The 279,626-nt window shown below is 44.6% G+C and overlaps 2 protein-coding genes and 1 long non-coding RNA gene across 3 annotated transcripts in view; 1 reads left to right on the forward strand and 2 right to left on the reverse strand.

Annotated features, from left to right (window-relative positions):
• Window positions 1-107,182: 107,182 nt before the first annotated feature.
• Window positions 107,183-232,489, forward strand: FKBP9 (FKBP prolyl isomerase 9). The gene is made up of 10 exons (XM_030204458.1): window positions 107,183-107,579; window positions 142,010-142,155; window positions 153,168-153,357; window positions 159,192-159,337; window positions 164,036-164,225; window positions 165,812-165,957; window positions 171,001-171,187; window positions 201,291-201,436; window positions 210,171-210,334; window positions 230,255-232,489. Exons 1-10 carry the CDS (start codon window positions 107,353-107,355, stop codon window positions 230,435-230,437), a joined length of 1,725 nt encoding a protein of 574 aa, XP_030060318.1. The 5' UTR covers window positions 107,183-107,352; the 3' UTR covers window positions 230,438-232,489.
• Window positions 158,360-189,739, reverse strand: LOC115470871. Its single transcript, XR_003942249.1, has 4 exons — window positions 189,466-189,739; window positions 167,726-167,957; window positions 165,843-165,937; window positions 158,360-158,493 (listed from the first exon to the last, which is right to left on the reverse strand). It is a non-coding gene; the product is annotated as an uncharacterized LOC115470871 (long non-coding RNA).
• A 10,160-nt stretch (window positions 232,490-242,649) lies between the features above and the next one.
• LOC115473352 (cytosolic 5'-nucleotidase 3A-like) overlaps window positions 242,650-279,626 on the reverse strand; it is a 39,970-nt gene continuing 2,993 nt past the window's right edge. The window contains exons 4-7 of the mRNA XM_030208280.1: window positions 277,017-277,106; window positions 260,869-261,031; window positions 257,960-258,160; window positions 242,650-243,063 (exon numbers count right to left, since the gene is read on the reverse strand). Of these exons, the coding sequence (XP_030064140.1) occupies window positions 242,962-243,063; window positions 257,960-258,160; window positions 260,869-261,031; window positions 277,017-277,106 (556 nt within the window). The 3' untranslated portion in view covers window positions 242,650-242,961. The remainder of the gene's footprint in view (window positions 243,064-257,959; window positions 258,161-260,868; window positions 261,032-277,016; window positions 277,107-279,626) is intronic.

A 279,626-nucleotide genomic window follows, 5' to 3' on the forward strand; every position in this document is an offset into this window, starting at 1 on the left:
CGTCTCCCACCCACCAGCCCCGCCTCCCACCACCGGCTCTGCCACCCAATCTCAGCTAAGCTTCTGAGGATCCATTCCCTCAGAACAGGATTCCTTTATGTTTATCCCATGCATGTTTGAATTCCGTTACCGTTTTCCTCTCCACCACCTCCCATGGGAGAGCATTCCAAGCATCCACCACTCTCTCCGTGAAAAAATATTTCCTGACATTTTTCTTGAGTCTGCCCCTCTTCAATCTCATATCATGCCCTCTAGTTCTACCGCCTTCCCATCTCCGGAAACGGTTTGTTTGCGGATTAATACCTTTCAGATATTTGAACGTCTGTATCATATCACCTGTTTCTCCTTTCCTCCAGGGTATAAATGTTCAGGTCAGCAAGTCTCTTCTCATACGTCTTGTAACGCAAATCCCATACCATTCTCATAAGTTTGCACCCCCCCCCCCCCAATCCTGCTTCATTGAAGAACAAATTAAGTAAGACATGCCCTATCCTACCAGCTGAGATAGTGTGAAGGTTAGAGCTGGACTCATGTTGGAAGGGTTGTAAGTTCATGTCCCACAATGAGTACCCTGTACTGATGTTCTACACAGTGCTTTTATTTTATTAGGCACAGATATCTGCATGGTGACTGCTATTGCGGGATCCATCTAGTGATGTGTAATGGGATCCATGTGATTTTAATTACTGCGCTGTTTCTCGCAGGTGCTATAATTAGTGCTGTCACACACCATTTTGTCCTTAGGACTCCAGAGAGGGTGTTTGCTCCTCTGTGATTTGGTGCTATATCTGGTGATTTGGCTGTGTGCCCTGACCCTACCCTGTACTCATATCACCTCTCTCTTCCCAGTAGCTGCCTTCCCTACCCTTGACATTGGCCTGAGGCTCTGTTGCTCAAGGTCAGAAGTGGCAGAGTGGTTAAAATGCTTGCCTTGCCCTTCTGGGGTAGCTAGTTCACATCCCATCAGTGGAGTTTGTGTTTTGCTCTATTCTCTCCCCCCCCCAACCCTGGGCTACTCTTGACATTGATCCGAGGCTCTGTTGTTCAAAGAAGGAAGTGGCAGAGTGTTTAGAACACTTCCTTGCCCTTCTGGATTAGCTGGTTCAAATCCCATTATTAGAGAATGTGTTTTGCTCAATTCCACCCCACCCCCACCCATGGTCTCCCCCAACATTGGCTTAGGGTCTGTTCAAGGAAAGAAGTGGAAGAATGGTTAGAGCACTGGAAAACAGTGTTACTGTTATAGTACAATACTGCACAAGGATGATTAAGTTCTGTTGACAAAGTTTGTAATGAAATGTTCTCTCCAAATATCCAGATGAATGATGGGTGGGTTACTAATGTACTGAATTGAGAACTTTAACTATGCCATAGGTTTTGTGGAGTTTTGTAAAGAATAATGTGAATATGAGTCATTTCTAAGTACATCTTAGTTGGTTTTCCACACTATAGTCTGCTGGTACTTATGCATAATTTTTATTAGGAGAGGAAGTGAACTACTAAAACTAAAAATATTACTTGAGGACACTACTTGGTATACTCACAGCCATGCAGACCAGGGCCTCAGCATTATAAGCCATTGTCAGCCTCTCCCAGGATTTTTTAAAGCACAGGTAGGACCTCCTGCACCCTAGCACCACAAAATACTGTTCCTCCTTGCAGAGGAACAGCCTGGCCAACGGGGTGGAGTCCCACATGCCAAAATTTGGCATCCTTCTTTTCCTGTGAGCCATCTTTGAAGATGTCCCCTTGGATATGATGTTGTGACATCCCGATGTCGATGCGTGTTGACATCATGTGTCAGTTTTAGGCATATTCTGTATACTGTACCTTTAACCACGCGTATACTTGTGGCATAGGAGTATTCTATATACTGTGCCTTGCGCTTATAGAATACGTGTAGGCAAATTACTATAGCGCATGGTATTTTTAGGCACCATATATAGAATTAGACAACAGATTCCAAATTTAATCCGAGTTTCCACTGGCAGCCAATGCAAATCCCAAAACAATGGGGGGTCACATGAGGAAACCTGGATTTTTGATAAATAAATGTTGCTGCTGTATTCTGGATTAAACATAACTTTTTCATAAGCTTCGGTGACAACACAGTATAAGGTTGGGAGGCAGGGATAGTGCTGGGCAGACTTATACGGTCTGTGCCCTGATGAGGACAGGTACAAATAAAAGTAGCACATATGAATTTATCTTGTTGGGCAGACTGGTAGGACCGTGCAGGTCTTTTTCTGCCGTCATCTACTATGTTACAGTAATCCAACACTGACAGAAAAACCGATTGAACCAACACTTCTCAGCAGTGACCCCTTTCATATTTGTCAGTCAAGCAGACAAGATTCCACTAGTTGTTATAGACAACTAGTAAAAGAGGCCCGTTTCCAACAGAAAGGAAACAGGCGCTAGCAAAGTTCCAGGGCCCCCTCCCTCTCTCCCTCCGTCATCAGAGCTCCAGGCGCCCCTCCTCCGTCCTTCCCCTCACCCCCTTTCCCTCTCCCTTACCCCCCATCCCCCCTTCCTCTCCTCTCCCCCACCCCTCCCCCAGTCCGAGTTCCAGGACCCCCCGATCCCCCCTGAACCCCTCTCCCCCGCTCTTCGAGTTCCAGGACCCCCCTCCCACCCCTCCTATTCGAGTTCCAGGACCCCTCTCCCCTTCCAGTTCTAGGTCTGGCCATCTCCTTCCAGTGGAGTTCCAGGACCCCCCTCCCCCCTCTGTCATTTCAGAACCCGAACCCCCCTCTCTGCTCCTCCCCTTCGTAAGAGCCGGCTGTTTAAATGTTTTTACCTCCTGCACACACTGACAGCCTTTGCTTTCACTTCTGGTTCAGCTGTTCCTGTGGTCCCGCCCTCATTTCCTGTTTGCAGAAGGGCGTGATCACAGGAACAGCTGAAACAGAAGCGAAAGCAAAGGCAGTGTGAAGCGGCGTCCGTGAGTGCAGGGCTTCACTGTGGCCTGCGGAGCAGGAGGTAAAACGTTTTTGGGCGGAGGAGCAGGGGGGCGTTGAACTCGGATGGGAGTGGGGCCGTCGGACTGGAGCTTCCAGTGGCTGCTGCTGGGTTCTCTTCCCTCTCACTTCCCATTGGTCCATCCTGTGATGTCATCCCCAGGGCGGACCAATGGGAACTGTGTTACGAACCCAGGTGTTACGAACCCAGGCATCCAGACAGATGTGCAGAGCTGCAAATTATTATATAGGATTTGAGAAATATTTTTCTAATTTGTAAGGACAATTTTGATTAAAGTGGCAATCAATATGTCTAATAGGTGTGAATTATATTTAGAAATGGATTGAGATATCACCAAAGATCTCCATATAGTAATACTATATGAACATGGTTCATCAATATGAATTAGATGCTTTATAGTATTCCAAACCTTATTCCAGTAGTTACTTAGGGCTCCTTTTACTAAGCTGCAGTAAATACTAGTGTATGCTTACCGAAGCTTAAAAGGACTTACCGCAGAACACGCTGAGATGTCGTGCAGTAATTTTGCAATGTGCACGCACATGCGCTAAAAAACATTTTTTTTATTTTTCTGCAGAGGTGGCCTGTTTGGGGAGGAAAGTGAGCATTTCTGCGCTAATCAGCACAACTACATTGCCGCACACCCTTACCGCCTACAAAATAGATGTTGGTAAGTGCACATATGCTAATTTTTGTTATTGGCCACACGCTAATGGCAACATTAGCACATGGCCATTAATTCAGAAAATGGAAAATTGGCCATTTTCCGGCTGTGGCAAAAATGCCCTTAACACATGGGAAAGACCCGTGTGGGGGTGTGCGAAGGCCACTTTCCCCCACAGCTTAGTAAAAGGAGCCATTAGTGTTGTGCAGTAATAGAGCAGGTGTCAGCAATAATGATTTCTAGTACTATCCATTTTAGCCATCTTAACAGATTGTTTATGTACCACAAAGTACAAAGTTTGTGTTAGAGAAGTTAAATTAGTAACATGGATTATTTTTTTGCTCCAGTATTGTGACCATTCTTTACATTCCAATTGTTTATCAAGATCTTTCTCACAAACTTTAACAATTCCTTTGCTTCATGGATATTTAGCATAATGAATATGTTTATACCAGAGTGAAGCAACACCTTTGCTTGCTAGTATGATTTTACATGTGTTAAGAATATCTGGTTCAGTTTTTAAGGTATCTAGGCATATGAGAAGAGTCTTGAACACGTCTATATGTACCCTAGAGGGATATGGGGATTATGATACAGACTTATACATTCTTAAAAGATATTAATATTCATACTAATCTTTTTCAGACACAGGAAAGCAGTATAACTAGAGATAATGAGGTTGCAGGGTGGGAGACTTACGAGCAATGTCAGGAAATACTTTTTCACAGAAAGGGTGGTGGATGCCTGGACTGCCCTCCAGCGGGAGGTTGTGAAGACAAAAATGGTGGCAGAATTCACGAATGCATGGGATAAACACAGAGGAGCACATTATATAAAAAGGATAGAATCCAATCAGAGCAAATCTTAAATGACCTCATTACTGGAGTGAGTTTTGACAGCAATTTAGAGGTTGGGAAGTAAGACTAATGCTGGGCGGAATTCTACAGACTGGGTCCCGTAAATGGCAAAAAACAGATCAGGATAAAGGCTGGAATGGGCTTCAATGGCAGCTCCATTATTTGGGAAGCAGGACAGGTGTTGGGCAGGCTTCTATGGTCTGTGCCCCAAATTTGGAAGGAAGAGTCAGAAATTAAGTATGCCAGTGTTTAATCATGAAGATGTGAAACCTTTGCAAACTGCCAGGTTCAACTCTGGCTACTTTGTTGTGCAGACTGGACGTACTGTTCAGGTCTTTATCTGCCAGCATTTACTACATTACTATAGAGAGTTAAGAATTACTAATGCAATGATTTAGTTGTAACCAACTGTAATATTGATTACTTGGTAATCCATATTTCAGATGTAAAGTTTCAAACAATAAGAATTAATTTTTATCAAGCAACTGTGATGCAAGCCCCTAGGCAGCTGCCTGTACTGTGAATTCTGTGTGCAACTAATAACACTCAGAGAGTTAATAGGGAAAGGGAAATGGGACTTGATATACCACCTTTCTGAGGTTTTTGCAACTACATTCAAAGTGGTTTACACATATTCAGGTACTTACTTTGTACCAGGGGCAATGGAAGGTTAAGTGACTTGCCCAGAGTCACAAGGAGCTGCAGTGGGAATCAAACTCAGTTCCCCAGGATCAAAGTCCACTGCACTAACCACTAGGCTTCTCCTGGAGAATACTGGAGAATCTGGCATACAGATGTGGTGTAAACTCAGCTGCCAGGAGCCAAGGATTATGTAAAAACAGCAAATCCAACAATCCTTTCTGTCCATTTTCAGAGCTCTGCCTAGCTGCATAAGAAAAGGTCAGTAGTCCCAACAAAGAGACAGTTAGTGCAATAATTGAGAAGGCTGAGAGTGGGGGGGGGGGGGGGGGGGGGGGAGGTAAGGAGTGCCAAAAAATACCAAGGAACTGAGGATATACCTCAACTCTGACCATTCTAGGCTGGCTATCAGCCAATAGGGATATCTCTGACCATGTAGGGAAAACTGCTTTCAAGCTAGGGCCTCTCTCCTTATCAGATGGGAAGGAATGTGAGGAATCTGGCTTTTACTCTGATTTAGCTCAGAATGCAATTCAGGTTTTAACAGAAGTATGCAGTTTACTATTATACTAATGTTAGCTTAAATAATATAATACACAGGAATACAATGCTGTGCCTAGTCATCAGCCTGGGCACCAGCTAAATTTGGTTACTGCACAAATAACATGGTACTCAAACCAGGGTACGTACGTACGTACGTACGTACGTACGTACGCACACACACACACACACACACACACACAAATTTTGTCTGATTCCATTTGACATCCATACATTTCTTCAGTTGCTGGAATATTGTTATTGATCCATTCAATATTGAATTATTATTATTAAAAAGAGAAGGTAACAGCGTTGCTGGTAGCCGTTTTAGTGGAACAGGATCCACTAATTCTTGTTCCAGTTGCATCCATAGAGGGGCAATTTGTGTTGCATCCATGGTTAACCAATAGCTACGTTGTCTTAAAATATAAGCTATATAGTAATCCAAGAAACTAGGGAAACCCCTATGATTTAAAAAAAACCTCTACTTCATATTGACACAATTACACAATTAGTTGCTGGAAGTGTGGAGCAAGTTACTAAACCACTGTTTGACACTTTTTAGACCACAAAGGGGCTGCATTATGGCTTCAAAAATTCAACATTAAGCCAAGGACCAGCAACATACCACCAATCCCAAGATGGTAGATCACCACACTTCTTTGAGTCCACAAGTTAGCTCGGGATGGACCTCAGAAATCTTCTCAAAAATGTTGGCGGTGGTAGAAGCTGGCCTCTACAAGAAGCTGCAGTTGATCTTTGATAAAATTGAAACGAGCAGTCCATAAAGATTGGATAGCTTGGGCCTTAGAGGATAAAGTACAGAACCTGGATCAACCTGCTGAGGTGGATGCTGAAGGCGCCCGGTGGGAGAGCTTGTCGAGAGCGGTTTCCCGCTGATGCAGTTGGTCCACCAGCTGCTCGACCTTCTCGCCAAAAATATTATCCCCCCAGCAAGGGACGTCGGCTAGTCTCTGCTGGGTGCGGTTGTCCAGGTCAGAGGCACGCAGCCATGAGAGCCTGCGCATCACTATACCTTGGGCCGCAGCACGAGATGCCACGTCACAGGTGTCATATATACCCCTGTACAGGAATTTTCTGCACGCCTTCAGCTGCCTGACCACCTCCTGAAAAGGCCTGGACTGCTCCGGTGGGAGCTTGTTGACCAGGTCCGCCAGTTGCTTCACATTATTCCGCATGTGGATGCTCGTGTAGAGCTGGTAAGACTGGATGCGGGTCACGAGCATGGAAGATTGGTAGGCCTTCCTCCCAAACGAGTCCAGAGTGCGAGACTCCCGCCCTGGGAGTGCCGAGGCGGTATCCCTCGAACTCCGTGCCCTCTTGAGAGCAGAGTCCACGACCGCCGAGTCATGAGGCAATTGGGGCCGCATTAACTCTGGGTCCGAGTGGATTCTGTATTGGGACTCTGCTTTCTTGGGGATGGTGGGATTAGATAGTGGTCTCAACCAGTTCTGAAGCAGTGTCTCTTTGAGGACATTGTGCAACGGTACCGTGGAGGACTCTCTAGGTGGTGATGGATAGTCGAGGACCTCAAGCATCTCAGCCCTCGGCTCATCCACAGAGACCACGGGAAAGGGAATGCAAATAGACATATCCCACTGAATATTCCCGATTAGCGCTTTGCGGATAGGCGGTTATAAAGTGCGATTTAACCGGCTATCCGCCGATTTTCAGCATATCGTCAGCTAAATCTGGCCGCATCAATAGCAGGTCTGTCTATGGCCACTATGAACTCAGCCGGCCACTGCTGAATATCGACTTGGTTGGCTATGTTCTTAGTAGCCAAAAATAAACTGGATATTAAATGCCGATCACCGGAAACAGTCCGACATTGAATATCCAGCATCACTGCCAACTGCAGGAGTCAGTTGGGCTAACTCCCACAATCTGAATATCAGCCCCTAGGATATTTAGAGGCCAAGTTGTAGAATAGTACCTAAGCACACTTACATGCATAACTGCAAATTAGCTTTACACAATACTCTTTCTTAATCAAGACTATTAGTACTTCAAACAGATCAAATCAAATTTGAAGAGCTCTGGAGAACACTTTCTGCAGGAGGAAAAAGCCTTAGAACCCCTCCCATTCACACATTTAAATTTTTCAAACTGGTGAGAAGTTCACGTCATTAGCACAAAAAAACTCCTTACTGCAGTGTGTCAAAGACTCCGGAGTTCTTTAATCATGTAGATACCCAAAAACAGTGTGACAAACCAAATTAGAGAGGCATCTTTCAATCACGTGGACGGGCATTTTCGATGTCTAAGTCCAAATTTGGACATTTTGCTAAAAACATCCAAAAATTCAAGTGGGGAATATAGCCATTTTCAAAACAGAAAAACGTCTTTCTTTTGAAAATTGCTATTTGCTAGATGTTTTTCTGCTTTGTGTGTTTATCTTTTTGGTCCATTATCGGAAAAAAAAAAGTCCACGTGAAAAACGCACAAAATCAAGCCATTGGGATGTAGGAGGAGTCAGCATTCTTAGTAGACTGGCCACACAGACATCCCAGGAGAGCAATGGTGCACCCTAGGGGGCACTGAAGTGGACTTCAAATACATGCTGAAAGGTACACATCTCACTGCTGCTTCCTTATCTTATCTGTTGAACCCCCTCAAAACACACTACCCCCAACTGTCACCACTACAATAGCCCTTATGGGTAAAGGGGGCACCTATATGTGGGTACAGTGGGTTTCTGGTGTGTTTTGGAGGGCTCACAGTTTCCACCACAAGTGTAACAGATACGGGGAGGTATGGGCCTGGGTCCACCTGTCTGCAGTGCACCCATCACTACAGGGACCTGCATGCTGCTCTAATGGACTTGAGTATTACATCTGAGGCTGACATAGAGGCTGGTAAATAATGTTTTTAATCACATTTTTTAGAGGGGTGGATGGGGGTTAGTGGCCACTGGGGGAGTAAGGTGAGGTCATCCCTAGTTCCCTCCAGTGGTCATCTGGTCATTTAGGGCACATTTTTGTGCCCTATTCATTATAAAAGCAGGTCTAGCTCAAAACATCTTAGTTTTAGTCCTGGACGGTTTTGTTTTGTTCCATTATTGCTGAGAAATGTCCAAGTGTTAGGAACGCCCAGGTCCCACCCTTAACATGCCCCCTTGTGATTTGAACATGCTTCAGACAGACTTCATAGAAAAACATATATAAATTAGTTTTGAAAATACCAAATATCGATGTTTTTGTGAGAAAAACGTTCAAATGCAGGTTTATATAACTTTTTGGATGTTTTTCTTTTTTGAAAATAAGCCCCATAGGGCACTTCAAAAACATAAAGCTGCCACCTCCACCAACTATGGCCAGAGTTTCGTATTGTGCTGTTTCAAGGTGTAACGGCATGTCAGTCTTTCTCGTGTTTCTAATTTAATGTTCTCATCACTGGGTCACACTGTTTTGGGTATCCACATGATGAACTCCGGAGCTTTTGACATACTGCAAGAAGGAGGTTTTTTTTAATGCCAGTGACGTGAACTTCACTCCAAGAATTCTCACCACTTTGAAAAATTGAAATGTGTAGAGTATTGTGTAGAAGATACCCTGCCTCTTTCATCCTCTATATTTTTGGAGTATTATTAACTGCAAATTAATGCCAATTAATGCTTTTTAAAGCTAATTATTGCTTCTTGTCACTAATTAATTTATGTGCGTAAGTTGCAATATAGTATAACTAGGTGTACAATTGTGTATGCAACTGTATACAGTTGGTATTTACTGAATTAGAGGATAAATGCACCTTGTGATCTTTATCTACTGTCATTTTCTCTGTTTCTATGTGGCAGTTACCTTAAATGTGACTGAAGTTGGACGCTATGAACTTGAGATCTACCAAAGCAACACTAGAGGCAGTAGGAATTTTGGTAGAAGTGAGACAATAGCAGCCTGCTCTAGACAGATGCCATGCCATCTTCCAAACTCAATTTATTTTTAGGATCAGGCTCTTCATTTCCTGTTTAACTTAAAAAAAAAAGACATCACATTTAACTTAACAAGCCACGATTTAAATTCATATGCACATTTAAAAAAATGGAGGCCGCCTGCAAAAGAAAGAGGCTCTGGACGAACTGAGGTGTTTCATGGCCCCACATGATGCTTCCTCAGTCGTGCAGTGGTAGGAACCAGGAAAAGGACTGACTCTTCTTCCTTGCCAGCAGCAGAATGGTCAGAATCCAAATACAAATTCCAAGCTGAAAGGCTATCAACCCCAGCACTGCACAATCCACTCTGATCGCCAGGCCATACTTTTCACCCTGCAATAAACACAGAATAGAAAACAATGTTAAATATCAGGGGAAAAGAACTAAACAAAACCAGGAATGCCGTTAAAGATTAGGCCCATTTTGCATACTATAATAAGGATAATGGGGTTGACTTGGGGGATATTTGACTGTGAGCCAAGAAGGTTTTTCTCCTGGGCATGCTGTTTTGGGAGCCTTCCCCCCCCCCCCCCCCCCCCCCAGGATTTCATATAGTTAGGTTAGTAGAGGCAATTCTATGTAGCTGCCTCCATTTAGGGGCCCTGATGCCACATAGTGAAAGCCTATTTTACAATGGATCTGGGTACCCAGTTTCCATTAGGAAAAGCTAGCATAACCCGGTACTGGTGCACTTAACACTTACATGCCCACTGTTACACCAGCTATCGACCTAATGTAATTACAGTCATATAAGTGCGGCAGGGATATCCAGTGGCGGCCCTACCATTAGGCCACCTGAGGCTGGGGGCCTCAGGCGGCACTCCTCAGGGAACGCCATCTCCTCCCTTCCTTCCTTCAATCCTCTTCCCTGAGCCTACCTTTGTTTATTAAAAGGTGGCAGCGATACCCATTGGTTGCCCTGCCACCGGCACTAGCCTGTCTCTACTGCAGCCTGCGTCTGACATAACTTCCTGTTTCCTCAGAGGTGGGCCGCAGTAGAGAGATGAGGCCGTTGCCAGCGACATGGCAGCCCATGAGAATCGCTGCCACCGTCATCTTTTGGAAAGAAAAGGTAGACTTAGGGAAGGGGGTTGAAGAAGGAAGGAGAGAGATGCCAGACCATGGCTGGTGGGGGGGGGGGGGGGGGGGCACCATCTCAGCCCTTGCCTCAGGCAGCAGATTACCTTGAGCCGCTCCTGGGGACGTGCATAACTTACGATGTTCTGCGAGTTACATGTGTAAGTGGGAGACACGCCCATGTCCCACCCATGCTCATGTGTAAGCCCCTCTTCCATTTGGTATGCCACTTGCTCACACTGATACAGAATACTGCTTAGGTGACCTGCTGGCACATTCGCAGGTAAGGGTGCACCCTAATTCAGTATTTCCCCAGTTCGTCCTGGAGTACCCCTTGCCAGTCAGGTTTTCAGGATATCCACAATGAATATGCATGAACTTGATTTGCAAACTGCCTCCATTATATGCAAATCTCTTTCATGCATATTTATTGTGGATATCCTGAATACCTGACTGGAAAGGGAAACTCCAGGACCTGACTTGGGAAACACTGCCTAATTTAAGATGCACCAGGGGCATGCAAATGTGGGCACCTAGTTACAGAGTTGCCCTTATTGCCCCGGATTCTATATAGGTCATCAAAAGTTGCACGCCCAAATTGGGGCATGCAGGGCATATGTGTGCACAAAGTAGTTAGCTAACAATACTAATTGGAGTTAATTGGCAACAATTTGCATTTGCACACATCTGATCCAGTTGCTATTCTATAACATCGGCACCTACATTTTCTAATGTGCAACTCAAAAGGGGCATGGCCAGAGGAGAAGTATGGGTGGATCAGGGAGCGTTCCTAGAAATTAGGAGCAATGTTACAGAATACAATAATTTGCATTCCCAGATTTCAGCAGGCATAAAAGCTGGCGCCTAAAGTGAGGTGTGAAATCCACACTAAGCTGGTATTCTGTAACAGAGTAGACTGCCCTTTATAGAATACTAGTTTAGAGCAGATCTTTCCAGCACTTAACTTTCAGCGCCATTTACTGAATCTGGCTCTATGTGTGCAGCCTACTCCAGCGGTACCCAACATCAGTTCAAGTTCATGCAGTATCTCCTTCCCACCTGCATATACAACAGGTAGCTAAATTTAGTGTTTTCTTCTTATGGTTTGGGCACAATGTTTTCCTCATGCTTTTCAGAGCTTCTAGCTCATTAGGAACCAAGGCTGGGATCCTGCTGCCACTAACATTCATTCATAACTCCCTCAGGGCTTATTCCCTATTTTCTCCCAGCTCACTTAGCCCAGTCATGGTAGCAAGTCCTTGGTCGGGGGGGGGGGGGGGGGGGGGGGGGGGGGGGGGGAATGCATCAGGGCTCCATCCAGAACCCTGCAATCTTAGTCCCAAATGCAGACACTAGGTTACTGTTGTGTGATTACTAGCGTGCCCTCCCCAGTAAGGCAGGCCTTGGGTGCCCCTTTTTTGGCACATAATTCCCCTTCTTCTTAAGAAACAAAACCCAGATTTATTGAAATGCTGGCAAAAAAAAAAGCTTTCTGAATTAAACTTACAGTGCTGGTGTGAGGGAAGGGGTTGCTGGGTAGGCCAAACAATGCAAACTCCACAGAGTACAAAATGATTCCAACTGCAGCTGCAATGATGCTGATTATCACACTGAGAAAGGCATACATTTCCTGCCACAAGGAGAGAAACAAGGTGTCACACTGACGGTCAAAGGTCCCAAACAAGGCTACACCTAGGATGTGTCATATTGTGTTGTGTTTATCATGCTACACTTCAGAATAATTATGTTAACTGCAGCCAGGACTGTACCAAGCTATAGTTGCAGCCTGTGTGACTGGCCCACTGGTGCCCACCATTCTGCCTGCTTTGCCACTGCCAATGAGAGGAAACAGTGAGTCTGAAGCAATTCTTGCAATATTCTGGGCAGCCGCACCACTAGCCCAGCCCTCGGTACAGTGCTAGCTACAGCTCATGGCAAAGTGGGTGTATCTCTGAACCATGTTCCAGGTGTAATAAAGGGCTTTTTCTATTTTGTATCTCTGTTTATGTTTATTAAAACCTTGATCGTATTCGGGATTTGCGCGCACAACTTAATTAGCTGACAAGCAATTTACATTGGCACCTCCGGGGGGTCTGCGCCTAAATTCTACACACAAATTCAAAAAGGGGGAGCGGAAATGGGAGGGTCATGTGTGGAAAGGGGGCAATCCTAACATTTACACGTGCTGTTAAACGCGTATACCCCCTCATTCTTTAATGTAGGCCGCGTACATTTGCACTATGTTTCAGTTGGTGCAAATGGCCAAACCAAAAGTTGGGCATGATTCCCGGGTGTAAGCGCTATTCTATAAACTACGCCTAACTTTAAGTGTGGCTTATAGAATAGCATATTTCGATGCTGATTTTTTTGGCACCATATGTAGAATTTACCCCTTAACGCATTAATAATGTGATAAACTCATTAAATGTTTATATGCGTTAACATTTTAACGCACATTAACTACAGGTCTCTCTCCCTCACACACAATGATCCAGCATTACTCCATTTCCTGGGCTCACCTAGGCTGCAGAGACTGACTGCTGGGTCCCAGGTTGGCCCTGCTGCTGTGGGAAGAGGCAGCTGCAGTTAGAAGAGCTCCCAAGGCTGCCAAATGGTGTGAGGAAAGCGGAGCTGTGTACACGCAACCCAGAAGTAACTGCAGAGGTAGAAGTCTGCAGCCCTTCAGGTTTAGAGCAAGGCAGGAGAGGTTTCTAGGCCGCAATGGGGCCCAGAAGAGGTAGCCCATTGGAGTGGAAAGCTGGACCATGTTTTCTCTCTTTCCTTCTACCTGCCTCTCTTGGCCTTCCACCTTTCCTTTAGCGCTGCAGCGCATAAGGCGTGTTCCTTCTTTCAACCTACCCGAAGTCTCTCTTTATTGCATCCTGCCTCCTCTGTCAGAACTTCCTGCTTTTGGGCAAAATGTTGCAGAGAGCCGGGGGGCAGGTGAAAGAAGCAGCATGCCTTCAGCGCTAAAGGCAAGGTCTGAGAGCTGAGAGGGGCAGGTAGAAAGAGCCTGAGACAGTGAAAGAATGCGGACTGTGAGGAGCAGGGTGGGGGGTCTTCAGGAGTGCAGGAAGATTTGCCAGGAGAAAGGGGGGGGAGGAGAGAGAATGGCGACTGCAGCAGGGGGAGGGGGTGTTTCAGGAGCACAGGAAGATTTAGAGAGAGAGAGAGAGAGAGAGATGTGGGGGGGGGGGGGTGCATGTTTGAGAGGGGATATAGGGGATGGAAGAAAACAAAACAAGACAGGTGCTAACCGTGGAGGGGAGAAATGATGATTCTATTCTATTCTACTGTATTTCTAGTATTTCTAAGCCCACTAATTTCCCTTAGGAATCATAGCAGGTAACAAAAGAGTATCAATTACAGAAGGTAAAATTATGTATCATACCTGATAATTTTCTTTCCATTAATCATAGCTGATCAATCCATAGACTGGTGGGTTGTGTCCATCTACCAGCAGGTGGAGATAGAGAGCAATCCTTTTGCCTCCCTATATGTGGTCATGTGCTGCCGGAAACTCCTCAGTATGTCGATATCCAAGCTCCATCCGCAGGACTCAGCACTTAGAGAATTACACCCACAAAGGGACACTCTGCCCAGCTCACCACCGCCGAAATGGGGGAGGGGAATTAACCCAGCTCATCCCCACACAAGTGGGGGAGGGGAATCCGTCCAGCTCATCCCCGCGGAGCGGGGGAGGGACACCACCCCGCCGATGCGTGGGGATCTGGCTTATCCTGCAACCGCAACCGCTGGAGGAGCTGACTGACCCTAACACCGCCGAAGCGGGAGGGAGCGCCGGCAGAATTTATGTCTCAATCCAGCCCCGTAAAACGGAGGGGAGAGGAATGCAGCAGCTCACTGTAACACAAACTCGTCTCAACTCTTGAAGAATCCAATTGAAAAAACTTGAACACGAAGTCCTCCTGAACAGGAACTGAAGACTAAACTTGAACCTGAAATGCAACCAGAATATAAACAGTACAGATATCTGGGAGGGGCTATGGATTGATCAGCTATGATTAATGGAAAGAAAATTATCAGGTATGATACATAATTTTACCTTCCATATCATCATGCTGATCAATCCATAGACTGGTGGGATGTACCGAAGCAGTACTCACCCAGGGCAGGACATTGAAATCCCTGACCGCAACACTGAAGCTCCAAACCGGGCCTCCGCCCGAGCAGCCACAGTCAAACGGTAATGCCTGGAGAAGGTATGGGCCGATGTCCAAGTTGCCACCTTGCAAATCTCTTCCAAGGAGACGGACCCGGCCTCTGCCATCGAGGCCGCCTGAGCTCTAGTGGAGTGAGCCTTCAGCTGGATAGGCGGCACCTTCCCCGCGGCCACATAAGCCGCTGCAATGGCTTCCTTGACCCATCTTGCCACTGTAGGCTTAGCAGCCTGCAGACCCTTACGAGGACCTGCAAACAGAACAAACACATGATCCGACTTCCGGAAATCATTGGTCACTTCCAAGTATCTGATGATGACTCGTCTCACATCCAGATATTTGAGAGCAGAGTATTCCTCTGGGTAGTCCTCCCTACGAAAGGAAGGGAGACAGAGCTGCTGATTCACATGGAAGCGAGAAACAATCTTGGGCAGGAAGGAAGGCACTGTGCGAATAGTCACTCCTGCCTCAGTGAACTGCAGAAAAGGCTCTCGACATGAGAGTGCCTGGAGCTCGGAAACTCTTCTGGCTGAAGTGATAGCCACCAAAAAGACTGCTTTCAACGTCAGGTCTTTTAGAGATGCCCTCGACAAGGGTTCAAAAGGCGGCTTCTGCAAGGCTCTTAGCACCAGGTTGAGATTCCACGCAGGCACCACTGAGTGCAGAGGAGGGCGCAGGTGATTAACTCCCTTGAGAAAACGCACCACATCTGGCTGCGAAGCCAGGGAAGCACCCTTCAGGCGGCCCCTGAAGCAAGCCAGAGCCGCTACCTGGACTTTAAGGGAACTGAGCGACAGGCCTTTCTCCAGACCTTCTTGCAGGAACGCCAACACTGGAGCAGTGAAGGGAGAAAGTGAGCCTGCTTCACACCACGCTGCAAAGGTACGCCAAACCCTGGCGTAAGCAGTAGAAGTAGAGCGCTTCCTCGCTCTCAGCATAGTGGCGATGACCTTGTCTGAGAAGCCTTTCTTCCTCAGACGCTGCCGCTCAATAGCCAGGCCGTAAGACCAAAGGGGGAGGGATCCTCCATCACCACGGGACCCTGATGCAACAGGCCCTGCTCCACTGGCAGTCGCAGAGGGTCGTCCACTGAGAGCCTGATCAAGTCCGCATACCAGGGACGTCTGGGCCAGTCTGGACCCACCAGGATTATCCGGCCCGGATGCTTTGCCACCCGGTCTAGCACCCTGCCCAACATGGGCCAGGGCGGGAACACATAGAGAAGCTCCTGTGTCGGCCACTGTTGGAGAAGAGCATCTACTCCCAGGGATCGAGGGTCCCATCCTCTGCTGAAAAAGAGCGGCACTTGGCAATTGGCCGATGACGCCATCAGATCTAGGCTCGGCTGGCCCCAGCGCTTCATGATGTCCAAGAACACCTGAGCCGATAACTGCCACTCTCCGGGATCCAAGGTATGGCGACTGAGAAAGTCCGCCTTGACATTCATGACTCCGGCAATGTGGGCCGCTGACAGCTGCTCCAGGCTCGCTTCCGCCCACTGGCATAGATTCATGGCCTCCTTGGCTAGAGGGGCGCTCTTGGTACCTCCCTGGCGGTTGACATAGGCCACAGCCGTGGCATTGTCCGACAGGACCCGTACTGGCTTCAACGCCAGTATCGGGAGGAACTGCAATAGCGCCAACCGAATGGCTCTGAGTTCCAGGAGGTTGATAGACCACTTTGCCTCTGCAGGAGACCAGAGCCCCTGCGCTGTCCTTCCCAAACAGTGGGCTCCCCAGCCCGTCAAAGAGGCGTCCGTCGTGACGACAATCCACTCCGGGGTCACAAGAGGCATCCCTGCCGACAACTTGTCTGTCTTCAGCCACCAGCTCAGCGCCTTGCGCACTGCTCGGTCCAAGGGAAGGCGCACAGCATAATCCTCCGACACCGGAGTCCAGCGCTGCAGCAGAGAGTGTTGTAGTGGTCTCATATGAGCCCTGGCTCAGGGCACTACTTCCATCGTGGCCGTCATAGAGCCCAACAGCTGCACATAGTCCCAAGCCCGAAGCGGAGAGGCTACTAGGAACTGGTCCACTTGAGCCTGAAGTTTGACAATCCGATTGTCCGGCAGGAACACTCTACCCATTTGGGTGTCAAATCGAACTCCCAGATACTCCAGGGACTGAATCAGGCGCAGCTGGCTTTTCTCCCAGTTGATGATCCACCCCAGGGAGCTCAAAAGAGCAACCACCCGGTCCACAGCTTTGCCACACTCTGCATAAGAGGGGGCTCGGATCAACCAGTCGTCCAGATAAGGATGGACTTGTACTCCTTCCTTTCGCAGGAAGGCCGCGATGACCACCATTACTTTGGAGAAGGTCCGCGGAGCAGTAGCCAACCCGAACGGGAGGGCTCTGAATTGTAAGTGTCGGCCCAGGACTGCAAAACGCAGAAAGCGTTGATGAGGAGGCCAGATGGGAATATGCAAGTACGCTTCCTTGATGTCCAAGGATGCCAGGAACTCCCCTGCCTTCACTGCCGCTATAACAGAGCGGAGAGTCTCCATGCGAAAGTGCCGAACTTTCAAGGCCCGATTGACCCCTTTGAGGTCGAGGATAGGCCGTACAGAACCCCCTTTCTTTGGTACCACAAAGTAAATGGAGTAACGTCCCTTGCCAAGCTGATTTTCTGGCACCGGAACGACCGCACCCAGGCGGATCAGATTGTCCAAGGTCTGCTGCACTGCCACAGCTTTGACCGGAGACTTGCAGGGAGAGAGTACAAACCCGTCTCTCAAGGGTCGGCAGAACTCTAGCTTGTAGCCGTCTCTGATGACTTCCAGCACCCAAGCGTCTGAAGTTACCCTGGTCCACTCGCCCAGAAAAGAGGACAGGCGTCCTCCAATCTGCACTGGGCCATGGACCAGGACCCCGTCATTGGGTACGAGACCCTGGGGGAGGACCGGAGGGCGCACCTCCGAGACGGCGGTCTCTGCGAAAGGAATGCTGCTTGGGGGAGAAGTTCCTCTTGAAGGAGGAGGGGGCAGAGGAGCCCGACTTGCCCGGGTGGTACCGACGGGCTTCCTGAAACTGTCCTCTGGAGTTACCGGGGCGAGCACTGGCCCGAGCCCTGACCTCTGGTAATTTCTTGCCCTTAGACGTGCCGAGATCGGTCACAATTTTGTCCAGCTTGACCCCAAAGAGCAGCTTGCCTTTAAAAGGCAACTTAGCCAGGCGGGACTTAGAGGCGTGGTCAGCAGACCAATGCTTCAGCCAAAGCCACCGCCGCACAGAGACTGTCTGAGCCATACCTTTAGCTGAGGCTCTCAAGACATCATACAGTAAGTCTGCCAAATAAGCCAAGCCCGATTCCAGGGCCGGCCAATCAGCCCTCAAGGAAGGATCCGAGGGGGAAGCCCGCTGCACAATCGTCAGGCACGCCCTGGCCACATAGGAGCCGCAAACTGAGGCCTGCAAACTTAAGGCAGCCGCCTCGAAGGACGACCTTAAGGCCGCCTCCAATCTTCTGTCTTGGGCGTCCTTTAGGGCCGTGCCACCTTCCACTGGCAACGCCGTTTTCTTAGTCACCGCAGTGATTAAAGAATCCACGGTAGGCCAAAGAAAGGCCTCCCGTTCACTTTCAGGCAAAGGATAGAGGCGGGACATAGCCCTAGCCACTTTGAGGCTCGCTTCCGGGACATCCCATTGAGCCAAAATTAAGGTGCGCATGGCATCATGCACGTGGAAGGTTCTAGGCGGGCGCTTCGTCCCCAGCATAATGGCGGAGCCAACAGGGGCTGAGGGAGAGACGTCCTCTGGAGAGGAAATCTTCAAAATGCTCATGGCCTGCACTAACAGGTTGGGCAAATCCTCTGAGCGAAAGATCCGAGGGGTCATCCGCTCCATCCGAGAGGGAATCCGTCTCCTCCAAGGAATCCCCAAAGGACCGTTGGGAGAACTCAGATACGCTGCCCTCATCTACATCAGAGGAAACAGAGTCCTCTAAGGCCTGGGAATCCACCCGAGGGCGTTTACTTCCGGGGGCCTCAACCCCTTTATCGGCCAAGGGAGCAGCGCCAGCGTTTTGCATAAGGAAGGCCTGATGCAGCAGCAAAATAAACTCGGGGGAGAAACCCCCCAGACTGTGCACTTCAGCAGCCTGGGCCACAGCCCTAGACGCACCCTCAACCGGCGCTCGCAAGAGCCGGGGAGAAACATGCTGCGCATCCAAGATGGCGTCCGGCACGACACTCCGCGAAGGAGCTGCACGGGAAGAACGGCGCTTAACTTTAGCCGCTTTTTTGCCGTCGCCCAAATAAAGGGCGGCTATGGCATTAACGTCTCCCAGCTCAAGGGCGGCCCAAGAAGAAGCCGTCCGAGCAGAGTGGCCGGCCAAGATGGCGGAGGCGAGCAGCGGAGGATGGGCGTTTATGGCGGGAAAAACCGCCACACCGGAGGAAGAACCGGGACACTGACCGGCCTCCAAACTGACACCCAACAAGGGCGAATCAGACTTTAAGACCCCCGCATTCCCGCTAGAAGCGCACACGCGGTCCGGGGAGCGATTCTTCGCGTCCTCGCCCTCCGACGCCATAGGCCACGTGGAGAACGATCGAGGAACCCCCTGCCCGCTATAAAAAGGTAAAAATTACCTGCTTCTCGCTCTGAGCTGTAACGAACTGGTGTCCCAGTGAGTAGCTGCAATAAATGTTTAAATAAACGTTGAAATAAACGCCCTTAAGGACGTCCAAAATTTTTTTTTTTTTTTAACGGAGCCAGCGGGAGGGGGGAGAAAAGGAGGGACCTGGCGCCACTAGGTTTGCACTTGCTCAAGAAGAGCCCTCAACCTCAGGTACTCAACAAAACCTAAAAATTAGGCTTGGAGACCTAGCCAGAGCTGCTGCTGTGTGTGACCACCACCTGCTGAGATAGAGAACATACTGAGGCGTTTCCGGCAGCACATGACCACATATAGGGAGGCAAAAGGATTGCTCTCTATCTCCACCTGCTGGTAGATGGACACAACCCACCAGTCTATGGATTGATCAGCATGATGATATGGAATCCAATATCACCCATTAAGATACTTCTAAAAAAACAAAGTTTTTAAAGCCCTCCTAAATGATGTATAATCTTTGATTTCATGAAGTAATAAAGGTGTAAATTTCCATAATTTGACAGCTAGATAACTAAATGAACTATCGAAAAAGCTCTTATATTGTATCTTACGAACTACAGGAAAAGCTAACGTTCACGTATAGAGATTGAATTGAGGTTTGATAAGAAATCAAGGAAATATGGTCAACGGGACAGCAACCATAAAAAAATTTTATGAACCGAACAGGCCAACTTGAAATTAATCCTAAAATTAACTGGCAACCAATGAAGCTCCCTAAGCAATTGTGTCATGTGGTCATATTTTTTTCTTACTAAAAATCAACTTTGCAGCACAGTTTCTGCAACAATTGAAGCCTCTTTAAATACATCTAATTGATCCTTGCATACAAAGAATTTCAGTAATCTAATTGCGGCAGGATGATCATGGAGTGGAGTGGTGGGGAGAGGGAGGGGAGGGAAGAAAGAAGGGAAGAGATGGTGCTCATGGAGGGGAAGGAAAGGGCAGAGGCGAGAAGAGAGAAGGGAGAAGATGGGAAAAAGAGAGGGTGCCCACAAATGGAAGGAAAGGGAGATGATGGTGCCCATGAATGAAGGGGAAGAGATGGAAATTAGACAGATTTGAAAAGGAGGAAGAAAAAATGGAAGAAAGTTGAATATGAAAGATATAGGGCAGGAAGTGAAGGAGGAGAAAAACGAAATAATGAATAGACAGGAGGCCTGGAAACAGAGTTCAGAGCACAGGGAAGCAGAACCAGAGACAGGGAACGAAATGATTAGAAAGATAAAAACACCAGACATCAAAGTTAAGATAAATGATTTTATTTTTAGTTTAGTAATTGAAATATGTCAGTTTTAAAAATTTATATCTGCTATCCATATATTGCACTGTACAGGAGGAAATGTGAGGGGGCACTTTATATGATTAATCATGTGATTAAAATTTTTAAATTGATGTACAGCCCTAATATAGCTAGATATATACAGGGATGTAGTTATCAACATGGGCTACCATTCAGATAGTATTTTACCACTAACGTGCTATTTTAGCACAGGTCCCGTTTTATGCAAACTTAATTACTAATAATTTGGGATAAAAAGAAAATAGTACTTCTTAAGGGCGGCCCATGTTGATAACTCCCCCCCCCCCCCCCCCCATATTGATATACTGTAGATATAGGCCTGGTATTACAGTAATTTGCAGGAAGTCATTCGTACCATATAATAATGTTTCTTCTGAATCCAACTATACCACTTCCTAGCTGCAATATTTCTCAAGTTAATAATGCAGTTCTCACTGCCAATGTTTCCTGGGTCTCTCTCCTTTATTCATGTGCTCAAGTACCGGGATCTTTAGCTAGTGAATAACATTTACTCACCACAAGCTGTAACTGCCTAAACAGCAGCATACACAAGGATATTCCAGATAGGATAAACTATAAAATAATAGAGAATAATGATATCAATATGTTATTTTAATTACTACAATGTATCTCACATTTAGATCTACAGGGATCAATGTTCCAAAGCTTTACCCAGCTAAAATTGGGTGTTACCCAGGTAAATCTACCTGTTCAAAAATCTGATCCCCTTTAACAGAATATCTTTGTGTTGTTAAACAATCATGCATCACGGTAAGAAGCTGATTTACTAAGCCATGGTAAAATTCACCAATTAAGAGATGCTAACGGGCCAGTATTAATACAGCTTTCATTAATCTCAGTGGTGCTTAATTATTGTTAATTTGTTCGTGAGCCTTTGTGCCGAGGCTTCAGAAAGATCTTGGCCAAGGCCTAGGGCAGACCAAACAGGCGCTACGCAATACCACAGCCACAAAGCCCCACACACTCAGGACACTCAACTAGCACCAGCAGAAAAGGGAGATACACCACTCAGACGGGCCTCACGGTCGAACGAGAACCCACTCGTACAGAGTCCAAGTGTACGGGCCTCACGGATGAACAGGAACCGAGTCATACACTAGGGAAGGGAAAAGAACAATGAGGGTCCCAAAAGGGACTGGAGCTCATGCAACGCACACAGCACTAACTAGTGACACAAGGGAAGCTGGCAGGTACAGACTACGACCAGACAGAATGTACACAAAGGCTACACAGAAACACAGGTAGAAGAGGCAATGCCCACAGGGCAAAAGGGAAAGCCGAGGACAGAGACTCTACAGAGGAAGCTCCACAAGAACACTCTAGGCTGTACCATACAGCACTCAAGGGTAAAGGGAAGCCACCTATAGGAATACACAAGGACGTGCCACAGAGTCAAATGACACAAGAGACAAAGGGAAAAGCAAGAAACAGGAAAAGTGCCTTTACATATACCAAATAGATAAGGGCAATGCTCACAAGAATCAGGAGACAAAACACAGCAGACTGTTAAAGCAGGCTAAAGGGAAGGGCTGCATTTAACACAAGTCAGGAAGAAGCAGGGCTTACACTGCAGTCAAAGGAAAAAGCTAACAAAGGGGGAAAAACAATGTTCTTACCAGAACTCAGTCAGCACACAGAGACAGAGCAAACAGAGCACCCACAGGTGCATGGGAGCAAGGTAATCAAGGGAAGCAGCTAAGCTAGTGAAACAAACAAGCATACGCTGGGAACAACCAGCACACAGAGAAGCTACGAGCAATGAGAGGAGTAAGCAAACTCCACAAAAGCACGGTGTGCTACTAGCAAGACAGAGAGAGAGGGAAACAAGCTTCAGCTGACAGGAATCAACGTTAAAGCATAAGCTGTAGGGAGAGGTAGGTTTAAATAGATCTGCCTCAGACGTCTGCTCAATCCTTAACAGGCCAATCAGTAGCGAGTCCCAGTCATTCCCCTGCCTGTCTAGCAGAATCAAAACAATTATTAACAACACACATTAATGCCTTTTAGTAATAGGTCCCTTCAGTGGGTGCTCTGATCTCCTCCCATGGTTTTCAGTATTGCCATTATTCTGATGACTCCAACATCTACTTCTCCAAGATCTACCTCTCCACAGCAGAAATTTCAGCATGAATCCAGGTCCAAGTCTCAGCCTGCCTGTTTGACATTGCTGCCTGGATGTCTCACCATCATCTGAAACTAAACATAGCCAAAACTGAGCTTCTTATCTTTCCCCCATTCTCTGTCTCTGTGGATAACACTCTCATCCTCCCTGTCTCATCAGCTCGTTAATGTTGGGGTCATCTTTGACTCCTCTCTCTCTTTCTCTGCATATATCCAACAGACTGCTAAAACCTGTTGTTTCTTTCTCTATAACATCACCAAAATCCATCCCTTCCTTTCTGAGCACACTATCAAAACCCTTATTCACACTCTTATCACCTCTCGCTTAAGCTACTGCAACATGTTTCTCACAGGTCTCCCACTAAGTCATCTCTCTCCCCTTCAATCTGTTCAAAATTCTGCTGCACGACTTATATTCCACCAGTGACGCTTTTTTCATATTAGCCCTCTCCTCAAGTCACTTCATTGGCTCCTTATCTATTTCCACATACAATTTGAACGCCTCTTATTGACTTACAAGTGCATTCACTCTGCAGCTCCTCAGTACCTATCCACTCTTACCTCTCCCTACACTCCTCCCCAGGAACTCTGTTCATCAGGTAAATCTGTTTTATCTGTACCCTTCTCCTCCACTGCCAACTCCAGATTCCGTTCCTTTTATCTTGCTGCACCATTCGCCTGGAATAGTCTTCCTCAGTCAGTACATCACGCTCCAGCAGAGCACTGTTCTATAAACAGTGCTCTGAGTTGTGCACTGTTTATAGAACAGCACTTAGCACCAGAATTTGTGTCCAACTTTGGGCGTGAGGATTTACACCAACTGAAACCTGGCACGTAAGTTAGGCAGGGATCCCCTGAATTCTATAATTCTGTGTGCATCTTTAGTGAATGCCCCTGACCCGCCCATGCCTCTTCCATGGCCACACCCCCGTTTAGCTGCGCACTAAAAGATTTGTGTGTGGATCTTTATAGAATAGCTCTTAGCAAGATGTGTGCAAATCTTAATTGGAGCCAATTAACTGCAATGATTGGTTGCTAGCGCCCAATTATTGCTACTTAATGGCTCGTTACTCAAGAAGCACACAAACTTGGGCACATAATTTTGGGCACCATGTATAGAATCCGGGGGTAAGAGGTTAATTTTATAACAGAGCATCTAGACTGCCAAGGCACTTAGGCATCAATGTTGCTTCTATTTTGTACAGGTAACACATAAGCCTGTGAGCCTTTACAAAATTACTCGACAGAAAGCAGATGCACACATTCACACCTGCTCTGAGGCAGATATAATTGGCATCTGTATGTACTAGCAAGACTCAAGAGGAGATTCATGAAAGAGCGCCAAAAATTAGGTGTGAAAAATATAGGTGCTAACCCCCGGATTCTTATATCAAGCCTAGTGTTCTGCGCTGAAATCCATGCATATTCTATAACAACAACATGTGTAACTTAATTGGCTTAACAAGCTAATCAGCGTTGATAACAGCACCTAACAAGCAACAATGAGCACTAATTAGCAATAATTAGAATTTACACACACAACTAAGCGTATTCTGTAACGCAGTACGCCAAACTTCTAACACGCACAGGCAAAAAGGGGCATGATTATAGGCAGGGAAATGGGCATGTTGTGCACATTCTAAAATTTACACACATAATTATAGAATATGGCCCTCTGCGCCTAAATCTACTCACCAGGATTTTCACTGGTGTAAATGGAGGCGCACAGTCTTAGGCACTGGAATATCTTATTTATTTATTTGTTACATTTGTACCCCACATTTCCCACGTATTTGCAGGCTCAATGTGGCTTACATAGTACTGTAATGGCGTTCGGTTGGTAACAAATACAAGTTTATATTGTGGTCTAACTAAGCATCTTCTATATACCGCACCTAAATCTAGGCATGGCTTATAGAATATGCTTAGACGGAACTGTTTTCCACGTGGATTTTTTTAGGTGCCTTATATAGAATCTCCCCCTAAGTGCCAATTCTATAACTGCAATTGCATGCAAAATTGCTGTTATAGAATAGAACATACAGTGGTGGAAATAAGTATTTGATCCCTTGCTGATTTTGTAAGTTTGCCCACTGACAAAGACATGAGCAGCCCATAATTGAAGGGTAGGTTATTGGTAACAGTGAGAGATAGCACATCACAAATTAAATCCGGAAAATCACATTGTGGAAAGTATATGAATTTATTTGCATTCTGCAGAGGGAAATAAGTATTTGATCCCCCACCAACCAGTAAGAGATCTGGCCCCTACAGACCAGGTAGATGCTCCAAATCAACTCGTTACCTGCATGACAGACAGCTGTCGGCAATGGTCACCTGTATGAAAGACACCTGTCCACAGACTCAGTGAATCAGTCAGACTCTAACCTCTACAAAATGGCCAAGAGCAAGGAGCTGTCTAAGGATGTCAGGGACAAGATCATACACCTGCACAAGGCTGGAATGGGCTACAAAACCATCAGTAAGACGCTGGGCGAGAAGGAGACAACTGTTGGTGCCATAGTAAGAAAATGGAAGAAGTACAAAATGACTGTCAATCGACAAAGATCTGGGGCTCCACGCAAAATCTCACCTCGTGGGGTATCCTTGATCATGAGGAAGGTTAGAAATCAGCCTACAACTACAAGGGGGGAACTTGTCAATGATCTCAAGGCAGCTGGGACCACTGTCACCACCGTAAACCATTGGTAACACATTACGACATAACGGATTGCAATCCTGCAGTGCCCGCAAGGTCCCCCTGCTCCGGAAGGCACATGTGACGGCCCGTCTGAAGTTTGCCAGTGAACACCTGGATGATGCCGAGAGTGATTGGGAGAAGGTGCTGTGGTCAGATGAGACAAAAATTGAGCTCTTTGGCATGAACTCAACTCGCCATGTTTGGAGGAAGAGAAATGCTGCCTATGACCCAAAGAACACCGTCCCCACTGTCAAGCATGGAGGTGGAAATGTTATGTTTTGGGGGTGTTTCTCTGCTAAGGGCACAGGACTACTTCACCGCATCAATGGGAGAATGGATGGGGCCATGTACCGTACAATTTCGAGTGACAACCTCCTTCCCTCCGCCAGGGCCTTAAAAATGGGTCGTGGCTGGGTCTTCCAGCACGACAATGACCCAAAACATACAGCCAAGGCAACAAAGGAGTGGCTCAGGAAGAAGCACATTAGGGTCATGGAGTGGCCTAGCCAGTCACCAGACCTTAATCCCATTGAAAACTTATGGAGGGAGCTGAAGCTGCGAGTTGCCAAGCGACAGCCCAGAACTCTTAATGATTTAGAGATGATCTGCAAAGAGGAGTGGACCAAAATTCCTCCTGACATGTGTGCAAACCTCATCATCAACTACAGAAGACGTCTGACCGCTGTGCTTGCCAACAAGGGTTTTGCCACCAAGTATTAGGTCTTGTTTGCCAGAGGGATTAAATACTTATTTCCCTCTGCAGAATGCAAATAAATTCATATACTTTCCACAATGTGATTTTCCGGATTTAATTTGTGATGTGCTATCTCTCACTGTTACCATAACCTACCCTTCATTATGGGCTGCTCATGTCTTTGTCAGTGGGCAAACTTACAAAATCAGCAAGGGATCAAATACTTATTTCCACCACTGTAAGTCGGCATGCGCATGCCTAACTTTAGGCTTGACAAGAAGTAAGGTTTTCCAACGAGGTAAACACACGTCACAAGAAAAAAATTCTCAAAATGTGGTTTTATTGGAGAACAAAGAACCCGATACAGGATGTGTTTCGGCGTCACTACACCTGCATCAGGGATCTAATTAAAAAAACGTGTAAAAACATAAGCACAATAAATACAATAGCTCATAAACAATAGGTAAATAATCATCAGCACCAAAATTGAAGTAAGTAAATAAAAAAGTTTCTTTAAAATAAAAATACATAACACAAAATACAATAAAATGAAATGCTAAATAATAATTAAAGGATAAAGAAATGATGCATGCATTATGTAGAACATGTAAAATGAGTACATTCATAATGCGTAAAAGGAACACATACTAAACACTACAATTAAAAGAGTAAACCACCCAAATTTAAACAAAGTGTTTACAGTGCAGAATATTTTGGACCAGATTCTACATAAGATGCCTAAAAAATCTGTGCAGAAAACATTTCCACCTAAGCGTATTCTATAAGCAGTGCCTAGATTTAGGCATGGTATATAGAATACGCTTAGATGAATATCCCAGCGCTTAAAACAATGTGCCTCCATTTACACCAATGAAAATGTGGCGTAAATTATTGTGAGTAGATTTGCGCACACTGGACCATATTCTGTAACTACACATGTAAATTTTGGAACATCCAGAAAGCACCCATTTCCCCGCCCATAGCCACCCCTTCTGAACTGCGCGCATTAAAATTTAGGCGAGCTTCATTACAGAATACGCTTAGCGAGTTGTGAGCTTAAATTCTAATTATTGCCAATTAGTGCTTACTATTGCTTGTTAAGCTGTTATCAACACTGATTAGCTTGTTAAGCCAATTAAGCTACGCACGCTGTTATAGAATACGCCTGGAGTTTGGCACAGATCTCTAGGCCCACTATATAGAATCCGGGGGTTAATGTATACAAATACCAAAATAAGGGCCCCTTTTACCACAGGTTTGGTGCGCGTCGAGGCCCCTTTTTACCACAGTGGGTAAAAGGCGTGTTCTCCTTTAAAAAAAGGAAATGGTTGTGCGGTAAGTGAAACACTTGCTGCAAGGCCAGGAATGGTCTATAATCAATTTCCTGGTTCAGGCCTTCAGAGCTAACCGTGCCTAGCTGAAAAAGCTGTCTCTACTCCACTCGGTAACAAAAGACTATCAATGTCACCTCCTCTTTTGCTAATTGTCAACACCCTAAATCATCTACCGAGTGATTTAGTTCATTCCAGTGGGTGAGAAGGGGGGCAGATTCAATATTCCTATTAATGCAGCTACAGTGTTCTATTATGCATGTTTTTATCATGCGTTTGGTCTTTCCCACGTAGAGGAGGGGGAAGGGGCACTGGATAATATAGACAACACCACTCGTACTACAGTTGGAGGTATGATGTAAATCAAATGATTGATGTGCACGCCGGTGTATAAATTGATTTCCTATGCATGTCTGCAGACGAAGCAGGATGTATTTCCTATGTCCTAGAAAAGGCTGTGTTGGTGTATCAGAGACTGCTGGTAAAGTGGAAGGAACCATCTTTTCCTTCAAATTACGCTTTCTGGAGTAAGCCACAATAAGTTTTTTTATCCTTGAAGCAGTCCTGTCTTTCCAAAATGTACCAATGGAGATGGATCACACATTGAATACTGTTTGCTAGATAGGAGAACTTGAGAGTATACACGATATCTGGTGCAGGTCTGTTGCGGTGTTGTGCTGTCAATAGATCTTCCCCATCATGGTGAAGTGCATGATTGCAGCCTTCTTAAATGTGTACATCTGGATAACCTCTGTTCTGGAACCAAGGAGCCATCGTCTTAGATTGTTGGTGAAAATCATCAAAGTCTGAACAAATTCTTCTGTCATGGCCCCACTGTGCCCTGCTTCTCTGCGGCTCACCTGGGGTTCTTGCTAGGTACAGACTTCGGGTGCTGCGGCATTCCCCAGTGCTTCCTCCTGCTTCTGCTGTCTGTAGACCTGCTTGTGTGGGTGTTCCTGGGCATATGAGGACCTCCGCGGGTCTTGTGGGTCCTCAAGAGCGCCCGTACCGGACAATACTGATGCCTTCCATGGGTAGGACTCCAGGGGGGCATTCCAGATGATGTCTGATGCTGGATTTCCTTTTTGGGATGCTTGCCTATCTGCCTTTTTGCCTTGCTACAGGTCCTCCAGCCTTCAGCCCCTGCGTCTGTATCTGGCTTCCAGCTTTCAGCTCCAGTGTCCAGCCTCCAGCTTCAGTGCCTGGCTTTCAGCTTCCTGCTCCAGTGTCTAGCCTCCAGCTTCAGTGCCTGGCTTTCAGCTTCCTGCTCCAGTGTCCAGCCTCCAGCTTCAGTGCCTGGCTTTCAGCTTCCTGCTCCAGCATCTGGTTTCCAGCTTCCGGCATCAGTGCCCAGCTTCCAGCCACCGTGTCTGGCCTCCAGCTTCCAGCTCCAGTGGCTAGCTTCCAGCTTCCTGCTCCAGCTTCTGGTTTCCAACTTCCAGCTCCAACACCTGGCTTCCAGCTCCAGGGCACATCTTGTGCTCCAGCCCCTGTTTCCAGTACTTCCTTCCACCGCTTGCACCTTGGTGGCTCTCCTACTGTCAGTTCAGACCTACCTGACCTCCGGGTTCAGTTGGGCAGTGCCAATTCAACTACAGTCCAAGGGGCTCACCAACCTTGAGTCCATGACAGCTAACATAAGAACATAAAAATAGCCATACTGAGTCAGACCAATAGTCTCATCTAGCCCCAGTATCATGCTTCCAACAGTGGCCAATCCAAGTCACAAGTATCTGCAGAAACCAATTTGTAGCAACATTCCATACTACCAATCTTAGGCCAAGTGGTGGTTTTCCCCATGTCCATCTCAATAACAGACTATGGACTTTTCCTCCAGGAACTTGTCCAAACCTTTTGTAAACCCAGATACACTAACCACTGTTACCACATCCTCTGGCAGTGAGTTCCAGAGCTTAACTATTCTTTGAATGAAAAAATGTTTCCTCCTACTTCTTTTAAAAGTATTTCCATGTAATTTCATTGAGTGTCTCCTAGTCCTTGTACTTTTCGAACAAATGAAAAATTGATTCACTTCTAACCATTCTACATCATTCAGGAGTTTATAGACCTCAATCATATACACCCTCAGCCATCTCTTTTCCAAGCTGAAGAGCCATAACCTCTTTAGCCTTTCCTCATATGGAGGACTCCATCCCTTTATAATTTTGGTCGCTTTGCCTTGCTACAGGTCCTCCAGCTTTCAGCCCCTGGATTTGCTTCTGTCTTTACAGAAGAAGATGTAAGAGATCTGCCTGTACCAAAATTAGGGTAATGATGCAGAGGAACTGACTGAAATCTCGGTGAACCTGGAAGATGTACTTTGCCAAATTGACAAATTAAAGAGTAGTAAATCACCTGGGTCTGATGGCATACATCCAAGGGTACTCAAAGAACTCAAGCATGAAATTGCTGATCTGCTGTTAGTAATATGTAACCTGTCGTTAAAATCGTCTATAGTACCTGAAGATTGGAGGGGGACCAATGTGACGCCGATTTTTAAAAAGGGTTCTAGGGCTCATCCAGGAAATTATAGACTGGTAAGCCTGACGTCGGTGCCGGGCAAAATAGTGGAAACTATTATAAAGAATAAAATTATGGAACAAATAGACAAACATGGTTTAATGGGACAGAGCCAGCATGGGTTCAGCCAAGGGAAGTCTTGCCTCACCAATTTGCTTCATTTCTTTGAAGGCATGAATAAACATGTTGATAAAGGTGAGCCAGTTGATGTAGTGTATCTATATTTTCAGAAAGCTTTTGATAAAGTTCCCCATGAGAGGCTCCTAAGAAAATTAAAGAGTCATGGGATAGGAGGCAAGGTTCTGGTGTGGATTAGGAATTGGTTATGGGACACAAAACAGAGGGTAGGGTTAAATGGTCATCTCTCTCAATGGAGGAGGGTGAACAGTGGACTGCCACAGAGAATAGTGTTAAATGTTCATTTCGCTCAATGGAGGAGGGTGAACAGTGGAGTGCTGCAGGGATCTGTACTGAGACTGGTACTATTTAACATATTTATAAATGATATAAAAATAGGAACGGCGAGTGAGGTGATCAAATTTGCAGATGATACAATACTATTCAAGATTGTTAAAACACGTGCGGACTGTGAAATATTGCAGGAAGACCTTAGGAAATTGGACGACTGGGCATCCAAATGGCAGATGAAATTTAATATGGACAATTGGAAGACTGGGCATCCAAATGGCAGATGAAATTTAATATGGACAAGTGGAAGGTGATGGACATTGAAAAGAATAATCCGAATCATAGTTACCTGAACCTAGGGTCCACCTTGGGGGTCAGCACTCACGAAAAAGATTTGGGTGGCACTGTAGATAATACGCTGAAATCTTCTGCTCAGTGTGCGGTGGTGGCCAAAAAAGCAAATAGAATGCTAAGAATTATTATTATTTTAATATAGGTTCACATGTCTGATCTGCTTGTTTATCATTATTAACTCTGCTACTGTTGGACGCATCATCACCTAAGGAGTCACTAGATGACATTTTAAAATTTATCCATCTAGAGTTGCCTCCCTTTCTTAAATTTTCGCTGCTTGTCCATCCAAGCATAAACATAGCCTTTTGTGTAATCATACTCATCTCTTTGAAATTTAGTTATTTTAAGAGCTTTTTGTTCAATTCTATATTTTTCAATTAATTGATTATGATCCTGTAAATGCTTCTCCTATTCCTCATTATTCTGCACTCGCTTCATTATATCCTGTTTAGTTTTCAATTCCATGCGTAGTACTTGAATTTCATCGTGAGGAGCATCAATTGTTAATAACATTAAATCCAAGGAGCAGTGCGCAATAACAGTATTCCATTGTGTAACATGTATATATTTATTTGTTACATTTGTATCCCACATTTTCCCACCTATTTGCAGGCTCAATGTGGCTTACATAGTACCGTAAAGGCATTCGCCAAGACTGGTAGGGGACAAGTACAAAAGATGTTATGGTGGAATAGGGAAGATAAGATAATTGTCATTCCCTAAAAACCTGGGTTCCTTATTAATTCTTAATCCCAGTGGGACCCGCTGAGCATGACAATATTCTGTAAGAGCAGCTGAATGTAACTCCACCCTAATTAATGACTTATGCACCCTATGCACTTCATTCCAATCACGTTCACCTTGCTGTTGAGAATCAGAACACAAACGATCACCTGCCATTAGTTCACTAATACGAGCTGTAGATTGAAGACACTGTGAACTGAAGAAATTGTAAAATTCCCATGTATGAGTTATTGCATATAAGTAATCATAGTCCTATGGGGAGCAAGGTGTGATCCGACAGTGAATTGAATGGAGAATGTGGTGTATGTTGTTGTGAGTAGTGTGAGCAATGATGTTTGAATGATTTTAAGGCACATACTGTATTTACATTGTTGGTTAATAAAGTTAAATTATTGATTAAAAATACAGTTTTCTGGAGAAATATTATTATTAGTTGCATTTGTATCCCACATTTTCCCACCTATTTGCAGGCTCAATGTGGCTTACATAATTTTGTTAATACATTGTCATTCCAGGCTATCTGATACAGTTATTAGTAAGGTGTAGAGATTTAGTAATAGAAGAAAGAAGGAAGTAATTAGGGGATAAGTATAGAAGGTGAACTTTCAAACTGAGTGGTTTGGTGAAGTGGATTAGTGAGGTTATAGGCTTTCTTTGTAGGCTTTGTTGAAGAAATATGTCTTCAGAGATTTGTGAAAGTTAGTTATTTCGTCGATTGTTTTCAGGTCTGTAGTTAATGCATTCCATAACTGTGTGCTCAAGTAAGAGAAGGTAGTGGCATGATAACAATTATATAAGAGAATCTCCGGAGTTGGCAACAGTGTGCCCTAATTTAGGAATTACAATTATAGTATCCCAAGTGAATACAATGTTCCTTAATGTAGCAGTTATCTGATCCTTATCTGGAAAACAAATGGCAGTGATCTAGATGTTCGACACTCTACACCAGTGCTGGCTATTGTAGGGACCAGTGGTGACCCCCATCAACTCTACGTGTGACCTCTGCCTCTTCTCCCCTCTCCATTGTCTTGTTACTGGTACCACATCCACTTCGGTTTATTTCTACCTGCACCATTCAGCTCTCTATAAGCATAACACAAAATAGTTTTACATTTTCTGTTCATATCAACTGTCAATATATCCCTATCAGTTAAAAGAGTAGTGGTGGGGAGAAGAGGTGGGAGATAGAGATGTTTTATGGTCAAAAAAGTCAATCATCAATTTTTTTGTTAATATTAAAAAATACATATATATCTTCTTAACTTACCAAAGATCCTGCCCACCAAGGTGTCCCAGCATGTATTTCACCAAAGCATCCCACTATAATTATCACCAGTGCACCCACAAGATGGAGGACCTGCAGAAGAGACACCAAATCAGCTTCAGTTATTAGCCAAGGTAATGCAGTGGGAAGCGAGAAACAGATCAAGCAATAACTTCCATTTACTTATTTATTTGTTGCATTTGTATCCCACATTTTCCCACCTCTTTGCAGGCTCAATGTGGCTTACAATATTTGTATTTCATACCTTTGCAGTTGGGGAAGTGCAAATCAAGGAATGTACGGGATGATCTTTTGGCATTCCTAGGTGGTAGGTCTATCAGGTCTGACATGTAAGCTGGTGTGTCACCATGGATAATTTTGTGAACTAGTGAGCATATTTTGAACGTGATGCGTTCCTTAAGTGGGAGCCAGTGTAATTTATGGAAACATATACCACATTCTTCCAGCATATCTCCACCAGGAAAGCGTATTTTCTACTGCTTCATTGCATTGCATTAGATTTCCACCTCCCAAGGAGGCTTCTGTGCTAAGAATCTACTAAGAAATGTACAGTACAAAATAATGCAAATTTCTTAAGCGTATGCATGAAAAAACAACTTTACTAGCAATGTAGCAATGACATGTGTCATCAGCATATGCTCTGAAAAGTGCTCTAAACTATGCATAACCCCATAATTCTATAAAAGCCGCCAAAAATTGCACACACACCCACTTTGTGCATGCAATTAAATTAAATGAGCTAATTGGTGCCAATAATTAGCTTTTTAACAAGCAATTATTGGCACTAATTAGATTTAATTGGAATTTACTTATGTACATTTTGGCACGGGATATGCATGTAAATTTTGCACACAAATAAAAAAAAGGGGGCAGAGAAATGGGAGGGTCATGGGTGGAATGGGGGTGTTCCTAGCATTTGCGCTCATTGTTAAAGAATAAGGGGGGAAACGCACCCAATTTAGGCATGTACATTTGCATCACATTTCAGTTGGTGCAAATGGCCACACCTAAAGTTAGGCGCAATTCCCGGGCATAAGTTCTATTCTATAAACTGCACCTAACTTTAATGGCAGCTCATAGAATATTGCTTTTTTTGGCACCATATATAGAATTCACCCCAGTGCACAGTTAGGAGTAGATTCTACAAAGGGCATCAAAACTATGGGTGCTAAGCGCCAATTTTGTAATGGCAATTGCGTGCAAAATTACTGTTACAGAAAAGGGCATAAGTTGGCATGCATGCACCTAACTTTAGGTGCAAGCACTTATGCCATGTCAAAGGCTGGTGTAAAGTTTGCAACTGTGCGTGTAAGTGATACTATTCTGTAACTTATGTACACAATGGCAAAACACACCCCTGACCTCCCCATAGACACGCCTCCTTCATAGTTGTGCACTACAGCATTTAGGCGCTATGCCTCGGATTCTATATATCACGCATTAATTTCTGTGTGGAAATCAAAGCACATTCTGTAGCAATGTGTGTAACTCAATTGGTTAACTAGCTAATCAGTGCTGTTAACTGGTTAAAAACCCACCTTTTTGAGGCTACTTTTAACAACTAACCCCTATTCACTTGTTCAGTACCTGTGTATGTTTTATCATTCCCACCTTAGTTAATTCCTTTATCTCATGAAATTGCTTCTTCCCTCACTTCACCTCTCTCCTGTTTTCTGTGGAGCTCTCCTTTTCCAGCACAACTTAAAAAGAAAAAAAGGAGGCGGAGGAAAGAGGTTTGTGGAGAGTGTGGGACTATCAGTCCTGAGCCTCTCTCATCTGTGGTGAATACTTGTGGAGACTGTGAGCTTGGAGGGAGCAGCCACCAACGGTAAGTAGTATAACTAAAGTTTGACTCAGAACCGCTTGGAGGTCTGCAAGTTCTACTTGGTGCAGGGGTGGGATCTTGACTCATCACTTGGGAGTCCGTTATGCTGTGCTTGTGACAATTGCAGTGAATGGCAACTCCCGTGGAGGCAGTTAAGCAGTATTCGTGCTGTGAGACTTGCCGACCGTCATAGGGGCGTTGCAGTGCATGGAAGCCAGGAATCCCGTGAAACACAGAGGAAATGGTCAGCATCTGAATATGCCAAGGACTTTGGACTCTCTGGCAGGGCAGGTGTGCAGTTCGATGCAGGAGAGCACGGGAATGAGCGCCATTTTGTACTTTTTGGGGATTTTGCCAGGTGCTTGAGACCTGGATTGGCCACTGTTGGAAACACGATGCTGGACCTTTGGTCTATCCCACTATGGCAATACTTATGTACTTGTCCTGTTTGTCTGTCTTGATTTTATCGTATGCTCTGTGGAGCAGGGACTGTCTCTTACGTGTTCAGTGTACAGCTCTGCGTATGTCTAGTAGTGCTACAGAAATGATAAGTAGTAGTAGTAGTAGTCTTTGGGATTCTGGAATCCTGCTACTCTTTGGGATTCTGCACAGAATCTTGCTACTCTTTCTCCTATCCCTTATTTATCCTGTTTGTCTGTCCTGATTAGATTGTAAGCTCTGTCGAGAAGGGACTGTCTGTTCATGTTCAAGTGTACAACACTACATATGTCTAGTAGCACTATAGAAATGATAAATATTAGTAGTAGTATTAATTACAATTTAAACGCACAACTCGCTAAGCATATTCTGTAACGAGGTGCACGTAAATTCCAAGTCACACAGTTGAAAAGGGTGTATGGTTATGGGCGTGGAGTGGGCATTTCTGAAATCTATGTGCATTATTATAGAATATACCCACTCTGGGGGAGATTCTATATATGGCGCCTAAAAAAACTGGTGCATAAATCAGTGCTGACTATGCATATTCTATAAACGGTGCCTAGATTTAGGCGCAGTATATGGAATACACTTAGCTGGTATCTCAGCACCTAAAACTATATGCCTCCATTTACACCAACAAAAGCATGGCGTAAATCCCAGCACATAGATTTAGGTGCACTGGGCCATATTCTATAACTATGCGCATAAATTTCAGAACACTCATTTCCCTGCTTATAACCACACCCCTTTTTGCCTGCGCACATTAGAGGTTAGGTACACTGTGTTACAGAATGCGCTTTGCGAGTTGTGCACGTAATTTCTAATTATTGCCAATTAGTGCTCATTATTGCTTAAGGGCTATTATCAACACTGATTAGCTTGTTAAGCCAATGTTATAGAATATGCTTGGATTTCGGCACGGATCTCTAGGCACGCTATATAGAAACTGGGGGTCTGAGCCTAATTTAGGCATTGGGATTTATGCTAAGTAAAATATGTCCTAAATGGATGTCACCAAATTTGGAGAGGCACTCAGCGTATTCCATATATTGCATGGAAATTTAAACTTATTCTATAAAATGTAGGCATATTTACCATGTGGATTTTTCAGGTGCCATATATAGAATCTAGCCCCATATTTATAGGATATCACCTAAGTGCAGTTACTGCCAATTAATGAAACTTAAGGGCTATTATCGGTACTTAATGCCAATTGGTCCCTAATTTAACAATTATGTTAGGCGCACTACTGGCTCTATTTTATAACCTAAGCGCTCAAATTTGCACACTAGCTGGAAATTTGGGCACCTAACTTTATAGAATCTGGAGGCTAGTACACAAATTATAGAGTGTTATCAATTAGACTAGAGACCAGAGGGATGCAATGTCCATGTGTACCACATCAAATTCAGCAACTTCATTACAAGTGTAGAATAATCATCTATCTCCAGGTCAAGAGAGATAAATTGGACCAGTCCACAATTCTGAAAACTACACCTATAGGGGTAAAATGTATAAATCGTGTCTAAAAAATCAGCACAGAAAAAACCAGCTTAAGTGCTATTCTATAAGCCGCACCTAAAGTTAGGAGTGGTTTATAGAATAGCACTTAGTAGCAGGGTTCGCATGTAAATTTAAGTGTGTCCATTTGCACCAACAAAAACATTGTGCAAATGCCCCACCTAAATTTATGTGCGGAACCCTCATATTCTATAACTGCGCACGTAACTGAGAACTATGCCCATGATCCACCCCGAACTGCCCATGACCCTCTCATTTCCATATCCCCTTTTCCGGGATGCATGTAAAATTTAGGGGCAGATCACATACCTGTATTTACATGTGTACATATTAATTGATTTCAATTACCACCAATAATTGTTAGTTAAAAATCCAATTATTTGCACTAATTGGTTCGCTATTCAATTAAATTGCCTGCGCAAATTGGGCATGTGCCCAAATTTGTATGCGCAATTTGTGGTGACTTTTTTTTAGAATTAGAGGGGATAATGTTCCCCCCAAAATGTATTATTAATAAAATGGAAATAAAAAGCCTCAGAGAAATGTTAATACAGCATAAAATGGTTAACCTTTCTCAGTCATTGGCAAAAAAACCTTCCTTAATATCTGTCTTCACCAATCTTGGTATACTTGCAGTCAAAAAAGTACATGAATTCAATTAAAATAAAAACCTCATCCTATACTTCATACTCAGTCCAAATCTGTTCATATCCAAAATCCTAATTCTCTAAATCAGTCCAAGTCTGATGATGGCCAATGTTTCAACAATCTGCTTCAGAGAACATTACACTTCCTGTATAGTTTCCTTATACCATATGTGCCTTCATGACCCCTTCACTCAGCACATTAGCACTTAGGGCTGGATTCAGTAAATTGTGCCCAAATTTAGGTGCCAGAAAACAATCAGTGCTAAGTATTATTCAAACAGTTATCCTAAAGATTAGAAATGTTTTTGTAAGAATAATGGGGCAAATGTTATGATATACTGTATTTGATGATTTTATTTATGTTTTGATGTAACCCACTTTGGTTTAAAGCAGGATATAAATATGAAAATAAATAAAAATAACAAAATAAAAGGATGCACGCCCTTTACGCCTGAACTCTTTATAGCGTGCCTTTAGTTACGTGTGATTCTGCACGTAAATCTAGGCGTATTCTATAACTACGCATGTAGATTGTTTTAACAAGCTATTAAGCGTTAACAGCTCTTAACAAGCAATAATGAGCACTAATTGGCAAAAATTAGAATTTACGCATGCACATTGCTAACAGTATTCTGTAAGGTACTGTGCCTAAATTCTAACGCGAACAGGCAAAAGGGGCGTGGCTAGGGAGTATGGAAATGGACATTTTGTGGGTGTTCCAAAATCTACATGCGTTGTTATAAAATATGGGCCAGTGTGCGTAAATCTACATGCAGGGATTTACACCAGCTTTTCATTGGTATAAATGGACACGCGCAGATTCAGTCACATTAACTACACCTATGCGTATTCTAAATACCAACCGTAAATCTACATGCAGGGATTTAGAATACGCTCATGTGTAGTTGGCTAGCACATGTTAATTTTAGGTGTCATATATAGCACCGTGCCCTTAATAAACAGCACTTAGCACCGATTCCCACACTTAAATTTGGGTGCCCGACTTACCAGCTGAAACCTGGTGTAACTCTGGTGTCCAACTTAGGTATGGAAATGACAATATTCTGTAACAGTGCGCCCAATTGTTGGGAACGCCCCTGGCCTGCGCATGCCCCTCCCATGGCCATCCCCTTTTATGCTGCATGCAAGAAAATGCAGGCAGGGTTCTTTAAAGAATCATGGATAGACAGTTGCGTGCACAACTACTAAAGATGCTTTTTAGTATAATCAGAAGACCTACATATTTTTCTTCTTCAAACTCTGATAATGTTAATTCTTTTCCTTCAACCAACACTCTAGCTCTCTATTTTGCTGACAAAATAAATCAAATTAGGTCTTCTATAATTGCTATAGTAACTGTTTTATCTATTAAGGATTTCCATACAATAGCTATTCCTGCAGATAGAATTTGGAAATCTTTCTCTTTGATTGTCTCCTAGGATTGCCTCTTTATTAAGCAAACTATTGGTTTCCTTTTGTTTACTCAATGACTGCCCTTCTTATTTAAAGTCTAAACCTACAGAATTAATATTAAACTGTCTTTTACAATGTTTCAAAACAAACCATTGGAAATGGGTCATTTTCCAAAAAATTTAGGCGATATTATTTTACACCCATCCTGAAGAAAGCTAACCTTGATTCTAGCCAATCATCAAATTTCCAGCTGCTAGTCAGTATTCCTATACTGGCAAAAATGACGGAATGTATTGTTGCAGAAATGCTCTCTACTTTTCAGAATAATTATAATTGTCTGAATCTTTTACAATTTGGTTTTAGACCATGTCATATTACCAAAAGTACCCTTTTTGCTATAGTACCTGATACTAAAAGTGATTTAATCTAGGAGGAAAGGCAAAGAATCTTCTGCAACTTGATTTAACAGAAGCATTTGAAACTGTGGATCACAATATTTTACTGTTTAAATTAAGTGCTCTTGGTATCTCTGGTTCCGTTACGTCTGTGCTCACCTCGCCCTCTGGTGGCCAGAACCGGTGGCTACTGTGGACAGTCACCCTTTCCAGATTTCAGCCCAGTCCGGTCCGGATCTTCCGGGCTGCCAGACTTGCTTGCTTGGATTGAACCTACACAGTACCCGTAGTTTCCTGGTGATTGTTGCAGCTGAGCTCCAGGTGCTGCTGGGCTTATTAGTCATTCTGAAACCTTGCTGCTTTGCCTTTGCATCGCGTCTAAGGCCCTGGTATGTTGGTGCTTGCTGCACTTCTGCCCAGTCCAGTTTATAGTTTGTATTCTTGCCTGATTCTAGCTTAGTCTTTGTGTAGCTTTGTGTCCTGTTCTGCTTGTTTTCTATATTGCTTGTTTCCCAGTCTTACTCTTGTTTGTATGTCTTTGTCTAGTGCTAGGTTGTCTGTGTTTTTCCCCTGTTTCAGTGGCTGCTTGCAGCTTTCAGTTCTGTCTCTTGTCTACCAGTGTTTGTTCCCTGTTTCAGTGGCTGCTTGCAGCTTTCAGATCTGTCCCTTGTCTGTCTGAGAGTCCTAGTCTAGTTTCTGCCTAGCCTCCCTGTGTGCCCTGCTGTCCCTGTATGTTCTTTTCCCCTCTGACCCTCAGTCCCTGTGCTGCCTAGCTGACATCCAGTCCCGGCCCTGTCCAGTAAGTCCTGCCGGCCACCTGAAGCCAGAAGCTCAACTTCTGGTGAAAAGCGGCCAGGTGCAGGTGAAGCCTAACTGTTTGGCAGAGATCTGCCCCGTCTCTAGTGTGGGGTGGTTTTGCCTGCCACTGCCGCTCCTCAGCAGTGGCCCAAGGGCTCACAAACCCAGTTCCAGCTTTGAAAACGTGACAGTGGTTTAGTGAATTCCTATTTATTTATTTATAGCATTTGTATCCCACATTTTCCCACCAATTTGCAGGCTCAATGTGGCTTACATTTGCCGTAATGGCGGTTGCCATTTCTGGGTAACAGAGTTACAATTGGTCATGCGTTAAGGTGCATACATACATGGTAACAAACATGGAACATAACATAAATGGAACATATCATATTTAACAGGCACTATAAGGTTAAAATGAGGAATAAGTTATTGGAGAGCTGGGTCCCCCCCCCCCCCCATGTGGGGTTCTTCAGGGGTCACCGCTCTCTCCAATCCTGTTCAATGTCTATATGAGTTCCTTTGGCTTTCTTTTCTCTACACCTCATATAGCATTCTATTCATATGCAGACAATATGTTCCTCTTGGTGTGGATGATAACCCTACGGTTACACTGTCCAGAGTACCTGATAGCATCTGGAAGATTGAGACACACAATAAGAATTATGAATGTAAACTCAACAGGGAGAAGACAAAATTACAATGGTTACGTCATTCTGCAAGACATGCTCCTGACAGATTAACTTTGCTGGATGGCTTTTCTTTCCAGTGGAGTGGATCTCCAAAGTTTTGGACTTTTTGTTGGATGCAACATTCTCTCTTGAGCCACAGGTCAATAACATCATCAGAACTGTCTTTTTAAAACTCTGTCTACTTCGTAGAAATTAATCTTCATTTACAGAGGAGCATGTTTCTTTGCTAGTTCAGGCGCTTATTTTATCTCATTTAGGGGCCCTTTTACTAAGCAGTGGTAAGCCCACCACGGGCTTACCGTGTGCCAATCCGGAACTACTGCAGGAGCCCGGCAGTAGTTCCCACCTAGCACACGCCATTTCAAGCACTACAATAATATGTCCTATTTTTGTTGCACCGGAACTTAACCAGCAGTAACCGGGCAGCACCGCGTGCTGCATGGTTACCGCCAGGTTAGCGCAGAAGCCCTTACCGCCATCTCAATGCATGGCAATAAGCGCTCCCCACCGAAATGGCCATGCGGACATTTCTTTTTCCCAAAAATAAACAGCCTTTTACCCGCTGCGGTAAAAGGGAGCCTCAGCACACGTCAAAAACACACACTGACGCTAGCGCAGGTCCCTTTTTACCACAGCTTAGTAAAAGCACCCCTTAGATTAACAGTTTATATTCAGTTATAACAGTTATTCATTCCAAGCTTCAGAATGTTGCTGCTAAACTCATTTTCCATCTGAAGAAATATGACAGAGCTGCCCCAGCATTAATTCAATTACATTGCTTGACAATACAGACCAGGATTAAGTTTAAATTGGCCTTTCTGCTATATAAAGTTTTTGATGGTACAAGCCCAGAATATCTAGTTAACTTGTTTTCTTTCCCTGGTAATTATAGATCATCTAGAGCAGGAGAATGTCGACTTATTTATTTTCCTTCAGTGTCTGGGGTTCACTATAAAAAAACATTAGAGAACTCAGTCTGGTGCTCACTATCCCATGAGCTGTGAACCATGCCTTCTTATTATTCCTTCTGGAAATTTTTGAAGACTTACTTATTTTGTCAATATCTTGTCTAGCCATAATTATTTTATATTCTCCATTATATTGCTATTTGGTTTAAATTGTGATTCGCTTTGAAGCTTTGTTGGGAGTTAGCAGAATACAAAATGATATATTACATTACATTACAAATTAGTATCAATTAGTGGCAATAATTGTTAGAACTCAATTATTAATTTGCTAATAGCTCGTTACCTAATTTAGTTGCGCACACAACTCCTGAATGTACACAAATTTGGGTGCCCAAGCACAGGCACCCTTTATAGAATCTGGGGGTTACTGCAGGTTCACTCTTACTCTGCTAGATCTTCTTGTTTCAGTACTGTCATCCTCATGTTATAGAACTCACTACCTTTGGATCTTTGTGTGGAACTTCCATTCAAGAAATGTAAAACATTGCTTGAAACCTATTACTTCACTCAAGCTTTTCCCTTCTGTCGGGCGGAGGAGTTAATATCTAAAAGACTGTACCCATGGCTACCCCGGTATGGAATTCTCACATTTGTCTTTGTCTTTCTAAGCACTTCTAATCTTCCTTGTGTATCTTAGAATTAATGTATTCCCTCCATTTCCCACATATTCCCTTATAAATTTAGCTGTAACCTAGGCCTCCTACTGTATAACCTTCTCTACCTGAATTTATGAATTTCATTTGTAAACTGCTTAGATATTTTTATTATTTGTGGTATAAAGATGAAATGTGAAATGACTTCTCAATTTTATGCAAATGTTATTCTCACTACCCTAATGGAACAGTCACAGGGGTGGAAGGAAATGAAGCATCAAGATGATACTGTCTTTTAAAACAAGTTTATTCTGCATTTAGTGTAAACGTCCCAGGCATGTGAACTCAACACAGGCTGTGTTTCGGCTCAACACCCTTAATCAGGAGTAAATGCGGCCAACGTCTGGTGAAACATTATAAAAACAAAAATACCATTTCAGAACCGCCAGCTTTCCCGCCAACATGGCCTGTGTTGAGTTCTCGTGGCTGGGACTTGTTTACACTGGATGCAGAATAAACTTTTTTTAAAAGACAGTATCATCTTGATGCTTCATTTCCTTCCACCCCTGTGACTGTTCCATTTGGATTATTTTGTGGAAGTTTTTGGTTTTCTCATTCTTTGGATTCCCACTACTCTATACATCACCGTCAGCCCAGATGAAGGTCCCTGCTCGAGTAAGAAGTATGTATGTACTACAGAGAAGGGAAAAAGATATTCTGTTGTTTCAGGCAAATGGGATTATGGAGATATACTCACAGCAGGTATAAGAGGAAAATTTTTAAAAAATTCTTTCTTCCAGTCTTCTGACAGTGGGCTTCTTCCGTGGACTACTTCCATCCTTCTGTGGAGACAGGTTCAGTTATTGTGAGGAAATATAAAACAATTCAAACTAGAATGAACCAAATTCAGGTCTACACCACTGGTACTCAATCCAGTCCTCGGGCCACAGCAGCTAGATGGGTTTTCAGGATATCCACAATTAAAATACTCGACAGAGATTTGCATACAATGAAGGTAGTGCATGTAAATTTCTCTCATGCACAATTCTTTCTGGTTATTCTGAAAACCTCAAACCAAACTAGGGGAAGTAATGATAATAAACTATACCTCACTAATGTGTGTCATATATTTAGGTATACTAAACAAACATCAACACATATAAACTGAAATAAGCAAAAAAAAAATTTTGAAAATGTATAAATTGTTTAAATTTTTAGGAAGTGCTTCGTTCACACATCAGCCATATAGTAAGTGACTGGCTGAGTAGAGAACCATCATCACACCACTTTTGTTCTCATAAGTACAGATCTTATAAAATAAGCTGCACTATATAATGATGTCAATCGTTCTACCAGCGGCGTAATATAACCTTCATAAGAATAAGCATAAAGAAGCACAGGAAACGTTGGCATGCACACAAATAGAGCAACTAATATAATCAAAAAAATCAGAAATAAATGTCAAAAAGATAAATTTCAATCAGCACACTAACAAAAACAAAACTAAACAAGTCACTGTGCTGCACTTATCTGAAAAGGTAACAGACAACTCCAGGATGCTAGAAGAATATATATCGTGCACCAAACACAGAAGAAAACAAACCTTCGCACTGGTAAAACCAAAGAACAAAGTCACAGCAAAGGAGACAAAATGGATGATGTCAAGAAACTTCTACTGGACTCGAAAAAGTTCACAGCAAAAGTTTATTAATAAAACCTGGACTCGACACGTTCGTGTTTTGGCCACTCTGGCCTGCCTTAGGATTCCCTGTATATTATTGCTATAATGATTCCTGGAAGAAGAAACGATCGTCAAAAAGTGTGCAGCTACATAAAGCTGTGAATAAGCAATCTCCTTGTCTTGAGGGTGCGTCGTCACAACAGGACGAGCATCATCACAAAGCTGCACACCAAAAAAAAATGAGCGCCGAGCATTATTCTATAAATAGCACTCCGAGCTGGGCGCTGTTTACAGAATAACGTGTAGTGCCAGGATCCGCAACCAACTTTGGGTGCGAGGATTTACACCAACTGAAACCTGGAATAAATCCTTGTGCGTAAATTAGGCACAAATCCCAAATTCTATAATAGTGCACTCATCATTAGTAAACGCCCAAATTTACGTGCACAATTTTGAGTGCTATATATAGAATCTGGGGGAGTAAGTGTGGCACATGCAGTGTGTCAAATTACTTTGCAAGTGAAAGGGAAAGGGAATGGGACTTGATATACTGCCCTTTCTACGTTTTTTTGCAACTACATTCAAAGCAGCTTACATATTATAAACAGGTACTTATTTTGTACCTGGGGCAATGAAGGGTTAAGAGGTCCTTTTACTAAGGCGCGTAAGCACCTACACGTGTACAACCAGCATCAAATTAGAACTACCGCCAGCTACCGCGTGCCCCGGGCGGTAATTCTAATTCTGACACGCATCCAAATTGTGCGGCAGAAAATAATTTCTATTTTCTACCGTGTGGTGCTAACCGGGCAGTAACTGCCAGCGTATGCACGCTGACGATTACCACCAGGTTAATGTGCGAGACCTTACCGCTAAGTCAATGGGTGGTGGTAAGGTCTCAGGCCAAAAATGGACATGCGCTGATTTTTATTTTGATGCATGTCCATTTTCGGCCAAAAAAAAAGGCTTTTGCAGTCGCCCTGAAAAATGGACCTATGGACGTCCAATACATGAGCCTACATCAGCACAGGCCATTTTCAGCACACCTTAGTAAAAGGGCCCCTACGTGACTTGCCCAGAGTCACAAGGAGCTGCAGTGGAAATCAAACCCAGTTCCCCTGGATCAAAGTCTGCTGCACTAACCAGTATTCTACTCCTCCACTTCGTATGGTGGGAAAAAATATTTTTTGAAGACATTTTCAAATGGCAAACCTTATTATGTGGTTTATGCAGTTTATGCATTAAGTTATATATCAGCATGACATTGAAAATGTTCAAAATTAAAATGTTAGAATATAGGTCTAATTTGAAGAGAAAGATTATGCAAGAACCTTTAGTTTTTCATTGTGATGAATTTGGTCACAAAAAGTGTACAGCGCTGCGTACGTCTATAGAAATGATAAGTAGTAGTAGTAGACATTTGGGGACCTGTTTATTAAGCTGTGCTAAGGGTGTGTTAGCGTTTTTAGCATGCGCTAATGATTATCACATGCTAAACTCTAAGTCACCCATAGGAACATATGGGTAACCCCAGTATTTAGCGTGTGCTAAAAGCGCAAACACACCTTAGTAACAGGGCCCTTGATGACTTAAAATGTTTTGTCATTGATAGGGAAGTAGCCCACAAGTGGGAAAGAGATCGTTTGAAAAAACAGCAGCATGAAGTCAACCGGATTTTTAAATTACACACCATGGAACCTGATGGTTTCAATTTGATGGATTATTGGAATATATTTTTGTGAAATATTAGATTTGCTATAACCTATCTTTAAATGCATGGCTCTGACAGAATATGACATCAGCAGAAAATGTTTCATCAACAGCTCAGGGCATCTGACGTGTGCAGCCCCATTTTTTAAAATTGGGGCAGATGGAGTAAAGCTGTAAGTGTTCTGTGTTGAAAAGATGTTGGATGGTGATTTTTAAAAATTTGCATTTCTACTAACTCATTTTCTTCGTGTTCAGCAAAGCAATGAATGCATGATCAGCAGCACGAATTGAATAAACCCCTGAGGAAGCCAGTTTGTTGAGTGAAATGGTGGCCCGTCGGATTTAAAGATAAGTGCTCTTTCTGATTGATGACATAAGGTATTAAGAAATTGAGTTAGTTCTGGAAATTTATTTAAGAAAAAATTGAGACAAGATGGCGGTGTGATCCAGGCGGTGTGTGAAACACTGTGCTCATGTTAGATGCTTTTCTGCTAAAATTTTTCTTCAAAGATGCCCCACACAAAGAGGAAAGGGACTGTGAGGTTTGTTCCCCTGCCTACCTCAACTTCGTCCCCAATCCAGCAGAGATTAGATCGTTTCCTCGCCAGAGCCTCCCCAAGCGAAGTGAAGTGGCGACTCCCCCTACGGAGGAAATCAGAGGAGCGGAACCTCTGCTGGGACAAGAAACATCTTTATCTCCCCCCTCAGCTTCCAACATTCCCTCGTGTCCGGCGTTAGCTGCTTCGCTGGGAAACAGCCTACACGTTTCTGGAAGTGTAGCGTGTGAGCTCTCTGGCGAGGGTCCCGTGTCGCAGCAAAGGAGCCTGGAAAGTGAGGCCCGAGGGTTAACCGGAGACTCAGATACATCAACGGAGGTAAATCTTGGAAAGATTTGGTTAAGGCTCAACAAGATGGACTCTACACTCTTCAGAAATCCTCAGGTGAGGTATCTGCTTTGCATCTTAAATTTGAGGATTTGGTTAAAACAGTTGAATCAGTGAAGGAAGGAAGATCTTTCCACCCAGGTTAAACAAATTCAAAATGAAGTGAAACAGCTTCAAGACTTTAATTTTACCACGGTTAAAGATAAATTGGCTCTCCATAAAAAAATCGAGCAGCTAGAGAATTTTAACAGGTGTTTGAATCTCCGCCTCTTGAACTTCCCTAAAGTTCCTGGGACTTTGCCTATGAATTTATTTAGAAGATATTTGTTTGAAAATTCCACAGGACGCTATTCCTCCTATCAACAAGATCTTTTATCTGCCTAAGAGTCCAGGGAAGAATGAAGGAGAAACTAGAGGTGGGGAAGATATAAATATTGATGTGAATAATATATCTGCCATTTTGGAGCAATCGATAGAACATGCCACGGAGAGAGCCACGCTTTTAGTGTCTTTTGTGTTTGAACAAGATCTCAATGCCATCTTAAGACTTTACTTTAAACATTCAAAATAACTTTTTGGAGGAGGAAAAATTTGGGTTTACCCAGATGTTACTAAATTGACTCAAGAACGGAGAAAAATTTTCTTGGCAACGAAACAAGAAATATTGAAACTTGGGGGAACCTTTATCCTTGCTTACCCATGTAAATGTTTGATTCGATTTGGAGAGAGGAAGTATATATTCTATGCACCTGAGTTTTTGCATCATTATTACAAGCACAAAAATTAATAAGAACTTTTTGAGATGACTGATGAATGAGAATGGATGGAATTGTGAATAGAAAGACAAATTTTCTTTTTCCCACAATCACTGAGGTCTATTTTTCTGTCTTAAAATCAGAGTGTGCTTTTAGCCAGTCTAACATACTAGCAGCACAGTGCACTGTTGGGTTGTGTATATTAGCATAGGTGTTCACTGCAGTAAGAGTTTAGTACAGCGTACTGGTTTTACAAGGCTGGTCCTACATATGAAGGGAGCCCAGCCAATTTCCTGCCCTTCATATTATCAATAGTCTCCTGCTGATGATCTTGAACCCTGATTGGTCCACTAAAATGCCATTGTTCTGAGTGGTTCCTGTAGAATGCATCTCTTCTGATTGCCTCCTGTGTCAATATAACCCTGGAACTGCCTACTCCCTGTGTCTTCAGATAGGTCTTCTTTGAGTCCCTGAGTACCTTGTTTGCTGCGTCTTGTGTTTGACCACTGTCAGTCTCCTAGTAATGAATCTAATCTGCCTGCCCTAACTCGTACATGATCCTGGACTTTGCTTCTGCCTAATGATTCAGGCTTGGTTCCACATCTGGCATGTCTTCTGCTTTACCCTTCTACCAGATGTCCAGAATGCTGGGAGCACCTTGGGCCTGTGCCTGAAGTCCTGGCAGCTTCTGAGTGTCAGCGGGCTCAACCCGAAGGGGAAAGGGGTAGTCATAGGTGAAGAGTGGAACTAGCCATGACAGCAGGAAGGATGTAGCCCTCACTCTGGGCCACCAGGGATTGGTGCTAAAGAGGGGAGAAGGTCAGGTTATTTATTTCAGAATACAGGCACCTTTACAACACAGCAGGTCAAGCTAGGTTCAGCTATTGCATGTTGCAAAACAGGAATGTGCTAAGTTCCTGGCCACAAGTTAGTGAATTCTGCTTTAATATCTCTCTAATAAAATAACATCCAAATGAACAACTTTACCACAGCTTAGTAACTAGGTCTCCTTCTTTTGCATTATGGATGCTATAATAAAGATACGTACACCTCATGGAATTATTCATGTTGCAGTATTTATTTCAGTAAAGATTTTATGTTGGAACATCACCCTAGAGTACCGACTGTTTACTGACACACAGATGGGTTTTATTTTTTATATATAAGCATTTCGTTTACAAAGTTTCAGTTACAGGAAGTGAAATCCCACATTGAGTCATACTATGTGGAAATATGTATTATTAAGTTATATGCTAGCAATTATTTTGTTATCAGGGACTTTCTTTTCACAAAATGTTTTAACAGTGGACTTCTGTGAACCCAGAAAACCCTCTTCAGCATATCACCAGTCTCAATCATTATTTAACATAAGAAAATAAAAGGAAGGTGGGGGTAAAAGAAAAACTCGATATGGAGTGCATTTCAACCATAAACCGGTTATTGAATGTTATGTTAAACTACGTATTAACACTTGTTAGCTGAGCGTGTTGTTGTAATATTTCCTTTTTGTGAATGCATTGTGTATTGAGAATATAAAAAATAAAATTAAAAAAACATAAGAAAATAAAAGGCCCCTTCACCCGTCCGCCATGCAATATTTTACCTCCAATCTGGTGGCTCTGGTCTTTAAAATGTCCACCTCAACCCCTAGAAGTGGTGTTACAGTAATACTACTAGTAAGTCAAGCTGGCAAATAAGGATGCACTCCCTTATTTGGCAGCTTGATGCCCTACCAGTAGTACCATGAGACTATCACGAGGGGACTGAGGTGGCCATTTTGAAAATGGAAACTGCAGGGGCAGAAGCATTCATGAATCACTCCTGCTCACACACTAGCCACCAGGGAGACATGGGAGGTGCAGGAGCACTTTTGTAAAGGTCCAGCTCTTTAAAACACAGCAGGTACAAGTTGGGGCCTGCTTCTTTGCATTAGCGCAGCCAGGAAAACACAATAGGGGGAATTCTATAAACGGTGCTTAAAAATGGGCACCAGAAAAATTTGGTGCTACGCGCTATTCTATAAAGGGCACACACCTTTTATAGAATAGCTCTTACAGTAGCACCAGGTTCTGCCACCAATGCTAGGTGCCAGACTTATGCCTGCTGAAACCTGATGTAAATCCTGGCACCCAAGTTGGGTGCAGAGATTCATCATTCTATAACACTGCATGCAACTTTTTGGAACACCCATGACCTGCCCATGCCCCTCCCCTGACCACACCCTCTTTTGGGTTCTGTGCCATGGAACTTAGGCACCTAGCGTTATAGAATAGTGCGTAGCCAGATGAATATGCAAATCCTATTTGGTGCCAAATATCAATAATTGGTTGTTAGCATCCAATTATTGATGGTTAAGAGCTTGTTAGCCAATTAACTTGCGCGTGTATCTCGGCAATGCCTCCAAATTTGGCAACCCAAACCTGGGCACCATATATAGAACCCAGGGGTATGTTCCCAACCTCAGCAACATAAAATTCATTTTACTGCACAACTCATTTCTGAAGTAACATAGTAGATGACGGCAGAAAAAGACCTGCACGGTCCATCCAGTCTGCCCAACAAGATAAACTCATATGTGCTACTTTTTATACCTGTCCTCTTCAGGGCACAGACCGTATAAGTCTGCCCAGCACTATCCCTGCCTCCCAACCACCAGCCCCGCCTCCCACCACCGGTTTTGGCACAGACTGTATAAGTCTGCCCAGCACTATCCCCGCCTCCCACAGGATACTGATCTGCATGGTAAATACTGCACTTTACCATGAACCAATAACTACCTACTGCACCTGAATGTAAGTTGCCTTGAGCTACCAATGAAAACGTGTTAGCTAAATCCAAAAATTCAAATGAAATGAGCTAAATATTTATTTACTCCTGCTTGATATACCGAAAGTTGTAACAAAATATGCACCAAAGCTTTTTATAACATGTAAAAAAAAATAGAAGAAAAAATGCATAAAGGGGAGAAAAAGATAGATAGATAGATAGATACCAGTGGCATACCTAGCTTGTTTCCCACCCAGGACGGGTCACCGCTGCGCCCCCCCCCCCCCACCCCTGAAGCACATCATCCCCCCCACTGAAGCACATAACCCCACTACCCCTCCTAGGACTTTGGATGCAGAGCCTGTATCATTTTAGTAGTGTTTCTGTACACTGCCTTAGCTGTATCTAAATCTAGGGTACCTCATCTCCCAGGATTCCACGGTCTTGAAAATGGTCACAAAATCAACCCTATGCTGTAGAATTCCCCAGACTCTGTGGAGGCGTAGTCTTGTGGGTTGATCCTGCCGACACGGGTTTGATTCCCACTGCAGCTCCTTGTGACCTTGGGCAAGTCACTTAACCCGCCATTGCCCCAGGTACAACAAACTTAGATTGCGAGCCCTCTAGGGACAGAGAAAGTAGATGCATATAACATGTACAGTGCTGAATATGTCTAGTAGCACTATAGAAATGATTAGTAGTAGAACTGCTTGAAACCAAGCTGACAGGATATGGAGATGCACCCTTTTTCTTATCCCCTTTCCCTGTTCTCCTTACAGCAATCCAGCAGCAAAACAAAACTGCCACAAGAGGCGCTAGACAAACATCGTTTTACAGGATTATTAGACTAAATACAAAATATTCAAAAAGTTTTAAGAGTGATGATAATTAATGCTCTAGAATTAAAATTTTCAGCTACAAAAGTCTTATAAAAATAAGCAACTACTACACTTTGTTTAGCAACAATATAACTGAAAAAACATTTTCCTCATTTCAGTCGTATAAAACTGGTAGATAAGCTCTTTCATGTACAGTCATGCAGATTCTTCCTGTTGTTATGTTTGTGGTTAGTGCTTAATGTTTTAAGGGTGGTGGACTCTGGTCCTGGGGAACTGAGGAACTGAGTTCGATTCCCACTTCAGGCACAGGCAGCTCCTTGTGACTCTGGGTAAGTCACTTAACCCTCCATTGCCCCATGTAAGCCGCATTGAGCCTGCCAAGAGTGGAAAAGCGCAGGGTACAAATGTAACAAAAATAAAATAAAAATTTTATGCAAGGGAAGATACATCAGTAGCGTCAAGTGCCAAATATGAAACTTATAGAACAAGAGTTTGCATTGGCAAGGAGACTCAGCATATTTCAGTGTCAATATCTTCCAAGACTCAGTCGTCCATAAACCTCAGCTTTTGATGCTATTATAGGGACATCATAGGGGGTCAAGGAGGTGCATCTTACACTCCACACCAGTGGTTCAAGAACCTGCCCTGGGGGAGCACCGACCGGTCCAAAATAGTGGCAATTCTGTAAATTGGGGCCCCAACAAAGTGCAGTTTTCACCAATTTTACAATGACATCTGGGCACCTCGATTCCATTATAAAATGCTAGTGCACATCAGCATTGGCGTGTCAAAATGTATATAGGCTCACTTATGACAGGTCAATGGTTAGTGTACATGAGTGTGCGGTTATGGTTATCTTTGTTTGATATACCACTACTCACACAATATAGCATAGTGGTTTACAATGAACAAAAAAAAATATTTGAAATATTTGGAGAAATTGACAGATCGTCGGAGTGGAAGATACAAACCAGACGCAACAGAGTGGACGCATTTAGAACGTGTATGGAGCATTGCTACTGATACACAGGGGGGACAGCTTTGAAAGGGAAAGGGGGGGGGGAAGGGGAATGGGAGGGGGGAGGCTGGGTGGAGGGTGAAAACACATATTTCTGTACATACGTTGAGGCTTGGTCTGATGTGGAAAAGTGAGTTGTCTAGCCTAGAGGCTACTTTTATGTGCACTGTACTGTTTTTGAAGTGTTGAATAAAAAACTTTTAAAATTAAAAAAACATATATATTTGAAACAGAAAGGAACTACAATTATAAATAGGAAAGGGAGGGAGGGAAGACCAGTCACGCAAAGAGCAGAAATATCTATGACTCGTTCAAACAGTACAGACAAGGTCACTAATGCCAGCACTCGCAAGTTCAACAGGTGTCTCCAAAGGCAGCCTTAAACAAACAGGTTTTAAGGGCCACCTTGAATATTGGGAAAGAAATCTCAAGGCACAGTGAAGACAGTAAAGAATAGAATGCTGTCAGTGGGAGTCACACCCATGTCCCACCCAAGCTTCACCCTCATGTATGCACCCTTCACATATATGCACAAAGCCACTTACACATGCCCTTACAGCAGAGGCATAGCCTTATGTGGGCCCAGGGGAGCACAGGCCCACTCACTTTGGGCTCAGGCCCATCTAGCAGCAGCACAGCTGTGATGTGGCTGATGAATATCCCTCAGCCCCACCAGATGAAGCCTCCCAGCCTCTCTCCCTCACTCATAGCTGCTGCTTGCACCAATCCCGGGCCTTCTCTCTGATGCAACTTCCTGTTTGCAGGACCAGAGAGAAGGCTCGGGGCCAGCATAAGTCACTGCTCACGAACAAGTAAAGGATACAAAAGGTACCGGGGGGGGGGGGGGGGTTGGGGAAATGGAGGTAAGAGATCCCCGATCATCTGGAAAGGGAGGGGAGGGATTGATGCCAGATGAGGAGCAGGGTTCTTGTGTCCAGCCACTTATAGATTACAGTTTAGGTCAAGATTGCATAGAAGTGGCAGTTAAGGCACCATTCACGTTTGCATGTGGCTCCTAACCACTGAAGCAGTTACAGAGTTGCCCTTTTGGCACCTAACATTAGGCGCCATCCTTCATGAATATGCATTCACATATAGCTCATACATATTCATTGTGAATATCCTGAAAACCTAACTGGCTAGTGCTTCCCCAGGACAGGTTTGAAAACCTTGTTCCACACAGCAGCAATTCAGGGTAGACATCTTTGCTTTCTGGACCAAGACAAGAATGGTGATAGACAGTCAACAATATTTCTCTCGGTGGAATAGTGCAAAAACCTTTGGAAATAGAACATCAGATTCATAACCAGTCTAGTTTTCTCTTGTGTTCCTTCTTAATTCAGTCTTTGTCTGTATCTCCATAAGGACTGAACTTGTACTTTTGAGTTGTCCTTTTCAGCCATTTTGTCAGGGCTCAGAAGTGCTAGTTTTTTTTATCTTTTTAGTCCAGAAGAAACTTAATAGCGCTGATCAGATTTAGAATTGTTGAACTCAGCCACGGTAGAAAAGAAGGGATATTATTTGTAGGTAAGTTTGGTGAAAAAATCCAGCAATTTTCAAGCAAAATAGTCTCTGTTCAGGGGAGTTCTCACACCATGCTTCTGTCCAGGTCCAGGTCAAGCTCCCTGGTTCCTCTCCTCTGCTTTCTATGTATGAAGTGCAGTGTTAACAAGTGACAATAAACATTACTATAAACTGGTCAGGTCTTCAGGATGGCCGGAAGGAATATTTGTGGTCTCCAATATATGCAAATCTATCTCATGCATATTCATTGTAGCTGTCCTAAAAACCAGACCAATAAGTTGTTGGTCCAGGAGAGGGTTGAGAAACACTGACATACATTTTGTAAGTGGGACACATGCTTTAGTGGGGAATAAATGAAACAGCTTCGTTACAAATATATAGCACTGAACCAGGGGCAGAGGCAGAAAACCTTGCATTAGAGCAGAGCTTCTCAACCCAATTGGAGGAGTAGCCTAATGGTTAGGGCAGCTGGCTTTGATCCTGGCAACCTGAGTTCTTTTCCCACTGCAGCTCCTTCTGACCTTGGGCAAGTCACTTAACCCTCCATTGCCCCAGGTAGAAAAACGTAGATTGTCAGGCCCCTAGGGACAGAGAAAGTACCTACATATAATGTGTACAGCGCTGCATACGTCTAGTAGCGCTATAGAAATAATTAGTAGTAGTAGCAGTCCTCGGGATAAACCCAGTCAGGTTTTCAGGATACCCATAATGAATATGCACGAAGGCAGTGAAAGTTCAGATGTGTGCCAGCACTTTCATTTTCTTTAGACATGCGTACAGTACTAGCTGCCCTAAGTGCAGAACCATATGCACACACCTGATTAGCGCACAAATTCTGCATACTTTAGATCTGCATATAATCAGCTTACTGCATTGGCAAGCAATATTTTGGCATTATGCTTGTGTTTATTTATTAGGATTTATTTACCGCCATTTTGAAGGAATTCACTCAAGGTGGTACTGGAAGCCTCAAAGGGGAAGATTCTATATATGGCACCAGGAAAATCTGTGTGGAAATCATTTTCACCTAAGTGTATTCTATAAGATTTAGGCACGTTATATAGAATATGCTTAGTTGATATTCTAGCGTCTAAAGTTATGCTTATCCATTTACACCAATGAAAATGTGGCATAAATCCCTGTGCGTAGATTTACGTGGACTGGGCCATATTCTATAACAGTGTGTGCAAATTTGGGAATGCCCACTTCCCCGCCCGTAGCCATGCCCCTTTTGAACTGTGCACTTTAGAATTTAGGTGCAGTTCATTAATCCGGGGGTCAGTGCATGGCTCTAATGCAGGGGTTCTCATAATTGTTTTTATAGTTTTATTCATTTGAGCACATAATGTAGTTCTCTTATGAAACATCATTTTGTATACATGTTTTTGTTACTTAAAAAAAAATTACTAAAAAAAAGATTTGAACTCTGAAAATTATCCCATGGAAAGTATACATATAAATACATTTACACCTACTCTTTGGCAAGCACAAATTTCCCAGTTTATTTTATCTGCATTACTTGTATTTTATACCTTTATGTGCATAAGCTCAAACCCGTTTCTGCTCTAGGAACCCTCCTACTCAGGTCAGATGAACTAATGTGCATACAAGTTATATATGCATAAATTTAAACCAAGGGTTCTCAACCCAGTCCCCGGGACATACCAAGCCAGTCAGGTTTTCAAGACACCCACAATGAATATGCAAGAATATAAAAGAAAAAAATTGCATTCACTATCTCCACTCTATGCAAATGTATCTCATGCATAGTTACTGTGGGCATCCTGAAAACCCCGCTGAGTGGGTCCCGAGGCCAAGGATGAGAATCTATGGTTTTAGACATGTACTCTGGGCAAGGTTATTATAATTAACATTGTAACTGCTTGCCTTTCAGAACTGTTTATACCAGTGATTCCCAAACCTGGTCCTGGAGGCACCCCAGCCAGTCAGGTTTTCAGGATATCCACAATGAATATTCATGAGAGAGATTTGCATGCACTACCTCCACTACATGCAAATCTCTCATGAATATTCATTGTGGATATCCTGAAAACCTGACTGCCTGGGGGTGCCTCCAGGTCCAGGACCAGGTTTGGGAATCACTGGTTTATACACTTTCATTAAAGTCACTGCTGATGTGGTTCCATAAATACTTGCACAGCAGGGCTACCACTTTTCCCGGGTTAACCCACTTGTTACAGTCCTGGTTCTTGCAAAGGTCCGGGTAAAACACAGATCCTACGGTCCACGGGATCCAAGTTTTACCCGAACCCCGAACATAACGAAACCTCATTATTAATTTCCCCCCCCCCCCCCCCTAGAAGTGGAAAACATACCCCATCTTACTTGGTCAGCCGTGCTACTCTTGAGACATTAGAACGAAAGCAAAAGACTGTAACTTACTGCTCTCTTGCTTTTCGCTCGCTTCTCTCCTTGCTGTTTTCTGTCCCAGTAATGGAATGTTAACCCCCTTCCTCAGGCTGCAGCGACTCTTAACTAAAAGTCTGTTTACCGAGCAGGAAGATGGACCTTGAGCAAGGATCGCTGAGATCAGAGTCTTGTGAAACTCCTTTGGTGAGCAGAACGTGCAAAACCCAAAAAGGCTCAGGGCTTCTCGGTCTAAAAAAAGAATGCTAAATGCACGCCGAGTCAGCTCTGGTCCCTGGTTTTTATTTTTATTATTTTAAATACTCTTAGTCTCCCTAGAATTTGAAGATTACAAGTCTGAGCAAGGCCTCATAATTTATTTTATATTGTTGGCAATAAGTCAGCAAAGAATGATGGTGCAACATGAAATACTTGAGATGAACTAATTATTGTCCCTTTCCCCTCCCCAACTTCCTAATCATTTTTACTACTCGCCACTTACGCCATTTGTGTGTAACAGTCAGGTCAGTACAGTTTCATCCTAAATTCACAGTTTCAAACTTCGGTCATAGGAAGTTGTCATCGCTCCAGCGTCCCACACTCCCCTCAAAAGTTTAAATTTAGTTGCGGCACCAAATAGCTTTCAAGATCAGTTTGAGAGCAAGTACGAGACAGAGCTGAGGCCTCAAGACAACAAACAGTCCCGCCTTCAAGCTAGCTAGAAATTACAATCTCATCAGAGAATGATCCAGAACCAGAAAAGTGTAATCGATGTGCCTTATCTTCCATCTAGTTTTATCTGTTTAGCAGTCCTGGCTAGATCACCTGTCATCAGGGCTTAATTTCTAAGGAAACGGCCTGAATGCAGATTCGCCACTTGTTCTCAGCCTCCACAGTCCCCAGACCGGCAGGGGTGCTCTGCTCCACCCCTCTCTTTCTGGCAGTCTACTGGAAACAGGGGGGGGGGAGAGGGGGCACTGGAGCAGAACACTCAAACCAGCCCCTTCTCTCCTGCTCCTCTTATTCCTGATTAACCGCCCCCTATGCTACTTGTCTGCAAATTAAGCCCCACTGTCATGCCCCAAAGGAAGGGAAAAACTTCTGGGTTTCTGACTACATGGTTAAATTGTTGCTTCTCTGGTGGTAGATTTCCAAACGACGCCTATTCCGAAGAATCCAAATGGAAATTTGTTACTACCCTGCAATTATTATTGTCCGGTATTGTCCATTCCGTTATTCACAAAAATCATGGAGGACTTTGTTTCTAAACAGCTGGATAATTATCACCCGCCCCCCCCCCCCCCCCCCAAAAAAAAAAAAAAAAAAAAAATCTTGCATTCGGGTTTTGGAGGAATCATCATAGTACAGAGGCTGTGGTAACCTCCTTTATCACTCATGGTAAAGATTTACTAAGGCAAGGATATAGAGCATTAGTGATTCAATTTGTCATGTACTTTTGACCTGGTTGATCACAGTACTTCGTGATATAGGAATATGTGATAGGGTGTTGGATTGGTTTAGGGGTTTCTGTCTACTCTTATTTATAAAGTTCAGAAAGTTGGAACTTTTTCCAGTAGCTGGAGTCCTGGTTGTGGGGTCTGGCAGGGTTCGCCCTTGTTTCCATCTTTGTTCAATGTTTTACTCCAGCCTGTAGGGGTGATTTTGGAAAAATTAAAAGTTCCATGCTATATATACTGTGGATAATATAACTGTGTTGTTCCCATTCTTATAGGTTCGTTGACTACATTACATAACATCACTTCTTGCGTACAAACAATTGAAAATTGGATTGTGTTGATTGAAATTGAACCTCGAGAAAACTAAATTTTTATGGCTGGGCCCATTTATCCAAATTTTTCCATTGGTTCCAATACCTTTACATAGTAACATTGTAAATGACGGAAGATAAGACCTGCACGGTCCATCCAGTCTGCTGAGGTGGAAGGAGGTGTTTCAGAGAGCTCTGCAGACTTCCAGTGGGAGGAGAGTGAGGCCTAACTCCCTCCCCAAGGATGTGGAGGGCCTCTGGGGAGCGTTCCCCAGGACAGGCCCAGGCCATGGGGCCTCTTGGGCTCAGGGACCAGAGGGTCAGGAAAAGCGGTCTCCTCCCTTGCAGTGCCGCAGGGAGGAGGGAAAGGAGCCCTGTGGATAGAAGAGGGCCAGACTCCAAGGGAGGAAGCCGGACTGGTACCCCCCTCACGGCCGCACGACGTCCAGCAGGTGAGGGGGGGAGAGAGCTGGCGGAGACCCTAGAGAAGAGCTGGTCTGAGAAGGAAAGAGTGGTAATGGAGATCTGTCAAGAGGCCCTGCCGGAGGTGGAGGAGGAAGGCAGTGAGGATAGTGACGATCTAGAGGAGGAAGAGCTTGTGGACTACTGCCAGGATCCAGAGGACCCGGCCAGTGGCATAATTAAAATGGTGAAGAGAATTAAAAGTACGGAGAAGGAGGTGGTGGACCTGGGGAAGCGAGTCAAAATGGCAAAAGCCCTGAGCAGGCTGGCCCCAGCAGAGCATCGCAAGACCTATATGAAAGAGGAAACCAGGCTGCTTAGGCTTCTCCAGAGAAAAGAACAGCTGCTGAGGGCCCTGAGGAAAGGCCCTGGAAATCCTCTGAGAGAACTCTATATCAACAGAGACAGGATGGCCTCGGGGGGACAGGCCCCGTCAGCCTCGGTACAGTGGAAGCAACAAACAGAGCAGGAAGGAATCAGCCCAGTCTTTGGACCCCAGAACATTGAAGCATCAGGGGAGCTGCCAGGAACTAGCACCCAAAATACATTGAAATTCATGCAATGCCTTGCTAGTCAGTCTGGGCCAATGCAGGCAGCTTCTGGAGTAAGCAGGACTGAAGGTGGGGCTGTGGAAGCCTCATTGAGAGCACCTGAGTGTGGGAGAACAGAACAGGAAAAAAACTTTAACACTAAGACTTTTCACATTGTTGAAACTGAGGCTGCAATTTCAGGAGAGAGACCTTTTTCCACAGAAGTGGTGGTGGAAGTTGAAACAGAGAACTTACCTGGAGAAGAGGAGGTTGTCCTGTTCCCATTGCCTGTAGTAGGAGCAGACGGCAAGGAAAAAATGCCTGGGAGGCCTCACCCACAAAGCTCTGAGGAGCAGGATGTTCCAGCCAATCAGCCTGCAGCAGGGCTAAGGACTGAAAGTGGAGATGTTCCAGCAGGGAGCTGCCTCTTAAAGGAGAATGCAGGAAGAAAGGCAGGTGAAGACAAGGAGTGGTTTTCCATAGAGAAAGCACAGGAGGCCACACAGTGTTCCCCACATAAAGGTTCAGAATGGCAAGGAACTGCACTGCCGGGTGGCGGGATGCCATGCCCGCCCAGCACATTGGAGCAGGAGGCGCCAGCCAATCGGGCTGGAGGAGCAGGGATGGCCGCAGAGGAGAATGCTACAGCGCAGGAGGATTCCCCATGTTTGGGAGAGCGAGTGGTGCTGGAGTGCGGGAAGCCACTCTTACTTTGCAAAACGGCAGAGCAGGAAGTCCCAACGAAGCAGGACGCCAGAGGGGAGACCAGTTCCCAGGAAAACAGCGGGCCCGCACAGGGAAAGCTGGAGCAGCACGTTGCAAGGAGGGACCCAGCACAGAGAGCAGGTTCCGGGGGGGAAGGAGGGGGGGAGGAGCGGGAGGTGTTTGCCTTGCAGAGTGCGCCAGAAGGAAACTTGACTGGTACCTTTGACTTTGCAGTTGGCCAGGCTGCAGGGGTGCGAGCCAGGGGGGAGTGTTCGGGCCGGGAGGGGAGGGTTGGCTCGGTGGGCGGGGGAGGGGGTCAGGGGCATTGGGAGGGGAACAAGTATTTAGGGGAACCTGCTCTCACTGTCTCTAGCGAACGTGTTGAAGGGGACAATGGCAGGTTTTTTGCTGCAGGGGAAATGGTACAGAAGGACACTGTGAAGGCAGGGGATGTGCAAAGTCTGCTGATAGAAGGGAGAGAAGGGAGGGAGGCTGAGAGGGGAGGCAAGAGAGAGAGGGGGGGTACGGCGCAGCAGGAGCAGGGGGGTCTCAGTGCAGGAGATGGAGGAGGGGGACGGTGGGGGGGTGCTCCATCCTTTGCGGCGGTAGTAGGTGGGAGGGGCGGGCGCAGGGGGAATGGGGGGGCAGGAAGCATTGGGGAAGGATGGGGGGGAGGGTGGGGGGGCCAGGTTCCCAAAAGGAGGAATGTGATTCAGTTAAGGTGGGTGGGGGAGGGGGGGATGCCAAGTAGGGATGAGGCCCTGAAGTTGGTCCTGGGTTTAGGATTTCTCCCAGAGGACCTCTATGCCTGTATCCACCCGGTGAATATCCCAGAGTATGATGTTAGTTTTCTGACCCAGCGAGGCATGGAGGTCTTCTGGGAGAAATACGAGGGGGTAAGGGGGAAAGGGGATTGGAGAAACTTTAGGGCCGTACCGATCAGCAGACCTGACCTGGTGCAGGTAACCCTGCTGGTCCGAAATGAATCCATTTCAGGGGCGGACCTGGCCTTCTGGCTACAGCGGTACGCAGAATTGCGTACCCCCTTGTCCAAACTCCCTGACCCCAGTAGGGTGTGGGCGGGAGGATGGTGTGCGCAGGTTAGGCTGAAGCAGGCAGGACACGTGACCCAGCACATTCCCTCCGCGGCGTTCATTGGCAGGGATCGGATCCTCTGCTTTTACAAGGGGCAGCCGCGGCAATGTCACAAGTGCGGGTCATTCAGACATTTTAGTATGTCGTGCCCAGTACGGCAGTGTGGGAAGTGCGGGTCTAAGGAGCATCCTACGGAGTCTTGTGCATCTATCCGGTGTAATTTGTGTGGGGGTCTGGGGCATGCATTCAGAGCTTGCCCTTGGGCCTCCCATAACGGGGGAGAGGAGGACATGGGAGGGGGCGGTCCAGTTCAGAGGGAGAGGGGGGGAGTGAATGTAGGGCGAGATCAGGTTCCCGGGGTGGGGGGGAAAGGAGCTGCGGAGGGACAGGGAGTGGGAGGTGGGGAAGGGTTGGGGGAAGGGCGGAAGCGGCAGGACGGGGCAGATGAGGGTTGGACGCGGGTGTCAAAAAAACAACGGAAGGTGACGGGGGTACGGGAGGAAGGGGGAGGGGAGGCAGGAATGGGGATAGAAGTAGAGAACAGATTTAGGGGATTGGAAGATGAGGGAGGGGGTGACGAACTGGCAGGAGAGGAAGGAGAGGATGGGATGAGCCGGCAGGATGGGTTGGACAGCATGGCAGACGTTGGAAAGGGAACAGCGGGTAAAAGGAAGAAGAAGAAGAGGGAGAAGGTTTTGAGGGACGAAGAGGAGGAAATGGTAGTGGAGGAGGTCGGGGAGGTGGGGGGCAGATTGGGGGGGGCTGAAGGGAGGGTGGGGGAGAAAAGGAGGGTAGGACAGGAGGCAGGGATGAAGGCAAGAGAGGAGAGGGAGGATGGGCTGGAGGCAGGATTGATGGAGGGGGTCGAAAAAGGGGCAGAAGGGGCGGGAGAGGAGGCAGGGGGGGGAGAGTCAGTGGACGACTCCCAAGGAGGGAGGGAGGTGGGCGAAGAAAAGAGGAAGAAGGGGAGGAAGAAAGTAAGGAATGGGGGGGGGCTTTTTGAGCTAGGGGTCCGGGACTGGGCGGACGAGGAAGGGGAGGGTGAAGGGGAAGGGATCCCTGGAGGTAGTATGGAGCAGAGGGAAGGTAGCCAGGAGGGCGGGGGGTATGGAACGGCACAATGATGGCTGGACTGCTGTTAACATTCGCCACACTTAATGTGGCTAGTGTCGCCTCCCAGAGGGCGAGATGCTTGGCGTTCGATGGCCTCTCTGCCGTGGCGGCGGACTGTTTTCTTCTGCAGGAGACCAGGCTGCGAACGCTGGAGGAGGTTCGGCGGGCAAAGCAGGCCTGGAGATGGGGGCCCTCTATTTGGGGTCTGGCAGGGGAACGGTATGGGGGGATAGGCATCCTCTTCAAAACATTTAAAGTAGAGATCCAGAGGGTTGTGGAGCTGGGAATTGGGAGGTGTCTGGTGTTAGATATGAGATTGCGGGGGGTGGCTTTGCGGGTGATTAACATCTACGGGCCGCAAAGCAAACGGGGAAGGGCAGCACTGTTTGGGAAAATTCGGCCGTACCTTTACACCTCACGGCAGCTAGTTTGGGGGGGGGATTTTAACACAGTCCTGAGGAAGGAGGATAGGGGGGGGAGGGCGGCGCAAGTAGGTTACGATGGGGTACGGCTAGCAGGGATCATGAAGGGAGCGGGATTGGTGGACGCGCACATAGAGTTTGGTGGTGGGACGCAGGGTTTCACTTTTGCCCGGGGCACTTGTAGAAGTAGAATCGACCGGTTTTTAGTTCGGGGAGGGGCGTGTGGGAAGGCACCAAGGGTGGTAGAGGTTGATTTCTCAGACCACAAGATGGTGCTGGTCGAGCTGGGGGGAGGGGGGATTCACGGATTGGGGAAAGGATTGTGGCGTTTAAATCAGAAATGGTTGAGGGAGGGGGTGTTGTACCAGGAGTATCTGGAGTTTCTGGCAGACCAGGTATCCATTCAGGGTGTCTTCCCTTCCCTAGGAGACTGGTGGGAAGTTTTGAAACACCGCACCAGGGGGTTCTTTCTCCGTCAGGCGAGGAGGCAGGGGAGGGAGGTCACCCGGCTAGGAACTGCTCTGAGGAAACGAAGGGACAATTTGATTTCCAGGGGAGGGAAGAGGGAGGACATTGAGGCCTTGCAGCAGGAGGTGGAACGGGTACAATACAATCGGTACTCTTCCCTCGTCTATGAGCGGGACTTCGGGAAGCTGCTCAGCCCGAACCCTTATGACTGCTGTAAGGAAAGAAGGGAGAGGAGGGTGGTAGAGGGGTTAAGGGATGAGGGGGGGACGCTCCAGCAGTCTAGGGAAGGTATCTTGCAGGTGGTGGGGACCCACTTTGGGCGGGTCTTTTTCGACCAACAGTTGGGGGAGGAGGCCATGGCGAGGTACATTGAGGAAACCCCAGGGGTGGGTAAGGGGGGGCCTCATCTTCGGGCCTTGCTGCGGCCGTGGACGCTGCGGGAGGTACAGGAGGCCATTGGGGCCTTGCGGCGCAGGACGGCGCCGGGGCCAGACGGACTCCCGGCAGAGTTCTACCAGCGGTTTAGGGATCAGTTGGCGCCAGTCTTGTTGGCAATCTGGGAGGCGGCACGAACAGGGGGATCCTTGCCTGAGTCGATGGGGGCATCAGCTTTGGTCCTCCTTAGCAAAGGCAAGGACCCCCAGGATGTGGCAAATTGGCGGCCGATTGCACTTCTGAACACCGACCGGAAGATCTTCGCTCACATGCTCCTTGCCCGCATGAGGAAGATCTCCGGGGAAGTGCTGGCAGCCCCGCAGGGGTGTGGGGTCCCGGGAAGGGGGGTGCTAGAGGCAGTGGCCTGGGTGAGGGAGGGTCTGGAACGTAGTCGGGTGGGAGAGGGCAGGCTGGTCGTGGCCTTGGACCAGGACAAGGCTTTCGACCGAGTGCAGTGGGGTTTTTTATGGAAGGTCCTAGACCACTATGGATTCCCGGGGGAATGGATCGCGCAACTTCAGTTATTGTATGCGGGGGCGCGATTCTTTCCCCTGGTGAATGGATGGAGGGGGGTGGAGGTGGGGATCTCGGCGGGGGTGCGGCAGGGGTGCCCGTTGAGCCCCCTGCTGTACGCTTTCGCCATTGATCCCCTGGTGAGGAGGCTGGAAGGGGGGGGGGGAGGACGGGCTCAGAGGAGTGGAGGTAGGCAAAGGGAATGTGTTGCGAGTCATCGCCTATGCGGACGATATCACCGTCTGGGTGGCGGATCGCAGGGAGGGGAGGAGGCTGCAGGAGATCCTTGCAGCATACTCCCAGGCTTCGGGGTCTCGGGTAAACCTGGGCAAGAGCACCAGCTTGTGGGTGGGGGCCAGAGGGACGGCGGTTTAATTTAGGTGGAGGGTTCCCGGATGGGATAGAGAAAATGAGGGTTTTGGGAGTGTATTTTGGGGGAGGGGATTACGGGCGGGAAAATTGGGAACAAAGGATAGCGGAGGCGAGGGAGAAGGTGGACCGCTGGAAGGGGTGGCGGATGCCCATGGAGGACCGGGTCCGGTTGCTGAAGAGCCAGGTGGTCCCCATGTTCCTGTTCCTGAGCTACATCTGTCTCCTGCCGGAACGCTGTTTCACGGCAATTTACAGCGTGTTCTTTCAACTCCTGTGGGGGAACAGGATGAACCCAGTTCGACGTAATTTCACTTACCGGTCACGGGAGGAAGGGGGGGTGGGAATGGTAAACCCAGTCTTGCTATTCTCCTCCCTCTTCATCCAGTTTAACCTGGGGCGGGCGGGGGGTCTGAATGCCCCAGGATGGGTACACAGTGTTGTCCAGTGGTGGGAGGGATTCTGGGGTCCTTGGTTGGGGGGAGGTAGGGTGGGACGGTTGCGGAAAGGGTTCCCGGAGGGGGTAGGCTACTATAAATCTTTGGTAAAGCTGGTTCGGCTGTGGGACATTACATGGGAGGAAGTTAGGGCAGGGCAGAGGGAGATCTGGGTGGAGCGGGTTCGCTCCCAACGCTTCTCCTCTCCCCTGGCTCTTAGGGATGCTCCAGAGCCCGTGCTGAGGCAGGGCCTGCGTTTTATTTCATCCAAACGCATCCCACACAAGTACAGGGACATTGCTTGGCTGTCCCTACATGGCAGGTTGTATGTTAGGGCAAACCTTCGGTGTAGGAACCAGCAGGACCGAGACTGCCCGAGGGGGGAGTGTGCTGGCCGGCTGGAGACCATGGACCACTTCCTGAAGGAGTGTCCATTCTCCGTAGCGGTTTGCCGGAGAGTGGCTGCCTTGCTGGCCATCCCCAGCTTCACGTCCTACACCTATGCGGACTGGGTGTATGGGAGGCAGGGGGAGACGGGGCGGCTAGAGCCAGGTACCGCCTTTCTAATCTCAGTTATCATCAGATACTGCCTATGGATGGCTCGCTGCGGGGTGTCCCTGGGCCAGGAGTGCAGGTCTGCTGAGCAGGTCTCCTGGGACGTTGTCCGAGCTGTCCAGGAAGTGGCCCGATGGGAACGGGTGGAGGTGGGGATAAAGACCTTTGGGGTTTGGTGGAAGCATGTACGCTTGAAGTTGAGTTGAAGGTTTGGGGGGGGGTTGGGGGGGGACGGTTTTTTGTGTAAAATTTGCATTTTTGTATAAAAGTATAGAGGGGCTGGCTTTATAACTGCACAGTGTAATGTATTGAAATTTGATTTTCCGCTTTCATTTAATAAAGGAATTCTCCAGTCGGGCCAACAAAATAAACTCATTTTACATGGTATGCAATTTTTTTATATGTATACCAGAGTTTGATTTGTCCTTGCCATCACTGTTTTTGTACTAAAAGCTCTGAAGCTAACGTCGAAGCCCCTTAAAATTTACACTCTAGCCCATTCCTGTCTATTCAGTCATGATCAGGGCATAGACCGTAGAAGTCTTCTCAGTCTGCCCAGCACTGGTTTTGCTTCCCAATTACCGGTGTTGCCACCCAATCTCTGCTAAGATTCAGTGGATCCATAACTTCTAAACAGGATTCCTTTGTGTTTATCCCACGCATGTTTGAATTCCATTACCATTTTCATCTCCACCACCTCCCGCGGGAGGGCATTCCATGTATCCACCACCCTTTCCATGAAAAAAATACTTCCTGACGGTACTCCTGAGTCTGCCCCCCTTCAACCTCAATTCATGTCCTCTAGTTCTATCACCTTCCCGTCTCCGGAAAAGGTTTGTTTGCGGATTAATACCTTTCAAATATTTGACCATGTGTATCTTGTCACCCCATGTTTATCTTTTCCTCCAAGGTATACATGTTCAGGTCGGCAAGTCTCTCCTCATACAGTTTGCAATGCAAATCCCATACTGTTTTTGTAGCTTTTCTTTGCACCGCTTCCAGTCTTTTTACATCTTTAGCAAGATACGGCCTCCAAAATTGAACACAATAAGCCAAGTGGGGCCTCACCAACGACTTGTAGAGGGGCATCAACACCTCCTTTCTTCTGCTGGTCATACCCCTCTCTATGCAGCCTAGCATTCTTCTGGCCACAGCTGTCACCTTATCACATTGTTTCTTCACTTTCAGATCCTCGCACACCAGCACCCCAAGGTCTCTCTCCTGAGACGAGCTTACTAATCTTACCCCTATTATTCGGTATCTCTCTTTTGGTTTTCTCCACCCCAAGTACATCAATCTGCATTTCTTGGCAATAAATTTTAACTTCTCTAATTAAAAGAAACCTACTTTATCAATAGCAATTATACTAAAAAATATCAAAGAAATATATAGTATAATAATTTGTGAATTGTGCTCAGTGCTCGGTGCATTACATGTGACCAAGGCCACTCTGTAAGTAATACCACCTTCCAACCATTGTGGGTTAACTAAATGTACAAGAATGTCATCTGCAAAGGCCGCCACTTTAAACTGTTGTGAATCTATACAAAACCCTTCTATTTCTGGACACGAATGGATCTCCTTTATCATAGGATCCAATGTTAAAATTTAACAGCAACAGCAAAAGTGGACAACCCTGCCATGTCCCCTTATCCACTGAAATGTTATGTGGCCTGAGGCAAAGGATAGTGTTTTAATCATAGAAACAAATCAGCCAGTTATACCATGAGTTTAAGGTGGCATACGTGGAGGGGCATTTTCGAATGGGGCCGGCAATCTGTAAGAGCACCCATCTCCGAGGACGGCGCCACAAAGGGGTGGGGCCAACCATATTTTTAAACAAGATGGCCGGCCATCTTTCATTTTGATAATACAGTTGGGGCCAGCCAAATGTCAGAGATGGCCGGGTTTGAGATGGCCGGCCTCGGTTTTTGTCAATAATGGAAACCGAGGCCATCCATCTCAAACCCGGCCAAATTCAAGGCATTTGGTCGTGGGAGGAGCCAGCATTTGTAGTGCACTGGTCCCCCTGACATGCCAGGACACCAACCGGGCACCCTAGGGGGCACGTCTAAAAAAAAAAAATAAATAAAAACATTCAAATAGCTCCCAGGTGCATAGCTCCCTTACCTTGGGTGCTGAGCCCCCCAAATCCCCCCAAACCCCTCTCCCCACAACTCTACACCATTACCATAGCCCTTATGGGTGAAGGGGGGCACCTACATGTGGGTACAGTGGGTTTGGGGGGGGTTTGGAGGGCTCCCATTTACCACCACAAGTGTAACGGGGGGGGGGGGGGATGGGCCTGGGTCCACCTGCCTGAAGTGCACTGCACCCACTAAAAACTGCTCCAGGGACCTGCATACTGCTGTCAGGGAGCTGGGTATGACATTTGAGGCTGGCATAGAGGCTGGCAAAAAAAAGTTTTTAAAGTTGTTTTTTTGAGGGTGGGAGGGGGTTAGTGACCACTGGGGGAGTCAGGGGAGGTCATCCCCGATTCCCTCCAGTGGTCATCTGGTCAGTTCGGGCACTCTTTTGGGACTTGGACCTGAAAATAAAGGGACCAAGTAAAGTCGGCCAAATGCTCGTCAGGGCCGGCTTTCTTTTTTCCATTATCGAGCAGCCAGACATCTCATACCACACCCCGTCCCGCCTTCTGTACCCTGCCGACACACCCCCTTGAAGTTTGTCCAGCTCCACGACGGACTGCAGTTGAGGCCGGCCAAAATCAGCTTTCGATTATGCCGATTTTGCCGGCCTTGAGAGATGGCCGGCCATCTCCCGATTTGTGTCGGAAGATGGCCGGCCTTCTCTTTCGAAAATAAGCTGGATAAAATCCCAATGTAGTCTATCAAACGCTTTTTCCACATCAAAGCTAATTAATGATGTGCTTTCTATATGTATTCCAATGAGATTAATATTCTCCTCAAGTTTTTAGAGGTCATTCTATTTTTGACAAAGCTTTCTTGGGATTCATGAATCACTGAGGACAAAACTTTCACCAGTCGATTAGCCAAAACCTCTACTTCAGAAATTCCACTGGCTTCCCACTGAACAATGCATTATTTTTAAGCTACTAACTCTCACTTTCAAAGCATACTAATCCAGCAACCTGACTATTTGGCTTCTCTCACTATTCCCTACTCACCTCCTGCTAGATTGCTCCATTTCATAAACGATCACTGTTTGGTTCTTCCCAATCCAAAGGCTGCCCAGCTCAAATTTACCCGACAACATGTCGAACTCTCTCCCTCTCCCTGTGCTGTCTGAACTATCCTTTAAATGCTTATCTAAAAAGCGTTAAAGTCCTGGCTGTTTAGATAAGCATTCCACCTGCACAGCCAAGAGGGTTAAGGACTGCATCAATTTTCACCATTCTTTCTCTTTTTCTTACCGTTTTCCCCCTCCCCTCTTTCCTCCTTTGTTTCTTTTAAATATATATTTATATTTAGTTCTGTGTTTGTTGTTAATTTGAATGACTTGCGTGTGTACTATCCCTTTCCTATCAAATTATTGTAGTTCCTTTCTAGCTTTAATATATTTGTGTTTTTTATTTATTTGAAAGGTTCCCATATTTATATCTACATATAACGGGCTAGATAGCTTCGTACCATGTCCTGTTCTCAATCTAACCTCCTTGGTTGCATCCAACCCTCAGGTTTCCAACTAATAGAAGCCATGACCTGCAGATCAGCTTACCCATTCTGAAAAAATATATTTTTTTTTTCTTTACAACCAAAATGCTAAGTACTAGGGAGAGATTTAAAAAACTTCCTTCATCTTAACTGTTGTTGCAATCTGCCTTGGGAAGCCTGGTGTTATAAAGATTGGAAGTAAAGTTAAACTGTCCTTTCATTGGGGCATATGGAATCACATCTTCACCTCATCTGCAAAAGTCATCAATTTGCATGTCCCGCCCCTGTAGTTCTCTCTAGTTTAGGTACAACTGTACGCATGGATCCTGCTCTCCTGTGCTGAATGTTTATTCCAGCTTTGAATAACAGCCCTTTCTTCCATCTCCCCGAAACCCCGGGGGGGGGGGGGGGGGGTCAAAAGGATAGCAAATGGTGTTTTAATGTTCAATTAAGATTGTGAGCCCACTAGAGACAGAGAAAGACCCTGCATATAACCAGGGGTGTGCTGGTAAATTTTTAACAACAGGCTCTTTCTCCGGACGTAGCCAGCTCTGCAGTTGGAAGGGCCAGGGTTGGCCGGGGGGGGGGGGGGGGGGGGGGGGGAGGGGAGCAACACTTGCCTCTCTCTCCTCCCTCCCTTCGTGCGGGCACGCTAGGCAAACCTCTGGCAGCCACCACTCCCAACGTCTTGCTCTGAGCAGCATGCTGGAACTTCTCTCACATGCTCAAGAAGTCCCAGCCTGCTGCCCAGAACTGGAAACAAGGAGCGGGGAGCAGCAGTAGTCTATTTACTTGGCTGGCAGGCCTCAGCATCCCCACCAGCAAAGTAAAAGAGAATTCAGCAGGGGGCCCAAGCCCACATTTTGGGAGCCAGTTGTTAAAGTAGCCATGGAGGGCCTTACTTTAACAACTGGTTCCCAAAATTCTTAAAAACTTAACAACCGGCTCTTGCGAGCCTGTGAGAGCCTGCTCCAGCACACCACTGCATATAACTAATGTAAACCACTTTGGTTGTACCACAGAAAGGTGGTAAAGTGTAAACAGGTGACATATCAAATCCATGATCCCTTTTATATATGTTTTAGGAGTCATTGTTACTTCCAGGGGCGTAGCTACAGGTGGGCCTGGGTGGGCCCAGGCCCACCCAATTTCAGCTCTGGCCCGCCCACCCACTTTTCCTCAAGGCCTGCGCCAGCCCCAGCTCCCATTGCCAGCCACCGCTGCTTTTCCTGATGAGCAGCAGGGCTGGCGCTACAAAAAGAAGAAGCGCTCAGCTGACTGAGCTGAGCGCCAACGCTAACGACGAGAAAAAATGTTTAAAAAAAAAAGCGGCACCGCAGGCAGCCTCGAAGCATTGGTTGCTGGCTCTACAGGCTCCTCCCGTCTCTTACGTCACTGCCCCTGCTTCGCTCCAGGGGCAGTGACGTAAGAGACGGGAGGAGCCTGCAGAGCCAGCAGCCAATGCTTCGAGGCTGCCTGTGGTGCCGTGTTTTTTAAAAACATTTTTTCTCGTCGTTAGCGTTGGCGCTCAGCTCAGTCAGCTGAGTGCTTCTTCTTTTTGTAGCGCCGGCCCTGCTGCTCATCAGGAAAAGCAGCAGTGGCCGGCAATGGGAGCTGGGGCTGGTGGGTCTGAATCGGGAGAGGGAAAACGGATGGCAGGATGGAGAGAAAGAGGGAAAACAGATGGGAGGATGGCAGAGAAAGAGGGAAAACGGAAGGATGGCAGAGAAAGAGGGAAAACGGAAGGATGGGGAGAGAAAGAGGGGAAAACGGAAGGATGGGGAGAGAAAGAGGGAAAACAGATGGGAGGATGGCAGAGAAAGAGGGAAAACGGAAAGGATGGGGAGAGAAAGAGGGAAAACAGATGGGAGGATGGCAGAGAAAGAGGGAAAACGGAAGGATGGGGAGAGAAAGAGGGGAAAACAGACGGGAGGATGGCAGAGAAAGAGGGAAAACAGAAGGATGGGGAGAGAAAGAGGGAAAACAGACGGGAGGATGGCAGAGAAAGAGGGAAACAGACGGAAGGATGGGGAGAGAAAGAGGGAAAACAGATGGAAGGATGGCAGAGAAAGAGGGAAAACAGAAGGATGGGGAGAGAAAGAGGGAAACGGAAGGATGGGGAGAGAAAGAGGGAAGACGCTGGATGGAAGGGTAGGGAGAAAGAGGTGACACGATGGAAGGATGCAGAAAGAAAGAGGGGAGACTATTGGAAGGATGGGGAGAGAAAGAGGAGAGCTGCTGCATGGAAAGGGGGAGTAGTGAAAGATTGGAGAATAAGAGGAAGGGGCATGGGGAGAACAAGGGTGAGAAAAAGATGAAAAGCCATAAGTAGATGAAGGAAATTAAAGAATGGATAGTAAGAATGAATTAAATCTGGACACAGAGAGAGGCAGAAAAATATTGAAGAAAGCAAAGAAAAAGGAGAGAAAAATGACAAATGGCCAGGAAACCCTGGCAGAAGAGTTAAGCGAAAACGAAGAAAAGCAGAATCTAGAGACTGGGAGCAACACAATGAGAAAAAGTAAATGGCCATACAAGAAAGGTAAAGAAAATAATTTTATTTTTAATTTAGGATAAAGTAATATGGTGTTAATAAAGTTTCAGAGACCAATACTTCCTTCCTTAGGTCAGGAGAGGATACCGTAACAGCATTATACTGACCTGAGGCAGGAGGTTTTGGCCTCTGAAAGCTCACTGAAAAGGATGTTAGGCTATTAAATAAATTGTCTGAAATCTGATACACTGAAAAGCAGCACTTTACCCTGTGTGACAAATGCATCTGAGTGTGACTAAATTTTGCTGGGGGGGGGGGGGGGGGGGGTAGAGAGAAAATTTTGTGCCCACCCACTTTGGGTTCAGGCCCACCCAAAATTGGCAGTCTGGCTACGCCACTGGTTACTTCTATCCCGTTCAGGAGAATCAAATCATTATGACATCAGTGCTGAGGTCGTCTCTTAGGCACTAGGAAAAGAGGCATTGTGATATCACATCAGCCTTGGTTACCAGAGATCAGAACTCTTCCAGCAAAGTGGGCAACAAGGTAGCCCCTGCTCCTAGATCAGACTTTATTTCAGAGGTTGAGAAGAGGCAGAAAAGTAGCATCCTTGGAAGAAAAGGCTAGGTAAGTAAGAAAAGCTTGATTTTAAAAGTTCAAGAGGAGATGGTAAGTGTTGCGTTGCTGCTGAAAGTCAGGTAATACATGCTAAGGCTAAGCCTCCCCAACCTGAACCGTGACCTTCCCTGCCTGCCGGACCCACTGTCTCTCTCCTCCCATCCACCCCTATTCTGCAGCAAGGTTTGGCCCCCTCCCGTTGCACTGCTGCTACTGGACCTGCGCTCATAAACAATGAGAGAAGAGCGCAGGACCCAGCTCTGTGCAGCGCCGCTAGCGCTTCTTGTGCCGGTCCTGGAAGTTTACATCGGAAGAGGCAGAACCGTCACAGGAAGCACTAGTGCTACCGGTGCTGTAGAGAGTCTGGTCCCGCGCTTTTCTATCATTGCTTTTTAGTGCGAGACTGGTGGCAGAGGTACAACAAGAAGGAAGAATGAAACTGTGGTGCAGGGTTGCAGTGAATAGGTGGGGAGGGAAAAAGAAAAGCATGACTGGATGGGCGGGGGTGGGGCAGTGGCGTACCAAGGGGGGGGGGCGGTCCGCCCCGGATACACGCTGCTGGGGGGGGGTGCCGCGCGCTTGTTGGCTCTGAGTCCGCTCGTTCCCTCCCTGCTGCTCCCTCTGCGCGGAACAGGTTACTTCCTGTTCCGGGCAGAGGGAGCAGCAGCCAGGGAACGAGCGGACTTGGAGCCAACAGGCGCGCGGCACCCCCCCAGTAGGTAAAAATGCACCCAGGGGGTGTAATTTCGCCGGGCAGGGGTCACGCTGCACACGGGGGGGGGGGGGGTGTAATTTCGCCAGGGGGTCGTGCTGCACCCGGGGGGGGGGTGCATCGGCGATCCGCCCCGGGTGTCAGCCAGCCTAGGAACACCACTGGGGTGGGGGAGAGAGAGAAAGTGATGATGCAATACTGGATAAAAGTGGGGGGGGGGGGGGAGACAGAGGCTATGGGCTTGGAGAGTATCAGAGACCGTGGATAGAGGAAATTCTGCGTAGGAGGGGGGAGTGATATGGAGATAGGGGCAATGCTGGATGATGGGAAGAGAGATAGGCAGGGACAATGATGAATAGTGTGGGGAGTAGTGGAGAGAGAGAGAGAATGAGCATTGCTGCATGCTGGGGGAGAGAGACAGGCACTGCTGGATGACAGGGGTATGGGGTATGTGGAGAAACATAGAGGAGATGCTGGCTGCAGGGAGAGACAGAGAGGAGGTGAGTGAGGCAAAAATAATACTGCATGGGGGGAGAGAAGGGACAATGCTGGATGGTGGGGGTAAGGGAAAGAGACAGAGATATACTTTATAGTGGTAGGGACAGAGAGACAAGAAGGGATGTTAGCTGGTGGAGGGGGTGAGAAAGAGAGAGACAAGAGAGAGGATGCAGGATGGCAGTTGGGAGAGAAAGATGAGAGGTAATACTGGATGATTGTGGGAGAGTGACTGTGAAGATACTGGATTGCAGGTGATAGAAACAGAAAGGGAGGAGATGCTGGATTTGCAGTGGGAGAGAGGAAAAAAAACTAGTGAAAGACTGGGGAATAAGAGAAAGGAGAATGGGAGGGCCAGAGTGAGAAAAAGAGATGAAAAGCTTAGGTCGATGCAATAAAAAGAGGGAGATGGAAGACTGGATAATATGAATGAAATCTGAATGGCTAGGTAACAAAAAATGGAAGAAAGCTGAAAGGAACAGATTAGTGTTGATGTTAGTTTTTATGGACGAGGTGAAGAAGACAGAAGAAGAGAGAAAAATGACACATGGACAGGAGACCCATGGAAAGAGAGAAAAGAAAACAGGGAAGCAGTAACCAGAGACCAGGACCAACACAATTAGAAAAATTAAATGGGCAGAGAGCAAAGGTAGAAAAAAGAATTTTATTTTTAATTTAGGATGAAGTAACATGGCAGCCATGATAGTCCACTTTAAAAGTTAATGAATAGTTATAAAATAAAAAAAATAAACAACAAAAAATAAATTGACACTTTTATATTGGACTAAATACATTGTTGTGACTAGCTTTCGGAGACCAAAACCTAATTCTCCAGGTCAGGACAGTATACTGCTGTAACAGTATGCTCATCCTGACTTAAAGGATATTTTGGCCTCTGAAAACTAGCCAAAAATGTTATGCTAGTTGAATAAGAAGATATCACCTTATTTTTTGGCTTTGTTTAATTTGCTAATTTTTAATGTAGCAATTGAAATATGTTAGTTTTTTTTTTTAATTTACATCATGTGGAGGGGCATAATTAAACGGAAACGCCTATCTCCATGGGCATTTATCTCCGAGAATGGGTCCGTGAAGGGGCGGGCCGAACCGTATTTTCGAAAAAATGGACGTTTTTGAGCTGGGCGTTTGTTTTTTTTAAGCGATAATGGAAACTAAAAACGCCCAGCTCAAAAACGTCCTAATCCGAGCCATTTGGTCGTGGGAGGGGCCAGGATTCGTAGTACACTGGCCCCCCTGATATGCCAGGACACCAACTGGGCACCCTAGGTCAGTGCGGTGGACTTCAGAAAAAGCTCCCACATGCATAGCTCCCTTACCAAGGGTGCTGAACACCCAACCCTCCTCCCCCAAAACCCACTACCCACAAATGTACAACACTACCATAGCTTTGAGGGGTGAAGGGGCACCTACATGTGGGTACAGTGGGTTTTGGAGGCCTCCCATTTACCAGCACAAGTGTTACAGGTGGGGGGGGGGGATGGGCCTGGGGCCACCTGGCTGAAGTGCACTGCGGTACCCACTAAAAGTGCTCCATGGACCTGCATACACGCAGGCCTCTAGGACTGGTTGCTGCTATATAACATTGGCACACCAGTTGACACCTTAAGACTAATCTCTCCGAAAACGTCCTTTATTGGAATAACCGCGTTTACTCACAGTTAACTGCAGATCAGAGGTTGTGCCCCTCTGCCAACGAGTCTCGTTGGCACTGAGATGAGCAATAGGTCAGAGCTGGCAGAATGCTGTACAATGCCCTCTTTCAGCCACATTCAAGGGAAGAACTAAGTTGTCTAATGTGGCTAACACAGGAAAGGGAACTAAAACTGGCTTACAAAAATGGCCACTACCGCATGGACTACAACAGGAAACACAACAGGGCACACTCTGACCCAGTAGGCAGGGGGAAAAGCACCATGGGAGAAGAGCCTACCAACTACCAACATCGTAAGACTGTAACACAAGCTAATGAAATCACGGAGCCCAATACCCTACACCCACCACAATGCAATGCTGATGTGACCCTGTACTGCACCCGAGAGCCACATCTGACCCAGGGAAAGGCTGTGACAGGATCGAACACATTCTGCTGTCATGGAGGTGGGTACGGCATTTGAGGCTGGCATACAGGCTGGAAAAAAGTTTGTAAAGTGTTTTTTTTTTGGTGGGAGGGGGTTAGTGACCACTGGGGGAGTCCGGGGAGGTCATCCCCGATTCCCTCCAGTGGTCATCTGGGCAGTTGGAGCTCTTTTTTGGGACTTGTTCGTGAAAAAAAAGGGTAAAAAAAAAAGTGACCCAAAATTGCGGTAAAAACGCCTTTTTTTCGATTATTAGCTAAAGACGCCCATCTCTCTTCGGCTGATAACCACGCCCCAGTCCACCTTCACCACGCCTCTGACACGCCCCCGTCAACTTTATTTGTTTCCGCGACGGAGTGCAGTTGGAAATGCCCAAAATCGGCTTTCAATTACACCGATTTGGGCGCCTTTGCGAGACAAACATCTATCTCCTGATTTAGGTCGCACTATAGGCGTTTTTTCTCTTTCAAAAATAAGCAGGATAGTAACATAGTAGATGACGGCAGAAAAAGACCTGCATGGTCCATCAGTCGATTTTCCACGGTACAAAGGGATGATGTCTCACTGTTTCTATTTCTTTGCTTTTGCATTGTATGCAGAGTATGGCTTCTTGGGGTTCAGTTTAATTTTTGTCTACATATTTCTATTTTTAGTTTGTGGTTACTTATTCTATACTTGATGAGGGTCTTCTTGTGATCATGTATGAAAAAGGCTGGGTATTCTGTTAGCATTGAGTGTCTTTGTAAGACTGATCTCTACTAATCCAGCTTGTTTAGCTTTCCAATAGGTATATTGATGATGTTCTGCCCGCTACAATTTATGACTCCTGAAGGTTAGTGTTATGGTAGAATTGCTTTATAGGTCCTAAGTGATTTTTGTTGGGTTTTGTATTACTTCACAATATGCCTGGTACTGGATTGTGTATTTGGATTTAGTTCAATCCTTTTTCAATTGTAGCTCAGTGAGAGTTATATTACAATGCAGTAGGCATTTTCCTATCTCTGGAGGACTTACAAATCTGTGCTAAATAATTGTGTATATTTCCAGAATACTGCAAATATTGTCCTGTTTAATATGTTGTATTATTTTGGTTCACTATATTCATTTTTTGGCACATAATTCCTGGAATGTATTCAGTGTGCACCAGAACCACACAGTGAAGGATTCATTCTTAGCAGTGTTCAAAAGTTCTCCACTATCCTTTTACTGCTGAAATAGGTGTTTCCCCCCACTGCAAGGATTTTAACCTATTCTGTTCTGTTCCATCTGTCCCATACCCTGATCTTAGCACCGCCCTATAACTTCATCTAGCCCCACCCACTTTAGCCTCCCCAAACAGCTGAGTTACCGATCGCCTATGAACAGTTTGCTGAAATTACCAGCATTACCCTTCAATCCTGTGCTTTTGTGTGTTTTCTGTACCCTCTTTTTGCAATGCTTATGTCTCTTAACTTAACACCCTGCTTTCCTATACATTAATGGAGTTCTTTTCTTGTTTCCTGTTTTTTAGCCTGTATACCGCTCTTTTCTGCCCATCAGCTAGAGCAGTATAGAATGTTATTGCAAATAAATAAAATAAATAAGATGCGTCTGCCAGTGCACTGCTGCATGGGGAAAGGCGTGGCTTTTCCTGACACATGGCTGCTAAGCAGCTATAGCTCCTGCGCAGGGAATGGCTCGATTGCTAAAAGATTTAGCGGTACTTGTGGAGGAATACACATGCACTGATTACACCTTCAGCAGCTCATCAGGAGGAGCTAAGGAAGCAGGATGACTCCTTTGCACCAATCGTGCTGTGCTGACAAGTTCCTAGCAGGGCCTAATCAATACTATATTGGGCCCTAGGCCAGGGATAGGCAACTCCGGTCCTCGAGAGCCGCAGGCAGGTCAGATTTTCAGGATATCCACAATGAATATGCAGGAGATAGATTTGCAAGCACTGCCTCCATGGTATGCAAATCTATCTCCTGCATATTCATTGTGGATATCCTGAAAATCTGACCTGCCTGCGGCTCTCGAGGACCGGAGTTGCCTATCCCTGGCCTAGGCAAACATATTTGTGGGCCCCCCTACTGGGATTTCCCCTTCTCCCTCTCCCATATTTACTTCTTTTCTCACCCCTTCCCCCCCCCCTCCTCCAACATTTCACTTCTCCAGAAGTAGCAGGGAAATCGCAGAGCCTATCTATGGGCATGGTGGTAGTAATACTTTGTGAGTGAGCACATGCCTCAAATGGAGAGGTGTAATGGTTAGAGCTGGAGAGCTGCCAAGTTACCTAGTTCCAGGAAGGACATTCTGAACTAGTCCTAGATTTCTGCAACCCTATCCTGGTATATTATGGGACATGAAGCATTGATTAACTTGGTGGTATCAAATAACACACTGAACTGGCATGAAAGTTCAACTATCGGACTGACCAAAAAGTCTCCCTCCTGGAGCTAGGTAACTTGGCAGCTCTGCATCAGTGAGCCAAGCACAAAAGAAGTTGTGCATGTCATTTTCACCTTCCATTGCCTTTAGTACAAACCAGAGGTGCCAAAAGACAATGTGTCTGAGGTACTGTATATACTAAGTTTTACATGTGAGAAACGTTTCACAGATAGAAGTAGCAAAATAAAAAATTTAACTTTTTTTAGTGTTTATGAAAGGATATAGACAGAGAGAAGGCACTATTAGGACAGTGTTCCAAGGAATTTGCCCAGAAAATTTAATAGCTAGCTGGGTAAATTCAGGGCCGCCAAGAGACGGAGCCGGGCCCAGGGCAGGGCTGCCGCAGTCGCCGCCCCACTCAGTCCACCGCCATCCCCTCCACTCAGGCCACCACCACCCCATGCCCCCTTACCTTCCTGTGTCTGCTCCTCCCTAGTTCTGTCACTCTCCTGCTTCTGTGTGCTGGGCAGTGGCATACCTAGGGTAGTTGACACCCAGGGCTGGTCATTTTTAACACCCCCCTCCAAAATCCAGTACTAGGCATAGCGAGAATAAAAAACACTCAGGACCTATAGAGCAATTCTACCATACCATAAGCAGTAGTTTCTATAAGTCACACAAGGAAAAGGAAATCATCTTAAACACTACAGTGAGCACTAGAACATCAAGAGGCTCATTTTCAAAGCACTTAGCCTCCCAAAGTTCCATAGAAACCTATGGAACTTAGCCTCCCAAAGTGCTTTGAAAATATGCCTCCAATTCACCTATTGTAAAATGAAACCAGACAGAATAGTACAGATCGTCGATCCTGCACAGTCAATGCCAACTGAAAGCCATGTCTTTTTCACAAACACAGATACACCCTAATCCACTATAGAATAAGTAATCATAAACTTTCTATTTAGACAAAAATTAAACTGAACCCCGAAGATGCCAGACTCTGCAAACAATGCAACACCACAGAAACAGAAACTGTCCCCTAGTACTGTGCAAAATATAAAGACATCAGATGTAAATTTGAAAAAGCTAACAAATACCAATCACCACTTTACAAATTAAGAAATAGAAATAAAACAAATATAGAAAATAAAATAATACCATTTTATTGGACTAATACATTTAGCTTTCAGAGGCCAAAATCTCCTTCCTCAGGTCAATACAGTATAGTGCTGTTACAGTATCCTATCCTAACCTGAGGAAGGGGGTTTTGTTCTTCGAAAGTTAGTAAAAATGTATTAAAATTAGTCCAATAAAAAGAATAACTTATTTACATGTTCTATTTATAAACATTTATTAACACATCTACAATACTACTTTATCCTAAAGCAAAAAAAAAAATATATATATATATATTATTTATAGTTTGTTGTTTCTGCTTTCCTCATCTTCTTTTCACTGTCTTCCTTCCATCCAGCATCTGTCTTCACGCTCTCTCTGCCATCCAGTGTCTGCCCTCTCTGCCGTCCCCTCCAGCCAATGTCTGCCTTCTCTCCCTGCCTCTTCCATCCACTGTCTGCCCTTTCTCTCTGCCCCATCAATCCACCATTTGCCCTCCCTCTCGCTTCCCCTTCCATCCAGGGTCTGCCCTCCCTCTCGCTCCCCCTTCCATCCAGGATCTGTCCCCTCTCTGTCTCTCTCTGCCCCCTCTTTTCGGCCCCCAGTTCCAGCCCCATTATCCCACCTGCCCCTAGTTCCAGCCCCAGCCCACATCTCCCACCTGCCCCCCCTTTTCAGCCCACAGTTTCAGCCCCACTATCCCACTAGTCCCCAGTTTCAGTCCCAGCCCTTTTCTCCCACCAGTCCCGAGCTTCAGCCCCAGCCACTTCTCCCTGTGCCCTTTTCAGCCCCCAGTCCCCACAGTTTCAGCCCTGCCCCTTTTCAGCCCCCAGTTCCAGTACTAACCCCCTTATCCCACCTACCCTCCTTTTCAGCCCCCAGTTCCAGTCCCCTTCAAATGCCTTGCATTAGGGCCCCCCTTTTCAGCCCTAGACCCATTCTCCCACCTGCCCCAGGCATGACCCCATTCTCCCTCCTGCCCCCTTCTCAGACCCTACTTCCAGCTCCAGGCCCCTTCTCCCATCTGAGCCCCCCTCTCAGACCCAGTCCCCTTCTCCTCCCTCCTTCCTGAGCTGGATCCTACCACAATCTCTACACTGGAAGAGGGGAAGATTGGGGAGTCACAGAGGGCTAATCTGTGAAAAATATCTAGACACATTAGCCATCATTATAAGAACATAAGAATAGCCAAACTGGGTCAGACCAAAGGTCCATCTAGCCCAGTATCCTGCTTGCAGCAGTGGCTAATCCAGGTCACAAGTAACTGGCAGAAATCCAATTAGTAGTACCATTCCATGCTTCCAATTGCAGGGCAAGCAGTTGCTTCCCCCATGTCCATTTCAATAATAGGCTATGGACTTTTTTCCTCCAGGAACATGTCCAAACCTTTTTTAAACCCGCATATGCTAACTGCCATTACCACATCCTCTGGCAATGAGTTCTAGAGCTTAACTATTCTTTGAGTGAAAAAAATATTTCCTCCTATTTGTTTTAAAAGTATTTCGATGCAATTTCATTGAGTGTCCCCTGATCTTTGTACTTTTTAAATGAGTGAAAAATAGATACACCTCCACCCGCTCCACACTGGTCACGACTTTGAGCCCAATAATTTATAAATTTGTAGAATCCTAAAAAGTCCTAACAGTTGACAATCCAGGGCTCCTGAGTCCTCAGCACATCTGATAGCCCCCCCCCCCCCCCCAACTTTTGGATTCAGTGTATCTCCTAAAGGCACTGACTGCATTCCACTGAGGCGGGATTTCTCCTTTGCACCAATTGTGCTGTCTGATCTGTTGCTGACAAGGGTAGGGACCAATCAGATCAAATGTACTAAAAAAATAGCAAGTTCCTAGCAGGGATGGGAATTCAGTGAATCTCCTGAAAACCCTGTCGGCATGCCACTGGCTGCAGGCCCTATAATGTACCAGGATAAGGCTGGCAGAAATCCAGGACCAGACTGACAAAAAGTTCTCCCTCTGGAATGGGTAACTTGGCAGTTCTGTTATAAGAGCAGTGGCTCTCTGTCAGTGAGCAGAGGTTGTGAGCCGGTGCAGGCTCAAAATGACCACGGCAACCTCCATTGTCTTGCATAGGTTTCCTGTTGGGTCACCCCAGCCCACCCTTGGCTACGCCTCTGATCTGACTGTACCAAATCCATAACCATGTGAAAAATGCAAGCATTATCTCCAATGAATCTACCCTTCATGAAGTCAACCTGATCAGGGTGTATGATATGAGCCAAGAATTTGTCTAATCTAAAGGCAAACACTTTAGCAAGAATTTTACAATCAAGATTCAGAGGAGAGAGATGGGTCTATAGTTGGAAACCTTGGTAGGATCTCTACCAGGCTTCGGCAGAACAATTATTTGTGCTTTTGTGAATTTACCTTAATCAGTGGGATGAGTAAACAAATTAATAATTCACATATTGATGGTGATATGGAAGAAGCAAATGCTTTATGAGAAGTAGCCTAGAGGTTAGTGCAACAGACTTTGATCCTGGGGATGTGGGTTTGATTCCCATTGCAGCTCTTTGTGACTCTGGGCAAGTCACTTAACCCTCCATTGCCCCAGGTACAAATAAGTACCTATATATACTATCCAGCTCATTTTCGAAAGTGATTGCCGGCCATCTTCCGCGCAAATCGGGAGATGGCCAGCAATCTCCTGAACCCGGCCAAATCAGTATGGCCGGTTTCAACTGCTTTCCGTCGCAGAGCCAGCGAAACATCAAGGGGGCGTGTCGGTAGGGTAGTGAGGGCGGGACGGGGCGTGCTCACGAGATGGCTGACTTCGCCTGATATTTATTTTTTATTTTTATTTTTGTTACATTTGTACCCCGCGCTTTCCCACTCATGGCAGGCTCAATGCGGCTTACATGGGGCAATGGAGGGTTAAGTGACTTTCCCAGAGTCACAAGGAGCTGCCTGTGCTTGAAGTGGGAATTGAACTCAGTTCCTCAGTTCCCCAGGACCAGAGTCCACCACCCTAACCACTAGGCCACTCCTCCACTCCAATGGAAAAAAAAAAGCCAGGCTTGACGAGCATTTTGCCGGCTTTACTTGGTCCCTTTTTTTTCATGACCAAGCTTCAAAAAGGAGCCCAAACTGACCAAATGACCACCGGAGGGTATCGTGGATGACCTCCCCTTACTCCCCCAGAGGTCACCAACCCCCTCCCACCCAAAAAAAAAAAAACTTTTTTGCCAGCCTCTATGCCAGCCTCAAATGTCATACCCAAGTCCCTGGAGCAGCTTTTAGTGGGTGCAGTACAGTTCAGACAGGTGGACCCAGGCCCATCCCCCCCCCCCACCTGTTCCACTTGTGGTGGTAAATGGAAGCCCTCCAAAACTCACTGTACCCACATGTAGGTGCCCCCCTTCACCCCTTAGGGCTATGGTAATGGTGTAGAGTTGTGGGGAGTGGGTTTTAGGGGGGATTTGGGGGGCTAAACAACCAAGGGAAGGGAGCTATGCACCTGGGAGCTATTTTTATTATTATTTTTTAAATTTTTAGATGTGCCCCCTAGGGTGCCCGGTTGGTGTCCTGGCATGTGAGGGGGGGGGGGGGCAGTACACTACAAATGCTGTTTCCTCCCATGACCAAATGGCTTGCATTTCGCCGGGTTTGAGATCGCCGGCATTATTTTCCACTATGGTTGAAAACCGAAGCCGGCCATCTCAAACCCGGCGAACTCTGACATTTGGCCGGGCCCAACCGTATTAGCGAAGAAAAAGATGGCCGGCCATCTTTTTCAAAAATATGGTTGGCTCCGCCCACTTATGGCGCCAGCCCCAGAGATGGCCGCCCATAGAGATGGCCGGCGCTGTTCGATTATACCCCTCTATGTAAACTGCTTTGAATGTAATTGCAAAAACCACAGAAAGGCAGTATATCAAGTCCCATTTCCCTTTCCCTTTATCAAATTCATCTGGTGTGCCATCTAGGCCAGGAGCCTTGTGGGTAGCCAAAGATTTAATGGCAGATTGTATCTCTTCAGTAGATATAGGAGCCTGGAGAACGTCATTCTGATAATCCGATAAGATAGGATGCTGTAGGTGTTGCAGAAAGGAGTTAGCATTGTCTAAAGAGTAATTTATTGACGTATACAAACACTGATAAAATGATTCAAACTCATTGATAATTCCTTGATCTTCAGACGGGGAAGTCCCATCCGCTCTTGTGATGTTAGCAATTGTGGATAGTTGTTTCCTGTTAGCAAGATTTTGTGCAATAGCATGTCCTGCTTTGTTAGCAGCAGTATAATGACCAGAACGTTGAATCAGTAAATCTTCTTGAGTTTTATTACTATATAATTTATTAAGTTGAATTTTGAGATTGATAAGATTTGCAGGATAAAGACTGGGAACGGAAGCAATGTGAGCTTTTCAATTTTAGATATCTCTAATTCCAAATCTTGGATATTCTTCATTGCTTGTTTCTTTTTCCAGGATGAGAAACTGATAATTTCTCCTCTTAAACATGTTTTAAGTGCTTCCCAGGTAATGTTGAAAGAGGAAAATCCCCTCCCACTATCAAATGGTATCCAGTGACTGACACCAGCTGCACAAGTAAGCGAGAGAAAAAAGAATGGGAGTAAACATTGGAAGCATATACTGAGCACAGAGCTACTTTTTTACCCGCTACCTCTCCCATCCACAATACATAACGACCCTCCAGGTCTTGAACCAATTTATGCATAGTGACTTGATGCTTTTTATGAAATAATATTGCCACTCCTCGCTGTCTGCTACTGAAGGAGGAAAAAGCCAGCTCCCCCACCCAGGTGCATTTCAACTTTAAATGCTCCACGTGTGTTAAGTGTGTCTCCTGCAGAAATAATATATCTACCTTCATTTTAGAACAATATGATAAGATCTTTGTACGTTTAATAGGGGAGTGGATGCCATCCACATTCAATGAACGTACTCGCAGCTTACTCATAGCTCATAACCAAACAGTCATGCTGGAGGAAAGGAGGAACAGGGGTGATATGATACAGATGTTCAAATATTTGAAAGGTATTAATCCGCAAACAAATCTTTTCCGGAGATGGGAAGGCAGTAGAACAAGAGGACATGAAATGAGGTTGAAGTGGGGCAGCCTTAGGAAAGATGTCAGGAAGTATTTTTTCACGGAGAGGGTGGTGGATGCTTGGAATACCCTCCCGCGGGAGGTGGTGGAGATGAAAACGGTAACGGAATTCAAACATGCGTGGGATATGCATAAAGAAATCCTGTGCAGAAGGAATGGATCCTCAGAAGCTTAGCCGAAATTGGGTGGCAGAGCAGGTGGGGGGAAGAGGGGTTGGTGGTTGGGAGGCGAGGATAGTGGAGAGCAGACTTATACGGTCTGTGCCAAAGCTGGTGATGGGAGGTGGGACTGGTGGTTGGGAGGCGGGAAGTACTGCTGCGCAGACTTGTATATGGTCTGTGCCCTGAATAAGGCAGGTACAAATCAAGGTAAGGTATACACATATGTTTGTCTTGTTGGGCAGACTGGATGGACCGTGCAGGTCTTTTTCTGCCGTCATCTACTATGTTACTATGAAATAGATGGAATATTTATGTGAAAAAAAGTTTTTAATATATTTGTTAATCTTAGACACAGAGGCTGAGTCTGTAAGTAGAGAATTGTTCAACCTCCAACGAGCTATTGTTCACAGCATTAATATGCAATATAAGGATATTAGAGCGTGGTCTGATAGCACAAGAGGGTGAATATCTGATGTCATATTCATTAAAGATTTGGAGTTCCCACCCACCAATTCCCACCTAGGACAATTCCAACTGAACCAATTCCCAGCACACCATGGAGGACAATTCCCACACATAACCCCCAAAATACAAAACACACTAGGAAAAGTAATCTCCCTCCCTTTCCTCTTCTAGATTGTTTTTTTGGGGGGGCAGTACACCCTGACACCCCCTACAACATTATCTTTTACACATCCCTTTCCTCTTTCAGATATGCAGTTTGTGGGGGGGGGGGGCAATGCCCCCCTCCCCCACCATCTCAAACTAGGTTTCCAACCTCTCATGTTCAATTCGGGATCTAAATGTCATAAATAAGTAAAAAAATAAATAGATAAATACAAACTGCAGCTCATGTGGGGGAAGGGGGGCAATGACCCCATACACACCCAAACTAGGTTTCAACCTAATTCAGCCCCTCAGATTTACACGTTGATTATGATTTATAACAAATTACCAGGACTTATGGGACCCAATGCAAGAAAGAAGATAAGGTCAGTAAAAAAAAAAAAAGTCTAGGGAGGGTGGGAAATGACTGGGGGGGGAGTCTTCGGTGGGAATTTTCCCCCTTAAGTGGGAATGTCCCAGAGGGAATTGTCTTGGGGGGAATTGGTGGGTGGGAACTATCCAGTTGGGAACTCACCTGATACCGAGCAAAAGGTATATTCCTTGACGTTAGGATGCATTATTCTCCATGGGTCACAAAGATCAAGGTCTAGTATAGGCTGATGTAATTCATACCAAACATTTGGTGGTTTAAGCCACAATTTGAATGACGATCTATAGAGGCATCCAAGGGAATGTAATGATTGGATTAGAGCTGTATTCTAAAAGAACAACTCTACTAGAGTCCATAAAGGTAGCTGTGTTTATAGAGCATTCACATTAAGAAGAGAAAAAATATTGTGACTAAATTGTATAGTTATTATTACCCATCTGCCCTCAGAGTCACAAGATTGTTGAACCCCTATGTAGTTGCTGAGAAGAAGCAAGCTGAGCGTGAATGGATTCTAGCTCTTGTCTCAATTCAGAGAAATATCCATGTGATTCTTCATGAGTTCTTTTATATTGCGCAGTTCTAACAATACTGGATTCTCTGTAAGAAGATCAAGGCTTTGTGTTCTAGTTTTATCTGGCAAAGACGTGTTTGACTTGTGATGCTTGGAGAGGTTAAAAGCACTGTTAGATTTTGTTTTCTTCATTGCGATTAACAATATAAAGATGAGTATTATATTATAACAATTAAATGATACTAATTTTGAAGGTAAGCAAGTTTTCTTGTAGGAAATTGGCAGGAGCTAGCTACTCACTTTGCCATCTCAGTAAAGCCGGAACCTTCCTTGGTTTTAGATTTAAAGGAAATTTCAGCAGCCCTGAGATCAAGTGAAGACATCAATGTTCTGAACATCTGGAAGCATTTAAATATAGTTTACATTCATCATGAACTAGAATTAAATCAGCAGATCTTAAGCTAAATGTCCTCTTTGTCCTTCATACTTTGTTGCTCCATCCCCCCCCCCCCCCCTTCTGCACTTACTTTCTGGCAAAGAGGAGTTGGAAATGTTTGGGACTCCAGTGGCAGACCTTTAACATGTCATAGAAGTAATGCACCAGCAGCATTATTATATCATTAAGATTATGACATCACACTTCCCTGTGATTCATATATGGATGGCTTAATAACCACAAAAAAAACTGCTAGCCATGAAAGCACTTATTTTTCTTGACAGTTAAACCACTGTCACAATTGCAATCTACCCACATTGCTGGCTTGATAGCACCACCGGTAGCATTGCCTGATTTGATGCTTTTTTCTATGGCTGTTGTTGTCCCTAACTACAACATGTCAAGTACCTGATACAACACTGTCCTAGACTTTTCAAGCTGGCTTGAACAGTAGGAATACATTATAAAGGAGGAACAATTAATTGAAAAGGATAGAATGATATTGTATTACTCTGTTGTGATGTGTTAGAGCCTTCAGTTTATTGAGTGATAGGTAAATTGGGAAATGTGGTCTGTTGCAGCAGAAGGCTGGTGGTGCTGGGATTTAGTAATTAAGGAGGTCATTGACTAACAGTCATTGTGCACAAACACCATTATTGTGCATTATCTGATGCAAGGCCCATTGCACAAAATGAGCCCTGCAGCAGATAATGCACAATTATAGCGTTAGCATGTGCTAACTGTTCATCAAAGTCCCTTTACTACTACTACTACTTAACATTTCTAGAGCGCTACTAGGGTTACGCAGCGCTGTACAAATTAACAATTAAGGACGGTCCCTGCTCGGAAGAGCTTACAATCTAAAGGACGAAATGTCAAGTTGGGGTAGATAAGTTTTCCTGAGAAGAGGTGTAGTGGTTAGGTGCCGAAGGCGACATTGAAGAGGTGGGCTTTGAGCATTGATTTGAAGATGGGTAGGGAGGGGGCACGGCGTATGGGCTCAGGGAGTTTGTTTCAGGCATGGGGTGAGGCGAGACAGAAGGGGCGGAGCCTGGAGTTGGAGGTGGTGGAGAAGGGTACTGAAAGGAGGGATTTGTCTTGAGAGCGGAGGTTACGGGTAGGGACGTAAGGGGAGATGAGAGTAGAGAGGTACGGAGGGGCCGCAGATCGAGTGCATTTGTAGGTGAGTAAGAGAAGCTTGAACTGTATGCGGTAACTGATTGGGAGCCAGTGAAGTGACTTGAGGAGAGGGGTGATATGAGTATATCGGTTAAGGCGGAAGATAAGACGTGCGGCAGAGTTCTGGATGGACTGAAGGGGAGATAGATGGCTACGTGGGAGGCCGGTCAAGAGTAGGTTGCAGTAGTCAAGGCGAGAGGTAATGCGAGAGTGGATGAGAGTTCGGGTGGTGTGCTCGGAGAGGAAGGGGCGAATTTTGCTAATGTTATAGAGGAAGAAGCGACAGGTCTTGGCTATCTGCTGGATGTGCGCAGAAAAGGAGAGGGAGGAGTCGAAGATGACACCGAGGTTGCAGGCAGATGAGACGGGGACGATGAGGGTGTTATCAACTGAGATAGAGAGTGAAGGGAGAGGGGAAGTGGGTTTGGGTGGGAAAACAATAAGTTCAGTCTTAGACATATTCAGTTTCAGGTGGCAGTTGGACATCCAGGCAGCAATGTCGGATAAGCAGGCCGAGACTTTGGCCTAGATATCCGCAGTGACTTGTGGTGTGGAGAGATAAAGCTGGGTGTCGTCGGCATAAAGATGATAGTGGAAACCATGAGAAGAAATCAGGGAGCCTAAGGAAGAGGTGTAGATTGAAAAAAGAAGGGGCCCAAGGACAGATCCCTGAGGAACTCCAACAGAGAGCGGGATAGGGGAGGAGGACGAACCATGAGAATGTACTCTGAAGGTACGATGGGAGAGATAAGAGGAGAACCAGGAGAGGACAGAGCCCTGGAACCCAAGGGAGGATAGTGTGTCAAGAAGTAGGTTGTGATTGACAGTGTCAAAGGCGGCGGAGAGGTCGAGGAGGATGAGGATGGAGTAGTGTCCTTTGGATTTGGCGAGGAATAGGTCATTGCAGACTTTAGATAGTGCCGTTTCTGTGGAGTGTAGGGGGCGAAAGCCGGATTGAAGCGGATCAAGGATGGCATAAGAGGAGAAAAAATCAATACAGCGGCTGTGAACGGCGCGTTCAAGTATCTTGGAGAGAAGGGTAGGAGGGAAATGGGGCGGTAGTTGGAGGGACAGGTAGGGTCAAGTGATGTTTTTTTTAGGAGTGGAGTGACCACAGCATGCTTGAAGGTGTCCGGGACAGATGCAGTGGAGAGAGAGAGGTTAAGGATATGACAGATGGTGGGGGTGATGGTAGGAGTGATGGTGTTGAGTAGGTTAGTGGGGATGGGGTCAGAGGAACAAGTGGTGGCTTTTGAGGAGGAGAGGAGATGGGTGATTTCCTCTTCGGTGATAGCAGGAAAGGAGGAGAAGGAGGCCTGGGTAGGTTGGATGAGAGAGTGAGATATAGGCTGAAGAGGAGGAGAGGGAGTAGTGGTGAATTCGAGGTTGATCTTCTGGACCTTGTCACAGAAGTAGTGGGCCAGAGATTGAGGAGAGAGTGAAGGGGGGGGGGGTGGGAGCAGAGGGCACTTTGAGGAGGGTGGCGAATAGACGACAAGGGTTAGAGCTGAGGGAATTGGTCAATTGGATATAGTAGTCCTGCTTAGCGAGGAATAGGGAGGATTGGAAGGAGGATAGCATGAATTTGAAGTGAATGAAGTCAGTAAGGGTGCGAGATTTCCTCCAGAGGCGTTCAGCCGAACGGGCGCAGGAGCAAAGGTATCGGGTGCAAGGGGTCAGCCAGGGCTGGGGATTGGTGCGTCTTGTGGGCCGGGAGGTGGACGGTGCAAGGGTGTCAAGAGCAGAGGAAAGAGTGGCATTGTAAGTGGAGACAGCTTTGTCAACGGATGTGGAGGACAAGATGGAAGGGAGGAGATCAGAGAAAGTAGAGGAGAAGGTGGAGGGGTCAACAGCCTGGAGATTTCTGGACGTAGTAGTTAGAGTTGGGCGAGATTGAGGGGGAGGGTGCTGAAGTGTGAATGTGATAAGGTGGTGGTCGGAGAGAGGAAGAGGTGAAACACAGAAAGTGGAGGGTGAGCAAGTAGAAGAGAGGACGAGATCAAGACAGTGGCCAGATTTGTGAGTAGGGGTGGTGGGACTCAGTTGGAGGTTGAAGGAGGAGGTAAGAGTGAGGAACTGAGAAACATACGAATCGGAAGGGTTATCAGTGTGGATGTTGAAGTCACCGAGAATGAGGGATGGGGATGAGGGCTCAAGAAAGACGGAGAGCCAGGCATCGAAGTCGGTAAGGAAGGATGGGAGGGATTTATCAGGGGGGCGGGAAATGACTGCAACTCTGAGTGGCAGTGGGTGGAATAGACGGATGGAATGAACTTCAAAGGATGAGAAGCTGTGAGACTGAGGTAGGTGGAGCGGTTGGAAGCTGCAGGCGGGCGAAAGTAGTAGTCCGACGCCGCCACCGCAGCCGACAGGGCGGGGCGAATGGGAGAAAAGATAACCACCGTGGCATAGGGCTGCGATTGAGGCAGAGTTGTCCGGGGTGAGCCAGGTTTCAGTTAGGGCAAGCAGATGAAGGGAATGGGAGATGAAGAGATCGTGGGTGAAGGGAAGTTTGTTGCAGATTGAGTGGGCGTTCCATAGGGCACACGAGAAAGGGAGGGAGGAGGGGGGGAGGAGGGGAATAGGGATGAGATTGGAGATATCTACCCTGGCATGGCTATGCCATAACAGGGCTTTGTAAGCCACATTGAGCCTGCAAATAGGTGGGAAAATGTGGGATACAAGTGCTGTTTCACAATCACATTTAAATACCATACCTGCTTTCAATATATAATCAGCTGAATTGGGTGCCCTCCTGAAACCAGCTGAAATTTTATTTATTTATTGCACTTGTATCCCACATTTTCCCACCTAGTTGCAGGCTCAATGTGGCTTCCAAAGCCCTGTTATGGCCATGCCAGGGTAGAGAATACAGTTGGTGTTACAAAGAAATCAAGGGAACCAAGAAGATTTGGTCAAGCAGTTATAGAGAGATACATTCTGAATAAAGATGGTTAGATGTAGTGGGAAGGTGTTATGGCTGTTGTGTGCCTTGCTATAAACTGCAATTTCTGAGCAACAGGAAAGTGTATGGACTGATTAACCCACAAAGTAAAATATTCTGTCCTCTCTATAACTTCACTAGTATTCAGGAGCCATAACACCTTCCCTGAAAATGTTCTCAGTCATTACCAGCTCTCTCTAGATCTTAGAACTTTCTAATGTTCTCTGCCTGTCTCTGTCTCAACTTGGCAATGTTGTGCCTTCCATTTGAGCATGTGCAGTTACATCAGCCATAGACCTTGTGCAACTGTGTGGTCACTGTTCCCTCTTAGCTGAGTAGGCGTCCTCCACCTACAGTCATGCCAGTGGGGGGTGCTGTTTCACAATCACATTTTCAATAGTGAAGGACAGGCAAGTTCTACAGGATTCCACGGAACCTGTCTATCCCTAGTGATTGAAAACACAATATTGAAGCACTACCCCCCACTGGCAGCAATGCAGTTGGAGGACACTAGCTCAGCTTAGAGGGAACAGGGACTGCGGGCACCTAAGGGGCCCTTTTACAAAGCGGTGGTAAGCCTAACGCGGACTTACCATGCACACTAATCTGGAGCTATCGCCGGCCCAACACAGGTGACGGCAATAGTTCCAACCCCAGCGTGTGCCATTTCCTACGCTAGGGAAAATAGGGGTGTACTTTTTAGCGCGGTGCCAACCCAGCAGTAATTGGGTAGCACCGTGTGCTATTGGTTACTGCCAGGTTAGTGCAGGAGCCCTTACCACCACCTCAGTGGGTGGTGTTAAGTGCCCCCCCTCGCCCTGCATGGCCAAGCAGTAAGTGAAATCTTACCACACGGTCATGTCTTTTTTTTGGCCTTTTTAACGCAGCTTGGTAAAAGGACCCCTAAATGCGGCAAGCATGTGCATAACTTACAGTATTTCTGTAAGCTACTTGTGTAACTGGGGACTCCACCCATGTCCTGCCCGCATGTATGCCCCCTTGCAGTTGTCCATTATAACACTTAACATGCACTCTTATAGAATAGCCTTTAGAGTCTTTATGCTTGCAAAGGGGTGCATACTTGTTAGAACTTAGTTATAGAATTGTCCTTTATATGGATAAGTGCCCTAGCTATAGTTTCCAGCAGTATTATTTCAATAGAGCCACTGAAAAGTTTTACACACTGCCTCCTACACTGTCCTGATAGTGCCTGGGTGAAACTAGAGCAGGCCACTGGTGTTCCCCCTAACTCTACAGATTTTTTGGCAATATTCAGACACTATCTATATATAACTATGCAGATTAATTTAAGCCAGCAAAAAGGCTTGTTTAGTTTAAAATGCACAGCTATTCAGATGGTGACTGAATATCGCCCCTATCTAAAGAGCCAGCAGCACTCACCACCGTCCACGCATATTCAGTGCTGCTCGCGATCTGAATAAGAACGCAGAATACGTGGAATAGATTTAAATGCTGCGACTAGTGTTAAAAAAATGCTGACTGTGGCACCCGATTGTAATTGGGCCTTCCTATTTATCTTAGGTATACAAGGATCCAATAGGAAATCAGTGTTGATAGCCTTATTGGATGACGTGTATTTTTGGAGGGATAAAGACATAAAGCTGCTCCTAATTTCTATAGATCTGAGTGCCGCTTTTGATATGGTGGAGAGTTCTTTATTGCTGCAACTAGTAAAAGAGGCCCGTTTCAGAGCAAATGAAACGGGCGCTAGCAAGGTTTTCATCGCCAACACCCCCCCTCCCTCCCTGGCCAACCCCTTCGTTGTTCTGCCATTGCTCCGCCCCCAACGTCATGATGTTTGACGCGAGGGCGGGGCCCGGAGCGATTTCCCACCCCCCCCTCCCTGCCTGCCTGCCAACCCCTTCGTTGTTCTGCTATTGCTCCGCCCTCGAGGGCGCAGCCCGGAGCGATTTTGGTGGCTTCACCACCACGAACCTTCGAACCTTTTTGAAGGAAGTCAGGGCTTGGCGTCACTGACGTCAGTGTCCTCAGAACGTTGAGGGTGAGTTTTATTATAGTAGATGTTTTGAAGCACTAGTACTGTGTAATAAAGCCCTGGCTGGGGGAAACTCTCTTTTGTTAGGTTGGCAATTTAAAGTTAAAATTAATGGAACTTGGTCTAGGGTTAGGTCTTTGTAATGAGGAGTTCCTCAGGGCTCCCCATTATCCTCTTTATTGTTTAATAGTAACCTATTAGGTGATGCTAGATAAAGACCTGAACGGTCCGTCGAGTCTGCCCAACAGTCACACTCATTATCAATTCATGATTAAACTAAAAATGAATGTGGTATCAAATACTTGATCCTGGCCTTTTTTTGCCATTTCTGAGACATAGACCAAAGGAGGTCCACCCAGCACTATAACTACTGGAGTTGCCGTCGAAGCCCACTCCAGCCTATCCCACTCTGTCTTGTCATATGCAGGACACAGACCATAGAAGTCCACTTGGCAGTGTCCTCATGGGGAACCGGTATTCGTATGAGGAACAACTGACACTGAATAGAGGAATTGTTACCTTTCACTGGGTACCTGTGGTGAATTTAAAGACATTATCTTATTTTGCAAAGTTGGATTGCTTAAAAGATCATTACAAAACAGACTGATGGTGAAACGATCAAAGCTCAGTGTGAATGAAATACCCGAGTGGAAAGCCGGGAGGAGTGGTTCAATTGAGAACTAATAACAAACTAATGCTTTAGAGTTTGTGAATAAGCAAATGATAATGTTGCACATTGTTAGTGATATAAAGATGGATTGTTTTTAGTCAGGTACTATGAGTGATTGGTGAATGAATGTTTGTAGAATTGATTTTAGTGAAGAGGAGTGCTAGGGTAAAAAGCACAGGTTTCTAATAAAGATGTTTGATACTTATTAGATGCACTGGAGTTTGTGTGTAATCAATGAATATTGAGTAACTCTGGTGGTTTAAACGTGTCCCTATTTAATACAAGTGTCCTCATGTGCCAACTATTGGAGTTGCCATCGAAGTCCTCTACAACCCATCCTAAATTATCTTGCCATATACAAGACATAGACCATAGAAGTCTGCCTGGCATTGGCCTTAGTTCTTCCCAGCTAGTGTTGCCATCTAAATACCACTCAATGCATCAGCACACATGCACTCATTTAACGTTTGTTTTTAATACCATCCATTCTCCAAGGACAAGCAGGCCTTCGTATTCTCACAGCAAGGTGATGTCATCAGACGGAGCCCGGTGCGGACACTGACTAACAAGACTAAGAACTTTCTAGCAGCATCCCACCATGCATGCACTGGGGCCTTCCCACCTCCCGTGCAAGCATGGGACCCTCAATGTCATTTTTTCCATGGAGCAGGGCGGACGCGTTTTGTGTGTGTCTCTCTTTTGCACTGCCTTCCCATGCGGGTAGTTTTCCTTTTCTCACCTAGTATTTTCTTATTTGTATTCTTCTTTTTTCTTATTTAATTTCCCTTTATTTTCATTAGTTTTTTTTTTTGGCACTTAACTGGCTAGGATGAGCCGCATTAGGGGGGTCTTTTACTAAAGCTTAGCTCATGTTATCTGCAACAGGGCCCATTTTATTCCTATGGGCCCTGCTGCAGATAAGCTTTAGTAAAAGACCCCCTAAGTTAGTACAGTGTTTTTTTTTTGCGGTTTTCCAAGTCAATTAAGTGTTTTATCCCCCTTACAACTCACCACACAAAAATATTCAAAATGTGATCACCACCTCAGGAACAGCAAAAGCAGATGGGTTTTCTTTGCCCCAGAGTCTGCTTTCAAATAGAGCCAGACATTTTATAAAATAGAACAAAACCTTTCTAAAAGACACTCAAGACCTATACAGAAAGCTTAACACGCAACAGCCCTAACTCACTTATGAAAAGACAGTGCTATAAATATTACATTGGACCCTAGAGCACCAATATACCTGCTACTGGAAAACTGGAACAAGCTGGACTGTTACACATTCTTACACAGACACTACACACTAGCAGAATCCGTCACCTCAGTCACACATGCAGAACATGAATAGACCCACACGTGATACAAAATAGGGAACCTCAAAAAATTTTCACACAAAAACTGAAATAGAGATCCGCTCTAGGTTTCAAGGTTTATTCAAAAAAACATGGTATTCCACACATCAATAGAATGTCTATGCCAAGTCCGGTCCTGGAGTACCCCTTGTTTTCAGGATATCCACAATGAATATGCATGAAAGAGATTTGCATATAATGGAGGCAGTGTATGCAAATACGCGGGAGCATATGGAGTTAGTAGTCTTGCTAAAAAGGGAGGGGATCCAGAGTTTATTATTTTGAAAACCAGAAGGAGAATTTTATAGGTAATACATGTGTGAGCGGTAGTGAATGTTCATTTTTAAGAAGAGGTGTGACATGATCAAACTTTCATGAACCTGAAATTAATTTAATTGAGGTGTTTTGTATCATTTGTAAATGCTGTACTTTATATCTCGTGCCTTTATAAAGCGAGTTACAGTAGTCAAGTCTTGAGATTACTAGTGAATGGGCCAAGATGTTGAGAGCTGAAGAATGTAAAAGTGAGCTAATGGAACAAATCATACTTAGTTGGAAGAAGCAGCGTTTAATAAGAGAGGAAAGTTGTGCTTGAAAATTTAGGGCATTATCAATAAGAACCCCTAGTAGTTTCAAAGAAGTATCTAGTGGGATTTGAATTCCTGAAAGTAGTAATGGAATTGGTGTTTGAAGTATTTTATTGGGAAAAGGTGAGAACAAAAGTGCTTTCAATTTTTCTGGGTTAAGTTTGAGGTTATTATTTAGCCATGTAGTTTACCTGACTTTATAAGGGAAATTGGACTTGATATACTGCCTTTCTGTGGTTTTTGCAACTACATTCAAGCTGGTTTACGTGGAGGGGCATAATCGAAAGGTCGTCCAAGTATGAATTAGGACGCCCTCGCAAAGTCGGGCAAAATCAGGTAGGTATAATCGAAAAATAGTATGGGCGTCCTTAGACATTCGATTATCGCAGTTGAAAATGACCAAATCTGGGCCGCACAAAGTATAGTAAAAAGAATGTACCTAGTTGTTCCACAAGTACAGTGCATGCAGTTCTGGACATCCAGGTACGGGAAATATGAGGAACATTCATAAGCGCCAAATACAGGAATCAAGGACGTGTTCCTCACAGAACTGCCGAAGGATCATGCAGGCCCACCTAATGTTCCTCATATTTCCCGTATCTGCATGTCCGGAATTACATGCACTGTACTTACGGAACATGTAGCTATATGCATTTTGTGTATATCTGAAGAGGTTCGCATTCTTCATACTGATTTATATAAGGAAAGCTCCAACGCATCATTCAAATAAGGGCCCGCACGCATGACAACCATTCATGCACGTCAGGAACGTCTATGCTTACAGCGTCCACGTGCTGACTCGTCCATATATGGGATGGTAATCCATTTATGGACCTGTGCATGAAAGCACGTCCCTTACGCATGGCTGTCCATATAAAGCGACGCCATGTTTTCTATCGGTTATTCACTGAGAAACATGGAGCTCCGTAGAGAGCCTAATTATAGTGAGGCGGAGAGCCTGCTGCTCGTGCAGCTGTGCCTCAGGCAGCGCCACAGGCTCTTCCTCCACCACCACCACCACCACCACCTGCCCCCCAGGATTGACTCTATTAGAGCCTGGTCTCACATCAGGGACAGGCTGGAAAGGTAAGTGTTTGCTCCTCCCCCTCCCCATGGCTATCAGGTCCCCCTCCTGTAGCTACACATATAAGAGCTCTGTCATCAATGTAAGCACTAACTTGAGTTTGCATTCAAGGATAATGAGTAATATGTGTACATGCACAATCATTAATAAAATGTATGTACTAGAAAGGAAAACCATTCCCACATCCCTACAATAATGCATACAAATGGTACTCTCTGGTCTCATGGCCACCTCTATGACATCACCTGTACCAATGCAATGTCCCCCCCCCCCCCCCCCCCCCACAATCAGTGTTGTGCGTCTGTGCTATTTGATTTCCAAATGAATTTGTGTGCTGAAGGCAAGAAGGGCCATCTCCTTGCTCCTGCTATACAAACTTATATCTTGCAGAAGATTCGGCATTCACAGGGACCTGGAGTCCCTCTGCAGGAGGTTCCGCCATGTAAGGCGGGAGAGCCCTGATATAATCAGGGCAGTGCGACACTGCCTGAGGGCTCGACGTAAGTATGAAAAACAGGACACCTGTACTCATTTGTAAATGTATTTATTTAATAATGCAAATGTCCTGTACAATATCAGTTTCCGTGTGGCTAATAGGCAACTAGTAAGTCATAACACCTCTGTCCCAGATCAAGGCCTGAGGTTGCAGCTGCCCTCCCATGAGTGTGGCTGCAACTTCCAACTAACCTTCTCTGAGATGAATGAGATGACATGCCTCACTTTTGTATCCCCCTTTCTGGGGTGGGTGGATACTGTTTCCTGGTATTCCTGCCTGAGGTCCTACTCTTAGTGGATGTCATTGCCTCATATTAAAGTTATGTGCTAACCCCCCTCCCCCCCCCCAAACAATACAAACAACAAAAACAGGTCAGCCAACCCTAGTCACAAATCATAATGCAAACATGCTGGTGACCAATGAGTGTGGTCTGCCAACATATCCTATCCTGTGTGTTCTGTGTCAGACCAGCTTCCAGGGTTCCCTGTCATGTCATCTCATTTTTATATTTCATATAACAGGGTGTGTGTGTCTCTACCTTGTGCACTACATATTATCAAATGCTGGTGTTGATGTGAGAGGAGGCAGCAATATAGATTGCATGACATGTGAACTGTGAAAGAGGAAATTTGGTACATATCGGTGATAAGTGTGGCCATACAGAAGCCCACCTGTTCATTCCAACCTGCATGGCTGTATGTGCGGGGGTGGGGGGGGGGGGGAGGCTGGGTGGCCATTTCTGTTGAGGAACAGAAATGGCCATCCAGCCTCTCTCCCCCCTTACCATAGAACCCCATAGATGATGTTTGCTCTCTGATCACCAGACACCCTTACCAACAACCACACCACATTGGTGGGGGCCACCAAGGAGCTACAAACAGCTGGGTCATCTTTTCACATTGAGCAATGGTATATAGTGCTGAGGAGAAAAGGGAAAACAATGGTAAAAGCATTAGATGGATGTTTACTTCATCACAATTGCAATATAATACAACAGGTACAGAAGGGCACAGGCTAGGGGACATAAATATATATTTTTGTATTTATTTTGATTACAGCTTTTTCAGTAGTAGCTCAAGGTGAGTAACATTCAGATATTCTGGATATTTCTCAGTCCCAGGAGGGCTCTAAGTTTGCACCTGAGGCAATGGAGAGCTGTGACTTGGCCAAGATCACACCGAGCAGCAGTGGGAGTTGAACTTGGATTGCAAGACCAGTGCTCTAACCACTAGGCCACTGCAGCCACCAGGTTGTGGCCACCTGCAGGTAATTTGGGTTAGGAACTGTAACCACAAACCCTCTCCCTCACCATGACTTAAGGGCTCAGTAGGCAGTAGCTGTGGCCACCTTGAAAATAGTTTGCAGGCTAGATTTTAGAAATGTTGATGTTCCATAACTAAGGAGGATTGTAGGACTGTGTTCAATAATGTGGTAAAGACATTCATTGCATATATTCTTCCCCCCTGCCCCTCCCAGCAACCTTGAGAATGGGTGGGCACTTCATAAATGGGGACTGGGGTTACCACATAAAGAAGGATGGAACCTACTGGGAAGCGGTACAGCAGCTCCAACGGCTGGAGCACAGCATTGAGGACCTACAGCAAAACCACGCAGTACAGCCCTGATGGTCTCCAACCATCACTGCTCCAACCACTGCACAGCAACCTAGTGAAAATAGAGGTCAGAGTTGAATGCAGAGTGCATACAGTGAATGGAGAGTCCTTGATCATGAGCAGAAAGAGAAGAGGTAGCTGAGAAGTATGAGCTTACCTTGAACTTGTGTTTCAAGATTGTGTACATGATTGGTGTGTCTTCTTTCTATCTCCTGGACCAGTAGCTCGATTTCCAGATCAGTGAAATGACCCTTACCGGTGGGTGCTTGCTTTGGTGCCATTGTACCAATCTCTTCGCTCTCACAGACTGGCTGCTACAACCAGGCAGAGAGAATGGGAGACAGTAAGAGAGCGGCTCAAGGGATGTGGAAGACTGCAAACGGAAGTGGTGCCGGCTGAGGGCAACCAAAAATAACAACCCCGAAAAATAAACAGGTGTACAAAAGCATACAGTGGCAAAGGGGCAGGCCAGACCGTATTTTCAAAAAAGATGGACGTCCATCTTTTGTTTCGATAATATGGTTTGTGCCAGGCAAATGCATCGCATTTGGCGGATTTGAGCTGGGCGGTATCGGTTTTCAGCGATAATGGAAACCGAAGGTGCCCAGCTCAAAAACAAACAAATCCAAGGCATTTGGTCGTGGGAGGGGCCAGCATTCGTAGTGCACTGGTTCCCCTCACATGCCAGGACACCAACCGGGCACCCAAAACCCACTGCCCACAACTCTACACCATTACCATAGCACTTATGGCTGAAGGGGGCACCTAGATGTGGGTACAGTGGGTTTTGGGGATGGTTTGGAGCAGTCCCATTTACCAGTACAAGTGTAACAGGTGGGGAGGGGCCTGGGTCCACCTGCTTGGTCCAATGCAACCACTAACAACTGCTCCAGGGACCTACATACTGCTGTGATGAGCTGGGTATGATATTTGAGGCTGGCATACAGGCTAGCAAAAAAAGTTTTTAAAGTTCTTTTTTTTTGGTGGGAGGGGGTTAGTGACCACTGGAGGAGTCAGGGGAGGTCATCCCCGATTCCCTCCGGTGGTGATTTGGGCAGTTGGGGCACTTTTTGGGGACTTGTTTGTGAAAAAAAAGGGTCCAAAAAAAGTGACCCAAATTCTCGCTTCTGGCGCCCTTCTTTTTTCCATTATCGGCCGAGCGCGCCCATCTCTCCTCAGCCGATAAACACGCCCCAGTCCCTCCACCACGCCTCCACCATGCCCCCAGTCAACTTTGTCTGTTCCCGTGACAGACTGCAGTTGGAGGTGCCTAAAATCGGCTTTCGATTATACCGATTTGGGCACCCATGAGAGAAAGGCGCCCATCTCCCGATTTGGGTCGAAATATGGGCGTCTTTCTCTTTTGAAAATAAGCTGGATATTATATGCAGGTACTTATTTGTACCTGGGCCAATGGAGGGTTAAGTGACTTGCCCAGAATCACAGGGATCTGCAGTGGGAATCAAATCCAGTTTCCCAGGCAACACCAAACTACTGCAGCATCTTGCTGAAAATGTCACAGTCAAAGTTGGGTTATGATCATCCGTGTAAAAAAACAGATAAGGTACATTCTCCTAGGACAAGCAGGATTCATCAACCTTTGTAGGACTCCTATAGGGCAAGTGCTGGGGGAATGGAGAAACCCTAGGAGGAAGACTAAAATTGAAGCCACCATCAGGTGATGTACAGAGCCTGAAGAGGGTGAACTCAGTAAATCAGAATTCAGCTTCTCAAATACCTGTTTCGGATCCCTCATGAATTGCTTCATCCTCCCATTCATTGGGCACTCCATGGGATGGTCCATCTGCACATCCTCTTCCCATCCTTTCTGTCCAAGGACCATTCTACATGAAATTTCTACAAAAGCTCATCACCCACCTCCCACCTTGTTGCATGCTGGACCCTCCCAATGAAGTCCACCCCAAAGCAAACAGTAGCTGTCCTGATGTACAAGGTTCTCCTGGAATGCAAAGACAAGATATGGCAGACCTCTTTCATCTGGGTTACTGGCTTTAAAAACACTGGAAGTTAAGTATGTTAGTTCTCTGCAATGCGCCATTCCAACTCTCTAGACTGGCTCTTCACCCACGAACCTTACACATCTAAAACAGCTGCTTATTGGATCACTAACATGCATCCTACTCCTTCAGTCCCCCTGATTCTTTTTGATACTCTCATCCATCCACTTTTCTCCTTCCACTATTTAGGTGTAATTCTTGACTCTTCTCTTTCTTTCAAACACCAGGTGTCACAAGTGATTAAAAAAGGGCTTTTATTTATTTATTATATTTGGACCCCACATTTTCCCACCTATTTGCAGGCTCAATAGTACCGTAAAGGCGTTCGCCAAGTCGGTTAATAACAAATACAAGGTTATATTGTGGTCGAATGAGATAGGTGTGTATCAGGCACCATGAGGGTCGAAGGGAATGAAGATTGTATATTCTCCTGTACGATCATTGGTTATGTGGTGTTGCTGGGTGTGGGGGATTATGGTGGATCGGTGGGGTAAGCCTTTTTGAAGAGATTGGTTTTTAGTGATTTCCTGAAGTTTAGGTGGTCATGGATTGATTTCACAGCTTTTGGGAGTCCATTCCATAGTTGTGCGCTGATGTAGGAGAAGCAAGTTGCGTAAATTGTTGTGTAATTAAGTCCTTTGCAATTTGGGTAATGTAGGTTTAGGTATGATCGTGATGGTCCGATTGTTTCTGGTTGGTAGGTCTATGAGGTCTGTCATGTAGCCTGGGACTATGCCGTAGATAATTTTGTGGACCAGGGTGCAAATTTTTAAGATGATCCGTTCTTTGATTGGGAGCCAGTGCAGCTTTTCTTGGAGGGGTTTAGCACTTTTGAATAGTGTTTTACCAAATATCAGCCTGGCTGCTGTGTTTTGGGCAGTCTGGAGTTTTCTTACGAGTTGTTCTTTGCATCCCGCATAGATTCCGTTGCAGTAATCTGCATGGCTTAGGACCATTGATTGTATTAGGTTTTGAAAAATTTCTCTCGGGAAGAAAGGTTTTACTCGTTTTAAGTTTCCACATTGAATAGAACATTTTCTAAATTACAGAGTTTACTTGGCTCTCAAGGGTAAGGTTGCGGTCGAGTGTGACGCCGAGTATTTTTAGGCTGTCTGAGGTAAGGAGGGTATGTCCTGGGGTGTTTATGGATGTGGGTTTGTACTTGTTATGTTGAGATGAGAGGATGAGGCGGTGTGTTTTTTCAGTGTTCAGTTGCAATGAATTTGCCCGAGTCCTTTTGGCTTCACCGCCTGTGCTCTATTAGTAAAATCCTTGATTTTCCTTCCCTTCACACTCTCCTTCATGCTTTTATCATTTCTCAAATTGATTACTGTAACAGTTTCTATGCTGGTATTTCTCTAATTAAATCACGTTGCCTCCAGACCCTTCAGAACTCAGCTGCCCTTTTACTTTTCCATGGCAAGAAGGCTGATCATATTACCTCACTTTTTTTTTTTTTGCAATTACACAGGTTACCCAATGCATATAGGTCTTGGTTTAAAATTCTCATCATTACCCACAAGGTTCTGCATACCAGAATTCTTTCTTACCTCTCCTCTTCCATTATTCCTTATACACCTTCCCCTTTCCTTTGCTCTCTGGATGCCCACCACCTGGTTCTTCCTTTCCCTAGGTCTACCCACTATGAGTCCACCCAATCCTCTGCTTTTTTCTTCTTAGCACCAAACCTATGGAATGACCTCCCCCCCCCCCCCCCCCACCCTCTGAGATCTGACCTTTCCCTCCCATGCTTCAAAGCTGTACTTAAGGCCCACTTTTTCAAGCTTACTTTTAATGTCTCCCTTAATTGATCCCTCTGGCAGTGGTGGCCTGTTGCTGACCCAATACCCAGTTCATCAGTTATTTTAATTTAATTTTATTGTTACTTTATTTTTGGAATGAATGTGTGCTTTCTTGGAGTGCTTGTTTCCTTTCCTATAATTGTAGTTCTTTTTTTTTTTTTTTACCTATTTTATATTAACTGCTTTGAACTTTTTTTGTAAAAGCGGTATATCAAGCAATAAATAAACAAACATAAACACAAGTTGCTAGGATTTGACAAGAGCCAGCTCCCACATCAATCCATAGTTGTTGAATTAGTCCTGAAGCGGCACAAGAGTTCCCAGCTTCATTCCAACACACCTCTGGGTAAGAACCCAAAAAAGGGAATGGGACTTGATATACTGCCTTTCTGTGGTTTGTGCAACTACATTCAAAGCGGTTTGCATAGTATATACAGGTACTTATTTGTACCTGGGACAACGGAGGGTTTAGTGAGGGTTAAAGAGCTGCAGTGGGAAGATCAAAGACTGCTGCACTAACCATTAGGCTAACCCTCCACTCCACCCTGCTGAACCAAGATACGGTTGGCAAGAGGATCTTCCAGATCTTAATGCTTAGCTCCTGCATCGTCACTCACTAATTTCAAATCATCCTATATCAAGAATTTATCTTGAACAAGATCAAGAGTGACCTTCCATTGCTTACCAAGGAAAAGTAGGACTTCCTCTCCCCACTAATCCACAACATTGAAGACTATGGAAAACACCTCTTCAGGTCTGCTTTTGATGCCTTTGACATATCCTGCTGCATTGCCTTGGTCTCTATCATAGGTCACACTGCCTATCCTGGCTCCACTCAATAGTGCTGCAGGAAGACACCCCCTGCTCCAGAAAGAACCAATTTAGAGTCAAGGTCAAAGAGGCTGTCAATGCCATTAAGGACCACTGCATGACACTACAGATCCTCTCTTCAGATGGCTTTGGTTGGACCTCATCTTCTAAAGGGCATCATGACAGTCACATGTGCAAAACATTCTCCAGCTTGTGATCCTATATAATAATTCTCATCTCCAACAGGATGTGCCTGGGACTGTGCCTGCCGGAAGTGGTCTGCTAGGCAGGCACGCACTGACGTCAGTGACAGACAATTTGGCAAAGCAAAACAATCTGAGTGCTGGCCATTAGGACACAGGGTTGATAGGAGAGTTTTAAAAGACTGAAGGAACCGAAAGTGTTAAATGGTGGGAGGGGGGGGGGGGGGGAGTTCTGAACGACTGAAAGACATGAACATTTGGGAAAGGAAAACAATCTGAATGCTGGCCATTAGGACACAGGGTAGATAGGAGAATTTTAAAAGACTGAAGGAAACGAAAGTGTTAAACTGGAGAAGGGGTAGGGGGGGGAGTTGTGAACCACTGAAAGACATGCAAATTTGGGACAGGAAAACAATTTCAATGCTGGCCATTAGCACACAGGGTACACAGCAAAGTTTTAAAAGACTGAAGGAACCGAAAGTGTTTGGGGGCGGGGGGGGGGAGGGGGGGGGAAGTTCTGAATGAATGAAATGAAAATTTACGAGGAACACAATCTGAATGCCGGGCATTTGGACACAGGGTAGATAGGACACTTTAAAAATAAATGAAGGACGTGAAAGTGTTACATCTTGGGGGAGGGGTGAGGAGGAAAGCGGTGGGGTATCCGGATACTGGGCGTTAGGGCCACGGGGGTACATAGACTTTTGAAAGCCTTAAGGAATCCAAAGTGTGGGAAGGAGGAAAAGGAGGGGAGGGAACGGGGTGAGGGGCATTAGGAACAGGGGAGGGGGCCCTGCCACACACTCTCATTCTCACACACACACTGTCACACAGACAGTCTCACTCTGTCACACACCCGCACATTCACTCTGGCTCTCTCTCTCAAACATACACACTCCCAGGAAAACCTTGCTAGCGCCCGTTTCATTTGTTCCAGAAACGGGCCTTTTTTACTACTGTTATATATTGCTACCAAGATGGCAACAGAACAACTCTGAACATTACAGTACCATCTTCCTCAGAGAAGACAAAAGAGGGATTGGAGATGCCAAAAACATTCCCAGCCTAAAAAAAAAAACAGAGCCAGAGCAGTTACCAATTAACCACATTCCTGTGAGGGGGAGGGGGGGCTGGATCAGGTACTTTGTGAATGTGTGGTGTCAGATCACTACTATCTAAAGGGTGCTCAGCATCATTAAGGGGGAGGGGTACCTCATCCATGTCTAACACCTGCCCTCCCAAAAACCACCACCTACGAACAACCCCGAAACTCTATCAGATTTACAAGTTTTAATGCAATCAGGAGTTGCGGATTAACTTCGGCTTCTACTCCCAATACTTCCTTACCTGCAAGAAAGATCAGGGCTACTGATCCATCTTGGATCTCCATAAGCTGAAGGAATGCATCCACAAGGAACTGTTCTTCATTCTATCTCATCTCCAACCTAATGACTGGCTGCCTCTCTAGATCTCCAGGATACATATGCATATGTAGTGATCCACCTTTCTCAGAAGAAATACTGGAAGGACACTATCAGTACAAGGTCTTTCAGTTTGGCTTCTTGCTGGGTCCATGGGTATTCACCAAGTGTGTGGCAGTTGCAGTGAGGCACCTCTTCAAACAAGAGGTACGTGTTTTCCCATACCTCCATGACTGGCTAATTGTGGGCTGCTTGCCTAAGGAGACCCAAGCCTCGCTCCATGAGACCATGTCCCTTATCCAGAACCTCGGCTTCCTCATAAACATCAATAAGTCTCGCTTGTCACCAACTTAGGTAGTGAAATTTATCAAAGCAGACAACTGTACAACCAAGACCAGAGCATTCCTACCATCCACAAGGGCTAGCACTATCATCTCCCTCACACAATGGTATCTCCTCCAGCAGGACTGTTCAAGTCCACACCCTCCTACATTTCCTGGGAACTATGTTGTCCCAGCCACCAAACTCCACATACAATTATAGTGGTACCTGAGCCAGTAATGGAATCAACACACCCAACCATTGATTCACAAAATTTCAATCAACCCCTCCATCCTCAGAGCTCTCAGACAACCTCACCACCATCAAACTGTTTCAGCATCACCAGTGCTAGCTGACCATTACCATAGGTGCTTTCAAACATGTCTGCACATGGAGGGGGGGGGGGGGGGGGGAGGGGATGTGGATTCCCATATATCACATTTTTTTCTGTATCAACATTTTGGAACTCAAAGCTACAGGCAAGTCTTCAAGCCATGGACTGCTGGGAAGACCATCCTTCTCCAGGCAGACAACCTAGTTGCTATTGTTCTACATCAACAAACAGGGCAGCATGGGATAATTTTCTCTCTCTGCAAAGAAGCCTGCCACATTTAGAAGTTTTCCTGCTCCATCGACTGTCTCATCCAAGCCACTTATCTGCCCAAGGAACTGAACGTCCTGTCGGACAACTTGAGTCTGCAGTTAGAGCCTTATGTTTAGTCCCTCAACCACATCACCATAAGGGAGTTACCCCATCAGCAGGAAATGCCCTCCATAGTCCTGTTTGCCAGCAAGTTCAAAGCAAAATGTTCTACCTTCTGCTCCAAATGACCTTCTCTACACCAAAATGCCTCAGACACCTTTGTGATCCCATCTACTCAGGCACTGCTCTATGCATGTCTCTCCACACCTTTGATAGACAAGACCCTTCAGAAGACACTGATTCTTGTTCCTACAATGCCTGTCCCTCTTACTCATAGGTTTGGCTACCCATCTCAGCAGATCTCATCTCATAGGACAGGGACGTCACACTTCACCACAATCCTCATTCCTGAGTGCTAACTGCCTGGATGTTGAAAGGCTGAACTTCAAACCCAGCATCACTCAAGTATTGCTGGCCTCAAACAGACCATTGTTTCTAATGTTCTAGATTTGGTGTTCCTCCACAAAGCTCAACTATTGTTTCTGCTCAATATCCTCTCTCCAGAAGAACTTGTTCACCCTATCCAAGGGAGGCCTCAGGGCATCCTTCATTAAGTTTCTTTAGAGCACTATTGCGGGCCCATCATGACCAATTGGAAAACAAACCAATCTCCATCCACATCCCTGGTGTCCAAGTTTATGAAAGGCTTCTCAAACCTCAATTCACTAGTCAGACTACCACCCCCATCCTGGGATCTCAGCATCATTTTACAGCAACTCATCTTACCACCTTTTGAGTTGGTAACAGATATTGCCATGACATTCCTTTCTTGGAAAACTCTACTACTACTACTATTTAGCATTTCTATAGCGCTACAAGGCATACGCAGCGCTGCACAAACATAGAAGAAAGACAGTCCCTGCTTACAATCTAATAGACAAAAAATAAAGTAAGATAAGTGAAAGCAGTTTTGTTCATGACATCATTATTATTGACAGCACAGATTTGAATGCTTTTTCAGATTGGATAGGAAGGGAGGGTCAGCTGTATGCTTACTCCGTAACACATGGTTATAAGGCACTACAGCATTAAACTGAGCACTGCATATTAAAAAACATTAAAAAATCATATATGACACAAGTTATATGTAGAAGTTTCTGGTGCAATTGATACATTCAGTTTAATTACCAGCGTCAGCTTGTTTTCATTAGATCCCTAATTGATAATTTGATTAAATTTTAACTGCCAGACCCTCGACCATTCTTCTAACATTCGGAGATCCCTTCTCATTGTTTCTACTCCCTCCAGGGTATCCACTCTATTGGCTATTTTCGTGTTATTCACAAAAAGGCAAACCTTTCCTTTCAACCCAAGTACATGCTCACCACCTTGGCCCACCTGCACTCCATGCCCTTGAAGGGCATTTACAATGCAGCCACCTGGTTTTCCATCCACACTTTTGCTAAACACTGCTGCCTTGATTGGGTATTCCAGATGTCCAACTCATTCATACTTCCTGCAACACTGGGATGGACTGGTTCATCCTACCTCAGCATAACAAGGGACATAAAAATCACAAAAGCACAGGTGTATCCAGTCCCCTTACCTCTTGGCAAGGGATGGGAGTCACTTACATATGTCGGACACATCCTGCTTGTCCTAGGAGAAAGCAAAGTTATTTACCTGTAATAGAAGCTCTCATTGCACTGCAGAATAAGTTAGCCACACAACCCACTTGCTCCCCCTGGGCAGATAAACCATCCCTAGCTAGGGACTGAGGCAAGAAGAGGGGTTGCTTTGGCTTGCTCAGCAGGGGTACCCATGCTGAACGTTTTTTTTTTTCTTTCTGAGCAATTGGAGAGCCTTTTTATCCAATTGGAACTGAAAGATGACAACACCTACATGAAGTTGACATTACAGGTAATTTCATTGTACCCTTGTAGCTTTCTGGCTCAGCCTCATCAGTATGGTCCTGGCTACCACTATAACGCACCTGTCAAAAGTAAGTGTCCCAGACAGTGTCTTATTTATGTGAAGGGGGCTACTGTCCTTGTAAAGCAGGTCACTGAAAAGCAGAGGTTTTGGGTGAAAACACAGCGATCTGTTCTTACTATGTTAAACTTGTTCACAGAACAATTTGTATTCGTTAGAAAATAAAAATGAAATAAAATGGACTCGCACAAATCACACGTTCGTTTCTTGGACATTAAAAACCTCCTCTTTATTCAGATCTGGAAAAACTGTTGTTGTTTTTTTTTAATTTGTCTGTGGGAAGGGAGGGAGTAAATAATATAAAGGGCCAGGCCATGTGCGATAGCTTAAGTATTTTTTAATGTAAGAAAAACAGCACATAACAGTTTAAAGCAAGGGAGACGAAAGAGCTGGCAGAAAGTACTGCCGGAGTCTGATCGAGGCTGTTCAAGACTTGCAGAGTGGGTGCACAAAGCTCCCCCTTCATTTATTCGCAGCACAGCCACGTATGAATCCCTGCAGACCCTGCCTCCATTCCAGGCCAGGGATGGATATGGAGAAGGAGGGCTCACTGCTGCCCCTCCTTTCCCGTAGGACACTAATCTTTTTCTCTCTCTGCTTTTCCACGTTTGCAGCCCCCCCCCCCCTCCCCTTCTCTCCTACGAAGCTTCCGCAACAGCCAGCGTGTTATAGTGCAGGGAAAGGGGTGACTTGTCTTCAGCAGGAGAGCGGAGGGGGCAGCGCAGACGGCGACTTCCTTTGCACACGAGCGGGAGGCCACTTCTGCTACTCTATGGCCGCAGCCTTGGGGCCGGTGCTGGCGCTGCAGGCCGTGTGCCTGCTGGGCAGCTTCGTAGCGGGGAACGATGCGCCCCCCGTGCCGGGTTCCCCCGCCCCCAGCGAGCTGCACGTGGAGCGGTTGGCGGTGCCCGACAGCTGCCCGCGCGCCGTCCAGATCGGCGACTTCGTGCGCTACCACTACCAGGGCACCCTGGCCAACGGCAACAAGTTTGACTCCAGGTAAAGGCTGCGTGTGCGTGCGCGCGCACATACAGGGGCAGTGGCCGGGGAGGGAGGGGCTGTCGAGGAGCGTCTTCGGACGGTCTCGGGAGAGATGGTTTCCTAGGTCTTGAAAAATGTTAGATTCTGCACGGGGATAGGATAGATCAGAAGGCGTGTTGTCTTTCTGCCAGGTCTGGAGATCCTAGAACGGAAGATGTGAAGGCTGTCGGAGAGAGATGCCTAGTAGCTTTAGTCTCGTTTCCCTAAAACTCACCTCTTCATTGCTGCTTTCGGCACCTAACCTTTCGAGAAATATAGTATGCCCTATCAGTTCGACTCTACACTTGTCTCTTAGATTGTACACTTGTCTTTAGTTTGTACACCTGTCTTTTAGATTGTAAGCTCCTTGAGCAGGGACTGTCCTTCCATGTTAAATTGTACAGCGCTGCGTAACCCTAGTAGCGCTTTAGAAATGTTAAGTAGTAGTAGTAACTGGATGCATTATAAAGGGCTTTCCTATGTGTGTTTTGATTGAACTGCTGCTGACTTTTTTTGGTCGGAGGAGGGGGGACGTGGGAAGGGTGTTATTGGGTTGTACATGCAGTGCAGATTTCTCAGATGGAGTTGGGGTTGGTCCTGCAGACTGCTGCAGTCCCCTATGTGTGTACACATTGTACTTCAGTTTGAGATAAGAGCTAACTTTTCAAAATGATTGACTGCAAGGCGTTTGGTTGCCCTCTAGGCATATCTTCAGTCGTAAGCGTTTGCACCCCAACAATAATGATCAACCCAGGACCACCACTCACAGAATAATCTGGGTAATAATGGGCTATTTGAAAACCTCAGTTTCTTTTTGTGGTTCTTAGCAACTTTTGTTCAGGGTTGAATGTAGCTGCTTTTGGTGCCGGACAGAAACTGCTGCCCTAGGCTACTGCCTAGTCCTGCCTAATGGTCATGTGGGCCCTGTGACTGGGGGTGCTAAATTGAACAAGAGTCTCACCTACCTGAAAAAGGTTAAGGAGTTTGCTCAGTATTATGGGTGCTGAAGCACTGGACCCACAGAGCTGGCACTTACACACGCTGGTGATAAGGGGGGGTATGCCAGTCAGACTGCCCTAATTGGTTTAGTAAAATGCAGTTTGGTTAGCCTGAAATCCAGTCATTGAACCACATGCATACCTGGTGACTCATTGGCTCACTTGCTGCTCTACACTCCCAAACATTATAATAGAGGCAGATTTCTTCATAGCCTTGGGGAAGAACTTTCTTTTTGTCTCTGTGCACCATTCCTTCTGTAAAACTTATTTGTGGAGGAAGTAGTGCTAGATGGAGTGGAGCCCTGGTCCTGCAATCTTCATGTCCTAGTTTTCTCCACCTTTTTTTTTTTTAACATAATGTTACCTTTGATATTTCTGGCACCAAGTATACAGATGCCCCCCCCCCCCCCACCCCCACACACATGGAGTTTCCACAATGTAGTGGTGTGTATTGGGGCAAGCAGAGACTTGATCCAGCTTTGGCATGCAGTAACTGGGGCCCTGTAGAGGGAGTCCACGTATTCAGCTCCATTTTCACATGAATGGTGGTGTCGGATCTTTAGTATGAAATTATAGTATGGGATGGGAACCACATGCTGGTTTTGTTTCTGTTTTAGTGCAGGGATCACCTCATCCTTTAGTTCTGAGCTGCTATCTGACATTGTTGACCCCCCCCCCCCCCTTTTATCACTAAGAGTAATTCTTTAAAGAAATTTCATACATTCTTATTTCCAAGAGAGTGGAGAATTATTGTTTTTTTTTTTTTTTTTTGCAGAGTGTGTTTCCATTTTCTGCAGAATGCAGAGGCTAATTTAAGGCTAGAAGGGGTGGTAGCAGTGACAGGAAGGTAACTGGATAAAGCTGTGTGGTTGACATGTTGTATCATTTAAAAGGTTATAACTGAAAATAATGCAACATAAAGATGACAATTTCAGAATATAATAAGTGAACCATAAAAGCATTCCAATAAGAGTCTTACAGGCAACGGGGGGGGGGGGGGGGGGAGCAAAAAACAGAGGGAGATGGATGGTTGATCAGGTGATAAACCAGTGCAATTTTATGCTTATAACGTGTTAGGAAACACAGGGGTCATTGCAGAAAGCTGCACATTAGAGCCTCTGACTGCATGGCTTCTAATGTGACCTTTCTGCAAAACATTGCTTGCGGGATGCAGTATTCAGTGAGCATGGAAATCACTGTCGCATACAGGGCAGTAATTTGCAGCTCATTGCAAAATGTCCCCTTTCCTGTCAGTACATGGGCGATAATTGGCTTACACACTGACAGGCAGGATGACATAAAAAAAAAACTGCGCTACATTGACTTCTGTCTAGTGGCCCCACTCGACTGGACCCTGTTGGACTCTCCTGCCCCTAACAGTAAAATAAATTCCCTGGTGTCTAGCGGCACCTGTGACATGACCTCACGACAAAACAAAACTGTCCGCAGGCCCCCTCCAAGGGCATACCTTTAAGTGGCGGGAGTAATGCCCACTTAACCCTCCATCACCTCAGGTACAAACTTAGGGGTCCTTTTCTAAGTGGTGGTAAGCACTACCGAGTGCTTCCTGCCAAAATGAACTTCCGTTTGGTGCCCTGCGGTAGTTCCGGTATCTGCACACGCTTCCCAGGTGCTAAAAAAAAATTTGTAGAGCCTTTTGTTTATTGCAAGATTTTAATTTAAACAAAAGTTCCATATCATCAAGCTGATCAATCCATAGACTGGTGGGTTGTGTCCATCTACCAGCAGGTGGAGATAGAGAGCAAACTTTTGCCTCCCTATATGTGGTCATGTGCTGCCGGAAACTCCTCTGTATGTTCTCTATCTCAGCAGGTGGTGGTCACACACAGCAGCAGCTCTGGCTAGGCCTCCAAGCCTAATCCTTAGGTTTTGTTGAGGCCTGGGGTTGAGGGCTCTTTTGAGCAAGTGCAAACCTGGTGGTGCCAGGTCCCTCCTTTTCTCCCCCCTCCCGCTGGCTCCGTTAAAAAAAAAAAAAAAAAAAAAAAAAAGAAAATTTTAAACGTCCTTAAAGGCGTTTATTTCGACGTTTATTTAAACGTTCATTGCAGCTACTCACTGGGACACCAGTTCGTTACAGCTCGGAGCGGCAAGCAGGTAGTTTTACCTTTTTATAGCGGGCAGGGGGTTCCCCGATTCTTCTCCTCGTGGCATATGGCGTCGGAGGGCGAGGGCGCAAAGGGTCGCTCCCCGGATCGCTTGAGCGCTTCTAGAGGGGATGCGGGGGTCTTACAGCCTGATTCGCCCTTGTTGGGTGACAGTTTCGTGACCGAGGAATGTCCCGGTCCTTTCTCCGGCGTGGCGGTTTTTCCCGCCATAAACGCCCATCCCCCGCTCCTCGCCTCCGCCATCTTGGCCGGCCACGCGGCTCGGACGGCTTCTTCGTGGGCCGCCCTTGAGGTTGGAGACATTAATGCCATGAACGCCCTTAATTTGGGTGACGGCACAAAGCGGCTAAAGTTAAGCGCCGTTCTTCCCGCGCGGCTCCTTCGCGGAGTGTCGCGCCGGACGCCATTTTGGATGCGCAGCATGTCTCTCCCCCGCTCTTGCGAGCGCCGGTTGAGGGTGCGTCTAGGGCTGTTGCCCAGGCTGCGGAAGTGCACAGTCTGGGGGGTTTCTCCCCCGAGTTTGTTTTGCTGCTGCATCAGGCTTTCCTCATGCAAAACGCTGCCCCTGCTCCCTCTTCTGGTAAAGAGGTTGAGGTTCCCAGAGGTAAACGCCCTCTGGTTGATTTCCAGGCCTTGGAGGACTTTGTCTCCTCCGATGTAGATGAGGGCAGCGTGTCTGAGGTCTCCCAACGGTCCTTTGCGGATTCCTTGGAGGAGATGGATTCCCGCTCGGATGGAGCGGATGACCCCTCTGCAGCGCGGCTTTTTAGCTCAGAGGATTTGCCCAACCTGTTAGTGCAGGCCATGGGCATTTTGAAGATTTCCTCTCCGGAGGACGTCTCTCCCTCAGCCCCTGTTGGCTCTGCCATTATGCTGGGGACGAAGCGCCCGCCTAGAACCTTCCACGTGCATGATGCCATGCACACCTTAATTTCGGCTCAATGGGATGTCCCGGAAGCGAGCCTCAAAGTGGCTAGGGCTATGTCCCGCCTCTCTCCTTTACCTGAAAGTGAACGTGAGGCCTATCTGTGGCCTACCGTGGATTCTTTAATCACTGCGGTGACTAAGAAAACGGCTTTGCCGGTGGAAGGTGGCACAGCCCTAAAGGACGCCCAAGACAGAAGATTGGAGGCGGCCTTAAGGTCGTCCTTTGAGGCGACTGCTTTAAGTTTGCAGGCCTCGGTTTGCGGTGCCTATGTGGCCAGGGCGTGCCTGACTATGGTGCAGCGGGCTTCCCCCTCGGATCATTCCTTGAGGGCTGATTGGCCGGCCCTGGAATCGGGCTTAGCCTATTTGGCAGACTTGCTGTATGTTGTCTTGAGAGCCTCAGCTAAAGGCATGGCTCAGACAGTCTCTGCGCGGCGGTGGCTTTGGCTGCAACATTGGTCTGCTGACCACGCCTCTAAATCCCGCCTGGCTTGATTGCCTTTTAAAGGCAAGCTGCTCTTTGGGGTCGAGCTGGACAAAATCGTGACCGATCTCGGCACGTCTAAGGGCAAGAGGTTACCAGAGGTCAGGGCTCGGGCTAGTACCCGTCCCGGTCCCTCCAGAGGACGGTTTCAGGAAGCCCGTCGGTACCGCCCGGGCAGGCCGGGCTCCTCTGCTCCCTCTTCCTTCAAGAGGAATTTCTCCCCTAAGCAGCATTCCTTTCGCAGAGACCGCCGTCCCGGAGCTGCTCCCTCCGGTCCTCCCCCAGGGTCTCGTACCCAGTGACGGGGCCTTGGTCCACGCCCCAGTGCAGATTGGAGGACGGCTGTCCTCGTTTCGGGGTGAGCGGACCACAGTAACTTCACACGCTTGGGTGCTGGAAGTCATCAGAGACGGCTACAAGCTAGAGTTCTGCCGACCCTTAAGAGACGGGTTTGTACTCTCTCCCTGCAAGTCTCCGGTCAAAGCTGTGGCAGTGCAGCAGACCTTGGACAACCTGATCCGCCTGGGTGCGGTCGTTCCGGTGCCAAAAGATCAGATTGGCAAGGGACGTTACTCCATTTACTTTGTGGTACCAAAGAAAGGAGATTCTGTCCGGCCTATCCTCGACCTCAAAGGGGTCAATCGGGCCTTGAAAGTGCGGCACTTTCGCATGGAGACTCTCCGCTCTGTTATAGCGGCAGTGAAGGCAGGAGAGTTCTTGGCTTCCTTGGGCATCAAGGAAGCGTACCTGCATATTCCCATCTGGCCTCCTCTCCAACGCTTTCTGCGTTTTACAGTCCTGAGACGACACTTTCAGTTCAGAGCCCTCCCTTTCGGGTTGGCTACTGCTCCGCGGACCTTTTCCAAAGTAATGGGGGTCATAGCGGCCTTCCTGCTAAAGGAAGAAGTACAAGTCCATCCTTATCTGGACGACTGGTTGATCCGAGCCCCCTCTTATGCAGAGTGCGGCAAAGCTATGGACCGGGTAGTTGCTCTTTTGAGCTCCCTGGGATGGATCATTAACTGGAAGAAGAGCCAGCTGCGCCCGACTCAGTCCCGGGAGTATCTGGGAGTTCGATTCGACACCCAAGTGGGCAGAGTGTTCCTGCCAGACAATCGGATTGTCAAGCTTCAGGCTCAGGTGGACTAGTTCCTAGTAGCCTCTCCTATTCGGGCTTCGGACTACGTGCAGCTGTTGGGCTCTATGACGGCCACGATGGAAGTAGTGCCCTGGGCCAGGGCTCATATGAGACCACTACAGCTATCTCTGCTGTTGCGCTGGACTCCGATGTCGGAGGATTATGCTGTGCGCCTTCCCTTGGACCCAGCAGTGCGCAAGCCGCTGAGCTGGTGGACGCAGACAGACAAGTTGTCTGCAGGAATGCCTCTGGTGACCCCGGAGTGGATTGTCGTCACGACAGACGCCTCTTTGATGGGCTGGGGAGCTCAATGCTTGGGAAGGACAGCGCAGGGGCTCTGGTCTCCTGCAGAGGCAAGTGGTCTATCAACCTCCTGGAACTCAGAGCCATTCGGTTGGTGTTATTGGAGTTCATCCCGGTACTGGTGTTGAAGCCTGTACGGGTCCTGTCGGACAATGCCACGGCTGTGGCCTATATCAACCGCCAGGGAGGTACCAAGAGCGCCCCTCTAGCCAAGGAGGCTATGAATCTATGCCAGTGGGCGGCAGCGAACCTGGAGCAGCTTTCAGCGGCCCACATTGCCGGAGTCATGAATGTCAAGGTGGACTTTCTCAGTCGCCATACTTTGGAGCCCGGAGAGCGGCAGCTATCTGCTCAGGCGTTCTTGGACATCACGAAGCGCTGGGGCCAGCCGAGCCTAGATCTGATGGCGTCATCGGCCAATTGCCAAGTGCCGCGCTTTTTCAGCAGAGGACGGGACCCTCGATCCCTGGGAGTAGATGCTCTTCTCCAACAGTGGCCGACACAAGAGCTCCTCTATGTGTTCCCGCCCTGGCCCATGTTGGGCAGGGTGCTAGACCGGGTGGCAAAGCATCCCGGCAGGGTAATCCTGGTGGGCCCGGATTGGCCCAGACGTCCCTGGTATGCGGACTTGATCAGGCTCTCAGTCGACGATCCTCTGCGGCTGTCAGTGGAGCAGGGCCTGTTACATCAGGGTCCCGTGGTGATGGAGGATCCCTCCCCCTTTGGGCTTACGGCCTGGCTATTGAGCGGCAGCGTCTGAGGAAGAAGGGCTTCTCAGACAAGGTCATCGCCACTATGCTAAGAGCGAGGAAGCGCTCTACTTCTACTGCTTACGCCAGGGTTTGGCGTATATTTGCAGCGTGGTGTGAAGCAGGCTCACTTTCTCCCTTCACTGCTCCAATTTCTTCAGTGTTGGCGTTCCTGCAAGAAGGTCTGGAGAAAGGCCTGTCGCTCAGTTCCCTTAAAGTCCAGGTAGCGGCTCTGGCTTGCTTCAGGGGCCGCCTGATGGGTGCTTCCCTGGCTTCGCAGCCAGATGTGGTGCACTTTCTCAAGGGAGTTAATCACCTGCGCCCTCCTCTGCACTCAGTGGTGCCTGCGTGGAATCTCAACCTGGTGCTTAGAGCATTGCAGAAGCCGCCTTTTGAACCCTTGTCAAGGGCATCTCTGAAAGACCTGACGTTGAAAGCAGTCATTTTGGTGGCTATCACTTCAGCCAGAAGAGTTTCCGAGCTCCAGGCGCTCTCATGTCGAGAGCCTTTTCTGCAGTTCACTGAGGCAGGAGTGACTATTCGCACAGTGCCTTCCTTCCTGCCCAAGATTGTTTCTCGCTTCCATGTGAATCAGCAGCTCTGTCTCCCTTCCTTTCGTAGGGAGGTCTACCCAGAGGAGTACTCTGCTCTTAAATATCTGGATGTGAGGCGAGTCATCATCAGATACTTGGAAGTGACCAATGATTTCCGGAAATCGGATCATCTGTTTGTCCTGTGTGCAGGTCCTCGTAAGGGTCTGCAGGCTGCTAAGCCTACGGTGGCAAGATGGGTCAAGGAAGCCATTGCAGCGGCTTATGTGGCCGCAGGGAAGGTGCCGCCTATCCAGCTGAAGGCTCACTCCACGAGAGCTCAGGCGGCCTCGATGGCAGAGGTCGGATCCGTCTCCTTGGAAGAGATATGCAAGGCGGCAACTTGGGCTTCGGCTCATACATTCTCCAAGCATTACCGTTTGACGGTGGCTGCACGGGCGGAGGCCCGGTTTGGAGCTTCAGTGTTGAGGTCAGGGATGTCAATGTCCCGCCCTGGGTGAGTACTGCTTCGGTACATCCCACCAGTCTATGGATTGATCAGCTTGATGATATGGAAGGTAAAATTATGTATAATCATACCTGATAATTTTCTTTCCATTAATCATAGCTGATCAATCCATAGCCCCTCCCAGATATCTGTACTGTTTTTATTCTGATTGCATTTCAGCTGCAAGTTTAGTCTTCAGTTACTTCAGAAAGACTTCGTGTTCAAGTTTTTTCACTTGGATTCTTCAAGAGTTGAGACGAGTTTGTGTTACAGTGAGCTGCTGCATTCCTCTCCCCCCCGTTTTACGGGGCTGGATTGAGACATAAATTCTGCCGGCACTCCCTCCCGCTTCGTGCGGCTGTAGGGCAGCTTTGTACCCCTCCCGCTTCGGCGGTGTTGGGGTCAGCTCCTCCCGCGGTTGCGGTTGCAGGATAAGCCAGATCCCCCCGCATCGGCGGGTGTGGTGTCCCTCCCCCGCTCCGCGGGGATGAGCTGGACGGATTCCCCTCCCCCACTTGTGTGGGGATGAGCTGGGTTAATTCCCCTCCCCCGTTTCGGCGGTGGTGAGCTGGGCAGAGTGTCCCTTCGTGGGTGTAATTCTCTAAGTGCTGAGTCCTGCGGATGGAGCTTTGATATCGACATACTGAGGAGTTTCCGGCAGCACATGACCACATATAGGGAGGCAAAAGTTTGCTCTCTATCTCCACCTGCTGGTAGATGGACACAACCCACCAGTCTATGGATTGATCAGCTATGATTAATGGAAAGAAAATTATCAGGTATGATTATACATAATTTTACCTTATAAAGGTGGAGGCATTACTTTTTATGTACGCTTTGAGAGTATGCAATATAATAAAATATGTTTCAGAAAACAAAAATTGAAATGCAACAATTTGAATAAGTCTGTACCTTCCTGAGTCAGTGCTTGATGGAAACACCATACAGCTGCAGGACCGCAGAAAACAAACACAAATAGGAATGGAGGGGTGGTAGTCCCTGATGATTTTCAGAGGACTGTGTTCGTGAGGAACTGGCTAAACTAAAGGTGGACAAAGTGATGGGGCCAGATGGCATATATCCAAGGTGGTTTGTGTTATTATGAAGTTACATTGGTTTAGGAAGTCCGTGAAGGATTTATTGTTGGTATTCTGTTTTTTTAGGTGCAAACTGATATCTCCTAGTAAAAGGATGTCAGTGAAGTTGGTGCAGATATTTGTTATGAAATCTATTAAGTCATCTTGGACCATGGACCAGCAAACTGGGGGACAGTAAAAAAAAAAAAAAAAAAAAAGTCCACAGCATAATTGACCGGTTAATGTTGTGTTTGTGATTTTGCATGCCAAGACTTCGATTGTTGGGGATATGTGTTCAGTAACATGCTCTGCTGTTAGGGAGGATTTAAATACTAGGGCAACCCCTCCTCCTCCTTTCTTTTTGGTTCTGTTGATGTGTATTATTTTATATCCTGGTGGGCATAGATCGAGCAGTACTGGGTTGTCTTTAAGGTGCAACCAGGTTTCTGTTATAAACAGTAGGCCTAGGTGTTCATGTTCAGTCCAGTCTCTTAAGTATTGCTGTCTTGTTGACTACTGACTTCGCATTTATATAACCTATCGGAATCGGGGTATATGTGCCATGTTTAATGTTTGTGTTCTTAACAGTTTGTAGTTGTCTGTGTGGTTTGACTTTTATGACGTTGCGGTTGTTTTGGTTGATATTCGGAGATTCGTCTTTTTGCTGTTGATTATCATTTTGGCATCTGGGTTGTTGGTGGGGTTGTAATTTGGTTCTTCCAATCGTTTGTCAGAGATTAGTACAGGGATGTTTGTACCATTTGTTATGTGGTGTAGTTTGTATCCCAGTTATCCATACTATGATCATTTGGTATAGTATCCGTGTTTTTATGTTTGCCATTTTAAGTTTGTTGAGGCATGGATTGGTAATCAGCAATTTTTTTTTTTTTACCTGGGTGATTTCCTTTCAGCCTGATTTGTTTCCATGTGGGACTTGGGTATGATGGTATGTGATGATCTTAAGATGGCCAAACAGGTAAAAAAGGCAGTGGTGAAAGATAGAAGGATGCTTGGGTGTATAGGGAGAGGAGTGGCCAGTAGGAAAAAGAAAGTGATAATACCCCATTTTAAGACTCTGGTGAGACCTTGTTGAGAATATTGTGTACAATTTTGGAGACCGCACTTTCAAAAAGATATAAACAGTATGTAGTTGGTCTAGAGGGTGGGTACTAAAATGATCAATGGTCTTCATCATAAAGCATATGGGAACAGACTTAAAGATCTCAGTTTGTATACTTTGGAAGAAAGGCAGGAGAGGGAGTATATGATAGAGACATTTAAATACCTATACAGCATAAGTGCACAGAAGGCGAGTCTCTTTCAATTGAAAGGAAGCTTTGGAACGAGGGGGCATGGGATGAAGGTGAAAGGGGATATACTTAGAAGTAACCTGAGGAAATACTTCTTCACAGAAAGGGTGGTGAATTCGTGCAACAGTCTCCCAGTGGAAGTGGTGGAGACAAAAACTGTATATAGTTTGGCAAAACAGGGGACTTAAGTCTGTGGTTTATTATGTGGCAGTATGACACATTTCCTTAGTGTATTTCTCTTGTTTGGCCAGCAGGTGGTGTCTATTATCTGCTTTAAAGCTGTTGCAGAGGTGACTATTTTCCTTTCAGCTTAAACCCTGAGGAAAAGTAATCTGCACTTCTATTGGCCAAATACTCCTCAGTGTAAATGCTCTGGGCTCTGATTGGTCCTGAAGTTCAAAATCCAGCCAGTATATGCTGGAAATCCCCAAGGTTGGCAGGTCTGCGGGTTTAAATTGAGCGGCTTTTAAAAAGCCACGTTGTAGTGATTGGGCGCTTTTCTGGGGCTTCTATTGGTCCAATTTAGTCCAATAGAAGCCCCGCAGAGGCTGGGTTAACGATGTCAGGGGCGGGGTTAGTGACGTCGGTGGCTATGTCGGGGCGGGGTTAGTGACGTCGGCTACTTTGGGGGCGGGGCTGATGACGTTGGGGTATGTCGGGGGCGGGGTTGATGTCGGGGGCGGGGTTTAACTTTGTGTGGGTTTTGGACTGGTTTTGGGCTCGTTTGGGTGGGGAAAATTTTTTCAACCCGGCAACCCTGGAAATCCCCAGTCTCAGAGAGAGAGAATGGAGGGTAAAGATCTCTGCAGTGAGACCCTGTTCAAAACCTGTGAGCACTTATTTTCCTGAACCCCCTAGGTACTACTCAGGTAGTTATTTATTTATTTATGACATTTATATCTCACATTATCTCAAATAGGATTCAAGTTCAATGTGGCTCACAGAACCGACAAGGCATTCTGATTACATAGAACAAAGTAGATATATATACAAAATTGATAGGATGTGAATATGGACAGAGTTGTTGTTATTGCAAGTTTTATTAAAGGGTTAGTTATTTCTGTTGTTGGAGGTAGATCTTATCAAGTGAGTTTTCTATACGCCGGCTGCAAAGAGCAAATACTTAAAAAACTCCAGACAGCCCAGAACACGGCAGGCAGATTAATATTCGGCAAATCAAAATACGAAAGTGCAAAACCCCTACGTGAAAAACTACACTGGCTCCCACTCAAAGAACGCATAACGTTCAAACTTTGTACCCTAGTCCATAAAATCATCCATGGTGACGCCCCAGCATACATGTCAGACCTAATAGAACTACCACCCAGAAACGCAAAAAAATCTTCTCGCACATTCCTCAATCTTCATCCCCCCAAGTGTAAAGGCTTGAAATACAAATTAATGCATGCATCAACCTTTTCCTATAAAAGCACACAGCTCTGGAACGTGTTGCCACGCAACCTGAAAACGGTCTATGAATTGACCAACTTCCGCAAACTATTGAAAACTTATCTCTTCGACAAAATACATCACAAAGATCAACACGTGTAACTGCACAATCTTTAATATATCCAGAAATGTTCTTTAATGTCCTTTGCTTTAAAACTATTATGTATTTCACCACCATGTAACCCCAAAATGGTCCTTTGGTCCTGGGGAACTGAGGAACTGAGTTCGATTCCCGGCACAGGCAGCTCCTTGTGACTCTGGGCAAGTCACTTAACCCTCCATTGCGTGCCGCATTGAGCCTGCCATGAGTGGGAAAGCGCGGGGTACAAATGTAACAAAAAAAAATCTCTGTAAAACCAATTGTATATTCTCTTCTATCTCCAGCATCCATGATGAATTGTAAGCCACATTGAGCCTGCAAAGAGGTGGGATAAATGTGGGATACAAATGCAATAAATAAATAAATAAAATGGTTTATGAAATATGAGATAGTCTTTAGTTTGATGGAGTTGTTTGGGCAAAGAGTGACCTAGAGATGGGAGTAACTAGTGAGGTAATTAAATTTGCTGATGACTCAAAGTTATTCAAAGTTGTTAAATCGCAGGAGGATTGTGAAAAATTACAAGAGGACCTTACGAGACTGGGAGACTGGGCATCTAGATGGCAGATGACGTTTAATGTGTGCAAGTGCAAAGTGATGCATGTGGGAAAGAGGAACCCAAAATATAACTACGTCATGCAAGGTTCCGTGTTAGGAGTCACGGACTGAGAAAGGGATGCTAGGAAAGCAAATAGAATGTTGGTATTATTAGGAAAGGGATGGAAAACAAAAATGAGGATATTATTATGCCATTGTAACGCTCCATGGTGAGATCGCACCTCGAGTATTGTGTTCAATTCTGGTCGCTGCACATCAAAAAAGATATAGTGGAATTGGAAAAGGTGCAGAGAAGGGCGACAAAGATGATTCAGGGGTTGGGACGACTTCCCTATGAGGAAAGGCTGAAGAGGCTGGGGTTCTTCAGCTTGGAGAAAAGGCGGCTGAGGGGAGATATGATAGAGGTCTATAAGATAATGAGTGGAATGGAACGGGTTGATGTGGAGCATCTGTTTATGATTTCCAAAAATACTAGGACAAGGGGGCATGCGATGAAGCTGTGGTGTAGTAAATTTAAAACGAATCGGAGGAAGTTTTTCTTCACTCAACACGTGGTTAGACTCTGGAATTCGTTGCCGGATAAGGTGGTTGGGGCGCTTGACTTAGCAGAGTTTTAAAAAAGGTTAGATGGCTTCCTGGAGGAAAAGGACATAAAATGTTATTGAATGGACGTAGGAATAATCCACTCTTTCTGGGATGGGCGGGACGAAATGCTTGTTCTTTTGGCCGCTGTCAGAGACAGGGTGCTGGGCTCGATGGACCCTTGGTCTGTCCCAGCATGGCGATGCTTATGTCTTATCTGGTTGTACTTTGGTATAAAAATTCAGTATTGTGGATAGTTTTATATTTGAGTTTATTACATTGAGGAAAGTGTAATACAAGAAAGTCTCTGGATGATTTTTTAGCATTGCATGTTGATAGCTCTATAAGATTCTGCATGTAAGATGGGGATGAACCATAAATTATTTGGTGGGTGAATGCACATAATTTGAAAGTAATGCGTGAACTGATCAGGTAGCCAGTGTAGTTTGAGTAGAAGCAGGGTCGCTTTGGAGTAGCAGGTAGCTTTAAGTACAACACAAGCTGCTGTGTTTTGAGCAGTTTGTAATTTGTAAAATGTGTAGTTTGTTTTATTGTTGATACCAGTTATTTTACCTGTTATTGTTAGCTATTTGTACCTGTTTTTTTCACCGTTCACTGATCCACTGATCCACTTTTCTGATAATAAACCTATTAGTTTATTAGCTCTGTTGTCCTGGACTGACTAAGAATCCTGGTGGTTTGTGTTTTTGATCTATGAATGTTTTCAAGGAAATTGTGGGACCCCTGGGATTGTGGCTCCTGTGTCCTTAGAAACCACCAGGGAATTAACTTGCGGGTGGGAGACTCGCCCATAGGCAAGAGAAAACCCAGTGTGGTGGGATGAAGGGTGTTCCAGTGTAGAACACGTACACAGGTGCAGGCGGGCCTAAGCAGTGCTGGACTGGATAGGCCATATGGTCTTTATTTGCCTTCATTTTCTATGTTTCTATGGAACAGGTCTCCACCAACTTTGCATGCTTAGTATTAGACCATTGTTTACAGTACTGTTCAAGCTCACTTAGGTTCCATAGGGAGAATTTATGGACAGCAGATTTTTGCTACAGATTTTCAATTGGATTAAGGTCTGGGCTCTTACTGGGAGGACACTCGAGGACATTTCTCCTTTTCTTCACCTCTCCACTGACGCTTTTGTTGCATGCATCGTGTCATTGTCATCCTGAAAGGTGAACTTCATCCCAGTTTCAACTTTCTTGCAGAGAGCAGCCATTTTAACTGAAGGACTTCTTTTTATGTTTCTCTGCTCATCATCCCTTCTCTCCTGACATGCCTGAGTCCCTGCCAGTTACTTCCCTATAACATACTACTGCCACCAACGGACTTCCCAGGAGGGGATGGGACTCTTAGGGTGATGCCCTGTTAGAACATTTTGGCCAGAAAGAAACCATTACCTGTTTTTTTTTCTGTCAGACCACAAACATTTTTATTATGTGGCTGTGTTATTTTGTTTACTTCAAGCAGGGTTTAATGTGACCTCTCTTGAGTGATTGCTGCTGTCTTGCCACTCTACCATGGAGATGGATTTGTGGGGTACTGCTTTGATCAGTCTTATTTATTTATATATATTTATTTCACAGTCTATTAATATGAGTAACACAACTTCACCATGCTTACAAAAATTAAATATAATAAACTCCAAATAACCATACAATTATCAATATTAAATATACTTTTTTTCAATATGAAATGACTATATCAAAAATTTAAAATTTCTATAACTCAACTCACATTTATCAGCTCTCATTCATACTTCCTATCTAAAAAATCTTACATACTAAACAAGCACACACAGTTGTACTCATAACTTGCTCAATATCCAGCAGATGTATTTATAACAATATTTATTTATTTTTTACATTTGTATCCCACATTTTTCCACCTATTTGTAGGCTCAATGTGGCTTACATAGTACCGGAGAGGCGTTTGCAGACTCCGGTGTGAACAAATACAAAGTGATGTTCTGGTAAGATAAAGTTAATGTGGCACAGCCACATTAGGGAATCGTAGAACGGAAGAGTTGTGTTGTGTACATTACGTGCTTTAGTTTGGTTGTGTTGCAGAGATCAGGCATTTAAGTTGGATCGGTAGGGTATGCCTTTTTAAACAGGTTAGTTTTTTGTGATTTCATGAAGTTTAGGTGGTCGTACGTCGTTTTCAAGGCTTTTGGTAATGCGTTCCACAGTTGTGTGCTTATGTAGGAAAAACTGGATGCTTAAGTTGATTTGTATTTAAGTCCTTTGCAGCTTGGGTAGTGCAGATTTAGTTAAATTCGTGTTGATTCGGATGTGTTTCTAATTGGTAAGTCGATCAAGTCTGTCATGTATCTCGGGGCTTCACAGTAGATGGTTTTGTGAACCAGGGTGCAGATTTTGAAGGCGATGCATTCTTTGATTGGGAGCCAGTGTAGTTTTTCGCGGAGGGGTTTTGTGCTTTCAAATCGTGTTTTTCCAAATATAAGCCTAGCTGCCATGTTTTGAGCGGTCTGAAGTTTCTTTAAGGTTTGTTCTTTACATCCTGCATAAATTCCATTGCAGTAGTCTATGAGGCATATTTTCAAAGCACTTTGGGAGGCTAAGTTCCATAGGTTTCTATGGAACTTTGGGAGGCTAAGTGCTTTGAAAATATGCCTCTATGTGGCTTAGTACCATTGATTGTATCAGGTTGCAAAATGTTTCCCTTGGGAAGAATTGTTTCATGCGTTTGAGTTTCCACTTTGAGTGGAACATTTTCTTTGTTGTGGATGCCACTTGGCACTCTAGTGTTAAGTTACGGTCCATTGTAACGCCAAGGATTTTCAGGCTGACTGAGATAGGAAAGATGTGATCTGGGGTGTTGATACTTGTGGGGTTGTCTGCGCTGTGTTGGGATGAGAGGATGAGACAATGTGTTTTTTCTTTATTGAGTTTTAGTTGAAATGCATTTGCCCAAGAGTCCATGATGTTCAAGCTGAGCTTGATTTCGTTGGTGATTTCTGTCAGTTTGGTTTTGTAAGGAATGCATATTGTGACATCATCTGCATATATGAAAGGGTTAAGGCCTTGGTTGGATAAGGACTTGGCAAGTGGGGTCATCATTAAGTTGAATAGGATCGGTGATAATGGTGATCCTTGTGGTACTCCACATTCTGCTTTCCACGGTGATATGTTTGAATTTGATTTTACTTGATATGGTCTTGTGGTTAAGAAGCCCTTGATCCAGCTAAGTATGTTTCCACCAATCCCGAACTTATTAATATATTATGGTTTACCATGTTGAATGCACTAGACATGTCGAATTGGAGGAGAAGGATGTTTTTGCCTATTGCTATTTCCTGCTTGAATTTGGCTAGAAGAGTGAGAAATACTGTTTCAGTGCTGTGGAGGGGGCGAAAACCTGACTGTGATTCTTGTAATATTGAGAATTTGTTTATATAATCTGTAAGTTGTTTGGTTACCATGCTTTCCATCAGTTTGACCACCAACAGGATAGATGCTACTGGACAGTAGTTAGTGATTTCATTTGTTTTTTTCTTGGTATCTTTTAGTATCGGGGTGAGTAGGATATTGCATTTTCCTTAGGGAAGAGGCCTTTCTGAAGCATGTAATTTAGTTGGAATGTGAGGTCTGCTATGAAGCTGTCCGGGGTGGATTTCTTTAGGTAGCTGGGACAGGTATCAAGTTTACAGTGAGTGTTGGAGAACCTACTAATCGCCTGGGTAACTGTTTCAACGGTAAGGAGGGTAAAGTTTAACCAGGTCCGGTCTGCTGGGTGTTCTCCAATGGTTGGGTCCAACTCATTAAGGAAATTTTCAATGTCAGTGTTGTTCTGAGGTAGCGTGTTGTGTAGGTTTACAATTTTAACATTGAAGTACTTCGCAAGTTTGTCTGCAGATGGGATGTCTGTATTCATGGTGTGGTAGTGACCAAGTTGGTGTCTAGGAGTTTGTTCACGAGTTGGTATAATTTCTTCGTGTCTTTGTAATCTGTCCGTATTTTAGTTTTACAGTATGATCTTTTGGTTTGTCTTATTGCGTATTTGTATTCTGTCCCTATTTTAGTTTTACAGTATGATCTTTTGGTCTGTCTTATTGCGTATTTGTATTTTCTTTGTATTTGTTTCCATGTGTTGAGTGTATGTTCATCTTTTGTTTTACTCCATGCTCGTGTGAGTTTCCTGGATTGTGTTTTTAGCTTTTTCAGTTCATCGTTGAACCATGGTATCAAGTTATGCTTGCGTGAGGTTCTTGTTTGTAAGGGTGCAATTTCATTTAGTATGCTTTTGCATCTTTTATCCCATTCTATGAGGTAGTATATGGAGTCTGTTTGTGCTGTCCATTCGTTATTGTATATCAGTTGCCAGAATGTTTTCGTGTCTACTTGACTCTTGTGCTGTAGGATGTGTGTTCTTGTATTCGTTGTAGACCCTTCTTCCGCCAATGTAGGGATGTTTAGTTTGTAGTGGTTGGTTCAGGGTGTTTCTGTCAATTTAGTATTTTTTATTGTTAGGTTCTGGTCTGTTGAAAGTTTGTGTGAGATGAGGTTGAGTGTGTGCCCTTTGACGTGGGTTGCTTGCATTTGCAATATTCCAGTGTACACTTTTTTTTTCCTCTCAGTGAAGTTTAGACTAAATGGGTCATAACACATTTTTGTAACAAATTTCTGTATGTCTAAGATATCACAATGGTGTTAACACAGACAGACTTTTGTAGTTGATATAAATGTCCCATTAGTCCAGTGCCATTGCTCCCATGACCGGTATTGGATGGTCCCCCTGGATATGTGATGACGTTAAGAGCGAAACTCAGATCTGTGTTGGGTTTTAACAAATGGGGTGAAGTTCATGCAAGAAACGGGAAACACCCAAGAGGGAAAGAGAGCAACTGGTTTTGATTCTGAATGGTGGTATATCTGGAAGTTTTATTGTCGATGGAGAAATAATACACAGATGGTACACACAGGATTTGTTCAGTTAAAGCAAGACATCTTTTGTTGCTGGAGGATTGACAGGATTGTGAATTAAGAGAAGAACAATGAATAAGGACTAAATGTAGGGAAGTGGACTAATGGGACATTTATTTAAACTATAGGCGTCTGTTGGGCTCATTTTCGAAAGAGCCCAACGTCCTTCTCACAGGGTTGTCCAAATTGGTATAATTGAAAGCCGATTTTGGACGTCCCCAACTGCTTTCCGTCGCAGGGACAGCCAAAGTTCAAGGGCGCGTATCAGAGGTGTAGCGAAGGCGGGACATGGGCGTACCTAACACTAGGACGTCCTCGACTCATAATCGAAAGAAACAAGGACATCCCTCACGAACACTTGGACGACTTTATGGTTCTGTTTTTCTTACGACCAAGGCACAAAAAGGTGCCCGAAATGACCAGATGACCACCGGAGAGAATCGGGGATGACCTCCCATTACTCTCTCAGTGGTCACTAACTCCCCTACCCTCAAAAATCATCTTTCAAAATACTGATTGCCAGCCTCAGATGTCATACTCAGGTCCATCACAGCAGTATGCAGGTCCCTGGAGCAGTTTTAGTGGGTGCAGTGCACTTCAGGCAGGCAGACCCAGGCCCATCCTCCCCTACCTGTTACGTTTGTGGAGGAAACAGCGAGCCCTCCAAAACCCACCAGAAACCCACTGTACCCACATCTAGGTGCCCCCCTTCACCTGTAAGGGCTATCTGTGGTAGTGGTGTACAGTTGTGGGTTTTAGGGGTTTGGGGGGCTCAGCACACAAGGTAAGGGAGCTATATTTCTGAGAGCAATTTATGAAGTTCACTGCAGTGCCTCCTAGGGTACCCGGTTGGTCTCCTGGCATGTCAGGGGGACCAGTGCACTACAAATGCTGGCTCCTCCCATGACCAAATGGCTTGCATTTGGTCGTTTCTGAGATGGACGTTCTTGGTTTCCATTATCGCCGAAAATCAGAAACGACCAAGTCTAGGGATGACCATCTCAAAGGACGACCAAATTTCAGGATTTGGGCGTCCCTGACCGTATTATCGAAACAAAATATGGACGTCCATCTTGTTTTGAAAATACGGGTTTCCCCGCCCCTGGATGGGGGATGTTTTGCGAGGACGTCCCTTTCGATTATGCCCCTCTGTGTTAACATCATTGTGCTATCTTATAGTGAAGATTTATAGAAATTTGTTATAACAATGTGTTATGACCCATTTAGTCTTCACTGAGAGGAAAAAAGTGTGTATGTTGGCATATTGATTAAGTTATGAATACATCTGCAGGATATTGATGCGCACAGGCATACTGTAGCCTCTGGCGGGGCTGTCAAGAACGAATGTCCACGCTGTCTAAGGCTGTTGGTACCTAATTGTTAGACACAGGGTGGGTGGATGGGGGTCCTTTTCATTTTCTTTCTTTTCTTTATACAAAGAGAAAAATCAACAAGTAGGGCACTTCTCAGATGTCTGGTGTGGAACAAGGTTGTATTGGGACTATTGTTTTCCTGTCTACTGATTCATTGTATCTTTTGCTATATATGCAATGGTATTTTTTTTTTATCTTCAGTGATATGTTGTGTTTCACTTGTCAATAAAAAGATTTTCAAAAACAATGAGTACAACTTGACTGTATTATATTTTTGATATTTTTTTCTTGAATGTAAGCCACATTGAACCTGAGCTTATTCGGGATAATGTGGGCTACACATGCCAATAATAATAATAATTAACAACTGTGTGTGCTTGTTTAGTATGTAAGATTTTTTAGATAGGATAGTATGAATGAGAGCTGGTGAATGTGAATTAAGTTTTAGAATTTTAAAGTTTTGATATTGAATAAAAATTATATTTAGTATTGATGATCATATAGTTACTTGAAGTTTATTATATATATTTATTGGGATTTAGCTTGCTCATTTTCAGTAGTAGCACAGGGTGAGTTGCATTCAGGTGCACTAGGTATTTCCTTGTCCCTGGAGTATGTTTGTATCTGATGCAACCTGTAACTTAAAATTTCCCTTGGGCAATTTAGAGGCATGGCCTTATCTAGGCACGGTTATGGTTGTGTTGTACAGCTTCCACTTCTTAATTGCTCAGACTGTGCTCCAAGGATTTGTTCAGTGACTTTCAAATTCTTTCCCTTTGATCTGTGTCCTTTCACAACTTTGTGCTGGAGTTCTTTTGCCAGCTACTTGATAGTCATGGTTGGGTCTTTCTTTTGAAATATACTACCCAGCAGAGAGAGCCAACAAGAACTGCTCAGTTTATACTGTCATCATGTGAATAAGTATAATTTAACACAGGTGGAGCTAATTCACTTGGCATGTGCTTTTGAAGTCAATTGGTTACTCCAGAGCTTAACATATTTAGGAATGCTACAGAAGTACAAGGGGGTAGATTTGTATCCAAACAACTACTGTATTCTGGCCATAAGATAACAACAGATGAATATTTTGGAACAAGATACAGAATTTCTGTACCCAGTGTATAATAGCATTGATTTCAGTATAATTCTTTTCTGTCTATGGTGTTATCCTCTGGCCACTAGGGGATGCTGTTGGCTTATTTGGCATACTGACACATGTAGATTTCTGACCAGTGTGCCTGCAGGGCTAGCAAAGCCATGCAGCTGGGAGAGGCAAGCGGAGGGGCGAGATGGCAGGAAGATGAGACCACTGTTGTGAAGGGCTCAGCTCTCAGCTTTTGATGTAGGAAGTGGGCTTTGAGGAGGGTGTGAATATTCCAGGGTTGGGTCATGAGGTGGAAGAGAGATATGGGATCATGATGATAATGTGGTGGGAATACTGTAGTTAAACTGATGAGTGGAGTAGGAAGGCTGGGTACCCAAATACCCTCTGCTGAATTTCCAATGGTTTACAGCTAGTACTAGCAAATGGTATTATATTAATTTTGCCGTCAGCAGTTTAGAATTAGTTTTCAGGCACCATTCATCTGCATTGTAAATTTCCAGTTGTTCAAAGATGCAAAATGGGTGGGGAAAATATTTTTAATTTAGTACATCTGTTACTTATTATCTAATGCACTCTAGTTCAAATAAGGTGATTTTTTTTGTGTGTGTTAAACTCTTCCTACTCCTTTATATCCCATGCTTCAGACTTGCAATGAAAAAGAATAGGCCTTCTTTTTAATCTTGCCAGGCCCCTGTTTTTTATGTCTTAAGGGGAAAAAAGGTCAGTGGTGTTAACACTAAACAGCACAAACCAAATCGGAAAAATAGACTTCTAAAGGATACACTGGGCCCTTTCATGAGAAACAGAACATGAGATAGAAAAAGACCATATGTCTCCCCATCCAAACCAGCTGCTTAGCTCTACAATCCCTTCCTCTCCCCTCTCCTTCAAAGATCCTCTGTACTTGGCCCATGCTTTCTTTAATTCAGATGCTGCCCTCTACAGCAATTCCAGTGGGAGGGTGTTCTATGCATCTGCTACCAGGGGCAGACCGACCACTCAGGCAACTTTTCAGCGCCTGAGGTCCCAGAGCAGTTGGGGGCCCAGCATCCCCCTACATGATCCAGCATCCTCTCTATCTCCTCTCCACCTAGTTGGTTCGGCAGAGGTTAGCGGATGCCCCACGCTGGGGGTGGGGGAGGGAATAACCTTTTTGGAGAGAAGGTTGATGAGGTCACTGACCAAATCAAGAAGCACATTGATACCATCTCTTCTCTCTCCCGCTGGGCACCTTCTGCATCAGCCTCCTCAGCTAGGAGGTCTTTTGGCAAGTTGAGGAGGGGTGCCTACTACTCACCAGAGACTGCTCAGGCTCAACCCCAGCACGCTTGTTCTTGTCAACAGCGTGTGCTTAAGGCCCCTGCTGCTCCCCAGTCAAAGCAAGTGACGAGCTTTTGCGTGGCTCCGGCAGAACATAGCCAATGTCAAAGTCCGTGCTAGGCGACCTACTGGTTGGAGGGAGGCTGAAGTTTTTCTATGAAAAGTGGCTCCTTATAACATCCGACTGGTGGGTTCTCCAAATAGTCCGCCTCAGATATGCCCTAAATTGGCTTTGAAAATCTCCAGATTGCCCACTGAGAGGTCATTACTTCAGCTCTCAGCACAAGCAGATCCTTGCAGAGGAACTCTCCGTCCTTCTGAAGGCCATCCGGTTAAGCCTGTTCCAGAAGGGAAAGAAGGGCAGAGATTCTTTTCCAGGTACTTCTTTGTGCAAAAGAAGATGGGGGGATGCATCCCATACTAGACTTAAGGGCCCTGAACAAATTCCTGGTCAAAAAATTGTTCAGGATGGATTCCCTGGGCACTCTTCTTCCCATGATTCAGACATACGATTGGCTATGCTCTCTGGACTTAAAGGACGCATATACACACATCACGATACTTCCAACCAGTCAGAAGTATCTTCAGTTTCGACTGGGAATACACCACTTCCAGACCCTCGTGTTGCCTTTTGGCCTAGCATCAGCACCCAGGGTCTTTACCAAATGCCTAGCAGTAGTCGCAGTGGCACTACGCAGGCTGGGGGTGCATTTGTTCCGTTACCTTCACGATTTGCTGGTGAAGAGCACTTCAGAGGACGGTACTCGGGGTCCATAGGAGGACTATTCAGGAGCTGGAGCTACTAGGGTTCATTTTAAATTACCCTGTCCCATCTTCACTCTACCCAACAATTGGAATTCAGTGGAACCCTGCTCAGTACGCAGAAGGTTCAAGCCTTTCTTCGAGAACCGAGTGTGGACACTCTGGCTTCTCAGAGTCGAGCCTCTCAGCAGGTGACATCAGAAGATGTTGAGGTTGTTAGGCCATATAGCTTCCACAGTTTATGTGACACCTAGGACACGCCTTCACGTGAGATCAGCTCAGTGGTCCCTAGTCTCCCAATGGTGCCAAACTACGGGAGATCTAGAAGATGTCATCCAAGTGATTCCAGAGTTTGTTCATTCTCTTTTGTGGTGGACCATTTGATCCAGTTTGACTTTGGGATTCTCATTCCAAATTCCTCAGCCTCAAAAGGTTCTGATGATGGTTGCATCTCTCCTAGGTGCCTTGGAGGAGGGAGTTCTCCTAGAAGGAGAGTATCACCCTGGTGAAGTAGGAAGTACTGCTGTAGCCAGGACTTGCCCACCATGGGATGCACTGAGGATATGTCTTCAAGAACTGCCTAGTGGGAAAAGCTAGAACAGCTGTTATAGTTGGTAATTCGATCATTAGGCACATAGATAGCTGGGTGACTGGTGGACATGAGTATCGCCTGGCCACTTGCCTGCCTGGTGAGAAGGTGGCGGATCTGATGCGTCGCCTAGACAGGATCTTAGATAGTGCTGAGGAGGAGCCAACTGTCTTGGTACATGTGGGTACCAATGATATAGGAAAATATGGGAGGAAGGTTCTGGAAGCTAAATTTAGGCTCTTAAGTAGAAAGCTGAAGTCCAGATCCTCCAGGGTAGCATTTTCAGAAATGCTCCCCGTTCTATGCACAGGATCCAAAAGGCAGGCAGAGCTCCAAAGTCTCAATGCTTGGTTGAGATGATTGTGCAGGAATGAGGGATTTAGATTTGTTAGGAACTGGGTGACATTCTGGGAAAGGGGGAAACTTTTTTGAAAGGATAGTCTCCACCTTAACCAGGATGGAACCATAATGCTGGCACTAACTTTTAAAAAGGAGATAGAGCAGCTTTTAAACTAGAAGGGGGAGGGGGGAGAGCCGGCAGTTGCCCAAGAGTGCATGGTTGGGTGTAGAATATACTTGAAGGATACTATTGAAACAGGATATTTCGGGAATCTCAATGCTCAAAGTAAGCCAGGTGTGCTTAATGAGAGAGCAGGATAAAGGATGCACATTATCCCCTTCAACATCTAAGCAGTTTTTTGATCCAAGGAAAAAAACACAATCTGAAGTGCCTGTATACAAATGCTAGAAGCCTAAAAAATAAGATGGGAGAGTTAGAGTGTATAGCACTGAATGATGAGGTAGATATAATATGCATCTCAGAGACTTGGTGGAAAGAGGACAATCAATGGCACAGTATTGGGCTCATTTTCAAAAGAGAAAAATGTCGAAAAAGTAGCATGCGTCTTCATTTCGACGTTTTTCTCACAAAAACGTCCAAATCAGTATTTTTGAACCCTATTTTTACACATTTTTCTCTGAAGTTCGTCAGAAGTGCGTCCAAATCTCAAAGGAGAGTACCAGGGGTATGTTCAGGGCAGAACTTGGGCATCTACACTGACTACATAGCTTGTTACCTTTAGATTGTAAGCTCTCTTGAGCAGGGACCGTCCTTCCCCATGTTTAAACTTGTACAGCGCTGCGTAACCCTGGCAGCGCTATAGAAATGCTAAGTAGTAGTAGTAGTTCCTAAGACTTAGACGTTTTTCAGCCATAATGGAACAAATCAAACTGTCCAGGACTAAAACTTAGACATTTTGAGCTAAACCTGTTTTTGTAATGAATAAGGCACAAAAAGATGCCTTAAGTAACCAGATGACCACTGGAGGGAATCAGGAATGACCTCCCTTTATTCCCCTAGTGGTCAATAACCCCTCCCACCCCCCAAAAATGTAATGAAAAACATTGCCAGCATCTGTGCCACCCTCAGATGATATACTCAGGTCCATCAGAATAGTATGCAGGTCCCTGGAGTAGTCTAGTAGTAGATGCAGTGCACTGCAGACAGGTGGACCCAGGATACCTACCCCTACCTATTACACTTGTGGAGGACACTGTGAGCCCTCCAAAACTCACCAGAAATCCACTTTACCCACATATAGGTACCCCCTTCACCCGTAAGAGCTATAGTTGGGGGTAGTGGGTTTTGGGGAGGGCTTAGTAGACAAGGTAAGGGAGCAGTGGTGAAATGTGTACTTGGAAGCATTTTACAAAATCCACCACGGTGCCTCCTAGGGTGTACTATTGCTTTCCTGGGATGTCAGGGGAACCAGTCTACTAAAAATGCTGGCTCCTCCTACATCCCAGTGGTTTGATTTTGTGCGTTTTGCACTTGGACGTTTTTTTGTTTGAAAATGGACCAAAAAACAAAACGTCCAAATCACAAAACCTTGTATTTTCGAAAACAAAAGATAGATGTTTTTCTTTTTTGAAAATGACCTTCTTTACTATTAAGATTTTGGACGTTTTTTTGCAAAACGTCCAAAGTCGAACTTAGACATCATATCAAAAATGCCCCTCCATGTTAACAGGGTACAAATTGTATTGCAGTGATACGATCAAATTGGAGGGGGGGAGGGGTTGCGCTATATGTTAGAGAGAATTGAGTCAAATAAAATAAACATTCCACATAAAAAGGATAGCAGTGTGGTATCAGTATGGATAGAAATTCCATGTGTGAAGGGAAGGAGCATTCTTGTAGGACTGTACTACCATCTGCCAGGACAGAATGAACATACAGATGAAGAAATGTTTACAGAGATTAGGAAAACTGTCAGATTGGGCAACACGTTTGATATAACAGTTAAAGTGGAGGGCAACCACTGTAAACTCAAAAGTCCTGGATTTCAAACATACTGACTTTAGTAAAATGAGGGAATACCTGAAGAAAGAGCTGACGGGCTGGGAGGACATGAGAAGTGGAAAGGCAGTGGACCAGGCTGAAATATGGCTACTAACCTTTATGTAAGGAGAGTAAATAAAAGCAAGAGAAAAAGGAAACCAATATGGTTCTCCAAACAACTGGCTGAGAAAATAAAGGCAAAAGAGTTAGCATTCATGAAAAGAAGAGGAGCACAGAGAGGAATACTAGATGAAACTGAAAGAAGCCAGGAGAGAGAGATGTCTGTCAAATGCGCAAATGGAAGAACAAAAGGCTAGAAATATAAGAAGGGGCGACAAGAATTTTTTTAGATATATTAGTGAAAGGAGGAAGACTAAAAATGGAACTGCTATGTGGAGAATGATGAGGAAAAAGCAAACGTGCTAAACAAATACTTCTGTGTTCATGGAAGAAAATTCTAGAGAAGGACCACGATTGACTGGCAAAGGTACATATGAGAATGGAGTGGATATAGCACTGTTCACGGAAGAAAGTGTTATGAACAACTTGAAAAATTGAAGGTGGACAAAGCCATGGCACTATATGGTATCTATCCGAACATATTGAGGGAGCTCAGAGAGGTTCTTGCGGGTCCGCTTAAAGATTTGTTTAATAAATCCTTGGAGATGGGGAAGGTTCCTTGGGATTGGAGAAGAGTGGACGTGGTCTCTCTTCACAAAAGTGGTGATAGAGAAGAAGCTGGAAACTACTGACCAGTAAGCCTTACTTCGGTTATTGGAAAAGTAATGGAAGCGATGCTGAAGGAAAGGATCGTGAATTTCCTGGAATCCAATAGGTTACAAGATCCAAGACAACTTGGTTTTATCAAAGGTAAATCGTGCCAAATGAATCTGATTGAATTCTTTGACTAGGTGACCACAGAATTGGATCAAGGACATGCACTAGACCAGTGATGGCGAACCTATGGCAAGCGTGCCAGAGAGGGCACGCGCGCCGCCGGTCGCCTAACCCGAAACTTAGCCCTCCCACCCACCCGGCGTCAAGCATTCCTCCCTCCCTCCCACCCGGCACCAGCCCGCCCGGCCTCCATCCCTCCCTCCGAACCCGAAGAAATTTAAAAGTCTTCCCTTGTTCGAGTAGGCGGCGTCAGCATCAGCAGTAGCAGCAAAAAGCGTGCTGCTGGTTCGTCGCGTCTTCAGCCTTCCGTCTCTCAAGCTCTCTGGTCCCGCCCTCATTTCCTGTTAGGGCGGGACCAGAGAGCTTGAGAGACGGAAGGCTGAAGACGCGCCAAACCAGCAGCACGCTTTTCGCTGCTACTGCTGATGCTGACGCCGCCTACTCGGACAAGGGAAGACTTTTAAATTTCTTGGGGTTCGGAGGAAGGGAGGGATGGCGGGCTGGTGCCGGGTGGGAGAGAGGGAGGAATGCTTGACGCCGGGTGGGTGGGAGGGTGCCTTGGTGCACGCTGGGTGGGAGGGAGGGAGCGAGGCCTGGTGCTTGGGTGGGAGGGTGGGTGGCCTGCCTGCTTGCTTGCTGCTGCTGCTTGGGTGGGTGGGTGGGAGGGTGCCTTGGTGCACGCTGGGTGGGTGGCCTGGTGCTTGGGTGGGAGGGTGGGTGGCCTGCCTGCCTGCTTGCTTGCTGCTGCTGCTGCTGCTTGGGTGGGTGGGTGGGAGGGCTGGTGCTTGGGTGGGAGGGAGGGAGGCTTGGGTGGCCTGGTGCTTGGGTGGGAGTGCTGGGTGAGTGCATGGCCTGGTGCTGGGTGGGAGGGAGGGAGGCTTGGTGCTGGGTGGCCTGGTGCTGGGTGGGAGGGAGGCCTGCCGCTGGGAGGGCAGGGGGGAGAGGAGGGTGGCTGGAGGGGAGGGCAGGCCTGGTGCTGGGTGGGTGGCCTGGTGCTGGGTGGGAGTGATGGGTGGGTGCATGGCCTGGTGCTTGGGTGGGAGGGAGAGAGGCCTGCCTGGTGCTTGGGTGGGTGGGAGGGAGGGAGGGAGAGAGAGAGGCCTGCCTGGTGCTTAGGTGGGTGGGAGAGAGGCCTGCCTGGTGCTTGGGTGGATGTCCTGGTGCTTGGGTGGGAGTGCTGGGTGGGTGGATGGCCTGGTGCTGGGTGGGTGGGAGGGAGGCCGGCCTGGGTGCTTGGGTGGGAGGCCTGGTGCTTGGGTGGGAGTGCTGGGTGGGTGCATGGCCTGGTGCTGGGTGGGAGGGAGGGAGGCTTGATGCTGGGTGGCCTGGTGCTGGGTGGGAGGGAGGCCTGCCGCTGGGAGGGCAGGGGGGAGAGGAGGGTGGCTGGAGGGGAGGGCAGGGGGAGAGGAGGGTGGCTGGAGGGGAGAGGAGGGTGGCTGGACATTTGTGGCTGGAGGGGAGAGGAGGGTTGCTAGACATGGATGGAGGGCAAGAAATGAAGAAGAAAGGAGGAAAGTAAAGAAATAAATGGAAAGGAAGCCCTGGAAACAGAGTTAAGAGAACAGATAGCAGCAGAATCAGCGACTAGGACCCATATGGATAGAAAAATAAAATCACCAGACAACAAAGGTAGAAAAAAATCATTTTATTTTCATTTTAGTGTTTGGAATATGTCCAATTTGAGAATTTACATCTGCTGTCTTATTTTGCACTGGGTATACTGGAGCTGTAATAACTTACAGAAATGATTTGTAATGAAAGAAAATCATGTTATTTTTTTCTCCTATACTAGTATAATATTTTCAATGATGTTTGTTTATATACGCCAAGGCTGGTGTAAGGGGGTGTGGCTATCATGGGGTGGAGTCATATGTGGTGACCCCGCCCATAATGAGTACCGGCACTTCGCGATGAGTAATTAGATTTTGGGTTGCTGTTTGGGCACTCGGTCTCTGAAAGGTTCGCCATCACTGCACTAGACGTTATCTACTTAGATTTCAGCAAATCCTTTAACACGATTCCTCATAGGAGACTCTTGAATAAACTTGACAGACTGAAGTTAGGACCCAAAGTGGTGAACCGGATTAGGAACTGGTTGACAGGTGGATGCCAGAGGGTGGTGGTTAATGAAATTCACTTGGGGGAAGGCAAGGTGAGTAGTGGAATGCCTTAAGGATCGGTGCTGGGGCCGATTCTGTTCAATATATTTGTGAGCGACATTGCCGAAGGTTTAGAAGGTAAGGTCTGCCTGTTTTGCGGATGATACCAAGATTTGTAACAATGGACACTCTGGAGGGAGTGGAAAACACGAAAAAGGATCTGCAGAAGTTAGAAGAATAGTCTAATGTTTGGCAATTAAAATCCAATGCTAAGAAGTGCAACATGATGCACTTAGGGAGTAGAAATCCAAGGGAGACATACGTGCTAGGCAATGAGAGGCTGATATGCACTGACAGGGAGCTGGATCCTGGGGTGATAGTATCTGAGGATCTGAAGGTGACGAAATAGTGTGACAAGACAGAGGCTGTAGCCAGAAGGATGCTAGGCTGTATAGAAAGAGGTGTAACCAGCAGGTGTTGATACCTCTGTACAAGTCGTTGGTGAGGCCCCACCTGGAGTATTGTGTTCAGTTTTGGAGGCCGTATCTTGCTAAAGATGTAAGAAGACTTGAAGCTGGCCAGAGGAAGGCAACAAGAATGATATGGGGCTTTCGACAAAGGACATATGAGAAGAGACTTTAGGACCTGAATATGTATACCCTAGAGGAGAGGAGGGACAGGGGAGATATGATACAGACGTTTAAATACTTGAAAGGTATTAATATAGAAACAAATATTTTCCAGAGAAGGGAAAGTGGTAAAACTAGAGGACATGATTTGAGGTTGCAGGGTGGTAGACTTAGGAGTAATGCCAGAAAATTATTTTTCATAGAGAGGGTGGTGGATGCCTGGAATGACCTCCCGAGGGAGGTGGTGGAAAAAAAATGTGTCTGAATTCAAAAAGGTGTGGGATGAACACAGATGATCTTTAATTAGAAAATTAATGATATAAAAAACAAAACTTAAAGGCTTGCATATGTGTTTGCATGTCAAGTGGTGCTTAGATGGCGACTCTGGCTGCATCAAATAGACTAGTTTTGGGCTGGCTTGTACGGTCTGAGTCCTACATATGGCGATCTGGTTTAGGATGGGCTGGAGAGAGCTTCAGCTGAATCTCCAGTGCTTTGTAATGTGAGGACAGTGCCGGGCAGACTTTTACGGTCTTTGTCCCGCAAATGACAAGAAGGATTTGGATAGACTGGAGTGGGCTTTGACGGCAACTCCAATAGTTGGAACATAAGGACAGAGTCGAGCAGACTTCTGTGGTCTATGTACCAGAAACACCAAAGAAAGACCTTGATCAGGTATATAATATCACGTTCATTGTTGATTTTAAATCTTGAAATGATAATGAATGTGACTGTTGGGCAGACTGGATGGACCATTCAGGTCTTTATCTGTCATCACTTACTATGTTACCATAATGATAGGTGATTTAAATTGACAAAAAATCCCCCCTAAATTTTCACCCTCTTCTACTGTAATTCTGAAATAGCAAAGGAAACCAAAATTGTGAAGAAAAAAGACCTCAGACGACAAGAAGTCATGCCACAGCAACAAATATTAGTCCGAATAGGCACGCTCCTTCATAATCACAGGTCAGAAAAAAACTCCACTTAATAGAAGAAAACAACTTTTCAGCATTACAGTAGGTTAGTCTTCATATTACTGCCAAAGCAAGCAGTGGAGGTGAAAGTCTGTCTGTCTTTTCCCTTGATGACGCCCTTGTGGGAGAAACAGGGTGTCCCTGTTGGGATCAGTGTTTCCAGTGACTGCCAGATGAGTACTGTGATTTTTATATTTGACCGCTATCGCCATTTCTGAATTTGCTACTGCTGTTACTGAACGGCTGCTAGGGACATTATCACAAGACCTTTGGCAGTAATATGAACATTAACCTATTGTAATGCTGAAAAGCTGTTTTCTTCTATTAAGTGGAGTTTTTTTCTGACCTGTGATTATGAAGGAGCGTGCCTATTCGGACTAATATTTGTTGCTGTGGCATGACTTCTTGTCGTCTGAGGTCTTTTTTCTTCACAATTTTTGTTTCTTTTGCTGTTTCAGCATTACATTAGAAGAGAGTGGACTTTTTAGTTTTTTGGTTATATTACCACTCTTACCTGGTGTGAATATATCTTGGAGTCAATGATTTCAATTACCTCAATGTTAACTGGATAAATGTTACATCAGGGAGTGCCAGGAAGATAACATTTGTAGATGTAATACATGACTGCTTCTTGGAGCAACTGGTCCATGAACCGACTAGAGGGGGGGAGACACTTTGGATCTGATCCTTGGTGGCGTGCAGGGCATAGTGCAAAAGGTTGCAGTTTGGGTCCTCTGGGAAACAGTGATCATAACATGGTCAAGTTTGAGCTACTATTTGGGATGAACCCACAAAGGAAATCTACTGTAGCTGCATTTAATAAAAAGGGTAAAATGAGGAAAATGGTTGAAAAGAAACTAAAAGGATCAACTGCTAAGGTTAAGATACTAAATCGGGCATGGATGTTATTCAAAAATACCATATTGGAAGCCCAGACCAGATGCGTTCCATGTATTTGCAAAGGTGGAAAGAAGAGAGAATGACAGCCAGCATGGTTAAAAGGTAAAGTAAAAAAAGGCTATTACAGCCAAAAGATTGTCCTTCAAGGAATGAGAAAAGGATCCAAATGAAGAAACACGAGCACTGGTAAATCAGATGCAAAGCATTAATAAAGAAGGCTAAAAGAGAATATGAAGAGAAACTTGCCGCAGAGGCTAAAGTTCACAGTAACAACGTTTTAGATACATCAGAAGCAGAAAGCATGCAAAGGAATCCATGGGACCATTAGATCATGAAGCAGCAAAAGGGGCACTCAGGGAGGACAAGGCCATAGCCTTGTCTTTACAGAAGAAGATGTAAGAGATCTGCCTGTACCGGAAATGGTTTTCAAGGATGATGATGCAGAGGAACTGAAAGAAATCTTGGTGAACCTGGAAAATATATTGAGCCAAATTGACAAATTAAAGAGTAGTAAATCACCTGGACTGGATGGCATACATCCAAGGTACTGAAAGAACTCAAACATGAAATCGCTGATCTGCTGTTAGTAATATGTAGCCTGTCGTTAAATTCATCTGTAGTACCTGAAGATTGGAGTGTGGCCAATGTGACGCTGATTTTTAAAAAGGGTTCCAGGAGTGATCCGGGAAATTACAGACCTTTAAGCCTAACATCAGTGCCAGGTAAAATAGTGGAAACTATTATAAAGAATAAAATTACGGAACACATAGACAAACATGGTTTAATGGGACACTCCCCAATGTTGAAAAAGGAAAAAGAAAATATAATGTTTTCAAAACATCAAATGCCACAAGCAGATTTAAACAAGTAAAGCATGATGAAGCTGATAATTAGCGACTACTTATCCTACAGCTGTGCCAAGAAGTATATTTTGTAGAAAGCTGGTTCATGTTGTATGGAGTCCTCTGGCTTTGGAATCCACATTGGTTCAGGCCTAACCAGACCTCAGATCAGCAAAGGTGAGACAGCAGGAAAAGACCCCTATAGCTTCCAGAATCTCCCTTATTCCCTTAATAGCCTTGGATGTATCCCGTTCAGCCTATACACTTTCCGGCCGACATTCAGCGCTATTTAACCAGCTGGGAACTTCTCCTTGGCCAGTTAAATAGCACTTAACCAGCTAGCTACGAATATTCAGCACTTCGCCTAAGTTTAGCAGCCAAATCGTAACGCTTAAATAGGCAGTCCTAGCTTTGGCCGCTATAAACTTAACTGGCTAGTGCTGAATATTAACTTTGCCAGTTAAGTTTAAGCCGGCTACAAAAACAAATAATAATTTGTTTATTAATAATAAAAAACCCCGAACACATATTCAATGTCAGTCACCAAAAATAGCTTGGCATTGAATATCCGGGCTCAGCACCGATCAGCTGCCCTGCCTCCCACGGGCTGAATATCAGCCGGTTTGTCTAATTTAAGTTTACCAAATCTTTTGAAATGGACTTGAGATTGTCCATTCCTGTTTATATCCATTTTTATTGTCCTGTTGCTGACCCCTCTTCAAGTGAACACCTAACAGAAATATTTGTTAAGCAATTTCGCTTTTCCCTCATCAGCCTCTCCGAAGTCCTCTACTTCATTTTTGAGTCTTGTAATGCAGACTTTGCACTTCCTTCTATCAGTACCATACCTAAAAAGAACCCCCCCCCCTACCTCACTGTTTTAATGTTTCAGCTGTTTTCTTTCATTTGCAGCTTTGCTGTCCTGATTGCTTTACCAGCTTCTCTTAGCTCTGCCAGATATCGATGCCTGTCATCTACATTTTGTCACCCCTTATAATTTATGAATGCTATTTTTCCTTACCTTTTCAGCCACTTCTTTCAAAAGGTCTAGCGGACTTTATTTTTCCTTTTGCCTTTATTCACTTTTCTAACAAAAAGTTTGTTGCCATATCAGTTTTGCTTGTTGCTCTGCTGCTGCTGGACTTTCCTGTTCAGCTAATAACAGCCTAAGGTACTTGTCCATCTTAATGAAGTCTGTTTTCATAAAGCCTTGGACCCTTGCCTTTGAAAGAACCTTCTCCACTTGTGCTCTAAAACTGTCATCTGGCGATCAGCGGATCCCAGATAATCACCTATTACAATGTCAGAAACACTCTCATTCATAAGCACTAGGTCCAGTATCACCTCTACTTCATTTCTGAGTCTTGCAATGCTGACAAAATATTCCTGGGTGGGTTCTGTTACCAGTTTTCTTTGTAGAGCAGTGGTTCTCAACCAGTGTGTCACCAAGAGCTGGGAGGTGTGTCACAAAAAAATGTGATTAAGAGCACCCTTGTGCTTTTCTTAATGTGTGTGTCAGGTTGAGGAGAGTTGAGAACCATAAAGTCAAGTACTTAGTCTCCATAACTAGTCCCTACTCCTGTCATCAGCCCCAACTGGAAATGTTGCAGGCCTGGCACACCCTTCTCCACCACCCCAGCACATGCTACCATTACATCTGTATTTCTGTTGCATCACTGTCAGCAGCAGTGAAATGATATATAGGGTTTTTTTCATGGTTTAGCTACGAATTGTAGTGTTCAGTGTGTCATGCACGCAAACATTATTTGTTAGGTGTGTCACAACAGAAGAAAGGTTAAGAACCACTGCTGTAGAGGGTGCAAGATCTTCCTATTTCTGGATGGTATTATAGCTGAGATGTCCCAATCAATATCCGACAAAATGAAATCACCTAGCAATAGCGCTTCCCTTCTCATGGCAATATTCGGAATGTTTTCAGTTAAATCTCTCTCTCTTTATAATACTTAAGAAAGAGATCTGTATACTATATCAGTATAAACAGATTTCCCATTCATTCTTTGCAGATTACTAATTTTTTAATCCAGAAATGTTATTGATTTTTCTTATTTCAAGTAAAATACAAAATATAAATACACAAACAAACTAGATATAACAGTTGGAAAAAGCAGCTATGTAAGAACATTATAACTGTAAATCATTTTAGGAATTGGTTGAATTGGATGCATCAGTGTTATGAAGATAATTTTCAAGAGGAGACCAGATGAGACATTTATTCAGTAGGGCCCCCATTCTTTTTGCAATTGCAAGTTCAAGTTGTTGATGTTGTAAAACAGATTGCCACCACAATGTATATTGAGTAATTAGAATTCTTCCAATTAGAAATTATAAGCTTAAGTGCTATTGTATGGAAGATGTCAAAAATTTCTTTCTAGATTATTCTAGTAAGTCTTGCAATGATGTATGCCTCTTGGGGTTGTTGTAATTTCAGAAGCATGCTAAATTGACCAGGGTTTGGAGAGGGGTTAGAGTCCTCATGTTTCCTCAGCGTGTCATGCCCCATACTGACAATCCCTTCTGATACAGCTTGAAGTGGCACTTTGGTTTTCCTTCCGAAACATGTCAATATAGGTACCAGAAGATTTGTATCTTGCTGCAAACAGTAATATCTATAATAAGTGGTAAGGCTGCTTTAAGACTTAAGAAACAAAAAAATTTTTGGCTTATGATAAAAACTGAATTTGGGTTTTGTTTGGATTTTATATATTTAAAAAAAAATAATTTCATGTATGCTTCATGTTTTTCTTCTTTGCTTCCCATCTAGTTACGACCATGGCACTACGTACAACGCATTTGTGGGGAAGGGGCAGCTGATTGCGGGGATGGATAAAGCCCTGATTGGGATGTGTGTGAACGAGAGGCGATTGGTGACCATACCACCCAGCTTAGCCTATGGCAGTGAAGGCGTCTGTGAGTACAGGTTATAATTCCAGCCATGTTTGTGTCAATATCCATTGGATAAGAAAATCTGTCATGAGAAAATAAGTGATTAGAACTAGCAATACCAATACCAATATACAGCTTTTGTTACCCGCTATTCCCTGGATTCTTTATAGCACGCCTAGAGATCCGTCCTGAAATCAGGCATTTTTTAATTGACTTAACAAGCTAATTAGCATTGATAACGGCACTTAAGAAATATTGAGCTCTAATTTGCAATAATTAGAATTTATGCGCACAACTTGCTAAGCGTATTCTATAATGCAGTGTGCCTAACTTTTCTAATGTACACAGGCAAAAAGGGGCGTGGTTATAGGCAGGGAAATGGGCATTCCAAAATTTGCGCACGTAGTTATAGAATATGGCAAGGATTTACACCATGTTTTCGTTGGTGTAAATGGACTCGAGTAGTTTTAGGCACTGGGATATCAACTAAGTGTATTCTATATACCACGCCTAAATCTAGGCACTGGTTCTAGAATACGCTTAATCGGAAATGTTTTCCGCGTAGATTTTTTAGGTGCCATATATAGAATCCCCCCTCTTTATCTCCTACTAAGGGTTCAATGTGGATTACAACTTCAGTAGAAGTCATAAAATTTCACAACTATTATCAAAACAAATTTAATTCAAAAAGAATAAAAGAAAAAGATATCATGCAAAACTATTTCAATAAAATATTAAATATTAAGCATATCCAAACAAGAATGTTTATAATTTCTTACGAAAATGTAAATAATTTGTTTCAATCCTTATAACACAGGGTTCCAGAATGATGATGCAGCTAGGGAAAATAGAGGGGTAAGCTGCCTGGTATAACAAACCCCTCTAACAGAGGGGGGCCAAAGCAGCATCTTATTCCATAATCGAGAGGAAAGTAGTGGGAAAGACATAGAAACGCATTCAATCAGCATGGCAGGTGCAATTCCATATACCAGTGGTTCCCAACCTTTCTCTGGTCCTGGCACCCCTAGGCTACACATTTCCTCTGGGGTCTCCCCCCCCCCCCCCCCCCAACAGTGTTGAGTCCTACCTTTGCTTGCGGGGATGCTCAAGCCCCGCCAGCTGAAGAGGTCCACTGCCCAAGGCCTGAGCTCCATGCTGCTTATACAGCGAGCAAATCGGTGTCATGTTTCAGACACCGATACCTGCATCCCCACATATGCCCTCCTCCTCTTTCCCCTTTCCATCAGCCTCTGCCCTCCCTTTCTCCCCACTTTCATCCAACCTCTGCCCTCCCTCTCTCCCCACTTCTTTCCAGCCTCTGCCTCCTCTACCCCGTCCACCCAGCTTCTACCCTCTCTCTCTCCCTTTCCATCAGCCTAAGCCCCTTCTCTGTTTCTCCCCCCAATCCAGCATCTACCTCCGCTCTGTTTCTCCTTCCGCCCCACACACCCATCCCTACTACTGCTGCTTCTCTAGACCAAAAGCAGCAGCAAAGCAAGCTACAGCCACCTCAACTCAGGACTCTTCATTCACCTGGCTGCCGGCTATGCCCCGGAACAGGATACGACATCTGAGGGGGTAGAGCCGTCAGCTGCATATCTGGAGAGACTGGCCCTACAGTGGTTGCCACTTGTTTTGCTGCTGCCGCCGCTGCTCATCTAGAGAAGCAGCAGTAGCAGCGGGAAGGAGGTGGGAAAAATATGCCGCGGCATCCTGAGAGTTTGCTGTGGCGCACAGTTTGGGAACCACTGCCTTATGCAATCTGAAAAATCAGGCAAGATATTTTAAACAAGCAATCCTGTGCCTTGTAAAACTGCAGGTCTAATGTAGCAGTGGAAGCCTAGAGCATGACGACAGATAGAGGGCAAGGTCCAGGCTGTCCAATTTTTCGCTACCCACTACAAATTCATAGACCTTACCTAGTCTCTAGTTTTACTTCAATCACTGAACCATCTGGGCCAAAATAGCACTAGGCAGATATGCACTGAAGTCCAGACAGCACCAGCTATGTGACCTCTCTAGAGAAGTATGATTTCCAGATTAGTCTATTTGATTGCACAGAAATAAAGGTTAATAAGTAGCAACAACAACAAAAGAAATGCAAAATGTATAAGGCAGTACCTTTTTAATTGGACTGGCTAAATACACAGAAACAGAGAAAGTGACAGCCTATCTAGTCTTCCCATCCATACCATCTATTATCCTTGAATTCATTGTACTAATTTATTGACCTGTAGTTCGACTTATGATAATGTGCCAACCGATGTAAAACTGATGGTGGGTGGGGAGGAGGGAAGGGTTTCAGGCACCTGGTAAATTCCTAATTATAGGTGTGTATATTATCCTTGTCCTGCTGCTGTGTTTCATTTTGTTATGTTAAAAAATACTTTCCAAAATACAAATATAAACAATAAACATATTGTATATTTTGTATTTTAGAGTTTCTTTTACAAAGTGGTGCTACCAATTAGAATGCACTGAATATGAAGAAGACGCATTCAGTGCACCACTAATCGATAACACCGCTTCATAAAAGGAGCCCTTAGTTTTGATATGTAAACAACCAAACTTGAGTGGGTAAATCAGATAAACTAGACCCTTGATACTTGATGTTTTTAGACCAGAATTTATTCACATAGAAATAAGATCAGATGGCACGATACCCCTGTGTGGGGAGCACTTTTCAGAACTGGAGTATTGCATCAGTGACCTTATGACCTGAATAATCAGGAAACATTAAAACAATCTAGGAACATAAGACTTTTGAAGTTAAATTGGTAAGAAAGACACTTTGAAGCTGAGAAGAAAGGGCTTAAAGATCTGAACTTTCCAAAGCATTATATATCATAAAACTCTTATTACCTGTCACTTTCTGATCACCCATCCATCTCTCCTTCCCCTTACACCCTCAGACTATTGTGGAAATGTTTTCTGTGATTCATTTATATTTTTCTAGTATTTTGCCATGTGACCTGAGGGAAAGGGGTGTTAGCTCCAAAAATGTATTAAACTAGTCCAATTAAAGGTGGCACCTATAGATATATAAATAACTCATTAGTTTATTGAACTCCACTTTCTAGTGCTTCCTCCAGGTGAGGCTTGAGAGATATGAATTAGGCCAGCAGAGAAGGACCCTAAGGCTTCTCTTGTCTAAGAGGCAGATGCACTAAAGCTTAATGAGCCTTTAATGACCCTCCAACGAGGAAATTTTGATCCGTTGCATGCATCAAAGGGCTTTTACCGAGGAAGCTAGCAGCTAACGAAAACGAAATGGAGATGAGCAATTAGTGTAAAAACCCCATTGAAACGAGATGCACTAACCTTTTCCGATTGCCTTTACGCAGGAAAAAGGCAGGAAATCTAACGAGAGGTCTGTACCTCTCGTTAGGGCTGTCAGCTACAAGTTTAAAAGTGAAATGTATTTAAAAAAATAACTAGGGGGGCGAAAACACGCGTCAGGGGCGTCCTTTATTGACGCCCCAGGTCGCTGCTGCTCCCCTCTCCCTCAGCACCAAAAGAAAAAAAAAAAAAAAAAATTGGGAGGGGGCAAAGGCGCTCGTGAGGAGCGTCCTGTATGGTCGTCCTTGCCCCCCGCCTCGCACGAAAAAACTCAAATTTTAGCAGCCCCAGCCCCGGGCCGGCCCTCCTCCCTTCCTGTGTCTTCTCCCACACTAGCTCCGCCTCCCGCCATGCTCCGGTCCTGTGCCCCTACGTCAGAGGAGGGCGGCCCCAGGAAGAAAGAAGGGACGTCTGAGGAGGCCTTCTGACTCGCCGATCAGCTGTTCTTGCCCGTGCAGCAGAGGTGAGAGGCACTGCACGGGGCCAGTAAGGCAAAGGGGGGGTCGTTGGAGGGGGGGAGCGGCAGCCACGACCAAAGGGGGGGGGGCGGGGGCGGGGCACAGGACCAGAGCATGGCAGGAGGCGGAGCTAGTGTGGGAGAAGACACAGGAAGGGAGGAGGGCCGGCCTGGGGCTGCTAAAATTTGAGTTTTTTCGTGCGGGGTGGGGGGGGGTGGGGGTGGGAAACGGCGACCTCGGGCGGGGGGGGGCAAGGACGGCCATACAGGACGCTCCTCACGAGTGCCTTTGCCCCCCCCCACCCTTTTTTTATTTTTGTTTTGATTTGGGAGCCATGTGCTTGTGTTTTGGCTGTTTGTGGCATGCGCAGAGCAGCTAACATAACGATTGGTGCTCTGCGCATGCTTTAGGGCCGATTACCGACGTGTATTGTGATTCTTTGATACATTGTACTTTTCAGTACCGATCCGAGCATGTGTGACTTGTTGTTTTGGTGCATTCTTCGCTTTTTTAAAATCGTTAGGGACTTTAACGATTTAGATTTTTTAACGTTTGCTTGATGCATCTGCCTCTAAATTGCTTCCACTTACAATTCTATAGGATCCCCTTGCTATATGACTTTCCTTCCTTCTTTCAGCTAAGGATCCTCTGATTATCCTATGCCGCCTTGAATTATATCACTCCTTATTTGCTTGCACTTGGAGTCCATTGCTTGCATACACTAGCTTTGTGTGAAGAAATATTTCCTAATCTTACTGCTCACTCTATTCTGTGGAATCTCAGATCGTGATCTTTTGTTCTGTAATTGCCTTCCCATTGGCAAATTGTTATTTCTGATGTGTTATTTTTATCTTGTGAGGTATATGAAAGACCTACAAATACCTCACAAGATGTCTGGTCGATATTCGGCCTGCGGTGGTCAGTATTTTTATGTCCACTGCCATATGTATTCCTAGATATTCAATGCTGGGCCGGCATTAAATATCCGATTATATGTTGGCCACTAAAACTTGTGTGGTTAAGTGCAATATTTAGCCCTTAAGGGGGAGATTCTATATAAGGTGCCTACAAAATCTGCATGGATAACATTTCTGGCTATGTATTCTATAAGCGGCACCTAGATTTAGGCACATTATATAGAATACGCTTAATCGATATCCCAGCGCTTAAAACTATGCACCTCCATTTACACGGGTGAAAACGTGCTGTAAATTCCGGCACGTAGTTTTAGGTGCAGAGGGCCATATTCTATAACTATATGCGTAAATTTTGGAACGCCCATTTCCCTGCCCATAGCCATGCCCCTTTTTGCCTGTGGGTGTTAAAAGTTAGGTGCACTGCATTACAGAATCCGCTTAGCGAGTTGTGCGTGCAAATTCTAATTTTGCCAATTAGTGCTCATTATTGCTTGTTTAGTGCTATCGTTAACGCTAATTAGATTGTTAAGCCAATTAAGTTACGTGCGGTGTTATAGAATACACCTGGATTTTGGAGCGGATCTCTAGGAGCGCTATATAGAATCCAGGGGTAACTGCATAAGATAGGACTGCTTTTTATGTAGCCCAATTTATGCCGTTATCTTATGTGGTTAAGGGCTGAATATCGGCACTTAACTGCATAAGTGCCAACTCTTCCCCGGAACGCCCACAGGCTAGCTAGTTTTGGCTCGGGCACTAACTGATTAAGTGCTGCTGAATATTCGCAGTTAGCCATGGACGAGCAATTTAAACGGCCAGGAGTCTCTCTGGGCTGTTTGAATGTTTGGCAGTGTACGTATATAGGTTTTTGAGTCTCTTCTAGGTCTTTCATTGCAGAGGCTGCACAGGTTTGGAATCTGTTCTCTGGACTGCTGTTATGGTCTCTCATCAGGGGCAGAATTTCAAGTATCAGAGGGAGACAGTTGCTTAGGGGCAGTTACTCCACCATGACCCCCATATTAGGCTAGCGGGCTGACACTTCTTGAGAGGCTGACGCCTCTGTGCTTGCCACAATGTAAATTTGCTAGGGGATATCCTTCACTTGGGGGGGGGGGAGGATGCTGTCTTAGTGCCTGGGGGGAGGGGAGATGACCTCCAGAACTAGACACAGTACTTTCCATTTAGGTCTCAGCAATGATCTGTACAGAAGCATTAACATGGATTTGCTAAAGAGACATGACAAGTGTCAGGATTGCTGGATGTCAAGATTACTGGATTAATATGAAACCAGCTTGACATACTTAGATTAATATTAGACCAGCTTCTGATAACTCTCTCCCCCTCCCTCAGGAATCACTGAGGATGACATGGACCAAATGGTGCTGAGAGACCTGCTAGCCCTGGGTTGTCTTAATTACTCCTGATTAACATACCTTTTGTTCCATCTGGGAGCAGGGCTCCCTAAGAACAAAAGGTATGTTAATCTGTTCTTTCCTCAAAATATTTCTTTTTCCATTGCTCCCCAAGTACATGACATCCGCCTCCCTAAGAACACTTTGCTGTACAGTTGGTGCAGTCATACACCGCTGGTTTCTATCACCATTAATGAGACAACATATTCTGCACATCTGGTTACCAATGACTATTGACATTCCAGATTTTATTCCATACGCTGTACATCCACTCCTTCTGGGCATGGGAGAAGAGACTTTACACAACCTAATGAACTTTACTGAACTCCATGCCTATATGGACCATTTGAAAACAACGTCCACAGAAGTGAATCATACCATCACTTATGAGAATGGACAAATTAGACAAACTGTTCAAAATTTGGTACAAGACTCCCATGTCTCAGTATGGGAATTATTCTTTGGATATTCACCTACTGCTGATCACGTCTTTAATGTTTTAATTCACCCTATCATTATTGTAACTGGTGTACAAGTATTGCTATGCATTGGTATGATTTTCATGTGTTGTAAACTTAGACATATGTACAACTCTGTGCAAAGTTTAACCTATAAAATACCCTCACCCCTATAAGGCAGCTATATATATATACACACACACACACACACTACTTTCCTTCCCATCTGACATTTTTTTTAAACTACTTTCTTCCCAGCATTTACATTTTTAATCTGGCATGGTAATTTGGTTTTTTTTAACAGTCCCATCATCTACTTTGGAGCCACTCTAGACTAGCAGGTTAATTTGAGCTTTTTATAACGGCATCCTGGTACCTATAGGCTTTAACCTTCAAAATGCCTGCATCCCATATGCACTGTCCATTCTCCAAGACGGGTAAGGGGTGGCATATTGGGTTATCCCCACCCAATAATGATTGCCCCACCTAAGGCATGAGGCTTGGACTCATAAGGGGTCTTAAACATCTCACTAATAAGCAGGACAGTGGTGCTCTGCTTGTACCACTTCTCTCTCTGTCTCTCCCCCTACACCTACCCATCTCCAGCCACCAGAGCTCCGGCTCTGGCCCCCCTTTCTTCCCCAAAGCTTTCTCTCCCAGAGCACATGGCTTTGTTTTCTTAGGCCCTTCTCTCTTTTCCTTTCTCTCTGCACACATATACCTCTTGCAGCACAACCCCAAGGCTTCTCTCTTCCTCTGAACAAAGATCCTATCCTTTCTTTCTCTCTCTAAACACACACCCAGAGACAGCCTGTACCATTTACCTGTACTAAGTGCTGTGAACCTATACATATCTGCAAATATAATATACTTTATATATCCAAACTCGTGTGGATTGTGTATTCTTTGGGAACCTACTGCCTCTATGAACTCACTGCCTCTGTGAACTGGACCCCAGGACCAAACCTAGACAACGATTGCTGACAACAAGTACAGGAGTAGAGTACAAAATATCTTTTTCTTTTCTCAAAGTTTATTTTTCTGAGTGTTCATACACCAAAGAAAGGTTTACATAGAACAAAGGTTATTATATATGTGGCTATGGAGCTCATTTTCAAAAGAGAAAATTGTCCAAATGCACAAATCTGCATTTGGACATCTTTCTCACAAAAACATCCAAATTCGTATTTTCAAAACCAATTTTTAAACGTTTTTCTGTGAAGTCTGTCAGAAGTGCATTCAAATTACAAGGGAACTTGTCAGGGGCGTGTTAAGATTGGGATCTGGGCGTTCCTAACACCTGGACATTTTACAGCCATAATGAAACAAAATAAAACCACCCAGGACTAAAACTAAAATGTTTTGAGTTAGACCTGTTTTTATAACGAATAAGTCACAAAAGGTGCCCTAAATGACCAAATGACCTCTCCTTATTCCCCCAGTGGTCACTAAACCCCTCCCACCCCCCAAAAATGTGATTTAAAACATTACTTGCCAGCCTCAGATATTATACTTAGGTCCATTAGAACAGCATGTAGTGTAGTGCAGACAGGAGAACCCAGGCCCATACCTCCCCCTACCTGTTACACTTGTGGAGGAAACTGTGAACCCTCCAAAACTCACCAGAAACCCACTGTGCCCTTAGGTATATTTATTGTTCCCAGAGTCAATACCACCGGGGAGTGATCAGTCCATGAGTGTGGTTCAGTAGTTACTGCTTACAGATTACTTGCTATAACCCCATCCCCCAGCCTGAGGTCAATCCTGGAATATGTATTGTACTTAGGGGAGAAGTATGTGTAATCCCTCTCTTGACCATGATTCCAGCGCCAGAGGTCAACCAGCCCCCAGCGTGCCAGAAAGCTTTTAAGTATGGTTCTATCCCGCTTAGCATAGTACACCTGCCCTGTTGAATTATCTAGTGGCGGGTCTATTGTAAGATTAAAGTCACCCCCATCACTAATTGTCCCTGTGCATGGTGCTGTAAAACCCTCTCCAAATCTGCTAAGAAGGACCCTTGCCCCTCATTAGGTGCATACATTGATAACATAGTATATTGAGTGTTATATAGGGATGCTGAAACTAAGAGATATCTGCCCTCTTTATCAGATATAGTATTAAATATTTGCCATGGAAGAGCAGCTGAAAAGGCTATAAGGACCCCTTTTGTTTTTTGATTAGTTGCGTTGGAGGCAAATACAATAGTGGGAAACCGCTTGTGATTAACTAATTTTTCATGCTGCTGTTTCAAATGGGTCTCCTGAAGGAATATCACATCTGCCCTTAGGAGTAACATTTCTTTATACATTAATTTGCGTTTCATAGGCGAGTTAAGGCCACGAACATTCAGAGTAACACAATTGAACATAGTCATATGCCCCCTGTCATTTAGCAAGCCTAGTCAGCCACCACCAGATGCCATGTAGTTTCCCCCGTCCCCTCCAACCCCCCTCAATACCAACCCTGACACGTCAGTGGGAGAAGGAAGTGAGTCCCCGATCCATCTGCCAGTCAAATGTAGTTGAACCTCAACACTCGCCAAGATTTAACGCTTGTCACCATCTGGCCATCCTATGTAGTATAGCAAAGTTTCTAGAGCTGTTAGTCTCATTCTGGGCCTGATGGCAATGTAACTTGTCTTCCAGAGATCTGTCTCCTAAGGCGGCCCTTCCCTTGGGATACTGGATGCCATTTTGGCCTGCTTTGCTTCTTACTGCCAGGCTACTGAGGCTTCCCTGGTTGGTCAACTTAATCGCCAGTGGGTAAAAATTCTTGTGCTTCTTCCAGCGAGGCCACTCTGCATTGTTTGCCCTCCTTGTAGAACACTAGGGCAAAAGGGTGCTGCTACTTATACGGAATCCCCTCCTCTCTCAGTCGGTGGGTTAGAGGACGTAGTTCGTTCCGCCGTTTGAGGGTGGTAGTTGAAAGGTCATGGTAAATCTCTGTGGGGTAACTGTCCCACACTATAGGGCTAGCCGCCCTCGCTTTATGCATTACAGCTTCCTTCAATTTAAATTCATCAAAGCATACCACAATATCTTTAGTTACATTTGGTTTTCTCGTCCCCAAGGCTCGGTGAGCACATTCAATACGAATGGATGCAGGTGCACGGGGGTTATCAGGGTCAGAGAGCAAGTGGGCCGCAAGGTGCTGCACAACTTCTTTGCAATCTGAATACTCAGGTAACTCTGGCAGCCCACAAACCCTTATGTTGGAGCGACGGCTCCGATTTTCTAAATCTTCCACCTTATCTAGTAGGTACCTGGTTTCACTTTTTTGTTCCTCTAGCTGCTGTTCAAGCATGGTTAAAGACTCTGCGTGTTCTTCCAGGCCCACTTCCGTTTCAGCAATGCGATTACCCAGTTCCGCTATTTCTCCTCGGAGGTCTGCTCCCAGCGTTGCCATATCTTGGCGCATTGCCTTTAAATCTGATCTGATTTCTAGAAGCCAAATGCATAATGTGGTCCATGTTTCATGTTGTGGTAAAGGCACCTGTCCGAACTCACTGGGCACCGCAGTCTCCGGCGAGAGCTGTTGGTTCCCCACATCTCGGGCGCCATGTTCCTCGGGGTGCGTAGCTGGAGACATTGCATTCCGCTGAAATGCATACACTTGTAAATTGAGTGATTTCGCTTGCGAGGCAGTCATAATCCATGCAGCACTCCGTGCCCTCCAATCGAGAATGTGTCCCGCGTGATATAGTGTTGAGGATAGCTGTCTGGGGAGCTCCGTTTTCAAGCTGCCATTTGAGTCTGTGACGTCATTTCCTCCACGTTTTTTCTTTTTTGAAAATGACCTTCTTTCCTATTCAGATTTTGGACGTTTTTTGCAAAACATCCAAAGTCAGACTTAGACGTCAAAGCGAAAATGCCCTTCCATGTGTAAAAAAAAAGAAAACCAATTATTGAAGATATATAATCCCTCCTTCTTCTATGGCTGGGCAAAGTGATCTCAGCAAGGACCAAAAATACCATACTAGTCCAGTTTGGCTTATAAGAGGGAGTGTGTAAAAGCATTCCTTTCAAGGCAAAAAGGTTGTCTTAACCTTCTACATATTTTGATTTTACATAGTGTAAGTAGTTGATCTTTCAGCAGGCAGCAGCAGCTTTTCTTAGTTGGGGGAAGGAGGGTTGGCACAGGGGGGAAATGAGGAGGTATTCCTGTTCAAGTTTAATTAGTTCAGAACACTTGCAAAATTTGTAGATTGAGGTCCTTAGCTCATGCCAGTGCATCACAATAGCTAGTTGTGCCAGGGTACAACAGGAGCTCCTTCCAGTGGAAATTCATGCACAGAGCACACAGACTGTGTGCGTAAATAGAACGAGGAGGTTTGTGCTTCACCTGTGTTACACATATACGGATTCACAGGGGGATTGTTCAAGAGCAGGACAGGATGTAAGCAATATTTGTTGATTTTCTTTTTTCTCTTTGTTTTTTGCCTTGCTCCTGAAGCTGGTGTCATCCCTCCTGATGCGGTGCTTTACTTTGATGTTCTACTGATGGACATCTGGAATCCAGAAGATACGTTAATGGTTGAGACTTACCATACCCCCAGCAACTGCTCTCGCACAGTGCAGGTGTCCGATTTTGTGCGGTACCACTATAATGGGACACTGCTGGATGGGACGCTGTTTGACTCAAGGTATTTTCTTTTTTAATATAAGCCATTGTTATTGTTTTATGGTGAACTTGTGTAACACTATAACAAATTCTTTTCCAGTTTGTGTGTGTGTGTGTGTGTGTGGACTTATCACAGCTGTTTGAAGATGGCATCTATGCTATACTGAGTGGACTGTTGGTTATAAAAAAAAAAATTTATATATATATATAAAGTTTTGGATTGGCCAATATAGAATTTGGTGAATATTCGTCATTAATTGAAAGAACATTGATCATAAGATTTAGGTGTATGTAGCTAAAAAGTATACCAGTTTATAGCATGGTTACTGTTTGATTATATGCCCACTGTTATCCATGATGTTAACTGTATTTTGTTTGTGGGATAATTTTTAGGAATGCATATGATGTGTGAAGTGGAGTGAATGAAGTATGATGAAGAGTGTTTGGGTTGTAATGTGGATTTTATGATAAATATTTCACTTCATTATCCATTAACTTAGGTGTAATTTTTGAATAAAGATTTAATAGTAAATAAACAACGGTTGTTTTGGAAAGCGTATATATATATATAAATTGTTTTTTGATGACTAATTCGGCTACTGGATTCTCATGTTGATTGGAAAGGAATTTTTGAAAAAAATTGACAGTACAAGGCATGGACCGTTTCATATTTCTCTGAAGAAGAAGTGCTTGCACATGGGTACCCGGTCAAAATGGCCCCTGACAAAATAACCGACAAAAAAGCTCCAAACAAAAAAGATCCCGACATAATAGCCCCTGACATAACAGCCACTGTTAAAACGGCCTGCCCCACAATAGAGCCTTTGACAAATTAGCCCCCCGACAAAAGGGCCCGATCAGGCTACCCAGATTATGGCACTGCACTTTTTCCTTAATAATCTTATGTTGCCAAACAAGATAAGGTTGGGTAAGACTATGAAAATGATGACAATATTGGTTTTTTTTTTTTAATTAGCATGGGCTATTTTGTTACAAGGCTGTTTTGTTGGGGCTATTATGTCGGGGTGCTTTGCACATGTAATGTAAGTTATAAATGCTCCTCCCTACTGTGCATTAGTAACCTAGCACTCACACTTCTTTACTTGTTTCTGATATGCCTCGATCCTCTCTTTGGCTAAGTTCAAATATAGTGTATGAGCCATGAGCTGAGAATGGTCTCTTTTTTTTGTTCTTTTCACTGAGACAGAGAACCTATGCAGCGAGGGAGGTTTACCATTTTACCACCTGAACCCACTAGAGACCTGAACTCCCTAGACTTGGTCAGACTGTTGGGGGGGTGGGGGTGGGGGTTATATATCTCTCTCTATGAAGAATAAAACTCCTTGTCCTGTGAAATCAAATTATGCCTTTCCTTTCACTTCTCCCAATTTTGCTCTGAATGGCTCTGTTGATACTTTGCTGGTTTATTGCTGCCACTGGCTGTCGTTCAAGGAGCGCCTCAGTTGTGTTCCTTATAGTTCTCTGTTTATCCAGTGTGATTCTGGAATCCTGTTTTCATTTTTTACTGCCCAACTCACCTTTTGCCAAATCAAAGAAAAGAGCAAACTTCTCATGCACAGATTACATCACTCAATTTGCCAAGAGCTAGGGAGTTGCTGTTTTTCATTAGGAGAGCCAAAATGTTTGATTACAAGCAAATAGCTCTTTAAATACTTGGAATAATTGGAATTTCAAATCCAGAGAATCAGAACGATTGTAATGAAGCAGAGGAACAGACCAGAGTTCATAAAGAGAGAGGTACTAGTTAACCGAGTATCATAGGAGGATGCAGGGCTTGGCTCATAGGAAGTGGCACAGAGTTACAGAGCCTTTTGCTTCTAGGTGGCTGGTTCAAATCCAGCTGGACCAGTGATGTAGCCAGAAGGCAATTTTTGGGTGGGCCAACAGGTTGGATGGGTAGGCACTAGGGTTCAAACAACCAATTCTTCGATGGATCTTATTACCCTACTAGTAAAAAAGGCCCGTTTCTGACACAAATGAAATGGGCGCTAGCAAGGTTTTCCTCGGAGTGTGTATGTTTCAGAGAGTGTGTGTGAGAGTGACTGTGTGAGAGAGAGTGAATCTGCGAGTGTATGTGTGTGTGACAGAGTGAGACTGGGTGCAAGTGTGTCTGTGAGAGAGGGTGTGTATGCCTGGGGCCCCTCCCTCCCACCCAGTTCCAGTGTCCCCCCTTCCTCCGTGTTCCAGGGTCGTCATCCCCCCTCCCTCCCTCCGAATTCCAGGGTCGTCCCCCCGTTTCTTTTTTTTTTTTTTTTTAGTTTTTGTACAAGTGGTGCATTCCCCTCCTCCTCCCCTCTCGTCCCCTCCTCCAAGTTCCAGACCCCCCTCCCTCCCTCTGAATTCCAGACCCCCCCCTCCGAGTTCCAGACCCCTCCCTCCCTCCCGCTCTCCGAGTTCCAGACCCCACCTCCCTGCCTCCCTCCCTCCCTCTGGTTTGCAGACCCCCCTTCCTCCGATTTCCCGACCCCCCCTCGGAGTTCCTGACCCCTGGACCCCCCTGCCGTGACCCTCTCAAGCCCCCCTTCCTGCCGCCAACCCTCCGGGCTTTGGAGCCCATCTGTGAAGAAAGTTACGGACACAGGCAGGCAGACGCATAGAACGTTGGAGGTGAGAATTATTATATAGGACGCGTCATAATGGGTCTAGTGACATCAGCTAGGGCTTCGGAGCCCATCTGTGAAGAAAGTTATGGACACAGGCAGGCAGACGCATAGAATGTTGGAGGTGAGAATTATTATATAGGATATACATGCAGTAGAGTACCTCTATAAATCTTATATGGTATCTTAGTATAAACCTTTAACTCTTCTCTGTGTTTGTATAAAGCCATAGCGAAATGGGTCCCCGTAGGGACCTCTACCCAGGAGTTCACAGCGTTGATACATAAAAAAACAGCTGACGATCATTTCAAGCCATTTAGAAGCTAAGTAACGTTTTACTATGTACAGTTGTTGAATGATATTTATTGTTAAATAAAAAATACCTGTTTTTTTTTTTTGGTTATTCAACAACGGTGGAAAGAAAGTTTTTAGATCAATGATGACTTGTTTGACCGATCACATACATAGGAAATAACTAATTCCAGGAATGTGGTTTAAGATCTAAATGAGTTCTTTTCCTCCTAATTTTTATTTTTACATTTAGATCAAGAAAACACAGAGAAGAGTTAAAGGTTTATAGTAAGATACCATATAAGATTTATATAGACACTAGGGTTGCCAACTTTTTGAAAGAGAAAAAAACAATAACTGATGTACCCATATCCTGCCCTTGCCCCTTCCATTCTGCCTGCACCTTTTAGCCCTACTGCAATAACTTCAGTGAAGTTAACAGACTTAAAGGAGGAACAATGTCAACTGCATTTCCCTTTCAAGATGGGTGAAGGAAAGTATTAATTTTGTTGGGGGCTATCAGGAAAAACAAAGTCACCAGAAAACAAAGGTAGAAAAAAAATCATTTTATTTTCATTTTGGTGTTTGGAATATGTCCAATTTGAGAATTTACATCTGCTGTCTTATTTTGCACTGGGTATACTGGAGCTGTAACAGCTTACAGAAATTATTTGTAATGAAAAAAAAAATCACATTATTTTTTTTCTCCTATACTAGTATAATATTTTCAATGATGTCTGTTTATATGTGCCATGGCTGGTATAAGGGGTGTGGCTAATGTGGGTGTGGCTATCATAGGGGTGAAGCCATATGTGGTGACCCCGTTCATAATGAGTACTGGCACCTTTTTTTCTACAAAAAAAGCACTGACTTTAACACTCTTATTTTGTATTGTGATCCCTCCAAGAACACTTAAAACCTACTGTTCCTAACTTGTACATCACTACTAAGGTCCTCAGATATACAGGTGTCTCCTATTTTATAGGTACAGCTGGTAGTTTTGGGGTTTTGAAAGGCTCAGAATTTCCACCATAAGTGTACTAGTTAAGAGTGGGATATGGACTGTGTTTCGAGTTTTGAAAATCGCAATTTGGCAGTTTCCTGTGAAAAATGTCCATCTGGCACTTTGTGTCACTTTTGAGATATTTTCCTCTTTGGAAAATGAGCGCCTTTTTAGCCAAGAAAGGACATTTTGGCACATCTGGTGAAGTTGTAAATTGTGAACTTTTGGAGAGAAGTGGGTACTGAACTGAATAAATTATCGGGACAGCACTTGAGAGTAGAACCTAAATTGCCTTTTCCTAGGGTTACTGCCGCATGAATAATATCACAAAGTACTTTTTCTTGGAGAGGGTGGTAGATATCTGGAATGCCCTCTTGTGGCAACTGGTGGAGATGAAAACAAAGGAATTTAAAAAAATGTGTGGGATAAACACAAAGGAATCCTGTATAGAAGACATAGAACCAAACAAACGTAGCGGTAATTAAATGGTAACACCAGTAATTGGGAAGCAAAGCCAGTGCTGGGCAGTCTGTTTTGCAGTGTGTGCCCTGATCATGGCTAGACAGATTCAGTTTCAGTAACAGGAGAACAAGACCAGTGCTGGGCAGACTTGACACTCCTTTTAATGAAACTGAGCGTGAGGGGAAGAGAGAGCAGGGCAGGCAATGTGGCGGCGCCGGAGACCAACGCTGGATGAAGTCTTCAGCTGGCGGGGGTTGGGAAAGGGGGGCCCAGGCCCCTGTGGCCCCACCTACCTATGCCACTGCCATACAGGTGTTTATCTGCCATCATCTGTTATGTTGCTGTAAACTTAGCAAAGGGAGAAGACTGGTTAAATGGAGTATTATTATTTATTTATTGCATTTGTATCCCACATTTTCCCACCTCTTTGCAGGCTCAATGTGGCTTACAATACAACATGAATGGTGGAAATACATAATAAAATAGACAGTATTACAGAAAGATCTTGGGTAACATGATAAAGATAAAACATGATAGTAGTGTAACAAGCAAATATTGTAAGACAATTCTGGATATCTGTGTAGGAGTTCACATTTTTTGATTATGGCAGTGCGCAATGTCATTAAAGAAGGCATGAAGTCCAAGAGTAAAATAGTCACTTTTATTTATTAGTAGCAGATGAAGGTGAAAACTGTCACTAGGATATACAGCAGCACCTGGAGAAGCAAAACTCGACATGGCCTTGTTTCGGCAGAAGTGCCTGTATCAGGAGACCAATAAGCTACAGCAAATAAAATAAGACATCAAATCAATTCATCTTGTAAAATACATCATTATATATAGCCCACAGGAAGTAGATTTTACAGTATAATGACCAACAATATAGAGTTGGGGTGATAATTATATCTAGACAATGCATGTATATTACATTTTTATCATTTTTTTTACTTAATTTTCATTTGGTGTACTTACTTTTCTGCTTCTAATGTGTTGAATTCTGGTTTTAGTACCTTTTTTTTTTAATTCTGAATTGCGCCAGAGCTGTCAATCTCTGTTTTTTCTGTGGGATGGGCAGAGGAGCTTATTTTTTAAAAATGCTCTAACAAATCTAGGATAGCTGTCAGTGGTTCCCAAACCTGGCACCCCAGCCAGTCAGGTTTTCAGGATATCCACAGTGAATATTCATGAGAGACATTTGCATTCAGTGGAGGCAGTGCATGCAAATCTCTTTCATGAATATTCAGTGTGAATATCCTGAAAACCTGTCTGGCTGGGGTGCCTCCAGGACCAGGTTTGGGAACCACTGGCTGTAATTCAGGGCCCTGTTTACAAAGGCATGCTAGCATTTTTAGCGCGTGCTAAAAACGCGACCACGCCTTTGTAAACAGGGCCCTCAGTGCTTACAAATCCCACTGTTTTGTTTTCAGGTTTCATATCCATGCTTGTTTTATTATTATCCTTTTTTCTTTGCTTTAACAGCCACACACGGATGAGAACCTATGATACGTATGTAGGGATTGGCTGGCTGATCCCTGGCATGGACAAGGGCCTGCTGGGAATGTGTGTGGGAGAAAAGCGCATCATTACCGTACCACCTTTCCTTGCTTACGGAGAAGACGGAGATGGTAATTCTTGCCGGCTATTGTATAGGTGCATCTATTCCTAGATGCACACTAAGCATGCAAATGTGCGTTTTAAAGTTCTGACATTCCTGTTATGGATGTGCTTTTTTGGTTTGGTTAATTTTGTTTATTTTTAGGAGTAATTAGATTGTAAGCTCTGTTGAGCAGGGACTGTCTTCATACTCAAGTGTACAGCGCTGCGTACATCTAGTAGCGCTATAGAAATGATAAGTAGTAGTAGATGTTATTTTTCATAGCCTGTGCTAACAGGAAATGTGGTGTGCTATATTATCATGTGTTATTTTGTGTTACTGTGTGCTATTTCTTTCTAGCAGTGTTAAAATGGAATAAAATTCACCAAAGGGGGGAAAAAAGAAATGAAAATAAACGGGAGAAAAAAAGGAGCAAACTAAACAAAAATAAATGGAAAGTTTTGGAGGTTTTTTTCCCTGCACACCTCTAACTCTAGCTGTGTGGTGCCGTGGAGAATTTGACTCCCTTGCATTGGTGCTGGTTGTGACTTCTTCACTTCCAACATAACTCACAGGAACTGAGGTGTGCAGCCGGTCAAATATTGATGGGGCAGGACGCTGCCACTGCTCTGGAGCCCTGCAGTCTACAAGGTGAACAGGAGGGAAGCGATAGTGCTCTGGAGTGGGGAACAGGAACTTTGCAGCCCCAGGAATTTGGCATGCTACAAAGAAGCGTGGGATTTAGGATGCATGTTTATCATATTTTGAAAGGAGCTGTACGTTGTGGCCCACATTACCAAGGACTGTTTCTGGCTAATTGGGTTTTAAAGGGTGGGGCCTGATGAGGGAAAACTCTCCAATAGCCATGAAAGATAGATTCTACTGCTTCTGCTTAGGACCTCCTTCCCTTCAAAAAATGGTCAGATGATGGTTTGGGAGAGGTTCAAAACTCTGCTGCCCGTCTCATCTTCCGCCAGGGTCACTTTACTCATACTACCCCTCTCCTCAAGACCCTTCACTGGCTCCCTATCCGTTTTCGCATCCTGTTCAAACTTCTTCTACTAACCTATAAATGTACTCACTCTGCTGCTCCCCAGTATCTCTCCACACTCGTCCTTCCCTACACCCCTTCCCGTGCACTCCGCTCCATGGATAAATCCTTCTTATCTGTTCCCTTCTCCACTACTGCCAACTCCAGACTTCGCGCCTTCTGTCTCGCTGCACCCTACGCCTGGAATAAACTTCCTGAGCCCCTACGTCTTGCCTCATCCTTGGCCACCTTTAAATCTAGACTGAAAGCCCACCTCTTTAACATTGCTTTTAACTCGTAACCACTTGTAACCACTCGCCTCTACCTACCCTCCTCTCTTCCTTCCCGTTCACATTAATTGATTTGATTTGCTTACTTTATTTTTTTTTGTCTATTAGATTGTAAGCTCTTTGAGCAGGGACTGTCTTTCTTCTATGTTTGTGCAGCGCTGCGTATGCCTTGTAGCGCTATAGAAATGCTAAATATTAGTAGTAGTAGTAGTAGTAGTGCTGAAACTTCAAGTATGATGAAAAGTGAGCCAGGACAAAAAAAAAAAAAACTTTATCCGAGTTTTTTTTAGCCTAGCAAGTGGTCACTGGAGATGCTGACTTCTCGCTGCACAATCTGCAACTTTGATCTCAAGATACATCTGGTGGAAAGGAGTGAAGAGTAGGGCTGTACCGAATATTTGTTTTCAAACCGATTCAGCCCTGAATACTTTATTCATATTAGTCTGAATAGTGATTTAAATTTGAATACAAATAATCCTGGCCTCTACTGTATGCACAATCCCTCCCGCCACCAAATCGTGAATAGGTTCCTAAATCCAATCAACATTTACTTTTAGATGGCTATTTCATTTGTTATTTGTTTAGGCGTTGCCTTCAGATATCAAAATTCTGCTAAACCCTACTAAAATAAACACTTGATTTCATGTTGTTTCTTTTATTATTTGCTTTTCTATTTCATCAATTGTGCTCCATGAGACGTCTATTTGACCATGGTAACTTTCTTGCTCTTATTCTTTCTGTCTTCATATCAAGGCTATACTATTGCAATATTGTTTATGCTGGTCTTGCACGTTCAACGTTGAAAAAACTTTAAATATTACAAAATATGGCTCTCAGACTACTCTGTCATGCTGGCCACTTTGATCATAATACTCACCTATTTAAAAACATCACCGATTGCGTATAGAACAGAGAATTGTTTACAAGGTACTGATCTTCACCTTTTAAGGCGTTTAGAACAGGTTTTCCAGCTTATTTATCATCACTTACAATTCCCTACTCACCTAGTCGGGTCTTGCGTTCTTTAGATGACCAGTGCTTGGTACTCCCAGGACCTAAGGTCGCACAACTTGAAATAACTAGATGCAGCGCTTTTTACTTTTTATCTACCTTTTTCTTGGAATAACCTCCCATTGTCTATCAGTGGGGAGCTTTGTTTCAAAAATGTTAAATCCTCAATTGAGGGCTCGATTCACTAAAGTCCCCGTTAAAAACTGTATGCATTTAGATCCTTGGTGGAACTTACCGATTTGGAAATAGCAAGCGATGCTCAAAGGAAGTCTCATACAAATGAGGTACATGCAATTTCAGCAAGCAGCTTAGTAGGGAAAGCACTTAGAACCAGGGGCGTAGCCAGACTTCGGCGGGAGGGGGGGTCCAGAGCCCGAGGCCCCCGTGGCCCCATGTAGCTATGCCCCTGCTTAGAACATGCATAAAATAGTCTCTTGGTAAGTGTCCCTGCTCTGCTCATGTGCTTGGGCTGGTGTACTCTCGTTTCCTCTGCAGTACTTGCTGGTCCACTGTCACCCTGTTTTCTTTCCCTTGCAGTGCTCTGGTGCTGGCTGCACCTTCCTCCTGCAGCTTACTTGCCTTCCCTCTGCCCCTGATGATTTTACTTAGCAATCCTCCTTGCTGAGACCCCCCCCCCCCTCCCCAGCTGACATCATAAAGGCTTTCCTCAGCCAGTTGGCTGTCTGCTTGTTTCTCCACCTCCCAGCTGACATCATATCTGATATAACGGGCTTTCCCCAGCCGATTGGCTGTCTGCTCTTTTCTCTGCCCCCCCCACCATATGACATCATAGAGGCTTTCCCAAGCTGATTGGCTGTCTGCCCCCCCCCCCCCCAAACTAACATCATAGTTGATGTCACAGGGACTTTCTCCAGCAGATTGACCGCTTGTTTCTTCACCCCTAAGCTCTTCTCTGCTCTATGACACTGCTTGCTATTGAAAAAAATCTCCCTCCAGCTGTTTCTCTGCCCCTCTAAGCTGTTCTCTGCTCTCTGATAACCTTTACTATTGAAAAATGCAAGCAGACTGCTTCTCCGAGAAGTCTCCCTCACACAATGACAGCTCCAGACCTGACAGAAAATTTTGTATGTTAAAGGTAGGCGGTCCTTTCTGTGCATCACTCAGAAATGTCTGCTCATCGCTTGGATTGCTCATTTTAATATTAATCAGCTGTTTTGTAATTCATATGTATGGGATTATCGTTAGCTGCTACCCTGAACGGTAAAGACCACACAGACCCTCTTTGTGCATTAGACGCTGAAAACCGTGATCACTAGACTGGCTAGAACCAGTTTAAATCAGATATTGCTAGCATGGTAAGCTTTGAGCATTGGCTCCGAAGACTTGGCTATTCCATCAAGCGTATAGCAATGGTTAGGACCAGGGTCTCCCTCTATGGCCACTGTATTCTACTCTGTTTTTTTTTAATTCCTTTTATTTTGTCTTGTTGAGTATGTATGGTTTTCTTTCCTATTTTATAATATGGAGTTCCTTTCAATGCTTTTATTAGATAGTAACATACATAGTAACATAGTAGATGACGGCAGAAAAAGACCTGCACGGTCCATCTAGTCTGCCCAACAAGATAAACTCATATGTGCTACTTCTTGTGTATACCTTACCTTGATTTGTGTCTGCCATTTCATGGCACAGACCGTAGAAGTCATGCCCAGCACTAGCCCCACATCCCAAACACCAGCCCCGCCTCCCAATCTCGGTTAAGCTTCTGAGGATCTGTTCCTTCTGAACAGGATTCCTTTATGTTTATCCCACACATGCTTGAATTCCGCTACCGTTTTCATCTCCACCACCTCCCGCGGGAGGGCATTCCAAGTATCTATCACTCTCTCCGTGAAAAAATACTTCCTGACATTTTTTGTATACTGCTCGGTTCTGTGAGTCACTATGAGCAGTATAGTAAATTTCATTGAACTATAACCATAAAACAAGGACTGGGAAACATGTCTAGAGGTACCTTTTTACAGTCCGGCTGGCTAAGTGCTGCAATCAGCACTGAGCCCAGATATTCAATGCCGGGCTGTTTCCAGTGACCAGCATTGAATATCCTTTTTTTTTTTTTTAACCAGCTTAAACTAAACTGGCCAAGTTAATATTCAGCAGTGGCCGGTTAAGTGTATAGCGGCCAAAGATAGGATTTTGGCTGCTAAACTTAGCCGGCGAAGCACTGAATATTTGCAACTAGCTGGTTAGCCACTGTGTGCTAAACGCTAATATTCAGCAGATATAACTAGCTATCTCATGTTAGTGCTTAGCCAGCTAAGTGCTATTTAACTGACCAGGAACCGTTCCTGGCTGGTTAAATGGTGCCGAATGTCAGCCAGATTGAGTATTGATTGAGTGATCCAAATTACTATGTATGCTTTCTATTCCTCCTCAGGCAGGGGCATCCCTTCTCAGGCTTCACTGGTCTTTGATGTAGCCCTAGTCGATCTTCACAACCCAAAAGATGGTATCATGATTGAGAGACAGTTTGTCCCTGAATCCTGTGAGCGTGTTAGCCAATCTGGAGACTTCATGCGATACCATTATAATGGGACATTTCTGGATGGATCTTTATTTGACTCCAGGTGACTTGACTGCTGAAGTTTACAAAATTGCTTAAAGTGGGCATTTTTATATCATACAGGACATTTGTATGGCGTACACAACTTTCCTGTAAAAATCTTATACAGCAAGGCATAAGTGCATTTTAACAGGCCAGGATAAGAGTAAACACTTGGCAGGAAGGGGGTGAAATGAGTCTAAAAAAGAAGGAAACCACTCTTAGATGCGGCCATTATGTTGTAAATTACATAAGTACATAGTGTTGCCATACTGGGGCAGACCGAAAGTCTATCAAGCCCAGCGTCTTGTTTCCAACCGTGGCCAATCCAGGTTACAGGTACCAAGCAAGATCCCAAAACAGTACAGTACATTTTATGCTACTTATCCTAGAATTAAGCAGTGGATTTTCCCCCAAGTCCATCTTAATGGCTGTTGGACTTTTCTTTTAGGAAGCTATCCAAACCTTTTGCTGCAGCTTAGTAAAAGGACCCCCGAGTATTCTGTAATTTATTTTATTTATTTATTTAGATTTTGCACACACCTTTTCAGTAGTAGCTCAAGGTGAGTTACATTCAGGTCCACTGGCACTGGCAGTTAATGCATAAGTGCGTTTACAGAACAGGTGCACTACCCGCTTAAGCTTGGTGCCTAAATGGTGGAGCCCCGTTAATTGAATTGCCTTCATGTAGTGAAGCTGTGAGATGTCCTTTTTAGCATGTTTATGAAAATTCACACTTATGAATCGGTCTTTCTGTCCATGCATTCATGACATCTGAGGTTAAAGGTCCAATGTAGTGGTGTGTGCAAACAAACTGAAGACATTCGTGATGTGTGATCATGGCGTGAAAGACTGGGGACTGCTGCCAGCGTAGCTGGGCTACAGAATACTGGGCATGCTCTACTTCTGAGAGCAAACATCTGGCACAAAATACCACTCAGAAAAGAGACCACAGTGGATCTGAATAAAGCAAGTCACACTCTAAATGGAATGTTGTGCTTCCACCAGGAAAATAATGTATTAAATAAAATATAGTCAATAAGATATGGGGGGAAAAGACCTAAAAAAACGGATCAGCAGGCTTTACTGTAACGCACTGCTCTTATCTATGGTTCCTTTGTATTTATCATCAGTCAAAATCCTCCATTCAAATAGTTTCATATTTTTGAGTTTCATAGCTCCAAAATATGTAGTTTCAGCTTAAAATACATTTGTTTTAAGCAAAAATTACTGGATTCTTCAGCAACCCAAATGAAACTTTTCCATTTTGAACGAACAGGCACTAATATAATATAGCTCTATGCACTTATCTTGATACTTATCTCAGTGGGGCCCATTTCACCCAACACTTGGCCTTCTTCAGGAAACATTGTGCCAAAAAATAGAGCTTTATCTGATTCAAGCGATAGATTCAATTAATTGTGTGCAATATTCAGCTGTAATATCAGCTCTTTACACATTGTCCCATCGTCACAGAAACCTGGGACAACAAGTAACATTTGGCAACCAACCATACCCACACACACACGCACAAAATCAGATTTAGGAAGTAAGGTACAAGAGTTTCCTCTGTGCCATTGTCTTACAAGTAAATATTTTGTTTTATTTTAGCTATTCACGGAACCACACATACGACACCTACCTTGGGAAAGGGTATGTGATTGCTGGCATGGATGAAGGTCTGCTGGGCACTTGCATTGGAGAACGGAGGAGAATTATTGTCCCACCACATCTGGGCTATGGAGAGGAGGGAACAGGTATGATTGCTTTTATTACAGTGCAGCAGATAATGGATCAGTGAAAATGAAAGATATGCGTAACTCATCTTTGCTTTCTTTGGTGATGTCAAGTCACAGATTTCAGATGTCACTTTGCTTACTTAGGGGCCCTTTTTCTAAAGGGTTGGCGCACAGTAACAGCCTTGTCGGTGCGCCAATCCGGAACTACTGCCAGGCTACTGCAGGAGCCTGGCGGTAGTTCCTACCCCCAGCGCATGCCATTTCTGGTGCTACAAAAATATTTTCTGTTTTTGTAGCACTGGTGCATACCCGGCAGTAATTGGGCAGCGCCGCATGCTGCCTAGTTACCAGCCGGGTTAGCGCGGGAGCCCTTACTGCCATCTCAATGGGTAGCGGTAAGTGCTTACCGCCAAAGTGACCACGCAGGAAGCGGTTCACTTACCACACGACCATTTCTTTTTGAGAAAAAGAGACGGTCTTTTACCCGCTGCGGTAAAAGGAGACCTCAGCACGCATCAAAAACATGCGCTGATGCTAGCGTAGGCCCCCTTTTACCACAGATTAGCAAAAGGACCCCTTAGTTATTTAGAGTGAGAGAAGATGGTACATGTATTGAATCCAGGTTCGCCTGTGCGGAACCATGTTAAAGGCTTTAGCAAAGTCTTTGACACGGTTCCACACAGGCGACTGATAAATAAATTGAGTGCCCTTTGTATGGGACCTAAAGTGACTGACTGGGTCAAAAACTGGTTAAGTGGGAAGAGACAGAGGGTAGTGGTAAAAGGGATATTATCAGTGGTGTGCTGCAGGGATTGGTCGTCAGGCCGGCTCTCTTTGTGAGCGGTATTGCGGAAGGGCTGTCTGGTAAGGTTTGTCTCTTTGCGGATGATACCAAGCTCTGTAATAGGGTGGACACCCCAGAAGGTATGGTTGGCATGAGGAAGGATCTAGCGAAGATTGAAGAATGTTCCAATAATTGGCAACTAAAATTTAATGCTAAGAAATGCACGGTCATGCACTTGGGTTACAAGAATCCAAGGGAACGGTATAGTATAGGGGGTGAAGTGCTTCTGAGTATGGAAGAAAAAAAAGAGACTTGGGAGTGTTTTTGTCTGATGACCTTAAAGCGGCCAAGCAGGTAGAAAGGGTGACGATCAAAGCCAGAAGGATGCTTGTGTGCATAAGGAGAGGTATGACCAGCAGGAAAAAAAGAGCTGATAGTTCCCTTGTATAAGTCTCTGGTGAGGCCCCATTTAGAGTACTGCGTTCAATTCTGGAGACCGCATCTACAGAAAGATATAAACAGGATGGAGTTGGTCCTGAGGGCGGCTACAAAATTGGTTAGCATTCTCTGACATAAAACATATAAGGACAGGCTTATGAATCTTAACGTGTACGGTGGAAGAGAGGCGGCGAGAGAGGGGATATGATAGAGATGTTTAAATATCTCAGTGGCATTAATGTACAGGAGGAGATCCTTTTTGAAACGAAGGAAAACACTGGAATGAGAGGGCATAGGATGAAGTTAAGTGGAAATAGGCTTAGGAGGAATCTAAGAAAATACTTTTTCATGGAAAGGGTGGTGGACACGTGGAGTGCACGCGTGGAATGGTCTCCCGGTGGAGGTAGTGGAGTCAAAGACTGTCAGAGTTTTAAAAAGTGTGGGACAGGCACATGAGATCCCTTAGGAAAAGGAGGAAGTGGATACGGAGGATGGGCAGACTGGATGGGCCATTTGGCTCTTATCTGCTGTCATGTTTCTATGTTGGTAGAAGATGAAACTCACCTGCCAGTTCTTAGAATGGCATTTTTCCTGGAGCCTACTTCATCATCCCTGCTGTTCTCTTGTTTTGCTTAAAAACGTAGCCGTGTTGTGTTATATCCATGACGGTGTCCATTGGCAAAAATGTTCCATGGTTTCACCAGCATTTAATTATCAGATCCATTCATCTGAAGGTGGGGAAAAATCTATTTTTTCTCTTACCCATACAGAGTGCCTATTGTTTTATGTATTACACCTATGGTAAAAAAAAAACCCAAAACATTATCCACAGGATTTGTATATTTGTGTGGTGTAATCAAACTCCACTCTCCTTCATTTTCTAATATAATAGCCCCAGTTTGGGCAGACTTTCAACTTAAGTAAGTCAATGTAATTGTACATATTTATTAAGTGGAACTTATAACTATTTTTCCAAACAGTTTGCTCTTGTTTTAGAACACATCTGACCCAAAGGCTCTGTAGGGCTTTTGTAGTAAGCAAGGATCTTTAGGGCCGTTTTACCACAGCTTAAAATGGTGTACTGTGGGACACCCTCGGGCGTCTTGTGATAATTTTCAAATCTGCTTGCACTAACCGTGCTTAAATATTTTAACATTTTTCTGGGAGGGGCCATGTCCAGGGGGCAGATGGTACTGTGCACTAACTGATTAGAACAGGATTACTGCGTGAGCCTTTACTGCTTACAAAATAGGTGGTAGTAAGTACTTGTGCAGTAAATTTTTTTTAATGGCCGCATGCTTAATGGCAACATTAGCGCATGGCCATTAATTTAAAAAAAAAAGATCGGCCGTTTAATTGCTACGGTAAAAATGGCCTTAACGTGCAAAAAAAAAAATGGCAAAAGGGTACACTTAGGCCATTTTTTAACAAAGCTTAGTAAAAGGGACCCCTTTGTTCTTTACGTCTGCCCCGTTTCATGGTTGCAGCATGAATCCAGCATTGACTGTTTTTCTTGGTTTAATATTAGCAAGTACTGCCTCCGAGGATATTGCACTCAACTGGTGCACTCCCATGCTTTACCCTATGCTTGTACACATGGATCTCATTTTCCAGTTCTCCGTCCATTTGCTTAATGTTATCTTAGAAATTTTGCTTATCTTATTCACCCGAATCATTGCTAAAATGTTAGACAGGTTCCCTTCAGATCCTACCTGTTGCCACTATTTATTTGGCATGTTCACTTTAAGTGTGATCTGCTGTTTCCTTCCATTCAGCCCCCCAGTGTCTGTAACCTGAAAGTCAGCCTTTCCAAGGATATCATGTCAGAAAACATTTATCAAAAATCCAGATTAAATATATCAACTGTTTATCATATGATATGATCAGCGTTTTTCAAGAATACCCACAGCTAGGTTCAGCTGGTGGGACCTGTTCTTTCTAAATCCAGAGCAACGCTTGCTCATTCTTTTCTTCCTATTGCAGGTGTGCAGCTATACTTCATCCTTGAAATTGTGCTTGATTTCAGTGGTAATGTGTCTTAAGCCATAAAGTATTCCCATTTTAAATCTGAAAATGCTGTAATGCATATAAAAAAATTGCATCTACCTCACTCACACCTGTGCCTGCTTTGGATTTTGAGAGCGAATATTCCAGGGTGCTAGCCAGGATTTGTTAAGAAATGCCAACCAGGGGGAAGTGACAAAAGCAGGACAAATGGTGGCTTAGAAGGGGAGCTCCGAAAATAAAACATCCTACAGTGAACTGAAATGTATGAAATTAAATGTGGTAAGGTCAGTGTCAAGCATCGCCCACCCACTGGTATAGAGCTGAGTGACTGTGATGACTTCTCCACTCCTTGGTTTGTGAGTGCTTCGACACCTACAGGAACAGAAGTTCTGTCCTCCACAACAAAACAGCCATGTCCTTGCCTTGATTTGGTGACCTTTACTTAACCCTTTTGGTCAGTCTCTAGTAAAGTCACTTGCCCCAGCCCAGCCCAGCCCTGACCCCTTTTCCCTCTACAGAGTTTAACACATATTCCAGAAATGTTCAAGCAAAAGTTCCATATGCATGAATAAAAGTGTCCAAGAAATTGCCCTTTAACTCAGATTTGTTTGTAATGAGATTCCCGAAACAAATATCTATTTATTGGGGTCAGACCCTGTCCCTAGCCTGTTCACCCGCCACCATTCATATAGTTTTGACTGCTGCTACATATGCCCACAGGCAGGAAATAATGTCACATAACCTTACTCAAGACCACCTTGAAATTAATGCACTGTGTAAAAAGCACAAGGGAAAAAAATGAAAATTTGGTACCTCAGAACAGGCACTGCAAGCTTCAGACTGTTCCTCGGCTTCATTAAGTTTGGCCTCCCAGCAGATAGATTGAGTTCTGCCCCAGATTACCCATTTTATAGGACAGTAGACTCCTCCTCTGAGTCTCACCCTGGAACTGAAGAGGGATAATTGTCTGTTACTTCTGTTAAAAGAGCTAGAGGGCCTGTCTCTAGGGTTCAGATGGTTTCCGTTTTCTGCCTTTTTTCTAGAGATTTAATCTCGGTTTACAGGGCAACCGTGCTATGCATCTCCCTATAAAGGCTGGAACCTTAATTTCTAGTTTCTAGTCACCTCCTTTGCCCTCTTCCCACATCCCTCAGTTTCTTTAAGTGAGGGAATGTAGATACCCTCACAGTCAGAAGCACAACACAGCTGATAATGACACACACAAAAAACTACTGGCTCTAAAAGTGTGCTGTGGAGGTAGTGGGTTGTGTGGACCCCAAGATAGTGATTGAACCTGAAGGCAGCTTGATTAGGCAGCAGTACAGTGAGATGAGCAATCACGTTGAGCAGAGGAAGATCAGCTACTAGGCTATGGAGAATTGCCAAACAGGAACTTAAAGAAGAAATTATAAGTGGTAAAAGTGAGATCCAAATGGGGCTTGGACAGGTGAGAGCAGACATAAATGCAACTGGACAGCAGCTGGAGGACTTAGAAGGGAGAGTGGATGACATTCAGGGTCCAGGAAATGGTGTGGTTCTAGGACATAGAGAAATAATTTGTTGTTTCAGTATTAATCCTGTCTATCTGGGGTTGGAAAATAATTTAGTGAACACAAGTATTTAATGGAATCTATAAATATTGGATGTTAATGTACAAATAAAATTATTTGAAGACTATCAGTTGCCATCTCCTGATATCTCAATAAAGAGATTTTTTTTTTTAAAGTACTATCATGTGTATTAGAAAAGTTACGTTTACAGTTCTTCCTGTAGGGTGATTTTATTTTATTTTTTTTACAAAAGGTAAATTGGCTGTCTATCTCTCTAATTAGGGAAAATTCCAGGCTCTGCAGTCCTAGTCTTTGACATCCATGTGATTGATTTCCACAATCCCGAGGACTCGATCAGCATTACCACACGTTACAAGCCCACTGTGTGCAGTGAACTGAGTAAAAAGGGAGATTACCTGAAGTACCATTATAACGCATCACTAATGGATGGCACGGAGCTGGACTCTACGTGAGTATGGATACCAATTCTAAAGACTTAGGCCTTCTGGGATAGCGTATACCGTTAAACTAATGTTCATGATGAGCAATGATATACTCTGTCAGTGAGCATTTCTGACTTACTACTACTACTACTTATCATTTTTAAAGCGCTACTAGACGTACGCAGCACTGTACACTTGAACATGAAGAGACAGTCTCTGCTCGACAGAGCTTACAATCTAATTAGGACAGACAAACAGGACAAATAACAGATAAGGGAATATTAAAGTGAGGATGATAAAATAAGGGTTCTGAACAAGTGAATAAGGGTTAGGAGTTAAAAGCAGCATAAAAAAGGTGGGCTTTTAGTGAGGCAGCCATGGGCAAAGAAAGTGTTAACTCTGAGAAATTATATACATAAGAAATGATATTAAAAGCTTGAAGTTTGAATTCTTTTCACTCTGCCAGCAAAGTAGTGAAGGAATGCAGGCTGGAGTTAATTAGAGTCTAGTTTGGCCGAGCTAAGGTTAGGAAAGGTCAGTGAGAAATGAAACTCTGTCCCTTGTGAATTGCCAATGCTAGCTGGCACATCTGTAAATTATTAGGCTTACTGAATAGTTTTGTAAGCAGGCACGAGCCAGACATATGACATATTGTAGTTTAAGAATAGGCTGAAATACTATTTAGAAGTGCTTAATATGTAGATAGCTTAGATATAGATATATCTTATAAGATATATCTGATTATGCTTATTTTAGAATATGTTGTATTCTGTGTAAATTAATAATTCTGTGTAGGATGTTTGTTCAACTCTGTGTTACTTTTAAAATGATCCTTTGTCTGCTGTTTAAGGCTGCAGTGAGGAGATCAACATGTGTTTTGAATTAACTATGGTCTTAGCTAGTTCTGTGTATGGAGCTGAGAGGTGAAAAAGGTCAGAACTAGTCAGCTCTCTTCTCCTTGATTAATTATAGGTAAAATGTAGAAATGGTCTTGGAAGTGATAGCCTGATATGTATGCTATTAAGTAAGACTGACTTTTGACCTCTTTAATGAATGCCAGAGTTTAGTTAGCAGTTAGTACTAGGAATATGAGAAATCAATCATAATAACATGTAAGAGACTGGAGCCCAAATGTCTGGCTTGAGGGGCCCCAGGTTAGAGGTCAGTTTAGGATGTCTGGAACCTATGTAACTGATATTTGTATGGAGCTGATTGGTTGAGGCAAGGTAGCCAATCAATGTCTTAACCAATTGGGAGTAAAGGGGGCTAGGCTAGGAGGAGGGCTTAGGACCCTATTTAAGTGGGAGCAGAAGCAGTTTACGTCAGAAAGAACTCAGAAGGAGCTCAGAAGAAAGAGAAGGACAGAAGGAACAGACAGAAGAAGGAGAAGACAGCATAAGAAGAGAAGCAGCTGAGACAAAGACACAGAGAGCTGAGAGAAAGAGAAGAGAGCTAGAACTGATGTCTTGCTTTGTTTGCTGGCAAATAAAGAAGATTTTTCTCTCATACTGGTGTGTGCTGTCTGACTCCTGAGGCATCACAAATTCATGCATCAATTCCTGCAACAATTCTTGGTGGCAGCGGTGGGATCATGAATCCTGCATTAATCCCAGCACCTAACTGACTGGAGAACATTCGCCGGGTATGTATTCTGTATTTTGTATTGTAATCCTAGCTAGGAAATTGTAAACCAGCCCCTCAAGAAAATTGAGGAAGGAGAATCTGATCAATTCTCAGCAAAGGCCCTAGTACCTTCTAGTCGCGGGGACTAGAAGCGAAAACGCTTGAGCTTATCTGTATTTGAGAAATCTGAAATTGTTGGGTGGGATTTTCTGTATGGAATGTGTGATGCGTGAATGATTAACTGAGTGCGGACTTCTTATAGCTGCATTTCCAATTAACGCGAGTTCAATTGGTCAGCAACGGAAGGAAGCGATTGTTGTCTGTCTACCTAGTGTCTCGAGAGTGCGGACCCCTTACTGCATTCTCAAAAATTCCCCCCCTTTTTGTGTGTTGTAACTGTAAGCATTATGGGTGGGACATCATCTAGACAAATTGTTACCCCCCTAGATTGTATGCTTAGAAATTTTAAAAAAGGTTTTTTAATTAATGACTATGGACAGACTTTAAGCTCAGGTACTTTAAGAACCTTGTGTGAAGTTGAGTGGCCATCTATGGGAGTGGGGTGGCCCCCTAGTGGCAGCTTAGATATTGAAGTAATCCGGAAGGTCTACAGCATAGTTGTAGGAGAATCAGAATATTCTGAACAACTCCCTTATATAGATTCCTGGGACAGCCTTGTGACTGACCCTCCCTCCTGGTTGAAAACTTATATGGGATCCCCAGTAAAATTCATGTTAGGCCGTGTTCAAAGAAAGATTAGAAAATCTAAACTAGAAGAGGGAAAGAGCCCCAGGAAGCTTACCACCCAATCGGTGGCTTCCGCCCCTACCCTGTCCGAGAAACCCATACTCTCTGATGACCCCTCAGACCTTGAGCCACCACCTTATGGCCCATTGTTGGGGTTCCGTGCCACCCCTAGAGATCCACGCCGCCCAGCCCAAGCCTCTCCAGCACAGGCTTCTCCGGATAGTTCTTCCCCTCCTGTGCCAAACCTGCCACACCCTAGGTTGGACTTTTCACCTGGCCTCTACCCTTCTGTGCCAAATCCTCTCCTGTTAACCTCCGAAGACCCGTTTTGGGTTCCACTCCCTGACTCCTCAACTCCTGACAGCCCAGCCTCTCCCTCTAGTACCCCTACCCACTCATTAGGGGCCCGGCATCCCTTTCAATGGACTGACTCACCTGTGACCACCTCTCAGTCTATGAGTACCCCTCCCCATCCCTCAGGGGTTCAACACACCTCCACTGAATGGGTTAGACCTGCTGCAATCACCTTTGAGCATGATAGGAGGGTAGCTCCTAGCTCTACCTCAGGTTCCATCCCCACTTCCTCGAGAGTTCTGCCACTTCGTCAGGTAACTACCACTCGACCGGATCCTAATAATCAGGGTCAGGTTATACAGGCACAGGCCTATCAGTATGTACCCTTCACAACCACCGATCTCCTGAATTGGAAGACGCATTACCCCTCTTATACTGAAAAGCCTCAGGCAGTGGTGGACCTAGTGGCTAGCATTATGGCCACCCATAACCCAACCTGGACTGATTGTCAACAACTTCTCCTGACCCTCTTCACAACTGAGGAGAGGCGGAAGATTTTGCAAAATGCTGAGGCCATCACACGAGAGCGTGTCCCCGGGGGGACACAGGACCCAGAGGGATGGGTTAGAGCTCGATTTCCTCGCGCAGCTCCAGCTTGGGATCCAAATGATGGGCAGCACTATGAACTGTTGTCTGGCTATTGCCGGGACTTGCTGGAAGGTATGAGGAAAGGCATAAAGAGGCCCATTAATCTGGCAAAGGTCTCTGAAATTCTCCAAGGGGCAACTGAATCCCCTGGGGCCTTTCTAGAGCGACTAATTGAAGCCTACAGAACATACACCCCATTTGACCCTGAAGCCCAAGAAAACCAGAGAATGGTGAATAGCGCATTGGTGGCCCAGAGTATGCCAGATATCCGGAAGAAGTTGCAGCGTCAGGAGGGATTCGCAGGGATGAATACCACCCAGCTAATTGAGATCGCAACCAAGGTTTTCATTAATAGAGATCAGGAGGTGCGCCGAGAGGCTGACCGGAAGATGCAGAAGAAGGCCGACCTTTTAGCGGCAGCCATTACTAATTCCACCCTTAACCGAGGTCGACTTCTAGCTAATGGGAAGCCAAAGTGGGACCCCGGACCACCAGCCAGGCCCCGAGATTCCTTCAATCAATCCCGGCCAAGGGGGGAGAATCCCAGACCAAGATTGGAGAGGGATCAGTGTGCCTATTGTAAGGAAAGAGGGCACTGGAAAGATGAATGCCCCCAGAGGCGCCAGGGACTGAGAAGGGGACCAGGAGATCGAGGAAGCCGAGGCCGAGTTCGAGAGGGAAGATATGAGCCTCCTGAATCTGACATCATCGGGATAGCCGAGATGGCAGAATGGGACGAATAGGACAGACCGGGTTCCTACAAACTGGGCTCCCAGGAACCTATGGTCAAGCTAACTATAGGGAGCCGCTCAATTCCATTCATGATTGATACAGGAGCTGAACATTCTGTTGTGACAGAGCGATTAGCGCCTGTGTCTGGAAAAACTGTCCGAGTGGTGGGAGCCACGGGGGTGCAGAACCGGAGGCCTTTCCTGACAACCCGTAGATGCCAATTAGGCTCACACATAGTCACTCATGAATTCTTGTATATGCCAGACTGTCCAATCCCTTTGTTAGGTCGAGACCTGCTGTCCAAGCTTAGGGCCCAAATTTCCTTTGACTCTGATGGCCAGACTTCAGTCTCCTTTCGGCCCCCAACATCCAGCCCTAAGGGTATACTGAGTTTCTGCTGCCCTCTTGAAGAAGAATGGCGGCTGCATCAGTCGCAGGGCCAAGTTGACCTACCCCTGGCAGACAGCTTTCAGGTCAGTGGGGTATGGGCAGAAGATAATCCCCCAGGGTTGGCCCGAAATATTCCTCCTGTACATGTAGATTTACTTCCAAATGCCCGGCCAATCCATCTTCGCCAATACCCAATTCCCAGAAAGGCTCTGGAAGGGATTCAAGCACATTTGAATCGTCTGTTATCCCATGGAATTATTCGTCCTTGCCAGTCTCCATGGAATACGCCACTATTGCCAGTTCAGAAGCCAGGGACTGAGGACTACCGGCCAGTCCAAGACTTACGAGTGGTCAACAAATCCACTATCTCATTACACCCTGTAGTGCCTAATCCATATGTCCTGTTAGGATTGATACCTTCTGGAGCTACCCATTTCACAACACTAGACCTAAAAGATGCCTTCTTTTGTATTCGGGTGGCCCCCGCCAGTCAATTGCTTTTTGCCTTTCAATGGGAAAACCCAGTAACAGGAAGGAAGCTTCAGTATACATGGACTCGCCTGCCACAGGGGTTCAAGAATTCCCCCACCATTTTTGGGACTGCCCTAGGACAAGACCTTAAGACTTTTAAATCTGAGCCTTCCAGGCGAGTTTTACTCCAGTATGTAGATGACCTCCTGATTGCAGCAGTGACCCAGGAAGAGTGTTTTGAGGCTACCAGAGAATTGCTGGAGCTACTCTTGGATGCAGGCTATAAGGTCTCACGCTCAAAGGCCCAACTCTGTCAGTCAGAAGTGAAGTATCTGGGTTTTTGCATTTCCCAGGGAAGTCGGAGACTGGATGCTAGTAGGAAGCAAGCGGTAGCTGCAATTCCCCAACCCAAGTCTAGAAGAGAAGTTAGGGAATTTCTGGGAGCAGCCGGATTCTGCAGAATTTGGATTCCAAATTTTGCATTGATGGCGAAACCCCTTTACCAAGCCACAAAGGGGGGTGAAAAGGAACCATTTGAATGGGGACCTACTGCTCAACAATCCTTCATTGCCATAAAGAAAGCCCTACTCCAAGCCCCTGCGTTAGGCCTTCCTGATGTGGAGAAACCTTTCTCACTGTATGTCCATGAGCGACAGGGGGTTGCTCTGGGTGTGCTGACCCAGATGATGGGATCCTGGCAGAGGCCTGTTGCATACCTGTCTAAACAGCTGGATGGAGTGGCTAAAGGATGGCCAGCCTGCATGAGGGCCATTGCAGCAACAGCCTTACTGGTCCAGGAAGCTGATAAGTTGACTTTGGGGCAAGAACTGGTTGTTAAAGTCCCCCATGCAGTTCTCACCCTCATGGAGTATAAGGGCAACCACTGGTTTACAAATAACCGCATGGTTAAGTACCAAGTTAGCTTGTGTGAGAATCCACGGATACACCTGGAAACAGTGGCTACATTCAATCCTGCTACTCTTTTGCCAGCATCTGAGGGACCACCGGATCATGACTGTATCCAAACTATGGATGAAGTGTACTCCAGTCGACCAGATCTTAAAGATGTTCCATGGAGGGACCCAGATGTAATTTATTTCACAGATGGAAGCAGTTATGTGGAGAACTCCAAGCGATTGGCAGGCTATGCTGTGGTGACAGAGGACAAGGTGATAGAAGCAAGAGCCCTGCCCCAAGGAACTTTAGCTCAGAAAGCAGAACTTGTGGCCCTCATACGAGCTCTGGAGCTAGCAGCAGGACTGGTGACTAACATTTATACTGATTCCAAGTATGCCTTCACAACTCTACATGCTCATGGAGCTTTGTATAAGGAAAAGGGACTCATAAATGCTGCAGGCCAACCTGTTAAGTATGGACCTGAAATACTTCAGCTGCTAGAGGCTGTTTGGGCCCCTAAGAAGGTAGCTGTTATTCACTGTAGGGGACACCAAAGAATAGATACTCCAGTGGCCCGAGGGAATCGCCATGCTGATCGGGTGGCCAAGGAAGCTGCTCGAGGACCCCCAGCAAGTACTGTGACCCCCCTGTTCCAAATCCGACTGCAAGAATGGACACCTATATATACCCAAATGGAAGAGAAATGGGCTCAAGAAGAAGGTGCAGTAAGGAGACCTGATGGCTGGTTACATCTCCCTGATACCAGAGTTCTGGTGCCACGCCACCTAGCTTGGCCTGTAGTGTCTCAAGCTCATGACCTATCACACTTAGGGAAAACAGCACTAGCCCGCCTACTCAATCGAGTAGTGGTGCTGGAAGGATTGGATAGTCTGGTTGCCACTGCCTCTGCCCGATGTACTCTCTGTGCCCAGAATAATGCCCGTCAGGGACCCCGTATTCCACCAGGAGTTCAGTCTAGAGGACTAACACCCTTTGAGTCCCTAGTTATAGACTTCACAGAAATGCCCAGGAGCGGTAGGTTCCGATACCTCTTAGTCATGGTCTGTACCTTTTCTGGGTGGGTGGAAGCATATCCTACAGTCACTGAGAAAGCCACAGAAGTAGCTCGAGCCCTCCTTAGGGATGTCATCCCCAGGTATGGACTGCCCCTTGCCATAGGTTCAGATAATGGTCCCGCCTTTGTTGAAGCTACACTTCAGGCCCTGTCCCGCGCATTGCGCATTACCTGGAAATTGCATTGTGCCTATCGTCCCCAGAGTTCAGGGCAGGTTGAGCGAGCAAACAGAACCTTGAAAAATAGCCTAGCAAAGATTTGTCAGGAAACCCAATTGAAATGGCCACAGGCATTGCCACTAGCCCTCTTTCGCCTCCGATGCACCCCAACTAAAGGAACAGCCCTTTCTCCCTTTGAAATTGTGTATGGGAAGCCCCCAGCCATTTTACAGGGAATTAAGGGAGACATAGGGATTTTAGGGTCTGCCCAGGTGCAGGAACAGGTAGCCCTCTTGGGTAAGATAATTTCTGAGCTTCAGTCTTATGTGAGAGAAATAAACCCTGTCCCCTTCCAGGCTCAGGTACATTCCTTCCTGCCAGGGGATAGAGTTTGGGTGAAAGACTGGAAGCTCCAGCCTTTGGGGCCCCGATGGAAAGGACCTTTTACTGTTTTGCTTTCTACCCCTACAGCTGTGAAGGTCGCAGGGATTACTCCATGGGTCCATTGGTCTCGAATTAAGTCTGCTGATCAGACTGAGCCCAGCACGGATCAGACGGAGCCTAAACAGTGGAGAGCAGAAAGTGATCCAGCGGAGCCATTGAAGTTGCGCCTGACCCGAACCAAAGAATCTACTAGCTGAAAAGAAGGGTCAACTGCATACTGCAGGAGCGGCTGAACTTCGGCTTCACACTGAGACTCTTTCTTGCCTGATTCTGGCTTTCTTGGAATTTGAAAGCTTGATCCTTGTCAGTTGAGGGTCTATCCCAACTGGTATAAGAACTCAAAGACTGAGAACATTATATGAGAGTAATCTGTGATTAGCACAGACTGTTGAAATATTATTGCTTAATTAGTTTGCTGTATTTGTTTTAGATTAGGAAGAAAGAAAATGTTAGTAGTTTGGATGCTTTTGTTGTTTTCTACTCCTTGCCTCCTTGTTCCTAATATCCCAACTCGCTCCAACCTTTGGTTACACTCAGTCCAGGAACTAATTAGCCAGGCAAAGATTACTTCCCCTTGTATTGTGTGTTCCCGATTTTCTCCTTATACTACAGATGTCCCAGCTGTACCTGTCCCTGTGCAACTCCCAGCTCTTATACCTCCCTACTTTTCGAGTTCAGGTCCTTGGAGCCAGGATTATACTTGGTGGTCCTTTTATAATGCTACTTCCCCCTCTGACTCTTCTCTAAGGCCAGTTTTTACGTCTCCCTATCCAGCTTCTGGAGTGTTTTGTTTAACAAGAAGCATCTCAACTGTTCTTCCCATTCCCTGTAACTATACTAATGTTCTCCCAGAAAAAGGAGAATCTGTGTGGGTAGTTTCTCCAGGTACTCCTATGTGCCCTGCTACCATACCTGTAGATTATGACCCAGGTGATTATCTGGCTCCTAAGCGTACCACTGAGAAGACTATAGTGTCCAAGCTTATTTTCTACTTTCATAAGTCCCCGGGGTATGAAGAGTTACTAACAAATGAGCAGCCTGTCACAATTGGGGATTGGCGCCTATGGTGTGCAAAGTCTCCATTTCGTCTTCGTTCCCCCTGGGATAGGGGCTCGCATTATGGGCACCCTAAGTACCCTGTCCAGCCTGAGCCAACATTTATTGGGAACTTTCCTCACCCTCTCCTTGGTCATTACTGGCTCTGTGATAATGTCCTCCACATGATTCTTCCCTCCACATATGATTTTTGTGTATTGGTAACCTTGAATTATTTTCCTAAAGTTATTCCTCTTAAGCCGCTATCCCCGCACCGCTCTAAGCGAGAGGCTTTGTCCTTACCTTCCTCCGTTGCCACAGAGGATGAGGCGATTGAATTAGCCCTCCAGTATATTAATTCTACTTATCCTCTGACTAAAAAGAGACTTGTAGCCCTTTCTGCCACAGCCTGGATTCCAATTGGAGGCCCGGTAGCGGGTATTACTGAACTAGGTATGGCTACCCGGAGACTTCAATCTCTACTCCATGTTTTAGTTCATGAGCTGAACGTGGTAGTCAATGCATTGCAGGATCAAATTAATGAATTAAGTATAGTTTCTAGGTATAATCGTATGGGCCTTGATTATCTCTTTGCAGCCCAGGGTGGCCTCTGCACAGTGCTAAATTCTTCAGAGTGCTGTACTATTGTCATAAATAGGACGCATGTAGTTAGGCATGCCATGGATAAAGTCCTACAGTTGGCTAGCCTTAATGTGGAGGATTACCGAGGAGGATTAGACCTTACCTCCTGGTGGTGGTCATTGACCTCCTGGATACGTCCCTTGTTTATTTCCCTAATAGTCTTAGTTTTAGCAGGGTTTTTGTTTTGTTTCTTGGCCTCATGTGCTTCGGCAGTATGCCGTCGAACCTTAACAAGTAGGGTAATGGTGATTCATAAGTCTATTCCTAGTTAGGATCACTATAATCTCCAGAGTTTGAGTTGTGAGACTTATCTCTGCATAAGCTGATTTTAGTCTCAAAGGGGGGAATGAGGCAGCCATGGGCAAAGAAAGTGTTAACTCTGAGAAATTATATACATAAGAAATGATATTAAAAGCTTGAAGTTTGAATTCTTTTCACTCTGCCAGCAAAGTAGTGAAGGAATGCAGGCTGGAGTTAATTAGAGTCTAGTTTGGCCGAGCTAAGGTTAGGAAAGGTCAGTGAGAAATGAAACTCTGTCCCTTGTGAATTGCCAATGCTAGCTGGCACATCTGTAAATTATTAGGCTTACTGAATAGTTTTGTAAGCAGGCACGAGCCAGACATATGACATATTGTAGTTTAAGAATAGGCTGAAATACTATTTAGAAGTGCTTAATATGTAGATAGCTTAGATATAGATATATCTTATAAGATATATCTGATTATGCTTATTTTAGAATATGTTGTATTCTGTGTAAATTAATAATTCTGTGTAGGATGTTTGTTCAACTCTGTGTTACTTTTAAAATGATCCTTTGTCTGCTGTTTAAGGCTGCAGTGAGGAGATCAACATGTGTTTTGAATTAACTATGGTCTTAGCTAGTTCTGTGTATGGAGCTGAGAGGTGAAAAAGGTCAGAACTAGTCAGCTCTCTTCTCCTTGATTAATTATAGGTAAAATGTAGAAATGGTCTTGGAAGTGATAGCCTGATATGTATGCTATTAAGTAAGACTGACTTTTGACCTCTTTAATGAATGCCAGAGTTTAGTTAGCAGTTAGTACTAGGAATATGAGAAATCAATCATAATAACATGTAAGAGACTGGAGCCCAAATGTCTGGCTTGAGGGGCCCCAGGTTAGAGGTCAGTTTAGGATGTCTGGAACCTATGTAACTGATATTTGTATGGAGCTGATTGGTTGAGGCAAGGTAGCCAATCAATGTCTTAACCAATTGGGAGTAAAGGGGGCTAGGCTAGGAGGAGGGCTTAGGACCCTATTTAAGTGGGAGCAGAAGCAGTTTACGTCAGAAAGAACTCAGAAGGAGCTCAGAAGAAAGAGAAGGACAGAAGGAACAGACAGAAGAAGGAGAAGACAGCATAAGAAGAGAAGCAGCTGAGACAAAGACACAGAGAGCTGAGAGAAAGAGAAGAGAGCTAGAACTGATGTCTTGCTTTGTTTGCTGGCAAATAAAGAAGATTTTTCTCTCATACTGGTGTGTGCTGTCTGACTCCTGAGGCATCACAAATTCATGCATCAATTCCTGCAACATTAGCTTAGATTTGAAGACGGCCAGAGATGGAGCTCGACGTACCGGCTCAGGAAGTCTATTCCAGGCATATGGTGCAGCAAGATAAAAGGAACAGAGTCTGGAGTTAGCAGTGGAGGAGAAGGGTGCAGATAAGAGAGATTTACCCAGTGAATGGAGTTCCCAGGGAGGAATGTAGGGAGAGATGAGAGTGGAGAGGTACTGAGGAGCTGCAGAGTGAATGCACTTCTAGGTCAATAAGAGGAGCTTGAACTGTATGCGGAAATGGATAGGAAGCCAGTGAAGTGACTTGAGGAGAGGGCTAATATGAGCATAATGACACTGGTGGAATATTAGTCATGCAGCAGAATTTTGAACAGATTGAAGAGGAGAGAGATGGCTAAGTGGGAGACCTGTGAGAAGCAAGTTGCAATAGTCTAAGCGAGAGGTGATAAGAGTGTGGATGAGGGTTCTGGTAGAGTGCTCAGAAAGGAGAGGGCGAATTTTGCTGATGATATAGAGAAAGAAACGACAGGTTTTAGCAGTCTGCTGAATATGTGCAGGGAAGGAGAGGGAGGAGTTGAAGATGACCCCAAGGTTACGAGCAGATGAGACAGGAAGGATGAGAGTGTTATCCACAGAAATAGAGAATGGGGGAGGAGGAGAGGTTGGTTTAAGAGGAAAGATAAGAAGCTCAGTCTTGGTCATGTTTAGTTTCAGATGGCGCTGAGACATCCAGGCAGCAATGTCAGACAAGCAGGCTGATACTTATCCTGGATTTCGACTGAGATTTCTGGTGTGGAGTGGTAGATCTGGGAGTAATCAGCGTAAAGATGATACTGAAAACCATGGGATGAGATCAGAGTACCAAGGGAAGAAGTATAGATGGAGAGAAGAAGAGGTCCCAGGACAGATCCCTGAGGTACACCAACTGACAGTGGGTTAGAAGTAGAGGAGGATCCACTAGAGTATACACTAAAGATACGCTGGGAGAGATAAGAAGAAAACCAGGAAAGAACAGAGCCCTAAAATCCAAGTGAGGACAGCGTATCAAGGAGTAAGCTATGATCAACAGTGTCAAAAGCAGCAGATAGAGAAGGATGAGGATAAAATAGAGACCTTTGGATCTGGCCAGGAACAGATCATTGGAGACTTTAGCAAGCGCTGTTTCAGTTGAATGAAGGTGGCGAAAGCCAGATTGAAGTGGATCAAGAATAGCTTGAGATGAAAGAAAGTCAAGGCAATGGCGGTGAACAGCACGTTCAAGTATCTTGGATAGGAAAGGGAGGAGGGAGATGGGGCAATAGTTGGAAGGAAAGGTAGGGTCCAATGAAAGTTTTTTAAGGAGTGGTGTGACTACGACATGTTTGAAGGCATCAGGAACAGTCGCAGTGGACAGTGAAAGATTATGGATATGACAGATAAAAGGGATGACAGTAGGAGAAATAGTGTTAAGTAGATGGGTGGGAATAGGATCAGAGGAACAGGTAGTTAGTTTTGAGGAGGAAATAAGATGTGTAGTTTCCTCTTCAGTGATTTCAGAAAAGGAAGAAAAGGAGGCAGGGGATGGAGGGTTGAGAGAATGGACTAAGGGAAGGAGAGGTGGAGGTGACCTGGTTGAGAATTCAAGTTTAATCTTGTGAACCTTATTATGAAAGAACTCAGTCAGAGTCTGGGGGGAAAGTGAAGGGGGGTTGGAGGTGAAGGCACTTTAAGGAGAGAGTTCAGTGTGGCAAAGAGATGTTGAGGGTTTGAACCAAGAGATTGCTATTTCAGTTAGCTTGATCTCCTAGTTGGGAACACAGAGCCATTAGCAGTAAATCTGAGAGACTGTGATCATCTCCAGCATACCTTGGCAAAAGGGTGAGGGTAAGTTCTGTCATAGTATGCAGAACCCCCCCCCCCTCACACACACACATTTTGAAGCATTACCCCATCAGAGACATGACTTAGTTTAGCTTATTTGAACTTGATATACCGCCCTTCAGTACAGTCAGAGCAGTGTACAATAAATAACAATCAGACAGGAACTCCATAAATTGACAAAGGACAGGCATGAAGGAGAGGGTTAGACAAAGCAAATAGGGCACCAATAGGGCCCTATCTCTTCTCACATTTTCTACTCCCTCTGTGGTGTCCTCTCTGTTGTATATCTGTGTCATCCACAAAAAGACAAATCATTCCTTCTAACCCTTCAGCAATGTCATTCACAAATGTATTAAATAGATTCAGTTCTAGTACTGATCCCTGAGGCACTCCACTACTCACCTTCCCTTCCCCTGAGCAAACCCCATTCACCACCACCATCCATCATCTGTCAGTCAATCAGTTTCCGATCCAGTTCACCACATTGGGTCCTAACTTCATCCCGCTCAGGTTATTCATGATCCTCCTTTAAGGAACTGTATCAGTTAGTTCCAGATTAGTGACGTCTGTATGAGGTCAGTTGTGACATGTATGTGCTGCTTTTGTGACTCCTCCTGTGAGTGTAGAGGAATCATGTCCACGAGTAAATAGTACACATGTTCAATTGCTACAAAGTGATTATTGAATATTCCATTTCGTGGCTTTCCACTATTCTAGAACCTGTGGGATAGTTGAGTCCATCAACCAGCAGGTGGAAATAGAGAACTGAAAACTGAGCTGAGACATATCTCTCTTGGCATCCATTCCAGCTTCTCAGTATTTTCTTTCTCCAACAGGTGGATGGACACGCTTTTCAGCCTCTGGTTCTGAATGATTTGCTCCTGGTCCAGTTGGTCAGTTGGTCCCTAGTTGAGCCTTTTTGGGTGGCTTGAGTCTGCAGAGTCATATCCGGAGGTCTTCAGATCCCTGTCTTTGGTGCCCTGTAAATTTACTTATTCCCTCCCTTCACCTCTCCCCAGTTTCCTGTGCAGCTCTCCTTTTCAAGCACAACAACCTTTAAAAAAAAAAAAAAGAAAGCAAGAAGAAGAGGTTTACTGGCGAGTATGGGACAGAGCATCAGTTCTGATTCTTTCTCGTCAGTGGTAAGACTTGTTCTCTACAAGTTGTCCAGAGATGAGAAAGGTCTACAAATGTCTTCTTGTCTGGTTAGCGAGTTGTTTAAGGTTGATGTGTTTATTCTGAGTTTATCCTTACTGTTTGTCTATGCAAATACTGAGGAGCTGGACTGGATGTCAAGAGAGAGACGTCTCAGCTCAGTTTTCAGTTCTCTATTTTCAACTGCTGGTTGATGGACACAGCTATCCCACAGGTTCTGGAATAGTGGGAAGGACTAATGGAAAGGAAATTATCGGGTAAGATCTCATTTCTTCTTGTATCTTCTAGAAGTACTACAGTATAAATGCACATGGTTTTTATTGCACGGCAGCTTGCAGTTGGAATTGGAAGAATTAAAAATGTTGAAGCATTTTCATTGTTGAAAATATGTTGAAAAGTGCACACTTGGAGGGGCATTTTTGAAAGAATGTCCAAGTCAGAATTGGGATGCTCATAATGTCCAAAAAACTTTCTCGTCTCACTGACATTTTCGAACAGAAAAAACGTCAGGATTTCCTGTTCAAAAATACATGAGAAGGACACACTTGCACTGAAAACTTCCAGAATGAATAGCTATTTTCCAAATGTCCAAAAGCTAACATGGATTTAGTGACGGGAAATCTTGCCTCACCAATCTATTACATTTCATTGAAGGGGTGAACAAGCATGTCGATAAAGGTGGGCCAGTCGATATTATGTATCTGGATTTTCAAAAAGCGTTTGAAAAAGTACCTCATGAAAACTCCAGAGGAAATTGAGAGTCATGGGATAGGAGGTAGTGTCCTATTGTGGATTAAAAACTGGTTAAAAGATAGAAAAACAAAGAGTAGGGTTAAATGGTCAGTATTCTCAATGGAGAAGGGTAGATAGTGGGTTTACCCAGGGGTCTGTGCTGGGACCATTGCTTTTTAACATATTTATAAAAGATCTAGAGATGGGGTTAACTAGTGGGGTAATTAAATTTGCTGACCACACAAAGTTATTCAAAGTTGTCAAATTGCAAGAGGATTGTGAAAAATTACAAGAGAACTTTACGAGACTGGGAGACTGGGCATCTAAATGGCAGATGACGTTTAATGTGAGCAAGTTCAAAGTGATGCATGTGGGAAACAGGAACCCAAATTATAGCTACGTAATGCAAGGTTCCACATTAGGAGTCACCGACCAGGAAAGGGATCTAGGTGTCATCGTTGATGATACGTTGAACCCTCTGCTCGGTGTGCTGCTGCAGCTAAGAAAGCAAATAGAATGTTAGGTATTATTAGGAAAGTAGTGGAAAACAAAAATGAGGACGTTATAATGCCTTTGTATCGCTCCATGGTGCGACTGCACCTCGAATATTGTGTTCCATTCTGGTCACCGCATCTCAAAAATGATATACTGGAATTAGAAATGGTACAGAGAAGGGCAACAAAAATGATAAAGGGGATGGGACGACTTCCCTATGAGGAAAGGCTAAAGCAGCTAGGGGTCTTTAGCTTGGAGAAAAGACAGCTGTGGGGAGATATGATAGAGGTGTATAAAATAATGAGTGGAGTGGAATGTGTAGATGTGAATCGATTGTTTACTCTTTCCAAAAATACCAGGACTAGGGGGCACGCAATTAAGCTACAAAGTAGTAAATTTAACATGAATTGGAGAAAATATTTCTTCACTCAACATGTAATTAAACTCTGAAATTCATTGCCAATGAATGTAGTAAAAGCAGTTAGCTTAGTGGGGTTTAAAAAAAGGTTTGGATGGCTTCCTAAAGGAAAAGTCCATGTGCCATTATTAAAATGGACTTGTGGAAAATCCACTACTTATTTCTAAGATAAGCAGCATTTTTTGGGATCTTGCCAGGTACTTGTGACCTGAATTGGTCACTGTTGGAAACAGGATGCTGGGCCTGATAGACCTTCAGTCTATCCCAGTGTGGCGATATTTATGTACTTACGAATTCTAAAAAAACATCTGTCTAGCATTATTTGTCTAAGAATGGCCAGATGTCGCTGCAGAGCAGAGGGGCAGCCTAGTGGTCAGTGCAGTGGACTTTAACCAACGGGACCCAGGTACAAATCCCAGCTTAATTCTGTTATATACATTTTTACAATTATTTTATTTATAGCCCACTAAAACCAACAAAGCAATTTGAAGCAGATTACATAATTAAAACATTAGCTAAAGGATCTAGGATGTAATATAGTAATAATAAAAGAATTAGCTCATTTTTTCATCAAAACATTCTTCTGGAATAGAATTGTTTTAAACCCTTTTTTAGAAATATTGATACTGCACATATAACATAGTAAAATGACGGCAGATAAAGACCTGTACGGTCCATCCAGTCTGCCCAACAAGATAAACTCATTTTACATGGTATGTGTTAACTTTATATGTATACCAAAGTTTGATTTGTCCTTGCCTTTCTCAGGGCACAGACCATAGAAATCTGCCCAGTACTTTTCTTGTACTAAGTTCTGAAGCTAACGTTAAAGCCCCTTAAAATTTACACTCAAGCCCATCCCTATCTATTCAGTAGATCTTGTGGAAATGTAGGCCATAAACTAGCTGCTTGATATGTAAACAAATAAGTAAACTTTTTTTTTTGTAGAAATAATCCGTCTAGGGCTTGGGAAAGACAATGTCATTGTATTCCGTACATTATAGAATTGGCCTAAGACTGGTCTACAAACAAGAGGAATCATATACTTAGGTACTAAACCATGCAGAATTTAAAAAATCAGATAGCCTAATTTAAACAGTGTTCTAGTTTCTAGTGGAAGCCAGTGTAAAATCACAAAAAAAGGCGTAATCCTATCTCATTTTTTTAAAAGAAGAAATCAACTGTACTTCTGCATTCTAAAGTATTTGAATTTTTTTTAGCAGTTGTTTCGAAAGCCCCAAATAAACGTTTTTACAGTAATCAAGTTTATTTATTTATTTGTTACATTGTATCCCACATTTTCCCACCTATTTGTAGGCTCAATGTGGCTTACATAGTACCAGAGAGGCGTTTGCTGACTCCGGTGTGAACAAATACAAAGTGATGTTGTGGTAGGTAAAGTTCGTGTGGCACAGCCACATTAGGGAATCATACAGCGGAAGAGTTGTGTTATGTCCATTACGTACTTTAGTTTTGTTGTTTTGCAGAGATCAGGCATTTAAGTTGGATCAATAGGGTATGCCTTTTTAAACAGGTTAGTTTTTACTTTTTTCCGGAAGTTTAGATGGTCGTATGTTGTTTTCAAGGCTTTCGGTAATGCGTTCCACAGTTGTGTGCTTATGTAGGAAAAACTAGACGCGTAAGTTGATTTGTATTTAAGTCCTTTGCAGCTTGGGTAGTGCAGATTTAGATATGTTCATGTTGATTCGGATGTGTTTCTAGTTGGTAGGCTGATCGAGTATGTCATATATCCCGGGGCTTCACCGTAGATAATTTTGTGAACCAGGGGTACAGATTTTGAAAGCAAAGCATTGTTTGATTAAGAGCCATTGTAGTTTTTCACGGAGAGGTTTTGCACTTTCAAAGCACGTTTTTCCAAATATAAGTCTAGCTGCCGTGTTTTGGGCAGTCTGAAGTTTCTTTATGGTTTGCTCTTTGCATCCCGCATAAATACCATTGCAGTAGTCGACGTGGCTTAGTACTACCATTGATTGTATCAGGTTGCGAAATGTTTCCCTCGGGAAGAATTGTTTCATGCATTTGAGTTTCCACATTGAGTGGAACATTTTCTTTGTTGTGGATTTCACTTGGCTCTCTACTGTTAAGTTGCGGTCCATTGTAACGCCGAGGATTTTCAGGCTTTTTGCGATAGGGAGGGTGTAATCTGGGGTGTTGATACTTGTGGGGTTGTCTGCACTTTGTTGGGATGAGAAGATGAGACAGTGTGTTTTTTCTTTATTGAGTTTTAGTTGAAATGCATTTGCCCATGAGTCCATGATATTCAAGCTGAGCTTGATTTCGTTGGTGATTTCTGTCAGTTTGGTTTTGTAAGGAATGTATATTGTGACATCGTCTGCATAGATGAAAGGGTTAAGGCCTTGGTTGGATAAGGACTTGGCTAGTGGGGTCATCATTAGGTTGAAGAGGATCGGAGATAGCGATGATCCTTGTGGTACTCCACATTCTGCTTTCCATGGTGATGATATGTTTGAGTTTGATTTTACTTGATATGTTCTTGTGGTTAGGAAACCCTTGATCCAGCTAAGTATATTTCCACCAATCCTGAAGTTATCTAGTAATCTTATTAATATATTATGGTTTACCATGTCGAATGCACTAGACATGTCGAATGTGAGTAAATTAAATTGGTCTTCCTGCAAATATTTCTTGATACCTTCTCAATTTTCTTAAAGTACAAAATGTACTTCTTAGAAGAGCATTAACCTGATTTTCTATAGACATTTTATGATCCAAGATAATACCTAAAGGTTTCATGAATGATCTAATGCATAAATTTCTCCATCAATTTAAGATTTCGTTGCACAACTTGTTCAATTTTAAATAATTATGGCTGTATGTTAATCACAATTAACTCAGCGATTAATGCACCATCTGCCAACGTGATTAAAATTTGTAATCATGACCAATAAAATTAATCGGTCCCTGCTGGTGCCTTACCTCCTTTCCTCTCCTGCATGGGGTGCCACCGCCATTACATTCTACTTCTCATCTCTTTCCCAAGTCTCTCTCCATCCCTTCCCCTGATTGGCTGTCTAGTGGGATCTCCTCATTGGCTCTCTGCTGCAGAGCCAATGAGGAGGGCCGCTATTGGGCAGCCAGGTGGATATCAGCGTGCCGCGCTTCTAGTGAGTCTCTGAGACCCTTCTGCTGTCGCCACCTGCTATTGCTGCTGTCGCCTGTTGGTACTGCTGCCTGATGTCGCTGCTTCTGGTGGCCTGCTCCTGCCTTGGTGTCACTGCTTCTGGTGGCCTGCCCACCTGCCTTGGTGTCGCTACTGCTGGCCACCCGCCCGTCTGTTGTTGCCACCACTGGTAAGTGTCTTGATCGCAGTTCTCTTCTCCTCCCTTCCCCTGAGGACCCAGTGATTCCAGTCCCTTCCCCTCTCCTGACATGATACAGCAGTCCTGGTCACCTTCCTCCCTCCCCCCCCCCCAAACATAGTCCAGAAGTCCCGTTCCCTTCCCCCCCACGTGGTCCAGCGGTCCCGGTCCTCTTCCTCCCCCACCTCACGAGGTTGGACCTTCCCTCCACAGTCTGTGTAACTGACTGTATCTGTCTCCCTCCAGTCAGCCCCCAGACTGTTTGCTGCATTCCTGATCTGTGACTCAGGCAGGCAGTCAGTCTGTGTGTGTGTGTGTGTTGGGGAGGGGGGGAGACAGATGCAGTCACACAGGTTGTGAGTGAATGCATTTGTCTCCCCGCCCAGCCCCCCTCCAGTCCCCCCCCCCCTCCACTGCCTGCATGATCTGAATCACAGACCAGGCATGCAGCACACAGTCTGGGGAGGGCAGGCTGGGGTGGAAAACAGATGCTGTCACACACAGCCTGTGTGACCGATTGCATCTGTCTCTCCCCCCCCCCCCCCCCCCCCCCCGTCAGACTGTGTGCTCCATGCCTGATCAGTGACTCAGCTTCCTGTTTTTTTTTTATTGCACAATTAATTACGAGTTCAAAATAACAGCACAGAGTTCAGCCCAAGCGGGGAAAATATGGAGCAAAAATGTGTTAAAAAAAAAACTTGCTCCTGGGAAACCCCAGTATAGCTCCTGTTGGATTGCAGCCCAGCACCCTCAAGGCTTTCTGCACGCTGCAGTGCCAGATTGTATGCTGGTATGCTCTTTTCGGGGTGAATGAATCGCTACTGCCCAAAGATGAGGGGGCTTACCCCGGTACTACTACTAGTACTATTTATTCCTATAGCGCTGCTAGACATACGCAGCGCTGTACACAATATGTACAGGTACTTTCTCTGTCCCTAGAGGGCCCACAATCTTAAGTTTTTGTACCTGAGGCAATGGAGGGTTAAGTGACAAGCATCTGTAGTGGGAGTCGAACCCAGGTTTCCAGGATCAAAGCCCACTGCACTAACCATTAGGCCACTCCTCCCTGTTAGGGGAGCTGTTGAATGCCCAGCAAACTCAGTAATTTTGTATTGAGTGAGTAGGGAAAGGGAAATGGGACTTGATACACCGCCTTTCTGAGGTTTTTGCAACGACATTCAAAGCGGTTTACATATATTCAGGTACTTATTTTGTACCAGGGGTAATGGAGGGTTAAGTGACTTGCCCAGTCACAAGGAGCTGCAGTGGGAATTGAACTCATTTCCCCAGGATCAAAGTCCACTTTCACTAACCACTAGGCTACTAGTACTGGAGTACTAGTTACCACCCCGAACTTACGGGGACAGTTTTCCTCTGTCTCTTCTTAGGCATTTCAAATAGGAAACAGAGAGCTCTGAGCAACATGTCTGCTCTCTAGGACGCCATCTTGTCTCTCTCCTTATGGCCCCATTTTAACATTTAAAAATTCATGTGACCCCCCAGATTCTGATAAAAACAAAATAACAGACCTCTACACCAGTGGTTCCCAAACCTTCTCAGTTCAAGATACCCTTCATGTGTCAGTCATTTTTTCACCATATACCAAAAATCATTACCCGACTCTCAAGCATTTCAATAAGATCTTCTTTAACTTTCAAGGGTATCTAATTACATTGTATAGGATCCTTCAGATTCCCCTGACACCACCATACAGGCTAATATTGTGAGCCAGGCACTTTTATGGTGGGCAGGCATTCCTCATTTGATCCACAAATTTTAATTCTATTTAAACAAACTTTTTTTATCATATTTTCTCTTTTTACTTAAATATAAGCACTTAGCTTTAATCTGTAGCGTCACTACGGACTCCTTCTTCAGATATTTTAATAAAAGTAGTACAGTGACTGTGTAGTAATTCTAGCTATTTGTTTTCAGTCTGGAACTTACACTGTCATTTTTAAAAATATTTTTAACTATTAGGCATGTACAATTTCTTAATGTGGTTTGAGGAGAGGGCCTTCGGCAAAATTATGTAACCCCCCCCCCCCCCCCACATTGGTTACCAGGTATCTTGAGGACATATGGTTTCTACTTTGTTTTACAAGTCTTTTACGTTCCAGGTATTTTCTTCAGCACTGAAATTCCTGTATATTGTGCTAGCTGCAGTTGTTTTTATATAGCTCATTGCTAATGGAATAAACAGATGAAAAACCTGATTTTGATTGCAGCCTTGTCTTGCCTGAAGTGGGCAGAGGTGAGGAGGATTCTGGTGGTTATGGTTTGTACTTCTGTGATGAGTTTGGGTAGCCACTGAAGCCCTGAGTTTGTTGTAGGAGACCAACTATCTAGACCTCTTCTAAAGAACATTTTATCCTTATTGAAATGTATTTTGGGTGAATACTTTTTGCAAAACAAATTTTAAAAAATATATTTTACGACATCACATCGTGGAACTCGCCTTTTACAGACAGAAAACTTGGCTGCCCTAACTTGTTTGTGCTTGTGGTTAATACTGAATGAAACTGCTGCTTAGCATTCCTCAGGTGGAAGCTAGTTGGTTCCAGATGGGTTTTTGTAATTGTAACAGAAGGCGTTAGAGGGGAAGAAATCTTTGTGAGGCTCAGAAAGGATCTTCATTTTCCGTTGGGAAGGAACAGCATCATAGTGTCTCTGTCTACGTTATTTAGGTTTTTAGAACTTAAATTTGTTTAAATGGACAACAGAATTTGACCTAAAGTAGCTGAAATATCCTTGTGGTGTGACTTTCTGCAGTCAGTGTGGTTGCTAAGACTTAAGGTGAGGCCTCTCTTTTGTCTGGACCAGACCTGTGATGTGTGTTATGTGAATAGCTAAAGCTCCTTGGTGCCAGGGAGATTGCAGACTGCCATATATTGCTTGGGCCTGTGGTGCCCTAAGTCCAACTGAACTGATGTTCCAGTTGGTGCCAGACTGTAAGAAAAAAAAAAAAAAAAGCGAGGTTTCAGTACATCTGGAGGGATAGTGAGGAGGCCACAGTCCCTGCCTATGAGGATAGAAAAAACAAGTGTATGTCTGCCAAGTATGAACACAATAAGCACCTGAGATACTTACTTGGAAGAATAGAGCTGGGAGTCCAGGAAGAGACAGCAGGGCTGGGAGATCATGAAGGGGGGGGGGGAGGGGGGGTTCGCTTGCCGTCCAGCCTGTAAGAAAAAAAAAGTGAGGTTTCAGTACATCTGGAGGGATAGTGAGGAGGCCGCAGTCCCTGCCTGTGAGGATAGAAAAAACAAATCTGAACACAATAAGCACCTGAGCTACTTACTGAGATACTTACTTGGATGAGCAGGGCTGGGAGTAAAGGAAGGGAGAGAGGTGGGTTGGCTTGTCGTCTAGGCTGTAAGAAAAATAAAAAAAAGATTAAAAGTGCAGAAATATGTGTGTGTTTGGTGGCTAGGAAACTATATGGTAGCCACGGGAGATACTTACACAGAGAAGTGCTGGGACATGAGAGTAGGGGAAAAAAGAACACACGCATTAGACGAACACATAATGACAAAGGGATAGAGAATATGTGAGATGTATATAGGGAATAGATAAGGAGAATATACCATTTGCACTGCGGGAAGTGACGGCGGGGTCATCCCGCGATACCTCACGCCTCAGCTCTCTGATCTCCTGCCAGGGATCCAAAAAGCACATCCTCATCTGTTGTTGCTCTGCGAAATGCCTTTTGGCTTGCTGCTGTAGTTTGTGGAAATTATTTTTCAGTATCTCACACAGGTCGCTCAAATGGGTGTTGGTCTTCTCCAACTCACGCATCAATGCATTGCCCACCAAATTCAGCTGCTCGCACTGTGCATCAGACACAAGGTGCACCTGCTCACATTTAGCATCTGTCGAATGCTGGACACGCCCAGTCATTTTTTTTTTTTTTTAATCATTTATTTATAATTTTTTCATTTTACAAGGGTCACTTGCAAAACAGTAAAACAGAGATGATTGTACATTAAAACAATATTAGAAGAAAACAATCTCAACAAGATAAATGGATTTTATACAATCTTTCTCTTTCTTGGACCACAAAATAAATAGGGAGTGAAACAAGACAAGGAGATCAATTTAAACAACAGCAAACAAAGAAAACGTGGTATTAATCCGATTATCCCCAGTTATTATTTATCTAAATCATTATTCCACATTGATCATCTGGTTGGTTTCTTCAAGACCATAACGGTGCATAGTCTATCAATTTCATTGGAAACATACTTATTGTCCAATATTAGTGAAAGTAATACACCTGATTTCATTTTTTTTCCCTTTTAAAACCAGAAATTGTTTAACAATACAAACCCTTGAATCTCCAATCCAATTCCCGCTGATTAAAGTAATCCCAGTTTCACAGGCTTCACTCCTTTTGAATTAATATATTAAGAGGAATTATTTCAGAGGAAAAAAAACATTAGGAATCATACCCGGAACTCTGGGAAAACAACAATCTCGATATTAATCATCTGTAACAATATTCATTTTGTTCAAATGTTTCTGGTCTTTTATCATTTTCAAATCTTAACCGTTTCCTACTTCAGTAGAACTTCATTTGCTGTATATTCTCAAAGGATTCGATTAGATTATCCATGTGGCTCATTAACAAGACTATATCTGAAGCAAAGTCATTCTCTACCACCATCAGGTCCTGGAGCACCCTCCAGATGACATTCAATGCAACCTCCACGGGAGCTCAAAACTCCAAGCTGATAACTCTTAAGGGTTTAGGAGTAGCACCGCCGACACGGGTTCAGCTGTAAACTACTTCCGTTTCAGCATACACTCCTGACTCACTCCTCCACTCCTTTGGGCATGGTGGTTAAATGATTTTTGAGCGATGAAGTTGTTTCCAGGTCCAAGAGCATCGACGCTCCTTCGTCGACGCTAATCAAAGGACTCATCAACCCAATCATCTATGGGCAGCTCGTCACACAGCGGTCCCACACTTGCTGCATAGGGGACAAAACGCTGGTCATCGGCGGCTGACCCCCCATTGTCCCCTTCCTCTGTTAAGGCAACTGCAATGCAGAGAGGAAATTTCAAGTGAACAAAAACTGAACTTCAGAGGACAGCTGGGCCGTTGAGTGTACGAGCTTCAGGTCACCATCTTTCCCCTCTCCCTAATTTGGGACACTCTTTGTCTGGTTTCTCCTCAGAGGCCTGTCTGATATGGGTAACCCTTCAGCATAGCCCTCTGAGTCATTGAAACACGGAAGCCCCTCCACCACTTACAAGGTGGTGTCCCTTTGGAGGGGGCCCAGCCACTTCTTTAAGCAGTGTGTTGATACCCTCATTCCACTTGGCCTGCATCTCCCACAGCTGGCGCTGATCCTACCCCATTCCTCTGTAGGGGGTGCAGGAGGACGGTCATTGCGTGACTCAACAGCAGAAGATACGGGGGTGGCATCGACGGGGGTGACATCTACGATCTGAAGGGTCATGGTTTCTTCCGGCTCCCCATCCTCTCCTCCCTGTGTAGGCATTAGTAACCATAGACCTATAAATTATACACACACACACATACATACACACACCACCAATGTCCTATTGTAACTAATGGAAAGTATGGTAACCAAACAACTCACCAACTACCTAAACAAATTCACAATACTACATGAATCACAGTCAGGATTTTGAGCCAACCATAGCACTGAAACAGTGCTAACCACTCTCATAACCAAATTTAAACAAATAATTGCAACTGGAAATAACGTGCTAGTCCTACAATTTTATATGTCCAGTGCATTCGACGTGGTCAGCCATCAAATACTCTCGAACATACTAGACTACTTTGGGATTGGAGGAAATGTACTAAGATGGTTTCAAGATTTCTTAACAGCAAGAACCTATCAAGTGACTTCAAACTCAAAAACGTCAACACCATGGAAACCTGAATGCGGAATACCACAAGGATCACCGCTCTCACCAACCTTGTTCAACCTAATGATGACACCTTTAGCCAAATCACAAGCCAACCAAGGACTTAACCTGTACATCTATGTGGACGATGTCACTATATACATCCCGTTCAAAAAAGACATAACCGAAATCACAAATGAAATCACACACAGCCTCCAAATAATGAGCTCATGGGCGGACGCATTCCAACTAAAACTAAACGCAGGAAAAACACAGTGCCTCATCTTGTCCTCACAATACATCACAAACAAACCCATCACCATAAACACCCCAGATTACACCCTTCCGGTATCACACAGCCTAAAAATTCTGGGAGTCACAATTGACCGAAATCTCACACTCGAAGACCATGCGAAAAATACAGCAAAGAAAATGTTCTACTCAATGTGGAAACTTGAAAGAATCAAATCTTTCTTCCCAAGGGAAATATTCCGCAGCCTAGTACAATCAATGGTGCTAAGTCACCTAGACTACTGCAACGCCATTTATGCCGGATACAAAGAACAAATCATTAAGAAGCTTCAAACCACTCAAAACACAGCAGCCAGACTCATATTTGGGAAAGCAAAATACGAAAGCGCCAAACCCCTAAGAGAAAAATTGCACTGGCTTCCACTGGCTTACATCCCCAGTGTCGCTTAGGGTAAAATATTCCTTAACATCTCCCTCCAACAAGGAGAAAATGGACAGGTCCAGAAGCAACTGATCATTCAATCTCCAAAATTTTCTACCCGTCCCACAACTAGGCAAGGCCAGGCTAAGAGTAATCAGGGCATAAGCAGACCTGAGTCATGGTTCGATGGCAATGTTCTGAAGCAATATACATCATTCCATGAGCCACATGTCTATCCTAGTATAAGAACCATGGAAAGCTGAATAGAACGTATAGTTGCGCTCTCCCGTATGGTATAAGTGCCACAAATCCTCCAAACCCAAACTAATAAAAGTTTTAAAATGAGTTCTATCCCACTTAGCATAGTGAATTATAGCATTTGAATTATCGAACTGAGGGTCACATGTTAGGTTGAAATTGCCTCCAGTGATTAAGAGCCCCTCTCTAAATTTCAATATTCTGCTTTCCAGCCTTTCCAAAAAAATCCCCTTGCTCAGAATTTAAAGCATAGACATTTAATAAAGTATATAGTAGATCATTCATCTCTACTTTCACAAACGAACACCGACCCTCAGGGTCCAACAGAGTAGCTCTGATTGAACAACAAACCTTTTTATGAATTAAAATACCTACCCCATTACTTTTCCTGTGTCTTTTATTAGTGACCTGAATCACATATGAGAAATGACATTGGGTTAGAAGTCTCATGCAAGGGAAGCAAATGGATTTCTTGAACAAATCCAGCGGTCATATTATTACACTTGCTTCCTTAAAAAAGAATTGTCTCTTTTAGGGCAAATTCAAGCCTTTTACATAAATTGACATCAATTGCAACCTAAGCATAGTAAAAGAGGTGAGTAAAATTTCCAGCCAGAGGAAAGAACCAGCGACATAACCCCCCCAAATCCTAAATGCATTCTCTTTAGACCACCATAAACTCTCCAAGCTGTCCATCCCCAAAGAGCTTCTCATGAAAAACAGTTAATCCCTGAAAAACAACCCCCTTCCCCCTCCCTCCGCCTTCCCTCCATCCCATGGAATAGAAGAGGACCCATCACCTTGTAAGGTGTCCAACAGCAAAGGAAGAGCAAAGAGGCAATACAAACAGAACCAACTCAGTATACAAAAAAGTTCAACATTATGCTTCAATAACATTAACTCAGCGCAATGCCATAAAAGAACTCAAGAGTCCCACTCCCGCCTGATAGATCAGATAACTTATAAACATTGTCCACCTTGCTCACGAAATCCTCCCTGATTTAGTAACTCTTTGCCATTCTGGCCCCTGCAGAGCCCTCTTTGGCTGTGGCTGGGAAGTCGATGTGTCATTCTCCACTTGATTGAGCAGGCCAGCAGCAATCAAGTTATCTCTAACTGCAGAAACAGATGTGGCAGTATATGTTTTGCTTTCCACCGTAAATGCCAATCGTATGAGAAAAAGTCACCGGTATCCTGCCTGCTTTTCCTGTAGTAATTGGGTCCAATCTTGCTAGGCCCGATGCCTGGCCAGTGTTGCAGGACCTATATCTGGGTACAACTCCACATCGCTGTTTTCTCAGCACATCACTCCACTTTTATGGCACACTGCTCGGAGAAGTCACTCCTTTTCCCCATATTTATGGAAGCACACAATGCTATCTCTAGGACTATTACCAGCACAGGACCCAAATGCACAATTCAGAAGCGGTGGGGCTGGTGCCAGGGCATCCCCCTCCTGCTGCAAGGCTTGTTCCAAAATAAGGCCCGCTATCTCCATGCTACAAGACTCCACAACAGTCTTTGGAACCCCTAAGAGGCATAGATTACAACACCTCAATCGATTCTTGAGGTCCTTCAGTTTAAATGCAACTTCATCCTGCTGCTGCTTCAAATATGCAACACACCTATGTAAACGTTCCATATCTTCCCTGTGGGCTTCCAGCTGCATCTAAGCCTCCTCCATACCACTGCCAAAATCTCCAACATCCTTTTTTTTAACTCCTTCAAAGTATCATGGAGTTCAGAGTTCACCAACATGAGGTCCAACTTCAATTCTTGGAATCATTCCTGCATGAAGGAGAGTGAGTTCAGCATCCTGCGGCACCAAGGAGCTCAACTGCTGTGTGATACCAGAAGGCCATCTTTGCCTAGTGTCTCGATGCCGGAGCAGATGTGGCACTCAAATAGGATTTAATGTCCGTTTGCCGCTTACGAGTGGACATTCCCAGTTACACCACACTGCAATGCACTCTGATCTTCCACCGAGATGTAAGGATCTCAAAATGGAGCACCAAAGGCACGATTAAACTCGGGTGGCACTGGAGCTAAACGCTCAAACTGTCATCTATGCTGGTGATGTCACTTCCTCCCCCCCCCCTTCAACTCTTAGACTTGAATTTTCTCACAGTGTAATTTCAGCTTCTTGACCACATCCCTTTGGAATTCTCTCCCACTTGAGATCTGCTTAGAAAGCTCTTATTGGAAATTTAGGAAAGCCATTTTTCTCTTTGAGACTAGTTCTGGTTGATGATGGCGTTTTCTGTGCCCTCATATTTTGGTGCTATATTTCCTGGTAAATTTGTGGTGTTTTTCAATGTTTTGACAGCTGTTTTGCTTGTGTTGTAAACCACTATGGTACCTTTTTTTGTTTTGTTTATTTTTGCTTGAATAGCAGCAAGGCTGTTGAGTAGGAATCTGCAGTGACACAGTATGCAGAGGCAGAGGCATGTAGGTAGACTGGTGGGCTGTGTTAACTGAGCCTGCTAAAACACCTTAGCAGTGATATCCTTAAATGGCAAAGGCACCAGTTTAGTTATGTTCTCTGCAGTTAGAAGGTGAATTTGCATTTTGTTTCTGCTTTTCAGCTGTTTTGGGGAGCCAGTCACCTATGCTCTGTAAAATTTGTAATTTTGTAAAACTTTATTTTATTTTATTTAAATGAAACATTTTCTTGATCTTCAGATGAACTGTTGTATTTCTATGGTGCCTGGTATTTGTTAATAATATTTGTTTTTCAGCTATGATGATGTTAAATAGTGCTTGAAAGGGTTCTGCTTAGTATCTTACAGTGAGACTATATATAGAAGGATATGGGACATAGATGTGTTTAGCATCTGGAATATAGAAATACTCAGAAGGAAAGTATTTGTCAAGGTATTGAGGCACCAAGTGTTTCCTGTTCTATATTGTATTTTCCCAGATGTATTTGTTAATCTATGATAGATAAATGACCTGTGTTTGCAAAATAGATAGTCATTTTCTTCGTTTTTACCAGGTTTGCTATATATATATGATGGATTATTGATTGCATCAAGGTTGACCCCAGCTGGTCAAAGAGGGAAGGGATTTTGGATTTAGCTCACATCTTTAAGTTATAGCTCAAGATGAGTTATATTTGGGTAAAGTAGGTATTTTTGTCTAAGAGGCCCTTTAATTTAAGCTTAATAATGTGTGCTAATGGACATTAGCATGTGCTAAATGCTGCATGACCTATTTTATACCTATGGGCCATGTGGCACTTAGTGTGTACTAAGCTTTAGTAAAAGGGCTCCAAAGTTAGGACCTGAAGCAATGGAGGGTTAAGTTACTTGACCAAGATCAAAAGGAGTCACATTGGGATTTGAATTGGGCTTCCCTGGTTCTCAGCCCACTGCTCAAACAATTGGAACAGGAGTTCTTAATCCATTCCTCGGGACAGACCCAGTCACTTGGATTTTCAGGATATCCTCAATGAATTTGCATGAGATAGACTTGTATACCAAGAAGGCAGAAGTGTGGAAAGAAAGGTGGGAGGTTGACCACGGATACCAAAGACTGGAGAGATGCAGTCTGGAGTGAAAAATCCTTTATTGATAAAATGAGTCGTTTTATCAATAAAGGATTTTTCACTCCAGAGTGCATCTCCCCAGTCTTAGGTATCCATAGTCAACCTCCCACCTTTCTTTTCACACTTCTGTGGTTTCCCGTGGGACGTTCGAGTTCTCCATCTTGGCAGTCTTTCTTGAACATATGCTAAGAAGGCAGCGCATGCAATTCTAATGCAAATTCATTGAGGATATCCTGAAAACCTAACTGGCTGGATGAGCCCTAAGGACTGGATTAAGAATCACTTCATTGGTCGGAAGGTTTCCTTCACAGCGCTTAGTCCTACTACTACTAATACAATTTATTTTAAGTTGGACCTCAGCCTCAGATTGCCCAGCTTGACTAGAAGGAAGGGCAAAAATGAGGAAAGTTTGAACCAAAAGCAAAAAAAAAAAAAATCCCCTTCTCCTGGCTTACTGTCTTTTAAAAGTATCCTAATGTTTAGTACAGTGAGCACAGAACCAGGGGAATCAGGTTTGATTTCCAGTGCAGCTCCTTGTGACTCTGGGTAAGTCACTTAACCCTCTGTTGCTCCATGTACAAAAACTTAGAATGGGAAGGAGAAAGTACCTGAATACAAGTGGAGTGGAGGAGTGGCCTAGTGGTTAGAGCAGCAGTCTTGCAATCCAGAGGTGGCCGGTTCAAATCCCGCTGCTGCTCCTTGTGATCTTGGGTAAGTCACTTAACCCTCCATTGCCTCAGGTACAAACTTAGATTGTGAGCCTTCCTGGGACAGATAAATATCCAGTGTACCTGAATGTAACTCACCTTGAGCTACTACTGAAAAAGGTGTAAGCAAAATCTAAATAAATAATAATATATATGTAAACTGCTTTGGTTGTACCACAGAATGGTGGTATATCAAATCCCATTACCCTTTTCTCTCCTTCATGATGTTGCTGTAATTGCTAGTGAAAGGAAGACGTTCTGCTGTTACCTTGCAGCTGGGAATGGTGGGGGTTTAGCTGGCATGCTAGCAGGAGCGAGGTAAGCAAACATATATCCACAATGGACATAAGATCCTACTTGTGCTCCTTTTTCAGGATGCGGTATGGTAAAACCTACAACATAGTGCTGGGATCTGGGCAGGTGGTGATAGGCATGGACCTAGGACTCCGTGAGATGTGTGTTGGAGAGAAACGCACTATTATCATCCCTCCTCACCTGGGCTACGGAGAGGCTGGAGTGGGTAAGTAAATAGAACAAAAACAGTACTAGGCCGTAGAGATTAGGGAACATTTTTCGTATTAATTTGTGCAGACAGTTCACTAGTGACGTGAAATATTGAATAGTACAAGTATATTCAAACTTGTGGCCTTTAATTCTAAAATTTGTTTTGAAAAAATATTTTTTTAAAGCTTACTTACATTTGTCTCAGTGCTGTGGTTTCACTTAGTATGTGTGATGCATCTTTCCGATTCTTCTTCCACATGATCCTGGGGAAAAACATTGTTCTTATCCGGGTAGCAAAACGTAGCTAGAAAAAAGAGTACATGTTAGGTGAACGAAGGGTTAATTTTCTAAAGCATTTCCCCCCATGTAAGGTATGTGTCTCTGTTCTTGCTGAACCTGCTTGGTTAGGAGGGTTATATGGAGGGAGAGAGGGGGAGAGAGAGAGAGAGAGAGAATGGTTGGCCTCTGTGCATTGCTTGGCTCAGCCCAGAAGTCCTTCAGTACGCTTTGTCTCCAGCAGGTGAATAGACATGTGGATTGTCTCTTCAATGAAGGAATGGCTCCTGTGGGGAAGGAATCTCTGGCCTACTTCCACAGTGCAGCTAAGGACTGAGATTAGTAAGCAAAAAATAGGAGGATGCAGCATGGCTGGTCTCCTTCCCTTGGGGACCAAGGTCCGTCACCTCCTGCAGCACTGAAGCCCCCTCTGATTGTGCAAGGGACTCTGGAGCTTCTGCTGTCCAGGCTTTCTGGCAGCATGGGCTGCTTGTAGAGGGAGGTAGTGCAATGGCAGGCCACTACCGAACCTGGAGCACAGTTGACTGATGTAGCATCTGTTCTATATAGGACATCTTTCACATAGATGGCACTTGGGGCTTTTATGCTTAGTAACAGTTAGGGTGTCTCTGCTTTTGGTAAACAGGACCTCAGTGGCTCTCCAACCCGAGAACATTGAAATGGAGATCAGGTTTGAAGCTTGTCTCTCTGGCTCTTCAGATTGTGGAGGGAAGCCAAGGGGCTAGTGAGGTAAGAGTACAGGCAGGCTTTTAATATTGCTCTGACTTGAGATCCTCCTTCCTACAAGCTTCCACCCAATCAGGTTGTTTTTCCCAGGCTTAGCTGGCTGGGATTCAGTATTTTCCTCCTTCAGGCAGGAAAGCCACCACATGATATGCCCCAACCCTTTTGTCTTTACTCCTAGTCCATAACGACGGCTAATAGGTCAGGTTTTCAGGTCATCCCTAATGAAAATGCCTGAGAGATTTCTATGCCCACTACCTCAATTGTATGTAAATCTTTCATGCATATTCAGTAGAGGCATCAATAAATCCTGACGTTGGTGGCTGTCAAAGGACTGTGACTGAAGACCAAGACCCTAACTGATGCATAGAGGCATAACCAGACTGGCTTCTTCCTGATAGCTCCCTAGATTGGGCCCAAGTGCATGATTAGCTCGCCTGGAACTTGCATGTGCAGAGGGATGGAACCTGACTCAGCATAAAACATGGTCTGGATTGAAGGCATGAAAGTCTGCTCAGATATTGTGAGACCCCCCCCCCCCCACCTTCCCAGACAGGAACAACAGGAAGGCTGATTGACTATAATGTGCACCACAGTTAATGGATTTTAGAAAGCTAGTTGTGGGGGGGAAGGCCAGTGTGCAATACTACTGCCTACACTATGAAAGTCAGTGCTCTTCATTCTTGGTTGCATTGGTGTAAGCCAGTGCTCAGGTCTGCTGGCTATGCTGGGTTTAGTACAGCGTCCATCACTGCACTAAGTATAGGCTCATGTCTATTGATGCTGCTATCACCATTGTAGTTGCTGGGAAATGAACCAGTGTGCTCTGATGTTGGCTTTGCTGGGTGGTAGCAGTCACTCACTGATGTTATTGTAGAGACAATTGTGTTGGTGTCTGTGTACAAGAGTAATACTTATTACTGAGGAGTGTACTGATTGTGCTGGATAAAGTCAGGGTTTATTGATTCTGATAGCACTGATGTCTATTCTGGATAGTGACCAGCACTCAAGGCCTGTTAGATGGGGGGGGGGGGGGGGGGGGCAAATCCTGCCCCAGTCCACTAGAGGTACCCCCGCATGAGTCCTAGGGAAGATGCTTAACTGAGGTGGGACTTGGATTGGGGGCATGGAATATTGCTTCAGAAATGGGGGGAGGGAATCAGGGTGGCTAATTTGTTTCAGGCTTCAGCTGCACAGAGTGCTGCTGGGTTATTAGCATTTGTGACAGCTAGTGTGCAGCAAGGTTCTGTGTGCTTGTTGTCAGTGCTGGCTACACCTATTCTTTGCCCATGATGCACCTGGATCCAACCCCTACTCGCACTAAGCAGTTCCAGCTACCACAGGATTTTTACTGTACCAGACTGGTTTTAGTGTGCAGTATCCATTAGTGCAGGCCTGCATGCTAACACCTCTGCTAGTTGTTCTGTGCAGCTTAGTAAATGGGTCCCTTTGTGCACTACTAGGGAAAGTGCTTGCTCTCTGTTTTGTCCAATGTTGCCTTTATAAAATTTCCAAAAAGCAGATACAGTTTAGACAGTCATGGTCAAAGGTTGGCGACCAAGCAATTTTCAACTATACCAAACTGGGTTCTTGTTTACTAATATTGTTTTGGGCTACAGTCTTCATTTTTGGCTAAATATTTATTTTTTTAACAGTTTCAGCCATCTTTTTAATAAATCTCACTTATAAGGCAAGAATTTGGTGGTATTTTCATAATTACATGTTGGATTTTGGATTCCTGCTTGAAACCTTATAATATTCCTATTTGTATAATTTTTGGTATAATCAAACTTTTTTTTTTTGTTTGGCATTGTAAGAATAGATAACATGATATCTGTGAGTAATAATTAGAGGTTTAACTATCTCTTAGTCCACTGTATTAGTGTTATTTGATTAACTTGTCTGTAACAAAAAATCAGATCCATTAAAATTTGATGCAGAGTTGAGTAAAAAAAAATCTGTTCTGTCAAAGAAACACTCTAAACATTATTTTGTTTACAAGGTGCTACAAAATGAAAATCTAAGGCATCTATACAATGTCTTCTTATAAGGTATTGTACATATTTGGTGTCTCTAGTTTGATTTGCTTCAGGTTTTCAGTTGCGTATGGTAGTATGGTACGTGGGAAAGAGCTTACTCCAGAGAAACATGCAGAGATCATAATTCTGTACGAAGAAAAGATACCAATAAGAGCAGTTGAAAAGAAGTTGAAAGTTGCTCATTCAGCTGTCATAATAATGGTCAGACGAAATGAAGAGCTGAACAGTTTTTAGTCTCGGGCACACTTAGGTTGACCAAGAGCTACGGATCTACGAATGAACAATACAATCATTCAGGATGGGCTTGAGCCTTTGGGGAAAATGTTGACAGGACAATTGACTGGTTAAGATGAAACTCCGACACTACCTTAGGAAGGAACTTAGGATGTGTTTGGAGAACTACTCTGTTGTGAAATTTAGTGTAAGGTGGATCAGCTACTAGTGCATGCAGCTAACTGACACTTCAAGCCGAAGTGACCACCACCATAAATAAGACCTTCTAAGTCAGGTACTTCAGATGACAGGAGTCAAGTGACTCAAAGGGAGCTTTCATCAGCTAGGTGAGGATAACGTGGAGGTCCCATGACACTGCTGGAGGTTTGGCAGGGGATTTATCAACAACAAACCTCTCATGAATTCGAACAACTAGAAGCTGTACAGAGATGGGCTTCCCTTCTACATGGTAATGGTAAGCACTACTTGGTTTTTAGACCAGACTCAAAGAGGTGTAGAAGGTATTCAAGCAGGTTTTGTGTGTGTGTGTGTGTGTGTGGGGGGGGGGGGGGGGGGGGGGTTAAAGAGAGAGGATCCAGAGCCTTGCCTTCACATCAGATGGCAAACCTTCACTTAAAAATATATCACCTTTTAGTGGAATCTTTCCTGGAAGCTAACAGAATCCTGGAGACACTCTTAGAGGCATATTTTCAAAGCACTTTGGGAGTCTAAGTTCCATAGGTTTCTATGGAACTTTGGGAGGCTAAGTGCTTTGAAAATGAGCTTGTTAGGCAGTCAAAGAGAAGCAAATTTTTTGCTCTCAACATCCAAGTCATGAGGGTTAGGTTGTGGAAGAGATCTCTCGTTCTGTGTGATATCGGTTGGAAAATAATCCAATCTCCATGGTCCTTTGGAGGACAACTCCAGAAGAAGAGGGAGCCATATCTGTTTTGGCCAATAAGAAGTGATTATGATCATGGTTCCCTGGTTCGGCTTGAGTTTAAGCAGAATTTTCCCTGTCAGAGGTATGGTAGGATATGCATACAGAAGGCCTTCCCTCCAAACGAGGAGGAAGGCATCCGATGTTATCTTGCCATGGGACCTGAGGCTGGAGCAGTACTGAGGGACTTTGTTGTTGACATGACTAGCAAAAAGATTCACCAAGGGAATGCTCCATTATGACACTAGTGCAACTGGATCAACCTGCTCAGCCTGTCCACCAGACTGTTGTCTGCCATGTAAGGGAACATGGAACAAAACCAATTAACAAGATTGCAAATGTTATCAATAGAAATCAAACAAAATAAAACATGGAAAAGAAAATAAGATGATACCTTTTTTATTGGACCTAACTTAATACATTTCTTGATTAGCTTTTGAAGGTTGCCCTTCTTCGTCAGATTGGAAATAAGCAAACGTGTTAGCAGATAGTATATATAAGAGAAACATCAAAGCATTACTTTGACAGTCTGACAGAGTGGGAGGGTCAGACTGTCAAAGTAATGCTTTGATGTTTCTCTTATATATACTATCTGCTAACACATTTGCTTATTTCCGATCTGACGAAGAAGGGCAACCTTCGAAAGCTAATCAAGAAATGTATTAAGTTAGGTCCAATAAAAAAAGGTATCATCTTATTTTTTTTTCCATGTTTTATTTTGTTTGATTTCTATTGATAACCTTTAAGAGTGGACTAACACGGCTACCACACCTCTCTACTCAAGATTTGAAACAGAACCAGCAAACAAATTTTGTCAACGATAGTGTGGGCTGAAGTGTATGTAGAGTTAAGAGTTTTCTGGTAATGCTCATTTAAAATGAAACTCCATCTTTTCCTTTTTTATAAAATGCTCAGTGACATTAATACCTCAGTGGCATTAATGTGCAGGAGGTAAGCCTTTTTCAAATGAAGGAATACTCTCGAATGAGAGGGCATAGGATGAAATTAAGAGGAAATAGGCTTAAGGGGAATCTAAGAAAATGCTCTTTCATGGAAAGAGTGGTGGATGCATGGAATAGCCTCCCAGTGGAGACTAGGACTGTATCAGAATTTAAGAAAGCGTGGGACAGGCACGTGGGATCTCCTAGGAAAAGGAGGAATTAGGGGTTACTGAGGATGGGCAGACTGGATGGGCCATTTGGTCTTATGTGCCATCATGTTTCTATGTTTCTATTTCATGAAGCAGCCCTTCCCTTTAGCCTGCCTTAACTCTTGTCTACTGTGTTTGTCTCCTGGTTCTTGTGAGCATTGCTCCTTATCTGATTTGTGTATGTAAAGGCAGCTTTCCCTGTTTGCTTGCTTTTCCCTTTGTCTCTAGTGCCTGTTATTTGACTGTTCACCAATATCAATACCCAGCTCCAAATTATATATCAGTTCATCTTATACATAACATTTATGTTAGTAATACTGGATCGATCAGATGCTCCTGTCACCACTATTCTGGCTCAAAGAATCAAACCAAGCACTGCTTTATAGTGGGTATGTATTCGTCATCGATCCACTTTTTATCATTTTTTAGCAAATTTTTTTTACAATAAGTCTTTCAAATATCAAACGTCAATATTCAAGTTTCAAAAATCACACTTCAAGTACTTAGCTCAAAGGGACTTTTTTTCTTTTACTCCTCAATTTTTCCATCTAACACGGAGACTTCTTAAGCCGACATGAACTCATGTTTTGCACAATTTGCTGTGTCAAGGATTGTTATTTGACTGTGGCACTTCCTTGTGTGTTCCTATGAGTGGCTTCCCTTTATCCTTGAGTGCCGTGTGGCACAGTCTTGTGTATTTTTATGAGTGGATTCCCTTTACCTTTGAGTGCTGTGTGGCCAGTCTTGTGTATTCCTATGTGGCTTCCCTTTTGTCCCTGAGAGCCGTGTGGCACAGCCTTGTGTATTCCTGTGAGTGGCTTTCCTTTACCCTTGAGTGCTGTGTGGCACTCCCTTCAATATTCCTTTGAGTGGCTTCCCTTTTCCCTGAGTGCTGTGTGGCCAGCCTTGTGTATTATGAGTGGATTCCCTTTACCCTTGAGTGCTATGTGGCCAGCCTTGTGTATTCCTATGAGTGGCTTCCCTTTATCCTTGAGTGCCGTGTGGCACAGCCTTGTGTATTCCTTTGAGTGGCTTCCCTCTTCCCTGAGTGCTGTATGGTACAGCTTAGAGTGTTCCTTCATGAGTGGCTTCCCTTATCCTTGAGTGCGGTGTGGCATAGCCTTGAGTGTTTCTTTGTGTGGCCTTGTCTTGAGTTTTCCCTGTGTGCTTTCTGTTTGAGTCTTCTCTGTTTTGGGAGCGAGACCCTACTGGGGGAATTTGGGGTTGGGGGATGGGGATTTGGTTTTCTATGGATGTTGATCTTTAGACTCTATTAGATGTATTAAGTTTATCTTTCAGTAAAGTTTTTTAAAAATTAAAAAAAAACCCCACAAACCTAGTATAAAAGGCTTGTTTTTGTGAAAAATTGTCAAAATGCTTACTTGATACTACACCACACAGCGCTCTATATAAACTAAACACCGAAACTTGGTTTTGATTGGTTGGGAGTAGAAAAGTACTAATGAAATCAAAAATGCCCAGGGAGCAGTTGCTCTTGATAACTCCTTAATATAATGAGATACTTGAAGATAAGCAAGGTATAATCTATGGATCCCCACATCTTGCAAAAGAATAGGCATAAGTTTCAATATACCCCTGTCAGTGAAAAAATCTGCAACATACACCAAACCATTAGTCACCCATCTGTGGAATATTGCATTGTCCATTCCAGGACTAAAGTCTCAGTTACCAAGAAGTGGTATAAAATCCATGCAGATCGAGTTGCCTTGTAAAAGAGATAATAGAGTATGCCAAGTTTCTTGCATGGATTTTGACAAAACATGTTTCAGGGAATGTGGTAATTTTCCCCTAGGAACATGTAATGAGGGTGCAATGAACTAAATAACTCTTGTTCTACTGTCCAAAGAGTAAAGACCTCGGTAAGATGGTGTAACAGACATACCACATTATACAGATATAAGTGGGGAAAACCAAGTGCCCATGTAAATATTCCAGTTTAGGTTTTCGTCCCCTCCATCAAAATTTAGTAATTGCTTCCCGAAGAACTTTTTGATCCCTTTTCAGTATTTTAATTGGGATATGCTGAAGCACATAAAGCATCGTACTTTAAATTTCTTATAGTTAGCCTCAGCATGAATTTCTTTTAGCAACTCATTCCACAGTGCTGGACATGCAAAAAGAAAGCCCTAGAAAAGTGTGGCACTAACATTCCAAAATCTTGCAGTGACCTAAGACACCTGACCGGTGTATATAAGACTATTCATTTATTCAAATATAGTGGCTGCTGTTCCCATAATGACCCATGTGCTATACAAAGAGTCTTGAATTTGCTCCTGTATGGGACAGGTAACCAATGGAGTCACATGATCAAACAGTTGTGCCTTCCTGAGGAGTCTGATAGCCATATTCTGCAGTGTTTGCAATCATCTGAGCATTTGGTAGTCTTGAATAGACCACGTTGCCATAGTCCAGCTGAGATGTAAAAAGGGCATATATCAATGTTTGTAATGTCGCTTCATCGAAATATCCTCTAATAGCCCTAGTCTGTCTCAAAAAATAAAAGCCCTTTTTTGCCACAGCTGACACTTATTCCTCAAAAGATAAAGATGAATCTATTATGACCCCTAAATATTTAAAACTAGCGACTGATGTAATAGGTTCACCAAATTATACTGGCATCAATGATGGGACTCACACTATGACCTGAAATCCAACAATAGTCTTGCTAACATTTAAAACTAACCACAGTTTCTGCAACCAGTCAGCAACAGCCATCAGTCCTTTCTGAAAGAAAGACATCCAAAGTTACAGGTGATACCTTTGCCAAAATGAGGACATCATCTGTACAGCAGTATACTCCTAGTCTATATTCCTGGATCAGAGCTATCGGTGGGCTTACATAGATATTAAACAAAAGAGGTGAAAGAGCTGATCCCTGAGGCACCTCACATTCAAAGGGGATTCTCTCTGAACCCTTATTCTCAATGCTTACTACATATGTTGTGTATGAAAGGAAGGATTTTAAGCATGTCAGGGCCATTCCTATGATGCCGATGTCTCTCAACCGCTGGACGAGTAGGTCACAATCCACTAAATCAAAAGTTGCAGCAAGGTCTAGGGACACTACTAGGCCTGAGTCCAAAGTAGGTGGGCCTATGTCCACCCGTAGCTAGGCCACTGACTAGTACTACAACTTCCTCAGGAAAAGGCCTCCATTCTGAGTAAATAAAAGATGCTTAATCACGTCAGTGCCAGGAATTGCAGATCCTTGTAGCAGTAAGGCTACTACTTGCAAGGTAACTGAAGAGTTAATAAAGAAATTGTTCTCATTAAGCAAAACAAAGGTTTCAGAGTAAATTGGGGACTTCCATAAGGCACACAGAACTCCATTTTGCCACAACTTCTCTTCTTTTGTTCTTGATAACAGATGGAGAGGTGCCAGGCAGTGCGGTTTTGGTTTTCGACATTGAGTTGCTGGAGCTGGTGGCAGGGCTGCCTGAGGGGTACATGTTTATTTGGAATGAAGAAGTTTTGCCAGATCTCTTCAAACAAATTGATAAGGATGAAAATGGAGAGATTTTCCTAGAGGAGGTAGGTGCATCATGGTGAGAGAGATCTAATGAGGCTAGCTTAGTTATTGTACCAAAGGTCGTTCGCTCTGCAGTTGTGAACCCCAACTCTGGCCATTGTGTGTTACCAATGTTCAATAACTGGGACTACCTTCCCCCACGGGCCTGTGAGCACCACCCCCAAAACATCCCTAACCATCTCTGGAAATGGAAGATAGGAGCCGTATGCAGCACTGCCTCCTGGAATTTGCATCCTCCACAGATTTAAACTGAGTACTGTCAGGTCAGCAAATTTAAAAAAAATACAAGCTGCAGTATTTACATATAGCAGCACTAAATATACTTATTTTTAAAATTATGGCTTATAGCACTGCATGTCAGCCACTGTGGGGTTTGGCGCTGGGATACAAGGCATAAAGTGCGAATTCTATAATGCCTTAAGCACATGCACTTAACGCCAGTCAAAGGCTGGTGTAAATGCTCGCATTTAACTATCAAAATAAAAGAGGAAAAAAAAATACCCATACAGGAAAAATAATCAAGCTATATATGAAACCCCCCCCAGGGATTACTCAATACGCAAAAAATCTTGATAAACCTTTTTATATAAAAAAAAATAGAAAAACAATTCCAATTTCAAAAATATGTATGCAGTAAGCTCACAGCCCCCAAAACAGGGCTAGTTGAACATTTCCAACATATAAAAAAAGTTCAAGAATATCACCAAACTTCTTCTTATAGTATCAAAAGTCTTTAATTATCCAATCTCAACCAACAAATTCTTTCATTAATCTTCCAGGGTCCCAACATGGACCACGTTTCAGTGCTCACTTTGTCAAGGAAGACATAACACAAGAGTCCAACTTTCACAATATAGATTCTTCACACCATAATGTTGGTAATAAATAGAAATAAAACAAAAACAGAGAAAAGAAAATAAGATAATACCTTTTTTATTGGACTAGTTTAATACATTTTTTGATTAGCTTTCGAAGGTAATTCTTCTTCAGATCAGAAATAAGCAAATGTTGATAAATATCAGTATATATAAGTGAAACACAAAAGCATTCCAATGACAGTCTCACAAGAAGAGGGTGGGGTGGGCTAGGTGAGAAACACGGAGAGCTGGGTGGATGAGAAACAGGAAGAGAGAAATTGTAGCTAAGAGGGTGACAATACAGTAGAATTTTATGGTTTATAATGGGCTAGAAAACTCAGATCTTTGTTAAGTCCTGTCTGGTGAGTGTCAAAATATTTTATCATTTTGATTTCAACGGTCTTACATTCCTGGATTGTCTTAAAGTTTCCTTTTAGTATTCTTACCATAAAATCATTGATGCTGTGTTCTGGTTTGTAAAGTGCTGTCCCACAGAGGTAACATCCTGGTTGGCATTGGCATTTTTCATATGAAGTCTGTGTAGATTAAATCTCGTCTATAGCATCTGGCTTATTTCTCCAATATAGCACCCTTCTTCATACTTTTTTCATTGAATGATATATACCACATTTGAGGATGAGCATATGAAAGATTATTTCATGTTGAATATTTTTCCTTTGTGAATGATTGTGGAATCATGTGAAATGTGTTGGCACAGTTTGCAGCTGGATATTTGCAACTATACTTAGACCTGGAAGAATTCTTTAGAAAACACTTGAAGGTACATTTCCACAAAAAAAGAAACTCCTTACAGACTGGAATACAATTTTAAACAAAAGAACATATATTTTACCCCACACAATGGACAAAATAGTAAGTTAGACAACTACATAGAAAGCTTCAGGCATAGGGTGAAATCACAACTTTCCAGCAACCAAAAGAAAATTCTGTACAACCTTTCTCTTATAGAAAGAGCGGCCATAAAAACCCTACAAAATAACCAAAACATTGTCATCAAACCTGCAGACAAAGGAGGCTCTGTAGTGATTATGGTCACACAAAAATGCATCGAAGAAGGACATAGGCAGCTCTCAGACAACACATACTACAAGAAACTAAAGGTCTCTTTAACAAAGCTGTGCTAGCAATTCCTGCAGGGCAAAAAGCCCATAGGAATTTGCCTCATCGAGAATTGGTAGCATGGCAAAATATTATCAAAACACTTCCAAAGCAAGTACAGCCACATCTAAAAAAAAAAAAACAAAACTTATACCAAACCATCTTTCTGTAGGCATATTCTAAATGCTATCCAAAATCCACAAACCTGGAAACCCTGGCAGATCAATCATATCTGGTATTGGCACACTTACAGAGGAAATATATGGACTTGTAGAGGGGATTCTTAAACCCTTAGTGCACAAGACAAACAGCTTTATACAAGACACCACAGACTTTCTGAACAAATGAAAAAAACCAAGCAGTTGCCAATGGGTGCCCTTCTGGTCACAATGGATGTAGAATCGTTATACAGCAACATTCCCCATGCAGATGGCATAGCTGCAAGTGATAAACTCCTAAAAATATCCATCCTGGACCACCAGTACTCACCGGAAACTATTACAAAATTAATCAAATCTATTCTAACTCACAATTATTTCTGCTTTAACAATGATATATATCTGCAAATTGTGGGCACTGCGATGGGCACCAGGATGGCACCCCAATATGCTAACCTTTTCATGGCAGAACTGGAAGAGCCATTTTTGAATACGTGTCAGAATAAACCCCTAAAATACTACCGGTATATTGATGCCATTTTCATGATTTGAACTGAAGGTGAAGAAACTCTTAAAACATAGTAACATAGTAGATGACGGCAGAAAAAGACCTGCACGGTCCATCCAGTCTGCCCAACAAGATAACTCATATTTGCTGCTTTTTGTGTATACCCTACTTTGATTTGTACCTGTGCTGTTTAGGGCACAGACCGTATAAGTCTGCCCAGCACTATCCTCACCTCCCAACCATCAAGCCCTGCCTCCCAACCACCGGCTTTGGCACAGACCATACAAGTCTGTCCAGCACTATCCCCGCCTCCCAACCACCAGTCCCGCTGCCCACCACCGGCTCTGGCACAGACTGTACAAGTCTGTCCAGCACTATCCCTGCCTCCCAACCACCAGCCCCGCCTCCCGATCTTGACTAAGCTCCTGAGGATCCATTCCTTAGGCACAGGATTCCTTTATGCTTATCCCACGCATGTTTGCATTCCGTTACCGTTTTCATTTCCACCACCTCCCGCGGGAGGGCATTCCAAGCATCCACTACTCTCTCCGTGAAAAAATACTTCCTGACATTTTTCTTGAGTCTGCCCCCCTTCAATCTCATTTCATGTCCTCTCGTTCTACCACCTTCCCATCTCCGGAAAAGGTTCGTTTGCGGATTAATACCTTTCAAATATTTGAACGTCTGTATCATATCACCCCTGTTTCTCCTTTCCTCCAGAGTATACATGTTTAGTTCAGCAAGTCTCTCCTCATACGTCTTGTAACGCAAATCCCATACCATTCTCGTAGCTTTTCTTTGCACTGCTTCAATTCTTTTTACATCCTTAACAAGATATGGCCTCCAAAACTGAACACAATACTCCAGGTGGGGCCTCACCAACGACTTATACAGGGGCATCAACACCCCCTTTCTTCTGCTGGTCACACCTCTCTCTATACAGCCTAACAACCTTCTAGCTATGGCCACCGCCTTGTCACACTGTTTCGTCGCCTTCAAATCCTCAGATACTATCACCCCAAGATCCCTTTCTCCACCCGTACCTATCAGAATCTCCCCGCCTAACACATACGTCTCCCGTGGATTTCTATTCCCTAAGTGCATCACTTTGCATTTCTTCGCATTGAATTTTAATTGCCAAACCTTAGACCATTCTTCTAGCTTCCTCAGATCCTTTTTCATGTTTTCCACTCCCTCCGTGGTGTCCACTCTGTTACAGATCTTAGTATCATCCGCAAATAGGCAAACTTTACCTTCTAACCCTTCGGCAATGTCACTCACAAATATATTGAACAGAATCGGCCCCAGCACCGATCCCTGAGGCACTCCACTACTCACCTTTCCTTCCTCCGAGCGAATTCCATTCACCACCACCCTCTGGCGTCTGTCCGTCAACCAGTTCCTAATCCAGTTCACCACTTCAGGTCCTATCTTCAGCCCCTCCAGTTTATTTAAGAGCCTCCTGTGGGGAACCGTGTCAAAAGCTTTGCTGAAATCTAAGTAGATTACGTCCATAGCTCGTCCCTGATTCAATTCTCCTGTCACCCAATCAAAGAACTCAATGAGATTTGTTTGGCACGATTTCCCTTTGGTAAAACCATGTTGTCTCAGATCTTGCAACTTATTGGCTTCCAGAAAATTCACTATCCTTTCCTTCAGCATCGCTTCCATTACTTTTCCAATAACTGAAGTGAGGCTTACCGGCCTGTAGTTTCCAGCTTCTTCCCTATCACCACTTTTGTGAAGAGGGAACACCTCCGCCGTTCTCCAATCCCTTGGAACCTTTCCCGTCTGCAAGGATATATTAAACAAATCTTTAAGAGGACCCGCCAAAACCTCTCTGAGCTCCCTCAATATCCTGGGGTGGATCCCGTCCGGTCCCATGGCTTTGTCCACCTTTAGCTTTTCAAGTTGTTGATACACACTTTCTTCCGTGAACGGTGCTGTATCCACTTCATTCTCAATTGTATTATTTCCAGTCCATCGCGGTCCTTCTCCAGGATTTTCCTCTGTGAAAACAGAACAAAAGTATCTATTTAGCAAATTTGCCTTTTCTTCATCATTTTCCACATAGCGGTTCGTAGTATCTTTTAGTCTCACAATTCCCTTTTTAGTCATTCTCCTTTCACTAATATACCTGAAGAAATTTTTGTCACCCCTCCTTACATATCTAGCCATTTGTTCTTCCGCTTGCGCTTTTGCCAGTCGTATCTCTCTCTTGGCTTCTTTCATTTTCATCCGGTAATCCTCCATGTGTTCCTTTTCTTGAGTTTTTCTGTATTTCTGGAACGCCAACTCTTTAGCCTTTATTTTCTCAACCACTTGCTTGGAGAACCATATCGGTTTCCTTTTTCTCTTGCTTTTATTTACTTTCCTTACATAAAGGTTCGTGGCCCTATTTAAAGCTTCTTTCAGCCTGGACCACTGTCCTTCCACTTCTCGTATTTCCTCCCAGCCCATCATCTCCTTCCTCAGGTATTCCCCCATTTTACTAAAGTCAGCACGCTTGAAATCCAGGACTTTGAGTTTTGAGTGTCCGCTCTCCACTTTAGCTGTCATATCAAACCAAACGGTTTGATGGTCACTGCTGCCCAGGTGGGCACCCACTCGGATATTTGACATGCTATCCCCATTTGTGAGCACCAGATCCAGTGGTGCTCACAATTTCACAGTTCTTTCAATACATACCATCCTACAATCAAATTCAAAATGGACTACTCCCCAGAAAAAGCTAGTTTCCATCAGCAATGCTATATACAAACATCTATATACAGGAAACCTACAGACAGATGCAGCTATCTCCACAACTCCAGCTTCCACCCTTCACATAAAGAATCTATTACACACAGCCAAGCCACAAGATACCATCGTATCTGCTCTGACCCAGGAGACAAAGATAAACACCAAAAAATCCTGACTGAATCCTTCAAACAAAAAGGCTACAACCCCAAAATAATCTCCATGAATGTTACCTCCTCCCTTAAAATACCCAGGGAAAACTTATTGCAGTACAAAGAAAAGAAAGCCACAGAGAGAATCCCCCTTGTAGTGACATACAACCCAGAGCTAGAAAAATTGAGTAGAATCTTAAAAGATTCACAGCCACTATTCCAGGAGGATGAACTACTGAAAGAGATATTCCCATCCCCACCAGCCTTCTGACAGACACCCAACTCAAAACACAAACTAGTGAAAAGCAAGTTCCCAATAGAAACTCAAAAAGAAGAGGGTGGCACACATCCTTGCAATATATTCAGCTGCAAACTGTACCGACACATTTCACGTGATCCCATAGTCATTCACAAAGGAAAGATCTTCAGCATAAAGGAATCCTTCACATGCTTATCTTCAAATGTGGTATGTATCATTCAATCTAAAAAGTGTGAAGAAGGGTGCTATATTGGAGAAACAAGCCAGATGCTAAAGACAAGATTTAATCTACATAGACTTCATATGAAAAATGCCAATGCCAACCAGGATGTTGCCTCTTTGGGACAGCACTTTATAAAACCAGAACACAGCATCAATGATTTTATGGTAAGAATACTAAAAGGAAACTTTAAGAAATCCAGAAATGTAAGACCTTTGAATATTTGACATCCACCAGACAGACGTTAACAAAGATGTACATAAGTATTGCTATACTGGGACAGATAGAAGGTCCATCAAGCCTAGCATCCTGTTTCCAACAGTGACCAGTCTAGGTCACAAGTACCTGACAAGATCCCAAAACAGTACAATACATTTTATGCTGCTTATCCTATAAATAAGCAGTGGATTTTCCCCAAGTCCATTTTAATAATGGCTTATGGACTTTTCTTTTAGGAAGCTATCCAAACCTGTTTTAAACCCCGCTACGTTAACTGCTTTTACCTCATTTTCTGGCAACGAATTCCAGAGTTTAATTACACGTTGAGTGAAGAAATATTTTCTTGGATTCTGCTTTGTAGCTTCATTGCGTGCCCCCTAGTCCTAGTATTTTTGGAAAGAGTATAACAAGCGATTCATGTCTATCCGTTCCATTCCACTCATTATTTTATAGACCTCTATCGTCCCCTTAGCCATCTCTTCTCAAGCTGAAGAGTCCTAGCCGCTTTAGCCTTTCCTCATAGGGAAGTTGTCCCATCCCCTTTATCATTTTCATCGCCCTTCTCTGTACCTTTTCTTATTCCACTATATCTTTTTTGAGATGTAATGACCAGCATTTCACACAATAGTCAAGATGCGGTTGCACCATGGAGCAATGCAAAGGCATTATAACATCCTCATTTTTGTTTTATTTATTTTTTATTTATTTTATTACATTTGTATCCCACATTATCCCAACGCTTTGCAGGCTCAATGTGGCTTACAATTCATCGTGGATACTGGAAATAGTGAAGAATATACAATTGGTTTACAGAAAGTTTGGGGTACATGATGGTGAAATACATGAAATAGTTGAGCAAAAGACATTAAAGAACATAAAGAACATTTCTGGATATTTTGAAGAATGTACAGTTACACGTGTTGATCTTTGTGATATATTTTGTCGAAGAGATAAGTTTTCAGTAGTTTGCGGAAACTGGTCATTTCATAGACCGTTTTCAGGTTGTGTGGCAGCGCGTTCCAGAGCTGTGTGCTTGTATAGGAAAAGATTGATGCATGCATTAATTTGTATTTCAAGCCTTTACACTTGGGAGGATGAAGATTGAGGAATGTGCAAGAGGATTTTTTTGCGTTTCTGGGTGGTAGTTCTATTAGGTCTGACATGTAAGCTGGGGCGTCACCATGGATGATTTTATGGACCAAGGTACAGAGTTTGAACGTGATACGTTCTTTGAGTGGGAGCCAGTGTAGTTTTTCGCGTAGGGGTTTTGTGCTTTCGTATTTTGGTTTGCCGAATACAAGTCTGGCTGCCGTGTTCTGGGCTGTCTAGAGTTTTTTTGAGTATTTGCTCTTTGCAGCCGGCGTAGAGTGAGTTATAATAGTCCAGATGACTAAGTACCAATGATTGTACCAGGTTGCAGAAGACATTCCTTGGAAAAAAAGGTCTGACTCTTTTTAGTTTCCACATTGAATGAAACATCTTTTTAGTAATGTTTTTCGCATGATTCTCGAGTGTTAGGTGTCGGTCAATGGTGACTCCAAGAATTTTTAAGGTGTCCGAGACTGGTAGGCTTAGTTTAGGTGTATTGATGGTGGTAAATTCCTTCTTGTTGTATTGCAAGGTGAGTACTAGGCATTGGGTTTTTTCTGCATTTAGTTTCAGTTGAAATGCATCTACCCAGGAATTCATAATATGTAGGCTTTGGTTGATTTCATAGGAGATTTCTCTTAGATCTTGTTTGAATGGGATAAAGATCGTTACATCATCAGCGTATATATATGGGTTTAGATTCTGGTTCGATAGTAGTTTAGCCAAGGGTGTCACCATTAGGTTGAATATGGTCGGTGAGAGGGGGGATCCCTGTGGAACTCCGCATTCAGGTATCCATGTAGCTGATGTAGTTGAATTTGATGTCACTTGATATGAGTGGGTGGTTAGGAACCCCTTAAACCAATTGAGAACTTTGCCTGCGATTCCGAAGTATTCGAGGATGTGTAATAAAATTCCATGGTCAACCATGTCAAATGTGCTTGACATGTCGAATTGTAGCAGTAGTATGTTGTTGCCATTTGCTATCAGTTGTTTGAGTTTGGTCATAAGCGTGATTAGTACGGTTTCTGTACTATGATTAGAGCGAAATCCCGACTGGGAATCGTGTAGTACTGAGAACTTGTTTAGATACCCCGTAAGTTGTTTGGTCACCATGCCTTCTGTTATTTTGGTGATTAAGGGAATGGATGCTACTGGTCTATAGTTTGTTAGTTCATTAGCATTTTTCTTTGCATCCTTGGGTATGGGGGTGAGTAAAATGTTACCTTTCTCCCTTGGGAAGAGTCCATATTGTAGCATAAAGTTCACATGGTTAGTTAGGTCCGTTATAAATTGTTGGGGGGCTGACTTCATGAGGTTGTTTGGGCATATATCTAATTTGCAGTGAGATTTGGCGAATCTTTTAAGTGTTTGTGAGATAAGATCTTCTGGTAGTATAGTGAATTCAGTCCAGATCCTGTCCGCTGGGTAGACTCCCGGATCTGGGTCTAGGCACTCGAGGAGTGTAGTGTATTCGATTGGGCTGGCTGGTATTTTGAGTCACAGTTGTATGATTTTCTCCTTGAAGTATTTCGCCAAGTCGTCGGCTCCTGGAGTGTCTTTGCTGTTGTTGGTGACTGGGGTAGTGTCTAATAGTTTATCCACGAGTTGGAAGAGTTTGTGAGTGTCTTTGTAATTTGGCCCAACTTCAGTTTTGTAGTATAGTCTTTTGGTTTGTCTTATGGTGTATTTGTATTTCCTTCGGAGTTGTTTCCAAGCGTTAAGGGTGGGATCGTCTTTCTTTTTGTTCTACGCACGTTCTAGTTTCCTAACTTGTGTTTTGAGTTTTTTCTGTGCGAGGTTCTGGTTTGGATTGGATTGGATTGGGGCGATGTTGTCTAGTATTAATTTACATCTATTATCCCATTTAGAGAGGAATTGGATTGTGTCTGTCTTTATTGTCCATCCGTCAATATAGATCTGTTACCAGAATTTAACCGGATCTGTTTTTCCTCTTGTGGTGTAAGTTTTTCGTGTTTGTTTGTTAAGTAGGTCTTTCATTCTCCATTGGAGGATGATGTGTGCTTTGTAATGGTCTGACCACAGTATAGGTGACCATTTAGTGTTAGTTAATATAAAGTTTGCGTCGTGGTCAAATTTGTGTGTTATGATGTCTAATGTGTGTCCTTTTTTGTGTGTTGGTTGCGTATTTGGTTCTTGTAGATCCCATAGTTGTAGGAATTCTTTGCAGTCTTGAGTACTTGTTGTGGTGAGATCTTCTAGGTGTAAGTTAATATCTCCTATTATGATGAGGTTGGAGGAAGAGATACAGGTGTTCGAGATACAGTCCATGAAGTGTGTTTGGCTATCTTGCCAGTTGCCTGGTGGTCTGTAGAGTATAACTGCGTTAAGGTGTTCCTGCAAATTTGGGTGACTTATTCTTATGGAAGCGATTTCAAGTTGTGGCAGTATGGATTCAGCTGTGTTTGTGATATTGAACTCAGATTTGTATATTATGGCTATTCCTCCTCCTCTTTTTCCGTTTCTTGTCCAGTGTGTAATTTTGTGTGTTTTCCATTCCTTTCCTAATAATACCTAACATTCTATTTGCTTTCTTATTCACCAGCGCACACTGAGCAGAGGGTTTCAATGTATTATCAACAATGACGCCTAGATCCCTTTCCTGGTCAGTGACTCCTAATGTGGAACCTTGCATTATGTAGCTATAGTTTGGGTTCCTTTTTCCCATATGCATTGCTTTGCACTTTGCTCACATTAAGCGTCATCTGCCATTTGGATGCACAGTCTCGTAAGGTTCTCTTGTAATTTTTCACAATCCTCTTGCGAAGTAACAACTTTGAATAACTTTGTGCCATCAGCAAATTTAATTACCTCACTAGTTACTCCCATCTCTAGATCATTTATAAATATGTTAAAAAGCAATGGTCCCAGCACAGATCCTTGGGGAACCCCACTGACCATTTAACCCTACTCTCTGTTTTCTGCCTTTTAACCAGTTTTTAATCCACAGTAGTACACTACCTCCTACACCATGACGTTTCAATTTCCTCTAGAGTCTTGAGGTACTTTGTCAAATGCCTTTTGAAAATCCAGATACACAATATCGACCGGCTCACCTTTATCCACATGTATGTTCACCTCTTCAAAGAAATAGATTGGTGAGGCAATATTTCCCTTGACTAAATCCATGTTGGCTTTGTCTCATTAATCCATGTTTTGAATAAGCTGTGTAATTTTCTTCTTTATGATAGTCTCTACCATTTTTCCTGGCACCAACGCGAAGCTCACTGGTCTATAATTTCCCAGATTACGTCTGGAACCTTTTTAAAAAAAATCGGCGTTACATTGGCCACCCTTCAATCTTCCGGTACCATGTTTGATTTTAAAGATAAATTACTTATTACTAAAAACAGTTCTGCAAGTTCATTTTTCAATTCTATCAGTACTCTGGGATGAATACCATCCAGTCCAGGTGATTTGCTGCTCTTCAGTTTGTCAGATTGCACTATTACATCTTCCAGGTGTATAGAGATTTCATTCAATTTCTCATTCTCGTCAGCTCTTAATATCTTTTCTGGCACCAGTATCTCTCCCAAATCTTCCTCGGTGAAAACCGAAGCAAAGAATTCATTTAATCCCTCTACTATGACTTTGTCTTCCCTGAGTGCCCCTTTTACCCCTTGGTCATCTAGCAGTCCAACCAATTCTTTTGCCGGCTTCTTGCTTTTAATATACATAAAAATTTTTTTACTATGTGTTTTTGCCTCCAATGCAGTCTTTTTTTTCAAAGTCTCTCTTTGCCTTCCTTATCAGCGCTTTGCATTTGACTCGCCATTCCTTATGCTGTTCCTTACTATTTTCAGTTGGTTCCTTCTTCCATTTCCTGAAGGATTTTCTTTAAGCTCTAATAGCTTCGCCTCATTTTTTTAACCATTCCTGCTGTCGTTTGGTCTTCCTACCTCCTTTGTTAATACATGGAATATATTTGGCCTGGGCTTCCAGGATGGTATTTTTGAACAGCATCCATGCCTGATGTAAATTTTTGACCTTTGCAGCTGCTCCTTTAAGTTTTTTTTCACTGTTCTCATTTTATCATAGTCTCCTTTTTGAAAGTTAAATGCTAATGTATCCAACTATAAACCATAAAATTCTACTGCTTTGTCACCCTCTTGTCTACAATCCATCTATCCCTTTTTCTCTTCCACCCAGCTCTCCTTGTTTCTTACCTAGCCCACCCCACCCTCTTCCTGTGAGACTGTCATTGAAATGCTTTTGTGTTTCACTTATTTATTCTGATATTTATCAACATTTGCTTATTTCTGATCTGAAGAAGGGTTATCTTTGAAAGCTAATCAAAAAATGTTAGTCCAATAAAGCAACGATACTTACCTGTAGCAGGTATTCTCCGAGGACAGCAGGCTGATTGTTCTCGCAAGTGGGGTTGACGTCCGCATCAGCCCAGGAAACGGCAAATTTTCCATAGTAAAATTTAAAAAGTTTTGCCAGAGTCTTTTGGTGCGCGAACAGTGCGCACCGCACATGCGCAGACGACTTCCCACCCGTCGCGTGAGTGTGGTTCTTCAGTTTAATCAAAAAGCATAGAAACAAACTAACAACAACTCCAAAGGGGAAGTGGGCAGGTTGGTGAGAACAATCAGCCTGCTGTCCTCAGAGAATACTTGCTATAGGTAAGTATCTTTGCTTTCTCTGAGGACAAGCAGGCTGCTTGTTCTCACAAGTGGGGTATCCCTAGCAACCAGGCTCACTCAAAACAATGAACATTGGGCCTTGCAACGGCGAGGACATAACATAGTTGTTTATGGATTCGGGTCAATCTAAGTGAAAGTGCAGCCTGGAACAGAACAAAAATGGGTCTAGGGGGGTGGAGTTGGATTCTAAACCCCGAACAGATTCTGCAGCACTGACTGCCCAAACCAACTGTCGCGTTGGGTATTCTGCTGAAGGCAGTAGTGAGATGTGAATGTGTAGACTGATGACCACGTTGCAGTCTTGCAAATCTCTTCAATGGAGGCTGACTTTAAGTGAGCCACTGACGCAGCCATGGCTCTAACATTATGAGCCGTGACATGGCCCTCTAGAGTCAGCCCAGCTTGGGCATAAGTGAAGGAAATGCAATCTGCTAGCCAATTGGAGATTGTGCGTTTTCCGATGGCGAGTCCCCTCCTGTTGGGATTGAAAGAAACAAACAACTGGGTGGACTGTCTGAAGGGCTTTGTCCGCTCCATGTAAAAGGCCAATTCTCTTTTGCAGGCCAAGGTATGCAAACTGCTTTCGCCAGGGTGGGTATGAGGATGGGGAAAGAATATTGGCAAGACAACTGACTGGTTCAGATGGAACTCCTACACCACCTTTGGCAGGGCGCGTGTGGAGGACTACTCTGTTGTGATAAAACTTGATATAAGGTGCATGCACTACCAAGGCCTGAACTCACTGACCCTACGAGCTGAAGTAACAGCCACCAAGAAAACAACCTTCCAGGTCAAGTACTTCAGATGGCAAGAATTCAGTGGCTCAAAAGGAGCTTTCATCAGCTGGGTGAGAACGACGTTGAGATCCCATGACACTGGTGGAGGTTTGACCAGGGGCTTTGACAGAAGCACACCTCTCATGAAGCGAACAACTAAAGGCTGTCCAGAGATAGGCTTACCTTCTACATGGCGATGATAAGCACTAATTGCACTAAGGTGAACTCTTATGGAGTTGGTCTTGAGACCAGACTCTGACAAGTGTAGAAGGTATTCAAGCAGAGTCTGTGTAGGACAAGAAAGAGGATCTAGGGCCTTGCTGTCACACCAGATGGCAAACCTCCTCCATTTGAAAGAGTAACACCTCTTTGGAATCTTTCCTGGAAGCAAGCAAGACTCGGGAGACACCCTCTGAAAGACCCAAGGAGGCAAATTCTAAGCTCTCAACATCCAGGCCGTGAGAGCCAGAGACTGGAGGTTGGGGTGCAGAAGTGACCCCTAGTTCTGGGTGATGAGGGTTGGAAAACACTCCAATCTCCACGGTTCCTCGGAGGACAACTCCAGAAGAAGAGGGAACCAAATCTGACGTGGCCAGAAGGGAGCAATCAGAATCATGGTTCCGCAGTCTTGCGTGAGTTTCAGCAAAGGCTTCCCTACTAGAGGTATGGGAGGATACACATACAGGATGCCTGTACCCCAATGCAGAAGAAAGGCACCTGACGCTAGTCTGTCATGGGCCTGAAGTCTGGAACAGAATTGAGGGACCTTGTGGTTGATCTGAGTGGCAAAAAGATCCACCGAGGGGGTGCCCCACGCTCGGAAGATCTTGCGGACTACGCCCATGTTCAGTGACCACTCGTGAGGTTGCATTATCCTGCTCAGCCTGTCAGCTAGACTGTTGTTTATGCCTGCCAGATAAGTGGCTTGCAGAAACATGCCGTGACAGTGTGCCCAAAGTCACATCTGGATGGTTTCCTGACACAGAGGGCGAGATCTGGTGCTCCCCTGCTTGTTCGTGTAATACATGGCAACCTGATTGTCTGTCTGAATCAGTATGATTTGGTTGGACAGCCGGTCTGTGAAAGCCTTTAGAACGTTCCAGATCGCTCGCAGTTCCAGGAGATTGATCTGAAGACCATTTTCATGAAAAGACCAGGCTGCTTGAGTGTGAAGCCCATCTACATGAGCCTCCCACCCCAGGAGGGATGCATCCATCGTCAGCACTTTTTGTAGCTGAGGAAATTGGATCAAATTATCCACCACTGAAGAGAATTTCGGAAGTCGGTGGACAGTTGGATTACATCCTCTAGACTCCCTGCAGCTTGATACCACTGGGAAGCTAGTGTTCATTGAGCTGATCTCCTGTGTAGGCGAGCCATGGGAGTCACATGAACTGTGGAGGGCATGTGCCCCAGAACTCTCAACATCTGCCAAGCCGTGATCTGTTGAGGTTCGAACTATGGAAACCAGGGACAGGAGGTTGTCTGCCCTTGCTTTGGGAAGATAAGCTCGAGCTGTCTTTGTGTTCAACAGAGCTCCAATGAATTCCAACTTTTGAACTGGGGTGAGATGAGAATTGGAGTGATTGATCATGAACCCCAGTAGTTTTAGCACTTGAATAGTCATTTGCATGGACTGTAAAGCGCCTGCCTTCGAGGTGCTCTTCACCAGCCAGTCGTCGAGATAAGGGAACACATGCACTCCCAGTCTGCTTAGCGACGCTGCGACTACCACTAGGCACTTTGTGAACACTCTGGACGCAGACGCCAGACCAAAGGGCAGTACACAGTACTGAAAGTGCTGAGCTCCCAGCTGAAATTGAAGATACGTCCTGTGAGCTGGGAGTATCGAAATGTGTGTGTAAGCATCCTTTAAGTCCAGAGAGCATAGCCAATCATTTTCTTGAATCATGGGAAGAAGGGTGCCCAGGGAAACCATCCTGAACTTTTCTCCCTGTCTTTTTCAGTACAAGGAACTACCTGGAATAGAATCCCAGCCCTTCTTCCCCTGGTGAAACGGGTTCGACCTCTTGGGCCTTCAGAAGGGCGGAGAGTTCCTCTGCAAGTACCTGTTTGTGCTGGGAACTGTAAGAATGAGCTCCCGGTGGGCAATTTGGAGGTTTGGATTCCAGATTGAGGGTGTATCCTGACCGGACTATTTGAAGGACCCACCAGTCGGAGGTTATGAGAGGCCACCTTTAGTGAAAAAATATCAACCTTTCCCCAACCAGAAAGTCCGTTCCCTGCTTTTGCTGGGGAGCAGCACGGGCCTTAGACGCATGCTGTTGACGAGAACGAGCGCGCTGGGGCTGAGCCTGAGAAGGCTGTCGAGAAGCAGGAGTGTACTTACACATAGGATGGGAATAGGGAGCACTCTTCTTCCCCCCAAAGTACCTCTTAGATGAGGAGGTAGTAGCAGAAGATGCCCGGTGGGAGAGAGAATCCAAAGCATCATTGTGCTTCTTGATCTGATCAACAAGATCCTCTACTTTTCTACCAAAAAGGTTGTCCCCCCGGCAAGGAACATCCGCAATTCGCTGCTGGACCGAATGATCCAGGTCAGAGACACGCAGCCATGAGAGTCTATGCATCACTATACCTTGCGCAGCGATCCTGGATGCTACATCAAAAGTGTCGAACGTACCTCTAACCAGGAATTTTTGACACGCCTTCTGCTGCCTGACCACCTGGCGAAAAGGCTCAGCTTGCTCCAGAGGGAGTGCATCAATCAAGCTAGACAGTTGCCTTATCAAGTCCCGCAAGTGAACGCTCGTGAAGAGCTGGTATGATTGGATCTTGGCAGCGAGCATAGCGGCCTGATACGTCTTACTCTCAAATGAATCAAGAGTCCTAGCTTCTCTGCCTGGGGGCACCGAAGCATGGTCTCTAGTACTCCTGGCTCTCTTGAGGGCGGAATCCACCACCATAGAATTGTGGGATAACTGAGATCTCATCAATCCAGGTTCACCATGGATCCGATACTGGGATACAGCTTTCTTCGGGACCACGGGGCCAGACAGAGGGACCGACCAGTTTTGCATAAGGACTTCCTTCAGTACCTTATGCAGAGGGACTGTCACAGCCTCTTTAGGTGGAGAAGAATAGTCAAGGACTTCGAGCATGTCAGTCCTGGGCTCATTCTCAACCTCTACAGGGAAGGGAATAGCCGTAGCCATTTCCCCAGACTAAAGAGGAAAAGGAAAGACTCTCCGGTGGAGATAGTCTCCTCTCTGGTGGAGGGGAAGGTTCAGAGGGAATCCCATAGGACTCATCAGAAGAAAAGTACCTGGGATCTTCCTCTGACTCCCACGAACGCTCCTGCTCAGTATCAGATAAGACCTCCGTTAAGGTACTTTGACACTGAACCTGCCTCGACGCCAAGGAGCGATATCCTCGATGGCGATGTCGAGAGGCCGACGCCTGGTCTGACTGCGGCGAAGCTCCATCCACCGATGTTGAAGGGGAATCGTCCTGGGTGGCAGATGCCGCAGGCGGCATCATGGTCGGGGACCTCACTGCAGGAGAAGGGCCAGACACCTCTGCAGCAGACGGTGCAGAAGGCGCAAGCACCCCCGACACCGAAGCTGACTGGCGTAGCAGTCCCTCCAGAAGTTCTGGAAACAAGGCCCGGATGCGCTCGTAGAGTGACGCCATCGGAGAAGGCTGTGGGGTCGGTGAAACAGGCAGTGTCAGAATCCGTAGAGGCTCGGGAGCAGGTACTGGGCTGCTAGGAGACAGACACATCGGCACCTTCTGTATCGAGGGGGAGCGATCCGCCTGGCGCCGATGCTTCTCGGGTGCCGACTCTCTCGATGACCCAGAGCTCCCGGTACTGTGTGTCGAAGGAGAACGATGATGGTGTTTCTTTGCCTTCACTCGACGCCAGTCATCGAGACTCCTTGGTACTGACGAGGAGGACGTGGAATCCTCACATCTCTTCGGGACCGGGTCCGATGAAGGTTGGTCCCGGGGGGCCTGCATAACAGGCGGCTTCGATGCAGGTGGAGACCCACTCGACGCCTCACTGCTCCCAGCGCGAGTTGGTCTTTCAGCAGCCATTACCTCTCTTCCCGACGTCGATGCTCCTTTCGATGTTGACGCTGACCTCGGTACCGATGTCAATATTGAAGGACCGGAACGAGCCCCCAAAAGCTTTTCTCGTTGGGCTTCTAAAAAATTAGAAGAAAAAAGTGAAAACTCGTTGAAGACTCTTTCTTGGGCCTGAGAGGAGCACAGAAAAAAAAAACTACCGCAACTCAACATGGAGAAAAGAAAACTGAAGAGCCACGCTCACGTGACGGGCGGGAAGTCGTCTGTGCATGCGCGGTGCGCACTATTCACGCACCAAAAGAAAATTTTCCGTTTCCTGAGCCGACGCGGACGTTGACCCCACTTGTGAAAACAAGCAGCCTGCTTGTCCTCGGAGAAAAAAAGGTTATCATCCTATTTTCTTTTTTATGTTTTTGTTTTATTTCTATTTATTACCTTGAAAAGTGGACTAACATGGCTAGCACATCACTTCACTCATAATGGCCCCCTTTTACTAAGGCGCGCCCACGTTTTTAGTGCGTTGTAAAATTGTGGGCACGCTAAAAACGTGAGCTCGCCTATGTTTGTGAAATTATGGTGTGAGGAGTCTATACTGTGAAAGTTGGACTCTTGTGGTATGGGTTCATTGACAAAGTGAGCAGCGAAACATGGTCCATGTTGGGACCCTGGAAGATTAATGAAAGAATTTGTTGGTTGAGATTGGATAATTAAAGATTTTTGACATTACAAGAAGAAGTGGTGGAAATGTTCAACTAGACCTGTTTTGGGGGGTGTGAACTTACTGCACACGTTTTTGAATGAAACTGTTTTTGTATTTTTTGATATAAAAAGGTTTATAAAGTTTTTTTTTTTTTTTGAGTATTGAGTAATCCTGGAATTTTTTTTTCTTATATAGGGGCATTTAACTACTGGCATTTAAGCACATAAATACAAGTATTCTATAAAACTGCCTAAATGCTGGGCACACCACTGACCTCCCCTGGCTCCGCAACCTTTGGAGTTGCACACTATAAAAATTTGATGAGTTTATAGAATAGGGCGTAGATCAGTTTCGTGTGGATCTGTTAGTGCTTGTTAACACCAATTATTGATAGTTATCACCAATTAAGCCAATTAATTCAGTCGCTTAACTGCGAGCCTAAATTTGGATACTGTTTATAGAATCTGGAGATGTCTTGTGTAGTGGTGATATTCAACCTCTATATCAGGGGTTCTCAACCCAGTTCTTGGGACACACCTAGCCAGTGAGGTTTTCAGGATATATACAAGGAATATGCATGAGATAAATTTGCATGCACTACCTCCATTCTATGTAAATCTCTCTCATGTAAATTCATTGTGGGTCTCCTGAAACCTGACTGGCTAGGTGTGTCCCAAGGACTGGGTTGGGAACCCTTGTGTTATATGGTGGATGTTTTCTAAGGACTGGATTGAGAATCAATAACCTATGCTGTAGGCCAATGGTTCTCAAACCTGTCCTGTGGGACCACCAGCCAGTCAGGTTTTCAGGATATTCCTAACGAATATGCATGAGACAGATTTGCATTCCTGTTCCCCCACCCCCCATTCTAGCGAAATCTCCCATATACATATTGGTTACAAAACTCAACTTCTCAGGTAAACAGTAAAAAATATAAAAACATTTTGTGAAGGCGCTTAGAAAACTGTTGTGACAAAGTGAAAAATCACATAAATAGCCACTGTTACCTATCATCGCACTTCCTCAACATTTTAAGGCAACAGTTATTTGAAATTTTCAGGCAGCAATAGTATCAAGTTTGCAATGGCACAATCTACTACTTAACATTTCTAGAGCGCTACTAGGGTTACGCAGTGCTGTACAATTTAACAAAGAGAGACAGTCCCTGCTCCAATAAGATTTCAATCCATAAACACAGTGCATCAAAGCAAGCATCATCTCTTTATAGCGCCATAGAAAAGAGCCATCTATCATCATTGGCTGCTTTTCTATGGCGCTACAAAGAGAAGATGTTTGCTTTGATGGACCAATAAGATAAGTGGTTTCATTCTTTGCCATTGTGAGCACTGTGTTTATGGATCGAAATCTTATTGGAGATTGTGCCATTGCAAACTTTATACTATTGCTGCCTGAAAATTTCAAATAACTGTTGCCTTAAAATGATGAGGAAATGCGATGATAGATAACGGTGGCTATTTATGTGATTTTTTCACTTTCGGTATGCATATTCATTGTGGATATCCTGAAAACCCGAGTGGCTGAATATACCCCAAGGACTAGATTGAAAAGCACTGATATAATGCAAGAATATCATCACTGTACAGATACCGTCTGATATTCAAAAGGGTTGAATCTGGCAGGAGAGGCCCTGCTGAGTGACCTAGCTGATGATATTCAGCGGCACTTAACCAGTTAATGACACTGAAAATTGCTGCTAACTGGCTATCCCCTAACCCAGGGGTGGGTAACCTTAGTCCTTGAGGGTCGCAACACATTCTGGTTTTCAGGATTTCCCCAATGAATATGTATGAGATCTATTTGCATGTACTGCCTCCATTGTATTCAAGAAGATCGCATGCATATTCATTGATCCCAACATATTCATTGGGGAAATCCTGAAAACTTGACTGGGTTGTTGCCCTCCCCTCCCCTAACCAGTTAGGTTAGGGGTGGGCTGGGGGTAGAGTGTTTACGTAATGGATTAGCAGTGGATTTTTAGTCCGCTAATTGGCTAACTAACCACATAAAGTTAGGACAGCAAATAGGCTGCCTTAACATTATGTGCTAAAGTTAATAGCACCTGGTTTACTTCCAGATGACTGCTAGAACCCGGCTATTCACTTCAGCCCACAGCTGTGAGCAGCTCACATGTCACTTACCACTGCAGGCTGAATATCGGAGTGGATTATTTTGTTCCAAGCCTATATGGATAGTGCCAGAGCAGTTAGAGCTGTTTTGGGCCAGAACTATCTATATCGTGCTTTGAATATTGGCAGCCAAAAGAGTTGTATTTACAGGTCACTGATAATTTGCAAAAGAAATTAAATATTTATCAGTGACCTGTAAAACTCGTGTGTCTTGTGGAGAAGTGTGATATGTGTATATTTTCTTTTGTTTATTTTACAGTTCTCAGATTACATTCACACCCAGGTTGATGCTGGCAAAGGGAAATTAGCACCTGGCTTTGACGCTGCAAAGATAATTGAAAATATGTTCAAAAATCAGGACCGCAACAATGATGGGAAAATTACAGCAGAGGAGTTCAAACTGAAAGACCAGGAGCCCAACAAGACTCATGATGAACTGTAGAATACAGAGGACAAGCTGCTAGCATGTTTGTGAAAACGTCTGGCTGCATGCACATGGTGTGACATTGGCTGGATTTTTATGAACGGTTGATTAGCAAAGGTCAGAGCTAATATGATGGGTGAAAAGAAAGAACACTGGTTACATTTTATTTTTAATAATCAATACCAAGTGCCTTTATGTGGGATTTAGAAGCAAAGAAAATGTTTTGGTGGGATTATACTTTTGTTTTTTAGACTGTTGAAAATTAGTGAAGCCTGAACTGGATGGGGAGAGGCTGTCAGAAAATGCATTAGATCCCAAATTTGGCAAACTTAGTTGGGATTCTTTGGCTTACTAATAAGGAATGCACTAAGTGTGGCTTGCTGTATTACTTCCATTTGGCTTCACAAAAATAAAGGTCAAAAACATAAGGTATAAACGATCCCTTTTCTTGAAGTAATGAAGAGAATATAGCAGATGCATAGCTAAGTGGGGTGCATGGGGGGCAGGTGCTCCCCCAAATGGATTTTGAATAAAATGGCGCCGATGTGAATCAGCCCTGTCTGCTCCCCGACATCAAAACCTGGCTACGCTTCTGGAATGTAGTTCTTGACAGCTAGTTATAGATGTATTAACTTTGATGAAAAGGTATCAGTTTCAACTTGTTTGTTCTCTTTTGTTACAAGAATGAGGAAGGAAGTAGTTTGTTATGTTTTTGTAATGTAGGATAATGGTCCGATTGCATTCCTAGATTCAAGATTTCATGCTCCATCTAGGAATCTGTTTTAAAGACCTCTGTACCCCTGGTGGGCCCTATGGCATTAAAACAAATTGAGAATCTTTCTCCTTTTTTAATGGATAAAGATGGTGATTTGGGCTGCTTGAGTGACAAATGTCTGTTCATTTTTTTGTAGCACAAGTGGACAACCTGGTTTGACCTTCATGCTATTAAGTTGCACGCCATCAAAATGTTTTTTTTTTTGTCTTGTCATTTTAACTTTTTTTGTAAAACAAACCAACCACAGGTCTGTCAGTTGCAGCTCCAGACAATCTTTTGATAAAATATTGACAAACAACTCTGACTTGTACTTTCTTTGTGGGATACTGAGGGAGATTGTGTGAGCACTACTTATGTATTTGCTGTCATAAAGGGTTTGGACCCAGATTTGCTGATTTTATTACCTTGAGAACTAGACACTGAATGGGAGTCAGTGAGGGTATTTCTAGGATCATCGGGCTAGTGATCTTTCTCCACCCCAACCCCCAATTTTTTTACTCCATTAAATAGTCACAAAATAACATCTTTAAGAGGAGAGCATATAGGAATGCATAGGCACAGTTCAGGAGCTGTTTCTTTTTTCTCCTTCCCCCCCACCAAACAATACCTAGGTTTGGGAAATTTAGATAGGATAGTAAGTTTTTATTTATCTTGTATTGCACAGTGACTTTTTATGTCACTTCCTGTTCTTTGCTTACATACTTCCTCTCCATGGCTTTTGATTAATCAGCATCCATTAACAAAAATTAAAACAAAGTCAGGTTAGGATGCTGTACTTGCTTACCCACCTTTTTCAGCTACACACAGGTGAAGACCGAGAAATGAAACATCTCCTATGCACAAAGCATTCTTTAATGTTTAAATCTTCTCTTTTGCTCCTCCCTGACAGCAGTGTATGCATAGCAGAAGGGTGACACGTAAGCCAGAACTGGCACTATAGGACCTATTAGTGCAGTTCCAATCCAGACCCCAAAATGGTGTCAAAGAAACAGGGCTGCTGTGCCATCCTTTGGACCTCTGCCATAACCCAGCTCTAGTAATGGCAGTTAGCATAGGAGTTGGCTTTGTGGGTGCCTGAGCACCCCCAATATTGAGAACATTCCTTCTGTGTGTCCAGGCAGGGGTTATTTCCATTGGGCTTAGCACCCCCAATAATTTTGAAAAGGTGGCTCCTATGGCAGGCAGCATGGTGCCTGTGAGTCAGTGAATATTCGAGGCCTTGCCCCTTCCTCCAGCGTGGAAACCAATACAAAATCCTGGGGTTGGTGCTGACTGCTGCTTGCATGATTTAAATAAGCATGGGGGAGGGGAGTAGGATGGAAGTCTTCTATTTTGGTTTCATCATCTGCTGGGGTCTTGCGAATTTTTAAGTGTTAACGGGGAGGACTGCATTCATTTTATCTGCTAACAAAGTAGACATGACCAAGCTAAACTTTGTTGTCAGGTATGGGTGGTAAACCTCTGTGCTTTCTGCTGTTCATGGTCCTTGTAAACACAGGATAGCAATGTATTTCTTCTACATTTATTCTTATGTAATAGAGATGCTAGGTAGTCAAATTTGAGGGGGTAATTTATTAACGGCACTTATTAATGCATGCTATTTACCACAAAGCCTATTTCATGCGGTAGGGCTTGTAGTAAACAACACATTAAGGATATTAGCACATGCTGAGGTAAGTATATTTTGCCCTTTAAAAAAAAGTACTATTATATGCTGTTTCAAAAATAGCTCTTTGTTAAAGTTGGAAGTGCTACGCTGCAGTTCCTACTTCTGTCTCAAAAAATGGGATCATAGGTCCCCAGTCAGCAGCAGTGAATCACCACCAATTTAGCATTGAGCTTTGATTTCTAGCTATAGTTTAAGTATCTAATTGTCTAAAGAGAGGCAAAAGAAAATTTCAAGGCTACTTACCACTTGAAAAGGTTTTTTTTTTTGCAGTTATTCCTATATTTCACCTGCACACTACTACTACTACTACTATTTAGCATTTCTATAGCGCTACAAGGCATACGCAGCGCTGCACAAACATACAGACCATTATCACTTCTAAATGTATTATGCTCCAAGCAGGAGAACCCATGGGGAATGAAATTTTGAGAAGGGAAGATGTTTTTTCTTATTTTTGAAAGTCATAGTTCATGTAGTGTAAGCCGTGCTTGATTATCTTATTAATATGCTGTCTGCAGAGAAAAAAAGTTGGCTTGAGTAAGCTAGTCTATACACATAGATTAGTTTCCTTTGAATACAGTTTCTACCCTCAAAGTATCTTGGTGGAAGGCAAGGACATAGCTACCATTGAGCAAGCGGAGCAAAAAGCCAGGGCCCTCTTCCTCGACCCAGACTGGCAAGCAACACTCCCCTGTCCTGGAATAGGACAAAGCCAGCAGAAACAAAATAGCAGTGCAGGACCTTGGAGGCCATGCATATTGGTTCTGCCACCTCTGACATAAAGTGTTGCATTGGAGGGGGGACAGAACCAAAAGACAATGGGTGTGCACAGGCAAGCGTAAAGCCCCCTACTGCTATTTTCTGTTTTTGGCCAGTGGCACCATTGAAAAGGTGGTGAGGGAAAATAATGAAGTTGTGGGGGGGAGAGGGAGTAGATCTGGGGAGATGCGAGACCTGGAAATGGAAGGGGAGATCAGGGAGATAGAAAGGGAGATGAGGGAAGATGCTGGGAAGAGGTGCTGGATGAAGGGAAAGGGAAGAGAGGAGAGATGGTGGACATGGGTGGGGGATATGAAAAGAAATAGATAAAAAATTGACTGGATTGAGAGACAGAAACATAAATGGAAAAAAGCTGAACATGAAAGATCAATGTCAAGAGATAGATGAAGGGAAGGAAATAAAAAAGTTTGGAGAGAAGACCCAGAGACTGGCACTAATATGATTAGAAAAATAAAATCACCAGATGACAAAGGTAGAAAAAAATAATTTTATTTTCCATTTAGTGTTTGGAATATGTCAGCTTTGTTTTCCACAGTGACTGTAGGGATCTGTAATATTCTCCAAGGACAAGCAGGCCATTATTTCTCACAATTGGTTAACGCAGTCCTATATTGCCTGGTTTGGAGCTTATGACAAGCTTAATAGAGTTTTGTGGAGCACAAGACATGGTCCACTGCACAAGCACCTTCCCACCCGCCACGAGAGCACAGTTACCGCAGTTGTTTTTCTACTGCGGGGAGGAGAAGCTGCATCTGTGGTTTCTCTCTTTACTCCTGGTCTGGAAGAGCTACTTTTTTGTGCCTTTTGTGTTTTTTTCACTGTTATTTGCGCTGCTTGTTCTCGGTTCCCCTCTTCCCATAATCTTTTAGTTCCTTTTTGCCCAGTTTTAGGATTTCTTTATTTTTTCATGTCTTAGGCCGCATTTAGGCCTTGACTTTGGCTGGGTTCTTCCCTTGCCCTTTTTTGGTGCCTTGCCCCTTTTTTCAGGCACTATCGTGTCTTTTGATTTGGCTGTGGAAGTTTTTCTGTCCGTGTCCACTAAAGTTACCAGTGGCTTTAAGAACCCATTCTTGGTGTCTTAAGTGTTTAGGGCCCGACCATAGCCCTTGTAACTCTGTCCTTCGGATGAAGAAGACGACTCTGGTATCTAGACAGGCTCAATGCAAAAAGATTTTTGGAGCCAGGTCCAAGTCCTCAACATAGGCATCGGCATTGGGAGCATCGGATCACATGGCTGTTTCAAGACCTAGCCACTGGGAGCAGTAGTGCATCGAGTGGGTCTCCACCAATCTTGGCACGCCAACTGCTGGGCAGGACCCCTAGGACCAGCCAGTGTCGGACCTGACCCTGAGGTGACGTGAGGATTCAACTGAAGCTTTGCATGGTGCTGGGGTGTTGACGTGTACTTGTGGGACTCGGTGCACAAGCTGTTGGACTTTGCAGACTCACTCCCACCGGAGCAGGCTGAGTCAGTATGACAGTTGTCCAAGCAGCAGAAGGCATGTCATAAGTTCTTGGCCGGGGTGCCTACGACACCTTTGCACAGACTCTCTTGGCTGCTTGTTTTTGACTTGGAACAGTTGGTTCAGCAGAGTTTGGCAGATACCCCATGCCGGGGAGGATAACATTTTTGGAGAGAAGGTTGAGGTCGCTGACCAAATCAAGAAGCATGCTGATAGCATCTCTTCTCTCTCCTGGGCGCCATCTGCAGCAGCCACTTAGCACACAGTGCCAGTGAATCAGAGATAACGCTTGCATGTGCACACCAGAGTGTTCCAAGTTCCAACTTCTAATCCTTCCTTGCCTGCAGTGCTGCACCTTGAACCCTGAGAGAGAGAGAGCCAACCAGAATTTTTTTTAATGTACCATTAAATTTTTGTGGGACTGAGTGGGAACAGGTTAAAGTCTTGCAGGGACGGGTTAAATTCTTGTGGGATGGGTAAGATTTCTGTCCCTGTGCAACTCTCTAGACCAGACAGGGCTACCCTCTCTCCCCACTTCTGCTTGTTATGTCTCTCAAACCACTGCTGTGGGTGATTAATTCTGATCCTCAAATACCTGGGGTAGTCATGCAAGGTTTTCAAATTAAGTCTCTAGCTTTTGCTGATGATTGTACCGACTAATCAGCTATTATTGAAGATTATAGGGCCCTTTCAGGATTTACTTTATATTTGGCAAAATCTAAGACCTTATCATTAATGGCCAGCGTGCGTTCTGGTTGGGTAGGGCTGTTTCCTCTCTAGTAGAAGAACCGCACCCTTCGTTATCTGGGTGTTCTCATCCCTAGTGATGTTGGTTCTCTTTATTCTAAAAATGTGAATCTGTTATTGGAGGAAACCCATCTGAAACCAGGTTTGGAGGTTTTATCCTCTTTCACTGTGGGGCTGAATAGCGCTGTTTAACATACTCATAGTACCAAAGTGGTTGTATATGTTTCAGATGCTGCCATTGTTTTTGCACCACCTAGAAGAGCCCTGCAACTTTTTCTTTAGCACAGCAAAAAGCCCCGATTACCGACAGAGAAATTGCAGATTCCTAAGGCTCATGGAGGCATGAGCTTGCTCAGCCTCTGATTGACCATAGCTAGTGGAATGAGGCACCTTAATGATTGGTCTTGAGACACCCAAGATTTATCATTAACAGAAACAGAACTGGAAACAGCCTTGGTCCCTAAGTTACATTTTAGTTATCTGCTTCATGCTAAGCACTGGCTTCCTCCAGGTACCTTTAAGAACTATCCTGTTTTGAAAGCAGGGAGAGCAGGTTGGTGCTGGGTATGTAACCGATATCATTTCTCCCCTTGTGTTATTCCCTTCATTTCTATCTAACAATTCAGATTTTTTTTTTCCAGGTGAGGGTTCCACAGTTTTTAGTACATTGGCACATAGAGGTGTTAAGTTTCTTTTTCAGGTGGTGACTGAGGAGGGCAAGATGCGCCCATTTGCCAAACTTGAACAAATATATCACCTTCCCAGTAGGGACCTTTTTTTTTTTGTGCATATTTACAGTTAAAACATTATGTTCACTCTCTAACCTGAGAGGACCTGACAGAAGATGTTCAAGATCCATCTCAGATGCTTATACTCTGGGTTCCCAACAATGTGTGCCCCTAATATTTCATCATCGATTTTTACAGGACACCACTGTAGACTTAGATTATGTGGTGTTGGCCAGAGCATGGAATGCAGATTTACAGATGGAGATTTCTTCCTCATTATTACAAACATTTAGTCTTGCATTTCAAAAATGGGTTGGATCATTGCCTCACTGCGAACTATTGTACAAATTTGATCTCCAGTTGCATCTCTCTCCTGATTGGGCAGCGATGGGACTTGCCCTAGATGCCAGATTATTCCTGCAAAGGGTATATATTTTGGACTTCTGCGACAGTGAACAGATGTAAGAAGCAGATTTTGGGTGCCTTTTATAATATGTGAACTTCCTCTGTTCGCTGTATAGCCTTAATTCTGTTTGACTCCTATGTTTTTTGATGCTGCATTTCCTCCTGGGGGCAGGGCCTTCCTTTGTAGTGCTATCCTAAAAGTGATCTTGTACGAGTGGAACCATCTCTGCAACGCTGGAGATCGTACCTGATACATGGATACCCAGGATACATGACAGATTTAATAGACTTACCAACTAGAAATACATCCAAATCGACACGGACATACCTAAACCTGCACTACCCAAGCTGCAAAGGACTTAAATACGCATCCAGTTTCTCCTACATAAGCACACAACTGTGGAATGCATTACCAAAATCCTTGAAAACGACGTATGACCATCTATCCTTCCGAAAAATACTAAAAACCAACTTGTTCAAAAAGGCTTACCCTACTGAACCAACCTAAATGCCGGATCTCAGCAACATAACATAACCAAATTACATAATGGTCATAATACAATTCTTCCACTGTTCGATTCCCAAATGTTGCTATGCCACATGAACTTTATCTTACCATAACATCACCTTGTATTTGTTAACACCGGAGTTTGCTAACGCGTCTCCGGTATTATGTAAGCCACATTGAGCCTGCAAATAGGTGGGAACATGTGGGATTTTTGTTGTTGTTACATTTGTACCCCGCACTTTCCCACTCATGGCAGGCTCAATGCGGCTTACATGGGGCAATGGAGGGTTAAGTGACTTGCCCAGAGTCACAAGGAGCTGCCTGTGCCTGAAGTGGGAATCAAACTCGGTTCCCCAGGACCAAAGTCCACCACCCTAACCACTAGGATACAAATGTAACAAATAAAATAAAATTTACCAGACACACCTGGAGTGTCTAAGAATTTAGGATTTTACCAACGCTTGATGGACTAAGTTCTGTTTAATTTGGGAGCCCTTTTGGCAAACATTGACTGTGCAGGCCTGTAGTCAGCTTCTAAATATGTGATTATTGGGGTTTTCCATTTTCTTATGGTGCCAGTGTGCCGGGGGAGGGGGGGGGACTTAATAAAAGAAAAATTAGTCTTTCTTTCACAAATTAGTCTTTCTTTCACTGTTCCATTACTAATGTCTGATTTCATTGTGGTTGGTTTTTTTTAGTGGTTTGTTTAATAAAAATGACAAACATAAAATGCATAAAATTACCTCTTGCTTACACTGTCTTTTTTGCAAATATGAAGGAGTGGTGGCAGAGAGGACATAAAAAAGTGGCAACTGCAGAAAATACTGGTATAAATTGGATGCATTTGTGGAACAAATGTAGAAGTAAGCATTTTGGAGTTTTTATCTCTGATGCCAATGTTTGTGGTAGTGTTTGCAAATTGTTGAAAGATGTTAATAAAGAGATTAGAGAAAAACAAAATCACAACTGTTGTCCAAAATGTTCTATTGGGTAATGCAAAAATTCATTTGCCTGCCCCTGCCCCCGCTCACTGGAGAAATTACACCCTGTGCTGATGGCTCAATATTTGAAGGCTAGCTTCTTGAAGCTGGCCTTAAATTTAGTGAAAAAGTCACAAAGCATGGCCTTTAGGAATTGAATTGCTCTTACTGACATCACAGTGGTCCTTCCTAACATAAATGAAGCACATTTTTGAGATATTCAGTGATCACTTTCCATGTACACTTAGGACAGAATTTATCAGGGTAAGACAAATAAATGCAAAATCAAAAGAAAAATTATGTTAAGAATAAATATTTACAAGACAAATGATTGGAGACCTCACAACCTGATTTTTTGGGACAATACAGTAGGAAAGCAGAACACTCTAAAATAAAATGAAACCATAAAAAGGTAAAAAAACCAAAAACTAGGAAACTCCAGTGGATAAAATAATAATGTCTGATAGACAACAGAAGGAAAAATGCCAACACCACAGTGGTGTAGCTCTCTTGGCTCAGGCCCACCTAGCTGCAGCACCCCACATCAACATCTCTGTGGCATCTCGGCATTTGCATGCCTGGCCCTGAACCCCGTCCCTCCCTGGTGTACCTTACCAGAGTCCTTGGCACCTGCAGTGATTCAATTATTGTTGCCTGCGCCAGCCCTGCAGGATTCATCAGTTGGGTCCCACCAGACAGGAAATGATGAAAGCGAGGGCGGGACCCGGTCGATGAAAGCCTGCAGGGCCGGCCCAGGCAGCAATATTTGAATCACTACAGGTGCTGGGGAAACCTGTAACATAGTAGATGACGGCAGAAAAAGACCTGCATGGTCCATCCAGTCTGCCCAAGACAAACTCATATGTGTATACCTTACCTTGAATTTGTACCTGTCCTTTTCAGGGCACAGACCATATAAGTCTGCCCAGCAGTATTTCCCGCCTCCCAACCACCAGTCCCGCCTCCCATCACCGGCTCTGGTACAGACCGTATAAGTCTGCCCTCCCCTATCCTCGCCTCCCAACCACCACCCCCTCTTCCCCCCACCTGCTCCGCCACCCAATTTCAGCTAAGCTTCTGAGGATCCATTCCTTCTGCACAGGATTCCTCTATGCATATCCCACGCATGTTTGAACTCCGTTACCGTTTTCATCTCCACCACCTCCCGCGGGAGGGCATTCCAAGCGTCTACCACCCTCTCTGTGAAAAAATACTTCCTGACATCTTTCCTGAGTCTGCCCCCCTTCAATCTCATTTCATGTCCTCTCGTTCTACCGCCTTCCCATCTCCGGAAAAGATTCGTTTGCGGATTAATACCTTTCAAATATTTGAACGTCTGTATCATATCACCCCTGTTCCTCCTTTCCTCCAGGGTGTACATGTTCAGGTCAGCAAGCCTCTCTTCATACGTCTTGGAACGTAAATCCCATACCATCCTCGTAGCTTTTCTTTGCACCGCTTCCATTTTTTTTTAACATCCTTCGCAAGATACGGCCTCCAAAACTGAACACAATACTCCAGGTGGGGCCTCACCAACTTCTTATACAGGGGCATTAAAACCTCCTTTCTTCTGCTGGTCACTCCTCTCTCTATACAGCCTAGCAATCTTCTAGCTACTGCCACCGCCTTGTCGCACTGTTTCGTCGCCTTCAGGTCCTCAGATACTATCACCCCAAGATCCCTCTCCCCGTCCGTGCCTATCAGACTCTCCCCGCCTAACACATACGTCTCCCTTGGATTTCTACTCCCCAAGTGCATCACTTTGCATTTCTTCGCATTGAATTTTAATTGCCAAACGTTAGACCATTCTTCTAGCTTCTTCAGATCTTTTTTCATGTTTTCCACACCCTCCGGGGTGTCCACTCTGTTGGAAATCTTGGTGTCATCCGCAAAAAGGCAAACTTTACCTTGTAACCCTTCGGCAATGTCACTCACAAATATATTGAACAGAATCGGCCCCAGCACCGATCCCTGAGGCACTCCACTACTCACCTTTCCTTCCTCCGAGCGAACTCCATTCACCACCACCCTCTGGCGTCTGTCCGTCAACCAGTTCCTAATCCAGTTCACCACTTCGGGTCCTATCTTCAGGTCGTCTAGTTTATTTAAGAGCCTCCTGTGGGGAACCGTGTCGAAAGCCTTGCTGAAATCTAAGTAGATGACGTCCATAGCACGTCCTTGATTTAATTCTCCTGTCACCCAGTCAAAGAATTCAATGAGATTCGTTTGGCACGATTTCCCTTTGGTGAAACCATGTTTTCACCTACCCTACCCCACATCAACATCGCTCCTCCTCCGCGGCATCCCAGCATCCCCGTCACCTGCAGTGATTCAATTATTGCTGCCTGCACCAGCCTTGCAGGCTTCCATCGGCCAGGTCCCACCCTCGCTTTCATCATTTCCTGTCTGGTATGACGCAGCTGATGAAGCCTGCAGGGCCGGCACAGGCAGCAATAATTGAATCACTGCAGGTGCTAGGGACGCCTGTAAGGTACACCAGGGAGGGACGGGGGTTCAGCGATGGGCGGGCAGACCCATTCTTGGCTAAGGCCCACCCAGCGGTAGAACCCTACAACCCCACATCAACATCTCTCCTCCGCAGCATCACAGCATCTGCCAGCCTGTCGCTGAACCCCATCCCTCCCTGGTGTATCTTACAGGCGTCCCTAGCACCTGCAGTGATTCAATTATTGCTGCCTGTGCCGGCCCTGCAGGCTTCATCAGCTGCGTCATACCAGACAGGAAATGATGAAAGCGAGGGTGGGACCTGGCCGATGGAAGCCTGCAAGGCTGGTGCAGGCAGCAATAATTGAATCACTGCAGGTGACAGGGATGCTGGGATGCCGCGGAGGAGGAGCGATGTTGATGTGGGGTAGGGTAGGTGAAAAAATCTATAATTTTTAAAAATATCTTTGGGGGGGGGGGGGGGGCTGGGGACTGTGGAGTGCTGTGCCGTGGAAGGGCCCATTTAAGTTAGCTCTGGACCCATCCAAAATACTGGGTCTGGCTACGCCACTGCAACACCAGAGAGAAAATTGCAAAATTTGCTGGAATGTTTCCCATTGAGCAGTTGAAAAAAAAAAAGAAGCTCTTATGTTGTTTTTATCAGCTGTTTCTTTTTCTCTAAAACCTGATTTTTATGTACATTTCTTAAATTGTAATCTGCTTTGAAGCTAATTGATAATAAGATGGATAATAAATACTAATATAGGGATCCTTTAACTAAGCTGCAGTAAGCACTAGTGTGTGCTTACTACAGGTTAAAAAGGCACTACCGCGGGACATGGCATTTTAACATGGGGGGCGTGCCCTGCACTAATCAATTAGTGTGTGAGCATTGGCGCGTGCTGATTAGCACAGGAGCCCCCCCCCCCCCCCCCGCCTACAAAATAGGTGTTGGTAAGGGCTCCTACGCTAATGGCCACTTGATAACTGGTAAATTAGTGTGTGGCCATTAATGGAAAAAAAGAAATTGCGGCCATTTTACAGCCACGCAAAGTGCCTCAGTGCATGGGAAACCCAGGTACCAAAAATAGCATAGGTCACTTTTTAGCGCAGCTTAGTAAAAGGGTCCCATAGTATAGTGCTACAAGTCCTGCACATGTGCAGAAAATAAATTCTAGTCCTTTCTAAAAAAGCACAGAAAATTTGTACCATGTATGGCGATATCAAAATAATGCAATAATCCATTAAGCCCAGCATCCCAACCTATCCGCAACAGTGACCAGTTTGGATCTCCTGGATCACCTATCAAATCTTAAACAGGAAAACCCATTCGATGTTGCTGGCAAAGGCTCTCTGGCTAAATTATGTTTCATGAACCTGCTGCTTGCTACTGGTTTCAGGCAATGAATCTCGCCATCACAACTGCCCCCCCCCCCCCCCAAAATAAACAAAACAACCCCCCCTCCCAAACCAAAACCTACAAACCCCCAAACACCCCCCAACCCCCAAAACTAAAGAAGTCTAGAAGGATATAACAGGCACACAAATACCATGTGTTTTTTAATGTGCAATACCAATCAGGATAGCATCTTTTATTTTCAACTGTTGTAAAGGCAATTCTGACCTCTACAAAAAAAAACAGACAGTTCAAACATACATTTGGCCACTTAAAAAAAAAACTTTACGCCTTGATTTCTTTTAAAATGCAAAAATGGAAATAAAGAAATAGATCCATTTGAAGACCACGAGTTTAAGTGGTATAGTGAATTCTGTCCATAATTATAATTCAAATCTAATCTCTTCTGACTACAATGAGAGGAAGAGTGTGAAAAGCAGCAAGATTTATAAGGAAAGTAGCCTGTAGCTGATGTTGGGTAATTTCCAAATGATTACTGTTAAATATTTTAAAGTTAGTGAAATTTAAAAAAAAGCAGGTCCATGCAAAAACAAGATGGCTGAAAATCTTCTCTGTCAAAAGTCACAAAAGAGCTGCCTTTGTGTTCTCTCTGATAAGGAAATATGAAGATTTATTAGGATTTGATTTACAGAATCTTCTGTAGGATTGAATTGGCTACATCCAAGGTTTCATCTTTCACCAAAACAATATCATAGCTGTCCATATATTTTTCCAAAAGTTCATCCACCTATATAAAAGAAAGAAGGCAGAAATATAAAATCAATTACTTTCTTCTAAGTTCTTCTGTTTGTTTAGAATAGCCAATTCAGCTGTGCTTGGACTGCAGAGACTTCAGTCCCAGGTGAGCTGCTATGGCTGGGCTAGGCCCAGGACAACTGCTGTTGCCCCTGGGAGAAAGGAAGACAGACAGACACATTGAAACAGACTGTAATAGTTGCAGGTGGGGAGAAGAACAGAGTAGCTAAGGGGATGAAAGAAGCTGGGGAAGGGGAAAGGGAAGAGATAAAGCGACTGGGAAAAGGGAGCTGGGGGAAAGAACTGAGTAAGGCTGTAGGTTATCAGGACATGTTCATCTTGACACAGCCTGCATGAACTTGTAGTTCTCACACTTCTATTGATTTTCTTTTGAAAAACAAGGTTATAAGTCTATGCAGGCTGAAGGGTAAAAAGCCGGATTGCATCAGCCTGTCCTGAAAACCTGAATCCAGTTGGTAATCTCAGCGGCAAGTAAGGAGTCAGAAGTAATTAAAAAAAACAAAATAAGCAATAAAAACAAAACAAAGATGAACAAAGTGGAAAAAAAAAAAAATCAAAATGAGCACAATCATCTCTCCACTCCAAAAACTCTTTACAAAGTAAAAAAACAAACAAACAAACCCCCCCCCCCACAAAATAATCACAACACATTTCTTTTGCTCCTTTTAAACTTCTTTGTTGGACTATAAATCTGCTAAATATTTAGCATATATTAAAAAAAAAACAAAACTACACACAGTAATGATTTTGCAAAAAGCATTACAAACTTTTCACAGTAAACAGTTCAGATACATGAGACAGAGGTTTGGAAGGGAAGTCTTTAACAGTCTCTCATACTACCATGAACATGACCGGGACCTGCCAGCTTACTTATAAAGCGAAGATACTTATCTGTAGCAGGTATTCTTCAAAGACAACAGGTTTTATATTCTCACAGATGGGTAACGTGCGTCCGTGTTGCCGGTGCGGAGCTTGTAACAAGCTTAAAAATAGGTCTTTGAGCGCGAGATGCACGCCAGCATGCATGTGCCAGTGCCTTCCCGCCTTAGCTACAGGCTCAGCAAAAACCACCACCGGTGGTCAATTGGACCTCGCAATAGCAAGGGCAAAAAAATAATCAACCTGAAATTATATACAATCTGAGTGAGAGTGCAGCCTCGAACAGAACAAAATGGGCCTAGGAGAGTGGAGTTGGACTCTAGACCCCAAACAAATTCTGCAGAACTGTCTGTCCAAACCAACTGTCGCATCGGGTATCATGTGAATGTGTGGACCAAAGACCATGTCGCAGCCTTGCAAATTTCTTCAATAGAGGCTGACCTCAGATGGGCTACCAACACAGCCATGGCTCTGACACTGTGAGCCCTGATATGATCTTCAAGGGTCAGCCCAGCCTGGGCATGTGAAAGAAATGCAATTTGCCAGCCAACTGGAAATGGTCTATTTCCCGATAGAGACTTCCATCCTGTTGGGATCAAAAGAAACAAAAATTTGAGTGTACTGTCCCGAGGACCTAGTCCATTCCAAGTAAAAGGCCAATGCTCACTTGCAGTCCCAGGTGTGCAGTGCACATCGCCAGGATGGGCATGAGGTTGGGGGAAGAATGTTGGCAAGACAATCGACTGGTTCAGATGGAACCCTGACACAATCTTACGTAAGAACTTAGGGTACGGCCAGAGGACTACTCTTATAATGAAACTTTGTATAAGATGCATCCACCACTAAGGCCTGAAGCTCACTGTCCCCTACGAGCTGAAGTAATAGCCACCAAAAACAGGACCTTCCAAGTTAAGGAATCAAGTGGCTGAAAAGGAGATTTCATCGGCTGGGTAAGAATGACGTTGAGGCTCCATGACACAGGTGGAAGTTTGACAGGGGGCTTTGTCAACAGCAAACCTCTCATGCAGCGAACTAGAGACTGTCCAGAGATGGGCTTACCCTTTACATGTTGATGATAAGCACTAATTGCACTGAGGTGAACCCTTACAAAGTTGGTCTGGAGACCAGACTCAGAGAGGTGCAGAAAATATTCAAGCAGGGTCTGTGTAGGACTGGAAATAGGATCTAGGGCCTTGCCCTCACACCAGATAGCAAACCTACATTTGAAACAGCAACACTTTTAGTGGAATCTTTTCTGGAAGCCAGCAAGACCCTGGAGACATCCTGAGGAAGATGCAAGGAAGCAAATTCTAAGCTCTCAACATCCAGGATGAGGGCTAGAGATCAGAGGTTGGAATGCAGAAGAGGATCGTAAAACACTCATCGCCATGATTCTTTGGAAGATAACTCTAGAAGAAGAGGGAACCAGATCTGCAGGGATCAGTACCGAGCGATCAAGATCGTGCTCTAGTGGTCTTGCTTGAGTTTCAGCAAAGTCTTCCCCACAAGAAGAATGGGAGGATATGAATACAGAAATCCTGTCTCCCAATGAAGGAGGAAGGCATCAGACACTAGTCTGTTGTGGGCCTGGAGCAGAACTGCAGGACTTTGTGACTGGACTGAGTGGCAAAGAGATCCACTGAGAGGGTGCCTCATACTTGGAAGACCTCACGGGCAACACCCATGCTGAGGGACCACTCGTGTGGTTGCATGACCCTGCCCAGTCTGTCGGCCAGACTGTTGAATTTTCCCGTCAGATAAGTGGCCTTGAGAAGCACCCCGTGCTGGTGCGTCCAATGCCACATCTGGATGGCCTCCTGAAACAAAGGGCCTGATCTGGTGCCCCCCCTGCTTGTTTGTGTAGCACAAGGCAACCTGATTGTCTGTTTGAATGAGAACAGTTTGGTTGTTCAGTCAATCCTTGAAAGCCTTTAGAGAGTTCCAGATCACCAGGAGCTCCAGAAGGTTGGAGATCTGTTTCCTGGGCTGTCCAAGCACCTTCAGTGTGAAGCCTGTCTAAATGAGCTCCTCACCTTAGGGGGGATGCATCCGTCTATCAGCACTTCTGTTGGCTGTGGAATTTGAAATGGTAGTCCCAGAGTCAAATTGGATTAAATTGTCCATCAGAGTAGGGACTGAGCCAGCTCTGGCGGAACTCAGATGACATCCTCTAGGTATGCAGGGGCCTGACACCACTGGGAAGCTAGGGTCCACTGGGCAGTGAAGGATGTGCCATGGGTGTCCCATGAACAGAGGCCATTTGGCCCGACAACCTCAACATCTGGCGGGTTTTGACCTGACCTGCTTGTACTTGAGTGGCAAGGGTGATAAAGCAAAGATTAACTAACCTGTAGCTGGTATTCTCCGAGGACAGCAGGCTGATTGTTCTCACAAGTGGGTCGACGTCCGCGTCAGCCCAGGAAGCAGCAAAATTTTCCAGCAAAAATATAAAAAACTTTGCCAGTCTTCTAGCGCTCGAGCAGTGCGCACCGCGAATGTGCGGACGACTTCCCGCCCATCGCGAGTGTGCCTCCTCAGTTAAATCAAAAACCATGTAAATAACAAAACAACTCCAAAGGGGAGGTTGGGGGGGGGGGGGGGGGGATTGTGAGAACAATCAGCCTGCTGTCCTCGGAGAATATCAGCTAAAGGTTAGTATCTTCGATTTCTCAGAGGACAAGCAGGCTGCTTGTTCTCACAAGTGGGGTATCCCTAGCATCCAGGCACACTCAGAACAATGAACATTGGTCAATTGGGCCTCGCAACGGCGAGGACATAACATATATTGACCTGAAAACATAAAGAACTAACTGAGAGTGCAGCCTGTAACAGAACAAAAATGGGCCTAGAGGGGTGGAGTTGGATTCTAAACCCCGAACAGATTCTGACTGCCCAAACTGACTGTCGCGTCGGGTATCCTGCTGAAGGCAGTGGTGAGATGTGAATGTGTGGACTGACGACCACGTTGCGGCCTTGCAAATCTCCTCAATGGAGGCTGACTTTAAGTGAGCCATTGACACAGCCATGGTTCTAACATTGTGAGCCGTGACATGGCCCTCTAGAGTCAGCCCAGCTTGGGTGTAAGTGATGGAAATGCAATCTGCTAGCCAATTAGAGATTGTGCGTTTTCCGATGGCAACTCCCCTACTGTTGGGGTCGAAAGAAACAAACAACTGGGTGGACTCTTCTGAAGGGCTTTGTCCACTCCACATAAAAGGCCAATGCTCTCTTGCAGTTCAAGGTATGCAAACTGCTTTCGCCAGAACGGGTATGAGGACAGGAAAAAAATGTTGGCAAGACAATTGACTGGTTCAGATGGAACTCCGACACCACCTTTGGCAGGAACTTAGGGTGCGTGCGGAGGACTACTCTGTTGTGATGAAACTTGATATAAGGTGCATGCACTACCAAGGCCTGAAGCTCACTGACCCTACGAGCTGAAGTAACAGCCACCAAGAAAACGAGCTTCCAGGTCAAGTACTTCAGATGGCAGGAATTCAGTGGCTCAAAAGGAACTTTCATCAGCTGGGTTAGAACGACGTTGAGATCCCGTGACACTGGTGGAGGTTTGACAAAAGCAAACTTCTCATGAAGCAAACAACTAAAGGCTGTCCAGAGATAGGCTTACCCTCTACACGGTGATGATAAGCACTAATCGCACTAAGGTGAACTCTTAAGGAGTTGGTCTTGAGACCAGACTATGACAAGTGTAGAAGGTACTCAAGCAGGGTCTGTGTAGGACAAGAAAGAGGATCTAGGGCTTTGCTGTCACACCAGACGGCAAACCTCCTCTATTTGAAAGAGCAACACCTCTTCGGAATCTTTCCTGGAAGCAAGACTCGGGAGACACCCTCTGAAAGACCCAAGGAGGCAAATTCTAAGCTCTCAACATGCAGGCCGTGAGAGCCAGAGACTGGAGGTTGGGATGTAACTCCTCGTTCTGAGTGTTGGAAAGCACTCCAATCTCCACGGTTCTTCGGAGGTCAACTCCAGAAGAAGAGGGAACCAAATCTGACGCGGCCAGAAGGGTGAAATCAAGATCATGGTTCCACAGTCCTTCTTGAGTTTCAGCAAAGTCTTCCCTACTAGAGGTATGGGAAGATACGCATACAGAAGGCCTGTCCCCCAATGTAGGAGAAAGGCATCTGATGCTAGTCTGTCGTGGGCCTGAAGCCTGGAACAGAACTGAGGGACCTTGTGATTGATCTGAGTGGCAAAAAGATCCACCGAGGGGGTGCCCCACGCTCTGAAGATCTTGCGGACTACGCCCATGTTCAGTGACCACTCGTGAGGTTGCATTATCCTGCTCAACCTGTTGGCCAGACTATTGTTTACGCCTGCCAGATAAGTGGCTTAGAGAAACATGCCGTTATGGCAAGCCCAAAGCCAGATCTGGATGGCTTCCTCACACAGAGGGCGAGATCCGGTGCCCCCCTGCTTGCTGGTATAAAACAAGGCACCCTGTCTGTCTGAATTAAGATTACTCGGTTGGACAGCTGATCTTTGAAAGCCTTTAGAGAGTTCCAGATCGCTCTTAATTCCAGAAGGTTGATCTGCAGACCTTTTTCCTGAAAAGACCAGGCTCCCTGAGTGTGGATCCCATCTACATGAGCTCCCCACCCCAGGAGAGATGCATCCATCGTCAGCACTTTTCGTGGCTGAGGAACTTGGAATGGTCGCCCCATGGTCAAATTGGATCAAATCATCCACCACTGAAGAGAATTCCGAAAGTCGGTGGACAGTTGGATTACATCCTCTAGATCCCCTGCAGCTCGAAACCACTGGGAAGCTAGGGTCCATTGAGCTGATCTCATAGGTAGACATGCCATGGGCGTTACATGAACTGTGGAGGCCATGTGCCCCAGAAGTCTCAACATCTGCCAAGCCGTGACCTGCTAGGACACTCGAACCATGGACAACCATGGACAGAAGGTTGTCTGCCCTTGACTCGGGGAGATACGTTTGACCTAAGTGTTCAACAGAGCTCCAATTAATTCCAATTTTTGGACTGACAAACCCAGTAGCTCCAGCACCTGAATAGTCATTCGCATGGACTCCAGAGCACCTTCCTTCGAGGTGCTCTTCATCAGCCAATCGTCGAGATAAGGAAACATATGCACTCCTAGTCTGCGTAGCAATGCTGCGACCACAGCTAGGCATTTTGTAACATTCTGGGCCCAGACGCCAGTCCAAAAGGCAGTACACGGTACTGAAAGTGCTGTGTTTCCAGCCGAAATCAAAGATACTTCCTGTGAGCTGGAAGTATCGAGATGTGTGTGTAAGCATCCTTTAATTCCAGAGAACATAGCCAATCGTTTTCCTGAATCATGGGAAGAAGGGTGCCTAGGGGAACCATCCTGAACTTTTCTCGGATAAGAAATTTGTTCAGGGCCCTTAGGTCTAGGATGGGACGCATCTCCCCTGTTTTCTTTTGCACAAGGAAGTACCTGGAATAGAATCCCAGCCCTTCTTCCCCAGGTGGAATGGGTTTGACAGCTTGGGCCTGTAGAAGGGTGGAGAGTTCCTCTGCAAGTACCTGCTTGTGCTGGGAGCTGTGGGACTGAGCTCCGGAGGCTTGGAGTCCAGGTTGAGGGTATATCCTAACCGGACAATTTGAAGAACCCACCGGTCAGAGGTTATGAGAGGCCACCTTTGGTGAAAAAACATTAACCTCCCCCCAACCGGCAAGTCGTCCGATATGAACACATTTACTGAGGCTATGCTGAACTGGAGCCAGTCAAAAGCCCGTCCCTTGCTTTTGCTGGAGACCCGCAGTGGCCTTAGGTGCATGCTGTTGATGAGAACAAGCGCACTGGGACTGAGCCTGGGCAGGCTGCTGAGAAGCAGGAGTGTACCTATGCCTAGCATAGGAATAGGGAGCACTCCTCTTAACTCAAAAAAACCTCCTAGATGAGGAGGAAGTAGCAGAAGACGCCCGGCGGGAGAGAGAAGCCACAACATCATTGTGCTTCTTGATCTGGTCAACTAGATCCTCTACTTTCTCACCAAAAAGGTTATCCCTCCGGCAAGGAACATCCGCCATCTGCTGCTGGACCGAATGATCCAGGTCAGAGACAAGCAGCCATGAGAGTCTGCACACCACTATACCTTGGGCAGTGATCCTGGATGCTACATCAGAAGTGTCGAGCGTACCCCTGGCCAGGAATTTTCGACACGCCTTCTGCTCCCTGACTACCTGGCGAAAAGGCTCAGCCTGCTCCGGAGGGAGTGCATCAACCAAGCTGGACAGTTGCTTCACCGAGTTCTGCAAGTGGCTGCTTGTGAAGAGCTGGTAAGGTTGAATTTTGGCGGTGAGCTTAGCGGCCTAATACGTTTTCCTCCCAAAAGAATCAAGAGTTCTAGCTTCTCTGCCTGGGGGTGCCGAGGCATAGTCCCTAATACTCTTGGCTCTCTTGAGGGCAGAGTCCACCACCATGGAATTGTGGGGTAACTGAGACCTCATCACTCCAGGTTCACCGTGGATCCAATACTGGGATTCAGTTTTCTTCGGGATCACGGGGCCAGACAGAGGAACGACCAGCTCCGCATAAGGACTTCCTTCAGTACCTTATGTAGAGGAGCCATCACAGCCTCTTTAGGTGGAGAAGGATAATCCAGGACATCGAGCATCTCAGCCCTGGGCTCATCCTTAACCTCCATAGGGAAAGGAATAGCCATAGCCATTTCCCGGACAAAAGATGCAAAGGACAGACTCTCCGGTGGAGATCGTCTCTTTTCTGGTGGAGGGGAAGGTTCAGAGGGAATCCCAAAGGACTCATCAGAAGAAACGTACCTAGGCTCTTCCTCTGACTACCACGAACGCTCCTCTTCAGTATTGACCTCCCCCTCAGGGCACTCCAAGACTGAGCCTGCCTTGACGCAGAGGAACGATGTCCTCGATGGTGATGTCGAGAAGTCGTTGCCCGCCTAGACTGAAGTGAAGCTTCCTCCACCGACGTCGGGAGTCAACCCGGGTGGCAGCCGACGTTGATGCCGCAGGTGGCACCGAGGTCAGGGACCTCTCCGCAGAAGGGCCAGATGCCACTGCATCTGGCGGCACGGAAGGTGCAAGCACCCCCGACACCGAAGAACTGGCGCAACAATCCTTCCAGAAGCTTTGGAAGCAGGGCCCGGATGCGTTCGTCGAGAGCTGCCATCGGAAAAGGCTGCGGGTTAGGTGACACAGCTGGTGGCAGAATCTGTCGAGGCTCGGGAGCAGGTACAGAGCTGCCAGAAGACCCTACCTGAATAGAGGGGGAGCGATCCTCTCGGCGCCGATGCTTCTCGGGTGTCGATTCCCTTGACACGCTGGAGCTCCCGGTACCGTGTGTCAAAGGAGAACGATGACGGTGCTTCTTAGCCTTCTCTCGACGCCCGTCATCCAGACTCCTCGGTACTGATGAGGATGTGGAATCCTCACGTCTCCTCGGGGTCGGGTCTGACGAAGGTCGATCCGGGGGGTCCTGCATAACAGGAGGCTTCGAGGCAGGTGGAGACCCACTCGACGCCTCGCTGATCCCAGCATGTGGTGGTCTCGGGGCAGCCATTACCTCTCCTTCCGACGTCGATGCTCCTCTCAATGTTGACTCCGACGCCGCCGACCTCGGTACCGACGTCGTTGTCGAGGAACCGGACCGAACCCCAAAAAGCTTTTCTCGCTGGGCTTCTCGAGATGCTTGAGTCCATTTCTTCATACGAAGACACAGACTACAAGCGGCTGGGGTATGGTCGGGCCCAAGGCACTGGATACACCAGGCATGGGTATCAGTACCTGAGATGGTCCGGTTGTACCAAGTACGTTTGTAGCCGCTGGGTGTCCTCGATGACATGGAAGGAAAAACGGCTTTGGTGAAATCAAACGACGCAACTGTGCCAAAAAACTGAAGGACACAAAAAGAGGAAAACCCGGCCACGTTGAAAAGAAAGTAAACGTAATAATAGGCCAAAAAACACTAAAGGAAACTACAGGAATAAAAAAAATTTCAAAGAAATAGAAAAAGTAAAGAAAAAAGTCGTCAGACTCTTGTTCCTGGTCCAAAAAATGAGGAGAGTCGGAAAAAACGCTGTCACCTCGTCCGGACAAAATAAAGAACTGAGTAGGGTCGCTCGTGACAGGCGGGAAGTCCGCACATGCACGGTGCATGCTGCTCGCGTGCCATAAGACTCTGGCAAAGTTTTATATTTTTGCTGGAAAAGTTTTGCCGCTTCCTGGGCCGACGCACACGTCGACCCACTTGTGAGAACAAGCAGCCTGCTTGTCCTCGGAGAACAGTGTCTTCCAGCGCCATAGGGAGAAAACCCCGAGCCAGCTGAGTGTCTAACAGGGCTCCAATGAACCCCAATCGCTGGACAGTGAGCAAATGGGACTTGGGGTAGTTTAAAACAAACCCTAGTAATTCTAACACCCGAATAGTCCTCTGCATGGACTACTGAGTACCGTCTCACAACATCCTCTTCACCAGCCAGTCATCAAGATAGGGGTACACATGCCTGCTTATAATTGAAAGAGAAAAACGCCTATATTGCGACCCAAATCGGGAAAAGGGCGTCTTTCTCCAGTGGGCACCCAAATCGGTATAATCGAAAGTCGATTTTGGGCGTTTCCAACTGCAATCCATTGCGGAAACGGGTAAAGTTAACGGGGGCGTGTTGGAGGCATGGTGAAGGCGGAATTGGGGTGTGGTTATCGGCCGAGGAGAGATGGGCGTCTTTAGCTGATAATCGAAAAAAAAAAAAAAAGGCGTTTTTACCGCGATTTTGGGTCACTTTTTGTGGACCCTTTTTTTTCACGAACAAGCCCCAAAAAAGTGCCCCAACTGACCAGATGACCACTGGACTCCCCCAGTGGTCACTAACCCCCTCCCACCAAAAAAACCCCACTTTACAAACTTTTTTTCCAGCCTCTATGCCAGCCTCAAATGCCTTACCCACCTCCATGACAGCAGAATGTGTTCTATCCTGTGACAGCCTTTCCCTGGTTCTGATGTGGGTCTCGGGTGAGTGTGACACCTTTTCTGTTAAGGGCACTGCAGAGTCACATCAGCAATGCATTGTGGTGGGTGTAGGGTATTGGGCTCCGTGATTCCACTAGCTTGTTGCAAATGCTCATGATGTTGGTAGTTGGTAGGCTCTACTCCCATGGTGCTTTTCCCCCTGCTTACTGGGTCAGAGTGTGCCCTGTTTTGTTTCCGGTAGTCCATGAGGTAGTGGCCAGTTTTGTAAGCCAGTTTTAGATCCCTTTCTTTCACGTGTTAGCCACGTTACAGAACTTAGTTCTTACCTTGAATGTGGCTAAAAGAGGGCACTGTACACCATTCTGCCAGCACGGACCTACTGCTAATCTCAGTACCAGGGAGACTCGTTGCCAGTGGGGCACAACCTCTGATCTGCAGTTAACTGTGAGTAAGCGTGCTTATTCCAATAAAGGACGTTTTCGGAGAGATTAGTCTTCAGGTGTGCCAATGTTATATAGCAGCAACAAGTCCTAGAGGCCTGCGTGTATGCAGGTCCCTGGAGCACTTTTAGTGGGTACCACAGTGCACTTCAGCCAGGTGGACCCAGGCCCATCCCCCCCACCTGTAACACTTGTGCTGGTAAATGGGAGGCCTCCAAAACCCACTGTACCCACATGTAGGTGCCCCCTTCACCCCTAAGAGCTATGGTAGTGTTGTACATTTGTGGGTAGTGGGTTTTGGGGGAGGGGGGTTGGGTGCTCAGCACCCGTGGTAAGGCAGCTATGCATGTGGGAGCGTTGTCTGAAGTCCACCGCACTGACCTCTAGGGTGCCCAGTTGGTGTCCTGGCATGTCAGGAGGGCGAGTGTACTATGAATCGTGGCCTCTCCCATGACCAAATGGCTCAGATTAGGACGTTTTTGAGCTGGGTGTTTTAAGTTTCCATTATCGCTAAAAAAAACCCCAAAACAAACGCCCAGCTGAAAAACGTCCATTTTTTCGAAAAGACGGTCTGTCCCGCCTCTTCACTTACCCGTTTTCAGACATAGACGCCCATGGAGATAGGCGTTCGCGTTCGATTATGCCCCTCATGGACTCCCAGTCTGCGTAGCAATGCTGCGACTACTGCAAGACACTTGGATACTGGAAGTGACATGTCCCCAGCCGAAACCAATGATACTTCCTGTACGTAAGTATTGCCATACTGGGAAAGACCAAAGGTGCATCAAGCCCAGCATCCTGTTTCTAACATTGGCCAATCCAGGTCACAAATATCTGGCAAGATCCCCAAAAAGTACAAAACATTTTATAGTGCTTATCCCAGAAATAGTGGATTTTCTCCAATTCCATTTAATAATGGTCTATGGACTTTTCCTTTAGGAAGCCGTCCAAACCTTTTTTAAACTCCGCTAATCGTCTTTACCACATTCTCTGGCAACGAATTCCAGAGTTTAATTACATGTTGAGTGAAGAAACATTTTCTCCGATTTGTTTTAAATTTACTACATTGTAGCTTCATCGCATGCCCCCTAGTCCAAGTATTTTTGGAAAGCGTAAACAGACGCTTCACATCTACCCGTTCAACTCCACTCATTATTTTATAGACCTCTAGCATATCTCCCCTCAGTTGCCTTTTCTCAAAGCTGAAGAGCCCTAGCCGCTTTAGCCTTTCCTCATAGGGAAGTCGTCCCATCCCCTTTATCATTTTCAGCGCCCTTCTCTCCACCTTTTCTAATTCCACTATATCTTTTTTGAGATGCGGTGACCAGAACTGAACACAATATTCCAGGTGTGGTCGCACCATGGAGCTGGAAGTATCAGGATATGAGTATAATCCATCCTTGAGAGCACAGTCAATTGTTTTCCTGAAGCAAGGGGAAGCAGGGTGCCCAGGGAAACCATCCTGAACTTTTCAGAAGGATGCTTGGGTGCATAAAGAGAGGCATGACCAGCAGGAAAAAGGAGGTGATAGTGCCGTTGTATAAGTCTCATTTGGAGTACTGCGTGCAGTTCTGGAGACCACACCTACGGAAAGATATAAACAGGATGGAGTCGGTCCAGAGAGCAGCCACGAAATTAGTAAGCAGTCTTGAATGCCAAAATTATAGGGAGAGGCTTAGGAACCTCAATATGTATACGCTGGAAGAGAGGAGGGAGAGAGGAGACATGATAGAGACGTTTATCTCAAGGGCATTTATGTATAGGAAGAGAGCCTTTTTCAAATGGAGAGCTCTGGAATGAGGGGGCATATGACAAAGATAAGAGGGAATAGGCTTAGGAGTTAACCAAAGAAAGGGTGGTGGAGGCGTGGAATGGCCTCACGGTGGAGGTGGTGGAGTCGAGGACTGTTCCAGAATTTAAAAAGGCATGGGATAAGCATGTGGGATCGCTTAGGAACAAGAAGAATTAGGGGTTACAGAGAATGGGCAGACTGGATGGGTCATATGGCCTTTATCTGCCGTCATGTTTCTATGTTTCTTTGACCAGGAATTTGTTCAGGCCCCTTGTTTTCTTTTGCAAAAGGAAGTATCTGGAATAGAATCCCTTCCTTTCTTAGCCTGGTGGAAGTTTTGAACGCACGGGCCTTGAGAAGGGCGGAGAGTTCCTCTGCAAGTATCTGCTTGTGCTGAGAGCTGAAGTAATGTGCTCTTGATGTGCAATCTGGTGGTCTCTGTAGTCAATGAAGGGCGTAACTGAGACAGACTATCTGAAGAACCCACCGGTTGGAGGCTACAAGGGGCCACCTTTGTTGGTAAAACTTCAGCCTCCTCCCCCAATCCGCAAGCCATCTGGGATGGTCACTTTTACAGTAGCTATGCTTTGCTGGAGCTAGTCAAAAGCTCACTGCCTGCTTTGACAGGGGAGAGCCGTCTGGGCCTTAGGTGCACTCTGTTGATGAGAACGAGCATGCTGAGACTGAGCTTGATGGGGTTGCGCCTGCTGAGGCTGGCGAGAACTTATGCCTCTGCGAGTAATAAGTACTCCTCTTTGACTTGCCAAAAATCCTCCTAGAGGAGGAGGCAAGAAAATTGATGGTATCAGTGTTCTTCTTGATAAGGTCAGCGACCTCCTCTACCTTCTTCTCCAAAAAGAGCATCCTCCTGGCCTGTGGCATCCGCCAATCTCTGTTGTATCGCTGGGTCCAAGTCAGAGACATGCAGCTATGAGGGTCTGTGCTTCACTGTACTCTGGGTAAAGATCCTATAAGGCCACATAGAAAGTGTTGTAGGCGCACTGGCCAAGAATTTACAACATGCCTTCTGCTACTTGACCAGCTGGTGAACAGATTCAGCCTGCTCCGGAGAGAGTCTGCTAAATCAGAGAGATACAGCGCACCAAGGTCTGCAAATACAGGTTTGTGTACAGCTGGTACAACTGGATACAGGAGATGAGCATGGAGGCTTGATACATCTTCTGCCCAAAAGAATCCAAGGTTCTATCTCTGCCAGGGGCCACCAAAGCATAGTCCTTAGATCTCCTGGCTCTTTTCAGCGCGGATTCTACCACTATGGAAAGATGAGGCAACTGGGGCTTATCAAACCTAGGGGAAGACTGAATCCGGAACATGGTGACAACCTTCTTGGGGAGGAGAGAGACAGACGGGTACTCCCCAGTTCTTCACCTGAATGTCCCGTAAGGTCTCGTGAGGCAGGACCATCCCAGGCTCTCTAGGAAGACAGTCATAGTCCAGGTCCTTGAACATCTTAGCTTTGAGCTCATCCTTCATTTCCAATTGGGATGGCAGTCACCATCTCCTTTACAAAGGAGGAGAAGGAAAGGCTCTCAGGTGGACAGGAGGGATCAGATGGGATGCCATAGGACTCCTCTTCTGAGAAGTACCGTGGATCCTCTTCTAAGTCCCATGAGTGCTCCTGATCAGTGTCAGCCAAGGTCTCCTCGTGGGAGGGCCAAGACTGAGCCCGCCTCAACGTAGAGGTACTATGACCTCGAGAGGGGCATTGAGGTATCGGATCCGGCAGTAGCAGCCCTATCATTAGGCTACTTGAGCTGGGGGCCTCAGATGGCACTCTTGTGAGGCAGAATTGCCCCTGCCCTTTCCTTCCCAACCCCATTCCCTAAAATTACCTTTCGATGCCAATGCTTCTTCTGAAGCCTGGCATCGATGCTCCCCAGTGCAAAAGAGGACATCTGACGATGTCGAGTCCTCTCGTTGCCTCAGGGTTGGGTCCGATGTCGATTGGTCCCGGAGGGCCTGCATAGCAGCCAGCAACAAGGCAGATGGAGACCCATTCGATGCATGGTCACTCCCAGTGTGCAAGGGTCTCACAGCTATATGGCCAGACACACCCCACTGCAGACACCGAAGACATCAATGCTGAAACATTTTGGACCTGGCTCCAAAAACCTTCTCTCTGAGCATCTCTGGCCAACTGTGTTCTCTTCTTCATATGAAGACAGAGAATAGTTTGCAGGGGTAAGATCAGGCGCCAAACACAATAGACACCAAGAATGGGTGTCCTTGCCAGAGATGGTCCTGTTGCACTGAAAGCAGCGTTTGAAGCCACTGGGAACCTTCGATGACATGAAAGGAAAAACAGCCATGGTCAAATAAAACGACTCAATGGTGCCAAAAAAAAGGGAAAAACCCAATCGGAGTTCAGGCCTAAACGTGGCCCAGTGAGCACAGTAAAACAAAGAAAAAAACTTAGAAAAAAGGCAAAAATAATCTAAAAAATATGGGGAAGGAATAAAATAAGGCACAAATAAACCAAATCCGAACCAGTTGTGAGGAGTGGATAACAAACGCGTCCTCTCCTCACAGCGGAAAAAGAGAACTGCTGGTCCTGCAATCTCATGGCAGACAGGAAGGCACTCGCGCATCTCGTGCTCAAAGACCTATGTTTAAGCTTGTTACAAGCTCTGGACTGGCAATGTGGACCCGCATTACCCATCTTAGAATTATAGGCCTGTTTGTCATCAGAGAAAGAGTAAAAATCGCCTTCCTTTCCCCAAACATGAAGCTAAAATGTTCAGTAAACATCATGCCACAAATTAATTTCAATAATATGCTTACTTTATCATTTAGGAATCCAATTTTAAGGATATTTTCAACATTTGCGACTCCATCAGCCATAGTTAAATCTCCAAGGGAATCCCCAAGCAGTATAATATTGCTGTTGTCCTTTAAATGACTGAAATATTCTGTGTTCTTCAAAGCACCATCATGTTTGTTGTAAACATGGATTAATTCACCCTTAAATCCTTTCAGTATACCCTGTCAAATGTAAAAAAGTTCAAATTAACTTTGTATAAGCAAGACACTGAATTTTCACTACTTAGAAATATTGCAAAGGTGAACATGAACCCTGATTTACAAATCACATGCTTTATTCACTGTCTGAACTATCTTGCTGTTTAGGTCACGGTGATGATGACTCTGCTGGTTCTGTACCTTAAAAACAGGAAATCCATGACAGAAGAGGTAGGACCAGCAGAGCGATCAGCTTTACAGCCTATACAGCAGCTCCACACCAATACTGCCTTTTAATTTTTTTATTTCTATGGAAACAGTAGGGCTGGTGGGGGTGGGCAGAAATCTGCTGGAGTAGGAGAACGGAGGGGAGGAAAAATGCTGGCCTATCCCAAAGATAAGTGAGATTTTTCTCCTGGTGCAATTGGGGTATAGATTTGGCAAAGTGATGAAGGGATTGAAGCCTAAGGAAGGGCTGTTGGCTACTTTTATTGACAAATACCACCTTCATGTGAATCTAAAAATGGATTTCACTATCATGGCATGTTACATATTTTAAAAACTCTATTTCAAATACTTATGAACATTAAACTACATTAACATCTATGGAAACAATTCAACTGTATTAAAAAAACCCTCAAGAGGCAGTGTCTTATAATTTAAACCTGATATACAAAAGTCTGCTATAAAAGACAACCACCTCAGCACACAACAGATCTTGCAATATGTTCTAAAACCCAGTCTCATATTATACCAAATAAAAATTACATTAATGTTTTGATGTAATCTTAGTAAGGCCAACACACAATCACTCCATTGGAAAACACTATAAACAAAATTTTCCAAAACTCAGATACCATAACCAGGACTCAAAGAAGGACAAACTTATTCATGTAACAGCAGCACTGTAAATATTACACCAGGACCTAGAACTCCAATAGGCCACCTACTGAAAAAGAAAAGAACAGGACTGGTACAGATTTCTATACAGGAACTGCATGCTAGATACTGCACCTTGGTCACAAGTACAAATTACAGGAACCACACATCAGTATTAGAGATATGAAGACAAAAAAACTTGAATTGGAACCTCAGATCAGACTCTGCATGTCTCTCTGTCCGTATTCTACCCTCAAGTTCAGCATCTGCCATTTGGGTCCATCTCCCCCTTTTCTGGCATCTGCCCTCCCAGCGTCCTCATCTCTCCCTTGTCTAGCATAACCCCTGTGTCCCCATCTACCCCCTTTTCCTGCATTTCATCTATTGTTCACCATCTCCCCAGCTTTCCGGCATTGTTCCTTATATCCCCATCTCCCCCTCCATCCAGTAGTGTCTCTATCTCTCCCTTTTCCAGTACTGCTTGTGTGTTCCTTTGTCCCTATTCTCGCCCTATCCACCATTGGCCCTCTGCATCCCTGTATCTGCCTGCCCAGTATTTCTATGTCCTTATTTGTCCCTATGTTCAGCTTCTCCTGTCTCTTACCATGTTCCCCACTCCGCCCCCCCCCCCGGACCACATATCTTCCTGGCCTGCTCCCCTTCTCCACACCCCCACCTCCCGTGAGTCCTGCCTCTCTTACTTCCACCCACTCTCTCCCGTCCCACAGTCCTCGTATGATTAAGACAATGAACCTTCTGCTGGATCCAGGGCCTGTTCTCAGATGTGTCCCGCCTACACGGAAAACAAAAAGTAGCATCAGAGTAGGTGGGATGCGTCTCTGAGGCCCTGACACCGCTGTGGTGAAGTATTACGAAAGAGCACAGGGACGGGACAGAGAGTGATGTAGGAGTCGTGCGGGGGGTGGGGGTGTGTGTGCAGAGGAGAGAGATAAATTTACTTGACTAATATGCAGTGGGATCCCCTCTATATGCAGGAGCCCGGGGCAGTTGTCCCCTTTGCCCACTGGTAAAAAAAAAATGGCCATTTTGCCGAATTAAAATTGCAGAAGTAATCCACAGTAGCAAGCAAATGCTTGCATACAAAGTTACACATTCTCTGAAGCAGGTGCAACTGTGTGCAGGTACTTTATGTGAGTTTGTGTATATTTTCTAAAGTATGTCTGTACCTCTCAACTCTGCCTCAGCTCCACTCAAATATTGCTCCCAGAAACAACTATGCATGCACATTTTGTTTTACACACAGAAAATGTTTTACAAAATTACCTCTTTTGTGTGTATGACAAAAACACTACTGTGTACTTTTTTCTCCACTTTTCCTATTCCTGAGTCACTGGGTTTTTTGGCTGATGTATCAGTGCATGGACAAAAATAAAAATATACATACCTAAGATGAATGCATGGCAGTAAACTACTGTAGACCTTACTGTCAAACACAACTTATCAATTAGGGGCTTATTTATTCACATTGCATGTTAATGCCATTCATGCACCTTATTTACCACAAGGCCCATTTTATACAATTAGTCTTTCTGGTAAATAATGCATGTTAACAGCATTTGCACGCATTAACTGTTGGCATATGACCTCTCTCAATCTTTGAAGTCTGCGTCAGTGGAGAGGTATTTGCTGCTGGATGTCTGCCTCTGTGAACTGGACCTGACTGCCTCTACGAACCCAGTGCCTCTGTGAACTGGACCCGGGACCATACATAGACAATGAATGCTGACACTGGACAGAACCCATTATAACTTTCTGCTAATTAACTGGCAGAAACATTCCATTTTATAGTACATTTTACTAGTGCATTCCATGAAGTTTCATTTTGTACTTACATTCTCATCAAATTCCATGAAGTTTGAGACCACTTTCACGTTAGAATGATAGACACCATTCTGGCGAATGACTTCCTCCAGTATGTCTCCAATCCCAGCAGAAAATATAAACACAGGAATACTGTGCTCATTAAGTTTATCAAAGAAAATCTCGTATCCTTCCCTGAAAAACAGCATTCCATTTAGGGTTCTCTTGTCATCAGTTATTAAAATGCAACGCTTCTGCAAATGTTCAAAAAGTTTCTTCTTCTTGGAATGAAGATTACCACATTCAGTAATTCTTACCCTGTATCTTACGTAAAAGGGTGCAGCAGGATTAGTAGGTTGTTGGGTGATAATACCTGGCTGATTTACAACATGTAAAACTGAAAATAATACTTCAGTGAGCTGACAACATTCAAACCTAAAGAAGAAATATTTTCATGATCTGAACTTCTTTCGTTACAGATCTTACAGAAGGATGTATTGTATAAGGTAGGGTGCTACATATAGTGCGTCTTTTATATAGGAAACACAAAAGCAAGGAGAACAAAGTTTGTGATTGTAGAGTAGAGGCCAAACAACCCCAAATCCTTCTTCTGCCTGGTTTCGTCTGAAAGGATATATTAATTATCGGCCATGTTTCCGGTTTTGGCTGAAAATAACTAGATATTTTCAGTGGAAGCTGAAAATGTGTGCTTTGTCCTGTTTGTCCCCCCCTCCAAAACAGGAATTACCCCTCCTCCCAGACCCCCCCCCCCAAGTGGTTCTCCCCTATCTGTAGGCCCCCCTTGGCCTATCTTACAATCCCTGGTAATCTAGGTGTGTAGTTGGGGCACGAGCAGTCCTCAGTCCTACCCATTCCAGCTCTGCTTTCAACCTCACTAATCCACCTCATCCAACCCACTCAGCTATGAAAGCCCACCTTCTATACCTACCATAGTTACTCCCTTCTTTCTTCCTATACTTAATCTCTGCACATTACTAAATGTACCTGATATCCTGGAACGACAATGTTAATAAAACTATGTAAGCCACATTGAGCCTGCAAATAGGTGGGAAAATGTGGGATACAAATGCAATAAATAATAATAATACTGACACTCTAGTTAGGCCCTGGACAAAAGTGCTGAAGAACTAGTGACCTCCAATGTTCCAAGGAAGATATCCACATGATCTCAGTGTGCATCGGCTCCAATGTTGATGCATGTGTGACTGGCAAGGTATGGGCCTTGAGGATGGGTTGGAGCTCCCAAGAAGCCAATGTTGATATCCTCAATGCCATGGCGTCATGTTAGGCCAGGAAACACCCCAACTCTTCCTGCATCATGGCCAGGAGTCACTCTTTGAAGGCAGCCACACCACTACTATTAATTATCATTTCTATTAGACATACACAGCGCTGTACACTAGACATGAAGAGACAATCCCTGCCGATAGAGCTTACAATCTAATTCGGACAAATAAGGGAATTACTAAGGTGGGAATGGTAAAATATGGGTACTGAAGAAGTGAGTAAGGGTTAGGAGTTAAAAGCAACATCAAAAAGGTGGGGGTTTAGCCTAGATTTGAAGATGGCCAGAGATGGAACTTAACATACCAGCTCAGGAAGTCTACTCCAGGCATATGGTGCAGCACGATGTAAGTCGATAAGAGGACTTTGAACTGTATGCGAAAATGGATAGGGAGTCAATGAAGTGATTTCAGGAGAGTGCTAATGAGCACAGCGAGTTTCTTTCACATTAGCGGCGCTTTGAGGGTATCAAAGACATGATGTCTTAATGCTGTGTTTTGGGGGGGGGGGGGGTGCAGAAAATCAGGGCTGATGGTTCTTGGCCTTCGCTTAATGCACAGCATTGGGCTTTCTTGACGTTGACCAGGAGAAAGATGAATCCATCCATGACCTCAGAGTGAAATCGGAGGATGACCAATACAGGCAGACAGAGACCTTCTTGGTGTCAATGCATCTCCAGTGTCCGATGCAGTTCCCAGAGCCATTGAGACCGATGCCAAAGTCGATGGGCTGGACTTATCAGCGTAGAAAAGTCATTTGCGCTTCTGACAACCTTTAATACCTGTTTTGACATTTGTGAATATAGTTTACAAAAAGAGGGATTGTGGTCTGGCCCCAGGCACTGCTGGCACCCGTTATGGATGTCTGTAAGGGATATGGTCCTGTTGTGTCTGGTGGACTTCTTTAAACTACTGGGAGTTTTAAGGGACATGCCCAGAAAGATAGCTGAGGAAAATATCAAACAGCTTGATGTTGAAGAAGAAACCCAGACTGGGAAGCTCTAGGCCTAAGGGGGCCTGGTGAGCAGCAGAAAACTTTAAAAAGTGCTGAAAACCTAATTAGAGAGAGGGTTTTGGCTCTGTGTGACACTTATAAAATGGGAGATATTGAAAAATAAACAAAGGGCAAATTGCCCCAAAGGTAATTTTCTTTCCTTTAGTCGCAGCTGATGAATCCAGAAACTGGTGGGTTGTGTCCATCCACCAGCAGGTGGAGACAGAAAAAACTGTACCGAAGACAATGATCTTGTACGGCCAGCCCCATAGTATGTATATGTCACATCACAAAGCAGAACTAGAAGCAAAAACACTAGAAAGCCTTCCTCACAAAAATGTGAAAAACACAAAGCATACTGGTACGGAGTCAAACTCCAGTACACTGGTGTATACGACCAACCTGTCATTTTCATGTGTTCCTTTCTCTTTATTTATTTTTAACCGAACCTGAGAAAAACAAAAGAGACTCTCGTCAACAATCAGAACAGCAACGCAGCTGAACAGGTGGGATTCTGGATTCATCTGCTGCGACTAAAGGAAAGAAAATGATCAAGAGATAATTTTTCCTTCCTTAGCCTCAGCAGTAGATGAATCCAGAAACTGGTGGGATATACAAAAGCACTCCCTAAAGAGGGTAGGAAGTTGCTGCTCCCCGAAACAGTACCGTTGCACCAAAGCTGACACCTGCCCACATGGCCATATACAATCTGTAATGTTTTGAAAATGTATGCAAGGAAGCCCAAATAGCCGCCCAACAAATCAACTCGGAAGAAAAAACACCCGTCTCTGCACAAGAGGTTGCTTAGAATGGACCCGCAACGCTGGAGGGGAAATCCAACCCTCCAAAATATAGGCCAAGGATTTTGCCTCTTTGATCCAATGTGCAACAGTCGCCTTTGACACAGCATAGCCCTAGCAAGGCCCCGACAGGAGAATGAAGAGATGATCCGAACACTGGAATTCATTAGACATCTGCAAATAATGCAGGAGCACCCTCTGAACATCCAAAAACTGAAGCCTCAAAAACTCTCGGATAATCTTATCTAGAAAAGGAGGGAAGAAAAAGAAACAGATTGAGATGAAATGCTGAAAGGACCGTTGGTAGAAAAGAAGGAACTGCACGCAATGTAACCCCGATTCCAAAAACTGGAGAAAAGCATCCCGACACGACAATGCCAGAATCTCGGCGATCCGGAATGCTGAAGCCATGGCTACCAAAAATACCGCCTTTAAAGTAAGATCTTTGTTGGAAATCTTGCACAGCAGTTCAAATACAGCCCGCTGTAACGCCTTAAGTACCAAATTCAAATTCCAGGTCAGACATGGATGATAAATCAGAGGGCACAAATGACGAGCGCCCCGCAAAAAAACGAACCATATCATATCATATCAGAATGCGCTGCCAGAGATGAAGCTGACGTGTGCTCAGAAGCAGGCAAGCGCCACCACCTGAAACTGGAGAGAATTATACACCAAACCCTTCTGCAAACCCTCCTGTAAGAAGGCCAACATCTGGGGCACCGTTGCCCGCAAGGGGAACCAGGCACATTCCACGCTTCACTCCTCAAAGGTGCGCCACACTCTTGCATACGCCATAGTAGTAGAACGCTTCTCTTCTTCATGCCAGGAAACAATCACCGCTTCAGAATACCTCTTCTTCCTCAACCTCAAGAGCCAGGCCATAATTCAAAGCGGGAGGGATCCTCCATCAGCATCGGACCCCTGATGCACCAGGTCAGGAGAGAGAAAGGAAGTCGAAGGGAGCACCGACCAGAAGTTCACATACCAAGGACATCGTGGCAAATTCAGGGCTATTAGGATGACTGTTCTCTGGTGTCATTAGATCCTGTGGAAGACCCGCCTTATTAGGGGCCAAGGTGGGAAAATGTATAGAAGCCTTGACTCCGGCCAGGGCTGCAGAAGAACCAACTCTATGGAGCCGACTTCCCGTTGTCTGTTAAAGAACCGGGGAACTTTGGCATTCAGATGCTTTGCCACGAGATCGACGTTCTCCACTTCTGCTGAATCTAGAGAAACGCCGCTGCCGAGATCTCCCATTCAACCTGATCTCTACAGACCACCAGGCAACTCGCATGAATCCCAAAAACACCTCATGGACTTCAACACCTGTGTCTCCAGCTCAAATATCATCATAATAGGAGATATCAATTTACATCTCGAAGATCTCAATTCAACCAGTACCCGAGAATGCAATGAGTTCCTACAATTATGGGTTCTTCATAAGACACACACACAACCTACCCACAAAAAGGACACACTATAGACATCATCACACAACTTTGATCTCAACACAAACCTTATACTAGCAACACAAAATGGACACCCGCACCATGGTCAGATCATTATAAAGCAAACATCTCCTTCCAATGGCGAACAAAAGGACTACCGAACAAACAAGAACGCAAAACTTATACCACGAGAGGAAAAATAGATCCGGAAATTTTCTGGCAACAGATCTACCACAATGATTGGTCATTAAAAACAGATACAAGCCAATTCCTATTAGAATGGGACGACAGATGCAGATTCACATTAGACAACATTGCTCCAACCCAAACAAGAACCTCACACAGAAAGAATTCAACACCTTGGTTCAACGAAGAGCTGAAAAAATTCAAAACACAAGTCAGAAGGTTAGAACGAGCTTGGATTAAAAGAAAGACGACACTACACTTAACGACTGGCAACAACTTCACAGAAAATACAAATACACCATAAGACAAACCAAAAGACTACATTACAAAACCATAATCGGACCAAATTACAAGGCACACATAAACTCTTCCAACTCGTGAACAAACTATTAGATAAACACCAGTCATACCAACAGCACAGACACTCCTGAGCAGACAATCTCGCGAGATACTTTAACGAGAAAATAGTACAACTACGACTTAAAATACCTATCAGCACCATCGACTACATTGAACTCCTCAACTGCCTAGACCCAACCCCTGGCATTCACCCAGTGGACAGGACCTGGACTAACTTTGAGATACTATCGGAGACATTATCTCCCAAACGCTCAAAAAATTTGCCAAATCATATTGCAGACTAGATATATGCCCAAACAACCTGATACATCTGCTCCTCAACAATTCATAAACGACATAACGAAACACCTGAACTACATGCTACAAAACGGACTTTTCCTGAAGGAAAAAGGAAACATTCTACTCACCCCAATACCCAAAGATGCAATGAAAAGTGCAAGTGAACTAACTAGTTATAGACCAGTAGCATCCATTCCCTTAATAACCAAATTAACAGAAGGGTTGGTGACCAAGCAACTTACAAATTATCTAGACAAATTCTCAATACTTCACGATTCCCAGTCAGGATTTCGATCTAACCACAGCACCGAGACTGTATTAGTAACTCTCATGACTAAATTCAAACAAACGATTGCAACCGGTAAGAACATACTACTATTACAATTTGATATGTCAAGCGCTTTCGACATGGTTGACCACGGAATTTTATTACACATCCTTGAATACTTCGGAATTGGAGGCAACGTCCTCAATTGGTTCAAGGGATTTTTAACCACAAGATCATACCAAGTGACATCAAACTCGAATACTTCAGCCGCATGGGTACCTGAATGTGGAGCACCACAAGGATCCCCCCTCTCGCCGACTTTATTCAACTTAATGATGATACCCCTGGCCAAATTACTATCAAAACAAAACCTCAATCCATACATTTAAGCAGATGACGTAACGATCTACATCCCATTCAAACAAGACCTAAAAGAAATTCCAGCAACATTAACCAAAGTCTTAATATCATGCATTCCTGGGCGGACGCATTTCGACTAAAACTCAATGCAGATAAAACCCAGTGCCTAATACTCACCTCACAACACAACAAGAAAGAATTCACCGCCATTAACACACCAACTCTAAACCTTCCTATTTCAGAAACCCTAAAAATTCTTGGAGTCACTATTGATCGACACCTAACCCTAGAGAACCACGTGAAAAACATAACCAAGAAGATGTTCCACTCTATGTGGAAATTAAAAAGAATAAGACATTTCTTCCCAAGGAGTGTTTTCCGCAACCTAGTACAATCAATGGTGCTCAGTCATCTAGACTATTGCAACGCACTATATGCCGGCTGCAAAGAACAAATAATCAAGAAACTCCAGACAGCCCAGAATACTGCAGCTAGACTCATATTCGGCAAACCAAAATTCGAAAGTGCCAAGCCCCTACGAGAAAAACTACACTGGCTTCCACTCAAAGAACGCATTACGTTCAAAATATGTTCACTAGTTCACAAAATTATCCATGTAATATACTCAACAACTGTTACAATTATATCAATCTTTATTACATATTTAAATATCATAAATCTAACAATTATTGTCTAAAATTCCCAATATATCCAATCATTCATCCACTCACACAATCTTAAATCCCTAAAATCATTAACATAAATACACCATTGCAGTACCTGGAATAATTGTGCCACTCATAATTTCACCAAAATTTCAACAACAATATTATTATAGAGCCTGCCAATTACACAGTCAGTCAAAGAAAACTTTTCTTCATTAACATTCTCTCAATCCACTTGTTACCAGTCTTTGAATTTCTCTACATATCAGGTGTTGTTTTATCTTGCCTTTCAAAGACCAGCCCGCTGCTCATTTAACAATTCTCCACCACACCAGGCTCAAACCAAAGTGTTGCTTCACAGCGTAAGCCACTGCTGATTCACTGTTCTCTGTTATAGCAGGCTCACAACACAGTTTCTCTCACAGCGTGACTCCAATCTTCACGGAACCACTGCTGAATCTTTAATCAGTAATTCTTTCCTTCAACTTCATGCTGCCTCTCAGGAGCTTACATCACTTGTAACATCTCATTTGCTCATTGAGGTAGTATTGTACAGACCCTACACGATTGTGTTTCGCAAAAAGCGTCTTCAGGGGTCATCAATCTAAATAAGCAACAATAATAACATCTACTTATTTTTCACAAACATTAACTCATCCGTTTTAAAAACCAATACTATAAACTCTTACCGGCTCTACAGGTGGCCAAACACTCAGCAGTCATCGATGTGCCGGTGGCAGCGTCTCAAAAGATGCCCACACATGCGCATATCGAGGCTTCAAAGAGACTGAATTTACATACCCTCTCACAAGTTTAGCAACTCCACCTCCTTGCTTAACCCATTAGGGCTCATAGTGTTCCTAAGGTAAAATTATCCATGGAGACGCACCAGCATACATGTCAGACCTAATAGACCTGCCACCTAGGAATGCCAAAATATCATCTCGCACATTCCTTGATCTGCACTTCCCCAGCTGCAAAGGAATGAAATACAAAATAATGCATGCGTCAAACTTTACCTTCCTGAGCACACAATTTTGGAACGCACTACCACGCAGTTTGAAATCGACATTCGAAAGAACGAACTTTCGCATATTACTGAAGACAGATCTCTTTAATAAAGCATACCACAAAGATTAACAAATGAGAAAATGCACAACTCGCACATATACTTCAGAACTTGATTCTTAATATCTGCTTGTACACTATGATATCGTTTATTCTGTATGTTTTACCATCATCAAAATGACCAAGATCCTGTAATATCAAATGTTTATCTATTAACATTCTTCCACTAATCATGATGTATTGTAAGCCACTTTGAGCCTGCAAAGAGGTGGGATAAGGTGGGATACAAATGCAACAAATAATAATAATAATAATCCAGGAGATTGCAGTTGAGAAAATCTGACTGTACATTGAGCTGACCCGCTATATGTGCCGCCGACAAAGGATGTGGGCCTTCACCCATTCCAGAAGGCTCCACGTCTCCAAAGCCAATGCAACACTACGCATGCCGCCTTGCCTATTGATGTATGCCACTCGCTTTTGTGTTGTCTGAGAGAACGCGAACAGTCTTGTCCTCCAACAAACCCTGAAAAACATGAAGGGCGCTATTCGCTGTTCACAGCTCCAGGTGATTGATGAGCCAACTTACATCTCTATTCAACATCCCTGCGCATACCCAGTGGAGACGATGAGACCCCCCAACCAGCCAGACTGGCATCTGTCACAATCATCACACACGATGGGGAGGCTATAGACAAAGGTTGGAGTAGTGAAGCGTCTTGCCTGGGTCAACCATGACGGCCATCGCCGATACTCCTGAGACACTGGCGACCACATGTTCAGCAACGAGTGCTGCAGAGGACGTATGTGCCCTCGCTCACGGAACCACATCCAGAGTAGCCACCAAGGACCCCAGCACCTGAACATAATCCCAAGAATGGGGACTTGCCACCCTCAAGAGTTGGCAAACCTGAATCTGAAGCTTGTTTCGCCATAAATTCATCCAGTAAGAAGACTTCACCCTGCGCTGTGTCAAAGCATACCCTAAGATACTCCAAAGACTGAGACAGAGCAAGATGGCCCTTCGTAGAGTTGATAAACCACCACCACCACCGTAACCTTGGAGGAAGTCCGAGGGGTCATAGGCAGGCCAAAGGAAGTGCCCAAAATTGGAAGTGATGACCAAGAACCACAAAGTAAAGGAACTGCTCATGGGGAGGCCAAATGGGAATGTGTAAGTAAGCCTCCTTGAGATCCAAAACTGTAAGAAACTCTCCAGGCTGCACCGCTGCTACCACCGACCGAAGGGTTTCCATGTGGAAATGTCTGACCTTCAGAAACTGATTCACCTTCCTGAGGTCCAAAATGGAACGGCAGGATACACCTTTTCGGAGAACGCTGAATTAAATGAAATATTGGGCCCTGTCGCTCTTCGCCGAGAGGGACCGGCACTACGGCCACCAGATCCAGCAGAGACTGCAAGGTGATTTGCACTGTTAGCCACTTGGACACTGTGCTGCACCGCAATCTGCGACGGCAGAGGAAAATTCTAGCTCGTAACCATCTTGGATAATATCCGAGACCCACTGATCCATGGTAATTCTGGCTCACTCCTCATACGAGAGAGTCAACCGATCCCCTAACTGAAATGGTGATGATTGGACCAGCACTCCATCATTGGGAGGCATGCCATATGGCCCCCTGATGAGCCGAAGTACATGCGTTCCTCTTGTTGCCCCAAAAGGAAGACCTCAGCTAGAAGCAAGAATGCTGGAAACCCATGGATGTTGTCAGAACACAGGGTAGCTTGCAGGAGATGCTAGCCCAGCTTACCTTCCCACTGCAGGTGCGTGGGGGCAAGGTGCCACGGACACACAGTGGTGGGTTGATGGGTGCCGTTCTCTGTGCTCTTTCTGCTGTTGGCATTTCCGCAGCTGGGGCGTGCAGTATGCTCTCTCTCTTGGGCGCTGCTGTCCTCTTCCCTGCCGGCCATCTTGGTTGGTCCCCTTCTTTTTGGCACCGACCTCTCTTGACGTCAGCCTGTCAGACACCCTCTCTTTTTAGGGAGGGTTCTCTCTGAATTTGGGGCCTCAGCTATGACCCGATTTCAGAGAGCTCCCGCGTACTTCTTCAGATTGTACCTTTTCGCCTGTTGTTCTTTGCCTGCCTTGATCTGACACTGCATATCACCTGATGCCTGTGCCCTATAGCCTGGACCTGATGCTGCATATCACCTGCTGTCTGCTTTGACCTATAGCCTGGACCCGATGCTGCATTTTGCCTGCTGCCTGCCCTGATCCTGCTTTCCGCCTGCTGTCTGCTTTGACCTATAGCCTGGACTCGACTCTGCTCTCCACTGGCTGCCTGTATTGACCTCCTGGCTGGACCCAACGCCTCTTCTACAGCTTGGCCCTGCCTTTCCACCTTGAGACCCTCTTCTATTTCCCTTTGGGGGTTCCAGATCCTCTCTAAGTCCAGTTGGCCACCAGAACCCAGGGGTTCAACTGCTGGGGAACGGAGGTCATTGCAGGTGAAGCACTGGGCTTGCTGACCATGGTCTTCTGGACCAGCACAAGGGCTCACTTGCCATGACAGATGTACATCCTGGGCAGTACCGAGGCCTCAAAACTCCAGACCACAAGCTGGGCTTCGGCTTATTCTCCAGGAGATGCTGAGATTTGGAGTCACCCAAATCCTTCACCAGCTTCTCAAGATCCTCCCCAAAAATTACCCCAAAAAGACAATTTAGTAAGATGCAGTTTGGATGCCATATCAGCCACCCAATGATGCAGCTACAACAGACAATGCGCCGTGACCACAAGAACCATTTCTTTGGCCAAGGCCCGTACTAAATTATACAGGGAGTCTGCTAAATACACTAACTGATTCCAACTGGGGTGCAGACGCCGCCAAGGCAGAGGAAGAATCTCGGTCCTGCTCCAGCACTTGCTGAAACCAGCTAAGCCATGCCCTAGCCACGTAAGATCTACAGATAGAAGCTTGTAAAGCAAGAGCAGACACCTCAAAGGAGTGCTTCAAAGAAGCCTCCAGTCATCTATCCTGCATGTCCTTCAACGCCACACCACCCTCCACCGGGAGAGTGCTTTTCTTAGTGAATGCCGCCACCAGGGCATCCACTTTAGGAAGGAAAAACTGTTCCACCCATTCCTGAACCACAGGATAGAGGCGAGACATAGCCTTTGCCACCTTCAAACCCGTAATAAACTCTCAGATGGCTTCATGCACTGGAAATGCTCTAGAGGATCTCTGAGTACTCGCCATTTTCAGGTTCATCGTAGCTGCGGCTTGCGCGTCTGGATCAGAAATATTCAGCGTTTCCAAAGCCCCCAAGACAAGAGAGGACAACTCCTCCAAAATATGGACGGCTGTGGGGTCATTTGGTTTCCCCAATTCATCTAAGCGAGAAGGGTGCAAAGAGTCCCCTGAAACGGCCGCCAGAAAAGCGGCAGGGGAAACAGGGTCCACTGACCCCACTTCAAACATGGGGCTCATTCGATGTCTCGTTTGCACTGGATCCCCCAAAGAGGGGTTCAATGACTGCCCCAAGACCTCCATGGGGTCAGCTGGAGGAATATCTAGATGAGGAGGGAGAGGCTGAGGCAGAGCCTGTTTCATCAGATAGGCCTGGGGCAACAGTAGCACAAACTCTGGGGAATAAACTCCTCAGAGGGTAAGGGCCCAGGAATCACCCCAGGAGCCTCAACCGACCCAACCAAACAGACCCTCACAGAGGCGCTGCCCGAACTGACCTCCTGGAGCACTACAGAGCGCGAAGAATCTGCAGTGGGAAACCCTGCCGCTGCCTGCTCAGCAAGCACCATGTCAGTATGAGAATACAAGATGGCGCGTGCTCCCTGGAAAATGCCACCTCTACTGAAGCTAAGCCACCAGAACTCCCAAGGCTCTCAGCGCAGCTCGTAGGGCAGACACCCGCAGCCAAATGCTGCTTTCCGCAGTGGAAGCAATGCTTGACAGTCTCAGCTGCCATGCTCCCCTGCGCATCCGTTGCAAAACTCCCGCCGGCAAGAAAACGGAAGGAAAGTGAGGCACTCACTACAGTTGCTATGGGGCGTGGATCTCTGCAGTCCCCCAAGGCAGGGCTTGCTGTGCACAATGCGGTGCGCCAAACTCCTCCACAGAATAGTCAGATCGCCTGTGTGCCTCTAGATTGCTGTTTGTTTGGTTTTTTAAAAATCTGCTCTTTTTTTTGTGTGAGGAAGGCTGAGCACAAACAGAAATCAACTAGGAGGAAATGGGAACACCGGGGTGAGGCAGGCACCTAGACAAATATGTATCCCCCAAGGATGGCGCCTGCTGGTCAAACACCCCCTTCCTCAACTGGCCAATCCGGCCTTGGATGTATCCAAAGAAAAAGAATCCAGGAGCTAGAGAGAAGCTGTCCACCGCCTGCTGGAGATAGAGATATGCAGACTAAGGGGCTGGCCGTCCAGGATCTGTCTTCAGTACAATATTTTGTATCTCCACCTGCTGGTAGATGGACACAACCCACCAGTTTCTGGATTCATTTGCTGCTGAGGCTAAGGAAAAACAGATGCGAGCTGGGGGGGAGCACCCACAATGCTCTGTAGAAAATCAAAGACTGACCTGGCCCTGTGGGAAGACATGCTTTCAAGCACTTCTAGGAAAGAATGTTTTTTTTTTTAGCTTAGCGGAGTTTTAAAAAGGTTTGGACGACTTCCTAAAGAAAAAGTCCATAGACCATTATTAAATGGACTTGGGGAAAATCCACTATTTCTGGGATAAGCAGTATAGAATGTTTTGTACTTTTTTGGGATTTTGCCAGGTACTTGTGACCTGGATTGGCCACTGTTGGAAACAGGATGCTGGCTTGATGGACCTTTGGTCTTTCTCAGTATGGCAATACTTATGTACTAATGTTGAAGAGTGTCTCTGTGCAAGCTCCGCCCATATGTAAGAATATTTCCATCCTGCTTGTCCTTGAAGAAAGCTATTATTTCTTTTGATATTCATTTTGGGAAAAAGAAATAGAAGTACAGGAAAAGATTTTCATCCATGCCCCTTTCCTGAGGAGATACAATGAAGCTAACTTACTGAAGAACCTATTTACACTAAATGTAAGACAAAAAGAGAGAAAATATAGAGCTACTATTAAAGAAGTTCACCCAGAGAAATTTGGAGAAGCATTCAACAAGCACTCCAGCACTGAGGAAGAAGATCAGGAAATGTTTGAGGAAAATCTGGAGAAGACAGTAACAGATCCCAAGCATGAAAGACAAGAACTGTAACAGAAGTAGGATACTGCCATTTTCCCTTTCCAAGAGACTCAGGAAGAGGCTCATTAACCATTTTGAACATTTTGAATTAAGGGATTACATGCAAGATCTTGTTTTGCTAAGTAGAGAGGTTGTAATAAAGGTTTATGCCCAAAATAAATCTGTATTGTGCACATTTGAAATAGTAAGGTTATAGATGGACACCAATTGGAGCTCTGTTTATCATACAATGCAGTCTATGCTTGGGTTCTGGTGGTAAATCCTCCGTATCGTACCAGAGAACTCATCAAAGTGATTGAAGGGACTAGTTGAGAGAGCAGACTTGGTCCTGGTACCAAGTGTGTATCTAGTCAAGTCTTGCCTGAAGCAAGGCTTACAATATTTCCTTGTTTTCTTTTACTTTTTTTCAAAGTGTTTGCCACAAAACATAGTGGATGATAAGCATGCACAAGTTAACATAGGGAGAACACATCCAATGGTAGCTTCACTTCTATCTTCAATTGGGAGCAGAAAGCTGGCCTTTTCCTGTTCCTTCAAAAATTAATCCACAGGAGTTTCCTGCTGGGACAAGATGCAGTTTGCTCAACTTAAATCCAAGAACTACCAGGGCCTGCATAACCATTAGGTAGAGTACATGGCACAGGGTGCCAGTTTTTGAGGGTAGGGAAAGGGCAGCAAAGAGCAGCCAAACTGAAGCAAAACAAGATACTCTAATACACATGCAAACTCAACGAACCAACATTCCATGCTACCAAATCCCAGGGCAAGTAGTGGCTTCCCCATGTCTGTCTCAATAGCAGACTACGGACTTTTCCTCCAGGAACTTGTCCAAACCTTTTTAAAACCCAGTTACGTTAACTGCTGTTATTACATCTTCTGGCAAAGAGTTCCACAGCTTAACTATTTTTTAAGAGAAAAAATATTTCCTATTTTTAAAAAGTATTTCTATGTAACCTCATTGAGTGTCCCCTAGTCTTTGTACTTTTTGAAAGAGTAAAAAAAAAATCGATTCACTTCTACTCATTCTACACCACTCAGGATTTTGTGGACGTCAATCATATCTCCCCTCAGCCATCTTCTTTCCAAGCTGAAGAGTCCTAACCTCTTTAGCCTTTCCTCATATGAAAGAAGTTCCATCCCCTTTATCATTTTACTGACTCTTCTTTGAACATTTTCTAATTCTGCTATATCTTTTTTAAAGATATGGCGACCAGAACTGAACACAATACTCTAGGTAAGGTTGCACCATGGAGTGATACAGAGGAATTATAGTATGCTCAGTCTTATTTACCATCCCTTTCCTAATAATCCCTAGCGTCCCGTTTGCTTTCTAACCAATGCCACACACTGAGAAGATTTCAGCGTATTATCTACAACACCCCTTGGGTGCTGACCCCCAAGGTGGATCCTAGCATCAGGTAACTATGATTTGGACTGTTCTTCCCAAAATGCATCACTTTGCATTTGCCATATTAAATTTCATGCGCCATTTGGATGTCCAGTCTTCCAGTTTCCTAAGGTCTTCCTGCAATTTTTCACAGTCCGCATTTGTTTTAACAACTTTGAATAGTACTGTGTCTTCTGCACTTTGAATGTGCTGTCTCAGCATTGCCGCACGGCTTAGTAAACAGGGGGGTTAATCACTTCACTTGTTCCAATGTCCAGATCATTATAAATGTGTTAAATAGCACCGTCTCCAGAACAGATCCCTGCGGCACTCCACTATTCAGTCCTCCATTGAGAGAAATGGCCACTTAACCCTACCCTTTGATTTCTGTCTAATAACCAATTTCTAATCCACAACAGAACATTGCCTCCTCTCCCATGAGTTTTAATTTTCTCAGGAGTCTCTCATAAGGAACTTTGTCAAAAACTTTCTGAAAATCTAGGTAAATTACTTTTGGAAACTGCCTTCATTGTTATTTATAAAAAAAAATCTATATCCTACCAATCACAAAGTTCTAGGTATTTATGAAACAAAGGTTAATAATTGAAAAATATGTCTAATTACGTGCTTTTATAGTATATTTAAGCCCTGGAATTTTTCATTCAAAGCATAGTTAAACCCTGTAACTTGTAGCTAGAGGATGTAGGAAAAATAGTATAGCTGGGTATAAAAAAGGTTTGGGTAACTTCTGAAAACACAGTTAAGGCAGGTTCGGGGAAGGCTACTGCTTATACCTGTGAGTAAGCAGAATTAAATTCATCTAATATTTGAAATCATGCCAGGTACTGGTGACCTAGATGGGACAACAGGATACTGGGATTGACTAATTTTGGTCTGACCCAGTATGGTAATTCTTATGTTTTTATGTGGTACAGCAGGGGTGGGAAACCATGGTCCTCACGGACCACAACCCAGTCGGGTTTTCAAGATTTCCACAATGAATATGCATCGTTTATTCATTTACTAGACCGTCACTTATTACAAGGTAAATCAGAACGGTTTACAATAAAAATAACATTAAAATAATATTAAAACAGTAGAAAACACACTCTGAAATCCATTGGTGATAGGAAAGCACTACAAAAAGACAACATATATGCAGATTTCATAAAACTATAAAAACATTAGTAAAAACACAAAGCTAAAAGGGTTTTTTTTGTTTGTTTAGGTTTTCCATTATTTCTGTTTTAAATATTTGTTTCAACTGACTCTTGCATGAGATCTATTTGCATACAATAGGAGCAGTACATGGAAATCAATCTCATGCACATTCTTTGTGGAATACCCGACTAGACTGTGGCCCTTGAGAACTGAGGTTGCCCCCACCTGTGGTATGTGGTGCTGCTTTTTCATCTGAATGGAGCCACAAATTCAGCTTTATATCAAAAAATTATATACGAAATGTCAAGCCATTTCATTAGTTGAGTCAGAAGTAGGTTACGTAAAATGACAATCCCCTAAATTTTCAAGATCTACCACAGAATGGCTGAACAGGAAGAAATTGTGCATTTAGGATTAGTCAAGTGAAAGTTCCAACCTAAACTCTATTGAAATGTTGTGGCAAGACCTGAAATTAGTTGTTTATGGAAGAAAGCCCTTAAAACACTTGCCTTGGAAATTCATTTATTCATCATTTCCTACTTGAACAGGAAAGATTCCAGCTATTACAAATTCTGACGACACAATAATGTAAATTGAAACAAAATGAACTCATCCAAGACACTAGCACATGCAGCTTTCCTCCACCCTGTCCTATTGGGTAAAGGAAGGAAGGAAACTTACTTCAGCATCACATCTGATTCATTCACGATTTCTGCAAATTTGCTTTTCTGTAAATGTTGTTCAATCAATAACATATGTGATTTTGTGTACCTACAGTAAAAATAGAAAGCGAAAGAAAACCTCAATCTTCAAGTTTTTTAGAAATAAGAGAATTAAGAACTTCACCAACTATGCAAGGATGAAATAAAGCAAAGATACTTACTTGTAGCAGGTATTCTCCAAGGACAGCGAATAAGTGGTTTGAAGCGGTACAATTAAAGAACATTATACGAAATGAGTTACACTTTGTGGCAATCCTTAATTATTGTAGTGTAAAGAAAATCCTCAGAGGTAAAAACCCCCTAATTTTTAGATGACCAGGATTATCTTGATAAGTGGTGTACCATTCTTAACAAGGTTGTGGCCACAGCCAGAAGGATGTTAGGGTGCATAGAGAAGGATATAACAAGTATAAGAAAGGAGGTGTTGATGCCCCTGTACAAGTCATTGGTGAGACCCCACTTGGAGTATTGTGTTCAGTTTTGGAGGCAGCATCTTCCTAAGGACATAAAAAAACTTGAAGCGGTCTAAAGAAAAGCTATGAAAATGGAATGGGGTTTGTATCACAAGACATATGAGGACAGATTGATGACCTGAAGATGAATACCTTGGAGCAAAGGAGGGACAGGAGTGATGGTACAGAAATTCAAATATTTGAAAGGTATTATATACGAACAAACCTTTTCTAGAGAAGGGAAGGTGGTAGAACTAGAACACATGAATTTAGTTTGCAGGGGGCTGGAATAACGTCAGGAAGTACTTTTTCACAGAGAGGGTGGTACATTCCTGGAATGCCCTTCCACGGGAGGTGGTGGAGATGAAAACAGTAACTGAATTCAAATAAATACAAAGGAATCCGCATGGAACCAAACAAGCTTAGAGGTGATTAGATGGCAACACCTAATCACATGTTGTCCTTTAGATTGTAAGCTTCTTTGAGCAGGGACTGTCCTTCTTTGTTAAACTGTACAGTGCTGCGTAACCCTAGTAGCGCTTTAGAAATGTTAAGTAGTAGTAGTAGTAACACCAGTAATGGAGAAGCAAAGCCAGTGCTGGGCAGACTTCTATGATCTGTGTCCTAATCATGGCTGAATAGATTCAGCTTCAGTAGTTGTACAACAAGGCCAGTGCCAGGTAGACTTCTACAGTCTGTGCCCTGATTGTGGCAGGAGAGATTTGGATGGGCTGGAGTGAGCTTCAGTGACCGCTTTAGTAGTTGGAGAATAGGGCTAGTACTGGGCAGACTTCTACAGTCTGTGACCTGAAAATGGCAAGGACAAATAAAATCAAGTATGCTTATGTAGAATCACATCATACTTTATGCTATGAGTTTATCTTGTTGGGCAGACTGGATGGACTATACAGGTCATTATCTGCCACATTGAGTAACAATTACCTTCCACTTTATTTCCAAAGATACTATTCTTTGCATGGCACATCAGTAAGCTTTTCCAGCATGTCATAACACTGTTCAGATGCTCACATCTTATACCAATTGCAGAAGTTCTTGACGTTGTCTCAAAAGCATCAAAGACTGACCTGATCTTGTGCTTTCCAGGCTCCTTCCCTTTGCTTAGCTAGTGAGCCGAGTTCTTCACTTTTTTCTTGAGGGAGAGAATGTGTAAATTCCCCAGTCTTATGCAGTCTCTTGAAGGTACTGGCCCATGAAGAACCAATAAGTTAGATGGAATAAAGCATAGTATTCTGAAAACTCTCTTTCCCAAGAGAGTCCTCTCTAGGGGTCCTGAAGAATGGATTCCAGTACTCTTGAGCAGCTGAAGTAGTAGGGAAGGGATGTAGGCCAACCAAACAGGTCTCCAGAGGTTGACTGTAGTGCAAAATATTTATTGAGCAACAGATATCAAGGACTCAATTTATCTACATGTCTATTCACATCATGAGTCACAAAGTTAAAATTAGTATCCTCATTCTTAAGTATATCAAGTTTCTCCTCACAAGTGGTGCACATTGTTTCACTCTTCTTTGCGGTTTTGGCTATTAAGATCATGAGATCTAATGAACACTTGTTAAAAATGGTGCACCACTTATCAAGATAATCCTGGTCATCTAAAATCATTATAGGGGTTTTTAAAATCCTAAGACCTCTGGGGATTCTCTTTACACTATAATAATTACGGATTGCCACAAAGTGTAGCATTCCGTATAATGTTCTTCTTTAATTGTACCGCTAAACACTTGAAGGGAAATTTTAAGAAGAAAGATGCGCCCAACTGGAGAACACCTGGCTAGAATAGCAAAAATTGCTTCCTCCTTTTTTGTGTCTCCTGAGAAACATCTGGATTAGATCCAAATTTTCTCATTCATAAAATGTTTTCCCTATGCTTGGAATAAGAAAAATAATTTATCTCTATTAGTTACGTTCTCTAAGGAGATTGGTAGCGTAGACCAAGAGTAACCGGGTTAATTTCTAAAGAGTCCAAAGTAAATCTACCTTCTCTTGAGCAAGCAAACTTCTTTCCGGAAAGATAATAAGCTCTCATAATACTGGGTAGATATTTCTGAGCAATTTGTAATACTTCCACTAAATACTTCAGGAAAGCTTCCTTCATG

This window comes from Microcaecilia unicolor, chromosome 1, assembly GCF_901765095.1.
Source record: "Microcaecilia unicolor chromosome 1, aMicUni1.1, whole genome shotgun sequence".
NCBI classification, from domain to species: domain Eukaryota; kingdom Metazoa; phylum Chordata; class Amphibia; order Gymnophiona; family Siphonopidae; genus Microcaecilia; species Microcaecilia unicolor.

What these genes read in the sequence shown, in the direction of transcription:
- FKBP9 (XM_030204458.1), top strand. Translation starts at nt 107,353, where the DNA reads ATGGCCGCAGCCTTGGGGCCGGTGCTGGCGCTGCAGGCCGTGTGCCTG. An exon ending in TTACGGAGAAGACGGAGATG is followed by an intron (nt 159,338 to 164,035) that starts GTAATTCTTGCC and finishes ATTCCTCCTCAG; the next exon opens with GCAGGGGCATCCCTTCTCAG. An exon ending in CTACGGAGAGGCTGGAGTGG is followed by an intron (nt 201,437 to 210,170) that starts GTAAGTAAATAG and finishes TCTTGATAACAG; the next exon opens with ATGGAGAGGTGCCAGGCAGT.